Source organism: Eurosta solidaginis, chromosome 1, assembly GCF_040869045.1.
Source record: "Eurosta solidaginis isolate ZX-2024a chromosome 1, ASM4086904v1, whole genome shotgun sequence".
NCBI classification, from domain to species: domain Eukaryota; kingdom Metazoa; phylum Arthropoda; class Insecta; order Diptera; family Tephritidae; genus Eurosta; species Eurosta solidaginis.
The window spans coordinates 305,590,805-305,832,535 of NC_090319.1; the positions used below are offsets into that span (position 1 = coordinate 305,590,805).

General features: G+C 37.2%; 6 protein-coding genes and 1 long non-coding RNA gene across 11 annotated transcripts; 2 read left to right on the forward strand and 5 right to left on the reverse strand.

Moving 5' to 3' along the window:
- Positions 1–10,418: 10,418 nt before the first annotated feature.
- Positions 10,419–101,797, reverse strand: Klp98A (kinesin-like protein 98A). Of its 2 annotated transcripts, XM_067761366.1 has the most exons (14): positions 100,968–101,797; positions 80,590–80,813; positions 39,058–39,371; positions 34,940–35,109; positions 34,453–34,879; positions 31,374–31,610; positions 30,800–31,312; positions 30,570–30,743; positions 27,181–27,303; positions 25,073–25,186; positions 24,814–24,992; positions 23,871–24,739; positions 22,094–22,269; positions 10,419–16,279 (listed from the first exon to the last, which is right to left on the reverse strand). In XM_067761366.1, exons 1-14 carry the CDS (start codon positions 101,012–101,014, stop codon positions 16,037–16,039), a joined length of 3,810 nt encoding a protein of 1,269 aa, XP_067617467.1. In that variant the 5' UTR covers positions 101,015–101,797; the 3' UTR covers positions 10,419–16,036. The 2 variants fall into 2 exon arrangements, with proteins under 2 accessions (XP_067617467.1, XP_067617469.1); XM_067761368.1 differs by lacking the exon at positions 27,181–27,303.
- LOC137243833 (uncharacterized) lies at positions 91,711–93,961 on the forward strand. Its single transcript, XR_010950645.1, has 5 exons — positions 91,711–92,098; positions 92,166–92,443; positions 92,511–92,761; positions 92,847–93,327; positions 93,510–93,961. It is a non-coding gene; the product is annotated as an uncharacterized lncRNA (long non-coding RNA).
- LOC137250561 (E3 SUMO-protein ligase ZBED1-like) lies at positions 94,490–96,038 on the reverse strand. Its single transcript, XM_067783639.1, has 2 exons — positions 95,730–96,038; positions 94,490–95,665 (listed from the first exon to the last, which is right to left on the reverse strand). The coding sequence occupies exons 1-2, from the start codon at positions 95,901–95,903 to the stop codon at positions 94,490–94,492; spliced, it is 1,350 nt and encodes a 449-aa protein (XP_067639740.1). The 5' UTR covers positions 95,904–96,038.
- Positions 101,798–111,441: 9,644 nt separating the features above from the next.
- On the forward strand, positions 111,442–127,933 carry LOC137237582 (mitogen-activated protein kinase p38a). Of its 2 annotated transcripts, none has more exons than XM_067761373.1 (2): positions 111,442–111,591; positions 111,771–127,933. In XM_067761373.1, exon 2 carries the CDS (start codon positions 111,800–111,802, stop codon positions 112,889–112,891), a length of 1,092 nt encoding a protein of 363 aa, XP_067617474.1. In that variant the 5' UTR covers positions 111,442–111,591; positions 111,771–111,799; the 3' UTR covers positions 112,892–127,933. The 2 variants fall into 2 exon arrangements, with proteins under 2 accessions (XP_067617474.1, XP_067617475.1); XM_067761374.1 differs by having other exon boundaries at positions 111,455–111,591; positions 111,774–127,933.
- Positions 127,934–128,498: 565 nt separating this feature from the next.
- Npc2f (Niemann-Pick type C-2f) lies at positions 128,499–163,699 on the reverse strand. Of its 2 annotated transcripts, none has more exons than XM_067761376.1 (5): positions 163,601–163,699; positions 163,334–163,525; positions 149,023–149,130; positions 133,371–133,540; positions 128,499–133,157 (listed from the first exon to the last, which is right to left on the reverse strand). In XM_067761376.1, exons 2-5 carry the CDS (start codon positions 163,485–163,487, stop codon positions 133,056–133,058), a joined length of 534 nt encoding a protein of 177 aa, XP_067617477.1. In that variant the 5' UTR covers positions 163,488–163,525; positions 163,601–163,699; the 3' UTR covers positions 128,499–133,055. The 2 variants fall into 2 exon arrangements, with proteins under 2 accessions (XP_067617477.1, XP_067617476.1); XM_067761375.1 differs by having other exon boundaries at positions 163,334–163,536; positions 163,601–163,687.
- A 6,287-nt stretch (positions 163,700–169,986) lies between these two features.
- Positions 169,987–205,116, reverse strand: Sec10 (Exocyst complex component Sec10). Of its 2 annotated transcripts, none has more exons than XM_067761372.1 (7): positions 204,978–205,116; positions 204,216–204,911; positions 202,110–202,327; positions 196,299–196,892; positions 191,550–191,739; positions 178,831–179,148; positions 169,987–170,196 (listed from the first exon to the last, which is right to left on the reverse strand). In XM_067761372.1, the coding sequence occupies exons 1-7, from the start codon at positions 205,008–205,010 to the stop codon at positions 170,098–170,100; spliced, it is 2,148 nt and encodes a 715-aa protein (XP_067617473.1). In that variant the 5' UTR covers positions 205,011–205,116; the 3' UTR covers positions 169,987–170,097. The 2 variants fall into 2 exon arrangements, with proteins under 2 accessions (XP_067617473.1, XP_067617472.1); XM_067761371.1 differs by lacking the exon at positions 169,987–170,196 and adding an exon at positions 170,730–170,956.
- A 19,482-nt stretch (positions 205,117–224,598) lies between these two features.
- Positions 224,599–235,868, reverse strand: Tsc1 (tuberous sclerosis 1 protein hamartin). Its single transcript, XM_067761377.1, has 10 exons — positions 235,689–235,868; positions 235,450–235,634; positions 235,111–235,367; positions 234,618–235,058; positions 232,777–233,569; positions 231,848–232,707; positions 231,179–231,776; positions 230,888–231,045; positions 228,005–228,134; positions 224,599–225,077 (listed from the first exon to the last, which is right to left on the reverse strand). The coding sequence occupies exons 2-10, from the start codon at positions 235,541–235,543 to the stop codon at positions 224,671–224,673; spliced, it is 3,738 nt and encodes a 1,245-aa protein (XP_067617478.1). The 5' UTR covers positions 235,544–235,634; positions 235,689–235,868; the 3' UTR covers positions 224,599–224,670.
- Positions 235,869–241,731: the final 5,863 nt, after the last annotated feature.

Below are 241,731 nucleotides of genomic sequence, written 5' to 3' on the forward strand. Positions count from 1 at the left end.
CTCGGACCGACCTACTCCCTCACTCCCCTCCGCTTGGCATGTCGGGGCCAGCGCCGGTACGCTTGCGTTTTTGCACGAACTAGCTCGCCGGACTGTGGGGTGGTTCTTGCGCCGCTCCCTATCATGCACCGCACCATACAAAAAAATCGTACCGATCTACACTTTTCACACCCCAGGGATGTCACATCATCCTGGTCCCCCTTGTCTCTCATCTGTGCCCGATCCCCCCAATCGGACCACCCTTGAGACCCCCGCTCGGCCATAGATGTTACTTGGCCTACCGCTCTCTACCCACCCTTCTTTGGCCGGCTGCGGCGATGCTGCTGTTGTTCTGCCGACCCCAAAATTCATCCCTCCTTACCTTTTCAATCCTCACCCGCCCATGTCCCCCCTGTGTCCGTCCGTCCCCATCGCATCTGAAATAAGAAGTCAACTATTTTCAATATCAAATTTAACAATGCATTATGGTTTTATTTCCTCATTCTTACGATAAGTGTTAATGTAGATGATTTACACGAAATTAGTTGTTTAGGTGCGCCTTCCCTTAGCTCCGATGCAGCAGAGCGCCGATATTAAAAAGATTAAGATAAAGAAATGTCGCGTTCGTGCGACTTTAAACGTACTGGGCATCTGGGTCAGACATAAACATTTCAATTCAAAAAATTCACTTAACGACGCTGTCTGCCCTTGACCCACTTACATCTAACAGTGAACTCCGTGTTCAAACAACCTATCTATTCTTACGTTCGCTTAATCTAGGCAATGAGTGTATGTATGTCCATTTATATACACGTGTGACTAGTCTATCACTAAGGACTTCGTGCGTGCATGGGTGTGTACGCTTCCACAGCCCTTCTCAATAAGTTTCACCAAGTGTATTTACACTCCCTCCGCTTGTCACATGGGCTTATTTCCCCCTCGTACACGCACATGCATCCACTCAGCTCCACACAAGTGTGGCTTTATTTAAAAAAACGATAATATGTATTATGGTCAAGGATAGCATTAACGCAAACCTGACATGACCTCTAGGTTGAAGCCCCGTCTAATCCCTACTCCTTGTTGGGTGGCAGCGGCCCAAGACAGGCTTAAATTACAGTTTTTTTTATTCCCCCCCTTCCCTGGCCTACAAGACGTCTTGAGTTACAGGTGAATAGGACTTGGCCTCATTACGCCAATGGTGAGATGTTAGTTTTTTCTTTGCCTATTACCCCTCTTGGGAGTCAGGTGACGACACCACTGACCTGAGGCTCACGCCTCACAGTAATCTTAAATTTAATATGGACTCAAAGTTCTTCGGGTTCAACCGGATTAATGTATGCGTAGGCATGCATGTCCTCTCACAACAAGTTTAAACTTTCTGTGTAATCAAGGTTTTGCATGTAATTGAACTTATGTGTATGTATGCACGGGTGCCCTCTCAACTTCCCCGCCCCTGCTTACCGCTACCCTGCCTATTCGGGTGCACAACCCGCATACATATATACCCCGCTTCAAACTTGCTCCTATTACAACATATACTACATTCACTACCCCTCTACGCTTAACCTACGAAACCTGACTCCTTGAGTATTCCGAATCCGCCGCGCTGGCTCCAATAGGTGCGGGTGGTACATCCACTGTGGCCCTGGTGTGTTTGGCCGTTCTTGGTCGTGGCGGTGATGGTGTTTTATACATACAGGTTGTAGTGGAAGTCATGGCGGTAACGGGGCATGTATTGCGTGTCTTCGCCTTGGTGGTTACAGTCTCCGCAACGCGGTGTACAATGGCGATGGCACCGTCGTCATGTAGTGGGCTGTGGAGCCACGCCACGGGTATCGTTATCTTTGCGTGGAGGCCTCCTTTGTGCAGGCGGCACTGCTGCCTGCGCTCTTGTAAGGTGTAGGTGCGTCCGCTCGCTCGCTTACCCCCCGTTGTCAACCGCTAAAATCGCCGGTGTGGCGTCTGCTATCCGCCGAGGACGCCGCCCGACACTTCCTAGTAATGATACTTTTGTTACCTTGATTTTTCCTCGCTTACAGGGTACCTACTTACCACGCTATAAAATGGTTTCCGTTCTTTTGCGACCCGAAATAATCGCACGGATTCCTGGCTCTCCGCTTCCTGTTCCCGGGAGCCGCTGGTGTACCTGAGGTTTGTCGCGTCCTTTATGGCATGCCGCTGGATTCCCGAATGCAATTTTAGTTTGCCGCTGGGTTTAAAATTACCGCGCTGCCAGAATTCCACGACGAAAAAGGCGGAAACAGCAATGATCAAGAGTTGGCTGTGGTTGCCGCCTGATAGCTGTCATTCTTGACACGGCCCGCGAGTGGAGAGATTGCCAGATCGTTCCTTGTATCAACCCCACCGGGTGACCGCAACAGGGCGAGTGCTGCAGCCGAGGTCCGCTCGGCGATGCCCTCGAAAGGTCGGTCAATCAGTCGGTCCCTTCCTTATCGCCGTATGTCCTTTGCATGGTAGATTCCCACGGGTCGTCCCGATGGGTCTCCTAGTTCATAGAGGGCATTCCCTTTCGACGCTAGCACCATAGAGCGGAGGTATTTCGGCGCGAGCTTCGCGTTGTACCCTTCTGTGGCGTTGCTTAGTTTGAAGTTCCGCCGGTAAACTATCTCTCCTTCTCGGTACCTAACCGGTCGAGCCCTCGTGTTGTATGTTTGCTGTCCCTTCCTATGTGCCTCTTCCAGACTGCGGATTAATCCTTCTCGCATCAGGCTCATCCGATCTCCCCTGTGCAGGACCCTCATGTCACTTTCTCGCAACGCTTCCAGTCGCCGTAGGGTTTCATAGGCCTTTCCATGTTGAATCATCGTCTGTCCGAACACCGCTTTGTAAGGGTCAGTGCCTATGGCCTCGTGCACCGCGCTTCGCAACGCAAACGCTGCATGCGATACGTGCTTATCCCAGGTGAGTTGATCCGCCCCATTGATATACGTCCTAAGCATGGCCAACAACGAGCGATTCACCCTCTCCGACGTGTTCGCCTGTGGCGCGTAGAGGGCGGTTTTGACGTGCTTCACCCCGTATGTGGCGAGAAGTCCCACAAAGATGTCCGCCACGAATTGTCTCCCATTGTCCGAATGCAGAGTTTCTGGAACGCCAAAGGTATGGAATATGTCCTTTTCGAGATAACTTACGACGTCCGACGCCGTCGCCTGTCGCATTGGTTTAAAAAAAAATGAATTTGGTCAAGTGGTCCAGCACCACGAATATGACGGTGTTTCCAGCCCGCGTGCGTGGGTATGGCCCACAGAAGTCTACATATATCCTCTGGAATGGTCTCTCAGTCACGAAACGGTCGGTTATTGGCGGACGAGACGACTGATTCGGGGCTTTGGAGCACTTGCATAACTCGCACCTCGCAACAAAGTCTCGAACCGCTCTCACCATTCTAGGCCAGAAGAACTTGCTCTTCAGGCGATACAGGGTCTTCGCCATGCCACCGTGTCCAGCCGATCGATCAGAGTGTGCCTCTTCTAAGAGGTGTTGTCTCAATCCCTCGGGCACCCACACTCTCCACACCGATTCCTCTGACTCCTCCATGCATCTCGGCTGCACTCTTTTGTAGACAACACCATCCTTCACGCGCAGATCCGGCAACCGTTCGGAGTTCTGTTCTATGTGGCACTTCAGTGATGTATAGGCTTCATTGGCGAACTCGGGCGACGCGAAATCTATGTCGGCTTCCCCTTCCAGCTTGGCGACCTCCTCCATATGCATCCTGCTCAGCGTGTCTGGCACGATATTTTGCGATCCCTTCCTGTGTTCGATTTTAAACTCGAAACCTTGCAATTTCAGGCTCCACCTCGCTAAACGTTCGGATAGGTCCTTTTGCCCCATTAACCACTTCAAGCTCCTGTGGTCCGTGATTATGGTAAACGGCAAACCCTCTATGTAAGCTCGAAATTTCTTCACGCTTACAACTGCTGCTAGACACGCAAGCTCGGTAATTGTATAGTTGCGTTGGGCCGAATTCAGCTTTTGTGACATGAAGGCGATAGGTCTTTCGTTGCCTTCTTCATTCTTCTGAAACAGCACGCTGCCAATTCCTTGGGTCGACGCGTCACACTGAACATAAAAGTGTTTGGTGAAGTCCGGATTGACCAGTACGTCTGTTGATGTTAGCGCCGCCTTTAATCTGTTGAACGCCTCCACCGCTTGCTCCGTCATCGCGAACACCTTTGCCTTGCGCAAGCACTCCGTCATCGGGGCGGCGATGGTGGCGAAATTTGGTATGAATCGCCTATACCACCCACACATGCCCAGAAATCGACGTAATTGTTTTACCGTCGCGGGTATTGGAAATCCGACAATCGATCGCACCTTATCCGGATCCGTCTTCAGCTCTCCTTGCCCCACTATGAAACCGAGGTATTTAACCTCCTTCTGGCAGATTTTCGATTTTTGCAAATTTATTGTTAGACCTGCATTGGCGAGACATTCGGCCACCTTCGTGAGGTGTATCAGGTGCGTCTGGAAGTCCGAGGAGCACACAAAGAGAGCATCTATGTACACAAACACGTTCTCTCTCAGACGCGCCGGAATCACTTTATCCATTAACCTACATAGTCGCTGGCTCGCATTACACAACCCGAATGGCATCACCTTGAACTGATAGAGCGGCCTCTCAGGGACCGTGAATGCCGTTTTTTCCCTTGATGATTCCTCCAGTGGGATTTGCCAGAACGCATCCTTAAGATCGATGCCCGAGATGTAGTGCGTTTCCTGTAAACGTGCCAAAATCCCTTCCACGTGCTGCGTTGGATAAGCGTCCTTCTTGGTGCGCTCATTGAGCTTCCTCATGTCCACACACAATCGCTTCTTTCCCGGCTTCTCCACGAGTACTATAGGTGAACTCCACGCACTGTTGCTTTCCTCGATGACATCCAACTTTAGCATGCGATCGATTTCCTCATACGCGTACTTCTGTTTGACGTGAGACATCGGGTAGTGGCGCTGCTTTATGGGTATAGTATTATCGGATACCTCGATTACGTGTCCCATTAGGTGAGTTCTACCGAGGCCAAGTTCTTCGAACGACGGAAAGAGTCTCTTCACTCGCTCCAGTTCACTATCTTGGGCCGCTGACAGCTCAATCTGCCCCTGGGTCTCCAATTCCGAGACAACCATGGGCGCCACCCCAAAGTGTCCCAGAAGTCGATCCCCAGGTACAGCTCCTGGTTTTTGACTGGGCTGATTGCACTTATAGCAAACCATGCTATGAAGTCTACCGTCGCAACCGTGGCCGTTGACTCTTCCCGGTGGCTGGATATCCTTTTCCGCCGCATTGGCGTCAGTCGAGGTCTCCCTGCGCGTCGGCCTGTCCCTTGCGGATCGGTGAAATGCCTCGAGTGTCTCCGACCCCTCTTCGCTGCGTGCGTCCTCCAGCTCGTCCAGGGCCTTCCTGCGGTACGGCTTCGCCTCGTAGTCAGCTAAGTGCTTTTCCGCGCGTCGACATTCCCTCCTAAGGTCCTCCAACGACTCAATACGGCAGCCGAAGACTCAATTTTTGATCCTGGGCTTGAGGTTTCTCCGCATTAGATTAACCAAACTCAGCTCCGGTAACCTTGTCCTCATCGTCAGCTCCATGCCCCGCACCACAGCATAACACTCCTCAAACTTTTCGTTGTATTCCTGCCTGCGCTCGTTCATCGCCTGACGAATTTCTTCATCGCAATCCGCTTTGCGAAAATGTTCCACTATCGCCGCTCGGAATGCCTGGACGTTCACAGCGCTGTCATCCGGATGTTCTTCAGTGTACAGCCAGTACCACTCCTGCGCGTGGCCATCGAGCAACAGATGAAAATTCGCGTATAAGTCCCGCAACGAAATGTTGTGCTTTTTACGAAGCGTGTCGACTCGGAATAGGAATCGTTCAATTGGTATTACCTTCGGTCCGCCATCGAACTTCAGGTGCCAATCGCATATGGTTTTCGTCGCGCTTCTTTCGCAGCGCGTGCCCGCCTCCACTCGACGTTCAGGGGTTGGATGCGCTGATCTTCGATTCGCGCTGTTCCGGTGCGCGCCTCCGCTTTGCTCTTGCTCATCGGCGCTGGCGCTGGCGCTTGCCGCTCCAGCTTCCGTGTGCAATAGCCAATCGTCGCGCTCTGCACCTCCCCGATCGCGTGCGCCTGTGTCCTCTAGCGTCGACAGTCTGCCCGCCAAACCGTTCATGTCCCTTCTGAGTGTCTGCATGGCCTCCTTGACCGCTTCCGTGGTCGACCGACTCATCTCTAATTGATACTGCACAAACATCATCTCGAACTTCTGCATTAGTGCACTGCTCATCGCATCGGCGGTTGCATTTTTGGGGCTGGGATCCACTTTCGGCGCGTGCGTTACATGGTGCGACTGGTCCTGCTGGTCTCGCGTTCCGGCTTCGTTGTGGTTTTCTTGATTGGAGCCCGCTCCCGTGCCGTGTTCCTCCACTTGCTCCGGTGATCCGTTCTCATTGTCGGTGTTCTCGTCGACCTCGCCACCCGTGGCGTTTCGAAGCCCTGTCCTCTTCTTGGTCATATCCTTATCCTGCTATGTGCGGCGCGCTGTATTTCCAGAATCGACTTCCGCCCTACGCAAGAAGACTACGGCGCTCCCTCGAGGTTGGTAACGCGTCGATGCCACAAACCCGCCGACTATGGGACTGACCTTCTTACCGCTGGCGCGATGTTACCGCTACCCTTTACCCCGGCCCACGAATCGCCGAAAGGCACACACAAGTACCAACGCTTGAAATTTTATTGAACAAAAAAAAATCTAAGGTGTATACATAAGCGAGATTTTATACTTCGCAAAAGGAAACTCTCAATATAGGCTGTCCATCCGGGAAGATAGCCTTCACTTAAGTAATACTGCAGTGTCAACCGTGCTCCGTTAGCTTGGTCAACTCCCCCTAATAAAACTTTACCAACCTAAATAAAATGAAAATCAGGTATATATACGTGGTTGTATAAACGTGTTTAGGAATAGAATGCAAAATGTAATGATATGCAGCAAGTTAAAATAAAGCGAAAATAGTGACTCATTCCTTTTCAGATACGATGAGCCGATCCTACCTAACGTCGTCCGTCTAATTCTGTCCCCCCTCTAGCTGTAAATCCGTGTTCCATTCCAGCCCTAGATACTATTAGCTGGCGCTGCACTAACCAACTAAGCTACCTAGCTAGCCTGCCCCCCGATTGGAACCTTCCCGCGAACACTATCGTCCGCTCTAGCACTGGCAAAACGAGCTATTCGCGATCGCGATTCTCAGCGAACCAAGCCAGTCCTCTGCCACTGTTGTCCGGATCGAACCTCACCAAAACAAGCTGACAGACGAGCGACTCCATTCACTATACCCTCCCAACCTCGATACTATTGATCAGCTCTACTGGAGCCTAGTCAAGCTACCGACGTTTTGAAAACAAAAAAAATTAAAATTTGAATTTGGAAGTCCCCCCTAAAGAAGATGCGAATACCCCTGAAGTGTGTCCGACTATTTTATTTAAGGTCCACCAAGCTGTGGGCCTCACCGTTGGGCGCCATTTCTGTTCCGTGCTGGTTTTCACCCGGCGGTGGAGTGAATCTAAACTCTCGGATCGACCTACTCCCTCACTCCCCTCCGCTTGGCATGTCGGGGCCAGCGCCGGTACGCTTGCGGTTTTGCAGGAACTAGCTCGCCGGACTGTGGGGTGGTTCTTGCGCCGCCCCCTATCATGCACCGCACCATACAAAAAAATCGTATCGATCTACACTTTTCACACCCCAGGGATGTCACATCATCCTGGTCCCCCTTGTCCATCTGTGCCCGATCCCCCCAATCGGACCACCCTTGAGACCCCCGCTCGGCCATAGATGTTACTTGGCCTACCGCTCTCTACCCACCCTTCCTTGGCCGACTGCGGCGATGCTGCTGTTGTTCTGCCGACCCCAAAATTCGTCCCTCCTTACCTTTTCAATCCTCACCCGCCCATGTCCCATGCCAACTATTTTCAATATCAAATTTAACAATGCATTATGGTTTTATTTCCATTATGGTTATATTTCCTTACGATAAGTATTAATGTAGATGATTTACACGAAATTAGTTGTTTAGGTGCGCCTGCCCTTAGCTCCGATGCAGCAGAGCGCCGATATTGAAAAGATTAAGATAAAGAAATGTCGCGTTCGTGCGACTTTAAACGTATTGGGCATCTGGGTCAGACATAAACATTTCAATTCAAAAAATTCACTTAACGACGCTGTCTGCCCTTGTCCCACTTACATCTAACAGTGAACTCCGTGTTCAAACAACCTATCTATTCTTACGTTCGCTTAATCTAGGCAATGAGTGTATGTATGTCCATTTATATACACGTGTGACTAGTGTATCACTAAGGAATTCGTGTGTGCATGGGTGTGTACGCTTCCACAGCCCTTCTCAATAAGTTTCACCAAGTGTATTTACGCTCCCTCCGCTTGTCACATGGGCTTATTCCCCCCTCGTACACGTACATGCATCCACTCAGCTCCACACAAGTGTGGCTTTATAAAAAAAAACGATAATATGTATTATGGTCAAGGATAGCATTAACGCAAAGCTGACATGACCTCTAGGTTGAGGCCCCGTCTAATCCCTACTCCTTGTTGGGTGGCAGCGGCCCAAGACAGGCTTAAATTACAGTTTTTTTTATTCCCCCCTTCCCTGGCCTACAAGACGTCTTGAGTTACAAGTGAATGGGACTTGGCCTCATTACGCCAATGGTGAGATGTTAGTTTTTTCTTTGCCTATTACACCTCTTGGGAGTCAGGTGACGACACCACTGACCTGAGGCTCACGCCTCACAGTAATCTTAAATTTAATATGGACTCAAAGTTCTTCGGGTTCAACCGGATTAATGTATGCGTAGGCATGTATGTCCTCTCACAACAAGTTTAAACTTTCTGTGTAATCAATGTTTTGCGTGTAATTGAACTTACTCTTACTTACTACCTCTCAAATTCCCCTCCCCTGCTTACCGCTACCCTGCCTATTCGGGTGCACAACCCGCATACATATATACTTCGCTTCAAACTTGCTCCCCTTACAACATATACTACATTCACTACCCCTCTACGCTTAACCTACGAAACCTGACTCCTTGAGTATTCCGAATCCGCCGCGCTGGCTCCGATAGGTGCAGGTGGTACATCCACTGTGGCCCTGGTGTGTTTGGGCGTTCTTGGTCGTGGCGGTGATGGGGTTTTATACATACAGGTGGTAGTGGAAGTCGTGGCGGTAACGGGGCATGTATTGCGTGTCTTCGCCTTGGTGGTTACAGTCGCCGCAACGCGGTGTACAATGGCGATGGCACCGTCGTCATGTAGTGGGCTGTGGAGCCACGCCACGGGTATCGTTATCTTTGCGTGGAGGCCTCCTTTGTGCAGGCGGCACTGCTGCCTGCGCTCTTGTAAGGTGTAGGTGCGTCCGCTCGCTCGCTTACCCCCCGATGTCAACCGCTAAAATCGCCGGTGTGGCGTCTGCTATCCGCCGAGGACGCCGCCCGACACTTCCTAGTAATGATACTTTTGTTACCTTGATTTTTCCTCGCTTACAGGGTACCTACTTACCACGCTATAAAATGGTTTCCGTTCGTTTGCGACCCGAAATAATCGCAAGGATTCCTGGCTCTCCGCTTCCTGTTCCCGGGAGCCGCAGGTGTACCTGAGGTTTGCCGCGTCCTTTATGGGATGCCGCTGGATTCCCGAATGCAATTTTAGTTTGCCGCTGGGTTTACAATGACCGCGCTGCCAGAATTCCACGACGAAAAAGGCGGAAACAGCAATGAATAAGAGTTGGCTGTGGTTGCCGCCTGACAGCTGTCATTCTTGACACGGCCCGCGAGTGGAGAGGTTGCCAGATCGTTCCTTGTATCAACCCCACCGGGTGACCGCAACACATTCTTCGAATGTCTTCAGTAGCGCTGCACAGGCGAAAACACTTAGTTGGATATGACGTAAATACTAATTGTTTCTTTTAACATTTATTTTTTTGGAACTAATTAAATATACGCATATAGACGTAATATTTTAGCACGGCATTACTTATGGAAGCCAACACCAAAGATACTCCAATGATGAGTCTCTGTAATTAAATCCAGTAAAGGTCCTTCGATATTAACCTACTAGTTTATGTGAAAAAGAGTATTAAAAGGGGATTATTTTACTCCTGAAAATGTAAAAAACAAAACTTTTTCGGGGACAACATTGGCGAAAAAATTTCAGATAGCCGAATGACAGAACAAGGAAGAATTTAGAGCGAGACAATTGACGGCTTACTTCACCTGGTGATTCCACCATGATGCATGCCGAACTTCTCAGAATAAGGGAAAACGTCAACGGGATGAGAACACCTCAATATTCATTTCATCATGAGGTTTACAAGAAAGAAAATTGATTTTTAAATCAAAAGAAAAAAATGTCAGCGATTGTAGGTTTCATACTTTTTTGTATTTATTTTATTTTATTTTTTTTTTTGTTTTTAAAACAATATTAAAACATTTTCGTTTATGAACTCCTTTTGTTTGCGCGCCTACTTTCGGTTCCACAATGTTTAACGTAATATATTTAAGATTAACATTTGAGTTTTTACCCACGCTTAAAATTACATTTTATTATCTATAACATTGTGAATTCCTACAGATGAAAAATCTTTTTATTCCTCCATTGCCCTGCCTACCTGTCAAAATAGGCTGATAGAGTGAGAGGCTGTCATGTCAACTTTTCTCTTAAATGTGTCTATAGAAAATTTGACTTCAAATGAATAAGCATTTTAAAAATCTAGTTAATAGAGCAAATATGAGCAGCCGGTTAAGCAAACATTTTAAAATATGTAAATAATGCAATATACCAGTATGCACTTTAGAAAAATGTTTCAAAAACACAATTTAGCAACTGATTTAAGTTATCTCACAGTATGAATTCACAATGATCTATAACATACTATTGGCTAAAATTTTTAAATTTTCTTTTGTTTAGTTAGTTTTTGATTTTAGTATTACTAACAAATACTTTATTCACTCTACTGCTAAATATCTTCTGCCTACCTTTTAATATTTCTGTATATAAATATTTCTTTTATATATGAATTTGTAGTATATACATTAGAAGCTATGAAGTTTTTTTTGGCCAAACCCTACATTCATATGGCAAAATATCTATTTTGCAAAAATCGGGACCTCGAAATCGGACTTAGAGATATCGTGTCTTCAACAATTTTTCTTAGAATAATCTGTAGATTACGTTTCTGACAGAAAAAATTTTGACACGCTCTAATGTATATATACACATTAACTATCTTAAATTGTGAATTTCTTTATTCTAGAACAAATATAAAGTCAGTGTACACAGTTAATAAAAAATAGTGGAATTAAATGCTTTACTCTCTTTGATTTTACAAAACTCTTAGGGTAATCACAGTTTTATTTAGCTATTTGTAGTTTTTTTTTTTGAGTGCATCCAGCAAGAGTGTAAAAAATCCACTATATATATCGGATGTTAACTTTGCTATATAACTGTGGTTATCCTACATAATATATTGACTTTAATATGTATGCATTTACAGTAAAATGAATTGTATAACAGTTAATTAGTTTGTATTTATTTATATGTATTTGTACAATCAAATGTTTAATAAGAAATGAACTGTAATTTACAAATTTCAATTTAGTTATAATATCGAGAGGATTAATCACAGTTTAGTTTTGGGTTGAAGTCTTAAAAACTACGTCTATATCTTATAATGTTCATATGTATTAATCAACAAATATGTATGTAAGTTTAATTCAATCATGATAAGATCAATGCAGCGCTTAGAACTAAGACAACTTTTTACTTGCGATATAAATTAGCCTAAGTTAGTGTAAGCAAAGAAAAAAAGACAACAATAATGAAAGCAGAATTTAGATGGTATTTTATATTTCTGAGTGCAGCATACAAAATAAATACTACTTTACTTTATTGGTTGTTAAGGACTGCAGCCTTATAAATTGCGATAGCGTTTAAAAAAAAAATCAAATTGGTTGTAATATACTCAGCAAGGCTTGTTTCAATGCTTAAGGACCGGTTTTTCGGTACAAGTTCAACTCGGTTTGTCAGTTAAACTACGCTTAAACTTATTCTGCAGTTTTTCAGTCTACTTTAACTAACTAATAAGCTAAGCTTAAGCGGCCGATCTGCCAGGGTTAAACTCTAGTTAACATATCAGTTATTTGCGTTCGTTCGAAATGGCGTCGAATATACCCAACAAGCAAGTCATATTGATGACTAGGCATACATACTTCTAAAATCTTAAAAGTTGTTTCGAACCAGTGGCTCAACTCGAGAATCATAGCGTACTCAGCAAAAGAGGAAATTTTTTATAAAGCAAAAAATATTGCTGATTTTTGATAGCCTTGTAAGTACTTATTATTGTAAAAAATTTAATGAGCTGATAGGCCTTAGTTAAATAAAACACAATATTTAAAGTTGTGTTTTAGTTTTACTTCGTCGATATTTCGATTTCAGTCTGAAATCATATTCAGGAACGTATAACTATGTTTGTCGATCAAATCATCATTAAATTTTTTACAATAATAAAGCAAAAAATGTTATTACTTAAGTTGAAAAAATTTAATTCCCAACTTGTGGTTCTCTAACTGAGCTCAAATGTAGGATTCCATACTACAGTATGGAGAATGAAGCTGGATATCACTTCCGGAACTAGATATATATTTCGCTGGAGAATTTTTTTTTCATGTTTGTTGGGTAAACAAAATCCAGCTGTTGCCGTATCTTGCTTAAACTCTAGTCAAATTTAAACTCCATTTAATCTACTGAGTAGTTTTTAGTCACAGTTTAAGGCCGCCTTTGGGATAGGCTTTTTTGTGCGGCAACATTGGTTTTTTATCTAGATAATTTGTAGATACGGCATTAGCTCGATTTTGTTTACCCAACAAACATGGAAACAAATTTTCTCCAACGAAATTTTCTCCTCGAGTTATTTATTGTGAAGTACTTTAATAAGGGCCATTTTGGATTATTAAATATTGGAGTTATTTATTCAACAGTTTAGTGATTCGAACTTAGCAGAAGGTTGCAAATAAGAGGATTTGCAGTAAATTCGTTACAATATCTAATTCCGCAGGTGATATCCAACATCATTATTTAAATATTCTTAAACCAGATAGATTTGTAGTTGATATCCAACTTCATTCTCCAACCTTTCAGATATTTTGTAAAATGTAGAGTTCTCGAATCCCCAACGTCGAAACCTTCCTTAAGTGGAGTTGAAAACAAAATCTCCAAGAAGGTACCACCAAAACCAACAGCTGTTTATTGTGAGAAATAAACACCTGATTGATAGCAGTAATGAAGCGGAATTAGTTAAAAATAAAATATACATATTTTTTGTTTTTTCGTGAAAATGCTGTAGTATGGAACCTTACCTTTGAGTCCAGTTAGAGAACCACAAATTGGGAAATACATTTTTTTAACTTAACAAATAGAATTTTTTGCTTTATAAAAAATGTCCTCTTTTGCTGAGTACGCTATGATTCTCGAGTTGAGCCACTGGTTCGAAACAACTCTTAAGATTTTATAAGTATATATGCCTAGTCATCAACATGAGCTCTAATGGTACCAAAGCCCAAATGCTCGTTGGGTATATTCGACACCATTTCGAATGAACGCAAATAACTGATATGTTAACTACAGTGTAACCCTGCAAGCTCGGCCATTTAAGCTTGGGTTAAACTTCAGTTAAAGTAGACTGAAAAACTGCAGAATAAGTTTAAGCGTAGTTTAACTGACAAACTGAGTTGAACTTGTACTGAAAAACCGGGCCTTGGCATAAGAAAATTTTTATAGATTGTGATTATGAGGTATTCCAATATCATAGAGAAAAATGTAAAAAACTGATTTGAAGGAAAAAAATACATTTTTGAAAAATTGTCTCTAAAAAATAAAATTTCGAAATGTAGAATTTCGAACTTCGAAAGCCGATATCTATTTTTTGAGGCTAACTTCGAAAAATCGAAGATAGTACTTTGTTTACTTAAGCATCAATTACTACTTTGTTAGCTGACCTAATCATGTGAAAACGACTTCAGCGCTAAAAGGACATTAAATGGAAATGTGAAGCTTCTCGAAGCCAAAATAATGTCATATCAATTTTAAAAATCGGACGTCAAATAACCAAGTTACAACGAAAAAACCTTTTCGGCTGTATTTCAAAGGATAAAAAAAATAAAAATAAAAAAAAAATTTCCTAATCCCTCTTAACATAATCTTTAAATTTAGCGGCGGACATTAGCAAATTTTTTTTTCGACCCAGTCTATTACTCACTGAGTATGTTAACTTATTCATTCCGTATGTTCGGAACATTCGTATCCATTTAAGAATTTGTGGAATCGTGTTATATTTGGAATAGTAGCCGTGTTTTTTTGACGAGCGTATACGTTTACGTTTGCGCGTAAAAAAAATGCTTATCCTCGCTTAGATAATGCTTAGGAGACCCATCTAGCGGTAGTGGTTAAATAACTGGCTACAGAACATGTTGTACCGAAAAGCAAAGACACAAACCTCTGCTGGCCAAAGTGTATAACATATAATTGAATCGGTTGCGATAAATAGTGTACACAAACCATTTGTAGAGGTGAAACATAGAATTACTGTAGAGGTGAAACATAGACGCATATTTCAGTTGCATCTTAATATAATGCGTATTGAAATTTAGGAGTACTAATTTTATGTGCAGCAATTTCAGAAGAGTAGATAAAGTTTAACGCTTAACAGTCCATATAAAGTTTGAGCGTAAACGTAGATAGATGTAAAAAAACACAGGTATTATGTATATACTTATTTGGAATATTCGGACCTCGTGAGGTAGTATCAAATGAACGTATTCCGAATATTCCAACTGTTTATCCGGAACGCTTCTATGAATACTTAAACGTAGGAGCTTTCCGAAATTTCAGAATAAAATGGTAAATGCTGGCTGTGTAGCAGGACAACACAAAAGTGTAACTCTTCTGTCAAAGTCAAGGCCGGAATATAGATATCGAATACAATAAGCCATTTTCTATTATTTAGTCGTATTTTTGTCAATTCATTGCGGCTGCTGAGTAGAGTAACACCCCATGTCCGCTGCCAGTTCGAAATCGTCCTATCTTAAAATATTTTTCAAAAATTTCTCATTTTAGGATTTGTCACAAAAACGCGCTATATTAGAATTAGGTTGAAGAACGCCTTATCTCAGAATGGTTTTCATAAACTCCCTCTTTTATGTCAAAATTCATTGAACTTATGCTCAGATAGGGAAATTTTTAAACAAATTTTGAGATAGTGTATTTTTGAAAAAAATTCTGACGTACTGCATTCTTCAAACAAATTCTGAAAGAATGACCAAAACAACATAACTCTTTATAAATTCACAAAATATTTAGTAGAAAATGAATTATTTCCCCCATTGTTGTTGTTTACAAACTGTTGGCATTTACAAACTTATTATCACTACTAATATGCTACTAAACGTACTTTTGTACTACCATTTTCGCTGAAGGGGATTGAACTATTCCCCGTTTACCTTACTTCGTAAAAGTAACCCGTCCAGATTTTTAAATTAGGGAGTGTCAAATCTCTGCCAATATTGTAATTGAATCATGTACTGTTTCTACATTTTCTATAATCAAACTCATGTATGTATATTTGAAAGGAAAATTTAGAAATGTGATAAAAATGTATCCAATTTAAAATCGGCCTACCGCAACATTGGTTTCATTTATTATGGAATGACCCATATACCAATATACTAAATATCACAATTTTTCTCAAATTATGTATTTCAGCATCATTTATATGTTGAAAACCTTCACCAATATTTTTGAGTTAAGAATTCTAGGAACGCTTTAAATGATGTCATATGTAAATATGTACATATGTATATCAGAAATGTAGTTGTCTTATAATATTATCAACTAACATAATAATAAATATAACATAATAAATAATAAAAATAAAATAAAAGGCATATAATTGGCAGGATATAATTTAGCAGTAGAGTAACTATTATCCCGTCCCGTGCTTGCCGTTCTCGAACAAACCTTTTTTGAAAAAAGGTGACAGTTGAGAGAGTGTGACACGGTTAAGTCCCGGCCCGCCGGGTCCCTCATAAACTGGACATTGTGGTATTTTTGTACATATTGTCAATAAACGACGTAAATACAATTCAAGTAAGCGTCGACGATGTTTAGCAACTGATTCGCTATTGGAAGAAAATAACTCACGCCTTGGGAAGGCAAGAGCGCTGATCTGTAAATTATTAAAGAAACGGTGAAATATGATTATTAGTTATTATTATTATTTTTTTTTTATTATAAAATGTGATGGCGCTGAACTTTGTATCTTATAAAAATGGAAATTTTTAAAAAACTTTGTTTCTAAATAACACTATTCGTAAAGTCAGACTTTTCTGGGTATTGATTGAATTTCTAAGCTCGGCATTGGATCCTGCCTAACATATTTTACTTATTTCTTATATTTATTTTAAATTGTATGATGTCCTTTCTTTTTAAGCTTATATAACAGGTATTATAAGGCGCCTAAAGGTAGATCTTCGAAAAAATTAGAAGCCATAAATTACACTGCTGCGCAAAAAAAAACGTTGGAAACGTAGATATTGTGACGAATATTATCATCAATAAGCGATACTACCATCACTAAGCCGATATTAAACAGTACTCGTATGTACGTAAATAAATAAATCATCATCTACGCACATACATACAAGGCAAAGGAGAGATACTCATAAACACATGTAATCATCAGCGAAGTAGTATTTACATATACACACGCATATGTCTATTCGAGAAGCTATAAACTAAACCAAGTAGTAGATTCTAGAAGGAGAAACGTCTAGACATTTGGAGAAATATGCAAACAATGCAACAGAGAGTATAAAAGCAGCGAAAGCTGAGTAGTCAGTATTCAGTTTGATTTAAACACGATATCAGTTGCGAAGTGAAGTATAATTGTAATACTCCCTAAGTAATCTAAGAAAGACCATTTTGCACCACTAAATATTGGAGTTAATTATTCGATAATTTAGCGATTCAAACGTTAGCAGAAGGTGTAAAATAAGCGGATTTTCCCAAAATTCGTTACAATATCAAAAGGGGTAAAGAGAAAAATGTAGTTCGTATATGCGGCATATTTGATGAGCTGAATCCAAACCACTATCCGAATTATCCTAATAGGTCGCAGTTCGACCTTAACCTCAAAACGAAAAAAAAATTGCGATTGACCGGTTTTTGACAGCGGATTCTTATTAAGCGTATAAGAAGCATGAAAATATATGTGTCGCATTACCAGGGCCGCCCAAATTTAAATAACCAAAATCAAAAACACAAAAGGTCTTGTGCACAGAATAACACATGGAATCAAAATGATTCATCTCCATTGCATCAAGAAAATAAAAATGACAAAAAAACGGGAAAAACTGAAGCAGCGATAGCCTAATGGCAAGACTGCGACGTTAGAAATTTGACGACCCGAGTTAGTATCTCACTTAGACCCGGTTTTTCAGTAGTTGGGTAAGCTAAGCGTAAACTAAGTTTGCTTAAAATCTAGTCAAATTTAAGCTCCAGTTAAACTACTGAGCAATTTTTCAGTCACAGTTTAAGGCCGCCTTTGGGGTAGGCTTTTTTGTGCGGCAACATTGGCTTTTTATTATCTAGATAATTTGTAGATACGGCAACAGCTGGATTTTGTTTACCCAACAAACATGAAAAAAAAATTCTCCAGCGAAATATATATCTAGATCCGGAAGTGATATCCAACATTAATTATTCTTATACCAGATAGTTCTTGAGTTGATATCCAACTTCATTCTCCAATCACTACCAACCTTAGAGAAATTTTTTAAAATTAAAAGTTTTCGAGTTGATCTCCAACGTCATTAATATGTTCAAATTATTATCCTAATTTCGAGAGATTTTGAGAAATGTACAGTTCTCAAATGTATATTCACACATTTCTCCAGTTGATATCCTACATTGCATATCGAGCTGAGGTGGAGATGAAAAAATCTCCAACGTGGTACCACCAAAACCAGCAGCTGTTTATTGTGAAAATAAACACCTGGTTGATAGCAGTAATGAAGCATAATTAATCAAAAATAAATTATATATATATGTATTTAATTAGCGAGCTTTGCTCATATTGCTTTATACAATGGTTTTTGTAATTGATATTAGAGGTCTTAGAGACCAATTGTACAGCGAACAACGAGACATTCATGTGGCTTAGCAGCTAAAGGCTTGCACTGATATGAATGTTGGAGATTCGAGTTCAACGCTCAGCTCCCGAAAAGCTAGCTGATGAAGAAGTGAAATTCAGAAACATGTCCTAGTAACCATCGCCGTTTGTAAACTTACAATTTTTCTCTAATATCAATTACAAAAACCATTGTATAAAGCAATATGATCAAAGCTCGCTAATTAAATACATATGATCATATTGATATAATAGTAACAGCGGAAGTATTAAAAACAAATACTGTAAAAATCCGAACAAATGTTACTAAGCTTTCAAAAGTGCGCCTAAAAGTCATATCCACACCATTAGGAATAAACTACATACAGAGTGTATGTGCCTACATGGTGATCAAAAGGAATATAAACAAAAAGGCAACTCTTAGAGACCAATTGTACAGCGAACAACGGGACATTCATGTGGCTTAGCAACTAAAGGCTTGCACTGATATGAATGTTGGAGATTCGAGTTCAACGCTCAGCTCCCGAAAAGCTAGCTGATGAAGAAGTGAAATTCAGAAACATGTCCTAGTAACCATCGCCGTTTGTAAACTTACAATTTTTCTCTAATATCAATTAAATTATATATATTTTATTTTATTTTCGTGAAAATACTGTAGTATGGAATCTTACATTTGAGTCCAGTTAGAGAACCAAAAGTTGGGAATTCAATTTTTTCAACTTAAGTAATAGCATTTTTTGCTTTATAAAAAATTCCCTCTTTTGCTAAGTACGCTATGATTCTCGAGTTGAGCCACTGTTTCGAAACAACCCTTGAGATTTTAGAAGTATGCCTAGTTATCAACATGAGCTCTAATGGTATTCAAGCCCAAATGTTTGTTGGGTATATTCGACACCATTTCGAACGAACGAAAACAAATGATAGGTTAACTAGAGTCTAACCCTGCCAGATCGGCCGCTTAAGCTCATTTTAAACTTCAGTTAAAGTATACTGAAAAACTGCAGAGTAAGTTTAAGCGTAGTTCAACTGACAAACTGAGTTGAACTTGTACTGAAAAACCGGGCATTAGTATGTTTAATTCCTTTCAGTTTTTCCATCATAATAAAAATACAATAATTTAATGGAAGAAAATAGCCCAAGCTGCACTCGCGTTAGCTTTTATATTACAGCATCTAAATGCGTGTTAGAGTGTAAGCAGTCCCTGGAAAGAATCGGGACAGGGAGAAGCATACATCTATATTGGGTCCCATGGGGATAGATGGGAATGAAAAAGCGGATGAACTAGCTAAAAAGGGCGCATCCCTTGACTCCATAGACGTCCCAATTAGACTGGGCGAAATTAAGCGAAGGCGAGAGGTGCACATGATCGGCCAAGCAGGAAAGGCGTGGGTTCAAGCGCGGGGATGTAAAATGTCGAAGATTATGTGCAGGTCTTACAACCTTAGACTAACAAAATTGCTTCTATCATTAAAAAGAGAGGACTGTATACTCATGACGGGTATTCTGACTGGACACTGCCTTCTGGCGTCCCATGCTTTTAAATTAGGCTTGGTCAGTGATAGCAGATGTAGGAAGTGCGGGCTGGAGGAGGAAACGATCGAGGTCGTTCTGTGCTCTTGCCCAGCGCTTGCCAGGCTAAGACTCCAGCTATTAGGAGTGATACAGCTGTCAGATCTAGAAGCAGCAAGTGGCTTAAGTCCTAGGAAGCTTCTAGTATTTGCCAAGAGGTCGGACTTATTTTATAACATAAGACCTGGTTTTTGATAGGGTTTGGTCGTTAAAACAAACTTCTGGTAACACTACGGACTTATTCAGTCTACGTGAGGTCCTCATGGACCGGCCAGTTCAACCTAACCTAACCCAACAATAATTTAATAATAAAAGAAATTATTGTGAATACCTCTAAAACTCATTAAATTTACGAATGTTATAAATGAATAGAAGATTAAATCAAAGATCATAAACATTTCTAATATAAAAAGGGACTGAGTACCCGAAATAAGAAACTAATAAAAAAAAATTTTAAGGTAAAAGCTTTTATTGAAAACAATACTTGTATGAAGTAATAATAATAAAAGCTAGAAAATAAAGGTGACCTACCTACTAGGTACTAGTCATCACACTCCTCATCAATCTAGCGCGTTCGTCAGACAAATAAATTTTATTTTCAAGTTTTTATTTTTTAATTCAACGTTCGATTCGAGCTCAAGGCCAGAACAATAATTTTTTTCTAATGATTATTATTGTTATTTTTTAATTTTTGTAAATTTGAAAATTTGTATTTTGTTTTTGGAATAGTAAGTAGAAAATTCTTTCAGACAACCTGCCATAGCTGCGCAGATAGATCCATTTCGAAGGGTGCTAAGCCTTCATCATCAGTACGCTTTAGGCACGCTGCGCTAACCATTTAGCTATCCGCCGGTGGTTTGTTTGACTGACAAATTGCTACTTCTATTCCTTCTTACCAACTATATTTATTCAGTGTTGCGCCATCTGTTGCATTTATTGTGGTATTCACTGAAATGAGTAATGAATTGGTGCCACATCAACACCAACAGAGGAGCACAAGAAGAAGAAGACGGCGGGATAACACAAATCTGCCGGAGTTGCCTGCTTCCATTCAGCAAAGCATTTTTCTGGCGGCAAAGTCGACTTGAATTCGTCTTTCGTCATATGCCAAAATCTACTTAAGCCTTCTTAAAAAATCCTTGCGCAATTTCTGCTGCATCAAATATACCAAGAGCTCTTCCGTTGCTAATGATATACTTTTCGACTTAAAATAAAGAATATTGTGGTAGAATGTACGTATTTTAGCACAAATTTGTAAAAATAAGTATTCTTTCTTAAAAGAATCAATTTACTTCAACTATTTTGATGCATTCCCTTTAATTTAACAAGTGAAAAAACTCATAAGAAATGGCAGAGAAATCTCCCTCTCACTCAAATTCATAATACCTACTTTTCTCCTATAACCGGTTGGTTTCCGCTTTTTCGAACATTGTTCAGAATAAGAGGAAAGTGAGAAGTGAAAAAATTCACAAGGAATTTTTACTTAGAATTGGGCTGAATATCTATGTTTTGGAAACTGATTTCGAAAAAGTGGAAACCACTTTTTCGTTCGTGTATCAATGTTAGATTAGATTGCGTTAGGTTAGGAGGGCGGGCGTGGGAAAGTGACTAGGAGACACCTTTGGTCATTGTGAGTACCCATAGTGAGTGCCGGGTGGCAGCACATTCGTACAACTAAATTTCTTCCAAACCTCTTGCTTCTCTGAAGAACTTAATTAGAAGTGGAAGATTCAGTCTGATAGACTGTCAAAAGCCGTGCGCCTAGAAATCTGAGTCGTCTTGTTTGCCGCCCTTGACATCAGCAGAGAAAGTGATGAATCTACTTCTCTTCCTCCTCATCCTGAACAACACATTTTGTGTAATTCAATACCCAGAAAAAAATTGATTTCGTCGTATAATATTTATCGTCATTAATATTCATTCAGAATGTCATCTTAAGATTGTGATACAAATGAATAAAACCCTGCAAAAATCGCGATTAATCCATGCATGCATGTATGGAGTACTCGCTATGGACCAAGCGAGTGCACCAAAATTAACCACAATTCATACAAAAAATATGGTCCAATTAACATTGCGATGTCCTAGGACTGGACCATATACTCCAGATCAGCATTACATCAGAGTAATCCATGGAGTGCTCCAGTATGACACAAGTGGACCACATGATCCAACGATTTTTGCAGGGAATATATAGTATTCGTTATTTTCTTAAAATTTTCTGTTCCAAACTCAGGCTCTTACTTTGGACACAATTGTTTTAAACTCCACCTCGATACTTACTTTGGCTCCATAACAATGTTTCATGCTCAAATGCAACTCCCTAAACCGGCTATAGCGTCGTAAGATGTTTAGTTTACCATCAGATAATGTGATGCGCACTTCATATTCGTAATGAGTTTGTTTGCCAGCACCGCGTATAACAAAGCTTGGTATTGTAATGAAATGTTCGGCATCGGCTATAAGAAAATTTTATATTGCTAAATTAGTTGAATAGGGCCCACTTGCAGAACGGCAAGTTAACTCTATAACTCAAAGTTAACATAACATGAGGTGTTAAATTCATAGGCGCATAGTCATAGTCAAAATGAAATAGGTTTTAAATTTAGTTGCAGCTGTTTTGACAGATAGCTCAAGAAGCAGCAATTAAATTTAAAACCTATTTCATTTTGACTATGACTATGCGCCATACATTTTTGAAAAAGTTATTAAATTAACTCTGGGCTAAAAAATTACTTGCCATGCTGTTGCAGAATTGAATTTTTGTGAATGAGGCTGAGTGTTAATTGTATGAGTTTAACCCTTCATGAGAAGCTTATTTTGAGGTAAAATGATAACTTGCCGCTCAGCAAGTAACCCAAAACGATTAAAGATATGTCGATGCCTTTTTGATGTGTCTATTGGGCAATTCACAAGAGAGTCGTGCTCATGTTCAATTTTAAGACTTGAGTTGTTTAAATGGTTTTCAATATAAAATTTGATTAAGGCCCAGAACATATGTACAGAATTGCTGTGCATGACCTATTCAAACAAAATTTCACAAAAATTCACAAAACAAAACACTAATTAAACAAATATTTTTCCGTCATTTCAGTTCTTTTACTTATTTAAACTCAAAACCTTATATTCAAACACATTTTTTGGATTATAAAATTGATTACGGATTAAAATAACTAAATATTGAATTAATGCTTTTAAAAGAAATTTTATATCCTTTATAAAGTTTGACACAAGTCGCTGCATAGAGCTGCCAGGTAAATTGGGAAGTTCCTTAAAACTCCAAAGCAAAATGTCCAAATCTAGACCATTTTTTTTAATTTTCACGGTCCCTGGACCACCTAGATAAAATTGATTTCCTTTATGTTGCATTGTCATGGGATTCTGAATTATGTTCTAAGTTTAGCTCTACGGGAAGTTACTCAAATAGTAGTCGCAAAATTCCACATTTTGTAAGGAGACTTTCTAAATAAATGTCCCATTATTTTAAATATTATAACCTAAACCCAAATCTTCGTTCCAAATTTCAGATCTCTGAGTTATCGGGAAGTTCCTTAAAACTGGGAAGCAAAGTTTCCAAGTTCGGATGTTTTTTAAAACTTTCACGATACCCGTACCACCTAGCAACGTTTTTTTCTCTCACGTTTAATTATCACCGGGTTCCGATGTGTACTTCAAGTTTCAAAACTCCACCTCTCGAGGATGTATGGAAATTCGCGGCCAAACATCATATATGAGCCTATTTAGGTGGGAGAGATAGAGTGGAGGAGAGAGTAAGAGTGTGGAAATGTAAATGAGGGAGGGAGTGAGAATGAGAGTGGGAGTGGGAATGAGAGTGGGATTGGAAGTGGGAATGTGCTTGGGAGCGAGAGGGAGAATTAGAATTAGAATGAGAAGGGAGTGGAGATAAAGGTAGTAAAATTATATTCAATTCGATGATATAGAGAGTGATAGAGGGAAGGGAAGTCCACTTTTCAAATACAGGGCAGGACAACATCTTCGGGGTACGCTAGGTGTTTATAAAATTATTTAAACAACAGAATAAATCGATGAATTCACTTACGAAATTCTCGCATCGAAGGGCAGGAACGTGTCATGCTAGGCACATACGCCGACTCACCCATACCTTCGTTAGGGCTTACATCGTCAAAGTTAATATCGTTACCACCACGATAGTATGTACCACATTCAATATTTCGCTCAGCAACACAAACACCTGAAGATTCGATTAATTCCTTTTCCATAGCGACAAATCTACGTTGCAATTCTTGTAACTCAACAATTTGTTCATCTAATTGAGCTTTGTCTACATTCAATTCGAGATTTTTCATAATTAAAGCTTTTTGATGGGCAATTTTACGTCTAAGCGTATGCATGGAACAATACGGGCGCGGTATATCTGAATTGCGACCAATTTCACACGAAGAACATGATGCACTATCTTCATCGGAAACAAGTGTCATAACACCATTTGAGCGTGATGCAATATTAGGTATACCTATTAATGCATTTGGATTCGTTTCCCCAGCAAATAGCATATTATTGTCTTTATTTGTTGTACTCTGTGTAAATCCATTGTAATTATTTAGTTGTGTCATACGTACTGGATCCAAATATACACCACTATCACTCATTGTAGTTTTAGACGATGTTGCTGTTGCGTAGTTATTGGCTATTAAATTGTTATTAGCAGATAATTCGCTATTGTCATATGGACTACTCATATTTGATACGCTCGCAGAAGATAGGCCTCTTTCTGTTGCACTGGTGTTATCATCTGGTGAGAGTGTGCTTAGCGGCGTAATTTGATCGTCAACAATAGTAGGTGAGGTGAGTGATATATTTGAAAGCGCTGTATGGTACGTATCACTTGGAGGTTCATGGGAGTCATCTGTGTTCGTTGACCTTGTTTTAGATAAATTTAAATTTAATCTGTTTCAACAAGAAAAAAACACAAAAATAGTGAGATATATTTTGTATGCAAAATTTATTTAAATTTTAATTACTCTGCTTTTTTCTGTCTTAGCGTCTTTGAGCTACTGGCTTCACTTTCTTCACGTAATTTTTCCAAATGATGTTGTATTTGCAAGATTTTTTCATCCACTTGTGCAATTTTCTTTGTACTTTCATTCAAAATGCACTCTTTCTCTGTTATATTTTCGTCCAATTTTCTAATTTCATCATTCTAAAAGTCAAAAATTAGTATGAATATTAATGAGGTGGTACTACAAAAGCAACTAGTATATGAATTTTGTTGACACTTACATTTCGCTTTACTGTATCTTTAATAAATTGTGATGCAAACAAATCTAAGGAGTCAGCTACTTGTAGCAACAGCTGATCAGATAAAGGTGTGAACTCTTCTATTTTAATGCCAAGCTAAAAAAAAAGAAATAATCGTATTTTTGCTATATTAAATTAAATACAGTAGCTCATAGACAAAATGGAAGAGTACAATTTTTAAAATACTCACAATATTTTTCGGGGACTTTCATATATTAAAAAAAAAAAAAAACAGTCTCAAAAGTATACCGAAACTTTCGCGAAATGCTCCCAAATTTGTCTTGAAATAATAAAAAATAATAATCCGAAAATATTCTGAAGATGGTTCTGAAATGAACCTGAAACAATCCGAAATAGTGAAAAACTGCCCCAAAATGATCCCTAAAATAATCCCTCAATGGACCAGAAAACAAATAATGAAATGGCGTTGAAATTACCCTCAATCAGTGCTGAATTGAGCCGCAAACTTTCCCGGAATGACTCTAGAAACAATTTCCGAAATTTCTCAAAATAATCTGAATCAATCTAGAAATGCTTTGTAGATAAGATCAAAATATCAGCATATTGCTGTTTTTATGTACGGGTCCCTTTTTCGCTCTTATTTGGAAACCAAATCTATAAATAAAGCTTTGGTTGTAAGGATGAAGATTTGGGCTATTAGCGAGCTTTGGGCAATTTTGGTAGTAGAGCTTTTGTTTAGCTATATTTTATTAAAATAATTTGTTAAAAATAAACGATTGTGAGCACACAAAGAAATCTATTTGTACTATGGCACTATTGTGAATATTTGCACTGCATTACCGTCAGTTGCTATCATACGCTAGATGAGAGCAAGCTGTTTTAATTGATTGATAGAACAACTGATTTTTTTGATATTTGATAAAACTTTTATATAGGTTTCGCAAGATGCGCACGGGCCCGACTCGTTTCACATAATACCGAAAACAATTCCGAAATGATACCGCACACAATACCACAAAATCCTGAACTTGTCCAGAAATACCCCTGAAATTATCGCCAACACAATCTAGAAATGATCTGGATATAGTCTTAACACTGCTCTGAAAGCCATCTCAAAATAGTCCAGCAATTTTATCTTATGGTACCTAAAATAATAATGAAACGAAGCCGAAATAGTCGCAATATGACCTTTAAAACCAGCCCCGAAATGGTTTCGAAATTAAACCACAATCAATCCCGAAAATATCCAGAGATAGTCTTGAAATTATCCTGAGAAAATCTTGAAATTATTTCGAAATTGTTCCGAAATAGTGCCGAAATGATCTCAAACACAATTCAGACGCGATCCGGATATGGTCTTGAAACTATACCGAAAACCGTTTTAAAATATTCCACAAACGATTACGATTTAATCTACAAAACAATCCTAGAATGGTGCCGAAAAATCCGCGTTATTATCTTTGAAACAATCTCGAAACTACCAGGAAATTGTTCCAATTATTCTAAGTAAGCCACAAAAGGGCCCCAAAATAGCTACCAAATTATCCGGAGAAAATCTTGACTTGATCCAAAAAACGTTCTAGAAAGTATCACGAAATAGTCCTAAAATGGTCCACAAATAGGGCCGAGATTATATGAATGCAGAGGAGGTCCTGACATTGTCCAAAAATAACCACTAAATTGTCCGGAAAAATTCTGAAATTATATATATACTGTTCTGAAAAAGAATCTTAAAAGACTCAAATATATATCACTATATTAAAACACGGCGGCCGCCGTGGTGTGATGGTAGCCTGCTACGCCTATCACGCTGTGGGTCCTGGGTTCAACTCCCGGGAAAAGTAACATTAAAACTTAGAAAATAGTTTTTAGTTTAGTTTCCCAGTGAAAATTAATCTGCCTTGCAGATGCCATTCGTAGTCGGCATAAAACATGTAGGTCCCGTACTGCCAATTTGTAGGGAAATCTAAAAGTAGGACGCCGCAAATCGGAAGAGAAGCTCGACCTAAATCTCCTCGGAGGTAAATCGCGCCAAGTATTTTTATTTTTTATATTAAAAACATATATGTATTACAAGTCAAAAAACAATAGCTCCACGAATATAACTAAAAAGGCATTTAAGAACAAACCTCATCAAATTTTCCACAATCTTGCAACTCTTGTAACTCTTTAGCAACATATTCGGAAAAATCTCTCTTTTTCGAATCAAGCTGAGTTTGGAATGCTGCAATCTGTCTACAAACGATATCAATCTATATTGGAAATAAACATAAAAAATTTTTAATTAAATTATAATAAAATATACGAAATAAGCATTAAATCAAATTAATTAGTAAGTTATCAAAATAATACACTATAATATACTAAAACAAGTAAGGAAGGCTAAGTTCGGGTTTAACCGAACATTACGTACTCAGCTGAGAACTTTGGAGACAAAATAAGGGAAAATCACCATGTAGGAAAATGAACCTGGGGTAACCCTGGAATGTGTTTTTACGACATGGGTATCAAATGGAAGATATTAAAGAGTATTTTAAACGGGAGTGGGCCATAGTTCTATAGGTGGACGCCTTTTCGAGATATCGCCATAAAGGTGGCTCTATAATCTGTTTGTACGATATGGGTATCAAATTAAAGGTATTAATGAGGGGTTTTAAAGGGAGTAGCCTTTAGTTGTATATGTGAAGGCGTTTTCGAGATATCTACCAAAATGTGAGGCTGACCCAGAACATCATCTGTCGGGTACCGCTAATTTACTTATATATGTAATACCACGAACAGTATTCCTGCCATGATTCCAAAGGCTTTTGATTTCTCCCTGCAGAACTTTTTAATTTTCTTGTACTTAATATGGTAGGTGCCACACCCATTTTACAAAGTTTTTTGTAAAGTTATATTTTGCGTGAAAAAACCAATCCAATCACCATGTTTCATCCCTTTTTTCGTATTTGGTATAGAATTATGGCATTTTTTAATTTTTCGAATTTTTCGATATCGAAAAAGTGGGCGTGGTCATAGTCAGATTTCGGCCATTTTTTATACCAAAATAAAGTGAGTTCATATAAGTATGTGAACTAAGTTTAGTAAAGATATACCGATTTTTGCTCAAGTTATCGTGTTAACGGCCGAGCGGAAGGACAGGCGGTCGACTGTGCATAAAAACTGGACGTGTCTTCAACCGATTTCGCCAATTTTAACAGAAACCAGTTATCGTCATAGAAGCTATGCCCTTACAAAATTTCACAAGGATTGGTAAATTTTTGTTCGACTTATGGCTTTAAAAGTATTCTAGACAAGTTAAATGAAAAAGGGCAGAGACACGCCCATTTTGAGATTTTATTTTATTTTTGTATTTTGTTGCACCATACATTACTGGCGTTGAATGTTGACATAATTTACTTATATACTGTAAAGATATTAAATTTTTTGTTAAAATTTTACTTAAAAATTTTTTTTTCAAAAGCACGCCCACTTTTTAAAATTGTCACCCGATTTTGCTAATTTTTATTTATCACAAATATAGTAATAGGAGTACCGCTCTTGCCAATTTTCATCATGATATCTGCAACGACTGCCAAATTACAACTTGCAAAATTTTTAAATTATCTTCTTTTAAAAGTGGGCGGTGCCACGCACATTGTCCAAAATTTTACTAATTTTCTATTCTGTGTCCAAGTTTCATCGCTTTATGCGTCTTTGGTAATGAATTATCGCACTTTTTCGGTTTTTCGAAATTTTTGATATCGAAAAAGTGGGTGTGGTTATAGTCCAATTTCGTTCATTTTAAATACCGATCTGAAATGAGTGCCCAGGAACTGACATATCAAAATTTCATTAATATACCTCAAAATTTACTTAAGTTATCGTGTTTACGGACAGACGGACATGGCTAAATGAATTTCTTTCTTCGCCCAGATCATTTTGATATATAGAAGTCTATATCTAGCTCGATTAGTTTATGCCGTTACGGGATACCGTTATGCGAACAAAATATACTCTGTGAGCTCTGCTCAGCTGAGTATAAAAAACATCACAAACATATGCAAATTGAAAACATAACAGGTTGCGTGAAAATTTAAAACTTAAACTTCAATATAGTTTAGTAAAAAAATAAAAGAGATAAGTATAATTCCTAAAACATCAATATTATTAACTTTTATTACATAAATTCAGTGAGCAATAGTTTCGAATATTACCAATTTTGAGTGAAATTTATTGAAAACAGAAATTTTAATTTTACTTATGCAAACCGTTAAGTGGTTTACTACAAAAAAATTAAAGCATCCAAAATATGCGGATGACAATATAATTAGCAATTAATATGTACAATGGGTCGATTTCTATGGACGAAAGCTAACCGATATCGCGCCATCGATTTTTCGATAGGATTTGGGCGCAGGAAGAAAAGTTCCACTATGCATACCCAAAAAAATAATTTCCGAGCCTGCGAAATTTCATTTTTTTTACTCTTTTTCGACTTTGATTTTTAAGGTTTTTTTCATGACCTACTAAAAAAAATTTAAAATTTTTCAAAAAACTGTTACCGCCAACGTCTTTAGCAGACATTTTTGGGTCGGACAGGGTATACATTAGGCCGGGTCGATTTGTGGGGAGGCAAAAAAATCGCCCATTGCTCTGTAAAAATCATATTCTAGGGATCAAAATAAGAAACTTTGCCGAAGGAACCATACCTCTAAAACGAATTCTGATGTCCCCCCCCTTTGGGTCGTAGGGGCAAATTTTGCAAAATCCCACTTTGAAATGCCTATGTTTTTTCTTTTTGTAGTTTATTTTTCTCTTTAGAAATTTATTTAGTCAGAACATATGTAAATGAAAAAATGAATTTAACTTAGTAATAGAAAAGAAATTAAAAAAAAATTATTAGAAATTAGCGTTTTTACAACCCCCTTTTAAAACCAAGGCATCACTGTGATGCATTTGCATGCCGTAAACATAGTTGTGTGGGTTTTTTATTCAACCGTTTTAAAAAATGAAGGTATCACTGCGACACAATTGCAGATCGTAAAATTGCTTGTGTTGTTTTTTTAAGCCACCACAAGACACAGCAGGTAGAATTGAAATTGCCCCTACCCAAAAGTTCGACCCAAAGGGGGGGACATCAGAATTCGTTTTAGAGGTATGGTTCCTTCGGCAAAGCTTCTTATTTTGATCCCTAGAATACGATTTTCACAGAGCAATGAGCGATTTTTAAATCGACCCGCCCTAGTATACATGAAATTTTTTTTAGTAGGTCATGAAAAAAACCTTAAAAATTAAACTCGAAAAAAAGTAAAAAAAAAACTGAAATTTCGCAGGCTCGAAAATTCGCGCGATATCGGTTAATAAATTGACCCAGTCGAATGTACAACTTTATAAATTTACTAATAACACACTTAACTTTAGTAAAATAAAAGTATTACACAAATACTGGAAAAATCAATTCATAATATTTGGTCTAGTAGGTATCCCTCTTTTTTCTTACAAAATACGCATTCAAAAATATTTTTAAATTACACACCTGCACTTTTTCATTGTTTTTTTCCCACAGCAACATATCTCTTCTGGCAAGCAATTCCTTCTCTTGACAACGTAAAATTTCTAATCTATCCATTTCCTGAATTTCTAAGCGCTGAAGCTCGTCGGTTAATTTGCGAACTTTTGCTTTGTACTGATCGTGCATTTGTACGCGTTCCTAAAAGCAAGAACAAAATAAAAATTAATTGATAAAATACTATTACTACTACTCACAATATTTAATTGTTTCAAAGCGTTCTCTATAGTTTCTAATATTTTACGATTTTCATCTTGCAATTCTGGATCATCGCGTGACATCGGTTTTGTTGGATAGTATTGACGGTCGCTGCGTTTAAATGGCGATGCATTCAAGCTGCCACTCATTGAATCATCATCAGAAAAAAAACTTGACGTCAACAAATTTTCACGTGAAGATGTAATCAATGACAAACGTGACATATCAAGTTGTGAACGCGATATATCCTTACGTAGTTTTGCCGCTTCTGCAGGATTATTAAAACGAAAAATATTGGTGCGTCCAAGCAAGATAATATCGCCCTGTGATATATGTGTTGGTTCATCGATGAGATGTGCATTTAGCCAACATTGTGCGCCGGGATAGGGATGTAAAGTAACAATACTATCTTTTAAAATTATTCTACAATGTTGCGGGCGTATACCATCACCAATGAGTTCGATATCTTGTGGCATATGTGAATCTGCATTTCCTATATGTGTTTCACCTTCCTGCAATGTAATGAATGAATTAATGCATATTGATTATGCTATATTTTTATGTTTTATTTACCTTTAAACTGTATAAAGTCACACCCGTAGTAATATCATTATGTATGCCAATGAGATGTGGCATTTCCGAATCTAAAACAACTCCAAGTCCAGACTTTCGTAGTCCCAAACTTTTTTGTTCTTGCAATATAGATTGAGCTTCCTTCCATTTTTCAGTCCATTCTTCAGTTAGAACTTTTTCTTGTGCTTCTTTTTTTTGTAGATCTTCTAAGACCTTCAACGAAGGCTGCAAAGTGTTCTAATAACAAAAGTATGAAAAGCAGAATATGTGCGAATAATTAAGATTTGTTAATGTGATTTTATTGTTAATACCCTGCCGGACGCGATATCAACTTGAATGGTTTTAGATCGAGATGAAGAAAAAATTACATCATCAGGTTGCCAGCGCATTTATAGCTTCTCCAAACCCAATTGTCAACCTCACCTTCGAGCGGCGAATCCCGTTTCACTAACAAATGAGGCTCTGGCGACCCCAAGCTCCTCATGAAACTGGGGGGTGGCGAGAGAGGGATGGCCTGAAGGTTTAATGTGGCCATACAAATCGTTCCCGAGATGGTCGGGCTAGCACCTTAATGGAGCTGTGTTACCGGAGCGTACCGGATCTGTATCCGGCAAAGGACCATCACATCGATAACATTCCCTAAGCCTTCGAGGAGTAACCTTATCGCTACAGCAACAACAACAAGAAACAACAACAAGAAACAACAACAAGAACAACAACAACAACATCAGGATGAGTATTTTTGCGATTGGCAATCTAGCTGTTTTTATTGTTGTAGCAGGGCTTCGCGCCATCCAATAGATGCGACCAATCACAAATTGTCATCAATGCCCTCTAACGGGAGTCCAAGGAAACTTGCTGCTTCAACAGGGCTGGACCATAATGAGAGCCTGTTAGAGGCGTTGGTTCCACAATACAGTTAAAGTTATGGGTGGTGTCATGTGGGAATACATTACAAGCAGGACATATGTTTTGTATGTCGGGGTTGATTCTGGATAGGTAAGAGTTTAACTTGTTACAGTACCCAGATCGAAATTGAGCTAGAGTGACGCGCGTTTCCCTAGGAGGGTGCGTTTCTCCTCCTAGTTTTGGGTATTGTACTTTGAGTACAGGATTCACCGCGCAATTCCTGGCATAGAGCTCCGACGTCTGTTTATGGGTTTCACTGAGGACCTGCTTGTGCTTTTTAGCTTCATACGGCTGTGTTCTCAGGTGCCGTATTTCCTCATAATGCTTACGGAGATGACTCCTTAAGCCCCTGGCCGGTGTAGTCTCATCAATCAGATGTATGTTGGGGTGTCCAGGTTTCTGTGTATTCATGTTAGCATTTCATTTCTCTCCCTAATGGGGAGCATTCTCGCCTCATTATGTAGATGGTGTTCTGGGAACATAAGAAGACAGCCCGTGGCTGTTCTGAGGGCGGTATTTTGGCAGACCTGTAGCTTCTTCCAGTGAGTAGTCTACATAGCATGCAATCGGCGAGCCAATTGCTTTGTAAGTGGTAATGAGCGTTTCTTTATCTTAACCCCAAGTACTGCCAGCGAAAGACTTGAGGATTTTATTGCGGCTCTGGATTTTCGGTACAATTGCGGCTGCATGCTCACCAAAATGTAGATCCTGATCGAACGTCACATCCAAGTTTTTGGGGTGTAAGGCAGTCGGTGGCGTGGATGTTCAAAATGGTCTGACAATCGAGCTAAGGCGAACATAATCATTTTACTCGAACGTAATCATTTTGTGAAACAATTAAAGCAGCTAGCTTTCTGACAAAGTTATTCGTAGTAAATATCCTGAATTTAATTTGTTTTTAATTTTTCCTAATAAAGTCTTCACATGTGTTACCAATTTATACATTCTAGCGACCCACGGTGGGGGCCCCCAGCGGGTTAGGGGGTCAGAATATACCTGCGGTAGGTATGCCTGTCGTAAGAGGCGACTAAAATACCAGATTCAAGGGGCTGTGTAGCGGAACTCTTCAGGTTGCCAGCGCAATATATAGCTTCTCCAAACCCAATTGTCAACCTCACCTATCCGCGGCGAATCCTGTTTCACTAGCAGATGAGGCTCTGGCGACCCCAAGCTCCTCATGGAACTTGGGGGTAGGAAGGGAGGGAATGGCCTGAAGGCTAAATAGGGCCACATAAATCGTTCCCGAGATGGTCGGGCTAGCACCTTAATGGTGCTGTGGTACCGGAGCGTACCGGATCTGTATCCGGCAAAGGACCACCACATCGATAACTCTCCCCAATGCCTTCGGGGAGCAACCTTATCGCTACAACAACAACAACAACAACAACCTACGGTGGGGTATTTGATCAATTTAGCTGGCCAAAAGTCGATTTTCTCAAAATATTCCAATTTTTTTTTTAAATACTCTTCCTGGCGTTCCTAGATGTCCACTGAATAGTATACATACCCCAAAACCCATCTGCAATGTCAACGGAGCTAACCGCGCACATCTAAAGTTGTATAAAAATTGTGTGCAGTTCGATGTATTTTTGGATTAAAAAGCAATGTACAGTCTAACCTAAATACTTGTTCACTTCTTTAGCCTTAATCAAATCTAGTTAAGCTTTGTATTAGTAATACTATATCGATGTACTAAATTTGATTCAAATCTGTCAAGCCGTTTTCGAGATGGTAGAAATATAAAAAAGGTGAGGTGGCAACCCTAAATGCCAACCCCATACCCATACTGACATACATATCTCATGTAATGACAAGAAAAGACCCCTGGTCCCTCCGAAACTGGAGGCTCGATCCAAGTAATTCTGCGCGCGGAACACAAATTTCCTTTCATAACAATGAAGTGAGACAACCACTTTTTTAACAGAAATAACTGCTGTTTTAGTTTTGGCCAGCTAGATTGATCAAATACCCCACAGTGCGACCCCTAAATATCAATATTTTCAAAAACTTTACAAAACAAGGGCAAAACGACCCTTTTGTTGAGGTGGTGCTATATGAATATGGTTAGTCCAATCTTTTCAATTCTTACATGTCAACAAAAAATCTTGGGCAATTTCACTGCAGGGTATTTTTTAAAACCTACCAAATATAGGTAGTATGTAACACTTACAATATCACCGTTTAGCATAGATTTCAGCTTATTGATCTCTTCACGTAATTCGCGTATTAGCTTAACATTTGTATCTTCGTTAATTGTCGGTTTATTGATTATATTCTTAGCACGATTTGCATAACGTAAAGTACTTAAGGTTTCACTATAATTACAATCGGCCGGTGAGAGTGCAGCAATCATTATTGTCTTACTATTACCACCCAAACTATCCTTTAACAACCATGTAAGTATGGAATCACGATAGGGAATGTAAAGAATACGTTTTGTTGTACCAACAGGGCTAACAGTGGGAGTATATGTACTTGTTGTGCTTGTTTGCTCCGCCAATGCGGAGATAACACTGCCGAGAGTCACTAGCGATTTATTAATATGCGCACCCTCCTTCAGGCGTTGACCAGTAGCGCCAGTAGCATTAGCTCGTTCACTGTTAAAAAAAAAATAATTTAATAAAAGATGAAGCTTGAATATTTATTAGGGTATTTACCTGCCAGCCAAATCCACCAAATGTATTTTTGAAACTGTTTCACTGGGCATATCATTCATAAAAACAGCTTGTACAAAGGTTATTGTGAATATAGCGTGACTACGACTGCTGGTATCATTCATATTTGTACTGGCAGTTGTACGTTGGATATTTCCACGCGCTATGCATTCCTATTGGGGATAGTAAAAAAAATTTAATTTTGAGGTATTCATTTACGCGTTTACTTGAACATAAATATATAGCTTTTATGAATGCATGTGCATACATAAAGATATTTCGAACACAAAATTTTTTCGAGGTTCATAGTCATTTTACATCATCAAACATGACTTCGAAAAAATTTCGAAATTGAAATTACTTTCGAAAAAAGTCCAAAATATAGGTTTTCAACAGTAACAAATAATTTTACAATTACGGTTTACATTCTCATTATGCACAGTACGCTATTTTCCGTCATAAGTATTTTGAACTTAATAAAAAGTGTTATAAAGATTACATATGTAAAATTAAAAGAAACATTATTTGCCACCCGAAGTATTTTTATGATTTCGTAAATTCTAAACGCAGAACTAACGGATTTCCTTCTGCCATGAAATTTAGAAATAGCATTTCCAGCGACGATCAAGAGATTGCAAACTTCTTCGCTCAATTCTTTCACTCTAATTACTCAGCTGTGGTTGATTCATCACCTACAAATTATCCGTATGAGCTCCATTCTAGTAACTCAATATATGCCCCACATTTGCTGCCTGAAGATGTTCTACTACATCTAAAGACCCTAAAAGAATCCTTCAAATACGGTCCCGATTTGATCCCAACATGTTTTCTTAAAAAATGTGCGGAATACATTTACCAGCCCCTTACTGATCTGTTTAACCTCTCTTTAAAAAATGGCATTTTCCCGACGGCTTGGAAGGAATCTTTCCTTATCCCACTCCATAAAAAAGGAAGCAAGTCGTCTATTGAAAACTATCGTGGAATAGCAAAGCTCTCCGCTATCCCTAAGCTTTTCGAAGCAATCGTTACTAATCACCTTACATTTTCGATTTCTACATTGATAGATAGTTCTCAGCATGGCTTTTGTAGAGCCAAATCAACCACAACCAATTTGCTTGAATTTACAACTCACATCTTTAATGGGTTTAGAAACAATCATCATACCGACGTTATATACACTGATTTCAGCAAAGCATTCGACAAAGTACGCCACTCATTACTTGTTTATAAACTCGAATTGCTTGGTTTTCAACCCGGCCTAACTCGCTGGATCTCCTCCTATCTTTGCGGTAGAACTCAAAGAGTCATTTTTAAAAACATTTTTTCGAATGTCATCGACGTTCCCTCCGGTGTGCCTCAGGGCAGCCAACTCGGTCCTATTCCGTTTTTGATCTTTATAAACGAGTTTCCACAACTATAAAATATTCTAAAATTTTAATGTATGCCGACGACGTAAAACTTTTTAAGTCATAGGCGTCGGTTGAAGAACGTTCTGTAGTCCAGGCGGATTTAAATCGCTTAGTTACTTGGTGTAATGCGAATTTTATGCCTCTCAACATAGAAAAATGTAAATCCATGTGTTTTTCACGTGGGAACATACAGCCAGCTTACTACACAATTAATAGCCAAACTCTGGAAAGCGTTGATGTTTTTGTCGACTTGGGAGTTACAATGAATTGCAAACTTAGTTTCAACCCTCATATTAATGCCACAGTCAATAAAGCGACGGGAGTTTTAGCATTTGTGAAAAGATGGGCAAAAGAGTTTAGTGATCCTTACGTTACAAAAACCCTTTTTACATCATTGGTGAGGCCGATATTAGAATATGGATCGATAATTTGGAATCCGCGTTATCAAGTTCATGTGGATAGACTAGAATCAATTCAAAAACAGTTTTTACTTTTCGCCTTGAGAAATCTTCAATGGGACTCTCCGTATAATCTCCCTCCTTACACTAATCGATTAAAACTAATAAATCTTCCTAGCCTTGCAAGTCGTAGAGAAATGCTAGGTGTACTATTTATGGCTATACTTTTAAATGGATCGATTTCAAGCCCACTTCTTTTGAACGAAGTAAACTTGAATGTTACATGCCGAGTTTCAAGGCATTATAAACCTATAATTCTTAAACAATGCAGAAGCAATTTCCAACTACACGAACCTTTTCTATGTTTGTGTGAAGATTATAACTCTCACTCGAGAATAATTGATGTTTCGGACTTGCTCTTTGCCATAAAAAAGATGGTTCTATCTTCTCTTAATAATTAAAAAAATTATATTTATATCTATATTTCTCAGCTGATGAGTTTCTCTGTAGCTGAGTGATTTTAGATCTCGGCGCTTAAGAAGCCACTGCCTCTCAAAGAAAAAAAAAAAAAAAAAAAGTATGTATGAATTAAAACAGGATTAGCTTGGTTTCATGGGGCCACTTGAGGGCAGTGCGCTGCCACAACGTCCGAGAAAAAAAAAAAAAAAACTAAAACTTTTGACTACTTTCAAAAATATTTTGACAACGTCCGAGAAAAAAAAACTAAAACCTTTGACTACTTTCAAAAATATTTTGAATTTCGAAAGTTTTTAAAATCAATATTTTTTATCGTAAATGTCATATTCGGTTTTCCTTTGCAATTGTATGTGATGATTTACGAGGAATAGTGAAAAATATAATCTCAAAGCTTTTTCGAAATTCAAATTATAACTGAAGATATTACAAGCACACTATATTTCGGCTACCAAACTTTGCCTTCGGACCTAGAATTTTGTGGACCACAAACTTCAGAGAATACATATAAATATTATTAAGATTTATTCTGAGCTTATATTCGGCGAGATTCTTAAATGGCTTTTATACTAAAAATTGGTAAGACCTACATGTTTAATGCCGACTTTGAACGGCATCTGTTAGGAAGCCTTTCAGGGCAGGAATGCACTCAGAGTTAAGAACAAAAATTTTTAAAGTCACTTTTCCCGGGACTTGAGCCTAGGTCAGTATGTCAGGCATGCAATACAACTTCGAAAATATTTCGAAACTAATTTTCTATGGCAAGCGACCGTTTTAAACAATACAACCTCGAAAATATTTCTAAATCTTAATTATTTTCAGTATGCTGGGCAGCCGTCTCAAGCAATACAACTTCGAAACATTTCAAAACTCGAAATTGTTTTCAAAAATAGTCCAAAACGATATTCGGCGTCATTCTCCGTTGGATTTTTTAGCACTGGGGCGTTTCTCCAGTAGGAGAAGGGGATAGAGCTTTTATCGATATACTCGAATGAAAGTATCGATACTAGTACTCATACTCAGTAAAAGGTATCGCGTACACTCGAACCAAGTGAGTACTTCGGAAACCGAACATTTTATACCCAGCTGTGTGCTCCCACGTACCTACTAAACATAACTTTAAAGAGAAACGTTACGAACATTAAATGATGTAAAACCTGGAATAAACTGAGTTTACATTTTCAAATATTGAGTTCCGTAAGAGGCTATACAACACTTGCTGTCATAAAAACTATGTTCTTACTTAATTTCATTAAGATTGGTCGATTTTTGATCGCTCATGGCATTTGAAAAAAAAACAAGGTTTTAATTGGAAGAGAAACTTTGGACTACAAAGGAAAGTAAAAAATTTCTAGCGCGTTTTCTTATGGTCGGGATACCGCGCTTGAGCCTGTGACCACCGGCACTTCGTAAAGTATCGGGGGAAAGTATCCAGGTAAAGTATCGACACTTTACTCAGTACTTCGTAAATAAATGGGGAGTGTTATCGATGTTCATAGTCCTTTGCCGGATATAGATCTTGGGGTCGCCAGAGCTGCGGCTGCTAAGGAAACAGGATTCGCCACGGGTAGGTGAAGTTGATAATTGGGTTGGAAAGCTATAAATTGCGCTGGCAACCCCTTGAAAGCATTGTGCTACACAACCCCTTGAATCAGTTTGGTATTTAAATCGCCTCTTACGACAGGCATACCTGCCGCGGGTATATTCTAAGCCCCATAACCCGCTGGTGGGGATAAGTATCTACTACTCAGTACTGGTATCGCTCCATCACAACGTGAGACTGTTGGCACAGCCATATAGGCTGCCAGGAAAATCAAATAGATTTCATTTATTTTCTTACCTGAATTTCTTCGAAATTCGCAACTGCATGCTGTGAAAGATTCTCAACATATGGTCCTAGTGTGCGATGCTCTCTAACGCGCAAGCCATGTCCTGCACTACGTGGTCCAAGCAAATCCTTTACCCGCTCATTATAAATCTCCAAATAACTTGCGTGCGTTTTATAGCCTGTACCTGACTCCTGGCCGACACGCATACGTGCAAACAATTCTTGGCAAATGCGTGGTATCAATCCAGGATTATCGGGCATACCCATCATGGTGAAGGTTTTGCCCGAACCAGTTTGACCGTAGGCAAATACGCAAGCATTGTAGCCTGTAAATTGAAAATGAAAAAAAGGTAACATAATTATATTTTCGTTTTGAAGAATAAAGATATATGTATGTACATTATGGTGGCCTTAATACATAAATCAAATGAGCAATTCTTCTGGTGTCCCTTCATACGATAATAGCAAGATCAAAAGTATCACATGTACAATTAGGACTCGGTTGGAGGCGAGTAAGGGGTGTTACACAGTAATTGAAGTTCATATTGCAACGAATTTCGAGAAATTCCGCTTATTTGAAACCTTCGGCTAACGTTCCAATCGCTAAACTGTTGAATAAATAACTCCAATATTCTGTATTGAATATATATTCTGTATTATTAGACTGCTTTGGGAGTACAATTATACTTCACTTCGCAACTGATAGCGCGTTTAAATCAAACCGATTCTGACTACTCAGCTTGCGCTGTTTTTATACTCTCCGTTGCTTCATTCGCATATTTCTACTAAAGTCTAGACGTTTCGCCTTCTAGAACTGCTGTATCTCCTGCTTGGTAATTTCTATATACATGCATATTTGTAGTTTATCTTTATCTTATAGCCATATGCGGGTGTATGCGTTAGTACTACTTCGGTTGATGATGACATGTGTTTGTGAGTATCTCTTCGTTGCCTTGTATGCATGTGTGTAAATGATCATTGATATGTTTATGTACACACGAGTGGCTGCTTCATGTTTTTTTATTGTTGCGTGATTATTTATTTAGTATCAGCTTAGTGATGCTAAGATTCGTCACAATATTTGACCACATTGAGTCTTCATAGGATAATCTGAACTTTATTCCATCTACGACGCCACTTCAGCATTTCTAATTCGGACCAAAATAAAATTCAGAAACACAGAGTGAGCGTGAATTGATCCTCCGTGACGGGGTTTCTGGTCAATTTATACTTTTAGCAATCATCATCGTTGCCCCGCTTGACTCTATAGTTTGAATTTAGCATTCAGCTCAACATAGGCATCAAAAACGGCTCAAGTATTTCACTCTAACACAAAGGTAAGATTTTGGCCCTTTTGAAAATAAAATTTGGAGCTGGTGTTTGGTCAGAGTGATGTAAACTCAAATTTGAATGATTCGAGCTGTGAACCGTAGGTCACTTATCAAGTCTTCACTGCTTCTTGCATCATCCCGCTGCTTATTTTAATAAATAAATAAATTATTTTCAATAATTTACAAAAAATAGAAAAACACAGAAAAAAAATTCAAAATTTAATTTTCGCTGCTTTTGCAGCAAATGACAATATGACCTTTTCAAAAATAGGAACACACTTGGTTGAGTTTGAGTAGTTGCGCATGCATTTTCTTTGATTGGATGAAACGGCTGCTATATATTTAACTATTTTTTGTAAAAGCGTAGTATTGTTTTCGGGCTGCTGACAGATGCTCGCTTAGTGAAGCACGTGGCCCTGTGTGAAAAGGACGCAGTTATTTTATAACAAAAGTATTGGTGTTTGATGGGGGTTGTCAGGATGATCGTTAAACAAACGTCTGGTAACACTATGGACTCATTCAGTCAACGTGAGGTTCTCATGGACCGACCAGTTCAACCTAACCTAAGTTTCTGTGTGAAATTGGTATCAATGCAAGGCGCGATATACCTCCGAAAAGATTTAGGCCGAGCTTTTATTCCAATTTTTCCTACAAATGGGACGGGACCTAGTTTCTAAATGTTTGATGTTGCTTTGCCCGGCAGTTGAACCCAGGATTTTCAGTGTGGTAGGTTCAGCACGCTTCCACCACACCACGGGGTCCGTAAAAGTAAGGCCCGTACTTTCAGTGTAAGTTTAAGCTAACTACAGGGGCGGGGTTACCCTTTGGGCGCTTAAAAGAAATATTCATATTCAACAACCATCAGTTAATAATTGAGCCAAGTACTGCAAAAAAGAACTGGTTGCAGCACTAGCGTCGTTTGGAAGCGGAGTCGACCGACTCGGTATAGACTTAACTGAGCATCATCATAAGAAATGGCATATTATAAATATACAAATAGTAGCTTGCAGTTAAACATTCTGTAACATTTTTTACATGTATTACATGGAAGCATAATCACAACACCGGAACATTAGCTCATGCGCATGCGTACCGCTTAGAGGAGTATTAGCAAGACAATTTTCATTTGAGTTTACTCGAAAGTAAGCTTTATTATGTTCAAACAACGCACTAAATTCAGCACGCATCTCATATTCGCATATCCAAATACTTTAATACCTTTCAACAGTTACTCTCATAGCAAACGAGACAAATTATTTATAAAAATATTTTTTAAATCTCTGTTTTTCTGTAAGATTTCGTCATCATTAACACTGTTCCATACTTGACTGGGTATTAAACCAAACCATTTTTTTGTTCTTTGACTTTTTGTGAAGGTCCTCTTTACGAAGTGAACCTAAGACACGCAGATATTTGCCCATCCTAATATTTTTTTATACCCAGCTGTACTTGTACACAGGGTATTATAACTTTGATTGGATAACGGTTGGTTGTACAGGTATAAAGGAATCGATATAGATATAGACTTCCTTAATTCATCAGTATCGAAAAAAAAATTTAATTGAGCCTGTCCGTCCGTCTGTCCGTTAACACAATAACTTGAGGAAACATTGAGATATCTTCGCCAAATTTGGTACACCAGCTTATCTGGACCCAGAATAGATTGGTATTGAAAATGAGCGAAATCGGATGATAACCACGCCCACTTTTTATATATATATTATTTCAGAAAACACAAAAAACCGGATTACAGTGAAACCTCTCTTGGGCGGACACTCACCGTCGGCTGATTTTTGTCCGGCCAAGAGAGGTGTCCGGTTATGGGAGTGGGTAGCTATTTTGTGAAGTTTTGAATTTTTAACTAATTAAATGCTTATTTTTTGCTCATTTAAATAAAATATATTCATTAGATTGCTCACAAAAGATTTGTGTTTATTAATTCCAAAATGCATACACATGCATACATGTGGGATTAGGGTTAAAGACCAGAAGTGGTCAAACGTACTAAACCATCATAGAACCAACCCAATACAACCTTAAATGCTACAACTAATTAAATACAACCCTGCATAGTAAAACATTTTTAACGAAACGCCGACTTTGAAATACACGAAGAATGGCAGTTGAACATTTGACGTTGTGCTGAGAAGTTTGCGCCGTGATCCTTAAATTCATTTTCTGTATATAACAATTAACTTTTAATAACTTTTAAATAAACTCATTTTTATATTTGTCAATAACTACAAATATTGGGGGCTCAACCCGAGATCAGTGTATGTGTCGCTAAATACTTATTCCGAATCAGTGTCGTTAAACACTCATCGGCAAATAGTATCGCGAAGCGCTAATTCAAGTGTATAGTGTCTTTAAGCACTCAACGGAATTACATACACACATGCTCGTACTGTGCAGGTGGACGTCGCTGAACGTTTAGGATCGTCAAACCAAAATTTAAGTGGTGCAAAAAGGTCAGCCGGCGTCGTAAAAAATCGTAAAAGGTGTGGTGGCAGCAAAATTTTACAAATCTCTGTCATCAAAGAAGTAGCAGTTGAATCCAACACAAAAGAAAAGTTCGCTGTAACGAAAACGCAAGCAGAATTCCTAGAAAGGAATCACGAAAATATACGTTGAATTTGATTGCAAAGCAAAATTCGCTGCGACTGCAACGCATGCAGAGCAACTAAGTGGCGTCCGTACTCAAACATAACGTGTAAAATCCGAAGATTGTTCAGCGAGTAAAAAGAAGAAAACAAAGCGAAGGAGGCGAACAATAAGAAGTTGAGGTGTAAGTAGTCGGCAACGATAAGAAGCTGAAGGTTAAGTTCGGAACGAAAAATCCAATTGGAAGAGAAGTAAAGAAATACGTGGCAGAATTCGAGTTGAAACAGTCTATTTTGAATTGGGCTGATAAGAAGAAAAATTGAAATAAAACAAAGAGCAAAAGAAAGATAACCTACGAGCGAGTGTAAACGAAGTGAAAGCAGATCAGTCTCGAAGTGAATGAATTAACGAATTGAAGACAGAAGGAAGCAGATAAGTTTCGAATATCTATGTACATTTAGTTGCATACAAAAATACGTATTAATTGACTTTTGATATTAACTAAACATATGTTTGCCATATATTTTCACACTCATATTATAGTTTAAATTATCTCTTTGATTTTATATACGTGTGTGTTTGTCGTTTATTTCGTACATATAAATATTTACATGAATTGAACTCATTGATTGTTACCGACCTATGTACATAAATACTTTTGTGTGTTTACTTTGAAATATCGAATACAAAATAATTTCGATCAATTTTGAATAACTTTGTAAAGGGGTGACTGTGCAACATGGACAGGCAAACTATTTTAACGTTTTCAGTAAAACAATTGCAAAATGCTCTCCGTGATTTGAATTTGTCCACCTCTGGACTTAAAGCAGAGTTACAGAAGCGGTTATTGGAGCATTTGGGGTTCGAGACGGTTCAAAGTGAAGATGATAATAATTCCACAGCCGGTTCATCCTATGAAGATGCGCCTAACAATATAGGTCGAAACTCCGCCACCGGTGTTGATTCGGTTGGTAAATCGGTGTTTACTTTTAAAGATATCGGGGAAAGTTTGTCGCGGTTTAGTGGTGATGACTCCATAGATGTTAGGGAGTGGGTTGCCGAATTTGATGAAAATGCTGCAGCAGTTAGTTGGAACGATATTCAAAAATTTATTTACAGTAAACAATTGCTGAAAGGTGCAGCAAAGTTGTTTGTTAGGAGCCAGCGTGGCATTATAAGCTGGGAGTTTTTAAAAGAGGCACTTATTGCCGAATTTGGGTTGCAATTATCGACGTCAGATGTGCATAATAAGTTACGAAATCGCAAGAAAAAATCAAACGAAACTTTTCGTGAGTACTTGTATGCACTCATGGAAATTGGTAAAGCTATTAAAATCGACGAACCTAGTATAATTTCATATTTCGTTGAGGGTATACCTGACTCAAGGGGAAATAAAACGGTTTTGTATCAAGCCAAGTCAATTAAAGAGCTCAAGGAGCAAATCAAGATCTACGAGAAAGTTCATGGTAAGCCAGGTACGCAAAGTTTAAAGAGCGTAAGTCAGCAGAATATAGGGGGTGCAACAAATACCCAAACTTCGAAAGCATGTTTTAAATGCGGAAGCACATCTCATATGATTCGGGATTGCAACAGCAAACAAATTAAGTGTTTTAAGTGTCAGGGTGTAGGACACAAATCCTTTGAGTGCACGCGTAAAGATGTTGCTATAGTTAAAAAAGAAAATGATAAAGCCAATGTAATAGACGAACAGAAAAAAGTATTTAATTTGGCTTTTAAAAGTTTATTTGTTGGGGGGATGAAAGTTAATGCACTGGTCGACACTGGATGCAGCTTGTGCTTGATTAGGCGCGATATTTTTGACAAAATAAATTTTAGAGGAGAAGTTAGCAATGAGCAACGTACATTATATGGCATATGCAAAAAAGAATTTTCAACATACGGTAGTTTTCAAACAGACATTGAGGTTGATGGTTTAAAGTTTTCGCAAATATTTCACATTACCAGTAATGATGCAATAGAATTTCCAGTGTTTATTGGTACGTCCATTTTAGAGAAAGTTAATATTAATGTGAAACCGGAAGGTGTAGAGTTTGTGAAGAGAGAAAACGCTAAGGCAGAGTCTGACAATGAACATGAAGATAGATTAGAACTATTTAAGCAGTTTAATAGTTTATGCATGAATATAGAAGACATTAATATTAACAGTGTCGTTCGAAAAATAATAAATGATTATAAAGCACAGAAGATCGAAGAATGTCCGGTGGAGATGAAAATAGTCTTACAAGATGAAGTTCCCGTTTTCCAACGTCCGCGAAGGTTGTCTAAGGAAGACAAAGAGTTTGTTGATAAACAGGTAGAAGAATGGTTGGAAGCCGGCATTATTCAAGCCAGTTGTTCCAACTATGCCTCTCCGATAGTAATTGCTAGAAAAAAAGATGGGTCTAAACGATTGTGTTGCGACTATCGATTGCTAAACAAGAAAATTATTCGAGATAATTTTCCTATGGCACGTATTGACGATGTTCTAGATAAACTTCAGGGAGCAAAGGTTTTTACCACGTTAGATTTGGCAGACGGTTTTTTCCATGTGCCTGTAGAAGTTGAGTCTAGGAAGTATACCTCATTCGTAACGCCAGATGGGCAATACGAGTTTAAGTACGTCCCTTTTGGTATATGCAACTCACCAGCCGTGTTTTGTCGCTTTGTTCATTTCATATTCAGAGACCTTATTAAAGATGGAACAATCGCCATATACATGGACGATATAATTATACCAGCATTAAACGAGGATGAAAACATAAGCAAACTGAAACGAGTTTTAGAGGTAGGATCGAGGTATGGGCTACGGATTAAGTGGAAAAAGTGTCAGTTCTTAGAAAGGAAGATTCATTTTCTAGGCTACGAAATAGAAAATGGAACAATTAGGCCATCAACTGAAAAAATAGACGCAATTCAGAATTATCCATTACCAAGAGATAAGAAGGGGCTAGAACGATTTTTGGCTTTAACGTCGTATTTTAGGCGATTTATAAATAATTATGCGTTGATAGCGAAACCCTTGTCGGATCTCTTGAAAAAGAATAGTGAATTCAAAATAGGTAAAGGACAGCTAAATGCTTTTGAGCAGCTGAAAACAGCGCTTGTAACTGCACCAGTTTTACGATTATACAATGTCAATGCTGAAACAGAAATCCATACAGATGCATCCAAATTTGGATACGGTGCTATCTTTATGCAAAAGTGGGGTGAGGATCAAAAATTCCATCCGGTTCAATTTCTCAGTAGGAAAACAACCAAGGCAGAAGAAAAATACAGTTCGTATGAGCTTGAAGTGCTTGCTATTATAGCAGCGTTAAAAAAATGGCGAATATATTTGAAGGGTATAAAGTTTAGTATAATTACAGATTGCAACGCGTTTGCATTAACTATGAAAAAAGACGATGTGCCACCTAGAGTAGCTAGATGGGCCCTTTTGTTGCAAGAATTTGACTATCAAATTCATCACAGGTCAGGAACTCAAATGCGTCATGTAGATGCACTAAGCAGAATGTACTGCCTGCAGATGGATGATTCGATACGACATAAGTTAATGACGGCACAATTAGAAGACGGATGGACGAAAGCAATTAGAACGATTGTAGAAAAGGAACCATATGAAGACTTTTACATAGTTCATGGTGTCCTATGTAAGGATCCTTCTAAGGAACTTGTGGTTGTTCCGATGCAAATAGAAGAAGATATAATTAGGCATGTACATCAGCAGGGTCATTTTGCAGCACGTAAAACTCAAGAATGTGTAGAGAAAGCGTATTTCATACCGCAAATAAGTCAGAAGGTTGCAAAAGTAGTGAATAGCTGCCTTCCGTGCATAATTGCAAATGCTAAAGCAGGGAAAAAAGAGGGTTTCCTTAATCCAATCCCAAAAGACGATCAACCACTCACTACGTACCATATCGATCACTTAGGGCCATTAACAGCCACGTCAAAACAGTACAATCATATTTTAGCAGTAGTGGATGCATTTTCCAAATTTGTTTGGCTGTATCCGACAAAGGATACAAGCGCTGCTGCTGTAATCGATGGGTTAGAGAAACAAGCCGCCATTTTTGGACATCCGAAGCGTGTAGTAACAGACAGAGGTAGTGCTTTTACCTCACAAGCATTCAGCGATTATTGTAGTAATCACGGTATACAACATCTTTTAATAGCAACAGGAGTTCCCAGAGGTAATGGTCAAGTGGAGCGCATCCATAGGGTAGTAGTGCCTATGCTGACAAAGCTAACTCTACACAATTCTGATAAATGGTACCAACATGTAGCAGAAGTTCAACAATTTTTAAATAATTCATCCAGTAGAAGCACAAAGGCATCTCCGTTCAAAATTTTAACAGGATTAAATATGCGACTAGACTCAATGATAGATTTGACTGAAGTTATCGAGGATGAAGCATTGCAAGAGCTAAACAAAGAGCGTGAGATAGTTAGGCTAACGGCTAGGGATAGTATCAGACAAATTCAGGAAGAAAATCGGAAAAGTTTCAACGCGAAAAGAAAAGCTGAGCAGCTTTATAAAGAAAACGACATGGTAGCCATAAAGCGAACTCAATATGGTCCCGTGCTTAAATTAAAGGGAAAATATCTTGGCCCGTATAAGGTTATCCGCATACTAAATCATGGCAGATATGAAGTCGAAAAGATAGGTGAGCATGAAGGACCAAACCGGACAATAACGGTAGCGGAGTATATGAAAAAATGGAACCCGTCGTTCGGGGACGAACGGTCGTCAGGACGGCCGATTGTGGGATTAGGGTTAAAGACCAGAAGTGGTCAAACGTACTAAACCATCATAGAACCAACCCAATACAACCTTAAATGCTACAACTAATTAAATACAACCCTGCATAGTAAAACATTTTTAACGAAACGCCGACTTTGAAATACACGAAGAATGGCAGTTGAACATTTGACGTTGTGCTGAGAAGTTTGCGCCGTGATCCTTAAATTCATTTTCTGTATATAACAATTAACTTTTAATAACTTTTAAATAAACTCATTTTTATATTTGTCAATAACTACATACATATCTCATATTCAGTAATAACAAAAATAAAAATAAATATTTCACTTAGAGCAAGGCACTCTTTCGAAAGTTTGCCTCCTCGACATGCCTCATTTTTTAGAGCCAACGTTTTGTTTGGCAAAGCTCTAAAGAAAAGGCCTGTCTCATCAGCGTTATAAATATCCCTGGGCCATATACAATTATCATTGATGGTAGTTTTCCAAAAATTGCTTGACATCTTGCATATCAACAGCAGTACTTTCACCACAAATGTACTGAAAAGTTATGTCATGTCTGGTTCGCCATTTTTGTAACCAGCCGTTAGAGGTTACAAAATTATTGACACCCTGTTTTAAAGAGACATCTCTAGCCTTTTCCTGAATTATTCGCCCGGATATTGGAACATTTTAGCTTCGGGCCCTACAAAACCACTCGTTACACATCTCATCAATTTTTTTTCTATCGACTTTCATAAAGAACCTTCTACTTTGAATATTGCTTCCATCCATCCATTTCGCTCGGATATCTTCTTTATTTTTAACGATGTGCGCAGCCTGGGTTTTCCAATTTTGAACCTTAAAACAGATAATATAAGGACTCTGTACATAATTAAGTCGATTTTCTTTTTCATTGAAAACTGTTTTTACACTCCGAACATAAATTTGAGCGAGGTTTTTTTTAGTAAAAATTACCTTTTGGCTAATGCTCTTGCGGAAAAATTGTTTTGCTCACTAGCGTTTATGATTGCAATTTTTTCTTTCAAACTCACATTCGACCGCGACATTGTTTTACGCCTTTTCACTTTCACTGAACACACTTAACTGAGCAAACCAAACTAAGCATGCGCCTTAAAAAATTTTTTCAACAAACACGGGAATCCCCTATTTTTAATTACTCACATCGTATGTGTGTACACAAGCACTACGACGTTTTTTAAAAGTCAGTATAATTGTAACGAACTTTTTGCATTGGTATTTATGTAAAGTTTTGTACGCTCAAGGGGAGTTCGCGTCCGCCAGAGGTTTTTCTCTGATATGTTATGAAACGAAATCTCTTTGTCCGTTCACAAGACGTTGGCGTCCGCTTAATAGAGGTTTTTGGTCTAACTTTATAACAAATGACTGTCCGCGTCCGGCCAAGAGAGTGTCCGGATAAGAGAGGGGCATTTGTTCTGAAAAATGCACTTTAAACTTGGTGCATGAAAAAATGGCCGCCCAAGGGAGGTGTCCGGTTATTAGGAAAAAATTTGAAAACAAAATCTTAAAGGGTCGTGGACGAATAAAATAAGCTATATCTTTTGCAAAAAATAGCTTTATATCAATGGCATTTCATTTCCCACGGGCACCGTGGTGTGATGGTAGCGTGCTCCGCCTACCACACCGTGTGCCCTGGGTTCACACCCCGGGCAAAGCAACATCAAAATTTTAGAAATAGGGTTTTTCAATTAGAAGACAATTTTTCTAAGCGGGGCGCCCCTCGGCAGTGTTTGGCAAGCGCTCCGGGTGTATTTCTGCCATGAAAAGCTCTCAGTGAAAACACATCTGCCTTGCAGATGCCGTTCGGAGTCGGCATAAAACATGTAGGTCCCGTCCGGCCAATTTGTAGGGAAAATCAAGAGGAGCACGAAGCAAATTGGAAGAGAAGCTCGGCCTTAGACCTCTTCGGAGGTTATCGCGCCTTACATTTATTTATTTTTTTTTCGTTTCCCAAGTGGATTTATAACAATAAGTAGGAAAAACTTCAAATTAAAAAAAAATGGGCGTGGCATCACCCCCTTTATGACTAACCAATTTTCTGTTTCGGGAGCCATAACTCGAAGAAAAATTAACGAATCGTAATAAAATTGGGTACACATATTTTCCTCATAGCAGGAAATATTTCTAGTAAAAATGGGTACGATTTGTTAAGGACCACGCCCACTTTTATATAAATGACTTTAAAAAGGGTCGTAGGCAAAAATAATAAGTTAAATCTTAGCGAAAAATAGTTTTATACCAATCGTATTTTGTGCCATTATAACAAGAATTGGGAAAAATTAAAATCTTGAAAAATGAGCGTGGCACTGCCCCTTTCTTACAATGCATTTCCCAACGTTTCTGGAGCCATAACTCGACGAAAAATTTGGTGCACATGTATGCCTTTTAACAGAAAATATTTTCAGTAAAAATGGACTAAATCGGTTAAATCGCCTTCTTTTATATATGTAAAGGATTTTGTAAAAGTGCGTAAATGCAGGTAATAAGCTATTTCTAGTAATAGTTGGAAAATTTCGTTAATAAGGGCAGGGTTTTGTAATAACGTTTTTTAGTAGGCACTTGTGTGTTTATGTTTATTGTTCTGTTATATCTTTATTTTAAAATAAACAGGGACATCCCCATATCTGAAGGAAAACTGCATTATTACCCGCTCAAGGTCATTGGTGTTAGCCTCTGTATCCTTTTGCTTATTTTAAACGAAAATTAGTTCAGAATATACCACATGTATATGTAATTTCCCAGCCTTGTAACACTATTAAACACACAAAACAAACAACAACAGCAATTCAAGTGTACAGCTGGGTATGTAAAGTTCGGTTTCACCCGAACTTAGACTTCCTTACTTGTTTTCAGCTTTTTTTTTTTTTTTAAGAAATTTTTTAGCTCTTTTTAACTTTTTCCAAAATTTTAAAAAACTTCGATAAACAGTTTGACGAAGATTCAATTTTAAGTACATCGAATGAATTTGGGCTAGATTTAAAAAAATTGAGGGGCTAAAGAGCAGATAATGTTGGCATTATGGTAGGCAGAAGTCGAGGCGTAGTAACTTTATTAAGACAACATCAACCTAATATCATTTTCGTTCCGTGTGTTTGCCACTCGATTCTATGAATGTTTCATCTGCTTCGAAACCGCTTCGGATCGAAATTGAATTTTTGATTTCAGAAACATTTAACTGGGTTTCTAAGTCCACATGTAGACATAAGAGCTATGCAATGATACATATATGCTGCGTAAAACGACGGACTCGAAAACGCATCCACACGAATGGGATAACTCCTTGTTTTTCTGTACTTATGTCAACAGGCATAATATTTATTTGAAAGATACCGTTGTGTGTAAGGCTTATAGCTCATATAAAGTAAAACTTACGTAAGGAATTATTATAAGCCATAAGGCAGAATATAACAACTTTATTATAAGGCTTATGGTCCAGCAAAAATAAGGCTTACTTACATAAGGCCTTATTAAAAGAAAATACTTATACTATACTAAATACTAATACTAATACAGACCTTTTATATAAGTCTTATATATAGCCCATCCAAAATCAGGCTTATATAAGCTGTGTGAAATACTTTCACATAATAACACTTGTTCTGCTCTTTCATGAAATACTTTTAATATCTAATATTCTTTTGTTAAATTATAAAGGAGATTTTCAGAGTTTGAAATAAAAATAGAGTTGATTGTAAGCAAGCAAACCAGACTGTAGCTACCCCGGAACCAAATATCTGTACAAATAGCGCCCAACGTGGAAATAGGGACTGGCTGGATTTATAATTTACATAGGGATGAAATTGTGGGTATTCTACAAAATTTTGCAATTCAAGATTGTGGTAGCGTTGCCGAAATGCGCAAACGATTATCGGCATTTGTCACCGACTATGAACATACTGATGAAACTCGACGGCAATTGAAAGAATTTGGGAGACAATATTCAGAAGGAACTTCTCACGAACAACAAATTGCAGAGGATCTAATTTCAATTCAAGCCAGAGACATCGAAGTGGAGCAACAACATTTAGAGGAATTATCGAACGAGGAACATCGACAACGTGAAAATGCTTTTGCGATCCCTGTCGAAGCGGAGAAAATCAACTTAATAGCTAACAGACATATTCCATGTTTATCAGTTATTGACCAAGTAAGAAAATGGTCAATCAAGTTTGATGGTACGAAGGATCCTATCTCTTTTATTGAACGAGTTGAGGAATTGATTGAAGTTTATGCACTGTCACAGGATATGGTGGTGAAGACGATGCCGGAACTACTTAAAGATAAGGATTTGCTCTGGTATCGTAATTGCAAGCGAAACTGGATATTTTGGGAAAATTTTAAGGACGATTTCTTGAAATTCTTTCTTCCACCACGTTATTTTGAGACCTTAGATGAACAAATTAGAACTCGTCGTCAAAACCCAAATGAACTTTTCAAGGATTATGTATTAAGTTTAAGTGACTTGATTGGACATGCGAGCATTCCTGAGGACAGAAAATTGGAACGAATCTATCGCAATTGTAAGCCTGATTATCAACTCTATATCAAGAGAAGCGACTTTGTTTCTCTAACGCAAATTACATCTTTGGCTGAATACTTTGAGGAAATAATGATTAATCAAAATCGGCGAGTTATAAAAACTAATCAATCCGAATTCGTAAGGAACCTGTTAATACTTTACAACATCAACCAACTTTTTTGCGGAACGTATGTCACCGCTGTGGTGGTCAAGGCCATTATGCAAAAGATTGTAAGCAGCCACAAATATATTTCTGTTGGGATTGTGGTCGCCGTAACATAAAAACCATGGATTGTTGCAGAAAAGATTCGGGAAACCATGTCACCTCATAATCCCGACTTTCAAAATCGCGACAACTCATAATCCCGACAATTTTCAGAAATCCCGACAAGACACAATCCAGACATAACAAAATCCCCACATAACGAAATCCCGACAACACAATATTCAGATATAACAAAATCCCGACAGCAGTAAAGTGTTCTTCGCAGATATACTGTGGATCTCGTAGCCGGTGTTGGATCGGCTAAGGGTTATTTTTTTAAAGTGCGGCCGAAGGCCGCCTACGCAGAAGGGTGTACTACGCAGAAGGACATCACCGTGGCGGTAGCCACGGTTATACCACACACCCGGACTTGGCATGGCGTAGCCCAGGGTTATTTATTATAAGCGCGGCCGAAGGCCGCCTATGCAGAAAGGTGTTCTACGCAGAATTACTGTGCATGGCGCAGCCGGATTGGATCGGCTAAGGATTATTTTTATGAGTCGCGGCCGAAGGTAGCCTAAGCAAAAGTGGTGCCTAAAATAATAGAATAATACCGAAGATGTGTATTTTTTATGGCATCGTTTTATCACTGAGTGAAAACAGAATCCAGCTTATTCAAAAATACTGACAATTTACATGTTGTCGGGATTTTTGTCGGGATTTTTTTGTCGGGATTTGATCGTATCGGGATTATGAGTTATCGGGATTTGGTAGTGTCGGGATTATAAGATGTCGGGATTTGGTCGTGTCGGGATTATGTGTTTAGGGATTTAGTGTTTCGTGATTTTGTAAGTCGGGACTCCCAGTAATAGGCACTCTCCAATATAGTAACAAAAAAATAACAGCCTTTATTCCAGTTGAACAAATTAAAATTGAAGCCACTGTTGATACAGGATCTTCATGCAGTTTTATGAGTCAACGGTTTATTACTCGCTTTAATTTAAATCACAAACTTAAACCATTCAGTATAGAAATTCGGATGGCTAATGGTATTACTGTACAAATAAAATTTGTTTTAGATGCGGAATTGCAATATAATAAAATGTTACGAAATTTTCAATTCATGGTTATGGATTCGGTTATAGATGACATCATCCTTGGTATGGATTTTTGGGAAAAAATGGACACTTACATATGCATTGGTAATGCCAAACTACAACTATCTTCATTTGATACGATAAGTAAGCAAATGAAATATCAACAGTGTACATTGACAGATGATATTTCAGAAGAGGCATTGATTAAAGATGTTTTGCAAGACGAGTTAATAAAATTTGAAAAAGTACAGGGACCATCGAATGTTACAACCCACAAAATTGTTATGAAAGATGATCGGCCAATAAAGCAGCGATATTTTCCAAGAAATCCTGCAATGCAAAGTATAATTAACGGAAAAGTGGACGAGTTTCTTGAAAAGTGTTGTATAGAACCTTCGCAGAGCCCATTTACTTAGTGCACCCATTGTGTTGGTAAAAAAAACGGACAATGGCGAATGTATATCGATTATACACAGCTTAATGCAAAGTCTATTCCAGATGCATACCCTTTACCACGAATTCATCACATCCTTGATCGACTGCGTAATGCAAAATACTTTAGTAGCATTGATGTTAAGGATGGATACTGGAAAATACCGATGTATGAAAATAGTAAACACTTTACTGCATTTACTGTACCTGGTCGTGGACTTTTTCAGTGGCATGTAATGCCATTTGGTTTACATTCAGCTCCAGCCACCTTTCAGCGAGCGTTGGAGAAAGTAATCGGTGCTGATCTTGAGCCTTTTGTTTTCGCTTACTTGAACGATATCATTGTCACTGGTAAAACGTTCGCAGAGCATAAAGCTATGTTGGCGGAAGTATTTCGCAGGCTACGAGCAGCTAATCTGAGAATTAATGTCGACAAATGTTCATTTTTCACTAGGAAAGCTAAATATCTTGGTCATATGATTAGTGAAGATGGAGTTCATACGGATCCTGAAAAGATCGATGCTATAACAAACTTGCATGTACCGGAAAATATTCGTGAATTCATGGTATCGAAGATTTGTACCAGATTATGCTAAAATTGCTCGTCCCCTTAATCATTTATTGCGGAAAGAGTCAAAGTGAGAATGGAAGGAGGAACATCAAAAGGCCTTTGATGACCTTAAAAACAAATTCCCAGAAGCACCAGTTTTGGCATGTCCTGACTTTACTCAGAAATTCACTATGCAAACTGACGCCAGCGACTATGGTTTAGGATCTGTTTAACACAAAATATTGATGGAAAAGAACAAGTTATTGCATACGCCAGTCGACATTTGAGCACCGTTGAATTAAAGTTTTCTGCAACGGAGAAGGAATAAGGAAAATAACTATTCGGCTCAAGAATCGATATTATTGGCCAGGTATGCATCGTGATATATATAAGCGTTATGTACAGCAATGTGAATCATGTCAAAAATATAAAGTGTCACAACAACGTCCTGCGGGAATTATGCATTCAGAGATACCTAAAGAACCATGGGAAGTATTATGTGCTGACTTTATCGGTACCTTACCCCGATCTAAACATGGCAATTCGACACTTTTGGTATTTTTTGACAAATTTTCGAAATGGGTAGAATTGGTTCCTTTACGTTCTCCAACCACAAGCAACTTGTGTAAGGCATTTCGAGAACGTATACTTTCACGATTTGGAGTTCCAAAAACGTTTTTATCCGACAATGGTACTCAATTCACTAGTTCATCGGTATACAGCTCCATATATGCCCCAAGAAAATCCAACAGAGAGGGCTAATAGAACAATCAAAACATTGATTGCGCAATTTACTAACGGTGTACATAAGACTTGGGATGAACTTCTTCCCGAATTTATGTTGGCCATCAATACTGCGGTTTCAAACTCCACACTATATAGTCCTGCGTTTATTGTTCAATGTAGAGAGCCACGACTGCCAGCCGCTATTTATGATCAAAATGTACAGCCGTTTCCGTCTTATATGGAAACAATTAATGAAAAAGTAACTCGACTTAAAGAGATATTCCAAATTGTTTGTAGAAATTTGGAACAAGCAGCAGAAACGCAAGCCAAATCATATAACTTTCGACGCCGTGAATGGAAACCAAAAATTGGAGACCAAGTATTACTTCGGCAACATCATATTTCCAATGCAGTAGAGAATTTTGCCACCAAGCTTGCACCTAAGTATGATGGCCCGTTTACAGTAACTGAGTTTGTTTCACCCGTAATTGTGAAATTGAAGAAGGAAACTGAGTCGAAATTCCGGACTGGTCATTTATCGCAGTTAAAGGCTTTTGTTTCCGGAAGAAGGGAGGAAATGTGAAATACTTTCACATAATTACACTTGTTCTGCTATTTCATGAAATACTTTTAATATCTAATATTCTTTTGTTAAATCGTAAATGAGATTTTCAGGGTTTGAAATAAAAATAGAGTTGATTGTAAGCAAGCAAACCAGACTGTAACTACCCCGGATTCAATTATCTTTGCAGCTGTTATAATAACGAGGTTGAATAAGGATTGGTGTACCATAGTACAACCTTATTATAAGTTTTATTGCACATATAAAATTGCTTGGACTTATTATAAGACACCATCTCACTTCAAACTCCTTAATTCATATTGTGACGAATATTAGCATCACTAAGTGATACTAGCATCCCTAAGCTGATACCAAGCAACCACTGGTATGTACGTAAACAAATCAATCATCATTTAAAGACATACATACAAGGCAATGGAGAGATACTCCCAAACATATGTAAGCATCAGCCGAAGTAGTACTCACATACACACGCGCATCTGGCTGGTAACCATGCATGAAGTTCACGAAATTACTAGACCTTAGACGAAATGGGTGAACGAGGAAACCGAGAGTATAAAAGCAGCGCAAGCTGAGGCATGACGAAGCAGTTTTATTTAAACTCGCATTAGTTGTGAAGTAAGAGTTATTGTGAAATACTCTCAAAGTAGGCTAATAAAGACCGTTTTGCATTATTGAATATTGGAGTTATATATTCAACAGTTTAGCGACTCGAACGTTAGCGGAAAGTTTGGAATAAGCGGAATTTCCCTAAATTCGTTACAATATTCATAATAACCTATTTCAGAACTTTATTTAACCGGGGAGTCACTCGTCGGCAGTGGTTCGGCCAGCGCAGAAAGTGTCATGAAAATATTTCCTCCAAAAAGAGGTTCTCAGACAATGTGGAATGTAGAGTTTACATCTTTCATGGGTTCTTGAAAAGGACAAAAAGTATATTTCCTTATTGAAAATAGTTTTGTCGGCGTTCTTCTTTTGCAAATAAAAACCATTTACCTCAAACATATTACGAAAACTTATAGACTATAGTGGAGTTTTATTTATCATGTATCCCTTTTAAATTAAAACACAGATAGCATCTGCTAACTATTTTATTTTTTATGCAATTGGAGTACAAATTTATTTAAATTTGTTCTTCTGTTATGTCTTTTATACAAAAAATGTATAAAACGCATAGACTTTTGCCCTGAAACTTTTAGCTTGTTTTCTTAGCCTTAAAATTTTTTATTTATGCCGCTATTACCGTTTACAACTCAGTTGAAATTTTGCAATTTGGTATTACAGATTACAACTGAAGCTGTCAAAAAAAATGTCGGTTGAAGTTGTATAGTCTTACAACTTTTTGTGGCATTACCGTATACAACATTGTGTTGGTGTAGTTATGTAGTTGTCAAAGATATCAAAATCTGACAACTGATTACTAGCAGTTGTCTCATACAATTTTGCAGTTGGCTGGAAAAAAGGTACAAGACGGTTCACCACCTAATTTTTAACAAAAATTGTCAAAGTTGGTATCAGAAAACACGTTTCGACCCCCGTTTTTAGAATCTGAAAGCCAAAATTAAAAATTTAATTTCTGTAATATTATTTCGTTCAAATTTTCATGTGGTTGTTGTATTTTGCCAGATTTTTGGTACACGCCAATGCAGAAAGGTGTTGAACCCAACCAGTGTTATTTCTACAAATCGCGGCAGGAGGGTGCCAACGCAGAAAGGTGTTCTGTGGAAAAAACTATGGATCGGGCATCATATTTCGGACCTTATCGGAGCCATTTTATGGGTTTTTGTAAATATCTTTCGATAGAAATAAAATGTTTAATTCCCGCAGTCGGTTTCTTAAAACGGATGCCGAAACGTGTCTTTTGATACCACCTTTGATACTTTTTGAAAAAAATTAGATGAGGCACCTTCTTGTAAAACGTTTCAGGAAAAAATTAAAAAAAATGGAAAGCAAGTAATTAAACCTTTTTTAAATTCATTTAAACAATCTTTATAATCAGCAATTTTGTACACATTAATAGAAACAAGTAAGGAAGGTTAAGTTCGGGTGTAACCGAACATTACATACTCAGTTGAGAGCTATGGTGACAACATAAGGGAAAATAACCATGTCGGAAAATGAACCGAGGGAAACCCTGGAATGTGTTTGTATGACATGTGTATCAAATGAAAGGCATTAAAGAGTATTTTATGAGGGAGTGGGCCATAGTTCTATAGGTGGACGCCATTTAGGGATATAGCCATAAAGGTGGATCAGGGTTGACTCTAGAATGCGTTTGTACGATATGGGTATCAAGTGAAAGGTATTAATGAGTATTTTAAAAGGGCGTGGACCTAAGTTCTATAGATGGACGCCTTTTCGAGATATCGCCGTAAAGATGGACCAGGGGTGACTCTAGAATGCGTTTGTACGATATGGGTATCAAATGAAAGGTGTTAATGAGCATTTTAAAAGGGAGTAATCCTTAGTTCCAAAGGTGTTAATGAGTATTTTAAAAGGGAGTGGGCCTTAGTTCTATAGGTGGACGCCGTTTCGAGATATCGCCATAAAGGTGGGCCAGGGGTGACTCTAGAATTCGTTTGTGCAATATGGGTATCAAACGAAAGGAGTTAATGAGTAGTTTAAGAGGGAGTGGGCCTTAGTTCTATAGGTGGACGCATTTTCGAGGTATCGCAATAAAGGTGGACCAGGGGTGACTCTAGACTTTGTTAGTACGATATGGGTATCAAATCAAAGGTGTTAATGAGTATTTTTAAAAGGGAGTGGGCCTTCGTTTTATAGGTGTTCGCCTTTTCGAGATATCGCCATAAAGGTGGACCAGGGGTGACTTTAGAATTTGTTTGTATGATATGGGTATCAAATGAAAGGTGTTAATGATTATTTTAAAAGGGCGCGGGGCTTAGTTCTATAGGTGGACCCCTTTTCGAGATATCGCCATAAAGGTGGACCAGGGGTGACTCTAGAATTCGTTTGTGCAATATGGGTATCAAACGAAAGGAGTTAATGAGTATTTTAAGAGGGAGTGGGCCTTAGTTCTATAGGTGGACGCCTTTTCGAGATATCGCCATAAAGATGGACCAGGTGTGACTCTAGAATGCGTTTGTACGATATGGGTATCAAATGAAAGGTGTTAATGAGTATTTTAAAAGGGAGTAATCCTTAGTTCCATAGGTGGACGCCGTTTCGAGATATCGCCATAAAGGTGGGCCAGGGGTGACTCTAGAATTCGTTTGTGCAATATGGGTATCAAACGAAAGGAGTTAATGAATATTTTAAGAGGGAGTGGGCCTTTCTGGACCAGGGGTGACTCTAGACTTTGTTTGTACGATATGGGTATCAAATGAAAGGTGTTAATGAGTATTTTTAAAAGGGAGTGAGCCTTCGTTCTATAGGTGTTCGCCTTTTCGAAGTATCGCCATAAAGGTGGACCAGGGGTGACTCTAGAATGAGTTTGTACGATATGGGTATCAAATTAAAGGTATTAATGAGAGTTTTAAAAGGGAGTGTTGGTAGTTGTATATGTGAAGGCGTTTTCCAGATATCGACCAAAATGTGGACCAGGGTGACCCAGAACATCATCTGTTGGATACCGCTACTTTATTTATATATGTAATACCTGCCAAGATTTTAAGGGTTTTTTATTTCGTCCTGCAGAACTTTTTCATTTTCTTCTACTTAATATGGTAGGTGTCACAACCATTTTATAAAGTTTTTTCTAAAGTTATATTTCGCGTCAATAAAACAATCCAATTACCTTACCATATTTCATCCCTTTTTTCGTATTTGGTATAGAATTATGGCATTTTTTTCATTTTTCGTAATTTTCGATATCGAAAAAGTGGGCGTGGTCATAGTCGGATTTCGTTCATTTTTCATACCAAGATAAAGTGAGTTCAGATAAGTACGTGAACTGAGTTTAGTAAAGATATATCGATTTTTGCTCAAGTTATCGTGTTAGCGGCCATGCGGAAGGACAGACGGACGACTGTGTATAAAAACTGGGCGTGACATCAACCGATTTCGCCCATTTTCACAGAAAACAGTTAACGCCATAATATCTATGCCCCTACCAAATTTCAAAAGGATTGGTTAATTTTTGTTCGACTTATGGCGTTAAAAGTATCCTAGACAAATTAAATGAAAAAGGGCGGAGCCACGCCCATTTTTAAATTTTCTTTTATTTTTGTATTTTGTTGCACCATATCATTACTGGAGTTGAATCTTGACATAATTTACTTATATACTGTAAAGATATTAAATCTTTTGTTAAAATTTTACTTTAAAAAAATTTTTTTTTAAAAGTGGGCGTGGTCCTTCTCCGATTTTGCTAATTTTTATTAAGCGTACATATAGTAATAAGAGTAACGTTCCTGCCAAATTTCATCATGATATCTTCAACGACTGCCAAATTACAGCTTGCAAAAGTTTTAAATTACCTTCTTTTAAAAGTGGGCGGTGCCACGCCCATTGTCCAAAATTTTACTAATTTTCTATTTTGCGTCATAAGTTCAACTCATCTACCAAGTTTCGTCGCTTTATCGGTCTTTTGTAATGAATTATCGCACTTTTTCGGTTTTTCGAAATTTTCGATATCGAAAAAGTGGGCGTGGTTATAGTCCGATATCGTTCATTTTAAATAGCGATCTGAGATGAGTGCTCAGGAACCTACATACCAAATTTCATCAAGATACCTCAAAATTTACTCAAGTTATCGTGTTAACGGACGGACGGACGGACATGGCTCAATCAAATTTTTTTTCGATCCTGATTATTTTGATATATGGAAGTCTATATCTATCTCGATTCCTTTATATATGTACAACCAACCGTTATCCAATCAAACTTAATATACTCTGTGAGCTCTGCTCAACTGAGTATAAAAACAAGTTTTCAACCAAAGATTACATTGAACATCTTTTTGACCTTCTGGAGCGACATCCGGAAGTTGGACGAGGCAAGGCACAGTTCGGATGCAGCCAAAATAGGTGAAATTATGCGAATGTGAGTCCCATCGATACTACCCACTACTCCTGGGAATCCGGTTTTAGAGTAAAATGCTGTTTTTGTGGCGCTTTGCTCTGGAGTTGTTGTTGTTGTTTTTGTAGCGATAAGGTTCCTCCCCGAAGGCTTTGGGGAGTGTTATCGATGTGATGGTCCTTTGCCGGATACAGATCCGGTTCGCTCCGGTAACACAGCACCATTAAGGTGCTAGCCCGATAATCTCGGGAAGGATTTATATGGCCACATTACACCTTAAGGCCATCCCTCCCTCCCCACCCACAAGTTCCATGAGGAGCTTGGGGTCGCCAGAGCCTCGTCTGTTAGTGAAACAGGATTCGCCGCGGATAGGTGAGGTTGACAATTGAGTTTGGAGAAGCTGCATATTGCGCTGGCAACCTGAAGGGTTGCACTACACAGCCCCTTGAATCTGGAATTTTAGTCGCCTCTTACGACAGGTATACCTACCGCGGGTATATTCTGACCCCCTAACTCGCTGGGGGGAGTCATATGCTCTGGAATCATATGGGTTTTAATCCACTTCGCACAAATATGCTCCTCAATATCTAAAACCTCTTTATTATCTGTAGATGTTGTCCAGTCCAACACTAAAATCATTTCCACAGAATTTTTGAGCAAGGAGTGTAGTTTTAAAATAGGAGTAGATCCGTCCCTCGAGCAATATTCTTCCTTACTTAACCGAAAATAACTTACAAATCTGCAAAATAACTTCATTAGAAGCTCATCATTTGTGACTTAAACGTTTTCTTACTTGGTACTTGGGAGTTCCAAGGGATTGGAGTAATCATGCGAATTATTTCCGTTTTCGGGACATGTCAATTTTGTCACCAAAATTTTCGTCATTATGAAATAAATTTAATATTATATAATTGATATCCATTTTGCTATTAATAAAAAAATCACTTTTGCAAATGCTTGAATTTCTCCCACAAATTGATCAGCTGTTCAGTTATCTGTCAAATCATCACTTTTTTAGGTTGGCAACATCAATTCAACTTCAACTGAAATAAGTTGTAATTCGCAATACCAAAAAGGAGTTGAGTTGTTTTAATTACAACCTAACTAAGTTAAGTTGTAAACGGTAATAGGGGCATTAGCCTCTTTTAGCTTTTTATTTTTGTCAATATAGCCTTTTTTCTAAAAAAAAGTTCTGGCAACACTGCTCATGAGTAAGCGTGGTTATAAAAAGTATAGCTGAAGCTGTTGTAGCTTATTGAGATCAAATACTTTTCTACGACACTGTGTATATTTTAACCTTTTTTTTACCGAAAATCAAATGTGTGTGTGTAATTTTATGATAGCGGAGAAGTGCACGCTTTCTTCTTCTCCACACGCAAATTCAGGTTATTCAAGTTTAAGCATTTCAGTTTTATTCTTTGCCCAATGTGCGCTAGTATCTGTTAGGTGAAACGAGTTCAACGTTAATCACAAAATTAACAACGATCTAGCCAAAAAACCGAATGAACAGTGTTGCGAAACGTGTAATTTTCATATGGCATTTGTTAGACCATCATAAAAGGTGATATTTTTGAGGATTTCAATAGAGGCGAATTCTTAATTGACGCTTAACCGTTTAAACGCTTATGACCATTCCACAAGTCGCGCCAGTCGCTTCTTCTTTGGGCTATGTGACGCCAATTGGTCACACCAAGTAGGTTTAAATCGTTTTCAACCTGGTCCTTCCAATGGAGTAAGGGCTGCTACCATTCCAATAAGAATACTTTTTTGGCCGGAGTATCATCTGTCATTCGCATAACATCACCTTGTCAGCATAGAAGCAGTGTTTTAATTCGCTGGACTTTGTTGGTGGCTGTATAAAGTTCGTACAGCTTATCATTAAATCTTCGTCGATACTCGCCGTCGCCGAGGCTCAAAATCTTTTGAAAACACTTCCGCCCCATATAGCAGGAAGTGTATGATAAGTGTTTTGTAGATCATGATTTTTGTTTGCCAAGAGATGACTTTACTTTTCAATGGCCTACCTAGTCAAAAGTAGCATTTTTTGGCAACAGTGATTCTTCTCTGGATTTCAAAACTGATGTTGTTGTTTGTGTTAATGCTGGATCCTTAATAAATGAAGCCCTTTACTATTTCGAAATTATGCCTGCCAATAGTGACGTGGTTGCTAAGGCGCAAGCACTGACTCTTTGCTTGATGACAGCAGGTACTTCGTTTTGTCCTCATTCACCATCAAACCCATCTTTTCCTCTTCATTTTCCAGTTTGGAATATGCAATCATGTCAATGTCTTCAGCATACGCTAGCAATTGCACGTTCTTATAGAATATTGTTATAGAGCGGTAAAGTTCTGCAGCTTGCATTAATTTCTCCAGCATTAAATTAAAGAAATCGCACTATAGGGCGTCACCCTGTCTGAAAACACATTTAGTTTCGACCGGCTCGGAGAAGTCTTTTCCAATTTTGACGGAGCTGGTGTTCCTCAGCGTCATTTTCCACAGCCGCATAAGTTTTGTCCAAAAAACCAAATATAGATATAGCGGCATATAGGCGGTTCCTTTACGTGCTGTCGACAAAGAGGTGATGTGTGTCCCCCAGCGGGTTAGGGGTTCAGAATATACACGCAGTAGGTATGCCTGTCGCAAGAGGCGACTAAAATATCAGATTCAAGGGGTTGTGTAGCGCAACCCTTTCAGGTTTCCAGCGCAATATATAGCTTCTAAAAACCCAATTGTCAACCTCACCTATCCGTGGAGAATCCTATTTCATTAACAACCGAGGCTCTGGCGACCCCGAACTGCTCATGGATCTAGGGCGGGATGGCCATATGTGGTCATAACAAATTGTTCCCGAGATGGTCGGGCTTGGTACCGGAACGTAACGGATCTGCATCCGGCAAAGGACCATCAATATCGGTAACACTCCCCAAGGCCTTCGGGGAGTGTCCTTATCGCTACAACAACAACAGGTGATGTGTCAATTCTCTTTTCAAAGATTGGGCGCATAGTGGTAATCTGTTCGATGGCAGATTTACATGGTATGGAGTCGCACTGATAATGTCCAATCTGCCGATTCACAGAGGGCTTCAATCTTTCGCGATACGAAGAAGGCTGATTCCGCGATAGATGGCATAGTTTGCGTGATCCGCCTACTTGTGGACTTGGTAAAAAAACACTTAAGACTCCAAACGTCGGGCATGCACTCGCTGCACCACATTTTGCAATAAAGCTGATGCACGTGCCTCGCCAGTTCCTCGCCGCCGTATTTGAGTAGTTTTCATGCAATCCATAAGTACCCGCGACCTTCTTTTTGATGGCCTCGGGCTTAAAACCATCTGTCTGTGTCCGAATTTTTTGGTAAACTTTTCGTGGTTATTCCTGGTAACTAGCAGCTATCACTTTTAATGTAACCCTGCAGGCAGCGTCCTTTCTTTCGGTTGCAACGCGGCATTCTTCATCGTACTAGTGGTTTTTCGGTTGCGATTTGTTGCGAATGCAACTTTTCGACGTCTAACTCCTCTTGTGTTTTTTGTTCCTTGCTTTTAGCCACACAGGGGCGGCCGCGAATATTGGATGCTAAGAGATAGTGATAGTTAGTCATCGGTGCATGGGCAGATGAATAAAATATTTAAAAAACAAGTAAGGAAGGTTAAGTTCGGGTGTAACCGAACATTACATACTCAGTTGAGAGCTATGGTGACAACATAAGGGAAACTAACCATGTAGGAAAATGAACCGAGGGAAACCGTGGAATGTGTTTGTATGACATGTGTATCAAATGAAAGACATTAAAGAGTATTTTATGAGGGAGTGGGCCATAGTTCTATAGGTGGACGCCATTTAGGGATATCGCCATAAAGGTGGACCAGGGGTGACCCTAGAATTTGTTTGTACAATATGGGTATCAAAAAAAACGGTGCTAATGAGTATTTTAAAAGGGAGTGATCCTTAGTTCCATAGGTGGACGCCGTTTCGAGATATCGCCATAAAGATGGACCAGGGATGACCCTAGAATTTGTTTGTACAATATGGGTATAAAAAAAACGGTGCTAATGAGTATTTTAAAAGGGAGTGATCCTTAGTTCCATAGGTGGACGCCGTTTCGAGATATCGCCATAAAGATGGACCAGGGATGACCCTAGAATTTGTTTGTACAATATGGGTATAAAAAAAACGGTGCTAATGAGTATTTTAAAAGGGAGTGATCCTTAGTTCCATAGGTGGACGTCGTTTCGAGATATCGCCATAAAGATGGACCAGGGATGACCCTAGAATTTGTTTGTACAATATGGGTATAAAAAAAACGGTGCTAATGAGTATTTTAAAAGGGAGTGGGCCTTAGTTCCATAGGTGGACGCCGTTTCGAAATATCGCCATAAAGGTGGACCAGGGGTGACTCTAGGATGTGTTTGTACGATATGGGTATCAAATTAAAGGTATTAATGAGGGTTTTAAAAGGGAGTGGTGGTAGTTGTATAGGTGGTCGCCTTTTCGAGATATCGCCATAAAGGTGGACCAGGGGTGACTCTAGCATACGTTTGTACAATATGGGTATCAAACGAAAGGTGTTAATGAGTATTTTAAAAGGGAGTGGGCCTTAGTTCTATAGGTGGACGCCTTTTCGAGATATCGCCATAAAGGTGGATTAGGGGTGACTCTAGAATATGTTTGTACGATATGGGTATCAAATGAAAGGTGTTAATAAGTATTTTAAAAGGGAGTGGGCCTTAGTTCTATAGGTGGGCGCCTTTTCGAGATATCGCCATAAAGGTGGATCAGGGGTGACTCTAGAATATGTTTGTACGATATGGGTATCAAATGAAAGGTGTTAATAAGTATTTTAAAAGGGCGTGGGCTTAGTTCTATAGGTGGACGTCGTTTCGAAATATCGCCATAAAGGTGGACCAGGGGTGACTCTAGGATGTGTTTGTACGATATGGGTATCAAATTAAAGGTATTAATGAGGGTTTTAAAAGGGAGTGGTGGTAGTTGTATGTTTGTATGTATGTTTGTACGATATGGGTATCAAATGAAAGGTGTTAATAAGTATTTTAAAAGGGCGTGGGCTTAGTTCTATAGGTGGACGTCGTTTCGAAATATCGCCATAAAGGTGGACCAGGGGTGACTCTAGGATGTGTTTGTACGATATGGGTATCAAATTAAAGGTATTAATGAGGGTTTTAAAAGGGAGTGGTGGTAGTTGTATAGGTGTTCGCCTTTTCGAGATATCGCCATTAAGGTGGACCAGGGGTGACTCTAGAATACGTTTGTACAGTATGGGTATCAAACGAAAGGTGTTAATGAGTATTTTAAAAGGGAGTGGGCCTTAGTTCTATAGGTGGACGCCTTTTCGAGATATCGCCATAAAGGTTGACCAGGGGTGACATTAGAATATGTTTGTACGATATGGGTATCAAATGAAAGGTGTTAATGAGTATTTTAAAAGGGCGTGGGGATTAGTTCTATAGGTGGACGCCTTTTCGAGATATCGCCATAAAGGTGGACCAGGGGTGACTCTAGAATGTGTTTGTACGATATTGGTATCAAATTAAAGGTATTAATGAGAGTTTTAAAAGGGAGTGGTGGTAGTTGTATATGTGAAGGCGTTTTCCAGATATCGAGCAAAATGTGAACCAGGGTGACCCAGAACATCATCTGTTGGATACCGCTAATTTATTTATAGATGTAATACCTGCAAAGATTTCAAGGGTTTTTTATTTCGCCCTGCAGAACATTTTCATTTTCTTCTACTTAATATGGTAGGTGTCACAACAATTTTACAAAGTTTTTTCCAAAGTTATATTTCGCGTCAATAAACCAATACAATTACCATGTTTCATCCCTTTTTTCGTATTTGGTATAGAATTATGGCATTTTTTTCATTTTTCGATATCGGAAAAGTGGGCGTGGTCATAGTCGGATCTCGTTCATTTTTTACACCAAGATAAAGTGCGTTCAGATAAGTACGTGAACTGAGTTTAGTAAAGATATATCGATTTTTGCTCAAGTTATCGTGTTAACGGCCATGCGGAAGGACAGACGGACGACTGTGTATAAAAACTGGGCGTGACATCAACCGATTTCGCCCATTTTCACAGAAAACAGTTAACGCCATAATATCTATGCCCCTACCAAATTTCAAAAGGATTGGTTAATTTTTGTTCGACTTATGGCGTTAAAAGTATCCTAGACAAATTAAATGAAAAAGGGCGGAGCCACGCCCATTTTTAAATTTTCTTTTATTTTTGTATTTTGTTGCACCATATCATTACGGGAGGTGAATGTTGACATAATTTACTTATATACTGTAAAGATATAAAATTTTTTGTAAAAATTTCACTTAAAAAAAAATAAAAATTTTTAAAGTGGGCGTGGTCGTACAACCAACCGTTATGCAATCAAACTTAATATACTCTGTGAGCTCTGCTCAACTGAGTATAAAAATGTATTTTATGGGGATAGCGGCGAGACGCTCGTCCACATCTGGGAACGAAACAGGATTCGCCACTGGAAGGTGAGGTTGATAATTGGGTTGGAGAAGCTATAAATAGCGTTGACAAGCCATTCAATCAAAGGGTATTTTAGTTGCCACTTAAGAAAGACATACCTGTTGTTGTTGTTTTTGTAGCGATAGGCCCGAAGGCCTTGGGGAGTGTTATCTGTGTTGATGGTCCTTTGCCGGATGCAGATCCTGTACGTTCCGGTAACAAGCACCATAAAGGTACTAGCCCGACCATCTAGGGAATGATTTGGTATGACAACATGCAACCTTCTAGGCCATACCGCCCTCCCATCCCCTAGATCCATCACGAGTTCAGGGTCGCCAGACCCTCGGCTGTTAATGAAACAGGATTCGCCACGGGTAGGTGAGACTTACAATTGGGTTTTAGAAGCGATGTATATACTGCGCGGGCAACCCCTTGAGAGGGTTGCGCTACACAACCCCTTGAATCAATTTGGTATTTTAGACGCCTCTTACGACAGGCATACCTGCCGCGGGTACATTCTAAGCCCCCTAACCCGCTGGTGGTGTCCATCACATCTCTTGGATGGAGGTGATGTCAGCATTCGCCTTCACAAGGACATCAACCAGCCGGGCATGTGCATCAATCCCATTAAACGTTTGCACTGGTCGTCATCAGTTATGGGTAGTCTTTTTATCAGAGGCTTGTAAAGCCTTTTCATTGGAGTGTGGTTTTACATGGCGGGTCCCGAGCCATGCGCACAGGCCGCAAAGCGGGGATGAAAGTATTACTTGCATGTTTCGAAGTTCGGTAGATATTTGAACCGCGAAAAAAGTATATTTGAATTATTTTTCGTTACACAGTTTAATTAGAAACGTCCATATGGGGATTTTTCCTCATACATACATATAAATATTGTCACGGATATTAGCATCACTAAGTTATACCATCACTAAGGCGATGCTAAGCGATATTTACGTCAATAATCAAATCATGTATACACATATATAAGGCAGCCGAGAGATGTCACACACAGATGCATTTACTTATACGCCTATGTGTGCGCGAGAGACTGTAAACTACAAACATTCACATCAATAATTCAATCTTTATGTATCTACATAAACGAATAAATAATTGCGTCTACACATATGTACCATGTACGAATACGAGCAGCGGATAGTCAATGCGCAAACACATGCATATATCTGAGAAGTTTGAGAGCTACTGGACTAGTAGATTCTGGAAGCGCCTAAAAGATGTATAAAATTGTGCAATTTTAGTTATAGCTGAGAAGTTTGAGAGCTCATGGACAATGCTAGTAGACTCTAGAAAAAGGCGAACGAGGAAACCAAAGAGTATAAAAGGCGACAGATGTAGAGGCGCTGTAATTCAGTTTGAGTTCAGCTATCAATCAGTTTGATTAAGCACGCGATCTGGCGGCCAATAGTAGAGTTTCATTTGAGTTATCAGTCAGTTTGGTTATTAAGCCAGCGAGTAGCAAAGTATAAGGTCATTTTTCCATTATTCAATATTGGAGTTATTTATTCAACAGTTTAGTGATTCGAACTTAGCAGAGGATTGCAAATAAGAGGATTTGCAGAAAATTCGTTACAATTGGTGTCAGAAGAGGAATTGTTGAATAAATTCCGAAGATTGGGAATAAAACTTGGATATGGCAAAGTTCAGTGAATTGAAGATCCAGCAACTGAAAAAGGAGTTGGAGAACCGTGGATGAAATACAACCGGCAATAAGATCGAACTTCAAGCACGGCTACGAGAGGTAATGGAGTCGCAAGGAATTGATGTGGACGAGTTTGTCTTTTATCCTGATGGGGACGAAACAACAACAAAAATTGAAGAGAAAAACGAAACATCGCAGACGGTTACCAGCACAGACTTGAACATGATATTGGCTGCAATATCTGCACAAACATCGACAGTAGCATCAATGTCGTCGCAATTTGTATCCCAACTGGAAGCGCAAGAGGCACGTATAACAGAAATGTCATCGCAAATATCCACAAACATGTCATCTCAGCTGGAATCGCAGGAGACACTCATAACATCCAAGATTGAAGCACAAGAAACGCGTATGGCAGAAATGTCGACACAGATTACATCAAAGATGGAGACACAACTGAAAAAACAAGAGGCACGCATAACAGTACAACTCGAAGCGCAAGAGGCGCGTATATCATCAAAACTCGAAGCACGTATGGACGAGAAAATAACGCAGTTTGAGGAAAAAAATCGAAGCCGAGGTGGATGCTTTGAGAGGTCGTATACAAGAGTTGCAATTAAACCGCTCAGCTGTTTCAGCAAGCAATACAAAGGTAAAAACACCATCCTTTGACGGTTCTGTTCCTTTCCAGGTCTTTAAGCTACAGTTTGAGAAGACCGCAGCAGTGAACAACTGGAATGCGGAAGATAAAGTTGCTGCACTGTTCATGGCATTGAAGGGGCCAGCAGCGGAAATTCTACAGACGATTCCCGAAGGAGAGCGGAACAATTATGAAGCATTGATGGCTGCGGTAGAACGACTTTATGGAAGTGAGCATAGAAAACAGATATTCCAAATTGAGTTGCAAAACCGCTACCAAAAAGCAAATGAGACATTGCAGGAGTTTGCTTCAGATATTGAAAGATTGGCTCATCTTGCAAATGCGGACGCACCCGTGGAATACACTGAAAGGGTAAAAATCCAGAGTTTCATAAATGGCATACGGGACGTGGAAACGAAGCGAGCTACATACGCAAACCCAAAGCTGACATTTGCTGAAACGGTATCACATGCATTGACTCAGGAAACGGCCTCACTATTGAGTAAACCAGCATACAAAGCTCATCGTGTGGAAGTGGAAAGACCAGATTGTGTAGACACTATTTTGGAAGCACTGAAGGGATCACAACAGAAAAATGCCGGAGTTATTAAATGTTTCAAGTGCGGCAACCCAGGTCATATTGCACGACATTGCAGCAGCGGTCCCAATAGCTCCAACAATGTGGGTGGTCGTAAACGCAGAGCAGAAGGTGATGAGCAAATCTCCAAGACCACTCAATCGTTAAACTAAATCGAGTCAGCCGCAAGGGGCGACAGCTGGCTCCCGCAATTGAATGCCCCATAATCTCTATCTCGCAGATTGGAAGAAGATCGAGCAATCTTACTGTTGGAGGACATGTGAACGGAAAGGAACGGTTACTGACTGTAGATACGGGTGCATCTCATTCCATCATTCGAGCGGATTTAGTCAACAAAAAGATAAGACCATTGCTTGGAGCAAGATTACGTACAGCCACGGGAGAGGACACCCAGGTAATTGGAGAAGTAGAATGTGAAGTCGCAATTGGGAACGTCACGGTAGTACACAATTTTATAGTGGCAGAAATTGTTGATGAAATCATAATTGGAGTGGACTTCTTAATCGACCAGGGCATCAAGATCGACATGCAAAGCAAGACGATGCGATATAAAAACATGGATGTACCACTTAATTTCGGCTACGAGAGAGGCTACAGCAGTAAACGAGTGCTGATGGAAGAGAGTCAGCAAATACCACCAATATCCGAAGCAGTCATCTGGGCAAAGGTTGATGGAGATTGTGGGACAAACAAATTGTGGGTTGTCGAAGCAGCAAACAAATCAGCACTAAACATACTTGTAGGAAAAACCCTGGCTATGACAAAACAAGATGGACGTATTCCGGTAAGAGTACTCAATGAGTTCAAGTCACCACTCAAACTGACTAAAGGAGCTATTTTGGGAAGATGCCAAGAGGCTGAAGTAGTTATTAACTGTGAACAGCTCCAGGAACACGTTTCAGCTAGTAATACTGATCTTTCAAATGACATCACGGCGTGGATGCAGGGGTTAGAGGAAGCATATCAGAGTAAAGCAAAACAACTGCTCCTAAAGTACGCGAACATATTTGACCAGGATGATTCTAAACCAGGCCGCACCAACGTTGTGAAACATCAAATTGACACTGGAGATCCGAGGCCGATCCGTCAAGCTCCACGTAGTGTTCCACTGGCGAAGCGGGAAGTTGTGAGTCAAATCATTCAAGAAATGAGCGACAGCGGCGTCATCGAACCATCAGCTAGTCCATGGAGCTCACCGGTAGTACTTGTAAAAAAGAAGGATGGAAAAATGAGGTTTTGCGTGGACTACCGGAAGTTGAATGACGTAACGAAAAAGGATAGCTACCCATTGCCAAGAATTGACGACACTCTGGACTCGCTATCTGGTACGAAATGGTTTTCCACGCTGGACTTGAAAAGCGGCTACTGGCAAGTGGAGGTGAAGGAGGAAGATAAAGAGAAAACAGCCTTCAGTGTCGGTGATGGTCTTTGGCAATTTACAGTGATGCCTTTTGGACTTTGTAATGCACCAGCTACTTTTGAGAGACTCATGGACCAGGTACTGAAAGGACTACATTGGAAAACATGCTTGGTGTACCTGGACGACATCATCGTATTGGGCAAGAACTTTGATGAACATCTTAAGAACTTGGAAGAAGTTTTCCAGAGAATAGCTGGCGCTGGTCTGAAGTTAAGTCCCAAAAAGTGTGCGCTGTTTAAAAAGGAAGTCAATTATTTTGGTCACAAGGTAACGACAGAGGGCATCTGCACTGCGAACGAAAAAATAGAGGCTGTAAAGGATTGGCCAAGACCACAGAACCTACATGAATTGAGAAGTTTTCTTGGGCTGTGCACATATTACCGCCGATTTGTACCAAATTTTTCCAGCGTAGCCCATAGCCTCCATGAGCTTACAAGAAAAAACAAAGCGTTTGAATGGAAGAAGGAGCAAGAAGTGGCTTTCCAAACATTGAAGGAGCGTTTGTGCACTGCCCCAATGTTAGCATATCCGATTCCAGGAGCAACATTTATTCTAGATACAGATGCGAGTGGATATGCTATAGGAGGCGTTTTATCACAACTGGTCGATGAACAGGAGAAGGTAGTTGCATATTACAGCCGTTCGATTGGAAAACCAGAGAGGAACTACTGTGTTACGCGGAGAGAGCTGTTGGCATTGGTAGAGTGCATTAAACATTTTCACAAATACCTCTACGGCCAGCGATTCCGTGTCAGGACAGATCACGCAGCGTTGAAATGGCTTCTGCAGTTCCGTAATCCGGAAGGACAATTGGCACGGTGGATCGAGCGACTACAAAGCTACGACTTTTCCATTGAGCATCGAAAAGGTAGTACCCATGGAAATGCTGATGCAATGTCACGAAGACCATGTAGTCTGGAATGCAAGCACTGCTCAAAGGCCGAGGCTAAAGAAGACATTATAGATGTCCTAATGACTATAACGTGTACGGATGAATGGGACAAGGAACAACTAAGAAAGTGTCAGCTAGGAGATACAGATTTGTCACATGTTATGCAAGGGCTCGAACGAAACGAAAGACCAAGCAGAGAGGAGATGTCAGCAGAGAGTCCCATTGCGAAGTCATATTGGGCACAGTGGAACAGTTTAGAATTGATATCCGGTTGCTTGCATCGAGTACGGGAGAGTGAGGATGGTCAATTCAAGAAGAAACTGATAGTTGTTCCCAGAAAGAGGATTCCTGACGTGCTCAGCGAACTGCACAATGGTCCAAGTGGAGGTCATCTTGGAATCACGAAGACACTCGAGAAAATTAAGCAGAGATTCTATTGGGTTGGTTGCGGTCAGTCGGTCACCGAGTGGATTGCCAATTGTGAGGTATGCAACAGAGCGAAAGGGCCCAAAACCTGAAGTCATGGCCAGATGAAGCAGTATATTTCAGGTGCACCATTTGAAAGGATCGCCATGTCGCAGGTCCATTTCCTACTAGCAACCGCGGAAACAAATACGTACTGGTGGTTATGGATTATTTCAGTAAATGGCCAGAGGTATACCCAATCCCAAACCAAGAAGCAGAAACAGTAGCAGAAGTGGTTAAAAACGAATGGGTTGCAAGGTATGGTGTAACAATGGAGTTACATTCTGACCAAGGCAGGAATTTTGAATCAGCTGTGTTTCAAGAAATGTGCAAGAAGTTGGGCATTCGAAAAACACGGACAACTGCATTGCATCCTCAGTCCGATGGTATGGTGGAACGTTTCAATAGAACATTGGAGGAGCATTTAAGGAAAGTAGTAGACAAGTACCATAAGGACTGGGATACACACATATCATTATTCTTGATGGCCTACCGATCGGCAGTACATGACACAACGGGCCAAACTCCCGCAAAGGTAATTTTTGGCAATGACCTTCGACTGCCAGCTGATTTGAAGTATGGGATAGATGCCGATGCGGAGAGGAATGTCAAGAAATCCACTGGTGTCTTGGAAGAAGAGCTGAGAGAGATACACGATCTGGTAAGGCAACGAGCAAAGATTATGAGTGACAAGATGAAAGCGAGGTACGATAAAGCAATTAATTCGGAAGGGTTTCAGGAAGGAGATTTGGTGCTGCTATAAACCCACAACGAAAAAAAGGTTTGTCCCCGAAATTGCAGTGTAACTGGGAAGGCCCATACAAAGTTGTAAAACGATCAACGATGTAGTGTACCGCATACAAACCACTACCAAACTACGAACCACAATGAAAGTGGTTCATTTGGAGAGATTAGCAGCGTTTAGATCGAGAGATTTGTCTGATCGGGACGATCAGACTTAGGTGGAGGGCAGTGTCACGGATATTAGCATCACTAAGCTATACCATCACTAGGGCGATGCTAAGCGATATTTACGTCAATAATCAAATCATGTATACACATATATAAGGCAGCCGAGAGATGTCACACACAGATGCATTTACTTATACGCCTATGGGTGCGCGAGAGACTGTAAACTACAAACATTCACATCAATAATTCAATCTTTATGTATCTACATAAACGAATAAATAATTGCGTCTACACATATGTACCATGTACGAATACGAGCAGCGGAGAGTCAATGCGCAAACACATGCATATATCTGAGAATTTTAGAGCTACTGGACTAGTAGATTCTGGAAGCGCCTAAAAGATGTATAAAATTGTGCAATTTTAGTTATAGCTGAGAAGTTTGAGAGCTCATGAACAATGCTAGTAGATTCTAGAAAAAGGCGAACGAGGAAACCAAAGAGTATAAAAGGCGACAGATGTAGAGGCGCTGTAATTCAGTTTGAGTTGAGCTCAATCAGTTTGATTAAGCACGCGATCTGGCGGCCAATAGTAGAGTTTCATTTGAGTTATCAGTCAGTTTGGTTATTAAGCCAGCGAGTAGCAAAGTATAAGTGTTATTGTGAAATACTTTAATAAAGGCCATTTTTCCATTATTCAATATTGGAGTTATTTATTCAACAGTTTAGTGATTCGAACTTAGCAGAGGATTGCAAATAAGGGGATTTGCAGAAAATTCGTTACAATATGTATGCGTTTGTATGTACATATGTATGTATGTAGACATATAAGTTGATCAACAAATTTGAGAATAGTCTAAATTTGAAAAACAGAGGAGCTATACAGTTGGTTACATCATAAAACAAAATTGCAAACAATGCATGAAATCATTGGTAAGCGGCTGTCAAGCAACATTAAGCTTGCGAAAATGAAAATTGTGGCGAATTTTAGCATCACTATGTTATTAGTAAATAAAGGCACAACGATAATAAAGCAAGCTGCTACTCTTGTGTACATCATTTACACATATACATACAAGGCAACGAAGAGATAATTCACACACAGATGTAGTCATCAGCCGAAGTTGTTACTCACACAAACACACGCATATATGTAGCTCATTTACCAAGCAGGAGATACAGCAGTTCTAGAAGGCGAAACGTCTAGACTTTAGTAGAAATATGCGAATGAAGCAACGGAGAGTATAACAGCAGCGGAAGCTCAGTAGTCAATAATCAGTTTTGATTTAAAGCACGCTATTGGTTGTGAAGTATAAGTGTTATTACTCTCAAAGTAGTCTAATAAAGACCGTTTGCAATACGGAATATTGGAGTGATTTATTCAACGGTTTAGCGATTCGAACGTTAGCAGAAGGTTTGGAATAAGCGGAATACCCCAAAATTCGTTACAATATAAAACGAAAGAAATCCATGAAAGATGAAACAAAAAAAAATATTGTTGTTGTAGCGATAAGGACACTCCCAGAAGGTTTTGGGGAGTGGTATCTATGTTGATGGTTCTTTGCCGATGCAGATCTGGGACGTACCGGTCGTTGTTGTTGTAGCAGTAGGTAAGAGGTTAACCTGTTACAGTATCCAGATCGAAGTTGAGGTAGAGTGACGCGCGTTTCCCTAAGGAGAGTACATTCGTCTTTTGCAAGTTCTGGGTATTTTTCTTTAAGAACTGGATTCGCCGGGCAAGCCGATAACAAGCACCAGTTAGGTTCTGGTCGTTCTCTAACATAAATTTTTGTTGAGTAGGCATCATTCTCAAAACACGACTCTACATCCAAAAAAACTAATATTTTCTTTGCTCTGCAATAACCTCGATCAAGATTTTTTTTTTACAAAAATAATTTGCATTCGAATAGCAATACCTTTATCTGACTTTTTAACTAAATTAAGTTGAGCTTAGAATAAAAAATTGGTCTCAAAATACAACGGGATCTTTTATCATCTATTGGGGTACTTCATATTGTGGCGAATGTTGACATCACTAGGCTGTTAGTAAATAATCAACAACAACAAATACAGTAAGGAGCCAAACTTATGTACATGCGCACATGACCAGCAGCTCGAAGAGAAAAGAGATATCTCACACACACTCCCATGTAGTCATCGCCGAAGTAGTTACTCACACATTCACACGCATATGACTATGAGAAACGCATAAACTACAACTGCTAACCAAGCAGGAGATTCTAGAAGGTGAAACGTCTAGACCTTTGGAGAAATATCCTGACGAGGCAACAGAGAGTATAAAACCAGCGCAAGCTGAGGAATGACGAATCAGTTTGATTTAAACACGCTATCAGTTTGCGAAGTGAAGTATAATCGTAAAGTATAATTGTACTACTCCCAAAGTAGTCTAATAAAGTCCATTTTGCAATACAGAATATTGGAGTGAGTGGAATTTCCCACAATTCGTTGCAATATTATTAATAATTGTATCGTATTATGTTTCTTGAGTTTTTCAATTTCAAGTAATTACCTATCTGTGTACTTTAGATATATGTTGTATGTATAAAAATAATCAAACAAATAAATAAATTCGTGTACTTGTGTGATGGTAGAGTGCTCTGCCTACCACACCGAAGATCGTGGGTTCAACTCCCGGGCAAAGCAACATTAAAAATTTAGAAACATATTTTTTAAGCTGGGTCGCCCCCCGGCAGTGATTTGTCAAACACTCCGAGTGTTATTCTGGCATGAAAACCTTCTTAGTCAAAATTCATCTGCTTTGCAGACGGAGCTTGCCTAAAACATCTACATTTGTAGGTCCCGTCTTGCCAATTTATAAGAAAATTTAAAAGATGCACGACCTAAATTGGAAGAAAAGCTCGGCGTTAATCTCTTCGGAATTATTTCGCACCTCGTATTTATTTTATTTTTTAACGCAGCAGCCAGCACGTGCTCACATGCAGTGCTTTTTTTCAATTCTCTAAAAGAGAGAGAAGGGCACTGTTGTGAAACGGCTTTAAATTACGTAATATCGAGTTGGAAAGAAGAACTAAATCAAAAGAAAAGTATACTTGCGGTTTTATCGACTTAAAGAGAGTATTTGAAACTATAGACAGAAATATAATAATTAAATTTTATGTTGTTATGCTGGCTTGAGGTCAGCTTTTTCACAATAAAACGAAAAGTTGTTTTTTTTTATACCAATATATTTCGGTTACTCTACGGTAACCTTCTTCAGGGTTGAAACTAATAACAAACATAAAAACCAATTAACAATTAAATTCAAACATATAACATACAAAACAGATCCTACAAAGTAGGTACATACATTTTATTTCACGGCTTCCCTGTGTGGCGTGGAGTTTGATACTGATTACTTGTTAACAGGTGTTTGTAAATATGCGCGCAAAAAAAAAACTTTTCGTTTTATTGTGAAAAACCTGACCTCGAGCCAGCATAACAACATAAAATTAGAAATTTAAAGGTCGCTAAATCTCAAGTATAATAATTAAAAAATTAGAAAAAAATGGAATTAGGGGCAAATAGCTGCAGTGGTTTCAGAGCTTTTTAGATAGCCGAAGACAAAAAACAGCCATTGAGTCGGTAGTCTCGGAAGAGGTATTGACAGGAATTGGATTGCCACAAGGATCAGTTTTGGCACCAGTCCTATTTGACATATATATAAATGATATATCTTCGGCGCTAAAACATAGTAAAATAAGGCTGTTTGCGGATGACGCATTGCTCGAAGTAGTGAAATGGATATCATGTTAGCTAGGAACAAAATGCAGGAAGACTTGAACTCCCTATACAGGTGGCTTTGTAACAATAAGCTTAAACTTAATGTTAATAAAACCCATTTTATGGTCATATCCAGAGCAATGAACAAGGAATCTTGTCATATCGATCTAAAAATAATGAACCCAAACATTAACGAAATTAAAACTTTCAAGTATTTAGGGTTTCAGATTGATAACAAATTAAAATTTAATAATCATATGGATTATATAGTTGCCAAAATAGGCAAGAAAATTGGTTTTTGGAAGAGATCATGCAAATTTATCAGTAGAAAATACAAAGTGAAAGTGTATAAATCCATCATAGAGCCGCATTTCATATATTGTCCCACAAATTTCCAATGAAACTCAGGTACATAAGCTACAAGTTATGCAAAATAAAAGCTATGCGATTTATATTAAACATGAGGTATGATACTCCCATGATGGAAGCACTAAACTGGTTGGGGATAAAACAGCTTATATTCTACCACAGTATGAAATTTTTTAATATCAAGCACGGTAAATTACCAACATACCTCAGCGAAAAGCTTATATATGTAAATGATGCACATTCATACGTAATCACAGAAAACAATAATTTTAGATTACCTATTTTCAAAACAGAAGTGGGCAAGCAAAATATATTTTATAAGGGCCTTAAATATTTCAATGAACTTCCTAATCACATAAAAAGTAGTGATAACTTCAATACTTTTAAAAAAGTAAAACCCTTCCAATAATATAAAGTTTTTCTCCTTTCTCCGCGAAAAGGGAATGGTAATATCGGAAGCAGCAAAATACAATGCATCCGGCCCTAAGGAAAAGAAAATCGGTCGCCACCTGTAACTCCATACAGTTCCAACAACTAATTTCGCTGGAATTCGGTATTTTCACCCGATATTTACTGTTGCTGATCGGAATCACTCGCATTCCGACAGCATTAATATAACAATAAAACAAGTAAGGACGGGACTGTTTTCGGCTGTGCCTAAGACTTCATACCTTTCATGAATGGGGCTGAACAATAATCTTATCCCGTTCGTAATCTCCAAATAATCGGATGTATAAGATAAGAAATATATAGTGAACAGATGTACATACCTAAACGATTTTTAAAATAAATATAAAATAAAAAATAGGTAGGTACTTTGTGTGAGGATGCATAGTTTCAGATTTTTTGTGGTGTGCGTGTAAAAACTATTACTACGAATCACGTATTTCATCAATATATGACGTAAACGTAACTATTTGATGAATTTTGAAGCTTCTAGCCGTAAAAAAGGGGCAAAAATGACAGTTTATATATGGTATATAATATATATACCACCGCTCTCTATGATTTTTTCAGACAACAATATATGCTATATACGTAAGCATTTGCTGAGATTTGAAGCTTCTAGCTGTTAAAATGGGGCAAAAATTGCGCAAAGTTTCTTATCTGAACAATCGGTTATATGAGATATATACTATGTATACCACCGATCTCAATGATTTTTTCAGACATCAATATATGCTATACACGTAAGCATTTGGTGAAATTTGAAGCTTCTAGCTGTTAAAATGGGGCTGAAATTGCAAAAAAAAAATATATATACTATATATACATCATATATATATTATATATATCACCGATCTCTATGATTTTTTTACACAACAATATATACTATATACGTAAGCATTCGTTGAAATTTGAAGCCTCTAGCTCTTAAAATAGGGCAGTAATTACGAAAAGTTTCTTATTTGAACAATCGGTTGTTCAGACAACAATATGTGCAATATACGAAAGTATATGGTGAAGTTTGAAGCTTCAATCTGTTAAATTGAGGAAGATATGACAAAAATCCTCTTTTTCTGAAAAATCGGTTGTATGAAGGATATATGCCGATCCGGCCGGTTCCGACAAATGTCTAATCGGACACCCAAATACACCCGCTCACCAAATTTTATCAAGATATCTCAAAAATTGAGGGACTAGTTCGCATACAAACAGACAGACCGACAAACGGACAGACGGACATGGCTAAATAAACTCAGCTCTTCATCCTGATTATTTCGGTATACTTAATGGTGGGTCTATCTATTTTCCTTTAAGGACTTACAATTTTGGGTTTCGTGACGAAATTAATATACCATTTCATTTTCATGAAAGGTATAATTATATGATGTGTAACGAAAATAATGAAAATAAGGCCAAACAAAATTTGGAGCAGGGGGGGTTGGAAACACGTTCTTTTCAACCTCCCATTATATGTTGAGATGTGCTGATCGGAATCTTCATGCATTCCGACAGCGTCTTTACTAAACAAAGTTGAGAGGTGATTGGATACACGTTATTTTCAATTTCCAACATCCAAAGACATGTTTAGCTGTGTTGATCGGAGACTAATATATTCTGACAGCTTAAAAACCAAATATAATTCAAAAATATAAGTTCCAAATTTTGTTGCTTAAGCTGGGAGCACTGGAGGATTGGAAACGCGTCCTTTCCAACCTCCCTTAAATGAGTGGCTCCCAGACTCGTCCGTTTGTCACGCTAGTAAATGTGCTGATCGGAATCACATAGCATTCCAACAGCATATTCAATAGAAATAAGAGATTATAATAATCAATTGTACTTAGTAGTTTAAGTTTCAGGCCTAAACAGCCGTAATAATAAATAAATTAAATTAAATTAAAAAATTCAAAACTAAATAAAAAATAAATACTAATATATTCATGAAACCTTAATTCTTCAACGTATTACCGGTCAAGCTCATTTAAATATAAATGTTTAGTCGTAATATTTTGATAGGAATTTTAAAACTTATCACGCTTTATAGTTCTAGCTAAAAAATGCAAATTTTTTTTTGTAAGTCACCTTTATGTCTCATACATACTATGTGTTTGTATAACTTACCTTCATAAGCACAGTCGATGACATCTGTACCCAAATCATTGTATACCTCCTCTTGGGTTGCAAAGTGACTGTCTTGCTCATCAAATGACCAGTAAGAGTAGTCGAATGTGAAGTCATAATGATTATCGCGCCCAACATCACGTATGGATTGTAATTTTGGTTTTAGGAGGCGTGTCTTCTTACCATCCATTTGAACAATAAGTTGTGCATCCATATCGATTTCACTATGAGGAAGAAGAAAAATTCATTATACATGTTATATACATACATATGTGCATATATATGAGTTACATCATTTACAGCGCTTTTTTGTTTAATATCATAAATCAAATTGCTTCACGCGAACAAAGTTATTTATATGTACACATGTATGCACAAATTTCGAAATATCTGGGAGGGCATCTCTAATTATGTCGTCATAATCACAGTTCAATTTGAAGTATTGGCATCTTAAATTTTCGCCGTTCTCATTAGATGTGGCGGTTTGGGTTATCACCCAGCCCCTCTAGTTAATGCTCTACTGAATGCAATCGTAACTCAACATGAAATGCTAAGGTTCCCGCGTACAGGATTTAGATATAGGACTATTACTTCACAGCTTTGTGGAGAGTTTTGAAAATAAATAAAAATGTGCTTAAGGCATCTCAAATGTAAAGAATGGCAAGCAAAGCGTTTTTGGCATTTATTATTTACAGGAGTCACTTTTCGAAACTTGTACAAGGCTTCATTTTGTTGTATAGCACACTACTTACTACACCTTGCTGGTATTTAGTTTAAAGCCGGAAAATTTAGCCCACACAATGCTGTTGTAGCAGTAATCCAAAAGTTCTAAACCGATTTTCTAGTAGAAAAAGAAGTGCTCTAGAGTTCCCTAGGGGGTGTGAAAAGAGTTCTGCAACCCTATTGGGTTGTTAAATATAGTTTTAGGGTCCAGCATCCGCCTTTCCGCTGAAAAAAGTTCTGAACAGATGTTCTTGTAGAAAAAGAAGTGTTCTAGGGTTGAGATGATGGAATCGCGAAAATTTGGCTTTTCTTAGAAGTAATGTAACAAACATTATGTAATTTTCAAGTAATTTTCGTCGCATAGAGCTTCAGTAAATTTGTTATAACTCGACAACGATCGTCTGTATCAAAAAAATTATAAAATACTTTTTTATTCAAAAAGGTTTAAGGTTTTATAAAAAAATTTTATTTTTTGCAAAATAGCGAAATTTAGCAATTGTTTGCAAAAAATGCAAAAATACATTAAAAAATGCAAATACGCATATTTTAAAAATTCTGAAACTATATATGTTATAGGTAGGATATCGAAGATTCAACTGTAAGAATTTCAAGTCACTTCTAATGTGTCCTGAGATATGAATTTTATTATATGGGAAGGTCTGATGAAAAATAAAAATTTCAATAGGTAATTATGTACAAATGCATTTATTAAAGTCTGAATAAAATCCCAAACTTTTGTCAAAAAAAGTATTAAACTATTTTTTCGATACAATTAATATTTATCGAGTTATAATATAATTAATATTCACAGTGTTATTATCTATTTAAATTTTTATTTTTCATCAGACCTTCCCATACAAAAAAATTCATATCTCAGGGCACATTAAAATGTGACTCTTGAAATTTTGACAGTTGAATCTTCGATGTCCTACCTATAACATATATAGTTTCAGAATTTTTAAAATATGCGTATTTGCATTTTTTAATGTATTTTTGCATTTTTTGCAAACAATTGCTAAATTTTTGCAATAAATAAAATTTTTTTATGAAACCTAAAACATGTTTGAATAAAAAAGTATTTTATAATTTTTTTGATACAGACGATCGGGTTATAACAAATTTACTAAAGCTCTATGCGGCGAAAATTACTTGAAAATTGCATAATGTTTGTTGCATAACTTCTAAGGAAAGCAAAATTTTCGCGATTCCTTATGTTTGACAATAAATTGGCGACATGTCTACAACATACCCAAATTATATCAAAATCTAAAAAAAAAATTGGATTTTTTTATCGAAATAGCATGGAATAGCTCATATATGTACAGTACATTAGGGTGATTCTTGTGTAGAAAATAAACTACCTTTTCTATACCATTTCCAGTTGTAAAGATTTTTCAATGATCTTATTTAACTAACCTAGTTGGCTAAATAAATTGAAATTGAATTAAATGCGAAAGCGTCATATGGAAATGAGAATAGTCAGTTGTAAATGCGAAAGCGTCTCTTCAATATGGGAATGGTCACTTGTAAATAAGAGAGCGTCAAATCAAAATTCGAAAGCGTCATTTGAATTTGAGAATAGTCACTTGGAGATGAGAAAGCGTCAGGAGAAGATAAGAAAGTGTGATATGGAAATGAGAAAGCTTGATGCTTTCGCATTTTTATTTGACGCTGTCTCATTTACAAGTGACTGTTCTCATATCGAAGATTTATAAAAAAGGTATATTTTGCAAAAAAAAACTAAATTTTGTAAATTTTTGCAAAAAATGCAAAAATGCATTTATTAAAGTCTGAATAAAGACCCAAACTTTCGTCAAAAAAAGTATTAAACTATTTTTTCGATACAATTAATATTTATCGAGTTATAATATAATTAATATTCACAGTGTTATTATCTATTGAAATTTTTATTTTTCATCAGACCTTCCCATACAAAAAATTCATATCTCAGGACACATTAAAATGTGACTCTTGAAATTTTGACAGTTGAATCTTCGATGTCCTACCTATAACATATATTTTTTTCAGAATTTTTAAAATATGCGTATTTGCGTTGTTTTAATGCATTTTTGCATTTTTTGCAAACAATTGCTAAATTTTTGCAATAAATACAATTTTTTATGAAACCTAAAACATGTTTGAATAAAAAAGTATTTTATAATTTTTTTGATACAGACGATCGGGTTATAACAAATTTATATAGTTGTAGCAGTAATCCAATCCTGGATATACCGAAGTGCTAAAGAAGTGCTCTAGAGTTCTCTAGGGGATGCGAAAATAGTTCTGCAACCCTAATAGGTTTAAAAAAAAATAAAAATGTGATTTTCTAGTAGAAAAAGAAGTGCTCTAGAGTTCCCTAGGGGGTGTGAAAAGAGTTCTGCAACCCTATTGGGTTGTTAAATATAGTTTTAGGGTCCAGCATCCGCCTTTCCGCTGAAAAAAGTTCTGAACAGATGTTCTTGTAGAAAAAGAAGTGTTCTAGGGTTGAGATGATGGAATCGCGAAAATTTGGCTTTTCTTAGAAGTAATGTAACAAACATTATGTAATTTTTAAGTAATTTTCGTCGCATAGAGCTTCAGTGAATTTGTTATAACTCGACAACGATCGTCTGTATCAAAAAAATTATAAAATACTTTTTTATTCAAAAAGGTTTAAGGTTTTATAAAAAAATTTTATTTTTTGCAAAATAGCGAAATTTAGCAATTGTTTGCAAGAAATGCAAAAATACATTAAAAAATGCAAATACGCATATTTTAAAAATTCTGAAACTATATATGTTATAGGTAGGATATCGAAAATTCAACTGTAAGAATTTCAAGTCACTTCTAATGTGTCCTGAGATATGAATTTTATTATATGAGGAAGTTCTGATGAAAAATAAAAATTTCAATAGGTAATTATGTACAAATGCATTTATTAAAGTCTGAATAAAATCCCAAACTTTTGTCAAAAAAAGTATTAAACTATTTTTTCGATACAATTAATATTTATCGAGTTATAATATAATTAATATTCACAGTGTTATTATCTATTTAAATTTTTATTTTTCATCAGACCTTCCCATACAAAAAAATTCATATCTCAGGGCACATTAAAATGTGACTCTTGAAATTTTGACAGTTGAATCTTCGATGTCCTACCTATAACATATATAGTTTCAGAATTTTTAAAATATGCGTATTTGCATTTTTTAATGTATTTTTGCATTTTTTGCAAACAATTGCTAAATTTTTGCAATGAATAAAATTTTTTTATGAAACCTAAAACATGTTTGAATAAAAAAGTATTTTATAATTTTTTTGATACAGACGATCGGGTTATAACAAATTTACTAAAGCTCTATGCGGCGAAAATTACTTGAAAATTGCATAATGTTTGTTGCATAACTTCTAAGGAAAGCAAAATTTTCGCGATTCCTTATGTTTGACAATAAATTGGCGACATGTCTACAACATACCCAAATTATATCAAAATCTAAAAAAAAATTGGATTTTTTTATCGAAATAGCATGGAATAGCTCATATATGTACAGTACATTAGGGTGATTCTTGTATAGAAAATAAACTACCTTTTCTATACCATTTCCAGTTGTAAAGATTTTTCAATGATCTTATTTAACTAACCTAGTTGGCTAAATAAATTGAAATTGAATTAAATGCGAAAGCGTCATATGGAAATGAGAATAGTCAGTTGTAAATGCGAAAGCGTCTCTTCAATATGGGAATGGTCACTTGTAAATAAGAGAGCGTCAAATCAAAATTCGAAAGCGTCATTTGAATTTGAGAATAGTCACTTGGAGAAGAGAAAGCGTCAGATGAAGATGAGAAAGTGTGATATGGAAATGAGAAAGCTTGATGCTTTCGCATTTTTATTTGACGCTGTCTCATTTACAAGTGACTGTTCTCATATCGAAGATTTATAAAAAAGGTATATTTTGCAAAAAAAAACTAAATTTTGTAAATTTTTGCAAAAAATGCAAAAATGCATTTATTAAAGTCTGAATAAAGACCCAAACTTTCGTCAAAAAAAGTATTAAACTATTTTTTCGATACAATTAATATTTATCGAGTTATAATATAATTAATATTCACAGTGTTATTATCTATTGAAATTTTTATTATTCATCAGACCTTCCCATACAAAAAAATTCATATCTCAGGACACATTAAAATGTGACTCTTGAAATTTTGACAGTTGAATCTTCGATGTCCTACCTATAACATATATTTTTTTCAGAATTTTTAAAATATGCGTATTTGCGTTGTTTTAATGCATTTTTGCATTTTTTGCAAACAATTGCTAAATTTTTGCAATAAATACAATTTTTTATGAAACCTAAAACATGTTTGAATAAAAAAGTATTTTATAATTTTTTTGATACAGACGATCGGGTTATAACAAATTTACTAAAGCTCTATGCGGCAAAAATTACTTGAAAATTGCATAATGTTTGTTGCATAACTTCTAAGGAAAGCAAAATTTTCGCGATTCCTTATGTTTGACAATAAATTGGGGACATGTCTACAACATACCTAAATTATATCAAAATCTAGAGAATAGTCAGTTGTAAATGCGAAAGCGTCTCTTCAATATGGGAATGGTCACTTGTAAATGAGACAGCGTCAAACCAAAATTCGAAAGCGTCATTTGAATTTGAGAATATTCACTTGGAGATGAGAAAGCGTTAGATGAAGATGAGAAAGTGTGATATGGAAATGAGAAAGCTTGATGCTTTCGCATTTTTATTTGACGCTGTCTCATTTACAAGTGACTGTTCTCATATCGAACTGACGCTTTCGCATTTTCAATTGACTATTCTCCTTTCCATATGACGTTTTCGCATTTACATCTGACACTTTCTCATTTACAACTAGAAAAAGTCGTAAATTTTTTTTTATATAAGAATCACCCTAATGTACATATATACATATGGACGCGTTAATACAGAAATCCTGTGCGCGTGCCGTCTAAAGATTCGAGGAATTGGAATTTTGTATTAATCTATGTTGAATAGGAGAGCAAGGCGTATATCTTAAGCTGCAGTTACCCACGAACGTACGCACAAAAAACGTGTCAGCTGACACGACCTATCTTATGAATGTGCAATGTAAACGAAAACTCAACAACGCACAGTGTAACTTTTTTCACTTTTAGGATGCCAAAAGTCCAAAAAACAATGTTCTCCAATTTCAAAAATGTTTTGACATGCAACAGATTAATAACCAACTGTTAAGAAAACGTATACACAGCAAAGTAAAAAACCCACGATCACCATGATAAGCATTATGAAATTTGGATAATTGAAACAAGTGTAAAGTCATTTCACAGTCCAAAACTTTTGACCTATTTGGTGGCCACGTGGTGGATTTTTCGATAACTGTTTTGACTTCAAACTATTTTATATTTGGGTAGTTTATAAGAGCAGCCGTTCAGCCACGTAGGCATTTTAAAAAAACAAAATTTTTTTTGTTTTAGACAGCCACTAAAAGTTTGGTAAGCTTAGAAAATGTTTCGTTTTCAATAGAATAAAACTTGCCTGATTCCGCCCAATGCCATTGAACGAATACATACACATTAAAGGGAATTTCATATAGTTTCAGATAAAAAAAAACATTACGAAATTTTGCGTTTTTCTTTGTAATCGCCAACTTAAAGTCGCTATGCCCTCGCTCACGTATGAAGCGCAGTGACCTAACAATGGAATGTCCTCAATTGTAGTCTACAATACTAGATCCCAAAAAAAGACAGTTATACCTGAAATAAAAAAAAACCAGAAAAAGGAAACTTGTGCACTGAATAGCCTTCATTTTTTGTCATATGAGTTTTCCCATTGTTAACGAGTTGTGCACTTATCCCATCAAATTATGTTATGTATGCACGCCTATCTGAGGGTCGTATATTATGGGTGATACTTCTAAGCAATTCAGTGTTTCGGGAATATACAAATGTATGTATACATCACATAAACCTACCTAAATCTCGCTCGGAGTTTGAGATCTTAGGTAGATCTTTAAAACAAAGAAATGGGTAAGTATATTTTTGTTAAGCATTAGCTGGTATTATTTTCCCGTAAAAACCCAGTTTCTTATTCTATGACAAGCGATATAATAAAACGCTTGGGCTAAGACTAAGTATATAAATACAGAACAAAGCTAAAAATTAATCATACCAAAGATGGAATGCATTGAAGTAAAACCAACTGCACTGCACCAAATTTTCCTATATCATCAACTCGTTATGGCTAGTTTTGAAGTTTGGCTAAAAAGCAAAGATGGAGAAACGGACAAAGCCATACTAAACCATATTTTGATTATAATTGAAAGAGATGTGGATGATTCAAAATTAAAAAAATACATCATCAAGCTAACTTATAATATTCGTAAGAGATGGGCATGTTGTTTTCGATCCACAAGTAGATTTATTGAGAAAAACTCTGAATGGTTATCAGAAAATCTGGATTTTACAAATTATATGCTTGATGTTGAGCCATGCACTTTTCGTGATATTCCTAAGCCGGGGGTTAGGTTGGCCGGGGAAGCCAACAAAAAACTTCTCTGAGTCATCTATGTGCACAAAAAAACGAAAAGCTAAGGAAATAATGAACAATGTCGACAATGATCAACTGTTAATGGCAGCGGAATTGAAATTACGATCATCAGGGAAAAGATATTCTGCAAAAATAATTGAGGAGTTGTCCACGGCATCACCATCAAGAGGCACTGCAATCCAAGTCCCCACTATCGGAAGAAAATAAGAAAAGTTTGTCACCAGATGAAGCAATTGTGATGATAATTGACTCAAATCTTTCAACATATGAATACTCCCTGATTCGGCAGCACACTTCAGAAGTTAACAGAAAAATATATCCTTCATATAACTGTTTAAAAGAATCAAAGAATTTATGCTATCCTGAAAAAAAATAGCCGTAACGGAAACCTATGCTGAAATTGAATGGCAGTCCCTAATTGATCACAGCTTACGAAGATTTTGTCTTGCACAGGAAGAGGTATTGCTGAGGTTAAAGAACTAAATGCAATTATAAAATGGGGATGTGATGGAGCTGAGCATAGCTGTTACAAACAACAATTTTCGGAACAATCGGACACTAGTATGTTTTTCATTTCACTAGTACTCCTTCAAATGTATAGAATGGTTGACAAGCGAAAAGTTATAGTTTGGAGTGATCCTGCTCCATCTTCCACGATATACTGCCGCCCGATAAAATTTATTTTTACAAAAGAAACACGATATGTAATTTCAAAGGAGGTGCAATCTGTCAAAGACCAAATTTCCAGTCTTCTTCCTACAACAATTCAAACAGATAACCCAAACTTACTGGTGAAATCAACGTCTGTGTAGTACATGATTGATGGCAAAGTTTGCAACGCTCTGTCGTCATATACATCATCACAAAAGTGCAACATATTTGGGACTTCTCCAAAAGATATGAACAATATGCGAGCCCTGTCAGAGCGAAATGTTGACAAAAGCATGCTTGCTTTCGGAATTTCCCCTTTACATTCTTGGATACGATGCATGCATAACCCCAGCGGGTTAGGGGATCAGAATATACCCGCGGTAGGTATGCCTGTCGTAAGAGGCGACTAAAATACCAGATTCAAGGGGATGTGTAGGCCACCTTTCAGGTTGCCAGCTCAATATATAGCTTCTCCAAACCCAATTGTCAACCTCACCTATCCGCGGCGAATCCTGTTTCACTAACAGACGAGGCTCTGGGGACCCCAAGCTCCTCATGGATCTTGGGGGTACGGAGGGAAGGAATGGCCTGAAGGTTTAATGTGGCCACATAAATCGTTCCCGAGATGGTCGGGCTAGCACCTTAATGGTGGTATGGTACCGGAGCGTACCGAATTTGTATCCGGCAAAGGACCATCACATCGATAAAACTCCCCAAAGCCTTCGGGGAGCAACCTTATCGCTACAACAACAACAACAACATGCATGGAATGTATGCTACACATCGCTTATCGAATGGAAATGAAGACCTGGTGTGTGCGGGGCTAGGAAAATAAGGAAAAGATGAAAAAGAAGAAAGGACATATCCAAAACAGATTAGGAAAGAAGTTGGTCTTTTGATTGATATGCCACAAAAAAGTCAAGAATTTGTAGTAACTTGGATTTGCTGCATAGATTGCTGATATCGTCAGGCCCCATTCATAAACAGTTTGCGGAAAACCCCCGGGTCAAAGCGGCGAGCATTAACGAGTGAAGTTATTGGCTTATTATCTGAACCAGAGCATGTCGACGATATTGACTCCGACTAACTTTATATCAGCTAAAATATTACTTTTTATTTATAAGTATGTATTTCGATTCGGTTTTTACAAATATATGTACCTATGTTGTGTTTGACTTTGAAAATAAAATTTTTGAAATATTAGTCAAAAGCCCCTAAGCTAAAGCTAAGAAATCTAAACAATTTTTATTTATATTCGCACTGGAAAATGCTTTTAAAGTAGCAAATATGATTATATGAAATTTCAGCTTATATGAGGGCAAGGAGAAAAAGTGGGTGGATCACGCCCATTTTTATTCTCAATTCAAATTTAGGAATCTGCAACCACACTGCAAAATTTCAAATGAATTGCTCCATTGGTTTGGCTGTTATTAATTTTGGCATCCTAAAAGTGAAAAAGTTACACTATGCGACGTTCAACGCACGTACGTACGAAGCCCGGAACGTAGAAATCAAAACAATTTTGATTTTTTCCGTAAGAACGTGTCAGCTGATCGCTCTCTCACTAGACAGAGTTGCCTAGTAAACTTTTGTGCGCTAATTTTTGACCGTTTGCAGTTCTATGCAAAAACACCTAATTAAAGTTTGAAATATTGTGAAAATTCGAAATAACTATGTAAAAGTGCAGATTATAAATATGTAATCTATTTATACTTATTTAATATTAATTCCAGCCTTTTACAACATCAGAAATTAAAATAGAAAAAGTTGATGGTTCCATTATTCTGTGTAAAAGGGGTACTGGACCCTAAAAATATATTTAAAAAATGCCACTAGGGTTGCAGAATTATTTTCGCACCCCCTAGGGAACTCTAGAGCACTTCTTTTTCTACTAGAAAATCGGTTCAGTACTTTTTTTCTGCGTAAAAAGGGTGCTGGACCCAAACAAAAATTTTCTTTAAAACCTATAAGGTTTGCAGAACTCTTCGAAACCCCTAGGGAACTCTAGAGCACTTCTTTTTCTACTAGAAAATCGGTTCAGAACATTTTTCTGCGTAAAAAGGATGCTGGACCCCAAAAAAAATTTTTTTTTTAAACCTATTAGGGTTGCAGAACTCTTTTCGCGCCCCCTAGGGAGCTCAAGAACTCTTCAAAATAAACCCAGAACTCCGAAAAAAAATTGGTGTGTTCCACTTTGGGATGCCAACTTCATGGGGGCCTTCATACATCATAATATGTGACCCGGCCTATGAAAAGGTGGCTTATGACTCAAAAAATAAATTTCGAGAAACAGCTTTTAAAGATATACAATACATTTCTTCAGTTTCTTAGTATTCTTTTTTTTTAGTCATAAGCCACCTTTTCATAGGCCGGGTCACATATATTGCTGACTCTTATCTCCGCAGTATTCTTGAAGTTAAAGATTTGGGTGTATACTTTGACACGAAGTTCTATTTTACTACTCACATTAGGCTCACAATTTCTAATGGACTTGCACAGCTTGCACTGAAAGAAAAAGACTGGTAAAAACAACCGAAATACGGGTCAATTCAACCGAAATGTCTGTTAATTTTAATCCATCGCAACAAGATGTTGAATGAACTGCGCACAAATCGTTGATTCGTAATTGACCGTTTTAGTAGTCAAATGAACAAAAAAAGTTGTTGCGACAGCTTTGTACGAAAGTACCTATGTTGCCATATAAATAAATAAATGTAAGGCGCGATAACCTCCAAAGAGATCTAAGGCCGAGCTTCTCTTCCAATTTGCGTCGTGCTCCTCCTGATTTTCCCTATATATTGGCCGTGTAGATCCCTGTTTTATGCCGACTCCGAACGGCATCTGCGAGGCAGATGAGTTTTCACTGAGAGCTTTTCATGGCAGAAATGCACTCGGAGCGCTTGCCAAACACTGCCAGGGACGACATCGCTTAGAAAAATTTTCTTCTAATTGAAAAACCCTATTTATAAAATTTTGATGTTGCTTTGCCCGTGGTGCGAACCCAGGGCATACGGTGTGACAGGCGGAGCACGCTACCATCCCACCACGGTGGCACTTACTAACCGAATGCCAATTGGGCTTACATCAAATATGCTGGCATACATTAAACATTATACACTTTATTATTTTGTTTTATTAAACGCACTTTCACCAAATTTTATATTTTATAATTTATTTAATTTATAGTTTTGAATAATGTTGGCAGATCCCGTGATTTTTGAGGAAAAATGTTATCTGTGCTTGTGACCTCTCAGTCACAGCGTATTTTATCCGTGACTGTGACTGTGACATAGGAAGAGGAAGAGCTACCCTTCAAGACGGTGGTTGGTGATAGTTCACGCACACATTCAAAGCCTTTTTTTGCTCTCCACTAACACATGTAACATTTGATACTGTTATCAAAATGACAGTGTCATATTTAATAAACTAAAAAATGCAAAAGGATTGGTTGGAACTGTATCATTGTGGTCTGCAATCAAGAGCAAACAAAAGGCGGCACGTCCGACGAGAGCCAGAATAACAAATTGACACTTGCATTGAATTGAGCAGTGCTACGAGCAGCTGTTGACACCTGCAACCATTGCTAAGTACTTTATGCAAATTTAGAATGTTATGCTGGATTTGTTATATAGTTTCTCTGATGATGAATTGCAGCGTGAAGCCAAACCGGAGGGGTGGAACGATTATATTAATGGTATTGTAAAGTCGGCACGTGTGTTAGCAAGTCGTTTGCCTGAACAAGAGGATTTCATACGTGATCTGGAAATGTTTCGTCTCAAAATGATATTGCGCTTATTACACGTATCTAGCTTCAATGGTAAAATGAATGCGCTAAATGAAATCAATATAGTGCTAAGCTCATATTCAACATCGTACACAACAACAACAACATTGTATGCCCGATGATGAAATGGATTGGTTGACAGCAGAGCGTAAGTACACGTAAACAATTTAATATAAAAATATTGGCTTTTTCATTGCGATTTTATTTGGTACTAGAATTATATCAAACTTTCTGATGTTTTGTGCTGGAAAGACGCCTTGCTCAGCTACAATATGTTGAAAAGCTGGAGAAGATAATACGATTTCTTATAAAAGAACACGCCTTAACACCTGAAGATTTGGATACAGTATGGCGTGCACAGAGTGGCAAACATGAGGCAATTGTTAAGAATGTACATGACCTTTTGGCGAAATTAGCTTGGGATTTTACGTCCGAACAATTAGATCATATGTTTGAATCATTCCAGGTAGATACAAACTTTCAACATATATGAATACAAAATTAATATTAATTGATAATAATAATCATAAAATTTTCACTATGTTTTCTAGCCTATAGTAGTATGACGGGCGCTAATAAGCGTCAGCGTGAACGGCTTCTCAAACTAATAAGGCGCCTTGCCGAGGACGATAAGAATGGTTTAAAGGCTAAAAAAGTGTTAAAGCTTTTTTGAACGTTTGCGCATAGCCAGGAAATACCGCCAGAAGTATTAGGTCAAGCATTACCAGCGTTTAATACGCGAAATTTGTTGCTTGTATGTTTAATCGCCCAGTCATGCTGCGCGCACTCAACAAACACTTAATCACCAACAAGTAATTGAACGTTTGCCAAATGATTATACTTTCATCATACTTGGTACGAACAGCTTAACTGCATATATGGATAAAATTCGCAACATGATTGCTGAAATGCCGAATGTTGAGCGGAACACTTTATGTATTGATGGACGTTATCCGCATAATATGCAATGAGCGTTTCGATTTTCTCAAGTTGTTGTTAAAGGATGGGCACCTGTGGTTGTGCGCCGAACAAGTAAGAGATTATTGCAATAGTTTTTCATCTATTAATAAAGGGGTTGTCAGTTATTAATTTTAAGATTTGGGTTGGTGTTGTTGTAGCAGGTTGTTGTTATTGTAGAGTACTCGTTATTTATAATTTGTAAAAACTATTGTATATATAATGAAAGGAATTAAACGTTTAATTTTCGCTTTTAGGTACATGATAAGGAGGCCAAGGAGGTGGATAATTAGGGGGGTTCACCGTCTTTTAAAACCCAATAAATCGCAACATCTGGACAAATATACATCAGCTGCTGGAAATCACGTCCATTCCGGCAGCACTAATAATCAATTCCTGTGACTCGGCATCACAGTCAATCCCGACAACTGATTTAATAATATATACATATTTTATAATATAATTTTGTGCAATTTGTATGCTTCTGTAATTTATCTATAACCCGTAACTATATTTAATCTGATTAATTGTTAAATTTGTAGACTACTAAATAAATAAATAAGTGGTAATTTTAAAACCCAATTTTTTGTTATCAAATTCTTTTTATTTTATCATAGTCAGCCTTTAGTTCAATTAACATTTAAATACAGGTACCAAAAATATTTTATGAAATAAAACTACAAAAATTGTATATATTCGTACATACAGAAAAAAAATTAAATATAAATACATATTCAATCAATCTTAGTAAAATATTTTTTTTGGATGCGTTTAATTTAAAAATGTTATACAAAACTTTGATTACTGTTTAAGAAGATAAGCATCTCAGTTTTTTTTTTCACTCAGTCGTGAGCGACGGTCACTAACTATTTGGCCTGCTTTCGAAAAAACTCTTTCACATGGAACAGAAGATGCTAGTGCACATAAATATTTCCTTGCCAAATCTGCTAGCTTAGGGTATTTATATTTATTTTCGCGCCACCACTGAAATGAATTGTTTGTTCTGGAAACTATTCCATCCTCTAAATACCGCTGCATTTCAATGATGCTTTTTGCTTCAGCACTACCTTTCGGTCTATTTTGGTTGGCACATTGATCGAAAGAGCTCCAAATGGAAAGAAAATATTCTGCAGGCTACACTCTCAGACGAGAAAGCCGATTCTGCCCTATACAGTTCCATAAGATTACTTTTCACAATTTTTTTACAATTTTCTGCAGCTAATTCATCCGTCAATGCTTATAATTTAAACCTAGGATCCAAAAATGTAGCTACAGAAAATGTGTTGCTTTTTTGGATATTGCCCAATCGTTCCCGAATACCATTTACAAAAATGTCTATAACCTTGCGCACAGGATCGGGCCAAACTTTTGTTAACAAATGCCTGTAAACGTCCTGAAGACCATTTGTAATTGGTATTACCAGGGATCCCGTACAATACGTTTCGCCACTTATGGTTACTGTAGCGTCTTTGAATGGTTGACATATTATACATAAATCTTTGACTATTTGCCATTCTTCACTGGACAAGGTTAAAAGGCTCCTGTTTAAAATAACTAGTGTACATTTTACTGCTTCCTCAAGCGCAGCAAATCGTTCCATCATTGCAAGAGTAGAGTTCCACCTAGTCTCAACTTGTTGAATCAGCTTCAACGGGTCCCTGCCACTGTTTCGTTGATAGCTCAGAAAAGCTTCGTTGGCTGAAGAACTTTTCTTAAAATAGGTAACTATACCTTTGATCTTATCGATTATTTCAGCAACTTCCGTTACACGCAAGCCATCTTTAACAATCAAATTCATTGTATGAGCCATACATCCAAAATGTTTCCAATTCAACTTTGTTGTAAGGGCACATTTTATGTTACTGGCGTTATCGGAAACAGAAAGCAAAATTTTTCTTTCTACATTCCAGTCACAGACAATCTTGTATATCGCGTTAGCTAAGTTTTCGGCCGTATGGTTAATATTGAGCTCTGAAGCCGACAATAGTATGGATTTCAGCTCAAACTCCGGTGATACAAAATGCGCTGTCACAGCAATGAAGCTACAAACATTTCTTGAAGTCCAACAATCCGTTGTAATACAAAATTGGTTGCCGCCTTGTATCATTCCTTGCATTTTATGTCTGCACTCTTCGTACAAAGCAGGAATCATGGTTTTGGAAACTACCCGTCTGCTTGGGAGTACGTACATAGGATTCAAAGATTTCACAAATTCCCTGAACCCTCTATCGTCTACAACGCTGAATGGTTGTAAGTCTATAGTAAATAACTGCAGAAGCTTGATATTCAAACCCTCTTTTGAAATTGGGCGATAGTTTTTTATAATTTTGCATTGTGTCATCCGTTTTGGTGCTGCACTGGAAGTTGATGGCTGCTCTTCGGTGATATCAATTTCGATAGGTTGAGGTTTATCCTGCAAATGGAAATGCATACATACACAGGGACACTAACAAAGCTTGGAAGTCGTTAAAATTTACCACAAGCTCTTCCAGTTGTACGGTCGGATGCCTCCGAATCATATGTCTCTTCAAATTACTTGTCGATGTTTTATAAGATATTTTGGTTTTGCAAATATTGCATGTGGCAAAAGAATGATCCACCTTTTCAAAAAACTGCCATAGGAAACTGGTTTTGGATTTTTTTAACGACATGTTTTATAAATAATAAATTTTTATAAAACTTTAAGCTTAAAGTGATACACTCCAAATCGCCCCAGTCCAGTCAATACGAGAATATTCAAAATGAAACGATTTTCAGAACGTAAGTAACAGACGTATTCACATCAATAGAAACCGTATTCAAAACGGAATGCAAAAAAAATATCCATTCTAAATACATATACATGCATGATTTTACATGGCGACTGCGCCATCTGCTGCTAATTAGTTGTAGCACAATTCACAGATTCGTTGACTCATGTGATTGAGATTATTGCCCCTATTACCGTTTACAACTCAACTTAGTTGGGTTGTAATTAAAACAACTCAACTTTAAGACAACTCAACTCCTGTTTGGTATTACGAATTACAACTTATTTCAGTTGAAATTGAATTGAGTTGCCAACTTCAGAAAGTGATGATTTGACAGATAAATAAACAGCTGATCAATTTGTGGCAGAAATTTAAGCATTTTCAAATGTGATTTTTTTATTAATATTATATGAAATCTATTTTATAATGACAAAAATGTTGGTGACTGACATGTCGCGAATACGGAAAACATTCGCGTGATCATTCCAATCCCTTGGAACTACCAAGCACCAAGTAAGAAAATGTTTAAGTGACAAATAATGAGTTTCATATGAAGTTATTTTGCAGATTTGAAAGGAAGCATTTTACTCAGTACTAAACAAAATTAAGGACCATTTCCGCATACGCGTTCGTATTTTAAAATTATGATTTTGGTGTTGGACTGGTTTTAGATATTATTGAGGAGCGTATTTGTGCGAAGTAGATTAAAACCCAAATAGAAAAAATTGTATTTTACTCAAATAGGATTCCCAGGAGTAGTGATAAGTATCAATGGGACTCGCATAATTTCACCTACTTTGACTGCATCCGAACTGCGGCCAGCCTCGTCCAACTATGGAATGTCGCTACATAAAGTCAAAAAGTTATTCAATGTAATTCGTTTAAACGTTGTTTTTTCTAGATATGTGTACAAAATTGGTGATTATTGTTTGATTAAAAAAGGTTTAACTACCGGCTTTAAATTGTTTGCTTTTTTTTTTGTAACGTTTTATAAGCCCGTGCACCATCTAACTCTTATCAAAGGTGGTATCAAAAGACGGGTTTCCATCTCCGTTTTTAGGATTCGAAAGCGGAAATTAAAAATGTTATTTCTTTCGAAAGATATTTACAAAGACCCACAAAATGGCCCAAGAGGGTCCGAAATATGAGGCCCGTTCCACAGTTTTTTTGCACAGAACATCTTTCTGCGTTGGCGGCCTTTGGCCGCGATTCGTAAAAATAACTCTGGTTGGGTCCAGCACCTATCTGCATTACTGTGTACAAAAAATCTGGCAAAATACAACAACCACATGAAATTAGATTTTATTAGAAATAAAATTTTTAATTTTTGTGGTAATTTTTTACGACAGCATGACACTAATACGTGTCCAAAAATATCGAGAGAGGTATTAAACGATGCGTCTTGACAACAGTATTAATAATCCAAAGGCAGAAAATAAAAATTTTAACTCGTTCAAAAGATATTAAACAAAAACCGAAAAAAGACAACAACATTACAACAACCACATGAAAATCGCCAACTTCAACTGCAAATATCTCCGGACAGAGATAAAATGTATCTTTGCCACCGGATTATTGTTCTCGAGATTAATTCGCGTGTTTTGACACCTCTCTCAATATTTTTGGACGCGTATTACCAGTGTCATGCTGTCGCAAAGAATTACAATTTTTGTTTTCGGATTCTTAAATCGGAGGTCGAAACGTGTCTTTTGATACCAACTTTGAACATTTTTGTAAAAAATTAGGTGGTGAACCGTCTTCTAAAACGTAAAATTTTTTCAAAACAACTGCAAAATTGCATGAGACAACTGCTAGTAAGCAGTTGTAAAATTTTGACGTCTTTGACAACTACACCAACACAAGGTTGTAAACGGCAATGCCACAAAAAGTTGTAAGACTAGACAACTCAACCGACATTTTTTTTGACAGGTTGAGTTGTAATCTGTAATACCAAATTGCGAAATTTCAACCCAACCAGAGTTGAGTTGTAAACGGTAATAGGGGCATATCATTAAACGTGATTGTGAACGAAGTGCAGATGCTATCACAGTCAGTCAGTCACAGCTATTCCTCAGAAGCAGTCACAGCGTTCAGCTGTGATCATTCAGTACCTGTGACAAAATCACAGGTACACGCATATTTGCCAACTCTAGAACGAAGTGCAGATGCTATCACAGTCAGTCAGTCACGGCTATTCCTCAGAAGCAGTCACAGCGTTCAGCTGTGATCATTCAGTACCTGTGACAAAATCACAGGTACCCGGATATTTGCCAACTCTAGTTTTGAACTTCGCTTTGCAAATAGAAATGAAACAAGTAGTTACAAAACTGATTCTCAATTCTTTCAGTTGCAGCTCAGCTCATTATCAATTTCTTCTATCGCAAGTAGTTGCTGTTGTTGTTGTTGTTGTAGCGATAAGGTTGCTCCCCGAAGGCTTTGGGCAGTGTCATCGATGTGATGGTCCTTTGCCGGATACAAATCCGGTACCATGGCACCATTAAGGTGCTAGCCCGACCATCTCGGGAACGATTTATGTGGCCACATTAAACCTTCAGGCCATTCCCTCCCTCCCTACCCCCAAATTCAATGAGGAGCTTGGGGTCGCCAGAGCCTCGTCTGTTAGTGAAACAGGATTCGCCGCGGATAGGTGAGGTTGACAATTGGGTTTGGAGAAGCTATATATTGCGCTGGCAACCTGAAGGGTTGCGCTACACAGCCCCTTGAATATGGTACTTTAGTCGCCTCTTACGACAGGCATACCTACCGCGGGTATATTCTGATCCCCTAACCCGCTGGGGGTCGCATGAAGTTGCCACACTTGATTGTTTCGAACAAAACTTGTGATATAAATGTTTGACATAACACTTTAAATAGAGAACTTGTAAGTTATAGAAAAGTAAAGAATCAAATCGCAGGAAGGTAATTCACCACTGGAGTAAGTCTACATGTAATTCGGCATGTTTAATTTTCGTAACACTTTAAGTTGAAAGGATTCCAAAACAACTCAAACTTGTATGCTGTCGGAAACATCAACATTAAAAAACGATGTTTTTTATTATCTTATTAAATTCGTTCGCTTGAGTAAAAATTCGTAAAAGCTTGAAAAAATGGTACTAACTTTGGAAAAATCCTGTTCGTTCAAACAAAACTTTTGCAACAAGAGGGCGCAATTTTGCATTTCGCTTGGAGGAGAAGTTGCAAAATTGTACCCGATAAATAGGTGTGCCGGTATCTCATAATTTTTTGCACAGTAAATTCAAAAAAAAGGGTTTTCGTTTTGTATTGATAACTGAAAAACTAGTTTTTTGTTGTTTTCCCATTTTGTGTGTTTTTTCGCTTTGGTGGTTTTCTTATTTTGGTATTTTTTTTTAAATAAGTGGCTCCATCGTCATAAGTACAAAGTAGAGAGCGCAGTGAGCGTAAAATTCTCTTTGAAATTTGCTCATGTATTGACTGTTGATCGCTATTGAAATGACCAGTGAGATCAGTTGTGTTAACCAGAAAAATCAGTTAGATTGAGCAGGAATCTGTCAATTTTACAGAATTTTGTTAACTTAAGAGCGACAATTGCTCTTCTGTTGAAATGACTAAACTAATTTGTCCGTTTGACAAAGAACTCGGTCGAAGTAACCGTAATTCGATCAATTTCACCGAATCTCCGTTAAGTCAACAACAACAGAACCGATTTGTTGATTTTACTAGCACCATTTCTTTCAGTGTATACATAAATACTCCCTACAGAAACCTACGTCGCTTTGAAATCTTTTTCGTTGGGTTGAGCTTGTTTACAATTCTAAAGTGTCCATCAGTAGAACCCTATCGGAGATAAACTGTTTCTCAAATTTTTGGATATTGATTTCTCTAACTCAAAACATGAATTTCATATGCATCCAAGAGGTGCGACTACTCACAAATCGTCATCAATGTCATCTAACGGGAGTTCAAATAAACTTGCAGTTTAAACAAGGGTGGACCAGAGAGAGAGAGAGGGGTGTTAGATGGTTCCACATTGCAATTGAATGGTTGGTGTCATGTGGGAACACATTGCAAACAGGACATACATTATGTGTGTCGGGGTTGATTATGGATATGTAAGGGTTTAACTCTGGTTTCTCTTCAGTTGTCGAATAATACATTATCCAGATCGAAGTTGAGCTAGAATGATGCGCGTATCCATGGGGAAATTACTTTCATCTTCTGCGAGTCCAGGATATTTAACTTTAAGGACGGGGTTCGCCAGGCAATTGCTGGCATAGATGTCTGAACCACATTTAATTTATGGCCTATGTGGTTTAATGTGGTCATATTAATCGTACCCGAGATGGTCGGGCTAGTACCTTAATGGCCCTACCGGAACGAGCCGGATCTATATCCGGCGAAAGATCACAAGCGATAACACTCCCCAAAACCTTCGGGGAGCGTATTTAACGTTAATACAACAACAAACGTAGAGGTATCGGTTTCGTATTATAATTGAAAGGATGGTTGGTTATGTAAGATATATATAGACATCGCGTACACCGGCACTGATTTTGAATTAACATGTAACAGTGCCAAGATCGAGATGGGTGAGTATTGACCGTGACATCATGGAAATTGTGTATTGGACCATAAAACCGGATTAGCGGGCGTGATTCGGCAATATAACTTAGCGGCTGGAAGAAGATGAGGGGCCTCCTCGTTTTTTTACGGATGAGTTCTAAGAAACCGCAATGGACTAGAGTTAGTGTAATGGCCGCACTAGGATCAAAAGACTCAAAAACTTGTTTAATAAACGTGCGTTTGTTGAGACTCGTTCTAATGGTGGGGAAATTAGTTTTGGTATGTAGAAATTAAGCAATGTGGCTTCTGCGGCTTTCGTTAAAACCTCCCACGGCAATCATTTTTTGCATCCCGATAAACTCCTTTGTAAAGATATCATAATCTAAATATTTGCATGCATTTAAAAAATAAATATCTACTTACCGCGCATTGAACGGTCTAACCCGAACAGCAACCTTTAATGATGACATCGTCAAAGTGTTTTGTTGACCAAATTCTTCTTTCCAAATAAACAAGTTCCCACTGATTTGTGTATTTGATAAAAGGAAGACATACGTGCATATGCACTGGTAGAGATAAGCTCTTAGTATTGTTTTATTTAACTCTCACATTCTAACATTTATGTAATTTGGGTTTATCATTTTTTCAATCTGACCTCAGCACTCTGCCTATAACAAACTTTTTTTTTAGTTAATTAACAAACTTTATTAGTTTGGTGGTTATTTTTATTATTTCTTTATAATTGCACTTTTGAAAATATTTTACTTTTCCTTTGTCATATTTTTATTATTTTCATATCTTCATTCTTCGTTTGTGCCCTTTTTGTATTGGCATTTCATTGCATTGAAGAACTCAATTTAGAAAACACGCAATAAGTTTTGAAAATTAATTAAAAAGTTAGCAAATCACATTATACACAGTTAAGCAATAGAAAAAATAAGCTTGTTAAAAAAAAATAATTTTATTTTTTAATTCATGCCACGTTACTGCGCTATTTATTTGCGTCCATCGCCACCCAGAAAATTCACTAAAACGAGTAGCGACGACATCCACGATGATTACTATGCCTCCAAATTTTAATTCCCATCTCCTATTCGTTTTTATGTTGAAGAGTGATTCATGGCGTCTGCTTCCCCACCCCATAATTGACAGAAGAAACGAAATTTTGGGTGATTTTTCCAAGCTCCACAATTTTATTTTGTTTGTTGTTTTGTGTTTTGCTTCGTCGTTCTATTTTCGAATTGCACCTTTTGAAAGAGATGCCAGCAGTATAAATATTGTAAATTTTTTAAAGCTATCGATAAAATAATTTAAGGCCAATTTACAAATATCTTTCATATGGCAGACGATTATTGCGTAAAGGTATATCTCCATCTAGAGCTTTAAGGGCGAATTAATGGTGACTTATAACCATAAAGCCATAACCAGATAAAACAGCTGATCACACCTACCTTATGGAAATCAATGTAATCGAGTTAGCGTTATGGTATGGAACCATTAATCGATTACATTGATTTCCATAAGGTAGGTTCGATCAGCTGTTTTATCTGGTAATGGCTTTATGGTTATAATTCACCATTAATTCGCCCTTTAAAGCGGAGTCATTAATGCCGTTTGTCGTATTGCTGTAGTCGTATCCCTAACGCAATCAGCTATTTATCGTTACGACGGTAAACCAAAACCCAATTGGTTGGCTACGATACGGTTACGACCTTAGTGGCACCAATAATCGATTGCATTGATTCCCATAAGGTTCGTCGAATCAGCTGTTATAAGATTACCGATACGGTTACCGATAAAGCACCAATGTCTGCAGCTTTAGGCTTTGTGCGAGTTTGCCTAAATTACGACCTAAATTAAGAAAAAACCTAAATCAGTAGAAAATGCCGGTAAGGCAGTGAAAAGAAAAAAATTAGATTTTTTTCAGGGTTGAATTTTATATAAGGTGCCTCGATTTTCAAACTTTTGTTGATTTGTAGGGGAAGAGGGGTCATAAAAATCAACAAAATGGATCCGCAGCTCTAGTTAACTCTTAGTTTATGAAATATAAGCGTTTAAATTTCCAAATTTAAAAACATTGCCACTTAAGTCCTGCGGATCGCACATGTCGATAGCGGTATCAAAAGACGGATATTTTGGTCAAGATTCAGAATCCGAAAGCAGAAACTATATTTTTTATCTCGTTTAAAAGTTATTCGCGGAAAACCAATCGGTACTATAGTCGCTTTTTTCGTTTCAATTAATGGCGTTATTATGTATAACGCAAAGCGACGCGAGGAGTCACTTTCACCCAAGTGAAACCAAATTCGTATCATATAAGACCATTCATTCACTTCAGTCACTCTCGGTGACTGCAGGTGATTGTCTTACGTTTTTTCGTATTATATGGCGACGCAAAGTGTCACGAACACTCATTTTTGCTGTCAAAATATTCACTTGCTTCTGGATCGCGTTTGCTTAACATTTCGTGAAAAAAAAAGATTGAAATTTTCCATAGACAGCCGATAAAGGTTATATTTAGAGCTTCATTCAATGTGGATGCATATTTCGTTAAATTTTACAGAAATACAAAAAAAGCGAAACCTATAAAAATTGTAGCCAAGGACCCAAACTGTTATTCCTTTTGTAATAAAAGTACTTCAGACAAAATTATTGGTGGTTCAATGTGGTAATATTAAATCGCTCCCGAGATGGCCGAACTTGTACTTTAATGGTGCTTGTTACCGGAACATACCGGATATATATCCGGTAAAGGACCATCAACATCAATAACACTTCCCGAAACCTTCGGGAGTTTCTTTATCGCTACAACAACAACAGCAATTTGTTATGGTTTTTCGATAACAAGTTTCTAGTTTTAGTAGGAAAAATTGTCGTGTCCCTACAGGTTTCAAATCCAGATATTTACGAGAATGGATTGGAAAAAAATTCATTTCATTTGGACCAACCCTATCTTAAGGGCGAATTAATGGTGACTTATAACCATAAAGCCATAACCAGATAAATCAGCTGATCGAACCTACCTTATGGAAAGGAATGTAATCGATTAATGGTGCCATACCATAACGCTAACGCCATAGCCAATCAATTGGTTTTTGGTTTCTCGCCATATCCATAACCTAAAAATATTTCAGTTGGTGAATTTAATAACTTTTTTTAGATTTTCTTCATTGTTTTGGATACGTTATGACTAAGATACTTATTTTTTGTGGAATATGTTTGTAATTTTTTGCGTTTTCATCATTTTTATGAAATTTTCACGATTTTTAGGTTAAGGCACCATTAATCGATCACATTGAGATGGTTATGGATATGAGTATGGTTACGACTATGGCGTTTGGGTTAAGGAAGTTTAATTTGGCTTTTAGTTATGGCGTCGCACTTTTATTCTTTTCTTAAAAAATAGAAGTTCGGATTTAACTTTTATTTTCGGCCTTATAAAATAAATGTCCGGATTTTATTTTTTTTTTGTGTGGATTACTTTTTTTTTTAATTTTCTTATAAATGATTCTACTGATTCCCGAACAACGTATTAAATTAAGCCTCAAAGGTGTATCTCAAATTATCTGTCTCATCGCCAAACATCGGTACAATTCAGGAACGGAACATCTTAACCCAGAAGAATTAAACAAGGGGTACCACAGGGTGGTGTCCTACCCTTGCTTCTGTTTAAATTCTACATATCGAAGCTCCTTTCGCCACCAGATAGAGCTACCATTCTATCCTACGCCAATGACTGCACGATAATGGCTACAGGTCCCGGGCCACCCATCGATGAGCTAGGTAATAAAATAAAGAACCATCTGCTTATTTACAACATGGAAGCGCCAAATGTCGACCATATTGAACATCCACGTCGATGGCATCACGCTACCGGCTGTCTTAATCTGCAGACATTGGTGCGTTATCGGTAACCGTATTGGTAACCTTATAACAGCTGATTCGACCAACGTTATGGGAATCAATGTAATCGATTATTGGTGCCGTATCGTAACGCTAAGGTCGTAACCGTATCGTAGCCAACCAATTGGTTTTTGGTTTTTCGCCATATCCATAACCTAAAAATATTTGAGTTGGTGAATTTAATAACTTTTTGTAGATTTTATTCATTGTTTTGGATACGTTATGACTAGGAGACTTATTTTTTGTGGAATATGTTTGTATTTTTTTGCGTTTTCTTCATTTTTTTGAAATTTTCACGATTTTTAGGTTAAGGCAGCATTAATTGATAACAATGTATCGTATAGGGTTAAGCTGGAGACATTGGTGCTTTATCGGTAAGCGTATCGGTAACCATATAACAGCTGATTCGGTTAACCTTATGGGAATCAATGCAATCGATTATTGGTGCCGCTAAGGTCGTAACCGTATCGTAGCCAACCAATTGGTTTTTGGTTTGCCGTCGTAACGATAAACAGCTGGTTACGTTAGGGATACGACTACAGCGATACGACAAACGGCACCAATGACTCCCGCTTTACGTTAGGGATACGACTACAGCGATACGACAAACGGCACCAATTACTCCGCTTTTACACCTAAAAATCTTAAGTGAGACGTTCGATCAGGATCTACATTTTGGTGAGCATGCAACCGCAATTATCCCTACAGTCCAGAGCCGTAATAAAATCCTCAATTCTCTTGCCGGCAGCACTTGTGGTAAAGACAAACACTCATTGCCACTTACAAAGCAATTGACCGGTCGAGTGCATGCTACGCGTCCCCGATACGGGCTGTATTCTTATGTCCCCAGAACACCATCTACATAATGAGGCGAGAGTACTCCCCCTTAGGAAGAGAAATGAAATGCTAACCAAACAGTTCCTGTTTAATACCCAGAAATCTGGGCATCCCAACAGACATCTGATTGGTGAGGCTACACTTCCCAGAGGCTTAAAGGGTCATCTCCGTAAGCATTATGAGGAAATACAGCTCCTGAGAACACACTCGAATGAAGCAAAAATGCACAAACAGGTCCTCAGTGATATCCACAAACAGGCGTCGGACCTCTATGCCAGGAATTGCCCGGCAAATCCAGTACTCAAAGAAAAATTCCCAGAACTGGCAGAGGAGGAACTCACTCTTCCTAGGGAAATGCGCGTCTCTCTAGCTAAACTTCGATCTGGGTACTGTAACAGGTTAAACTCTACGTAACCAGAATCAACCCCGACATACAACTTGAAAGAACATTGAGGGAATTTTATATTAATATAATAATGGTAATACCCTAGAACAGAGGTCTACTGCTAATACGCGTCCAAAAATATCGTGAGAGGTGTCAAACGAAAATAAAAATATTAACTCGTTCAAAAGTTATTAACGAAAAAACGAAACATGGCCCCGGGTCCCGCCGAAACCGGGGGTGGCATCCATAGTATTTTTGCGCAGAACACCTTTCTGTGTTGGTGGTCTTTGGACGCGCTTATAAAAAATTACTGAGGCCGGTCCACCAATGGGGTGGGATCAAAATTAAATGCGCGCAAAATCCCTTTGACCACAAAATTTTTTCAGTACACAACATTACAACAACCACATGAAAATTGCCAACTTCACTGCAAATATCTACGGACAGAGATAAACATTTTATTTTCCGTCTTTGAATTATTGTTGTCGAGGTCAATACGCGTCTTTTGACACCTCTCTCTATATTTTTGGACGCGTATTAGCAGTCGACCCCTGTTCTGGACGTTTACCAGAAATTTTGTTTGTCGTAAAAAATTTCAGCTTTTATATTATGAGAAAGAACAGGTTAACGTTACAAACAGTTTAGCGTTAACAACTGCAACGAGGCTGTGTCTGGGGAAGCTTGAGCGCAACCCATACGGCCATAGTGGTATGAGCTTCAAGGCGCATGGTACCAAAATTGCAGCTGTAGTGCAAGGCCGCAATAAAATCAACAAATCGCTTGCCGGCAGTTCTTGGGAAGAAGATAAAGAAACATACAAAATTCCACCGCTTATTTGCTACTCGTAGCCAGTTTAAGTACACACACTCGAAAGGCCTCGAATTTCCACGGAATTTTCCATATTTAAAACTATATATAAACTTTAGTTATGAAAAACAGCTCAATATAAAAGAGCATATTGAAAAATAAACAAGCAATTGTTTTTAATAACATTTAATTAAACAATCTATATTGCAATTTATACTGTTTTCACACAGACGGCTTATTGAATAATAAAGGCAGTTTTATACATTAAGACGCTTATTGAGCTCAATCTTCCCTACAAAATTCGAATCTATAATTATTTCATTAGTAGCTAATCGAATGCCTAATGAAGTCAAAAGCACAATGCAACTCTGTTGGGAGCGTCCGGTTTCTTAGTTTTTAGTGTGTTCAGTGCTTAAAAATGTCATTTGTCAAAGTAAATGTCATTGTCTGTATGGCGGAACGATACAAGGTGGCCGCATCGAAGAGCTGATTATAACCTTTTTTTAATTGATTTGATACATCAACTTCCGGCGCAGTACGATTTTGACATTTGTCCATCGAATTTACAAAAACAAAGTACATGCAATTCTTATTTATGTATGTAGGTATGTCACCATGCTGCCACCTTGTATCGTTTCGCCATGATTTTCTGTCATATAGCATTGTCATTTTATTCGATTGACATTTCATCCTTCATACTAATCGAGCAGTTACTTCTGTGTGAAAGCAAAAAATTTACGATTTCATTAGAAGGTGAAATGAGATCATTAAGTTTCTGTGTGAAAACAGTATTACACTGTTTTCTTTTTTTCACAATTGTCAGGTGTTTCGCTGCAATATTGCCAGCTCCTTGGAACGACATTATTCCGAAAAAATTGCACAGAAAAGTTTTCCTAAATAACAAAAGTAATAAGTGGCTATACTGGCTACGTATTGGGTTTGACAGTCGCAGTGAATACTTAGTGACTACGTAAGACGGCAAACGCGAATACGTAAGAAGTTATAAAATACGAATTCTGGGTGACTGTGAATGTGTGTGAATGCGACGCAAACATTCACGGTGACATACATAATAAAATGCTGAAAGTAGCCATATTGAACAGTCTGTCAGGCACCCTACAAGAAACGCTGATAGTTTTACTAATACACTCACACTTGTAATTGACAATGCTGATCCTGCGATGACGTAAACATTGATACTCAAATTTATGTATGTTCCTTTGATCGCTCACGCATGTCTGCATGTTCCCAACGACAGCCTATAATCATGAAAAAGGACTCAAACTGGGAAAGCTTCGGACACCTGGTACAGAACAAAAGAACATACAGCAGATACCATTATGCATGTGAGACAGATACATAGTTCTCATTCTTATGTATGCGAGAACAGTTTATCCGATTTAATCATATTGTCACTACTGACTGTCATTTGACAATCAAATGATTATCACGGTTGTTTTGTTATTTTTTAAATTCCGCCATTTTCAACCGACGAAAACCATATAAAAAATAAGTTTAAAAAATGAAAAAGAGAGCATTTCAAAGCTCCATGCTAAAAGAAAAAAATCGAAAATAATATTAAAAAATACCAAAAGCTGTCTGGGGCGCACTCAAAAAATTGATACGCGAAAAATAATAGTGGTTAGTGGTGATTCATTTAGATGTGTTTCCGCATGAGGAAAGCGCTATTCTGTTGTTTTGTTGTTTTCTGAATTTAAATTGAACATTCTGAAGTCGAATTCTTATAAAACTATTTATTTTAAACAAATAAGAAACACGTATGCTTTTATCACGTACAAAATTAAAAACGTAATGAAATAAAGTAAATAAAAAGCAAAAAGCATTGTTTCATTTTTGGCGGAATATAACAATTGTCATTTATGATAGTATAACAGTCAAACCTGATATCTACAGTAAACTATCATTTATGACACTTTTTGATAGTTAGAGTGTCAGCACTGATCCAGGAAAAGGATTAAGAGTGAGCAGTACGGCTATATACTTAATCAGTAGGCGATGTTGGTGTATAAGAAGGAGACAAAAACTCACACGTACACAGTTGTTTACATCACATTTGCGCAAGTCCCCTTAAGTTTGTGATAGAAAGTTTGTATGAGGCGCTGATCGTCAGGTCGACATTGCTGACAATCAGATGATAGTCATATGATAGTCAGTATTCTTGTAGGGCAGTTGACAGATAAGAGATCACACTTTGTCATCATTCACAATGATATGAAGGTGGTGAATAGTGTTGCCAACTCCTCAACAATATCTTGGTAAAACATTATAAGCTGGTGGCACGTCGCCATTAATGGAAACAAACATAACTACCATTGTATCTTGTTTTTGTAATTCTCTGAATAATTCGTAGTCTAATATTATTTGGGGTGTTGACATTGCTCGGGTTTATAATCAGATTCAGTTGTATGCGTAAAATTGCTTGCAAATAATTGATTCATTCCCTGTTTTGACCAATGAAATGTCACTAAAAATTACCTTTTCTTCTATTCTCTTCTCTTCGCTTCGCTTCTCTTCTTTTCTCTTCTCTTGTCTTGTCTTGTCTTGACTTGTCTTGTCTTGACTTGTCTTGTCTTCTCTTCACTCGATTTTTTATTAAAAATTTTCCCCTGCGGTGCCTTTGTTCAACACATACAAAAACATTTTATTTTTAAATTCCTATTATACAATTTTTTAAATATTTTTTTTATTATAAAAAAACGTGAAAATTTTTAATAAAAAATCGCTCGAAACCGCGTTGCCAACCTAAAAAGAAGTAATTAACAAATTATCTGGCTCACAAATTGAACCAGACTTCTATCTGGATTTATCTGGATCAAATCGTTGTTGTTGCATTTACATGCAAAATTATTTATCTGGCTCAGGATTTTGCCACCGGATGATAGCTATTGATTCCTATAAGGTTGGTCGAATCAGCTGTTATAAGGTTACCGATAAAGCACCAATGTCTGCAGCCATTGTGAATGATAACCAAGTGTGATATCTTCTGCATAGACGTCAAAATTCCAAAGTGATTGGATCACCTGATTTGTATTTGACTATCGCTGTCTCATTCTGTATCTCTTTCTATCACCCGCTGAAGATAAGCGCCGCCATATTGAACACCCTGTCAGGCATTTGACAGATAAGATATCACACATAGTTATAATTCACAATCTCTGCAGCTATAAAAAGATATTGTTGGGGAGCTGGCAACAATATTCACCACCTTCATATCGCTTCCCCGGATCAATAATAGCTGTTTTTTTTCTCTTCTATATACGTTTACGCTAAACTTTATATGGACTGCTAAGCGACAAACTTTAAATACACCTCTGAAATTGCTAAGTATAAAATTAGTACTACTAAATTTCAATACGCATTATACTCAGATGTAACTGAAATATGTGTCTATGTTTCACCCTCTGCACTAATTCTGTGTATTCTATGCGTGTCCACTATTTATCACAACTGATTCAGCTATATGTTATACACAGAAATACAATAGAGAGCTGTGTCTCCGCTTTTCAAAATATTCCCCTTTTTTCAACCTAAATTGTTATGTCAAATATGAAAAAATAAAAATCAATTTTTTGCTTATTTAAAATAAAAACACGAATAAAATGAACCTTTGGAAAAACAAAATGCCGATTAGTGGATGTATCTCAGGCTAGTGAAATCTTGATTGTGTATTAGATGATTTGACGAATATACGTTTCGCCCCAAGCAAAAATAATTTGGGGAACACTGCGAATACAAATGACCTGACTCAAAGATTCAAAATATGCTAATGGTTATATGCCCAGTATAAATAGTCCCTATAAGTTGTACGTCCACTGTTTTGTGTCGGTGGAAGCCCTCACAAATAAGCTCTTCTTTGAACAGTCACAAGATTACCTTTAGGCAGCTGCTATTTCTGCCATATTCCTTTGATTACAAGTAGGCTTTGCTGCGGAAACATGCATAAATGTAGCAAAATGTGAAAATATTTAATTTAATTATTTTTTTGGTTTTTTGTTTAGAAAAAGCGATACCACTATTCCGCCAAAATTAGTGAGTTTGACATGTTTTTGTTTATGTTTTATATTAACAATTTTCAAAATAAAAACAATGCAAATAACACCCGAAAATTGTTTCGGTATCTAATGGTTCACTTTTTTCACAAGAAAGTTGATTTTAATTGTGTTTTTATGCACCAAATTTTTAAACTAAAAACAAAATTTTCATGTGTCAGAAAAAAATAAAGAAAAAATGGCCGAATGTCAAAAAAACCTATCGAAATACAAACTGGATCGTTTGTTTTTAATAAACTAGATGGTATTTTCCTTGTATTTCGTTAGTTTTTTGAAATATAGTTTACACACTTACACCAGTACTGAAGCTGTATTAGAAGGGAGTGCGACAAAAAATTGAGGATAAAATACACGAAAATAAAGTAATGTCATATAGGTATTGGGAGGGAGTGAGACAAAAAATTAAAGATAAACTACAAGAAAAAATACACGAAAATAAAGTACTGTCATGTAGGTATAAGCATTGTTTACTATATAGTTTGGCAGCTTAAATTGAGGTTTTGTTGCGAATAGAGTGGAAGGCAGTGAAATAGGCAGTCGAATGACATATAATGAAGGAATGGTGTTCGGAGTTTTTTCAAAGTTAAAAAAAAATGATAAAAGCTTTAATATAAATAAAAATATTGTTTTAATAACAGCAAAAATGCCTTATATATTCTATATACATAAATTCGTAAGGATTATCTCACTTTAAAATTTGAGCTAAATAATCTAAAGTTTTTTTTGAAACTGAGTCGAGAACTGTGCGTGTGAATGTGCGAATTTACACCGATCAGCTGTTAGTTGCGCTACTTGGTACGATTTACAATGGGTATAAGCGTTTGTTTTACGCTCAAACGTAAACGTATACGCGTTTAAAAAAAACACGGCTAATCGCAAAGATCTTCGGCCGGCGCCGGCGGGTAAAAGAACATACCTACTGTACTTTATATCACTAAAATAAACATACTTGCCTTAAATCATCTTTGATTTTATAAATTTAGCGATTTAATATTTAGCCACCTAATTTTTCACGAAAAGTTGCTAAAAGTAAAAATAATAAAGGGTGAGCACTGGAAATGATTGCATTCTTATTTAATATCATTTATTAAATAGACATAAACTTGTGTATTTCAGCAGAAAAAATTCAATCCCATATGCATATCTAGAAATATACCTTCATACATAGTTTTAGAATATAGGGCTAATAATATATTGAATGTTTTTCATTAATCCGCAATACAGCAGTATCAGTGAAATCGCATAAAACAAAAATGGCTAAATATTATAAAATTGACATCAATCGAACAGAATGGGAAATACCAGAAATTTATCAACAACTACAACCAGTTGGCTCGGGAGCTTATGGTCAAGTATGCAAAGCACTTGTCGAAGGTACAAATATGCATGTAGCCATTAAAAAACTAGCACGCCCATTTCAATCGGCTGTACATGCCAAACGTACATATCGTGAGTTGCGTCTATTAAAGCATATGGATCATGATAATGTGATCGGTTTGTTGGACGTATTTCATCCACATCCAACAAACGTTACATTGGAAAATTTCCAACAAGTTTATTTGGTAACACATTTAATGGATGCCGATTTAAATAATATCATAAGAACACAACGTTTATCCGATGATCATGTGCAATTTCTTGTTTATCAAATATTGCGTGGACTCAAATATATTCACAGTGCTGGCATAATTCATCGTGATCTTAAACCGTCCAATATTGCTGTGAATGAGGATTGTGAATTACGTATTTTAGATTTTGGCTTAGCACGTCCCACCGAGAGCGAAATGACCGGTTATGTGGCAACGAGATGGTATCGTGCACCGGAAATCATGTTAAATTGGATGCATTATAATCAAACTGTAGATATTTGGTCTGTTGGTTGTATAATGGCTGAATTGCTCACAGGACGTACTTTATTCCCTGGCACCGATCATATACATCAATTGAATTTGATTATGGAAATTTTGGGTACACCACCAGATGATTTTATGAAGAAAATATCATCGGAAAGTGCTCGTAATTATATTAAATCATTACCACCGATGAAACGACGCAACTTCAAAGACGTATTCAAAGGTGCCAACCCAATGGCTATCGATTTGCTCGAGAAGATGTTAGAACTAGATTCAGAGAAACGTATTACCGCAGAACAGGCGTTAGCTCATCCATATATGGAAAAATATTCTGAACCAAGTGATGAGCAGACATCACCACTATATGATCAGAGTTTTGAAGATATGGATTTGCCAGTTGAAAAATGGAAGGAATTAGTTTTCAATGAAGTTATAAACTTTAAGCCACCCCCTTCTTTTACACAAGTTTTGCAACAAATCAAATCAACTTAAATAAGTATGGTATGTATGTACTACATAAGCCTTAAGTAAACACGAATCGTCATAATGGTAGCACATATTGACTGCTATCTCGGCTGCCGTTTTAAAAGCGCCTTGTCTTAGGAAACTTTCGAAAAACGCCCTACTTCAGAATTTGCCTGAATGACGCCTATACCTGAGCATACAAATTACATGGTATAAGAAACAAGGTACTTCCATTGTCGGTTTTCGGTTGCCATATTTACTACCTGATAATTAAACAGATTATGGCACTTCGTGCTAACACTTTTCAATGAAATCTCTCATTTTTTTATTGATTTCAAAAATTTTTGCAACTTTTGTGCCCGCTCAAAAATTTGAGAATCTTGCCGCGTAAAATGGACAATATAATGGAAGTTATAAGTTTTTTATTTCTTCAAGTCCTATATGTATATTGCGTACCGATGGAACTAGTCAACGGGACCTCCGAAGCAACTCTCTCAAAAGGTTGCCAGCGCAATATAAAGCTTCTCCAACCCAATAGTCAACCTCACCTACCCGTGACGAATCCTGTTTCATTAACAGCCGCGGCTCTGGTGACCCCGAACTCCTGATGGATCTAGGGGGTGGTAGGCGGATTGCCTTAGAAGGTTTCATGTGGTCATACCAAATCGCTCCCGAGATGGTCGGGAAAGTGGTCGACTACTGAAACCCTGCTAACCAAGATTAATTACATTGACCGAAATCTCTGTTGTTGTTGTTGTAGCAATGCTCGCACCACCTAATAGCCGCGACCGATCACAAATTGGATATATTATTGAAATCAGCCCATTATTTTAAAAATAAAAAATATGTTCCTAGAACTGTACTCATAAATATCAAAATATCGTACTAACGTTTTTCAAAGTTTTTTAAATATATTTGACTTAACGAAACCAGAAATGAGTTTTAATTCCCTCAATTACCATCTTTATCTTTTATTTCATAAGAATTTCCAAAACAAATTATGTACTAAGTCGCTGTTTATATACGAATATTTTTGTTGCTCGAAGTCGTTACTTGAGGAACAGAGGGTAACGAGTTATGTAGGTATCGAGACCCGTGAATCGCGATCCCAAATCCAGGGATTCTCGATTCATTTTTTCATCCAGAAATCCCGGGATTATATTTATTAAAATCTCGGGCTCCCGGGATTTTTTTGGGATTGCAAATTCAAACTACTTTTACTGATGAATGATGTTTTTTTATTTTTGAAAGATCGTAAATCAAAGGAAATCCCTTTTTTCGGGTAAAGCACATCCTTCTTTAGACGTTACAAAACTCAATAATCTGATTTCAAAGGAAATAGACATTTTTCCATCCGGTGGATTTAGTGGCGTACATTTAGATTTGATGTATAACATGCTATCAACAATTTCCTATTTCTAGTGTGAAGTCTGAAGATGGTTCTCAACTTCCGGTTATATGTGTAATATGTTCAATTCTAGCCTTTCAGAAAATACTTCATATCGACTACTGAGTGGAATATCATCATATCTCGACTGCCGTTTCGAAAACGCCCTATCTCTGAAAACGTTCGAATAACGCGCTATTTCAAAATTTGTTTCAAAAACGCCCTATCTCAGAATTTGGTTGATGAGCGCCTTATCTCAGAATTTTTTCATAAAGCTAATTTCAAATTGTATTGAATTTCAGCTAAGATAGGACGTTCTTGAAACAAATTATGAAATAGGACGTTATTCAAACAGTTTCTGTGATAGGGCGTTTTCGAAGCGGTGGTCGAGAAGGCGTGATATTCCTCCTAGCAGTCGATATACTTTAATATGATGATATTAATTAAAGAAAAACTTTGAATTGGATACACCTTCACAATTAACTTTCGTGTTAAATTGTACAACACAAATTATATTTTTCTTCTAAACGAAACAAATTTTTTATTTGTTTATAAAATTTGCCTTCAATTATTTTTAAAACGTTGGACTATACAATTGCTTATTGTAGATCCAATATGGGCTTTTAAATTTTTATATATAAAAATGTTTTATTTTTGAAATAGTTAAGATGTTGTTTTTAACATTCAAAGAGTTTTTAAAAGAATGAAAATTTTTGAAATAAGAAAATTCAAAATTGAAAAGCAAACAACATGAATACATTTTTAAAAGTAACAAATTACAAAGTTAAATTTATAAACAAACCCTATACTTATTAACTACTTGTACGCATTTACTTACATCCAGCCCAATTCTAAATTTCCCGCGGAAAAATTCCTCCAATTCTTTTCTGCTAGGAAGAACAATAATTGGGGAATAGGAATTTCGAATTTTCGAAGTCAGCTGTTTACCAATTGAAATTTTGTTGGATTTCCCGCCGGAGTTCTTAAAAAATCCTTGCGCAATTTCTGGATGGCTGCTACAAATATACCAAGAGGTCTTCCGTTGCATATGATATACTTTTCGACTGAAAATAAAGAATATTGTGGTAGAATGTACATATTTTAGCACAAATTTGTACAATTAAGTGTTCTTTTTTAAAAAGAACCAATTTCCTTTAACTATTTTAATGCATTCCATTTAATTTAACAAGTGAAAAAACTCCTAAGGAATGGCAGAGAAATCTCCCTCTCACTCACATTCATAATACCTACTTTTCTCCCATAACCGGTTTCCGCTTTTTCGAACATTGTTCAGAATAGGAGGAATCGCAGAAGGGAAAAAGCTCACAAGGAACTTTTATTTAGCATACGAGGAATGGGAGAAGGGAAAAAACTCGCACGGAATTTTTGCTTAGAATTGGGCTGATACTTTTTTTAATCAAAATTCAAAAATAACAGTGTCTGGATAATCCTGAAAATACCCGGGCCCCGGGATTGCAAATATCTTCGTTTTTTGTATTATGATAATTTTCTTTTTTTATTGAAGATCTTTTGATTGATTTCGAACACAATTTTTTATAATTTTAATTGATATTTCTAATGTTTCACAATAATTTTGGAAATTTTCAATAAATAAAACAAATTTTTACAAAGAATTAATAAAATGTAAAATAGTTGCTTAGAAAGAGTCGCCCCGTGTGAATATGATACGCAACTCCAAAAGAGAAGTTGCCGTTAATCAGCAGCAAAACTTTTTGTGTGTAAACGGCGACTAAAAGTGGCACAAATATTTTGTAAAAATATCCATTTCAACTTAAAAATTATCCTCTCGTACATATATTGGATTAGGCAACGTTATGCCCAATAGTGACGTCATGAGAAACTTCAATAATCTGTTTTTTAATCAAAAATGACAACCCTATAATCAGACTGGAATCACCATGATGAAATAATAAAGGTAATGTCAACAACATAAGCTCACTTCGGCAGCTCTATTTGCCAGTTTTTACTTGTACTACAAAAGTACTAAATTTTTATTGCTAAATTTTTCCTACAAATTTCCTCAAAATATTAAGTTTTGTGCAAAATTTTGTCTATAATATTTTGGGGAATACAAATTTTATGTCTAAAAAATTCTGGTAGCGGCTTCATCATTAGAACAATTTAGCGGCTTACATAGTTATTATATTTCTAAACGTATAGTAAAATCTACTCCGATCGTAGTAGAATTCAAAGGCAGTTATGTATGATAGACAACCCTCTAAATTATGCATGCCGAACTTGTCAGAATAAAGGAAAACGTCAAGGTGAGAACACCTGAATATTAATTTCATCATGGGATTCGCCTTATACCATGCAAACTATTTTGATATATGGCGTTTTCGATCTGACAGCCGAGATAGGTTAGTATTCCACTCAGGCGTCGGTTTATTATAAAGTAGTATTTTTGTTTTAATTAATGGAAAGGTTGGTTGGTAAAAAGTATACTATCATGCTTTTCCGGTCTAATCTTATCTTAACTTTTCCCCCCTTTTAAATCCGAACGTCCCGTTTCGTTAAATACTTAAATAACTCTTGAGAATCATGTGTCTTATAGTTAAATCTGTTAAAATTCAATATTTTAATTAAATTTTTTTAAATTTTAATTAAATTTTTAATATTAGTCTTACATAATTTCCTTCAAAATGTAGTTAAAAAAAGTTAATCAAATTAAAAAAAAAAAAATTTAAATTAAATAAATAAAAATATTATCGAATGTTATCCTTGTGATTTTTTTTTTCGTTAATTAAGACTGTGGTTCCAAGATCTTTTTGTACAACAGTTTGAACATAAACCTTATTCAGTTTGAAAAGGAGTTAATTACAGGAGGATAGGCTTTGCTTGTATCACTGAATGAATAGTGTTGTTATAGTGAAATGTTGCTAAAAGTATTGAATCAGTAATATCAGTATAATTTTTTTCCATTTTTATACATCTGGCTATTTCGATAATGGTTGAATGTATTCGTTCTATTTGTCAATTACTCTTACTATGAAGAGGTGGTACGAAAAACTGATATATATCAAAATAATCTTTTAACATATTCGCTATGGTATTTGATTGAAAAGATTTTTCGTTATCGGATATAATGAGTTTAGTTTTCTTAAAATGATTTAATAATATAAATAAAGCATTTTTATGTCTACTGTCGATCTGGATGAAATTGGTATTATTTGAACGGATTTCGAAAATTTATCAATACAAGTTAAAAATTATTAAATTAACTGTTTGTAGTTCTCCTGTAGAGAACGATGTGCTCTATTATGTTCTATTGTTACATTTTCCATTTGATCATCTTTATTTGTTAAATCTATTACTGAATTCTCAGTGTGAATGAATTTTGTGCCTGGAAAATTCGTCAAAAGAATATATTGAATTTGAGCCAGAGTTTCTAAGTTGCAGAACACCCCATTAACTTTATCTGTACTCGTATTAACACAGTGCCTAAGTGCCTGCAAGAGATATTCAGCATTATTCATATAAAGGTATGTCTTGTATAATTTCTGAAAATACCAGACGATAATAGAAAAAGCTGATTTTTAAATTGATTCACCGGATTTTTTATTGACTTTATTGTATCTGAATATGAAATTTCGCTATATATCGTTTCATCACTTTTAAAATTTTCAAAACTATGAAAATATTGCCGCGAGAGAGCATCAGCAACCTTATTTTCCCTATCAGGTTTATAAAAAAAAATTGGAGCATATGAATTGATGAAAGCCATCCATCTTTTAATTTTTGAATTTAGATTTTTATCAGAAATAGCAAACGTGAGCGGTTGATGGTCAGTATATATATGTAAATTTTGTATACCATATAAATAATGCCGGAGTTTTTGAATTGCCCAAACAATTGTAAGGAGCTCACGCTCATTTACTGCATAATTTTCTTCAGTTTTTGAGAGAGTCCTATATATCATTGTAATGGGCCTACCACTCTGTGATAAAACAGCTCCTAAAGCAACTGCGCAGGCATCAGTTGTTATTTCAAATGGTTTTGAATAATCAGGATGCTGGAGAAGTACATCTTCTGAGGCCAAAATTGATTTTAGTTTTTCAAACGATTTTCTAGCTTCATCATCTAAAGAGATTTGTAGTTTTTTAGATTGTTTGGTATGACCATTATCACCTCTTAAATATCTAGTAAGTGGTTTAGATATATGAGCATAATCTTTTATAAAACGTTTATAATATCCTGAAAGACCTAAAAACGAGCATAAAGACTTAAGTGACTTAGGTTCTTCGTAAGTAACATAGTGTCAACTTTGTCATTGCATGTACGTATGCCATTTCCCGAAATTACAAATCCTAAAAACTCTACCTCATTCTTGAAGAACTTTAACTTAACTTGTAACACAGGCATACCTGCCTTTTCTATTGTCTTAAGAATAAAATCAACATGTTGAAAGTGCGTGTGTTCATCTGGTGAAAATATGATGATATCGTAACGAATTTAGTGCAATTCCTCTTATTTGCAACCTTCTACTAACGTTCGAATCACTAAACTGTTGAATAAATAACTCCACTATTCAATAATGCAAAATGGCCTTTATTCAAGTTCTTCAAAATAACACTACATACTACTTCTCCACTGATAGCTTGCTTAAATCAAACTGATTGTCGTGCCTCAACTGTTACTGCTTTTATACTGTTTCGTTTCCTCCTTGACATATTTCCAGGCGCTTCTATTTCTAGAATTTACTAGTTAGTTATCAGCTATAAAATTACCAGCTATAACTACGTTTATAGCTTCTCATATGCGCGTGTATATGTGAGTGATACTTGCACAAATTATTGCCTACTTTTGGAAGTATCTCAGATATATGCATGTGTTTATGCGTTGCTCTCCGCTGCTTGCATGGACATATGTATAGACATAATGATTGATTTATTGATGTGCATACAAGTCACTGCTTAGTGTTGGCTTAGAGATGAAAGTATCCCTTAGTGTTGCTAATATTCGTCACAATATCATCAACATAGACATGACATATTTTCCCAATACTTTCACCCAAAACATCATCAATGGCTCTCTGAAATTTGCTTGGAGCATTTGTCAATCCAAAAGGTAATCGACAAAATTCATACTTGCCATTGTTAACACTGAACGCTTTTCCGCAAGACAAATTTGATGAAAGCCAGATTTAAGATCCAATGTAGTGAAAAAATTTGATTGTCCCAAGTTAGCCAAAATAACTGAAATATCCGGAATGGGATACCTATCTGAAGTAGTGGACTCGTTCACTTTTCGAAAATCAATAACCATTCTTAATTTTTGATTCCCTTCGTTATCTAACCCTTTTTAGTAACCACATGTACCGGTGAGTTGTATGCAGAATAAGACTTCCGAATTATGCTATCAGAAGGCAGAGACTCTATGTCTTTGTTTATGAACCCTGCCGCAGATATTGGATAGGGATAACTTCTCGAAAAAATTAGCCTTTCTGTCGTTGTCTCTATTGTAGCCTCGACACGGGTATTGTAAGATAAGGCTCTATTAGGTTGAGCAAACGCACTATAATTCTTTTGAGCCAATTCACGAATTTTTATAGGTAAGGCAGAAAAACTGTGCAACATATTTACTTGTTGAGATTCAAAATGTTTAATATTTTCCTTTCCTGACTTGTGATGGAGAACACCTTCCTTTATATTTATTTTAGCTTCAATTTCACACAAAAAATCATATCCGATGATTCCATCAAAGCTATTAAGATTTGATAAAATGTAAAATGTTGTCATTCCTAATAAGTTTACACGACATTTTTCCGAAATATTATTTAATCCATTTATGGATTTTATTTGGAAAGATATATCTCACTATTCCTTTTAAAAAGTCAAACGGTTTTATATAATTTTTCGATGGTCCAGTATCAATGACAATTTTAAGAACTTGTCCATTCGAAAGATTTCTAGTAATAAATGGTAAGTTCGACTTTATCCTAAAAAATTGACTTCTTCGAAAGATTCATGCTCACAATTTTGAGATTCGTTTTCTGAATAACACGATTTATTTTCTATTGCATTAACCTTTTGAATCTTATGAAATGGGGATTGATTAGAAGTAGTGACTTCATGTATTCTTTTAAATTGTTATGTTTATCATATCTGGAAGTAAGATTCTTTTGAGAATTTGATTGTATTGGTTGGTTTGGTTGGCTATGTGACCTATTCATAAAATTATCCTTACAATCTGTTTGTCTAATCTACTTCCATAGGAACTTGTTCTGTATTCTTTTGATTAAAAGTACGATAGCTAGGTTGGTGATAATTGTTACGACGTATACAATAAGAAGACGAACAATTGTGTAATGTGCTCGCAGCAGCATATGTGTTTGCAAAGTCGTATCTTTTCCTATTATGTTGCAGCTCTTGAGCTTACAGAAAACAACGTTTCACAAAGTGGACGTCTTAGACCACATATAAAAACCCTTAAGTGGATTTTCCCTAGCTCTTTGATTAAAGGCACTTGTTAAAAGCCCATTGCCACTATAAGTCATTATATTTTTGTTTAAAATTAAAGTTAACTGTTTACCAACTGCATCATAATACTCATCAATGGTTAGTCTACCTTGCCTAAGTGTATTTAATTCACTTTCTAATATGTGTAATGGTCGTTTATCAGCATACAGTTGATCTAATCTAGAAATTATTGCCTAGCGGGGTATTAAAGGCACTTAAATTTTCATTGGCAGCAGAGGTAATCTTATTACGAAGAATGCCCATTGCAATATAATAAGCCTCTGAGCCTTCATTATAATAATTAATTGCAAATTTTGACGCTTCCCTCCATGACCCAGCGGGTCAGGGGGTTAGAATATACCCGCGGTAGGTATGCCTGTCGTAAGAGGCGACTAAAATACCGGATTGGCCTGAAGGTTTAATGTGGCCATATAAATCGTTCCCAAGATGGTCGGGCCAGCACCTTAATGATGCTGTGTTACCGGAGCGTACCGGATCTGTAAACGGCAAAGGACCATCACATCGATCACTCCCTAAACCTTCGGGGAGCAACCGTATCGCTAAAACAACAACAACAACAACGCTTCCCTCCATGCAGCGTATTCAGTAATATTGCCCTTAAATTCAGGTAAAGATTTGATAAGACTCAGATCACTATGAGTGCTCTGAATTCCAAGAACTAAATATCAAGTGCGTTACTGTAGTCTTTCGTTGTTTATGTTCAAAATTTGTATAAAATTAAAAAAAAAATCCAAAAAGTGTCACCGCCTTTCACATTTTTATTTAAATTTCTTTGTTCTCAAAACTTCTTTTTTTGTTGAATCTAACTTCAAACAGTTTGCATTACATCACAATATAATTTCTTATATTTTCCATCTAAATATAAAATTTTTGTTCATTTATTTTTATTTTTTATTTCCTTGTTTCACATTTTTTTTTATTTCAAGATTCAATTTAAATTCAAGTCATAAATTTTTTTATATTAAAAGCCTAAGCTAATTAAGCTCGGCGGGCACCGTGGTGTGATGGTAGCTCTCCGCCTGCCACACCGTAGCCCTGGGTTCGCACCGCGGGCAAAAGCAACATCAAAATTTTAGAAATAAGGTTTTTCAATTAGAAGAAAATTTTTCTAAGCTGGGTCGCCCCTCGGCAGTTTGGCAAGCGCTCCGAGTGTATTTCTGCCATGAAAAGCTCTCAGTGAAAACTCATCTGCCTTGCAGATGCCGTTCGGAGTCGGCATAAAACATGTAGGTCCCGTCCGGCCAATTTGTAGGGAAAATCAAGAGGAGCACGACGCAAATTTGAAGAGCAGCTCGGCCTTAGATCTCTTCGGAGGTTATCGCGCCTTACATTTATTTTTTTTTTTAATTAAGCTATTCACACAACCAAGGATCTTTAATCCTTTTATGGGGAATCGTGTTCTTTTTTTATATTGATTTTTTCACACAAGAGTTTTTTCCTTTTGTTCTTTATTAATATTTTCTTTTACACAAATTTTTTATATTTTCTTTGTCCTTTTACTAGGATCGTTTCATTCCAATTACGTGTATACAAAATTGTGCACGTTTTTATCCTTTTATAAGGATTTTTTATCCCTTTATGAGGATTCTTTGCACACAAAACTATTAAACTTTAATCCTCTTATAAGGATATCATATCGTATTTTAACATGATTCAATCAGAAGAGGTTTGCTCGACAGACGAATTTTTTGACAATTGCAGCCATTTTGCTCCCAAATCGAATTGACATCCGTTAACAGTGTTGTTTCTTTGCAATTTTTCGAAAAATATTAGTAGTAGAAATAGGAAGCAATCAGTTTACAAATCCCCGATAAGTACTGAAGTGCATAATTCCTTAGAACATTTATTTTAATTTTATGATGAATTTATTAACTATGCCATGATCTATTAGTGTGGCTGAACATAGGTAATTTTTTGAAAAGTACGGACATCAAGGAATCGTGCACTTTCGTAAACCTATGCACAGACGAAAAACGAAGCCTAAACCACTTCAAAATTCATCGTTCAACGTCAAAAACTCGACTAGTAAATCGATTTACGTAAAAATGTAATTAGGAAATATCGGAGATACCATAACGAAATGTACTTATTGATCATGTTAAATTATTCATTCCGTACGTTCGGAAAATTCGTCACCATTTAAGAATTTGGGGAATCGGTTTATATTTGGAATATTATGTAGTATATACTTATTTGATATATTTGGACTTCGTGAGGTAGTATGAAACGAACGTGTTCCGAATATTCTAAATTAACGAAAGACTTCCATGAATACTCAACTTAAAGGAGCTTTCCGAAATTTCAGAGTAAAAAGGTGAATACTCCCTGTGTAGCAGGACCGCATAAAAGCTGAACTCTTCTGTCAAAGTCAAGACCGGAATATAAAGTTCTAAGACAATAAGCCATTTTCTTTTACATTTTTTTTGGCAGACCATGTCGGCTGCCTTTTAAATATAGTCCTATCTCAAAACATTTTTCAAAAACTTCCCATTTCATGATTTGTCACAAAAACGCCCTATTTTAGAATTAGATTGAAGAACGCCTCAGAATGATTTTCATTAACTCCCCCTTATGTTAAAATGCATTGAACTTATGCTCATATAGGGAGTTTTTGAAACAAATTGTGATAGTGTATTTTTGAATAAAATTCTAAACCAACATAGCTCTTTATAAATTCATGAAATATTTAGTAGAAAATTAATTATTTCCTCCAAAACCTGTTGCCATTTACAAATTTTTTATCACTACTAATATACTACTAAAGGTACTTTTGTACTACAATTTTCGCTAAAGGGGATTGAATTATTACCCGTTTTCCTTACTTCGTAAAAGCAACCCGTCCAGATTTTTCAATTTGGGAGTGTAAAAGTTCTGCCGTCATTGAAGAACAAACCTCTAGTAATTGAATCATGGTATTTTAAAATTTTTTCCGTTGGGTGTCAATAAGAAAAATGTAATTTTCTTTTTAATTTATTTAAACAAATCACATTTCAATGTTACAAATATTTGAAAAACTGCCTTCGTCATAAATTCATTTCTCCTTTTATACAATTTTTTGAAAATATTTTCTTCACAAAAAATGTTAACTACGGTTATTCCCAAAAACTATTCAAGTATTTTTTTAAATTATTTCATAAAGTATTATTTCCAGTAATCAAACAGCATTAGATAAATTAATCTTATCTTAACTTACTTGATAAAATCACCTACCAGTATAAAGGCTTAGTTTCCTTGAAAGCGGTGCCGCTATATAGCGGTCGTTACATATCGGTAGAGTACGTTGTCAAAAATGTTGCAGTGTAAAAGTTATAATGTGGAAACTAGGAAGACGGTGAAGTTCACCGTAATGTTATATAGCGGCAGGACATAAAACATTACGTGACGGTAGAAACTCGTTCATCAACGTTTTTTCCCACAGCTATTGTCAAAGCCATGATGGCTCAACTATATGGTTGGCTCATCTCCATAGCAACACCATACCTCTGATCAGATTGTCAAAATATATATACCCACAATTCCTTTTAATTTCCTTTAAAAAACTGCAGACGTTTTCTCAAAGTCGTTATGTTTAGTGAAATGAAAGGCATTATTTAGGGGCTAAAACTCGTTTAGCAGACAATACAATATCAAAAAGACTTCATAGCCCAAAAGGACATTTCATGATATATAGAGCTTCTGAAGACCAAAATATTTACTTATCGAAACCAATATACAACAAAAAGCAATAAAATTACATTTCAAGCATTTTCGAAACTCATTAAGACAGTTCAGGATTTTGTGCCAATGGGCTAGCATTTACAAAATGTGTCTATCATTATGGCGCGGGGTGTATCTATTTATGCTCAAATGGTTTTTAATGAAGGCTTTCTACTTTATATTATATACAGATTTATGTACATATGTACATACATATATAATTTGTAATAATGCAAGTGGAAAATATGTAGATACTTATAATCAAAGCACAATTACTTAGTTAATTTAACTATATATTCTGCTAAGATATTCAGACAATATTTATGTATTTGGGGTCTGCATGTAAGTCTGCTTATCAAGTTATCTGTGTTTTGATTATATTTTTACTTAGGCCTCGTTTTTCAGTAGTTGGTTACGCTAAGCTTAAACTAAGTTTGCTTAAACTCTAGTCAAATTTAAACTCCAGTTAAACTACTGAGCAGTTTTTCAGTCTCAGTTTAAGGCCGCCCTTGGGGTATGCTTTTTGTGCGGCAACATTGGTTTTTTCATTATCTAGATAATTTGTAGATACGGCAACAGTTGGATTTTGTTTACCCAACAAACATGGACAAAAATTCTCCAGCGAAATATATATCTAGTTCCGGAAGTGATATCCAACATCATTATTTAATTATTCTTAAACCAGATAGTTCTCGAGTTGATATACAACTTCATTCTCCAATCACTTCCAAACTTTGAGAAATTTTGTAAAATTTGTGACGGACTTTTCCTTTGACTTGGCCGGGGTTAGCCTCAGTCCGTCCAGGGTTCCTGAAAGTAGAAATTCCTACCGGTCCTTCTAAAAGAATAACCCTGTTTATTCTTATAAAACGTTATAAAAGTATTTATTTAATAAAAATTCTATTCTACTCCTAGCTGATTCCCTTGCTTTGTAAGAGGTGAATAAAGCCCTCGGCCAACCTCTGCGGTCGAATGGAGTAATAAAGCCTCGGTAGTGATAAAACCTACCGACTCGTATGCCTGTCTCCTAATCTCTGAATCTTAATGCGAACTCGTCGCCCTTATATACTAATTTTTGCACGCAGGCAAACGGTTATTTTATAATAACAACTTTCAACTAATAGTATTAACAATATAAAACAACTGTTATTCCGGTAAATATTTCGTTCCCATGAATTTCCATGCACCATAATGCTCCTTATTGAATACAATGCCTTTGTACTTGCTCATACCATGCTTTCCAGGCTTTGGTTTATATATTGTGTGTTTGTATATTTGTTTGTGGTCACCTGATTCTAATGTTGTGTTTTGCTTTGCCCAATGCTTCTGCCTTCTGTTGTATGGCGTGCGTTGGTGTGTTGTATGCTAGTGCGTAAATATGTATAGCGAAATTTCAATTAGTAGCGGCGCTTATTTTGACGACTTGCTACTGATCTCCGTTCACTTAAGTTATTATGTATCTTGTATTTGTAACTGAGTACATTGGATTTTGAGTGTGCAAAGGGTTGATCGACCGCTGCATTTTTATGTTTTGTGCGTATCTACCTTCCAAATATTTAATGCATGTTAGGGTGATCCTATATTCAAAGTTTATGTTTGCGAAAATGTAAGTATTTTGCTTGCGTGCAAAAGTGCGCAAGTCTAATTTGTTCTTCATTTTAATAATTATCAATTCAATGTACAACAGAATATATGTATTTATGGTATAATTCATAAAGGTATACATATGTATATTTCTGGTGCTTCATGTAAAATGTATAAGTGATAAATTCAAATATTATTATAAATTTCAAGTTATTTCAAAATGTAAGTTCTTTAGAAAAATGTATGGATATGTGTATGTTGTGAGGATACAAAGTCCTCGGCTTTGGGGTCCTCACAAATTAAAAGTTTTGAAATTGATCTTCAACTTCAATTATTATCCTAATTTCGAGAGATTTTGAGAAATGTACAGTTCTCAAATTAATACTCAACACATTTCTCCAGTTGATATCCCGAATTGCATATCGAGTTGAGATGGAGTTGCAAAATATCTCCAAGGTGGTACCACCAAAACCAACAGCTATTTATTGTGAGAAATAAACACGAGGTTGATAGCAGTAATAAAGCGTAATTTATCAAAAATAAATTATATAGGCGGCCACCGTGGTGTGATGGTGCCGTGCTCTGCCTACCACATCGAAGATCCTGGGTTCGCACAGGTTTTTCAATTAGTAGAAAATTTTTCTAAGCGAGATCGCCCCTCGGCAGTGTTTGGCAAGCACTCCGAGTGTATTTCTGCCATGAAAAGCTATCAGTGAAAACTCACCTGCCTTGCAGATGCCGTTCGGAGTCGGAATAAAACAAGTAGGTCCCGTCCCGCCAATTTGAAGGAAAAATTAAAAGGAGCACGACGCATATTGGAAGAAAAGCTCGGCCTAAAATCTCTTCGGAGGTTATCGCTCCTCACATTTATTTTTTAAATTATATAATTTCATTTTTTTTTCGTGAAAATACTGTAGTATGGAATCTTACATTTGAGTCCAGTTAGAGAACCAAAAGTTAATTAAATTTTTTCAACTTAAGTAATAGCATTTTTTGCTTTATAAAAAATTCCCTATTTTGCTCAGTACGCTATGATTCTCGAGTTGAACCACTGGTTAGAAACAACTCTTGAGATTTTAGAAGTATGCCTATTTATCAACATGAGCTCTAATGGTACTCAAGCCCAAATGGTTGTTGGGTATATTCGATGCCTTTTCGAACGAACGCAAATAAATGATAGGTTAACTAGAGTCTTACCCTGCTATATCGGCTGCTTAAGCTCAGCTTAAACTTCAGTTAAAGTACACTGAAAAACTGCAGAATAAGTTTAAGCGTAGTTTAACTGACAAACTGAATTGAACTTGTACTGAAAAACCGGGCCTTAGTTTCGAAACAACTTGCACTACAGTGAACTAGTATTTTAAGCAGACAACTTAATAACTAGGCTGATGTGAATACGCCATCCGCATATTTAGCTTTTATAAAAGTTATTGTTTATATAAATACATACACACACATATAGTACACTATACTCTATACAAATATGTAATTTGTTCTTAGTATTGAATAAGGCCGATTTTCGGAAGCTAAGTTTTATTTGAATTCGAAATTGAGTTAAAGGTGTTATATGCTCCAAATTGGACTTATGTCTGCCCAATTTCGAACATTGAATGCCCATATATTGATATAGCACTTCAACTTCAAACAACGCAGTTTCAAGTTCTTAACAAAACTTCGGTTTAGTTCAATACCAAGACGCAAGCTATATAGATTATATACAGGTATAGACTTCAAGCTACTTAGGTAGTGTCTTAAAACAACCAAAAACCCAATTGTTGCAAAGCAATAGAAATATATTAAACATACACAAAAATATGTAGGCGAATACATATACACATGCAACTTACAAAAATAAAAAATATGGAAATAATCATATATAATATATTATATTTACCCCTCAAACATTTCCAGAGCGCTCAAAATTATGAATTCGATAGAAATATGACATCACAAATCACCTACCCTCTGTGTGTGATTTGTGATATGACGTATTGACATAAACTGTGTTAGTTGTTAGAGAAATAAGTAGTGTTCCGTTGAGCTTTTCAGCTCTGGATCACGATCATATCTCATTGGAACGATCTGGATCAGTTCTATGAGAGTTGACAGCACTAAGCTCATGTGTACACATAATATGATACCTGTTATCCAAAAATTTGTGTACCTTTCATGAACATGAAATGGTATATTAACTTTGGTCCGATGTTTGTAACGTTGAGAAATATGGAAGATAGGATCACCATTAAGTATACCGAATTGATCAGGGCTTCGAACTGAGTTGATATAGCCATGTCCGTCTGTCCGTCCGTCTGTCTGTTTGAACGCAAACTAGTCCCTCAAATTTTGAGATATCTCAATGAAATTTGGCACAAGGATGTATTTTTGTATTATATTACACATTTGTTGGATCCGGTAGGATCGGACGACTATAACATATATCTCCCATACAACCGATCGTTCAGATAAGACGATTTTGCTCATTCCTGCCGCAATTTAGAAAGTATAAACGTGAAAGTCGGTGATATATATTTTAATATATCATAGAAGATTTTCTGAAAAAATCACTTTCATCGGATCTATATATAGTATATATCCCATTCAACCGGTCGTTCAGATAGAAAGATTTTTGGCAATTTCTCCCTTAATTTCCAATATAAAAACGTTAAACTTGCTGATATTTATTCTAATATATCATAGAAGATTTCATGAAAAAGTCATTTCGATCGGAGCTATATGTAATATATATCCCATACAACCGATCATTCAGATAGAAAGATTTTTAGCCATTTCTCCCTTAATCTCCAATATAAAAACGTTAAACTTGGTGCTATTTATTCTAATATATCATAGACGATTTCCTGAAAAAATAACTTTGATCGGTGCTATATGTATATAGTATATACCTATCCCAGCAACCGATCGTTCAGATAGAAAGATTTTTGGCCATTTCTCCCTTAGTTTCCAATATAAAAACGTGAAACTTGGTGATATATATTCTAATATATCATAGAAGATTTCCTGTAACAATCATTTCGATCGGAGCTGTATATAATATATATATATCACATACAACCGATCGTTCAGATAAGGGGGTTTTTGCCAGTTTTTTATATTTATCTTAAAATCGTTTAGGTATGTACATCTGTTCACTATATATTTCTTTCTTATACAGCTCATTATTTGGAGATTACGAATGGGATAAGATTATTGCTCAGCCCCATTAATGAAAGGTATGAAGTCTGCGGCACAGCCGAAGACAGTCCCGTCCTTAGTTGCTTTTCCTTGTTGTAGCGATAAGGACACTCCCCGAAGGCCTTGTAGAGTTGTATCGATGTTGATGGTCCTTTGCTGTATGCAGATGCGGTACATTCCGATAACAAGCACCATTAAGGCACCAGCCAGTCCATCTCGAGACCGATTTAGCATGACCAGATGAAAACTTCAAGGTCATACCGGCCTCCCACCCCCTATATACATGAGGAACTTGGGGTTGCCAGAGCCTCGGATGAAAGTAACAGGAGTAACAGGATTCGCCGCGGGTAGGTGAGGTTGACAATTGGGTTGGAGAAGCTATATTTCGCGCTGGCAACACCTTGAAAGGATTGCGCTACACAACCCTTTAACCAATTTGGTATTTTAGTCGCCTCTTACGACAGACATACCTTCCGCGGCTATATATATTAAGCCCCCTAACCCGCTGGGGTTTTCATCGTAATAACAATCGGCCGAAGGCTGATGCTAAAAACTTTACTTCCAACAGGAGCTATGTGCATTGTGAATTTATTTTGACGGAGCTAAATTTTTAATATTTGCTGTGGATTATTGATACCGAATCAACCGCGTCAGTTTTCACTTTAGAAACATTTAACAAAGTGTTTATGCAAATCTGATTAAACACCTTAGGTTGAACTGACCGGTCCACACATAGACTGAATGATTCCGGTAAGATTGTGTAGCTCATTGCTGTAAACTGAAATTTTCTAGGAAACATTTGGTGCTTAGGAATATATATACTGTTATCATTTTACGGCCTTTATAACATGTCAGATTTAAAGTAAATATGTATGGGGTGTCGAGAGGATAAGTTTTTAAATATCGGACACCCTAGAGATGAACTATCAAATCTACTACTACTACTAAATCTACTACAAAAAACAAAATGAACAGAGCCGCCACACGGATCAAACATTGATCGAGATAAATATTAGCCATCTTCACGTGGCAAAGAGCCTGAGCCAGATAAATAATTTTGCATGTAAATGCAACAACAACGATTTGAGCCAGATAAATCCAGATAGAAGTCTGGTTCAATTTGTGAGCCAGATAATTTGTTAATTACTTGTCTTTAGTTTGGCAACGCTGCCTTTAATAAACCCACTTTTTCAAAAATAGATGTCGCCGTATGAGTTAAACGAAAAACAGCGGCGACATCTGCCTATCACATTTCACTTGTGCGAAAATATCACGACATCTGCTTCTCAATTCTTTCAATGATCCAGAGCATTCCAGTGAGAATTGAGCGTGAGCCGGAGCTGTAAAACTCACTGGATTACGGCAATTAAGATCGCAACGTTGTTGTGGCATGTTAAATTTTTATCGAGATCTGGGTAAGGCTTCATTGGAACTCAGCTATTGTAAGATCTATCTGATAACAACTATCCTCGCATTCCAATGAAGCCTGATCCAGATACGTATAGAGATTTAACATGCAAATGCAACAACAAATGTAACGTTGCCAGTGTATTTAACAAACTCTTGAAACCGATGTACATACCTTGATGTGAAAAAATGATGTTCTAAACAGACGAGACAACTTATAAGTTTATGAAGGTCTACCGAAGTCATGAAAAGCACTGGCGCCATTAACAACTTATTTACACCATCCATAGAACTAGCTATACACCAGTAATTATGTATTCTTCATCCATATTGCTTAAAGTTATTGTGCCCCTAAATTGCAATTATTTACTGTTTAATAATTGAAGTCATTAAATTGATTCGATTGTTGTAAAAATAAATGTATACTATCTATGTTTTTGTTTTATTATTCTGCTTAGCTACTTCTCAGCCTCAGCGCCTTTGTTCATTAACAAGGCAAGGGACGAATTTACTGACCGGTCCAAAGTAATACTTGTTGGCAAGAGTCATTTACCGATACATTTCTATTAAATTTCTAGTCTGGAATTATGTTCGCGAATTTCTATACAAATTGGGGAATTTCGTAATCTATTTTTGAGTAACTTCCCGTGGAGCTAGAGTCTTGAAACATATATCAGAACTCGATGACTATTTAAAATGAGGGAAAAAAGTTTAGCGGTTGTCCATTGATCGTGAAAATTCGAAAAATCGTCCGAACTTGGAAATTGTGTTTCCGACTTTTAAAAAACTTCCCGATAAAAAAAAAATTTCCGATCTTGGAAATATGTCTTTCGAGCTTTAAAGAGCTTCCCTATAGCCCAGAGGCCTGAAAATTTGAACAAAGCTTCCGGCTTTATTGGATTGTAATACCTACTTAGGATAAACGAGTTTTCTAGATGGGACAGGGATCGATATATTTAGAGATATTTAAAAGTTCATTTACAACTTGTGGAATCTTGCGGCCGCTTTTTAGTAACTTCCCATAGAGCTAGATTTTTGAAACTAAAATTATACTTTAGAACCCCATGACGATGGCACGCGAGGGAAAAAACTTTCGCTTGCAGGATCGTGCAATTAAAAAAAAAAACCAAACTTGGAAATTTTGCTTTCGACTTCTGAAACGTTATATCGAAGAATCTAGGAGCTAGGTTCTTGAAACTTGAAACATATTTCAGAGCCTGAAGACAATACAGCATGTGGGAAAAATATTAATTTCGAGGAAACCGGATAACTTTCATGAGACAAGACGGAAATGCGTTGACTCTTTGTTTAATCACAGCAGGTAATTCGTTATATGCTCTTTCCAGTTTTCGTGTCAATATCGTCAGCGGTTATGTTCTGCAATTCTGACGGAGCTAGTGGTGTAGCTCAATATAATTTTGCACAGCCGTACAAGTTTTGCATGGAAGGCAATTTCAGACAACTCGTTCTGCTGTCAAAGCCGGCTTTAAAATCGACACAGAGGTGTGTTAATTATTTTTTCGCGGTTCGCGTAAAATGGAAAACAAAATATAGAAAAAAAATATTTGACGCAATTTACCTCTGAGGAGATTCAGGCCGAACTTCTCTTCCAGTTTGCGTCGTGCTCCTTTTTAATTTTCCCTACAAATTGGTGGGACCTGTAGGGAACATGTAGGTCCCATGTTTTATGCCGCCTCCGTACGGCACCTGCAAGGATGAATTTTCACTGAGAAGCTTTTCATGGCAGAAATACACTCGGAGTGTTTGCCAAATCACTTCAGAGGGGCGGCCCCGATTACAAAAATTTTTCTAATTGGAAAAACTATTTTCTAAATTTTTGATGCTACTTGAACCCAGGACACTCGATGTGGTAGGCGGAGCACGCTACCACCACACTACGGCGACCGAAAAAGGGAAAAGTCGGACTTCGCTGCCTTTACAGGGTCACAAACAAATTTTGAGAACAGCATAACGTAAGTATTAAACTAGATGGGCAACATTTTCTACTTGATACACTCTAATCTACTTGAATTCACAAATATTCAAGAACAAACAATAAAGATTTTTAAGTACTTTTCGACTATAACTTATACACATATATATGTATGTATGTATGTATATTAGGGTGAGTCAAATTTATTGTTGAAAAGGGACATCCAGTTTCTGAATGTATGGGTCATTCAGAGTAATATTGCCCATGGAACCATAGGTCTGAAATGAATTTCGAGCCTCCCTAATCAAGTGAGAAAATTTTGTATAAAATTTTGTAACAAATGGACAATATTACTCAGTATGACCCATAGATTCCGAAACTGGATATGCACCTGAATTTTTTTCCCCCCATACAATTTGACCTGACCTAATGTATATGCAATTACGTATTTACAAAGCAACCAACATTTAATAGTTTCAGGAATAAATAAAATTAGTTTGATAAACTGCTCGCAGTTATTAAAATTGGAATTCTAAAACAAATAACTTCGGTATTCGTCTGATCCACAGCCACCCACATCATTGTGCCACTTATCTGAAAAATATTGAAAATAAAATACATATAAGAGCAACTCATGAGAACATGCAAAGCTTGTAAATCGTGCAAACCTCGCAAACTCATATGGAAACTTGTTTTATTTACGAAGTTTCCATGGTTGCAATGTATTTGCGAGTATGAGTGAGCAGCCTTATTGCTTTGCTGAGTTCTATCATCATCACAGACATGGTAACAAATGAGTTTGCTTACATTTGGAAGTGTTTTGCTGACAAAAACTTTAGCAGTATAACTTGTGCCATCTCGATCCTCATTCAAACAGTCATCGTTATCGGCGCATGGATCTGGTGTAATAATAGCATTCGTTTTAATAGCATTGAGAATCCAACGTACGTGATGTCTTAGAAGAGATGTTTGGTGACCTAAGCAAAATGTGTAGAAATATAAGCGATGATGTAAATTAACGCCCGAGGAAACAACGTCAGCTGGTGGGCTTTATTTCGTAATATTGACGGGCGTTATTTCGTTTTAAAAGGGAAATAAATCTTGCTTTATTAGGAAACTACGCCCGCAGTGTAGTTACCCTTTCAGAAATTCAAAATTTATATGAAAATTTTACACATTATGCATTTAGGAAAAAATTTATGATATCGTCGCCCGCTTGCCAGAAGCATGAATGTGCCAAAATGAAAATGTTGGGAAATCGAGTTTCAAAGTTTATTGCTCCCTCAAAATTAGAAGAATTAGTTTCTAATGTAAAAAAGTATCTATGCTCTTTCAACTGAGATAATTGATCTGCTCGCATCTCTTCTATTTTCCGAGATTTAGCACATTCATATTTCTGGCACAACAAAAATTTTATAAACTGGTCTAATTTTTTGTTAACACAGCTATACAAAAAAATTAAAAGTAGTCGGATCAGGTAATTCGATTCATGTTTTCTATACATTTAGATGCGCTGAATCCAAATACGCTATAAGAATTGGCCCAAGTGGTCATGGTATGGCCTTAACCTCAAAACACGTAAAAAAATCACTGCAGATTGATTTTTAAATAATGTTAGGGCCAAGCCAAGACCTGCTAGTCCAATTCTGTTGGCGGATTGGGATTCGGAGAATCACAGTACTTGGGAGGGTGCCGAGGAAACGGTTAATCACTTCCTCTGCGAGTACCCAGCCCTCGCGAATTTTCGGTCCCGAACAATTATGTGTTGCCGGACTTTAGGGCGGTGCCAAACTGCCGCATCAAGAGCATCAGTAGGTATATTGTTTTAACCAAGTGGTTTGAGTAAAGCAATATACAGGGTCCATCAGCCTAAAACTATAATTGGTTCCAGGAGAAAGTGCATCAAAATGGCGCATAGAGCGCTACTTGGGCACGGCTTCATAGCCGGGCAGCACAGCAACCAACCAAGCAACTTGGGAAAACAACGCGGCTGTGACTTACCGAAAGTATGTATGTAAATGAAAAAAAAACAAGTAATGACGGGACTGTCTTCGGCTGTGCCGAAGACTTCATACCTTTCATGAATGGGGCTGAACAATAATCTTATCCCGTTCGTAATCTCCAAATAATCGGATATATAAGATAAGAAATATATAGTGAACAGATGTACATACCTAAACGATTTTTAAGATAAATATAAAATAAAAAATGACAAAAAACCCCCTTATCTAAACGATCGGTTGTATGGGATATATATTATATATAGCTCCGATCGAAATGATTTTTATAAGAAATCTTCCATGATATTGTCACGAATATTAACAACACTTAGGGATACTATCATCTCTAAGCCGATGTTAAGCAGTGACTTGTATGCACATCAATAATTCAAACATTGTGTCTACACATATGTACGTACACGCAGCGGAGAAGAGATGCACAAACACATGCTGATATCTTATCTGAGATGCTCCCAAAAGTATGCAATTATAATTGTGCTCACATATGCACGCGCATATGAGAAGCTATAAACGTAGTAATTTTATAGCTGATAACAACTAGTAAATTCTAGAAATGGAAGCGCCTAGAAGTATGCGAACGAGAAATCACAGAGTATAAAAGGCAGCAACAGTTGAGGCACGATAATCAGTTTGATTTAAGCAATCTATTAGTTGCGAAGTATAAGTGTTACTGTGAAGTAAAAGGCCATTTTGCATTATTAAATAGTGGAGTGATTTATTCAGCAGCTTAGTGATTCGAACATTAGTAGAAGGTTGCAAATAAGAGGAATTGCAGTAAATTCGTTACAATTGGTGTCAGAAGAGGAATTGTTGAATAAATTCCGAAGATTTTGAATACTACTTGGACATGGCAAAGTTCTGTGAATTAAAGATCCAGCAACTGAAAAAGAAGTTGGAGAACCGTGGATTGAATAAAACCGGCAATAAGATCGAACTTCACGGCTACGAGAGGTATTGGAGTCGCAGGGAATTGATGTGGACGAGTATGTCTTTTATCCTGATGTGGAAGAATCAACAACAAAAATTTAAGAGAAAAACGAAACATCACAGACAGTTACGATCACAGACTTGAACACGATTTTGGATGCAATATCTGCTCAAACATCGACAATGGCATCTCAACTAGAATCCCAGGAGGATCGTATAACATCCAAGATGGAATCCCAAGAGACACGAATAACATCTAAGATTGAAGCACAGGAGACACGCATAACATCAAAGATTGAAGCACTAGAAACGCGTATTTCAGAAATATCGACACAGATTACATCTAAGATGGAAACACAGTTAGAAGAACAGAAGACATATGTGGCTGAGCAGTTGAAAGCACAAGAAACTCGCATATCCTCGCAACTGTCAGAACAGGAAGCAAGGGTATCATCAAAACTGGAAGCTCAGGATGCAAAAATCGCTCAATTTCAGGCAGAAGTCGATGATTTGAAGGGTCGTATGGAGCAGTTACAACTAAATCGCCCAGCTCTTTCCGCGAGTAATCCAAAGGTAAAAACACCATCCTTTGACGGTTCTGTTCCTTTCCAGGTCTTTAAGCTACAGTTTGAGAAGACAGCAGCAGTGAACAACTGGAATGCGGAAGATAAAAAAACAGATATACCAAATTGAGTTGCAAAACCGTTACCAAAAAGCAAATGAGACATTGCAGGAGTTTGCTTCGGATGTAGAAAGATTGGCTCATCTTGCATATGCGGACGCACCCGTGGAATACACTGAAAGGTAAAGATTCAGAGCTTTATAAATAGCATACGGGACGTCGAAACAAAGCGAGCTACATACGCGAACCCAAGGCCAACATTCGCAGAAACGGTATCAAATGCTCTGATTCAGGAAACAGCGTCGCTTCTGTGTAAGCCAGTTTTCAAAGCACGCCGTGTGGAAGTAGAAAGGCCAGAGTGGGTACACGCAATTTTAGAAGCTTTAAAAGGAACGCAACAGAAGAATAATGGTGCAATCAAATGTTTCAAGTGCGGTAACTCAGGTCACATTGCTCGTCATTGCAGCACCGGTCCTGGTAGTTCCAACTTGGGCGGCCGTAAACGCAAAGCTGGAGGAGATAAGCAATAGCGAGTCAGATGTAAAGATCGAAAACTTGCCCCAGCTATTGAATGTCCTGTGATATCTGTGTCGCAAATTGGAAGGAAATCAAGCAGTCTTACCGTCAGAGGGAATGTCGATGGCAAAGAACGTGCACTGACTGTAGATACGGGCGCATCTCATTCCTTAATCCGATCTGATTTGGTCAATAGGAGAGTAAAGATGTTACCTGGAGCAAGGTTGCGTACGGTCACTGGCGAGTATAACCAAGTCCAAGAAGAAGTGGTATGTGAGGTATTAATTGGAAAGGTCATGGTTCTACACAAATTCATTGTGGCGGAGATTGTTGATGAAGTCATATTGGGAGTGGACTTCTTAGTTGACCATGACATCAGGATCGATATGCGGAGAAAGATTATGCGCTATAAGAACCAGGATATACCACTTAACTTTAGTTTGGAGAAAGGGTTCAGCAGTAATCGAGTACTGGTGGAGAAGACTCGACAAAGACCACGAAAGTCAAAGGTAAAGGTTGATGGATCGAATGGGCTAAATAAAGCGAAATCAAAAGTACCTGCGAGAGAAACACTGGCATTGGCAAACCCTAATGGACGTACTAAAACGACTGAAAGAATTTTCCGGAAAGGATGCAAGGGTGGTTTCAAGCCAGCGCGCACTACTGTTGTGAAACGTCAAGACGATACTGATGATGCAAGGTCAATCCGTCAAGATCAAGATCTGCGAAGTAGTTCTTCATTGGCCAAAGAACAGAGTGTGAGGGAACGGCCCAGGGTAATGAGTAGTTAGATGAAACATAGGTACGACAAGAACAATAATTCGGAAGGTTTCCGGGAGGGAGATTTGGTACTGTTATACAACCGTCACCGGCGGGAAGGTGTTCCATCCAAATGTTGGTGCAGCTGGGAAGGCCCGTACAAAGTAGAGCTGCAAAAGTATCGATATAAATATCGATACATCGAGTACTAGGTTCATGGTGCGATTTTCGATGTTTTTTTCTAAATATCGAGTACTGTATTCCTATTTCTTATACCTTTTTCTAGAAGCAGAATTACCAGCGTCTAAAACTTTGGTAAGACAAATAAAACATGAATAAATAAAATTAGATACATTATGTCAGATTTGTGTTTATTTTAGATGAATACCTAACAAGTTGGTGGCTCTGAATATTGAAAAATTCTTACAAGTTCAATGTGAAAAGTACGTTATTTTTTTCATATTATATACACATATACATACATGTATCCATTTTGACAAAACCAGTAATACTTTTGCAATATGCCACTATTGCAAAAAATGTTATAAAACTAGTGGTAATACGTCCAATTTGTTTCACCATCTAGAACGATCGCATACAACTGCAAATTTAGATTCACATAGCTCGCCAAATAAGATTGATTTTTATATGAAAAAAACATATGAAGATCCATCATCACGTAAAAAGGCTTTTGACAGCACCCTACTAGGGTTTAGTCACCGTAGACGTTCGACCTTTTCCCATAGTGGATGACAAAGGGTGTTGTAACTTTGTATATACCCTCGTTTCCCTGTATAAGCTACCATCGCGGACAACTTTGCAGAATGTGTTTTATGATAGTTTCGAAGTTATGAAAACAATATTAAATATATATATATACATGAACATATTGTATTTACATAAATGTCTGATATATACCTGATATTGCTTTTAAATTGAGTAAGCGCTTTTCACTATAAAAAAATTCGATATATATCGCGATATATCGATACCCTCCCTCTTAAATATTGAAAATATCGAGTAAGCCGAATATCGATACTTTTGCAGCTCCAGCACAAAGTTGTGAAGAAGATCAGTAATACCATCTACCGCATACAAACCATTGGGAAATAGAAGGGTGGTTCATTTGGAGATACTAGCAGCGTTTAGATCGAGAGATTTGTCTGATCGGGACGATCAGACTTAGGTGGAGGGCAGTGTCACGAATATAAGCAACACTAAGGGATACTATCCTCTCTAAGCTAGCATCGGCTAGCAGTGACTTGTATGCACATCAATAATTCAATCATTGTGTCTACACATATGTACGTACACGCAGCGGAGAAGAGATGCACAAACACACACAGGTATCTTATCTGAGATGTTTCCAAAAGTATGCAATTATAATTGTGCTCACATATACACACGCATATGAGAAGCTATAAACGTAGTAATTTTATAGCTGATAACTAGTAAATTCTAGAAACGGAAGCGCCTAAAAGTATGCGAACGAGAAATCACAGAGTATAAAAGGCAGCAACAGTAGAGGCACGACAATCAGTTTGATTTAAGCAATCTATTCGTTGCGAAGTATAAGTGTTACTGTGAAGTAAAAGGCCATTTTGCATTATTAAATAGTGGAGTGATTTATCACTAAGCTGCTGATTAGTGATTCGAACATTAGTAGAAGGATGCAAATAATTATATAATAATTTATTTATTTACGGTCTTTAAGACCTAGTTCAAGGTAAAAAAAAAAAAAATATATATATATATATAAATAAATTGTATACATTACATGCTTAATGACTTACAGTATAAAAATAATTTTGCTTTAAACTTATTAATATTTTCACAGTCTTTTATCGCATTTGGTAATTCATTGTACATTTTATAACCTATATATTCTAAAGTCTTCTTCGCGAACTCCGTTCTTACTCTAGGCAGTCTTATATTTCCGCTGCTTCTAGTTCCATAGTTATGTATTTCATGATTAAAATGTATTCTCCCGTTGAGATAATTCGGTGTTATTCCTAATTTCATATGATGTATAAATTTCAATGTGAAATAATATATCGACTGTTTTACACTGAGCCAGTTTAACATATTTAGCATTGTAGTTTTTGGTGTTCTAAGCGAACATTTTAAAATTAATCGCATTGCCTTGTTTTGTTGTATCTGCAGTTTTTTTATTTGTGTGTCATTTGCTAATAGCAGGATTGTTGGACAATAGATAAAGTGCGGTTCAATAATTGATCGATACACTAATAATTTGTGTCGTTGACTAATATATTTACAAGTTCTGTACATAAAACCAATTTTTTTTGCAATTTTGTTTTCTAAATAACTTATGTGTTCTCCAAATCTAAGGTTTTTGTCGATCCAGACTCCTAGGTATTTGATCTTGTCTACTTGCTGAATTTCAACATTTCTTATCTTCAGAGTAATATTGCTAAGGTTATTGGCACCCATAATGCTTTGATTTTTGCAAAATATCATACTTTTGGTTTTATCCACGTTCACTTTCAGCTTTCTATGGCATAGCCATTTGTAGAGGGAGTCTAAGTCTTCTTGCATTTTCGATACCGCAAAGCCCACACTTCTTTCACTAATGGTTATCAATGCATCATCCGCAAATAGTCGAATATTGCAATATTTCAAGCATTCTTTAATATCGTTAATATATATTGTAAACAATAGCGGTGCCAATACTGAACCTTGCGGTAGCCCAATATGTACATCAGCAACCGGTGAAACTGCACTTCCAATTATCGTCTTCTGTTTTCTATTACTCAAATAGCTTCTGAACCATTCCAAGGATTTTCCTCTTATCCCATTATTAAACATAACATTCAGCAGTTCCTCTCTATCCACAGTTTCAAAAGCACGTTTTAAGTCTAAAAAGACTGAGATCACAACTTTCTTATCAGTTATATCCTCTTTCCATTCCGCAATAACCATATTCAGTGCGGTTTCGCAAGAATGGCTTTTCCTAAACCCAGATTGTTCAGGTATGATAATTTGGTATTTATCTAGAAATGCCACTAATTGATTTTTAACCACCGTTTCCATAATTTTTTCATCTGCAGGTAGCGTATTAATTGGGGGCAGTTCCTCTGGCCTTACTGTATTTTTGACTTTTTCCGCAGGTACTATAGTTGATACTTTCCAGCAATTTGGAACAATGCTACTGTTTATTGATTCATTTATTATATCTTTGTAGAAGTGAGCAATGTAAATCATGGCATCTTTAAATACCCCCTCCGACAAAAGCTTTTTTCCACCATATTTGTTTCTAAAAGATTTAGTAATGTTCATTATATCATCTAACTCTACGTCGGTGAATTGAAAAGTTTCAATTGCATTATTTACACTTGTTTCTGCCGCAATTGGAATTATTTCAATGCTATCATTAATTTCAGCTATGCTCTGTACAAAAAATGTATTTAGGGCATTGGCTATATCGTATTCCTTCTCGAGGCATTCACCGTTAATTACTATTTTGCTAACGACCATTCTGTCATCGGTGAGCTCAGCAAGATGTTTTAAAGACTTCCACATCCGCTTCATGTCTCCTGCACTATCGAGCACTTTATCTTCCATATATTTCTTCTTTTTATACATAACAGTTTTTATACTCAGTTGAGCAGAGCTCACAGAGTATATTAAGTTTGATTGGATAACGGTTGGTTGTACATATATAAAGGAATCGAGATAGATATAGACTTCCATATATCAAAATAATCAGGATCGAAAAAAAATTTGATTGAGCCATGTCCGTCCGTCCGTCCGTCCGTCCGTCCGTCCGTCCGTCCGTCCGTCCGTCCGTCCGTTAACACGATAACTTGAGTAAATTTTGAGGTATCTTGATGAAATTTGGTATGTAGGTTCCTGAGCACTCATCTCAGATCGCTATTTAAAATGAACGATATCGGACTATAACCACGCCCACTTTTTCGATATCGAAAATTTCGAAAAACCGAAAAAATGCGATAATTCATTGCCAAAGGCGGTTAAAGCGATGAAACTTGGTAGATGGGTTGAAGTTATGACGCAGAATAGAAAACTAGTAAGATTTTGGACAATGGGCGTGGCACCGCCCACTTTTACAAGAAGGTAATTTAAAAGTTTTGCAAGCTGTAATTTGGCAGTCGTTGAAGATATCATGATGAAATTTGGCAGGAACGTTACTACTATTACTGTATATGTGCTAAATAAAAATTTGCAAAATTGGATAAAGAACACGCCCACTTTTTAAAAAAAATTTTTTTTAAATTCAAATTTTAACATAAAAGTTAATATCTTTACTGTATATAAGTAAATTAAGTCAAAATTCAACTCCAGTAATGATATGATGCAACAAAATCCAAAAATAAAAGAAAATTTCAAAATGGGCGTGGCTCCGCCCATTTTCATTTAGTTTGTCTAGAATACTTTTAATGCCATAAGTCGAACAAAAATTTACCAATCCTTCTCAAATTTGGTAGGAGCATAGATTCTGTGACGGTAACTGTTCTCTGTGAAAATGGGCGAAATCGGTCGAAGCCACGCCCAGTTTTTATACACAGTCCACCGTCTGTCCTTCCGCTCGGCCGTTAACACAATAACTTGAGCAAAAACCGATATATCTTTACTAAACTTAGCCCACGTACTTATCTGAACTCACTTTATCTTGGTATAAAAAATGGCCGAAATCCGACCATAACCACGCCCACTTTATCGATATCGAAAATTACGAAAAATGAAAAAAATGCCATAATTCTATACCAACTACGAAAAAAGGGATGAAACATGGTAACTGGATTGGTTTATTGACGCAAAATATAACTTTGGAAAAAACTTTGTAAAATGGGTGTGACACCTACCATATTAAGTAGAAGAAAATGAAAAAGTTTTACAAGGCGAAATCAACAGCCCTTGGAATCTTGGCAGGAATACTGTTAGTGGTATTGCATATATAAATAAATTAGCAGTACCCTACAGATGATTTTCTGGATCACCTGGTCCACATTTTGGTCGATATCGCGAGAACGCCTTCACATATACATCTAAGGGCCACTCGCTTTTAAAACCCTCATTAATACTTTTAATTTGATATCCATATCGTACAAACACATTCTAGAATCACCCTGGCCCACCCTAATGGCGATATCTCGAAAAGGCGTCCACCTATAGACCTAATGCCCACTCCCTCTTAAAATGCTCAGTAATACCTTTCGTTTGATACCCATATCGTACAAACATTCTAGAGTCACCCCTGGCCCACCCTAATGGCGATATCTCGAAAAGGCGACCACCTATATACCTAATGTCCACTCCCTCTTAAAATGCTCAGTAACACCTTTCGTTTGATACCCATATCGTACAAACATTCTAGAGTCACCCCTGGCCCACCCTAATGGCGATATCTCGAAAAGGCGTCCACCTATAGACCTAATGCCCACTCCCTCTTAAAATGCTCAGTAACACCTTTCGTTTGATACCCATATCGTACAAACATTCTACAGTCACCCCTGGCCCACCCTAATGGCGATATCTCGAAAAGGCTTCCACATATAGACCTAATGCCCACTCCCTCTTAAAATGCTCAGTAACACCTTTCGTTTGATACCCATATCGTACAAACATTGTAGAGTCACCCTTGGTCCACCTTTATGGCGATATCTCGAAAAGGCGTCCACCTATAGAACTAAGGAGTACTCCCTTTTAAAATACTCATTAACACCTTTCATTTGATACCCATATCGTACAAACACATTCTAGAGTCACCCTGGCCCACCCTAATGGCGATATCTCGAAAAGGCGTCCACCTATAGACCTAATGCCCACTCCCTCTTAAAATGCTCAGTAACACCTTTCGTTTGATACCCATATCGTACAAACATTCTAGAGTCACCCCTGGCCCACCCTAATGGCGATATCTCGAAAAGGCGTCCACCTATAGACCTAATGCCCACTCCCTCTTAAAATGCTCAGTAACACCTTTCGTTTGATATCCATATCGTACAAACATTCTAGAGTCACCCTTGGTCCACGTTTATGGCGATATCTCGAAAAGGCGTCCACCTATAGAACTAAGGATTACTCCCTTTTAAAATACTCATTACCACCTTTCATTTGATACCCATATCGTACAAAAACATTCTAGAGTCACCCCTTTCCCACCCTAATGGCGATATCTCGAAAAGGCGTCCACCTATAGACCTAATGCCCACTCCCTCTTAAAATGCTCAGTAACACCTTTCGTTTGATACCCATATCGTACAAACATTCTAGAGTCACCCCTGGCTCACCCTAATGGCGATATCTCGAAAAGGCGTCCACCTATAGACCTAATGCCCACTCCATCTTAAAATGATCAGTAACACCTTTCGTTTGATACCCATATCGTACAAACACATTCTAGAGTCACCCCTGGCCCACCCTAATGACGATACCTCGAAAAGGCGTCCACCTATAGACCTCATGCCCACTTCCTCTTAAAATGCTCAGTAGCACCTTTCGTTTGATACCCATATCGTACAAACATTCTAGAGTCACCATTGGTCCACCTTTATGGCGATATCTCAAAAAGGCGTCCACCTATAGAACTAAGGATTACTCCCTTTTAAAATACTCATTACCATCTTTCATTTGATACCCATATCATACAAACACATTCTAGAGTCACCCCTGGCCCACCCTAATGGCGACATTTCGAAAAGGCGTGCACCTATAGACCTAATGCCCACTCCCTCTTAAAATGCTCAGTAACACCTTTCATTTGATTCCCATATCGTACAACTAGAGACACCCCTGGTCCACCTTTATGGCGATATCTCGAAACGGCGTCCACCTATGGAACTAAGGATCACTGCTTTTCAAAATATTCATTAACAGCTTTCATTTGATACCCATATCGTACAAACATATTCTAGAGTCACCCCTGGTCCACCTTTATGGCGATTTCTCGAAAAGGCGTTCACCTATAGAACTAAAGCCCATTCCCTTTTAAAGTACTCATTATCACCTTTCATTTGATACCCATATCGTACAAACACATTCTAGAGTCAGCCCTGGTCCACCTTTATGGCGATATCCCTAAATGGCGTCCATCCATAGAACTATGGCCTACTCTCTCTTAAAATACTCTTTAATACCTTCCATTTTATACACATGTCATACAACCGCATTCCAGGGTTACCCTAGGTTCATTTTCCTACATGGTGATTTTCCTTATCTTGTCTCCATAGCTCTCAACTGAGTATGTAATGTTCGGTTACACCCGAACTTAGCCTTCCTTACTTGTTTTATATATTTTTTTTATGCCATTATAATCCACCCAGTTGCCAGTATTTCTAGCAGTATTATAGAATTCAAATTTTCTTTTGTGCAGTTCCTTTAGCTCACGGTCATACCACTTATTCCTCAGTTGTATTTGGATCCTCTTCTCATACGTCAATGCTTGCATAGCTTCAGTTAAAATATAGTTCAGGATCTCAGTTCTACGTTCTATGCCTACATGAGACACAGAGCTAAAGTCGCACGTTCGCAGCAGATTTAAAAGATTTTCTGCGCTATAGTACTCCCAGTTGGTGACAGTAGCAACTTTTCTCATTTTGCAATATTTAGCTGTTGGTACTTTGAAATGAATTGTTTCATGATCGGAAATTTTATATCCACTTACATGTTCAGTTTTAACTTGCTCATTATTGCTGAAGAGTAAGTCTATTTTCGTAGAGGAGTGCTCAGTTATTCTTGTGTTGAAATTTATTCTTTGTACCATAGCCATTTGTGCAAATAAACTTATAAGCTGGTTTGAGTATGTTGATGATATATTCATATTAATGTTAAAATCTCCAACTATTATAATGTTGTCAGATTCCCTGAGGTGTTCATTGATGACATTGTTTAAGTATGTCATGTCACTGCTATTTGGTGAGTGATAGAGTACACCAATTTGCCATTTTAACGCATATTTTTTAAGTTTTATGACAATGCACCACACATTCCTGTCAATAGCTTTATTACACACTATGCTATATTGTAAATTTTCATGTACATACATTAGAACACCACCTGTATGTCTACTGTGGGAATCGCAGCGGATGAATTTATATGTGGAAACGCATAGCTCAGAATCCATGATTTTATCTGTTGTACATGTTTCCGCGCATAAAACAATGCTGGGTTTTTTTATTTCTATAAGATGTTCCAGCTCTAGCTTATTTGCTGTAATACTATTAATATTAAGATATATACAGTCCAAGTTGAGCTCTTTGTTACGCAGGTTTGTTTTAGTTTTTGACTTGTGCTTTGTGGTTACAGATTCCCTCGTTGGTTGCTAATAGCCAATCTTCCTCTTCCTTGCTATGAGCTTTTGTTGATACACAGGACACATTCTGTCCATGGAATCGTGATTTTCGTCCAGTCCCAAATTTAATTCTTTATTTGCCCTGATGCAGTTGATGCATTTATTTATTGCTTCTTTATTGCATACCACATATTTATGCTCACCCAAGCATTTTGTGTATACTTCTTTTTCTTTGCAGTCACTGGCTTTGTGATTGAAGCCTTTGCATTTGAAACAACATAGTACTTGCACTGCATCATATACTCTGCACCGCTCCCAGCCTACATTGAGCCTTTCTCCGGCTAGTATATTCATAAAAGCTTCAACCTCCACTTCAATTACGGCATTATAGTAAATTTTCTCATTTTTTTTAACTTCATACTGCTTGACAATTTTTATATCTGTTTCGGATAGACAATTATTCTGACGTTTAATTCTCTGGGTAAGCTCATCATTATCATACTTGAAATTTATACCAGTTACAATAACGGTTGGTTTCACTTTCATAGGAATCTTCACATTGTAGTTATTTCCGAGGCTGTTCTCAATAGCATTTTTTATTTTCTCACGATCATGGTCATTTGCACTCTCTACAATCACTACACCGCTTTGTCTTGCTACTATATTTGTAATTTGTAGCTCCTTTGGATCGACATTCAAGTTTAGATCATTTTTGGTTTTTTCAGCACCTTGCTTTGTATTTGGCTTAACTATTAAGGGAACAACTTTTCTAATCTCTGGCAACGCTTTTGTTACAGCTGCATACGATGCCTTGGCTTCAACATTGCCGTTTCTCTTTATTTCTGTGCATATTTTTTTATTTTCATTACTAATTGTTTCAATCATTTTCTTATTGTCATTTTTATTGCTTTTTAACTCTTCGCATACTTGCTCACTGCTTCGCTTGAACCCTTCTGCTATTTCACGGATTTTGTTTACTTCTTTCACACTTCTTTCGCAAGACTCTTGAGCTTTTTGCATTGCTTTGATTCTTTCACTAAATGCAACTTCCACTGCTTTAAGTACTTGTTTAATCTCTCGCTCATTTTTCTTTAGTGAATTATCAAACTCACTTCTATAAAAAAAAAAAATAAATGTAAGGTGCGATAACCTCCGAAGAGATCTAAGGCCGAGCTTCTCTTCCAATTTGCGTCGTGCTCCTCTTGATTTTTCCCTACAAATTGGCCGGACGGGACCTACATGTTTTATGCCGACTCCGAACGGCATCTGCAAGGCAGATGAGTTTTCACTGAGAGCTTTTCATGGCAGAAATACAATCGGAGCGCTTGCCAGACACTGCCGAGGGGCGACCCCGCTTAGAAAAATTTTCTTCTAATTGAAAAATCGTATTTCTAAAATTTTGATGTTGCTTTGCCCGGGAGTTGAACCCAGGGCATACGGAGTGATAGGCGGAGCACGCTACCATCACACCACGGTGGTCGCCATTCTGTCCATTCTGCTTTACCACCATTTGCATATCTTTAAGGATGTCATCAACGTTATGTACATACTGCACACAGTCAGTACACATAAACCTAAGCATCTGACATTCTTCAAGTTTGGTGACGCTGTATTGATTCAAGCCTGAGCATTTTGTTGTTAGGTGGTAATATTTACCACACACCCCTTCACACCGAATTTTTGACGCTTCTCCTCGTATATTACTTTTGCATTTGTCACATTTTTTCTCCATTCTTCTTTACACATATACAAAATTTATTATAAAAGTAGTTTACAATGTTTTTGCATCAAATAACTGCAGAACATTTATGTCCGCTAATTGTAGTTGAGTTTTAGAGTTTTTATGTATATTTTTCACAAATATTTAGTGCGTATAACTAATTTAAAAAGATTTTAGAATATATGACGTTTAACGCATTAGAACGCATTATAGCTTCTGTCTAAGAGGAATTGCACTAAATTCGTTACAATATATTAGAATATATATCATCAATTTTCACGTTTTTATATTAGATTCATGTTCATGAAATGTATAAAAAAAAAAAAACAAATGTTGGGTTCGGGTAAAGCATTGCCTTCTGGATTTTTATAATAAGAACGATATTCTTGGTATAACCAATTTTTCATACATTTTGTCTTTTAGTTTTGATTCGGCAATAGGCAACGGCTTCGAATAAACCAGTTTACGTTCAATTAAACAACGACCATTTCTCGGATATTCAACTATTAAAAATTCTCCGTCGGTATAATTGCTTTTGAGGAATACATTATACAGCTCATCTTTTGTGTATCTCAACTAGCATATATATCGCATGGATAGTTTTATAGCTCCCTGTGTAAAATAATTATAAATAAAAAAATCGTCATACAATTGTATGTGAACCTTGAAAAGTATTGGGGAGTTACGAGCTCCTCTAATAATTTGTACCCAACCTTCAGACACGTATACCAGAACATTCGAACATACGAATGTATGCTGTTTTTACTTTTTTTCAAAAATTGGTGGGCCATATCAACGAATGTGTTATACAAACAAGAAAATCATTACCTTGTTGCCAGCCAGAAACATAATTTTTCTGGCTCGACTTTGTGTGATTGAATTATTCATTCGTGAAAATGGCACTGCAAATTATTGGGGTTTCCATGTGCGTAGGAATCTCTAGATTTAAGTAGAACCTGGAGAATCTAAAAGGTAATATAACGAGGCCTATAACACAAAATCGGAAAAATTGCACATTCATGCTTCTGGTTAGTGGGCGACGATATAATGAAAAGTACAAAAAAAAAAACACAAACAAAAAATCAATAAAAATAAAACGAAACAAAATAAAATAAAATTAATGAATGTGAAATAAAATGCAATATGTATAAAAATAAATATGGGAAATTTGATAACAGTTTTTTGAAAAAAAAAAAAAAAAATTAATTTTTTGGGTTTTGGGGAGTGTTTTGGTCGAAAAATTTCCCCTTTCGCCATTTTTTTCGCAGGCTCGAAAATTATTTCTTTGGGTATGCGTAGTGGAAATTTTTTTTTCTGAGCCCAAATTCTATCGAAAAATCGATGGCGCGATATCGGTTAACTTTCGTCCATACAAATCGACCTACCTAATATACATACATCTACATTTGCGGGTAAAAAAACGCTTGTCATCACTTAGATAATGTTTAGGAGATCCATCTAGGGGCAGTGGTTAAATAACTAGCTACAAAACGGGTTGTACCGAATAGCGGAGACACGCACCTCGGTTGGTCATATAAAGTTATGCACTTGGCAGTCCATATAAACTTTAAGTGCATATGTATATAGATGTAAAAAACAACACAGCTACTGATAACACTCACCGTTATCATCAAAAATCACAGTTACCGTTACTGTTGAGCCACGCGCCATTTTACAAGGAATCGCATCACAGTTCGAAACATCAATATACAATACTTCATATCGAGATCCTAAAATAAAAAGTTCATATTGTACATATTACATCATAAATTTGATAGCTGTAAAATTTAAAGTTGAAATCTTTGGGATTTTATATTTAAATCACAACTGTTAAATTTGAATTAACATTAGTAGACAATGATTTAAGATGCTTTTTTTAATTGCCAGTGATTATTTTAATTGTTTTCCGAAACAAGCAATTGCTAAATGATGACCATTAAATGAGTAATTAGCTTATTACGATATCAAGTGGTTCGAAAAACTTTGATTGTATATATCTTAATATATAAAAAACACGTGTCACAAACTTTTGGACTTATGGACTCCTAAACTACTGAACCGATTTTGAATTTGTTTTGCACCCCGTGTGTAGTTTGATCTAAATTGAGAGATAGGATAGGTTGTATCTCAGTTCATAGTCGCAATATTATTCTATTGCAAATTTTTTATTTTTTTATACGTAATAATAAAATGTTACGTATACGCAGTGGCACTCATATTTTCAGCGGATATACTTCCGTGTAATTGCTTGGTGTTTAATTAAACAACCTGCTTATCATTAAAAAAATATTATAGCGAATGATAGCAAGTATAGCACATCACCAGGCCAGAGGGTGGGGGGTTTCTGAGGGGACCCGCGATTTAGAGGTACTATGACATTTTTTTAATTCAGGAGAGTCTTTAGTTGTGTAGAGGGTAATTTTCATACCCCTGGGTGACTAGGGTCTCGAGATATGGGCCAAAACGTGGGCCAGTGAATGCCTAGACATTGTTTATACAATATGGGTGTCAAATGAAAGCTGTTGATGAGTGCTTTAGTACAGAGTAATATATTATCCAGAGACGGACTGGGACTGGGATTAGGACTAGGACTGGGACTGAGACTCGGAGTGGGACTGGGACTGGAATAAAATACAGACCACCCTCTGGGACAGGCAGTAAGGAATGCAGAAGTATCAGAAGAAATTGAGAGAAGAGAAAAGAGAGATAGAATGAGACGAAGATGGAGATAGATGAAGCGAAAAAGACGGAGGGAGGAGTGAATAAAAGGATTAGGAAAAAGTGAAGAGGGGGGGAGGGCAGAGTCAGACGGAAAAAGCTTATTAAAATGTATGCAGATAGGCCAAATTTAAGGCAGGACAACGTCTGCCGGGTCTTCTAGTAGTAAATAAAATAAAATTAATCGGTACATACATACATACATATGTGTGTTATCGATTTATTATCGAAGTGTTTAAATCTGCTATCACTAACTAACTGTTCACTTTGTATTTGACCTATAGAGTTTGTAATATTGGTGAAGGTCAGTAAACGTAAAGTTATAATGTGTAAAAATTATTAAAAAGTAATTGTTCGAAGGGTCGTGGGACGCCCCGCCTTTCCATTTTCGAAAAAAATTTCGCCAGTAGATTATTGTCTATATGTGTCCCAAATTGCATCAAAATCCGTGTAGCCGTTCTAGCGTGATTCAATCACAAAAACGGGAAAATACAATAATTAAATTATAACTGTTCCTACGGGCGGGGACCTCCCCCCTTTTCAAAAAAATAAAGCTAGTAGATCCTTCTAGACTATTGGAAGGGTCCCCAAATGACCCTACGGGATCCCGGAAACCATCTATAAATGATCCCGTAAAAGTCACGAAATGACCTTGATAAAGCCCCGAAAAAGTCCCGAAATTACCCCGACGGGATCCTGGACGAATCAGACGAAGTGTCCCGAACTGACCCCAAGATAGTCCCGAAAAGGTTCCAAAGTAGCCCTGACGGTATCCCAGACGGATCCCAAAAACTATCCAGAAATGATCCAGGAATAGTGCCGAAAAGATCCCAAAATGACCTTGGTGGGATGACGGACGGATCCCGAAAACTATCCAGAAATGACCCCAAAGGGTCCCAAAGTGATCCCGAAAAAGTCCCGAAATTGCACCTATGGGATTCCGGACAAATCCCGAAAATCATCCAGAAATGATCCAGGAGGGGTCCCGAACTGACCCCAAAATAGTCCCGAAAAGGTTCCAAAATAGTACTGACGGTATCCCAGACAGATCCCAAAACTACGCAGAAATGATCCCGGAAGGGTTCCAAAGTGATCCCGAAATTGCCCTCACAGGATCACAGACGAATTCCGAAAACCACCCAGATTATCCCGAAATAGTCCCGTAAAAGTACCGAAATGACCCTGATGGGATCCCGAAAACCATCCAGAAATGATCCCGTAAGGATCCCCAAATGATCCCGGAATAGTCCCGTAAATGCCTCAAAATATCTCCGAAGGGATCCCAGAGGGATACTGAAAGCTATCCAGAAAAGAGCCTAGAAGGGTCCCAAATTTTCCCGAAATAGTCCCGAAAAAGACCCAAAATTACCCCGACGGGATACCGAAAACCAACCAGAAATCATCCCGGAAGGATCCTCAAATGATCCCGGAATAGTCCCGACATTACCTCGACGGGATCTCAGACGGATCCCGAAAACCATCCAGAAATGATGTCGGAAGTGTCCCCAAATGATCCGGAAATAGTCCCGAATAAATCCCCAAAATGACCCCGACGGGATCCCGGAAAATTCCCGAAAACCAACCAGAAATGATCCCTGAGAGGTCCCCCAGAAATTATGCCGGAAGGGTCCCTAAATGATCCCGAAAAAGTTTCGAAATTACCCTGACAGGATCCCGGACAAATCCGGAAAACCATATAGAAATGACGCCGAAATGGTCCCGATAAGATCCCGAATTAGTCCCGAAATGATCCTGACAAGCTCCCAGATTGATCCGGAAAACCATCCAGAACTGACGCCGGAAGGCTCGCCAAATGAACCCGAAATAATCCAGAAAAAGCCACGCAATGACTCCGACGGGTACACGGACGGATGGACCCCGAAAACTATCCAGAAATTTCCCGAAATTATCATCCAGAACAGATACCGGAAGAGTCCCCAAATGATCCCGAAATAGTCCTGAAATGACCCCAACGAGATCCCGAAAACCATCTAGAACTGATGCCGGAACTCTCCCCAAACGAACCCGAAATAATCCAGAAAAAGTCTCGAAATAACTCCGACGGTATTTCCGTAAACCGTCCAGAAAGGATCCCTGAAGGGTCTCCGAGTGTTCCCAAAAAGTCTCGTAATGACCCCGACGGGTACACGGACGGATGGATCCCGAAAACTATCCAGAAATGATGCCGGAGGGTCCCTAAATGATCCCAAAAAAGTCTCGAATTTATCCTGACAGGATCCCGGACAAATCCCGAAAACCATACAGAAATGACGCCGAAATGGGCCCGAAATGATCCTGACAAGATCTCAGATTTATCCGGAAAACCATCCAGAACTGATGCCGGAAGGCTCCCCAAATCAACCCGAAATATTCCAGGAAAAGTCGCGAAATGACTCCGACGGGTACACGGACGGATGCACCCCGAAAACTATCCAGAAATTTCCCGGAAACCATCAAGAATTTATATCTCAAAGGTACGCAAATGGTCCCGAAAATACCCCGACGGAAAGGGTCCCCAAATGATCGCGAAATAGTCCCGAAATGATCCCCGAATAGTCCCGAAAATGTCCCTAAATAACCCCGACGAAAACTATACAGAAATGATCCCGGAAGGGCCCCAAAATGATCCCGAAATAGTCCCGAAATGACCCCAGCGGGATCTCGGACGGATCCCGAAAACCATTAAGAAATGATTCCGGAAGGATCTCGATATGACTCTAACGGGATTACAAATAAGGTGAAACTAACTATAAAACCATGTTAATAAGGCAGCAGGCGCGTTGGAGCGAATGAAAAGTTACAAAGAAAAATACAGGTAAAGCTAATAAAAGCGTGCTAATAAAAACAATTGAAAGAGGGCGGATGGCGGGAGGAGACGGAGAGCACCACCGATCGTTTTTCCAAAATTGTTTAGATCTCGATCTGTATGAGCCAGATACCAAAAATTATTGATTTAGGAGAACATTTATATTGAGTTATAACAATTTTAAATTTTACACCAGAGGCGGAGAAGGGGCAAAGGGGGCCCGAGGGCGTCACTGCTCATTTTGTAAGCCCTCGATTTATTTGACCTATTGGGTTGTAATATTGGTGAAGGTCAGTAAAGGTAAAGTTATAATGTATAAAAATTATTAAAAAGTAATTTTTCGAAGGGGTTGTGGGACGCCCGCCCCCCTTTCCAGGTTCGAAAAAAATTTCGCAAGTAGACTATTGTCTGTATCCCAAGTTTCATCAAAATCCGTGTAGCCGTTCTGGCGTGATTCAGTCACAAAAACGAAAAAATATAATAATTAAATTATAACTGTTCCTAGGGGGCGGGGACCTCCCCCTTTTCAATAAGATATAGCTAGTAGATCCTTCTAGACTATTGGCTATATGTGTGCCAAATTTCATGCAAATCCGTCCAGCCGTTCTTGCGTGAATGAGTCACAAAGGCAAACGTCTGGATATCCAAACATACAAACATCCAAACCTACCCATTTATAACATTGTGACGAATATTAGCAACACTAAGGCATACTATCATCTCTAAGCCGATACTAAGCAGTCATTTGTATATACATAAACAAATCAATCGTTATATCTACACATATGTACATACAAGAAGCGGAGAGATGCACAAACACATGCATATATCTGAGATACGCACAAAAATTGCATACATCGGTTGAAGTATCATTCACATATACACGCGCATATGAGAAGCTATAAACGTGCATCTGTAGTTTATAGCTGATGAGTTTATAGCTGGTAAACAAGTAGTAAATTCTAGAAGGAGAAACGCCTAGAAGTATGCGAACGAGGAAACCGAAGAGTACAAAAGCAGAACCAGCTGAGGCATGAACAATCAGTTTGATTTAAGCACGCTATCAGTTGCAAAGTATAAGTGTTATTGTGAAGTATTTTCAAAGTAGTCTAATAAAGAACATTTTGCATTATTGAATATTGGAGTTATTTATTCAACAGTTTAGCGATACGAACGTTAGTAAAAGGTTGCAAATATGCGGAATTGCACTAAATTCGTTACAAGCAATTGAAAAAGGAGCTGGAGAGCCGTGGATTGAATACAACTGGTAATAAACTCGAACTTTAGGCAAGAATACGAGAGGCAATGGAAGCGGAAGGAATTAATGTGGACGATGATGTCTTTCATCCTGATGGGGACGAGACAACAACAAAAATTGAAGAGAAAAACGAAACATCGCAGACAGTTACGAGTACAGACTTGAACATGATTTTGGCTGCAATATCTGCTCAAACATCGACAATGGCATCTCAAATGGAATCACAGGAGACACGTATAACATCCAAGATGGAAACACAACGAGAATCCCAGGAGAACCGTATAACATCCAAGATGGTAGCACAAGAAACGCGTATTTCAGAAATGTCGACACAGATTACATCACAGATGGAAACACAACTGAAAGAACAAGAGGCACGCATAACAGTACAACTCGAAGCGCAGGAGGCGCGTATATCATCAAAACTCGAAGCGCGTATAGACGAGAAATTAACGCAGTTTGAGGAAAAAATCGAAGCCGAGGTGGATGCTTTGAGAAGTCGTATACAGGAGTTGCAATTAAATCGCCCAGCTGTTTCAGTAAGCAATACGAAGGTAAAAACTCCATCTTTTGACGGCTCTGTTCCGTTCCTGGTATTTAAGCTTCAATTTGAGAAGACGTCGGCAGTTAGCAACTGGAATTCTGAAGATAAGGTTGCTGCGCTGTTCGTCGCATTGAAAGGGCCTGCAGCGGAAATCTTACAGATCATTCCAAAGGGAGAACAGAACAATTACGAAACATTAATGGGCGCTCTAGAAAGCCGATACGGAAGCGAACAGAGGAAGAAATACACCAAATAAAATTGCAAACCGTTACCAAAAAGCTAATGAGACTTTGCAGGAGTTTGCTTCGGATGTTGAAAGGTTGGCTCATTTCGCAAATGCAGACGCACCCGTGGAATACACCGAGAGGGTTAAAATTCAGACCTTTATAAATGGAATACGGGATGTCGAAACGAAACGAGCTACATATGCGAACCCAAGGCCAACATTTGCTGAAACGGTATCCCATGCACTGACTCAGGAAACTGCCTCACTTCTGTGTAAGCCAGCGTTCAAAGCACGCCGTGTGGAGGTAGAAAGGCCAGACTGGGTGAACACAATATTGGAGGCGCTGTAAGGATCGCAAAAGCGGAGTGAAAGAGTTATCAAATGCTTCAATTGCGGGAAGCCCGGTCACATTGCACGCCATTGCGATCTTGATCCTAGTGGTTTCAACAGCATGGGTGGTCTTAATAACAAAGCTGGAGGGGATAAGCAAGAGCGAGTAAGATGTAGACATCGTGAGCTAGCTCCAGCTACCGTCATAGGGAATATGGATGGCAAAGAACATGTACTGACTGTAGATACGGGCGCATCTCATTCCTTGATCCGATCTGATTTGGTCAACAGGAGAGTAAAGCCATTACCTGGAGCAAGGTTGCGTACGGTCACTGGCGAGTATAACCAAGGGGAAGTGTGAAGTCTTAATTGGGAAGGTTCTACACAAATTCGTTGTGGCGGAGATTGTTGATGAAGTCATATTGGGTGTGGACTTTTTAGTTGACCATGACATCAGGATCGATATGCAGCGAAGAGTTATGCGTTATAAGAACCAGGATGTACCACTCAACTTCAGTTTTGAGAAAGGGTTCAACAGTAAGCGAGTGCTGGTGGAGGCGATTGGGCAAATACCACCAAAGTCAAAGGCAGTAGATCGGGCAAAAGTTGATGGATCGAATGGACCAAATAAAGAGGAATCAAAGGTACCACTGGCATTGACAAAACCAAAAACGAAGCAAAGAATTTCCCAGAAAGAATGCGAGGGTAGTTTCAAGCCAGGGCGCAATACTGTGGTGAAACGTGGGAACGATACTGATTATGCAAAGCCAATCCGTCAAGCGCAAGCTTTACGAAGTAGTTCATTGGCCAAACAACAGAGTGTGAGGGAACGAATCAGGATAATGAGTACTAGGATGAAAAACAGGTACGACAAGAACAATAATTCGGAAGGTTTCCGGGAGGGAGATTTGGTACTGCTATACAACCCTCACCGGCGGAAAGGTGTTCCATCCAAATTTTGGTGCAGTTGGGAAGGCCCGTACAAAGTTGTGAATAAGATCAGTGATACCATCTACCGTATACAAACCATTGGGAAACCACGAAATAGAAGGGTGGTTCATTTGGAGATGCTAGCAGCATTTAGATCAGGAACTTTGTCTGATCGGGGCGATCAGACTTAGGTGGAGGGCAGTGTGACGAATATTAGCAACACTAAGGCATACTATCATCTCTAAGCCGATACTAAGCAGTAACTTGTATCTACATAAACAAATCAATCATTATGTCTACACATATGTACATACAAGAAGCGGAGAGATATGCACAAACACATGCATATATCTGAGATACTCACAAAAGTATGCAATCATCGGTTGAAGTATCACTCACATATACATGCGCATACGGGAAGCTATAATCGTGCATATGTAGTTTATACCTGGTGAGTTTATAGCTGGTAAACAAGTAGTAAATTCTAGAAGAAGAAACGCCTAGAAGCGAACGAGGAAAGCGAAGAATATTAAAGGAGCACCAGCTGAGGCATGAGTAATCAGTTTGATTTAAGTACGCTGTCAGTTGCGAAGTGCAAGTGTTATTGTGAAGTATTTTCAAAGTAGTCTAATAAAGACCATTTTGCATTATTGAATATTGGAGTTATTTATTCAACAGTATAGCGATACGAACGTTAGTAGAAGATTGCGGAATTGCACTAAATTCGTTACAATATTATTAGGATATATGTTAAATTAGAAACTAACTGGCGTTTTTATATTACGCACGTAAGCAAAAATACGAAATCTCAATTTTTACTTACAAAAGACTAGTCGCACCATGAATATACATATTTCCACTCTCCACAGTGTTTTCCAATGTTTTGAAAAGAATTACTTTATTATTACGCGTACTTTCTTTGAGCATCAGCGGACATTAAGGCGACTAACATATATTTTTTCGTCATTGTAGCTCTCAGCGATCGTGAAAAAAAATGGTTTTATATTTTTGTCCTTTAACATTTTTAATGAAAAATATATTCCTAAAATTAAAAAAAAAGTAGGGACGGGACTGCCGAAGACTTCATACCGTTCGTAATCTCCAAATAATCGGATGTATAAGACAAGAAATATATAGTGAACAGATGTACATACCTAAACGATTTTAAGATAAATATAAAATAAAAAATGGCAAAAATCCCTCTTATCTGAACGATCGGTTGTATGGGATATATATTATATATAGCTCCGATCGAAATGATTTTTTTATGAAATCTTCTATGATATATTAGAATAAATATCACCAAGTTTAACGTTTTTATATTGGAAACTAGAAGACCCGGCAGACGTTGTTCTGCCCTGAATTTGGCCTATCTGCATACATTTTAATAAGCCTTTTCCGTCTGACTCTGCCCTCCCTCCCTCTTCACTTTTTCCTAACCCTTTATTCACTCCTCCCTCCGTCTTTCTCGCTTCATCTATCTCCATCTTCGTCCCATTCTATCTCTTTCGCAATCTCCTTTCTTTTCTCTTCTCTCAATTTCTTCTCATTCTTCTGCATCCCTTATTGCCTGTCCCAGAGGGTGGTATGTATTTTATTCCAGTCCCAGTCCCACTCCGAGTCTCAGTCCCAGTCCTAGTCCTAATCCCAGTCCCAGTCCGTCTCTGGATAATATATTACTCTGTACTAAAGCACTCATCAACAGCTTTCATTTGATATCCATATTGTATAAACACTGTCTAGGCATTCACTGGCCCACGTTTTGGCCTATATCTCGAACCCTAGTCACCCAGTGGTATGAAAATTACCCTCTACTAAGCACTGTTGATGAGTGTTCAATTGTTATCCATATTCTATAAACACATTCTAGGGGTACTCGGGTCCACGTTTCGGCCAATATCTCGAGACCCTGTACTTCATCGCAACCAAACCTATGTAGTAACCACCGCACGAGGTTTACGCAGCTTGTGTGAAAGTTTGAACAAAATCGACCGACGCATCTCTTCAAACACCGGCGACCAACTAACACACATATTAGCCTTTCTTTTTATATATCGTTAGCTTAATGTGAAAATGTGCTAAGTCAACTTTTATGAATTTTACAGGAGACGAAAAAAAATTAATAATTTTTGAAATAACCTTCTTTTTTCAAAACCGTGAATGAGGATACCTTAATCGCAATGCTTTTGAGTTTAGAAGCTTTGGAAAAGATAAATAAAAATCATGTATGCCAACCCAGCAGCTATTTTATGACTTAGCGCAATTTTCGCACTCATACCAAATTTTTTCCCCTGACTTAGCACTTTTTACTCAATATGTTTTCCCATCACTCCTCACCTTTAATGATTGCAATAAAACACTAAAACTATATATTTCACAAAAAATACTTTTTATTTGTCAAACTATTTCTAAGGGTTCTGATCTGGACTCTTTTGCCGGATGGTGCGCAGACAATAATTTATTTTTAAATTCAAACAAATGCTGTGTTGTGTCTTATTCCAAAAACGCAACTGCCACATACTTTATCTACAAACTAAATAAAAAAATGTAAGGCGCGATAACCTCCGAACAGATCTAAGGCCGGGCTTCTCTTTCAATTTGCGTCGTGCTCCTCTTGATTTTCCCGACTCCGAACGGCATCTGCAAGGCAGATGAGTTTTCACTGAGAGCTTTTCATGGCAGAAATACACTCGGAGCGCTTGCCAGACACTGCCGAGGGGCGACCCTGCTTAGAAAAAATTTCTTCTAATTGAAAAACCTTATTTCTAAAATTTTGATGTTGCTTGTACGGTGTAGTAGGCGGAGCCCCGCTACCATCACACCACGGTGGCCGCCACAAACTAAATACTAAATCTCTTAATCATTGTCAAGAGAGTAAAGACTTGGGTGTAATTTTTTACTCCAAACTCTCTTTTTCTAGTCACATTGATATCGTTGTTTCAAAATTTGTTGCAATGTTTGGGTTCAGTAGACGTAATACCAGTGACTTTAAGGACCCTATGACGTTGAAGGCACTTTATATATACTTTGTCAGAAGTCATCTTGAATATTGCTCAATAATATGGAACCCTTTCTATGAATATAACTATAAAATTGAGAGAGTTCAAACATTTTTTACAAAAATTGCTTTACGTATGCTTCACTGGCCAGACGGCCTCCCATCATATACCAGCAGGTACAAATTAATCTTCAGGCTTTGCATGACAGAACAACTTCTATCTCACTCGTGTCTGCCTATAATGTAATAAACGTTAGCTCGAATTGCTCTGATTTATCTAATTTGTTCATTCCATTTATTCCAATGCGTGATCTTCGGCATAATAGATTATTTATCTAAATAATTAATAAAACGAATTATGCTATAAATGAACCTATAACTAGGACTATACCTCTAGCAAATCGATTCAGTAGTGTTCTTAATTTTAATAACAGCTTATATAAGTTTAAGCTTGAATTGTTTTCTATTTTTAACTAGTCTGTAACATAGCATTTAGTTATCGACATGTCAGCGCAACGCATTTATCAAACACCAAAGGTATGTCTCAATTGGGTGAATCCAATTTCAATGGGTTGTGTAGGCAACCCTCTCAAGGGGCTCCCAGCGCAATATATAGCTTCTCCAACCCAATTGCCAACCTCACCTACCCGTGGCGAATTCTGTTTCATTGGCAGCCGAGGCTCTGGTGACCCCAAGTTCCTCATGGAACTAGGGGGTGGGGAGGACGGGATGGCATAGAAGGTTTAATGTGGTCATATAAATCGTTCCCGAGATGGTCGGACTAGTACCTTAATAGTGCTTTGTTACCGGAACGTACCGGATCTGTATGTGGCAAAGGACCATCAACATCGGCCCAAAGCCTTCGGGGAGTGGCTTTATCGTTGATACAACAACAACAAATCATTTACTTTTAGACTGAATTTTTTTTTTTTTTTTATTTATTTATTTACGGTCTTTAAGACCTAGTTCAAGGTAAAAAAAAAAAAAAAAAAAAAAAAAAAAAAAAAAAATGAATGAATTAAATAAGTAAATAAAATGCGCGCACAAAGAAATGACTCATTGCAAACAGTACGTAAAAATTAAAAATTAAAATATTTTTTCTTGTGATCGATGTATTTTGAATTCAGTTTTAAAACTGCATTAAAATATAATTTTTGAAAAAAAGTGACTTAGCACATTTTCACATTAAGCTAACGATATATAGATTTTTATTTTTCACACTTCACTATAATATTAAAACGAAATGCAGATTTACGTTGCTTTTGAAATTCGGCTTAAAAATTACACATGGAACAACTAAAGACTCTCCTGAATTAAAAAAAATGCCATAGTACCTCTAAATAGCGGGCCCCTTCAGAAACCCCGGGCCCGGGGCTAATCTCCTTATTATTACGTATAAACAAATAAAATAATTAGCAATAAAATAGTATTGCGAGTATAAACTGAGATATAACCTATCCTATATTTCAAGTTATATCGAACTACACACGGAGTGCAAAAAAATTCGAAATCGGTTCAGTAGTTTAGGTGTCCATCGGGAACAAACATAGTGACACGTGATTTTTATATATTAAGATTAAGGGAGCAATTGCCAATAATCTTTCTATCTGAAGGATCGGTTGTATGGGATATATACTACATATGGCTCCGATCAAAGTGATTTTTTCAGAAAATCTTCTATGATATATTAAAATATATATCACCGAGTTTAACGTTTATACTTTCTAAATTAAGGGAGAAATGGCCAAAAATCTTTCTATCTGAACGATCGGTTGTATGGGATATAACTACATATATATACCTCCGATCAAAGTGATTTTTTCAGAATATCTTCTATGATATATTAGAATATATATCACCGGGTTTCACGTTTATACTTTCTAAATTGCGGCAGGAATGACCAAAATCGTCTTATCTGAACAATCGGTTGTATGGGAGATATATGTTATAGTGGCCCGATCCTACCGCATCCGACAAATGTCTAATATAATACAAAAATACATCCTTGTGCCAAATTTCATTGAGATATCTCAAAATTTGAGGGACTAGTTTGCGTTTAAACAGACAGACGGACGGACGGACAGACGGACATGGCTATATCAACTCAGTTCGTCGCCCTGATCAATTCGGTATACTTAATGGTGAGTCTATCTTCTATATTTCTCAACGTTACAAACATCGGACCAAAGTTAATATACCATTTCATGTTCATGAAAGGTACAAAAATTGCGTAACATGCCTCGGTAAATTACTTGAAGCCTCGAGTTGATTTGACCCCTCTAGCAATTTTAATTTCCGAAAGATAATTTTTTGAAAAAAGGTTACTTATACGCATATTTTGCGTAATATCTCCAGGTCAAAGGGCAAGCCGGTCTTGAAAAGTGTATGGATAGAGTTTGTTCGTCGAGTAGTTTTTGAAACATAACCTCCGATATGGGTTACTATCTGGGGGCACACTTCCGTTATACCCTCTCTATTCAACTTTAGCAGCCTTTGGTAATGAAATATCGCACTTATCCCATTTTTAGATTTCGTGCATTTTCAATACCAAAGTTAAAGATATCTCCATTTTCCTCAAGACATCGTGTTAACAGACGGATGGACAGAGCCATCTGGTATAGCTCAATTAATTTCTCCGTTAAATTTCCTATAAGAATCAGTGTGAAAAACGGTATTTTCGCACAATAGATTCGTTTGATGATTTCAGGTCAATATGAATATGTAACACTCCTATATTGCTGCTACAGGCTAGGTACACTCACTAACATCAGAGTGCCGATATACTGCTGTTTAAATGTTTTTTATACTCAGCGTGCTATGCACACAGAGTACATTAAGATTGATTGGATAACGTTCGGTCTTACAGGCATAAAGGAATCGAGATAGATATAGACTTCCATATATAAAAATCATCAGCATCGAAAAAAAAAAATTATTGAGCCATGTCCGTCCGTCCGTCATGTCCGTCTTTCCGTTAACACGATAACTTAAGTAAATATTGAGATACACGAGCTTATCTGGACCCAGTAGATTGGTATTGAAAATGAGCGAAAGCGGATGATAACCACGCCCACTTTTTATATATATAACATTTTGGAAAACACAAAAAACCTGATTATTTAGTAAATAACATGCCAATCTAATATATACGCACGCAAGTCATTTTCTGTCAAAAATGTCTCATGCACATACAACTTGTATGAGAGCAACCCAAATTGAATTTGCTGCGTGAAAACCTAACTCGATTTCCAATTTTTGTTCTGCGTGACATTTAGATTTGACGTTTGCACACATGCTTTACATTGTCGCAACGCATGCCTATTTGGGTTCGGGCAAAAAACGTCGGTTGTTTGCGTGCGCTAAAAAACGCAGTGCGGTTTTATTAGGTTGGCATGTAATACACCTAGAAAGTTAAAATTTGACGTGTGGACTGATATTTAGACTCTTGATAAAAATTTGGAAAACAAAGTTTTAAAATGGGCGTGGCACCGCCCACTTGTGATAAAATCAATTTTACAAATATTATTAATCATAAATCAAAAATCGTTAAACCTATCGTAACAAAATTCGGCAGAGAGATGGCCATTACTATAATGAATGCTTTGAAGAAAAATTAACAAAATCGGTTAAGGATCACGCCCACTTTTATATAAAGGATTTTTAAAAGGGTCGTGGACGAAAATAAAAACCTCTAAGTTAGCAAAAAATAGTTTTGAATCAATGATGTTTCACTTATCAAGTTTTATTGTAAGAGGAAATGGGGAGAATTTTTTTTAAACGGGCGGTGTCAAGTGTTATGTAGAAAAGTAATTTATCTGAAATGAAATGTATAATTGAAGCTCACGCTGAGTATATAATGTTACACCCGAACTTATACACCTTTACTTGTTGTTTTTGTATTCAATAATCGAATGTACCTAAATTTAAATTTTTTCTTGTCACACTAATGGCTACTACAATCACAAAAATTTTGTGGGATGTCTTGTTTTGATTTCGAATTAGAAACTCATTGCGAGCATTATCTATTAGCAATATAGGAGTATTACGTTTATGTGTTTGTATTCGGTTGGGCTCTGCAAAGTAATTTAAATGTTTCTTAACTTTTTTTTCCACCAATACTTACCACAATCTTCAAATGGCAAGCTTTCGGAGCTCAATAGTGTTCGTCGTAAAATGTTTGGTCCAGATTGCAAATCGTTCGAAAAGCCTTCTGACATTGATATCAAAGATACTATATAGATATATAGTAATTTTGTATTATACAGCTTTCTGTGCATTTTCGTTGTTGTAGTCGTAAATGTTTGCTAATCAATTTCTAAGTCCATTCTCAAATATGGAAATGTATGATATTTATTGTATATAGGTTGTTTGAGTTATTAAATTTTCTCACCTGGTAAAATAATATTTGTGTATTACGCGCAATATGACTGGCGAAAAGCAAAAAACTGTCTGATTAGGCAAAACGGTAGCAGCTGACACACAGTGGCAATTTACATCGACTGTGTACTTATAATATTGATTGATGGCTTCATTTCTTTTTCTTGTCTTTAAATATGTTTTATGCAGCTTACTGTTTTTTTTATATATATATTTCATTATCATTAAGCGATTTTAGCCGTTTCGTAACAAGTCACGCCAGCTGTCCGTATTTCGCGATAACTGACGCCAATTGGGAGCACCAAGGGAGGCCAAGTCTTCATCCACCTGCCTCTCTCAATTCAGTGGAGGTCTCCCCTTCCTCTGCTTCCAAACTGCGATGTCTTCATTTATTCGCATAACATGACCTAGCAAGCAAAGTCTTTGGGCTTTTATTCGCTGCACTTTCATCATATCTGCTTAAAGCTCATCATTATAACTCCTTCGATACTCGCCGTCGACATCACGGACTTGACCATAAATCTTCCGGAGAACTTTTCTCTCGAGCACTCTTATAGCCATCTGATCTTTTCTCGACACCAGCCATGATTCAGAGCCATTTATCAGGACAGATAATGATACGACTTTACTTTTCAACTGCCTACTCAGCCCAAAGTAACACTTGTTGGCGAGAGTTGCTCATGCGCCGATTATTTCTTTGAAAGACCCCACTTTTTTGTATATTTAGCAATGCAAATTATTCAAGTCAGTAAAACATACCGTTTTTTTTGTCTATGTAGTCTTTAAATTTTTTTGTAGGCACATTAGGGTGGTCTTTAAAAAAATCAAATGAACGATTTTTTCAGTCTGAACCCTTCAAGCCTTAATACCACGGCTAGAGTTTTACCATATACATTTTGGTCACAATTGGGTTCCGGTAAGGTGTGTCTCCTGTGCGTGCCCTGGCGGTCACCTGAGTGACGCTAACAGTCCAGCCTTATGTAAATGCAGTGCGGCAGTTTTCTGCCAAAATAGTCTCATGCACGTACAACTTGTATGAGTGTAGCCCGAATTGAATTTACTGCGTAAAACCTAACTCGATGTCAAATTTTTGTTATGCTTGACGTTTATACTTACTTAATTGGCGCTTAACCGTTTAAACGTTAATGGGCGTCCAAAAAGCGCGCCAGTCGCTTCTTCGTTGGGCTAACTGACGCCAGTTGGCCACACCAAGGGAATTTAAATCGTTTTCCATGTGGTCCTTCCAGCGGAGTGGGAGCCGCCGCCTTCTTCCTCCGCTTCCATAGGCATGATCTGATAAGACAACTTGTTTAGCCTCTTCCTCCGCTTCCATAGACGTGATCTGATAAGAAAAGTTGTTAGCCAGCTTAGCAGCTGTGTTTTAATTCGCTGTACTATGTTGGTGTCTGCATAAAGTTCCTACAGCTCATCATTAAATCTTCTTCGGTACTCGCCGACGCGTAGAGTCCCATAAATCTTTCGAAGAACTTTTCTCCCGAATACCCTCAGAGCCCACTCATGTACGTTGGCATAGGTCATGAATTTGTACTTAAAAACTAATAATAATATGTACTAATACTTAACAAGCGCGGTCGGTTAAAACACTTCCAAAAATGTCTGAAGAGGCAAAGAGGATAAATATAATAAGAGACGTCACTCGTTACTTTGCATAATGTTTTTGGTTAGGGTAATCGCAGGTTTTTTTTTGGGCGAGATGTGCATAAATGTCTTTATACCTTTTCGTGGGGTATTTGTGTTTATTTTTCCGACTGTATTTAATTAATTAATTAATTCTCTTTCCAAAAATCACATTTTCATAAGGTGCTTCACGGCATGGATAAATGCGAGACAATTGAAAATGTCCCTCACAGAAAACATTGGGCATCAATTTTTTTGATTTCCAGCGAGTTACTCGCCACTCGTAGCAGACTGGTGGCTCTTATTATATTTATCCTCTTTGGAAGAGGTATCAAAAGACGCGTTTGGGACCTAATAACCATCGTCCGAAGGCTGATATTGTTTGTTTCTGTAATTACGTATTCGCGATTTACACACAAAAAGGTTTGTTGCTGATTATCGACAACTTATCTTTTGAAACTCGTTACTCTTCTGCTTTCCTCGTCACCCCCTCTTCTACTAGCAACGAGTTTCAGCAAAAAAATATTCATGTGTAAACAGCGACTTAATCGGTAAAAAATAATTACACTTTTTGCAGAAGTGTTTTCCGGAGAAACACTATTGATCGAGCGCCGAATTGGACCAGCTCGGGATTCTTTTCTGTTTTTTTTTTGTGAATATCTTTTCACAAAAGCCAAATTTCTAATTTCCTCTACGGACTTTTGATTCCGAAGTCAAACGTGTCAGTTTTAACTTCAAAAGCTTTTGACAGAATGTCTTAATAATTTGTTTTCTAAGACCGTATTACGTTTACCATCGGTGACTGAAAGTAATTTTCACTCAAACGATAACTGTCCATCTGACAAACTATTTAAAACAAGTAAGGAAGTCTAAGTTCGGGTGAAACCGAACATTACATACCCAGCTGTACACTTGAATTGCTGTTGTTGTTTGTTTTGTGTGCTTAATAGTGTTACAAGGCTGCGCAATAATACACATACATACATATGGTTCTATTCTGAACTAATTTTCGTTTAAAAGAAGCAAAAAGGATACAGAGGCTAACACCGATGACCTTGAGCGGGTAATAATGCAGTTTTCCTTAAGATATGACGATTTCCATGTTTATTTTAAAATAAAGATATAACAGAACAATAAACATAAACACACAAGTGCCATTGTATTAAAAAGCGTTATTACAAAAAAAGGGAAGGGTTATTAACGAAATTCTCCAACTTTTATTATAAATAGCTTATTACCTGCATCTACACACTTTTACAAAATCTTTTAGATGGCGGGATTAACCGATTTAGTCCATTTTTACTGAAAATATTTCCTGTCAAACACCAAATTTTTCGTCGAGTTATGGCTCCAGAAACGTTGGGAAATGCACTGTAAGAAAGGGACAGTGCCACACCCATTTTTCAAGATTTGAATTTTTTCCCATTTCTTGTTATAATGGCACAAAATACGATTGGTACTAGTACTGCTATAAGGAAAATATGTGTACCCAATTTTGTTACGATCCGTTAATTTTTCTTTGAGTTATGGCTCCCGAAGACCCGTAAAACTTACGGCTTACGCAGATGACGTTGCAATTGTCATAAGTGGAAAGTGCCTTCCAACGATTAGTTCTTTGATGGATCGGGCGCTTCGCGATATTCATACCTGGGCATCTAATGTCGGGTTGAAAGTCAATGCGGAGAAGACGGATATGGTCTTGTTTACAAAGAGGTACAAGGTCCCAAATTGGACCAGGCCTAAGTTAGGAGGGGTGACCTTACAGGAGAAACCTTGCACAAAATATTTAGGAATCATCCATCATCCTAGACAGTAAGTTGTCATGGAAGCTCAACGTGGAGGAGAGTGACCCTCAGAAGGCCTCAACGGCACTCTATGCATGTAAAAGAATGCTGGGGTGTACGTGGGGCCTATCGCCCTCTCTTTCTCATTGGGTTTTTACAGCGATTGTAAGCCCTATTCTATACTATGGAGTTCTTGTTTGGTGGAAAGCCACACAAAAAACAACATACCTCAAAAAATTAGAGGGGGTATGCAGACTATCGATGCTTAGCATTACGGGAGCCCTGAAAACAACCCCGACGGCTGCACTGTATGCCATTTTGCACATCCCACCTGTAGACCTGGTAGCAAAGAACAAAGCGTTAACGACCGCAACCAGGCTCGGTGCTTCGGGGCAGCTTGAGCGCCGACCATATGGCCATAGTAGTATAGCGTCATCAATCACAAGACGAATAGACTACATGATTCCCTATCTGCGCTTCGAGGGAGATCTTAAGGCCACAATAGAGGTGGACGGTTGGCGCAAGGGTGCGCAAATGGCGGACGAGGCGATACATGTGTACACCGATGGTTCCAAAGTAGTGGAAGGAGTAGGGTCTGCGGTATACTGCGCTGATCCGGAAATAAGCAGATCCTACAGGCTGCCGGATTACTGTAGCGTTTTCCAAGCGGAAATATTAGCCGTAACCAAAGCAGTAGAAACCCTGGAAGATAATAGCTTAAGCTGCAAACGTGTTAACTTTTATATTGACAGTCAAGCAGCAATTAAGGCAATAATCTCGCATAGCACAGCATCTAAATGCGTGTTAGAGTGTAAGCAGTCTCTGGAGAGAATCGGGACAGGGAGAAGCATACATCTATATTGGGTCCCAGGGCATATGGGAATAGATGGGAATGAAAAAGCGGACGAACTAGCTAAAAAGGGCGCATCCCTTGAAGCTTGCTCCGTAGATGTCCCAATTAGATTGGGCGAGATTAAGCGAAGTCGAGAGGTGCACATGATCGACCAAACGGGAAAGGCGTGGGTTCAAGCGCGGGGCTGTAAAGTGTCGAAGATTATGTGTAGGTCTTACAACCTTAGACTAACACAGTTGCTCTTATCATTAAAAAGAGAGGACTGCAGACTCATGACGGGTATTCTGACTGGACACTGCCTTCTGGCGTCACATGCCTTTAAACTAGGCTTGGTCAGTGATAGCAGATGTAGGAAGTGCGGGTTGAAGGAGGAAACGATCGAGCACGTTCTGTGCTCGTGCCCTGCACTTGCCAGGCTAAGACTCCAGCTATTAGGAGTGATACAGCTGTCAGATCTGGAAGCAGCAAGTGGCTTAAGTCCTAGGAAGCTTCTAGTATTTGCCAAGATGACGGAGTTATTTTATAACATAGGTCCTGGTTTTTGATAGGGTTTTTCAGTTTGGTCGTTAAAACAAACTTCTGGTAACACTACGGACTCAATCGGTCTATGTGAGGTCCTCATGGACCGGCCAGTTCAACCAACCTACCTATGGCTCCCGAAACATAGAAAATTGCTTAGTCATAAAAGGGGCGGTGCCACGCCCATTTTTTTATTTGAAGTTTTTCCTATTTATTGTTATAAATCCACTTGGTAAATGAAATACCATTGATATAAAGCTCTTTTTTGCAAAGATATAGCTTTTTTTATTCGTCCACGACCCTTTTAAAAATCTTTTATATAAAAGTGGGCGTAGTCCTTAACCGATTTCGTTAATTTTTCTTCAAAGCATTCCTTATAGTAAAGGCAACCTCTTTGCCGAATTCTGTTACGGTAGGTTTAACGATTTTTGATTTATGATTAATAATATTTGTAAAATTGATTTTATCACAAGTGGGCGGTGCCACGCCCATTTAAAAAATTTTTTCAAATTTTTATCAAGAGTGTCAATATCAGTCCACACATCAAATTTCAACGCTCTATGTGTATTATTTACTAAATAATCAGTTTTTTTGTGTTTTCCAAAATGTTATATATACATATAAAAAGTGGACGTGGTTATCACCCGATTTCGCTCATTTTCAATACCACTCTATTCTGGGTCTACATAAGCTCGTGTACCAAATTTGGTGAAGATATCTCAATATTTACTTAAGTTATCGTGTTAACGGACAGACGGACGGGCGGACATGTCTCAATCAAATTTTTTTTTCGATACTGATTATTTTGATATATAGGAAGCCTATATTTATCTCGATTCCTTTATATCTGTACAACCAACCGTTATTCAATCGAAGTTATAATACCCTGTGTACAAGTACAGCTGGGTATAAAAATTATAATGTGTTTCCAAGGAATACTATTTATCGCTGGTTTACATTTCATTAATCCGATACACCATTCGAGAGCTATTGTGATTTAAAAAGTGAGTTTCGATCACGGATCGTAAAACGTAATATGGGGTGTCGAATGGAAAAAAGTTGGTGAATATCAAACGCTCTAATTCATATGCCAGCAGTGCCAAAGAGGATATATATAATAAGAGCCGTCACTCGTTATTTTGTGGCGAGTAACTCGCTGGAAATGAAAAAATTCATGCCGAATGTTTTCTATGAGGGACATTTTTGAATTGCCCCCATTTATCCATGCGGTGTTGACACTTTATGCAATCGTGACTTTTGGAAAGTGAATTAAGTAATTAATTAAAAACAGTCGGAAAAATAAACACAAATACCCCATGAAAATGTATAGAACGCATTTATAAACATCTCGCCCAAAAAAAGTAGTAACTACCTCACAGTTTACATCGAGTAAATGCCTAAAAAATAAGAGTGACAGCTCTTATTATATCTATCCTCTTTGGCTGTGCTACCAAGAAAAAAGGGTTAGCTTTCAAATCACAATCCTCGTGTTGCATTTGCATGTTAAATTTTTTCGGGATCTGGATAAGTGTTTATCGGAACACGCTTATTGAAATCAAAGATCAAATAATATATAAGGGAAAAACGAGTTTCAGTTGAAGATAATTTTTGCTTCCTTTGTTTTTTATTATTTATTAGGTATGTACATATATCTTTTATAACTGCTTATTAATAATAATACATAAAAACTTATATACACATATCAAAGTTCGGCATTCACTCCATAATGCCCTTAAGATAATTTGTATTTTTAATAAACCTAAAATCAGCTCGTAATTGTATGAATTGCCGCACAACCGATTTATCCAGATAATTCTAAAAATGAGAGAAGAAAGTACTGGTTAAAAGCAAGGCAAATCAAACAAGGTAGAAGTGACAACTAAAATATTTTGTTTTTGTAAGAGTTATTCAGCCCTATTCTGCATTTCGACTTGGATTGGAATTTTTTCGATTTGGCAATTTTGGTATTCTGTGTTCCAATCTCTTTCGATCCAACTTCGAATCGTTCGATTTTTTGTATTCTGCATTTCGATCGTAGTTCCGTTTTTCTAAGTTGCAAATTAGTTGGCGGAAAAATATTTTCTTTTTCTTTTTTTTATTAATTTATAACAGAATTTTAACAAAAATGTAAGTAAAACTTGTTAAGAAACGTAGAAGGTTTGATGATTATTGTTTTTTATATGTTTCCAGGTCAAAAACAACATGTCGATGTCGAAGTCCTTGGACGTATTTGCCCCGCAAACGTATCTAACACATACTTGAAAGCATCCTTGTTAAGTCGAAAGTTTTTTTTGAACCTAAATAAGAAAATAAGTCTTTAACTTTACCAATTTTAAGTTCAATTTCTTACAATTCGTCACTCATCTCAAATGGATTACACAAATCTCGCAATATTTGCCTTTCCATTCTCGCCTGGCAATTTTCGTATGCGTTGCTTTCCAACTCCATAAATAATACCGCGGCTATTGATTCCATTATAATAGACAGTTATAATTTGTGTCTGTTCGTTGGGTCCAGTTATATGCCAAAGCAAGCTGCCGGCGTAGAGGAAGGTGGAGCGAAAACGTAAACAATCCTTGCGGAAAGAATAAATAAACCTTTATAAAGTACTTTAGGCCAGTGCAATGAAATTAGCATCCTTAAAATTTAAAAAATGTCAACTATATTCGTGCAGGAATCCGTTTTAACAAAACTCGGTGACCACGGCAGCGAATTGGCCAAAAGAACGACAAAGACACATTTACAATTATGAAAGCACTTCACTCAAAAAAATATAACACTGCGGCAATATATTCTACTGCTTTTTTTTGTACAAAATGGCGTGGATAATAAAATATAAACGTTTTTCAGTGTTTTATACAAATTTTCTTTAATTTATTTTGTTCCAATGTTCACACATTCCGTACCAACGGTTGCTTTCGAAAAATCATTTGCTCTTCCTCTTCTCTTTACGATTCCGTCGTAATGCAGAATACCAAACTTCGATTAAAGCGGAGCGGGGAACGGGGACGTAATCGAAATGCAGAATAGGGGTGATTATTTCAAACAAGTAAGTACGGCTAAGTTCGGGTGTAACCGAACATTACATACTCAGCTGAGAGCTTTGGAGACAAAATAAGGGAAAATCACCGTGTGGGAAAATGAACCTAGGGTAACCCTGGGATATGTTTGTATGACATGTGTATCAAATGGGAGGTATTAAAGAGTATTTTAGAAGGGAGTGGGACACATTTCTATAGGTGGACGCCTTTTCGAGATATCGCCATAAAGGTGGACCAGGCGTGACTTTAGAATGTGTTTGTACGCTATGGGTATCAAATTAAAGGTATTAATGGGGTTTTAAAAGGGAGTGGCCCTTAGTTGTATATGCGAAGGCGTTTTCGAGGTATCGACCAAAATGTGGACCAGGGTGACCCAGAACATCATATATCGGGTACCGCTAATTTATTTATATATGTAATACCACGAACAGTATTCCTGCCATGATTCCAAGGGCTTTTGATTTCTCCCTGCAGAACTTTTTCATTTTCTTCTACTTAATATGGTTGATGTCACACCCATTTTACAAAGTTTTTTCCAAAGTTATATTTTGTGTCATGATGTGATTTCAGATAAGTACGTGGACTAAGTTTAGTAAAGATATATCGATTTTTGCTCAAGGTATCGTGTTAACGCCCGAGCGGAAGGACAGACGGTCGACTGTATATAAGAACTGGGCGTGGATTCAACCGATTTGGCTATAGAAGCTATGCCCTTACCAAGTTTCACCAGGATTGGTAAATTTTTGTTCTACTTATGGCATTAAAAGTATTCTAGACAAATTAAATGGAAAATGGCGGAGCCACGCCCATTTTTAAATTTTCTTTTATTTTTGTATTTTGTTGCACCGTATCATTACTGGAGACGAATGTTGACATAACTTACTTATATACTGTAAAGATATTAAATTTCTTGTTAAATTTTGACTTTTAAAACTTTTTTTAATAGTGGGCGTGTTCGTCATTCGATTTGGCTAATTTTTATTTAGAACACATATAGTAATAGCAGTAACGTTCCTGCCAAATTTCATCATGATATCTTCAATGACTGCCAGATTACAGCATGCAAAACTTTTAAATTACCTTCTTTTAAAAATGGGCGGTGCCACGCCCATTGTCCAAAACTTTACTAATTTTCTATTCTGCGTCATAAGGTCAACCCTACCAAGTTTCATCGTTCTATTCGTCTTTGGTAATGAATTATCGCACTTTTTCGGTTTTTCGAAAATTTCGATATCGAAAAAGTGGGCGTGGTTATAGTCCGATTTCGTTTATTTTAAATAGCGATCTGAGATGAGTACTCAGGAACTTACATACAAAATTTCATTAAGATACCTCAAAACTTACTCAAGTTATCGTGTTTACGGACGGGCGGACGGACGGACATGGCTAAATGAATTTAATTTTTCGCCCAGATCATTTTGATATATAGAAGTCTATATCTATCTCAATTAGTTTATGCCGTTACGGATTACCGTTATGCGAACAAAATTAATCCGTGAGCTCTGCTAAGCTGAGTATAAAAATTCTAAACAAGCGCATTAATCCTTTGTGATCCAAGCAGACTTTCGGGTACCATATATATATTTAATTCAAAACCAGATTATGTATGCTAAATCCTCCAAAATGGATAGAAATAGATACAGATTTTTAGAAGACAATAAATTGGAGCATTTTGTTTATTTCAGTATCTTTTTTTGGAAAGAACAAGGACTTTGCCTCCTTGGCAACCATTGGCCGCCTTGTTGAACGGCCATAGCCGTTTAAACGGTTAAGCGCCAATTAAGTAAGTAAGTAATTTTCCCTTAGAAATCCCATGGAAAACCCCTCTTGGTAACAAGCGCTAATTTTAACTGTGTATTTAATTGAAAAGTGAAGTCTTTATTAGCCGAACAGATGTCACACTGTACAGAAATTAACATGATGAGTAATAGGAGAAGTTTAAGAAAGATAAAGGGGCGAAAAAAGGCGACCATGTACTGATGTCAAGTCGATGTACTTGTGCAGGACTTCGTCTAGGTTAGGTTGAACTGGCTGGTCCATGAGGACCTCACATAGACTGAATAGGTCCGTAGTGCCACCGGAAGTTTATTTAAAGACGAAACACAAAATCCTATCAAAAACCAGGACCTCTCTTATAAAATAACTGTCGTCTTGGCAAATACTAGAAGATTTCTAGGACCAATGCCACTTGCTGCTTCTCGATCTGACAGCTGTATCACTCCTAATAGCTGAAGCCTTAGCCTGGTAAGCGCAGGACACGAGAACAAAACGTGATCGATAGTTTCCTCCTCCAACCCCTACTTCCTACATCTGTTATCACTAACCAAGCCTAATTTAAAAGCATGTGACGCCAGAAGACAGTGCGTCTTTTTAATGGTAGAAACAACTTTGTTAGCCTAAGGTTGTAAGACCTACACATAATCTTCGATACTCTACACCCCCGCGCTTGGGCTCCGCCTCTCCCGCTTGGTCGATCATGTGCACCTCTCGCCTTCTTTTAATCTCGCCCAATCTAATTGGGACGCCTACGGAGAAAGCTTCAAGGAATGCGCCTCTTTTAGCTAGTTCATTCGGTTTTTTCATTCCCATCCATTTCCAAATACCCAATATTGTCCCGAATCTTTCCAGGGATTGCTTCACTCTAATACACTTCGAGATGCTCCTATGCGAAATTACTTCTTTAATTGCTGCTTGGCTGTCAATAAAAAAGTTAACGCGGCCACAGTGCTTCTACTGCTTTGGTTACGGCTAATACTTCCGCGAAAAACGCTACAGTGTTATGTAAGATCTGTTATTTCAGGATCAGCTCAGTATACCGCAAACCCTGCTCCATACACTACTTAGAACCATCTGTGTACACATGTATTGCCTCATCCGCCATTTGAGCACACTTGCGACCTCTATTGTGGCTTTAAGAGCCCCCTCGAATCGCAGGTATGTTAGTCTGTTCGTCTATTCGATTTCGTCTATTTCTATCGAAAACAAAAAAATGAACAAGATCGGCCAATTGGTTTCGGAGTGGATACAATATAGTACAAAATTGCCTAATCACTTTACTTACTCAATCTGCGTCTGCGCATCTCTATGCAAGGGCTCTTTATTTACGTATAGATGCGAAGTTCCTTAACGCCAGACCACAGCACTTTTCGTATCGGCGTCACCTTTCGTCGGAACTAGAAATCTTAAAGCACCGAATGGCTGCTATATCCTGTCAAACTCCGCAAACAGCACAACGCGCCAATTTCTCGATCTCTCAATTTTTTTTTTCAGAATACGCGTAGTTTTTGTTAACACAAATACTCAAATTTTCACTTATCCACCAGAGGAGTTCAAAAGGATAGTGGATTAAGAAATGTGAAGGGGACGGCTTGTTATAGCGAATGCGCATCACAGCGTATGGGGAGGGGCGATATCAAGAATAGAGGCGTATCCCTTTTTTGTTATAAACTGCAGAGTAGTCTACAGGTGGCTAACGACCGATAGTAGAATGGCTTAACGTTCGCAATCCTGGAGAACGGCTCGAGTAGTCGTCACACCGAAAGCGGGAAGAGCCATTCATCTGCACCGAAAGGCCTTTTGGTTTGACATCTTTTCTTCTCAAAACCCTAGAGTGATTAAAGCATTATCCTCTTCAGCACAACATCGATGCATTGCATAGGGTGGTCATGAATATAGAGTAAGCTCTGGAATATCAGGAATATGCCCTAGGTGTGTTTATGGGGACATTGCCGAGGCTTTCGACAATATCCCGAAACGAGCATCCATGAACAGTCTCAACTTGATTGAAGTACGTCCGGCCGTAAAATGTTGGATCGGCTCCATGTTAAGCTGTACCAAGGCGGATCCATACCAGGTGGTGGCAAAGCGAATTCAACCAAATCGCCGTGCAGAAGAATGTAAAGTCAAAAGAAAATTGTGATTGATTTAGTATGAGTTAAGCGGGGATTGCCCGTATTGCTTTAAATCATAGATGTTAAGTAATGATTAGATAATGCTAATGATTGCTAATTAACCTTCATTTGCGAAATTCTCTAATTCATTAAACAATTAGAAAGGTTCACCTAATTCCCATTAGATAATTGAAATTTTTATTCTAATGGTAAATCTAATTGCAATTAGTTGCCATTAGCAAAAAAAAATTGGTTTACCTTTACAATTAGAAATCTAATTGACTTCTGCTAATGCAATTAGATATTCAATTAGCTTGAATTAGAATCAATTATTTTGATAAAAATAAATTTTTTTCAAAGAATTATTGAAGTGAACGAATAATGATGTAAATAAATATAAATAATTGATTCTAATTCGAGCTAATTGAATATCTAATTGCATTAGCAGAAGTCAATTAGATTTCTAATTGTAAAGGTAAACCAATTTTTTTTGCTAATGGCAACTAATTGCAATTAGATTTACCATTAGAATAAAAATTTCAATTATCTAATGGGAATTAGGTGAACCTTTCTAATTGTTTAATGAATTAGAGAATATAAACCAATTGCATCAATTGCTAATTCTAATTGAAATTTAACATGTATGCTTTAAATGCATGAAAACATTTATTTGAAGCACTTGTTAATTTATAATTTATAACTTTTTAAATAAAAACGAGCTCTAGGCCAAATAATTGTATATTCTTAATAAAACACAATACGTGAATTTTCGATATACAATTATATTATTTAATTTGTCGATATTTCGACTTCAGACTTATTAAGAATATACAATTATTTGGCCTAGAGCTCGTTTTTATTTAAAAAGTTATAATTCAAACCCGTAAACAACAAAAATAATTTATAATTTATTTAATAATTTGGGAAAAAATTTAAACAACGTGACATCAGGACCGACAAGGCGACAGCTGTTTCGATTATACCTTGTAAATCTCTTCAAAGCCGTTTCTCCCGGGAGTGGGATTTGAACCCGGACTCCTACGATGGTTGAAGTGTTACAAACACATTTACAAGGTATAATCGAAACAACTGTCGCCTTGTCCGTCCTCATGTCACGTTGTTTAAATTTTTCCCAAATTATTAAATTAATTGATTTCGATTAACTGCAATCTTAAAGTACAAGGCACTGTATGGAAAATAATCAAGAAGAAGCAATCAGCTGTTGGGATAACAACACCTGGTACTGAATTCGCCTTGGAATGTACCTAAATAAAATTTTTTGTTGTCACACTTATGCTGCTACAATAACAAAAATGTTGAACATTGTGGATAACACAAGTGTGATATCTTATCCGTCAACTTCCGGACAGGATGTTCAATATGGCTACTTTTAAGCGTTTTGGCCATATATGTAATACTTCTATATCGCTACTACTGAACTGTGCAGCCTGTCAAACATTACAGTACAGATATACAACGAGGGAAGGAGACAAAATCTCAAGGCTGTTGTTTAATTTTTGTAAAAAAGGGGCTTAAATATATGTATATTTCAACAAGCCGTCTTGCTTCTATCAATATTGTACATTAGGCTATTTCGTTCTCCAAATGAAAAAGTAAGCTTTTGTTTTCCATTAGTATTATAAAATTTGTACTGTTTTATAAGCCTTGTATTGTATTTGTTGGCCTTTTCATTGTTTAATCGACTAAACTGAGATTTTATAACAATTAGTATGCAGAAGTTGGGTAAAGGGGATAGTGACCCGTTGAACCCCTTTAATACTTTTTTTACACACGCTACTACAATTCACTAACACTAACAAAGCCCGCGCATGCGCAGAACATACATTTGCACAGTTTCAGCAAATAATGATGGACAGAAAACTTGCACATTAGGGAGATAGGAAGGTATTGATATAGAAGTGTTATATATATGGTTTTGGCAGCGTTTTGACAGGGTGTTCAATATGGCGGCGCATAGCGCCGGCCATCTTCCACGGGTTATAGAAAGAGATACAGAATGAGACAGCGATAGTCAATAAAAAATCAGGTGGTCCAATCTTTTTGTAATTTTGACGTCTATACAAAAGTTATCACACTTGTCTTGTCCACAATGATGTTGAAGACTGTCTTGTTTTGATATCGAATTCACAACTAATTGCGAGCATTTTCTATTAGCAATATAGGAGTACATATTACATATATGGTGAGTATAAAAAATCGTTTAAAAACCCGATTCAGTTGCATTCTGGTTTGAAAATTTGCCTTTTAATCCGAGAAAACTGTCAACGGTTGTTTTAGATGCATTTAAAAACTAATATTTAGATTTTAGAATAAAGTTAGTTTTCAAATGTTTCTCAAATTGAACACTTGAATAACAATGTTTATTGTTTAATGCTTTATTTGCAAACATATTTGGGCACAATAAATGTCATAAACACCGTTGAAGGATTAAGGCCCGGTTTTTCAGTACAAGTTCAACTCAGTTTGTCAGTTAAACTACGCTTAAACTTATTCTGCAGCTTTTCAGTCTATTTTAATTAAAGTTTAAGCTGAGCTTAACCGGCCGATCTGACAGGGTTAAACTCTAGTTAACCTATCTGTTATTTGCGTTCGTTCGAAATGGAGTCGAATATACCCAACACGCATGTGGGCTTAAGTACCACTACATCTCATGATGATAACAAGGCAAAAGTTGTTTCGAAACAGGACTCAACTTGAGAATAATAACGTTCTGAGCAAAAAAGGAAATTTTTTATAAAGCAAAAAATGCTATTACTTAAGTTAAAAAAAATATAGCTCCCAACTTGTATTTATGTGTGGTTCTCTCACTGGACTCAAATGTAAGATTACAATGCTACAGTATTTTCAAGAAAATAAAATATATATAACTTATTTTTAATTAATAGCGCTTCTTTGCTGCTATCAGCCAGGTGTTTATTTCTCACAATAAACATCTGTTGGCTTTGGTGGTACCACCTCGGGGAAGACTTTTTTTCAACCTACCTCAACTCGATTTCCAAAGTAGGATATAAACTGGAGAAATGTATTGGATATGCATTTGAAAGCTGTGCATTTCACAAAATCTCTCAAAGGTCGGAAAATAATTTGAGAATGACGGTGGAGGTCAACTCGAGAACTATACATTTTACAAAATTTCTCGAAGATTGGATAGTGATTAGGAAATGAAGTTGGATAACAACTTGATAATTATCTGGTTTAAGAATAAATACAGCATGATGTTGGATATCAGCTCTGGAACTAGATATATATTTCCCTAAGGCTGGAGAAATTTTTTTCCATGTTTTTTGGGTAAACAAAATCCAACTGTTGCCGTATCTACAAATTATCTAATAACAAAAAACAGTGTTGCCGTACAAAAAGCCTACCCCAAACGTGGCCTTATACTGTGACTGAAAAACTGCTCAGTAGTTTAACTGGAGTTTAAATTTGACCAGAGTTTAAGCAAACTAAGTTTAAGCCTAGCTTAAACAACTACTGAAAGAAGAATAATTACTCACCAAAGTTTCGCCAGTGCAAACTTCTTGTAAATTTTCTGGCTTCACCAACAACAAGTTGCACAATGCATGTAGTATATCAAATAGTTGTGTTACCAGTGGATTCTCCAATTCGCGAATACATTTACGATACTCATTCACATCACAAATGGCACACATAGCACCGGCGGTATTATATTGCATTGTTTGCAAATGATCGAATATAACCCGATGAAAGCGTACACCAAACTCGTGTAGTATATTTTGTAAATTATCACCATCTACACAACGTTTTACCTGCTTTAAGGATGGCTGCAAGTTTTGTACAACTTGTAAACATGCCTAAAAATAAAAATTAAAAACAAGGGAAATTAATTACATATGTATGTGATATTATTATTATTATACAAAAAGAGGTGATAAATCACTATACTACAATAAAAGGAGCACAAGTAGCAAAACACCTTCGGCTCTGCCTAGTATAATTTATTAGAAAAAAAACAAGTAAGGAAGGCTAAGTTCGGGTGTAACCGAACCTTACATACTCAGCTGAGAGCTTTGGAGACAAAATAAGGGAAAATCACCGTGTAGGAAAATGAACCTAGGGTAACCCTGAGATGTGTTTGTATGACATGTGTATCAAATGGAAGGTATTAAAGAGTATTTTAGAAGGGAGTGGGACACATTTCTATAGGTGGACGCCTTTTCGAGATATCGCCATAAAGGTGGACCAGGGGTGACTCTAGAATGTGTTTGTACGATATGGGTATCAAATTAAAGGTATTAATGAGGGTTTTAAAAGGGAGTGGCCCTTAGTTGTATATGTGAAGGCGTTTTCGAGATATTGACCAAAATGTGGACCAGGGTGACCCAGAACATCATCTGTCGGGTACCGTTAATTTTTGTATATATGTAATACCACGAACAGTATTCCTGCCAAGATTCCAAAGGCTTTTGATTTCGCCCTGTAGAACTTTTTCATTTTGTTCTACTTAATAAGGTAGGTGTCACACCCATTTTACAAAGATTTGTCCAAAGTTATATTTTGCGTCAAAAAACCAATCCAACCACCATGTTTCATCCCTTTTTCGTATTTGGTATAGAATTATGGCATTATTTTTTCATTTTTCGTAATTTTCGATATCGAAAAATTGGGCGTGGTCGTAGTCGGATTTCAGCCATTTTTAATACCAAGATAATTCAGATAAGTACGTGAACTAAGTTTAGTAAGGATATATCGATTTTTGCTCAAATTATCGTGTTAACGGCCGAGCGGAAGGACAGACGGCCGACTGTGTATAAAAACTGAGAGTGGCTTCAACCGATTTCCCCCATTTTCACAGAAAACAGTTATCGTCATAAAATCTATGCCCCTACCAAATTTCACAATGATTGGTAAATTTGTGTTCGACTTATGGCATTAAAGGTATTCTAGACAAATTAAATGAAAAAGGGCGGATCCACGCCCATTTTGAATTTTTCTTTTATTTTTGTATTTTGTTGCACCATATCATTACTGGCGTTGAATGTTGCCATAATTTACTTATATACTGTAAAATAATATAAAAAAATTTTTAAATTTGACTTAAAAAAAATTTTTTTTTAAGTGGGCGTTTTCGTCAATCGTTTTTGCTCACTTTTATTTAACACACATATAGTAATAGGAGTAATGTTCCTGCAAATTTCATCGTGATATCTTCAAGGACTGCCAAATTTCAGCTGGCAAAACTTTTAAATTACCTTCCTTTAGAAGTGGGCGGTGCCACGCCCATTGTCCAAAATTTTACTAATTTTCTATTCTGCATCATAAGGTAAACGCACCTACCAAATTTCATCGCTTTATCCATATTTGGTAATGAAATTTTCGATATCGAAAAAGTGGGCGTGGTTATAGTCCGATTTCGTTCATTTTAAATAGGGATCTGGAATGAGTGCCCAGGAACATACATACCAAATTTCATCAAGATACCTCAAAATTTACTGAAGTTATCGTGTTAACGGACATATGGACGGACGGACATGGCTAAATGAATTTCTTTTTTCGCCCAGATCATTTTGATATATAGAAGTCTATATTCTAATCGAAAAAAACTGTTTTCTAAATTTTTGATGTTGCTTCGACTTGTGCCTGGACCCGTGATTTGCGGTGTGGTAGGCGGAGCACGCTACCACGGCGGTCGCGATTTAATACTTAATTTAATATACATGGTAGAAATGGTATTGTGGCGAATACTAGCAACACTAAGAGATACCATCATCTCTAAGCCGATACTAAGCAGTCATTTGTATGTACATAAACAAATAAATCATTATGTCTACACATATGCACATACAAGCAGCGGAGAAGCATCGGAGAGATACGCACAAACACATGCATATATCTGAGATACTCACAAAAGTATGCAATCATTGGTGGCAGTATTACTCACATAAACACGCGCATATTGCTATGCGAGAAGCTATAAACGTGCATCTGTAGTTTATAGCTGGTGATTTTATAGCTGATAACTAAGCAGTAAACTCTAGAAGAAGAAATGCCTAGAAGTATGCGAACGAGGAAACCGAAGAGTATAAAAGCAGCACAAGTTGAGGCATGAGCAATCAGTTTGATTTAAGCACGCTATCAGTTGCGAAGTAGAGTGTTATTGTGAAGTATTATAATAAAGACATTTTGCATTATTGAATATTGGAGTTATTTATTCAACAATTTAGCGATACGAACGTTAGTAGAAGGTGTAAAATAAGCGGAGTTTCACTAAATTCGTTACAGTATCTTATTAATGAGTTTTATATTATAAGTGGTTAATTTTTGGACGCTCACTAGGAAATGACCGGAGCTTGAAGTATCCTCTGCGTAGCCACTGAACATCCATTTAGTGGTAAGCTAATATGAGACGACGACAGCCTGGCTAGGCCATAATCATTTTAAAGGCTAGCTGGGGAATTTCATCGGCAAGGTCTGAGTACCACAGACTGCAGCTGCAAGCCGGCGGTTATCTGCTCAAGCGGCTCCTATATAAATACTTTTATTCCCCTTGAGCGGGTTGTACGCTGGGCCTGGGACCTGCCACATAAAACCACACTCCAATCAAAAAAAAATTAAGGCCTCGGATAATAAGATAATCCTTTGCTAATAACTACCCCGGCCAACATTTGAAGTACTATGATTTGGGGGTGCACGCACCTGGGTGTACGTTCCCTTAATGGGATTGCTGCAGATACCCGGATAGTTGACATCCTTCTCGATTAACGGAACGTCTCGCCGCTATCGAATATAAGCAAAGTCTTCTAATATTCCATTCATCTTAGCCCATGCACCGACAGCGGAAAAAGACGATGAGGTGCAAGACGCTTTCTCTGAACGCTTAGAAAGCACAGATGCCTCTACTTTAACGCCAGCGTGAGCAAATAAGGGCTTTTTGGCCCCATGATCGGAACGATCCACCTACACAATAAAACCTGTCCTAATAAACGTTTAGTTATTAGTTTCCCTTCAATAATTATTTTTCAACGTTTATTTTTTATGTTGCTTGATAATTATTATGATCGATAAGTATGTTTTGTCGTTGGCATAAAAAGTTGTAATTTTAATAGAATTTAGAGCAGATATTACTTTTTTCTTTGCTTCATAGCTTCTAGTCTACAATGCTGGTAGATACCATGATGAAATGAATATTCAGGTGATCTCATCCCGTTGACGTTTTCCCTTATTCTGACAAGTTCGGGATGCATAATTTAGAGGGTTGTGTATCATACATAACTGCCTTTGAGTTTTACTACGATCGTAGTAGATTTTACTATACGTTTAGAAATATTATAACTATATAAGCCGTTACTAGAATTGTTTAGCCAAAACGGTTAATAGTATGTACAAACACACACCAAATTGGCAATTTACACCATTTGGGCAATTTATTTGTCATATAATAAATTGCCAATTTAAAAAAAATTGTGTAAAAAATTGTTTCAAACTGCAAATGCAACCATGTAAATTGAGTTTATTGAGTAGATTTAAATGTCAGTTACGCATGGCTCAACTATATGGTTGGCTCATCTCATCATGATTTTATTTTTTTCATTTCACTGGAGTAAGAATTGTCAAAAGAAAATGGCAAACTCAAAATGAAACCAAAACATTGAACGCATTTTTTTACAACACACAAAAATTGCAAAGCTTTATGTTTTTATTCCATTCCATTCGCCTAATACCAACACGCACATTTTGACAGTCTGAACAAAGGTATGTTGTTGCTGTAGAGATCAGCCAGCCAGCTATCAAATTACTATTGTGTAAGCTAAATTGAGTTTTATGAACACCACTCAATTTAAATGGAAATTGCCTCAATTTTTTTTCTGTTGGAACATAGTATAACGTAACTTTGTATTCCCTAACAGAATATAGACAACATTTTGCAGAAAACTAATTTATTTGAAGAATTTGTTCGAAAAATAAAGCAATCCAAATTTAGTACTTTTGAAATACACGTAAATACTGGCATTTGGAGCTGCCGAAAAGGTGAGGTTATGTTGTTGACATCACCTTTATTATTACATCATGGTAGATACGAATGTGTCCGTCCCCAAAAAAGCACGTCAGCAATCTCTTCCTAGAAATAGCTTCTTGCGATCAATTATAGAAGATAATTTAAAGCACAATTAGCCAGTAAGACGACGCCCTATTTCATAGTTTGTTTCAAGAACGTCCTATCTTAGCTCAACTGCAATTCAATTTCACAGTAGCTTTATGAAAAAATTCCGAGATTGGGCGTTCTTCAACCAATTTCTGAAATAGGACGTTTTTGAAACCAATTTTGAAGCAGTGCGTTATTTAAACGTTTTCTGCGATAAGGCGTTTTGAAACGGCAATCGAGATAGGGTGATATTCCACTCATGAATCGAAATGTAGTATTTTTTGAAAGGCTAGAATTTAACTTGGTACACATATAGCTGGAAGTTTAGAAGCATCTTCAGACTCCACACTAAAAGGGGAAACTGTTGATAGCATTATATACATTAAATCTAAATGTACAGCACGAGATCCACCGAATGGAATAATGTCTATTTCCTTTGAAATTAGGTTATTGACTTTTGTAACGTCTAAATAAGGCTGTACTTTACCTGAAAAAGAGGATTTCCTTTGATTTAAAATTAGATCTCGCAAAAATAAAATAACATCAGTAAAAGTTTTTTGAATTTGCAATATGGGACCCCAAGAAAATCCGGGATCCTCGGGATTTTAATAAATATAATCCCGGGATATTGGGATCGAGATTCCAAGCCTGGCCCTTGAGGCTTAAACTTCCTTAACCCTAACGCCATAGTCGTAACCATACCCATATCCATAACCATCTCCAATGTGATCGATTAATGGTGCTTTAACCTAAAAATCGTGAAAATTTCATAAAAATGAAGAAAAACAAAAGAAATTACAAACATATTCCACAAAAAATAAGTCTCTTAGTCATAACGATACGTTAACAATGAATAAAATCTACAAAAAATTATTAAATTCACCAACTGAAATATTTTTAGGTTATGGACACGGCGAGAAACCAAAAACAAATTGGTTGGCTATGGTATGGTTATGGCGTTAGCGTTATGGTATGGCGCTATTAATCGATTACATTGAGATCCATAAAGCCGGAGTCATTGGTGCCGTATGTCGTATCGCTGTATCCGTATCCCTAACGTAATCAGCTGTTTATCGTTACGACGGTAAACCAAAACCCAATTGGTTGGCTACGATACGGTTACGACCTTAAGCGCCAAATACACGACACGAACATTTCCGCGAACATTCCCGTTATGTCATGTTTCTGTTTTAATTTTTGGCGAACATCTGCGCGAACTCTTCGTACGTGTATGGCGAAATAGCTCATAATCGTAGTAATTTCTGAACGGAACAGACGTGCGCGGAAAAGTAAAATGGACAATAAAAAATTTCTGAGTGAATTTGTTGAAATGTGTAAATCTTTGCCAGCATTGTGGCAAGTAAAAAGCAAAGATTATTGTAATAGAATTAAAAAGAATAATGATTATGGCAAAATTTTTTGTAAAAGTTGGTCAAATGTTGCCTTGCTCATACGAAGATTAAACCATTCTTTGCACCAAATTCTTTTTTTGCGATCTTCTCTCTTTTTTTTACGCTTAATCGCCACAGCGAGCAATATTGCTGCAGCACAATTGTTGTCCGTATTCATCGCTGTCTGAAAGAGAACTAATGTTGTAAAGCTGCGAACAAGATTGCGGAATGTTCGCGGAAATGTTCGTGTCGTGTATTTGGCGCTTTAGCGGCACCAATAATCGATTGTATTGATTCTCATAAGGTTGGTCGAATCAGCTGTTATAAGGTTACCGATACGGTTACCGATAAAACACCAATGTCTCCAGCTTAAGGTAGATTCGATCAGCTGTTTTATCTGGTTATGGTTATATGGTTATAAGTCACCATTAATTGGCCCATTAGTTGTATAGCAAAGTTAAAGAGGTTAAAACATTCTTTTAGAAAATTTATGTTTATACATTTTTCTTTTTAAAGAAATATATAGGGCCATTTTCATCATCCATTCAAGTTAAATTGTACCTGGAGGATAGCAATATATCAGATAACTTCAACTGACATTTTCGTTGCCCAACACAGCGTGACCAACACCCGGTTAAATCGATATATATATTTTTTTTTTTGTAGAAAAATTCGCAAAAATCTCTTGTGAATATACGCAGACTAGCCAAACAGCTGACTTTTGTTGAAAATTTTTCCTTCCACTTACTGAGATGCAAAGCTCCATGGAGAAAACGAAATATTCGATAACTTAGAGATAAATGACTAACTAATGATGGTGAAATCGGCCTTCATTCATAAAAAATAATTGGAAATTCGGAAGGAAATTTTAAAAGCTTTATAAATTGGTTGAATTCGCTTTGCCATCACGTCGTATAGATTCGCCTTATTCTATTCCCTTTTAAGTCTCATGCAAGGCGGACCTACACCAGGTGGTAGCAAAGCGAATTCAACCAATTCGCCGTGCAGAAGAATATCAAGACAAAGGAAAATTTTCAATGATTTCGATTAACTGACATATTGTTGTACAAGGCGTTGTATGGAAAAATAACAAGACCAAGGCGAATCCATACCACGTGGTGGCAAAGCGAATTCAACCAATTCGCCGTGCAGAAGAATGTCAAGTCAAAAGAAAATCTTCATTGATTTCGATTAACTGACATATTGTTGTACAAGGCTTTGTATGGAAATTTATCAAGAAGAAGCAATTACTTACATAGCCACAGTTTTGACTTTGGTTATCCCTGGTCTAATGTGATTCATTCAAATAACTTTCTAAAAACGACTAATGTAACGGGTGACTCATTGAAATCAAATTTTCTAATGTAAGTGAAATCCATTACAAAATTGAGCTAACCAACTAATTTAACAGTATCCGAATTTTTTGTTTCATTTTACACCCCATAAACTATAGGAGCGTTCCATAGAGTTATCGAGCTCTGGCTCATGATCAAATCTCATTAGTTACGTTCCATTGAGACTTGAGCGAGATACGGATAGAAATTTAACATGCAAATGCAACAACAACGTTGTGATCCTGATATTTATCTGGTTCAATTTCTGATCCGTATAGCAGTTCTGTTCGTTTCGTTTTCTGTAGTAGATTTTTTGACAGCTAACCACTTTTGAGTTGGTAGCACTCATGGCTCAACTATATGGTTGGTTCATCTCGACAGCAACAACATACATTTGTTCACATTGCCAAAATCAGAGTGTTGCTGTTAGACGAATGCAATGGAATGAAAACATAAAACTTAGCAGCATTTGTATGTAGTAAGAAAATGTTGTAAATTCGTTGGTTTCATTTTAAGTTTGCCATCTCCTTCTGACAATCCCTACTACAGTGAAATGAAAAAAATAAAATCAGCTGGTGAGATGAGCCAACCATATAGTTGAACCATTGTAGCACTGAACTAAATATGTGTACATTTGTGTATACATAAAAGAATTCGCCATATTTAAAAGCAAAAACACTGAAAGAGTAAACAACTTGAAGATGATGTAAGGAAAATAAATAGTTTGCTTACGTGCGAAACTATTTAAATGTTAATAATTCTATCAGTATCTTAAAATTTTGTGTACGTTTCTTCTTATATTCAACAAAACAGATGTTTTATATTAGTGCTGCCAGTTCTCATAAACTTGATCCAGATCGTTCCAATGAGATTTGAGCCAGAGCCAGAGCTCGATAAACCAATGGAACGGCCCTATTGGAACGATCTGGATCAACTTTATGAGAGCTGACAGCACTAACACAAACATCTGTTTTGTTGAAAATAAGAAGAAGAAACATACACAAAAATTGAAGATACTGATAGAATTATTAACATTTAAATAGTTTCGCACGTAAACAAACTATCTTTTTCCATACATTTTCTTCAAGTTCTTTACTCTTTCCGTGTTTTTTGCGTTTAAATATGGCGAAATCTTTCATGTATACACATATGTACATAAATAAATAAATAAAAATATTTATTTCAGTACTACCACGGCTCAACTATATGGTTGGCTCATCTCATCAGCTGATCTTATTTTTTTTGTTTCACTGGAGTAGGGATTGTCAGAAGGAGATGGCGAACTCAAAATGAAACCAACACATTGACAACATTTTCTTACTACACACAAAAGCTGCTAAGTTTTATGTTTTCATTCCATTCCATTCGTATAACACCAACACGCTGATTTTGACAATCTGAACAATGGTATGTTGTTGCTGTAGAGATGAGCCAACCATATAGTTGAGCCATGAGTGCTACCAACTCAAAAGTGGTTAGCTGTTAGCTGTCAAAAAATCGACTACAGAAAACGAAACGAACAGAACTGCTATAGGGATCAGAAATTGAACCAGATAAATATCATGATCACAACGCTGTTGTTGCATTTGCATGTTAAATTTCTATCCGTATCTAGTTCACGCGTCATTGGGACGTAACTTATGTGTGGCAAGAATCAAGGTGCATTAAACCCGTCCGTTGCTAACGCTTCTATTTAAATCTGGCTGTTTTTTTATGTAAAATTTTAGAATGGCAGGGCTGAGAGCGTTCCGAACAGGAATATCCAGTGCACGGACTTTACCACTTTATTGGTAGATATACCAACTTTTTAGCCCATTTTAATTTTCTACCACTTCTACCACCAAAGCGCAAAAATCTACCAACATTTGCCTTTGTAAGGAAGTTAAGAAACGATTCAATTTCGAAGACGAAAAATGACACCTTTTGGAATATTTTGATGCAAAAAATATTCAATCTAGTCAAATGACAACGATTGTTCCCTTACTTAAAGCTCTTCCATTTCACAAGACTTCCATGGAAATTCTTAACAACGAATGGCGATCATTAATGTTATATGATAAGGAAAAATAGAAAAGATATTTTCCGACGATATTCTTAAAGGATGGACAAAATTGGGAACTGAAAAGAGTCTTCTAGAAGAAAATTTGAGTGAATAAATATGCTCCTTAGCAATAATTACCTCACAGTAGTGCAGCGCAGAAAGGTCGTTATCTATAATGAACGACATAAAAAGCGCCAAGCGTAATGGACTAAAAATTTCAAGCATTTCCAATCAAATATTAATAAAAGAGTATTGTATCGGACAGACTTTCAGCTACCAATTGAATTAATAAGATTTTATAAAAAATGTGAATTTGTAGAAGGTGATTTTGTTCCTTGTATTTAATAACACCCCTATGGCACTAGATTTTTCTTTTGTTTTTTCTGAATTTTTTTTTGTGGAGAATTCGGTTTTTATTTTGAAAAATTTGTGCACAAATTCACAAAAAATAAATTTGTTTATGAAAGAAATGTAGTAGTCATCTACTCGCAAATATTTTCCTGCGCTCTTTTCATCAGTTTTTTATGAATAAATATGAACGAAAGTAAAAAAAGTTTTAAGTAAACGATAACATGCCAAAGTCGGTTATTTTGGGGCATTGGAAAATTGTTGTTGTAATTAGACGGATCAGTAAAGTTTCCTCAGTATTTCAAGCTCAAAATACAGGAAAAAAGCAAGTATCATATAGGCATAAGCTATGTACATGCATATATACAAATTTAAATGATTTTTTTTATTTTGTTTACATGTTTTTTTTTTTAAGTGTTATTTCCGTGAAATGTGCTTTATTTGTTTTCTTTGAAAAAAAAAAATCTACCAACTTCTACCACTATTTTAATTTTTCGTCTACCAACATTCTCTTTTTAAAGGTCCGTGCACTGGCAATAGCCATTTGTGTTAATTTATATAAATAATGAGGTTAGGTTTCCATGTTGGTTATCACATATTCGGCAATTATTCAAGAAATGTATGCAAAGGCTAATTATTTTTTTATTTATTTCCTAAGATAATCTTTTAATTGTAAGTGCCACCATGCGCACACAAAATTTTGGGGTACGCTAAATTTCAAGTCTGAGAAACCCATCTCCATAAACAATATCTCCGGAGTCGAATTACTATTTCACTGTTGTGATTTAAAGATTGTCAGCGGCTTTAGCTTGAATAACATTGATCTTCCATTTAAACTAATAACAATGGTATACTCGATTACCATTTTAAAACCGAGTTAGTGAATAGCTCAACCGTTAGCAAAAAATAGTTAGTTCAAATTTCTAAAAATCTTTAGTTAAAATTTAATTAATTCCACCCAAAAACTCAAAATAAAAACAAGACAAAATCTAGACAAAATTTCTATAATAACCCTCTACAACAAAATTAATTTTTTTGAGGGTATTGGACAAAACTACTTTTTTCAAGTGATCAATCCATAAGCAAAAAAGTTATAATATAGCACATGTCGAAAGGTGAAAATTACAAAAACTTTTTAAAATAATGGTCATATTTGTTCGGTATTTTAGTAGGGCTTATGTTATCACCCTTTTAGGTATATACTAAATTCGGACTATATACTGAATTAAGTCATGCTCATTTTTTAATATGCCTTTTTAAAATACTTACCGTTGACGAAATTGTGTCCATATCGGCAATTGAATTAATAAGATTTTATAAAAAATGTGAATTTGTAGAAGGTGATTTTGTTCCTTGTATTTAATAACACCCCTATGGCACTAGATTTTTCTTTTGTTTTTTCTGAATTTTTTTTTGTGGAGAATTCGGTTTTTATTTTGAAAAATTTGTGCACAAATTCACAAAAAATAAATTTGTTTATGAAAGAAATGTAGTAGTCATCTACTCGCAAATATTTTCCTGCGCTCTTTTCATCAGTTTTTTATGAATAAATATGAACGAAAGTAAAAAAAGTTTTAAGTAAACGATAACATGCCAAAGTCGGTTATTTTGGGGCATTGGAAAATTGTTGTTGTAATTAGACGGATCAGTAAAGTTTCCTCAGTATTTCAAGCTCAAAATACAGGAAAAAAGCAAGTATCATATAGGCATAAGCTATGTACATGCATATATACAAATTTAAATGATTTTTTTTATTTTGTTTACATGTTTTTTTTTTTAAGTGTTATTTCCGTGAAATGTGCTTTATTTGTTTTCTTTGAAAAAAAAAAATCTACCAACTTCTACCACTATTTTAATTTTTCGTCTACCAACATTCTCTTTTTAAAGGTCCGTGCACTGGCAATAGCCATTTGTGTTTATTTATATAAATAATGAGGTTAGGTTTCCATGTTGGTTATCACATATTCGGCAATTATTCAAGAAATGTATGCAAAGGCTAATTATTTTTTTATTTATTTCCTAAGATAATCTTTTAATTGTAAGTGCCACCATGCGCACACAAAATTTTGGGGTACGCTAAATTTCAAGTCTGAGAAACCCATCTCCATAAACAATATCTCCGGAGTCGAATTACTATTTCACTGTTGTGATTTAAAGATTGTCAGCGGCTTTAGCTTGAATAACATTGATCTTCCATTTAAACTAATAACAATGGTATACTCGATTACCATTTTAAAACCGAGTTAGTGAATAGCTCAACCGTTAGCAAAAAATAGTTAGTTCAAATTTCTAAAAATCTTTAGTTAAAATTTAATTAATTCCACCTATTCGGCAATTATTCAAGAAATGTATGCAAAGGCTAATTATTTTTTTATTTATTTCCTAAGATAATCTTTTAATTGTAAGTGCCACCATGCGCACACAAAATTTTGGGGTACGCTAAATTTCAAGTCTGAGAAACCCATCTCCATAAACAATATCTCCGGAGTCGAATTACTATTTCACTGTTGTGATTTAAAGATTGTCAGCGGCTTTAGCTTGAATAACATTGATCTTCCATTTAAACTAATAACAATGGTATACTCGATTACCATTTTAAAACCGAGTTAGTGAATAGCTCAACCGTTAGCAAAAAATAGTTAGTTCAAATTTCTAAAAATCTTTAGTTAAAATTTAATCAATTCCACCCAAAAACTCAAAATAAAAACAAGACAAAATCTAGACAAAATTTCTATACTAACCCTCTACAACAAAATTAATTTTTTTGAGGGTATTGGACAAAACTACTTTTTTCAAGTGATCAATCCATAAGCAAAAAAGTTATAATATAGCACATGTCGAAAGGTGAAAATTACAAAAACTTTTTAAAATAATGGTCATATTTGTTCGGTATTTTAGTAGGGCTTATGTTATCACCCTTTTAGGTATATACTAAATTCGGACTATATACTGAATTAAGTCATGCTCATTTTTTAATATGCCTTTTTAAAATACTTACCGTTGACGAAATTGTGTCCATATCGGTTTCTGGCTTATAATCTGTTTTCTTTTGTTCACTTTGCAAGTATAATTTAACCCAGCTAATTATTGCGTTGATTGAACGCTCAAGTCCCTGATCTAGTGATTTTTCAATTTGCTCCATTAACAAACGTCTTTTAAACATATAATCCGAGTATTTGGGACTATTTCTACAAAAACAGGCATAAGCATAACTTTTGTCTATAAACTTTTACATATGATGAATTTCATATCAAAACCTATAAAAAGTCACATTTTGAACCCGACCCCGTCAGATTTTGATGAAATTTTGCATACAGGTACACTTTACCTATACAAACACAACCTCGTTTTTAGAAATTGCATTTCTGAAAAATTATGGGCGTGGCAAGGTGTCAAAATTGAGAAAAATGCTTGAAAAATGACGGTAATAGGTACTTTTGAGCTGTGATAACTACGGAATGGCTCAACCGATTTCCAAAATCGTGGTACCATTAGAAAGGTATTCAAAATTTCGAACGTATACTGTAAGAATTTTTATTTCGCTAAAAAAACATTTTTTTTAAGTTTTTTAAAAACTAAACTTTAAAAAAATTACAAAGGTCAAGCATAACAAAAACAAAAAATGCTTTCTAACGTAATACAAATTTTCTCAGTGTACGATTTCGTTAGCCGATTCGAATACTTTTCCAATGGTATCAAGATCTTTGAAATCGGTTGAGCCGTTCCGTAGTTATCACAGTTCAAAAGTACCATAATATCAAAAATAAAGAGATGCATTTACTTAAAATTAAAAAAAAAAATTAAAAAAATACGCCATTTTATTTTTTGGATATGTTATATATATTAAATAGACCTTTCTAAAAAAATTATTTTATTTTAAAACGCGTGGCCTTTGAAGTTTTTTTCAAGTTTAAAATTTTATTTTAGAAAAAAAAACTTTTTCCAGTGTATTAAAATTTTTTTACAGTGTATGTTTTCGAAAGCCGATCTGAATACCTTTCCAATGGTAACAAGATCTTTGAAATCGGTTGAGCCATTCCGTAGTTATCACAGCTCAAAAGTACCTATTACCGTCATTTTCACGCATTTTTCACAACTTTGACACCTTGAAACGCCCACAATTTTTCAAAAATGCAATTTCTGAAATAAAAATGCGGTTGTGTTTGTATAGGTAAAGTGTACCTGTATGCAAAATTTGATCAAAATCTGAGGGGGTTGGGTTCAATGCATATCGGTTTTGATATGAAATTCATCATATATTTATATTAAGCTGGGTTGATTTGCATGGACGAAAGTTAACCCATATCGCGTCATCGATTTTTCGATAGGTTTTGGGCTCAGGAAAAAAAGTTCCACTAAGCATACCCAAAAAAATAATTTTCGAGCCTGCAAAATTTGAGTTTTTTGACTTTTTTTTTCTTTGATTTTTAAGGTTTTATACATGATCTACTTAAAAAATTTTCATTTGATTTTAAAATTTTCATGTATACTCTGTCAAACTCAAAATTGTCCGCTAAAACTTTGGCGATAACAGTTTTTTGAAAAAAAAAAAAATATTTTTGGGTTTTGAATGTTTTGGTGAAAAAATTTATTTTTTAAGGGTTTCTTCAGAAACGTGCAAAAGTGTTGCCGATGAAAACGAATTTGTCTCATAGTTCCTATCACACTTAAAATTACGCGATAAAAACGTTGGCATTAACAGTTTAAATAAAAAATTTTTTTTTGGTTTTTGGGACTTGTTCTGGTCGAAATCGATTTTTTTCATTTTCAAGGCTCCAAATCATTTTTTATGTATATGTTTCCGTTAGACCCACCAGTAAGTCCGTCCGTCCGTCCGTCTGTCCGTTTGTTTGAACGCAAAGTAGCCCCTCAATTGTTTAGATATCTTGATGAAATTCGGTAAGCAGGCATATTTTGATGGGAGATTTGACATTTGTCGGAATCGACCGGATCGGACCACTATAGCATATACCTCCCATACAACCGATTGTTCAGTAAGAGGGGTTTCGCCATTTCTTCCCCATTTCTGCCTCATTTTAACAGCTAGCAACATCAAATTTTACCACAAGCTTACGTATTGGGCATAGATGGTTGTCTGAAAAAATCGTCTAAATCGGACTAAAAATCGATTTCGGCAAAAATGATGAAAATCCTCTTACATGAACAGTCGGTTGTATGGGATATCTATATCTATCTATAAATCTTATAAAATAAAGTCGCTAAATGCCATATATGCACATAACTTCACACAGAATGCTCCGATTTTAAAACGGTTTTTTGCATTTGAAAGCTTAGCTATGTGAGATGGTACAGTTAATATAATTTGAAGATATATATTATAGGGGCGTGGCAAATTGCCAAAATGTAGTAAAAAATCATAAAATTTTTGTTTACACAGCTATAACTCATAAACGGATGGATGGATTTAAAAAATTCTACTTTTCAGTAAAACTTTGAAATATTTATTAGATCTGCATCAAAAAAATACTTGATTCCTTTCTTATATCAGCCAAATTGTTTAAACAAAAGTATCATTTTTACCAAAAAATGAGTTTGTGTGGTTGTTCGCTGTGAACTGTGCGCGCTAATTGCTTTTGAGTGAGGCATGGTGCGACACATACATACGCACATATATATATAGCATTCGCTGCGTTATTTAACTTCGGGCGTAGGTTTATAGGTATGTATGGATGTACATCACAATATAGTATAAAACAAAGTCGCCTTTTCTGTCCCTATGCCCCTTTGAATGCTTAAACCTTTAAAAATACGCCACGGATTTTGATGCGCTTTTTTTAATAGATAAAGAGTGATTGAAGAGGAAGTAACGGATGAACATATTTGGCTGAAAATTGGTGGAGGGCTAGCTTAGAACCAGGAGACAGACATAGGCTAATTTTATCCCGTTCTGGATAGGGTCTTGAGATCAAAAGGTGGACCTGGGTAACCCTGGGATATGTTGGTACGGGGTATTTTTCGTACCCGCGTGTAACTAGGGTCTCGAGATATAAGCGAAAACGTGGACGCGGGTACCCCTAGAATGTGTTTATAGAATATGGATAACGAATGAAAGCTGTTGATGAGTGCTTTAGTACAGGGTAGTTTTCATACCTAATGGTGACTAGGGTCTCGAGGTTGAGGCCAAAACGTGGACCCGGGTACCCCTAGAAAGTGTTTATACAATATGGATAACAAATGAAAGCTGTTGATGAGTGCTTTAGTACAGGGTAGTTTTCATACCTATTTGTGAAGGGTCTCGAGATATAGGCCAAAACGTGCATCAGGGTAACACTAGGATCTGTTTTTACATTATGTATATCAAATTGAAGCTGTTGATGTGTGCGTTAGTAGAGAGTAAGTTTTATGCTGCTGGGTGACTAGGGTCTCGAGATATAGGCCAAAACGTGGACCCGGATACACCTAGAATGTGTTTTTACATTATGGGTATCAAATTGAAGCTCTTGCTGTATGCTTTAGTACAGAGTCAGTTTTATACCGCTGGGTGACTAGGGTCTCAAGATATGGGCAAAACCTGGACCCGGATACCCCAAGAATGTGTGTGTAATATGGATATCAAAGGAAAGTTGTTGCCGAGAGCTTTAAAGTAATTTTCATTGTGATATTCGATTTAGTTGCATTAACCTGGCAAAACTGATAAATGTGCATGCGAAGCCGAAATAAAGACATGAATTAATAATACCCACATATTCCTATTCGATTTGCCTGGTAATAAGGGATGAAAAAGAATGGGAAAAACTTTAGAGAAGAGAAAAGGCGGAAGGAAAAGGATACTGATAAAGAGATAGAGTGAGACGAAAATAGAGATAGATGAAGCGAAAAGACGGAGGGAGGAGTGAATAAAAGGACTAAGAAAAACTGAGGAGGGGGAGGGGGGGCAGAGTTAGACGGAAAAAGTTTATTAAAATGTATGGAGATAGACCAAATTTAGGGCAGAACAACGTCTGACGGGTCTGCTAGTATATTATAAATATGTCCGGTCTTTCCAGACAACCATCTATGCCCAATACGTAAACTTGTAGTAAAATTTGATGTTGCTAGCTGTTAAAATGAGGCAGAAATGTGGCAGAAATGGGGAAAACCCTCTTATTGAACAATCGGTTGTATGGGAGGTATATGCGACGGACATGGCTAAATCAACTTAGCTCATCCCCTGATCATTTTGGTATACTTATTGGTGGGTCTAACGGAAACATATACATAAAAAATGATTTGGAGCCTTGAAAATGAAAAAAATCGTTTTCGATTTTTTTTTTAAACTGTTAATGCCAACGTTTTTATCGCATAATTTTAAGTGGGATAGGAATGAGACAAATTCGTTTTCATCGGCAACACCTTTGCACGTTTCTGAAGAAACCCTTAAAAAAATGGCGAAAAAATAATTTTTTCACCAAAACACTCCCCAAACCCAAAAAAATATATATATATTTTTTTTCTCAAAAAACTGTTATCGCCAAAGTTTTTAGCGGACAATTTTGAGTCGGACAGGGTATACATGAAAATTTTAAAATCAAATGAAAATTTTTTAAGTAGGTCATGAAAAAAACCTTAAAAATCAAAAAAAAAAAGTCAAAAAACTCAAATTTTGCAGGCTCGAAAAATATTTTTTTGGGTATGCTTAGTGGAACTTTTTTTCCTGAGCCCAAAACCTATCCAAAATCGATGGCGCGATATAGGTTAATAAATCGACCCAGCTTAATGTATATATATTTAAATTGAATAAACTTACATTACACACGGGATTACAGCGCTGTTTGAGAGTTTATCCAATAAATGCACAATAATGTTTGTTTTTTGTACAACATCAAAGAAATACAACTGCGGATATGTTTTCCCTTCGGCTATGGGTATTGCTTGCAAACCTAATTCAAGTGCATATACAACATGTTCATGCATTAGAAAGCGTAATAATATATCATTCAATTGTATGACGTTAGTTGGGAGTTCGATGGCACTGGAAAGTAACCGACAGCGTTTAAGTGCCGCTTTTGCTTCTTGTAACATATTTATAGCTAATTCTTCGCATAAAAATGTTTCACCGCCATAATCTTCGATTTGGGCGATATTAATGTTGGCACGGGTACCAATCAATGCCTGCATATCACGTCGCAGTTCTTGAAAGCGTTCCGTTGGCTTCTTTTGATGTTTTTTACTGGCGTAATAGCGTTCCAGTTCTGTTGAACATTTTGCTGTTAAACATCTTGATTCAACTTCTACATAGTTTGCTAAATGTTTTGTAAAAATTTGTTGTGTCAACTTTTGCAGCAGATCATCATCGATGGTGGACATATATATTTGGAGTTCTGATGACAACTTTATGGTTCTTGGAATGAAAAACAAATTTTTATATAAGTTAATAAAATATATACATGTGTAAGTAAATATTGAGGATGCAGATAATAAAATGCACTCAATTTGATATTGAACCAAACCCACTAACTTTAAGATATTTTAACGAATCTTGGGAAATCCTTGTGATTCTACACCTTCTCCAAACGTTCGAATCACTAAATTGTCGAGTAAATAACTCCAATATTCAGTAATACAAAATGGTCTTTATTAGACTACTTTGAGAATACTTCACAATAACACATACTTCGCAACTAATTGCGTGTTTAAATCAAACTGAAACTGACTACTCAGCTTGCGCTGATTTTATACTTTCCGTTGCCTCATTCGTACATTTCTACTAAAGTCTAGGCGTTTCGCCTTCTAGAACTGGGATATAAATAAAAATAAATGTAAGGCGCGATAACCTCCGAAGAGATCTAAGGCGAGCTTCTATTCCAATTTGCATCGTGTTCCTCTTGATTTTCCCTACAAATTGGCCGGACGGGACCTACATGTTTTATGCCGACTCCAAACGACATCCGCAAGGCAGATGAGTTTTCACTGAGAGCTTTTCATGGCAGAAATACACTCGGAGCGCTTGCCAGACACTGCCGAGGGGCGACCCCACTTAGAAAAATTGTCTTCTAATTGAAAAACCTTATTTCTAAAATTTTGATGTTGCTTTGCCCGGGGTGTGAACCCAGGGCACACGGTGTGGTAAGTGGAGCACGCTACCATCACACCACAGTGGCCGCCTAGAACTGGGATACACGCTTGATAATTGAGCTACATATATGCGTGTGTATGTGTCCGTAACAACTTCGGCTGATGACTACGTGTGTGAGTTATCTCTTCGCTGCCTTTTATATATGTGTGTAAATAAATGATGATTGATGTGTTCATGTATATACGAGTGGATGCTTCATGTTTTTATATCGTTGCGTGATTATTTATTTAGTATCAGCGTAGTTATGCTAATATTCGTCACAATATTATTTGTCATTCGAAGTTCGAATAGTGTGGGGTGAAAGGTTGCAATTTATTGCAAAGCCAACTCCCCAAAAGCTTTGGAAATGTTGCGGATATGGGAATGTGTTGAATATGTGCAGCTCTTTGACGGATATGATTGCGGCACGCTCCGGTACTAATCCGACAATGTCCCGCTAACTACTCTTTTGTCGCAAATATTTTCGTTACGTAAATGATTGATAAGGGTTTGAAAATATATTGGACTTTTTGACTATTTCGGAATCAACTCCATAGACAAATACAATGCCATGCTAGAGTCCTCTCACCCTATCAATTCTCTTACAGCTCATTCCGATATAGTACAGTGTGAGATCGTGGATGTTAGTAACAACAAGAAGACGTTATTCGATAACACTATATCACAGAATCCGTTTTTATCTGGATCTGGAACCAGAGCAATTCATTTGTAGAAATTGATTCATTTGATTGAATTTCCCCCTTTTTCGAAGTTAACCTAGATAGATTGGATCGAAATTGTAGTCATCCTAATATATTTTTTCATTTATTATGCTTAAAGAAAAAAACTAAAATAAATGAGTGTTCAGCCTTTTTTTCTTATTTGAGATGTTTAAAATGTTGCTTCTTTTTACGCTCATTTAACAGGTATTTGGAGTCAAAAATTAGATCTTAGAAAAAAAATAAAAGCGACAAATTACACAGCTACACAAAAAGAAAATGTTGGATCTGGCAGTGCGATAAATTTATTCCCATGCATTTGGTGGTTCGACCCTAACCTCAAATAACTGAAAAAATAACTGGCGATTGAGCCTTTTTGAGGTTAAGGCCGAACTGGGACTCGTTAGACCATGACAGGGGATTGAGATTCAGCGCATAAAAATGCTTAGGAATACATGTGCATTACCAGATCCTCCAAATTGACTGTGAAATTTATCGCGTTTATATCTTCGAAGATCATGCCAGTGACCCCTCATATCACCCCTTACCGTAACTTGAAAAAAAAAAAAAATAAATACAAATGAAATGAGAAAAAGTAGCAGATGCCTTCATATCTGCTTTTTCCTTGAATTTTTCTAATACTTTAACTAAAAAAATTGATTAGGATGGGTTAAATTTCGAACTTCGAAAATCAATATATGTGACCTGTAATCATGAAAGGACCCTTTGTGCGCAAACAAGTTTTCGAGAAAAACACATTTAAAGTTTTTGGTTAGTTTGACTCTGTGTAGCGGCTGGCCGAAAAGCTACAAGCTTGAAACTTGGAATATAGGTCAGAACCCAATGACAATGCAATAATAAGAAAAAAACTCCGATAGGTGGCGCATGGATCTAAATATTTCAAAAGATCGCATTTGTGGCCCGATTTGGTTTTAAATGCGATTTGTGAAAAAAATAAGAAAGATAGAAAACTGCATTTCGTTCCATTGGAAAGTGCGTTAAATTTCCTATAAGAATCACTCGAAGCCCCTTGAAAGGGTTGCGCTACACAATCATCAGTTGATATTTTAGTCGCATCTTACGACAGGCATACCCACCGCGGGTATAATCTAACTAGGGCTGTGAACTGCATCCGGATTTTTCAACTATCCGGATAAACTGGATATTCGAATAACCGGATAGCTAGGCAAAAAATCCGGTGTTCGGATATCCGGATAGGTACACGGAAAATCCGGATATCCGTATGTCCGGATACTGGAATATAATAGTTTAATATCTGCATATCAGAATTGAACGAAGCAAACATCGAAGAATTATTCACAAAATATGTATGTTTGTAGATTATTAAATTAAAGTCAAAAATTAAAAAGCTACAATTTTACAAACATCAACAATTTTACAAAGCGTCAATTTAAACTAATAATGAGTGCTAAAACGGTCATCAAAATTTGGGATCAGTTCCAAAATAGTGCCATTTGTTGATATTGTGAAAAAGCGCTACGAAACAAAGGATCGACATCAAGTCTACGGAGCTACTATCGATTTTTCAATCTTCCAGAGAATGGTATGAACGCAGCTTTTCTCTCTGAATCTTCGCCAGAATATAAGCCGAGTAGCAGTTCATCACAAAGTAATTGTGATCACAATTCGGAATGTTCAGAACCCCCAATGAAGGAAGTTCCAACATCACGCGTAGCTCAAGCTGTTCGCAACAATTATATGTCCAAAGAACGTCAAGAGATAATAACACAAGCCTTGGCTAATATGATTGCTGTTGACTTATTGCCCTTTTCATTGGTGGAATGGGATGGATTCAAGAAGTTTGTTAATGTCCTGTTGTTGTTGTTGTAGCGATAAGGTTGCTCCCCGAAGGCTTTGGGGAGTGCTATCGATGTAATGGATACAGATCCGGTACGCTCCGGTACCACAGCACCATTAAGATGCTAGCCCGACCATCTCGGGAACGATTTATGTGGCCACATTAAACCTTCAGGCCAACCCCTCCCTCCCCACCCCCAAGTTCCATGAGGAGCTTGGGGTCGCCAGAGCCTCGTCTGTTAGTGAAACAGGATTCGCCGCGGATAGGTGAGGTTGTGACAATTGGGTTTGGAGAAGCTGGCAACCTGAAGGGTTGCGCTACACAGCCCCTTGAATCTGGTATTTTAGTCGCCTCTTAAGACAGGCATACCTACCGCGGGATATTCTGACCCCCTAACCCGCTGGGGTTTGTTAATGTCCTCGAACCAGAGTATGTAATTCCTTGTCGCAAAACAATTTCCGGTAGAATTCAATCCATGCATAACGGTGAAATAGAGAAGTTAAGAAAAATGTCAGTTCAGCATCTGATATAGCTTTGAACACTGATTGCTGGACATCAAGAGCCACCCGATCCTATATGGGACTTACAGCGCATTATTTAGATTCTAATTGGACTCCTCGCTCTTTCAATTTGCTCACCGAAGAATTTAGAAGACTCGCTTCGAGATGACATGGAAGAATGGGATATCAAAGAAAAAGTCACAACTATTGTACACGACAACGCGAAAAATATAACAAATGCTGTTCGTTTGAGCCCTGGCATAACCAGTCATCCATGCAGTGCACATATACTTCAATTGAGTATTAATTTAGGAATGAAACTCCCGGAATGTTGTGGAGTCCTCCAAAAGGTATCAAAACTGGTGATGAGTTTCAATCATTCGAATAAACGTACATATGCTCTCGAGAAACATTTAATACAAACTGAAAAGACAGTTAAAAAACTAATCCAAAGTTGTTCAACTAGATGGAATTCAGTTCTTTTTATTTTGGAAAGAGTTAAAGAGCTTAGATCTTGTTGCAGTAATTGCTGATCGTTCAATTTTCAACAACAAGGCCGCTCAAAATATCGCAATTTCGGACAGTGATGTTGTTGATGTTCTAATAGATTTACTCACCTTTTTCGAAATTGCGACAAATGTGCTTAGCAGTGGCAGCGAGATTACATTTTCTAAAGTGAAACCCATCATTCATAAAATTATTAATAAGCATCTGAAATTTAAAAACATTGATACGAGGATGGCAAAACATTCAAAGAAAAAGTAGCTGCAGACTATAGAAGACGTTTTTCTTTTGAAGACATTGAAGATCCATCTCTGGAAAATATCATTATTGCACATATGGCGAGTTGGCTTTGATCCGAGGATCAAACAGTTGAAGCACGTTAAGACCGATGCTTTTCGTAACGAAATAAAAAATCATGTGGGAAAAAATGGCATGACCTCATGGCCATGGATATATTCCTAAAGGGACGAAGACGAGTTTCAGGGCTACTTATTCGAAGAACAAATAAACCATAACCTCAGTGGCAGCAATTGGTGGCAAGACCACCAGAACCAGAAGAAAATAATTTAACATCATATTACATATTTCTCAATACGATCATTTTTTGTATTCACTGGTAATTGATTTAAATGCCCCACGAATATATTGTTATAAAAAAAAAAAACATATATTCGACATCAATTTGTTGCTTTCACTGGATTTCCAAAAATATGGTTACTAATCGGATCTTCCTAAACCTGGATATCCAGATAGTTTCACAAACGAATATTAACCGGATATCCATGCCGTCCGGATTTTATCCGTGTCAACGGATATCCGTATGGATATTCGAATATGCGGATAGTCCCAGCCCTAATTCTTACCCCCTAACTCGCTGGCGGTAGTTTGAGAAATGCTGTCCTTTGGTAGTTCAAAACGGTTAAGTGCTAAAATATTATTAAAAGTATGCATAAAAGCTTACCGAGAATATAGTTCATAGAGCGTGCGTAAATACTTTTCCTCATCTTTTTTATCATCCAATTTAGTTAACGCATATTGATGCAGTTTCAATTGATAAATATTGAGTATAAATTTGGACATAACTTGAACTGGATTGGCGAATACTTTTTTAATAATTTCATAATGATGTTTGCACATTGGCGCTATACCAATAAAAATATCCTTCCCGCCATAGGGTGTCTAGTGTAGAGAAACAATAAAAGGAAAATTTTGAAAATATGCATGCAAAAAATATATTTAAAACTTTTAAATATGTAAATATCACCAAACCTAGATCTAAAATACATTGTTAATAAAACGCAAGAGCAAAACCAACTGATTCTTTTACATGCGCTAAAAGAATTTTTAGCTTGAAATGATTTAACTGGTCCGTAAATATTGATTTTAGAAAAAAGATTAATAAATAAATACAAGGAGCGATATACCTCCGAAGAGATTAAAGCAGAGCTTCTTCAATTTTCGCTGTGCTGTTGTTGTTGTTGTTGTAGCAGTACTTCGCCGATCACAAATTGCCATCAATATCCTCTAACGGAAGTCCAAGGAAACTTGCTGTTTTAACAGGGGTGGACCATAATGAAACGGGTGTTAGAGGGGCTGGTTCCACATTACAATTAAAGAGATGGCTGGTGTTATGTGGGGACACATTGCAAACGAGGCATACATTTTGTATGTCGGGGTTGATTCTGGATAGGTAAAAGTTTAGCCTGTTACAGTATCCAGAACGAAGTTGAGCCAGAGTGACTCGCGTTTCCCTGGGGAGTATGCGTTCCTCTTCCGCAAGTATTGGGTACTGTTCTTTGAGTACTGGATTCACCGGGCAATTCCTGGCATAAAGGTCCGACGCCTGTTGTTGTTGTTGTTGTTGTTGTAGCGATTAGGTTACTCCCCGAAGGATTTGGGGAGTGTTATCGATGTGATGGTCCTTTGTCGGATACATATCCGATACGCTCCGGTAACACAGCACCATTAAGGTGCTGGCCCGACCATCTCGGGAACGATTTATATGGCCACATTGAACCTTCAGGCCATCCCTCCCTCCCCACCCGCAAGTTCCATGAGGAGCTTGGGGTCGCCAGAGCCTCGTCTGTTAGTGAAACGGGATTCGCCGCTCGAAGGTGAGGTTGACAATTGGGTTGGAGAAGCTATATATTGCGCTACACAACCCCTTGAATCCCAGGTCCGACGCCTGTTGGTGGAGTTCACTGAGGACCTGCTTGTGTTTTTTTGCTTTATATGGCTGAGTTCTCAGGTGCCGTATTTCCGCCTAATGCTTACGGAGATGACTCCTAAAGCTCCTGGGCGGTGTTGGCTCATCAATCGGATGTCTGTTGGGATACCCAGGTTTCTGGGTATTCAACAGGAACTCTTTGGTTAGCATTTCATTTCTCTCCCAAATGGGGAATATTCTCACCTCATTATGTAGATGGTGTTCTGGGGACATAAGAAGACAACTTTTTGGGATGTAAGACAGTCGGTAACGTAGTGCCATTGACGTGGTTGTTCAAAATGGTGGACACTTGGGACGTTCTTGTTGTAAATAAGGTCGCCGATGATTTAGTCGGCGATGTCAGGTTTCGCGAGGTAAAAAAACTGGAGAGATCAGGGAGGTAGCCGTTTATTTTATTGCCAAGCTCAAATATTGATTTGAGAAAAAAGATTAATAAATTGATACAAGGAGCGATATACCTCCGAAGAGATTAGGAGCGAGCTTCTCCTCAAATTTGCGTCGTGCTCCTTTTCATTTTTCTTACAAATTGGCGAGACGGGACCTACATGTTTTACGCCGACTATGAACGGCATCTGCAAGACAAATGAGTTTTCACTGAGAAGGTTTTCAAGGCAGAAATGCACTCGGAGTGTTCGCCAAATCACTGCCGAGTGCCGAACACGCCTTGTTTCTAAATTTTTGATGTTGTTTTGCTCAGGACTCGAACACAGCATCTTCGGTGTGGTAGGCGGAGCAGACTACCACCACACCACGGAGGCCGTCATAATTTTAGAAACTTAGTGTAATTAACTGAATTTTCGATTTAGAACTGGGTATGCGATATTTGTCTTAATAACCAACCATTTGACTTTGTTCTATATAAGCATCGACACATTGGCCATAGCCTTTGAATTGAGATAATATCTGTGCTAGTTTTTTCATTTTCTCAATATCTTCACACTTTTGCGCTGTAGCAAATTCTTCAATTAAATGGCGCTCAATATCATCGTACGTTTTTTCAATTTTTCGTTTTGATTCAGCAAATTTTTCCATTGGTAAATCTTGTGATATTGTATAAAGTTTTTGTATAACATCAGCTGCCTCATAAAGATGCTTTGGATCCGTGAAAGTATCGTTGAGTATTGGACCAGATACCAAGAATTCGGACATATGATTTAATAGTTTTTGCGCTTCCACTGTACGACTACGTGGCGTATTCACATTTTCTAATTGTTCTCCTAAATGGATAATTTTTCCCGCAACAGAATTAATTTTTTCATCTAATTGACCAAACCAATCGATGGCCACTTGATGCCGTTCCTGCAATTTGCATATTTGTTTTGAATGTTGTGCTTGTTCTTGGCGCAGAGATTCTTCGAGTCGTTCACATTTTGCTTGTTGTTTTTCTTGTACTATCTTCATATCCTTTATGGTTTGTATAAAAGTATCGTGCAGTGCTACAGGATTAAAATCATCAGCATTTGCACCAGTAATTCCAACTTCGTTGTTGATTCGCCAAGTTAATCGCTCAATAAACTCGGACACCTCAAATGGTTCCTGGTGACACACGGGAAAGATGTTTGGTCAAATCGGCATTCTATACATTCAAACAATTTCGTTTACCTGTTCAAACTCATCCATATATTGAGACAACATAATTGTTGCTGCTATTACTTAGGAAAGGATTTACATATGCTAAACAATCAATTGCTCTTGTTTTAGTTTTACGCCTTTTGTTAAAAAGTTAACTCAGCCAAATCAACTTTGGTTTGATTCACAATGATCAATAATTTACAATCAGCTGATTAGGGTTGCCCCTAGTCTCAAAGCTGATTAATTACACTATACGACAAAATTAAAATTTTTCACGTATTGGACCCATATATGTAATACTCCTATATTGCTACAAACATCAGAGTGCCGATATATTGCTGTTTAAGCGTTTTTGTTTTTGTATTCAATAACCGAATGTACCTAAATTTAAATTTTTTCTTGTCACACTTATGCTGCTACAATCACAAAAATTTAACAGGCTGTCTTGTTTTGATTTCGAACAGACCTGTTGAATAATGATTACTAATGATAATGATTAGCCGTTAAATTGATTATTTTCTTTAAACGCCATTTAATGACTACTTGCCAATATTTTCTATTTTTAATGATTACTTTTCAATTGGTTGAAAAAAATAATCAAAAAAATCATGATTTTTTACAATTATTAAAAAAAAAAAATTAAATTTTTATTTTTATTTTTCCGCTTTGTTAAAAGAAAAGTTCTCGTTTTTTGCATGCACGGGATAATTTCTACATAAAAGTACATTTAAGGACGCAATAGTAAATCGCAAGCGCTTATCGAGGCGAATATATACATGCAACATTGAGGGCGAATGGTATCTGAGCGTTGATTTAAACATATTCTCAGGTAAGTATGTATATACACATGTGCATAATTTGGTACACTCATAATATAAAATAACGAGCCTGAGTCCCTTATCAAATATCAACAGAAATCAGCTGTTGCGCTGCCATCTAGCGTACAATAGCAACTGCCGGTAATGCAGTACAAATATTCACAATAGTGCCATACTACAAATAGATTTTTTGTGTTCTCAGAATCGTTTATTTTTAACAAATTATTTTAATAAAATATAACTAAACAAAAGCACTACGACCAAAATTGCCCAAAGCTCGCTAATAGCCCGAATCTCCACCTTTACAACCAAAACTTTATTTATAGATTTGGAGCCCAAATAAGAGCGAAAAAGGGACCGGACATAAAAACAGCAATTAGAAATAATATATATGATAACGATCCTCTATGGTTTCATCCTTAAGTCAAGCCAATTTTGTTTTGTATCCAAAATTAATATATCCGCTATTTTGGATTAAGTTATGGCACTGATTGTTTTTTAATCAAAGTTTATCATATTGTTCGCTTTATTTTCGTAAAATTGGTTTCATATCATCGCCACTAGTGAGTGTTCTTCGTCCCATTTAGATAGCTTTATCATAAACAAGAATTTTTTATACTCAGCGTGCTTTGCACACAGAGTATATTAACTTTGATTGGATAACGGTTGGTTGTACAGGTATAAAGGAATCGAGATAGATATAGACTTCCATATATCATATCCGTCCGTTAACACGATAACTTAAGTAAATATTGAGATATCTTCACCAAATTTGGTACACGAGCTTATCTCGACCCAAAATAGATTGGTATTGAAAATGAGCGAAATCGGATGATAACCACGTCCACTTTTTATATATATAACATTTTTGAAAACACACAAAACCTGATAATTTAGTAAATAAATACACCTAGAATGTTGAAATTTGACATGTGGACTGATATTGATACTCTTGATAAAAATTTGGAAACATTTTTTAAAATAGGCGTGGCACCGCCCACTTGTGATAAAATTAATTTTACAAATATTATTAATCATAAATAAAAAATCGTTAACATATCGTAACAAAATTCGGCAGAGAAGTTGCCTTTACTATAAGAAATGCTTTGAAGAAAACTTTACGAAATCGGTTAAGGACCACGCCCAATTTTATATTGTAACGAATTTACTGTAATTCCGCTTATTCCAATTCTTCTGCTAACGTTCGAATCACAGCTTGCTTAAATCAAACTGATTGTCGTGCCTCAACTGTGTGCTTTTATACTGTTTGGTTTTCATATTTCTAGGCGGTTCTATTTCTAGAATTTACTAGATAGTTACCAGTTATAAAATTACCAGCTATAACTATGTTTATAACTTCTCATATGCGCGTGTATATGTGAGTGATACTCGCACAATTATAGCTTCTGTTGTTGTTGTTGTTGTAGCAATGCTCGCCCCACCTAATAGCCTCGACCGATCACAAATTGTCATCAATATCCTCTAACGGGAGTCCAAGGAAACTTGCCGTTTCAACAGGGGTGGACCATAAGGAAAGGGGTGTTAGAGGCGTTGGTTCCACATTACAATTAAAGAGATGGTTGGTGTCATGTGGGGACACATTGCAAGCAGGGCATACATTTTGTATGTCGGGGTTGATTCTGGATAGGTAAGAGTTTAACCTGTTACAGTATCCAGAACGAAGTTGAGCAAGAGTGACACGCGTTTCCCTGGGGAGTATGCGTTCCTCTTCTACGAGTTCTGGATATTTTTCTTCAAGTACTGGATTCACCGGGCAATTCCCGACATAAAGGTCCGACGCCTGTCTATGGAGTTCACCAAGGACCTGCTTGTGTTTTTCCGCTTCATACGGCTGGGTTCTCAGGTGCCGTATTTCCTCAAAATGCTTACGGAGATGACTCCTTAGGCCTCTAGGCGGTGCTGGCTCGTCAATCAGATGTCTGTTGGGATGCCCAGGTTTCTGGGTATTCAACAGAAACTGTTTGGTCAGCATCTCATTTCTCTCCCTGATGGGGAGTATTCTCGCCTCATTATGCAGATGGTGTTCTGGGGACATAAGAAGACAGCCCGTGGCGATTCTGAGAGCAGTATTTTGCAGGCCTGTAGTTTCTTCCAGTGGGTGGTTTTTAGGCTTGGCGACCATATGGGTGACGCGTAGCACGTAATCGGCTGGCTAATTGCTTTGTATGTGGTCAAGAGCGTTTCTTTATCTTTTCCCCAGGTACTGCCAGCAAGGGATTTGAGGATTTTATTACGGCTCTGAATTCTTGGAACAATTGCGGTTGCGTGCGCACCAAAATGTAGATCCTGATCAAACGTCACACCCAAGATTTTGGGGTGTAGGACAGTCGGTAGCGTAGTGCCATCGACGTGGATGTTCAATATGGTCGACATTTGGGGCGTCCATGTTGTAAATAAGGTCGCGGAAGATTTAGTCGGTGACAATGACAGGTTTCGCGAGGCGAAAAAACTGGAGAGATCAGGGAGATAGCCGTTTATTTTATTGCATAGCTCATCGATCTTTGGGCCTGGGCCTGTGGCCATTATTGTGCAGTCATCGGCGTAGGAAACGATTGTGACTCCTTCCGGTGGTGAAGGTAGCTTAGATATGTAGAAATTAAACAAAAGGGGGGATAGGACACCACCCTGTGGCACCCCTTGTTTAATTCTCCTTTGTTTTGATGTTTCGTTTCTGATTTGCACCGATGCCTGCCGACCACCCAGATAATTTGCGGTCCACCTTTTAAGACATGGGGGAAGGGTAGACCCTTCCAGGTCTTCCAGTAACGAGCCATGGTTGATCGTATCAAAAGCTTTTGATAGGTCTAACGCTACGAGTACTGTTCTATGGTGGGGATATTGATTCAAACCGCAATTTACCTGGGTGCTAATGACATTTAGCGCGGAGGTAGTGCTATGGAGTTTTCTGAAGCCATGCTGATGAGGGGCTAGCTGCAAATGTGCTTGGAAATGAGGGAGCAAAATGGCTTCAAGCGTCTTTGCCACTGGCGATAGGAGAGATATCGGACGATATGACTCACCTACGTTAGCTGGTTTCCCAGGCTTTAGTAGCGGGACCACCTTGGCCATTTTCCATTTCTCGGGTATGACAAAGGTGGAAAGAGACAGGTTGAAGACATGCGCTAAGTATTTGAAACCCTCTTTCCCTAGGTTTTTAAGCATCGGCATGGCTATGCCGTCTGGGCCCACTGCTTTGGATGGTTTAGCGCGACCAATGGCGTCCTCAACCTCTCTAGCGGTGATGGTAATTGGTGACGCGCTGAGTTTGTGTTTATGTGCACGTCTATTGGCTCTCCGTCTATCTTTGTCGACCGTAGGATGCATTATATATTGTCGGCAGAAAGCGCTCGCGCATTTTTTCGCATCCGACAGCACCTTATCGCCAAAGGCGATGGAAACTTTGTCTTTGTGCTTAGTCGGATTCGATAGGGACTTTACGGTGGACCAAAGTTTACCTACACCGGTAGAGAGGTTACAACCTCTTAGGTGCTCTTCCCATTTCGCCCGCTTGTGTTCGTCCACAAGCAATCTGATGCGTTGGTTTATATCCCTTATTTGGGGGTCGCCTGGATCAAGCTGTCTTATAAGGTCGCGTTCCCTCGCTAAGCTCGCGGCCTCCGCCGGGAAGTGGGGCCGGATTTCGGGAATTCTCCCGGCGGGAATGAAATGTGCCGAGGCGGATTCAATGACCTTACGGAAGGCACGCTCCCCTTGGCGGGCATCAGTCGGGATAGGGAGGGCAGCAAAGCTGCTGTCTGTTGCAGATTTATATTCTTCCCACTTTCCTTTTTTGAAGTTTATGAAAGTGCGTTTTTCGGTGACGATGAAGTCGGCGGTACGCTCGAACGAAATAAGTATGGGCAGGTGGTCGGATGCCAATGTTACCATCGGCTGCCAGTTGACGCAGTTTACGAGTTCTGCGCTCACGATTGAGATATCTGGCGAGTTATGACAGCTTCCTACCATACGTGTGGGGGCGTCTCCGTTAATTGTGCAGAACGTCGTTTCGTCTATTTGATCCGCCAACATCTCACCCCTACTGTCCGCCCGCAAGTTTGAATGCCATAGGTCGTGATGGGCATTGAAATCGCCTAAGATAATGCGATTGTTGCCAGTGAGTAAGGCCTCGATATTAGGGCGGTATCCACTGGGGCAACAGGTGACAGGAGGGATGTAGATGTTGATGATTTCTAGATTTGCATCGCCTGACCGGACAGATAGGCCTTGACGTTCTAAGACATTGTCACTGCGGTCGATGCCAGGATCAAATATATGATATTGCACAGAGTGGTGTATAATAAACGCGAGGCCGCCTCCATTTCCGCTCTCGCGGTCTTTCCTGTAGACATTATAACCAGAGCAGGTCTGCAATGCAGATCTTGCTGTGAGTTTAGTCTCTTGAATCGCAGCAATGCGGATATTGTGCCGCTTCATGAAATCGACTATCTCCGTAATCTTCCCAGTTAGTCCATTACAGTTGAACTGCAGAATTCTGAAGTGCATGAGGGGTGACGCCGCCACTCTAGGGGTAAGTGAGGGGTGACTACGCCTAGGTTGTGGAAGGCCAGGACGCAATTGCTGTTGTGGCCTTGGGACTGGGCGCCCTTGGGCAAGCATTGGGGTACCCGGATGATTTGGGTTTGCGACCTGGCAACATGGCGCGATGAAACCCGTCGAGGGGTTGCCGTCGCGGAGACCAGAACATCTAGGAAAGTGGCACCACCCAAGGCAGGAGCTGCATTGAGCGGATGTCGCAAACCTATATATTCTGTGCTGGCAGACGGTGCAAACGGAGGCAGGGACTAAGAGTCTGTTTCCCTGACCTGCACGATTGCTGCCAGAAAAGAGGGGAGGAGAAGAAGACGGGGGCAGGGGCTGATGCTCAGCATTGCTACCAGCTCTACTACGAAGGTAGTAGTTATGAGTGGTATCAGCTGTTTGAGTTGTTGGCGCCGTGGGGCGCGAGCAGCAGCGGGTACTTGTTGTGGCTTGCTGAGCAGCGAAGCTGCTGGAAGGTAGTGGGGATACGCTTAGGCGTAGACTACGGGACGCCCTTGGGCGTGAGCAGCAAGGAGCCACAAAATATTTATAAAAGTTACGTGGACGTCGGGTTTTGGGATCAAGCCCAGAACAACCTGTCCGATGCAACCATCCCTTGCACGAGACACACTGAACAGAGTACGACCGTCCTAAAAAGATTCTTTTCTGGCAAATGCAGCAAAACCATTTCTCAGGACCGGGGTGAGGAGACGGACCCGGATTGGGTTCGATACCTTCCCGGAGTAAGAGAATATGTAGCAGTCCTGCTGCAAGGAGCTGCTGGGAGGATGACAATTTGTGGGAGGGACGAAACAAATTAAATGGGGTCACACTGAAATGACAGTCCTTGGTCGGGAAAAATCCCGAGTCGCTCCGGTACATAGAACCGACTGCCTTGGGAAGCGAATTATAGCTTCTCATATGCGCGTGTATATGTGAGTGATACTTGCACAAATTATTGCCTACTTTTGGGAATATCTCAGTGTAGGGTTATTTATATACTTGTAATAAATATACTTTGTTATATTCAAAATTATTATAGGCTTGTATGGTCAGATATTTGAACAGTGCAAGATTAAACTTCACTTATAAACCCGACGTTTCGCCAAGCTCCTTGGCATCCTCAGGGGTTGGACATCTTTATTTAAAAATAATAACAATAAAAAAGACAAATTTGTAAAAACAAGTTGGAACATAAACATTGTAAAATCATGACACAAACATTAAATGCGGAAAAAAGAAGCTCAGATGAAATAATAATTAAAATAAAATATCACAAAACTCATAGGAGTATATAATACCATGCATGTTTGGTATATTTGTCAAAACTAAGTTCAAATCATAAGCATAATAGATATGCTGCCGCAATTTGATCAGTATCTTCTCGTCTATTTACTGTTTTCTCTCTATTTTTTAGTATGTGAAGACTCTCTAGTGTGTACCGCTTTTTCTCTTTCCTCTCTGTCTATTATTTTTGTATTTTGTAAATCAAATTATATTTTAAAATTTTTTTTATTAGATTCTTTATTGATTGTTATCAAAAAATTAAGATATTTTTAGTCATCAAAAATATCTTTTTAAAAAAATAAAGTTTAAATATATTAATCAAATTTGAATAGAAAATTATTATTTTCTATACTCAGATATATGCATGAGGTTGTGCGTTGCTCTCCGCTGCTTGTATGAACATTTGTATAGACATAATGATTAATTTGGTTATGTGCATACAAGTCACTGCTCAGTATCGGCTTAGAGATGATAGTATCCCTTAGTGTTGCTAATATTCGTCACAATATAAAAGATTTTTAAAAGGGTCGTGGACGAATAAAATAAGCTATATCTCTGCAAAAAAGAGCTTTATATCAATGGTATTTCAGTTCCCAAGTGGATTTATAACAGTAAATGGGAAAACATTTTTTTAAATCGGCGTGGCACCGCCTCTTTTATGACTAAGCAATTTTCTATGTTTCGGGAACCATAACTCGAAGAAAAATTAACGGATCGTAATAAAATTGGGTACACAAGTTTTCCCTATAGCAGGAAATATTTCTAGAAAAATGGACGAGATCGGTTAAAGACCACGCCCACTTGCATATAAAATATTTTTAAAAGGGTCGTAGACGAAAATAATAAGTTATATCTTAGTGAAAAAGAGCTTTGTATCAATAGAATTTTACTTTCTAAATTTAATTATAACATTAAATTGGAAAACACCAAAATTTATGAAAATGCGAGTGTCGATCGCAGTCGATTATCTTTATAATGGATAAAAAGTATCTTATATGAATCGAAATATTAAAAAAATATCAAAATCTGTTTCGTACAAGATAACTGTTTTAATAGTTCAAAGATTTGGCGATTAACTTGCATAATAACAAAGTGAAATGAAAAAGATGGAATCGACAAATAGTCGATTCTACTCCAATCGACACTCGCAATAGGGGGGAATATAATTTTTTTTTTTCAAAAAACTGTTGTAAAAACGTTGGTGTAGAAATTATCCCGTGCATGCAACAAACGAGAATTTTTCTTTCAACAAAGCGGAAAGATAATCAAAACAAGTAAGGAGGGGACTGTCTTCGGCTGTGCCGAAGACTTCATACATTCATGAATGGGGCTGAACAATAATCTTATCCCGTTCGTAATCTCCAAATAATCGGATGTATAAGATAAGAAATATATAGTGAAAAGATCTACATACCTAAACGATTTTTAAGATAAATATAAAAAAAATGGCAAAAAACCCCCTTATCTGAACGATCGGTATGGGATATATATTATATTTAGCTCCGATCGAAATGATTTTTACAGGAAATCTTCTATGATATATTAGAATATATCACCAAGTTTCACTTTTTTATATTCGAAATTAAGGGAGAAATTGCCAAAAATCTTTCTATCCGAACGATCGGTTGTATGGGATATATACTATATATAGCTCCGATCAAAGTGATTTTTTCAGGATATCTTCTAAGATATATTAGAATATATATCACCGAGTTTCACGCTTATACTTTATAAATTGCGGGAGGAATGACCAAAATGGTCTTATCTGAACGATCGGTTGTATGGGAGATATATGTTATAGTGGTCTGATCCTACCGGATCAAATGTCTAATATAATACAAAAATACATCCTTGTGCCAAATTTCATTGAGATATCTAAAATTTTGAGGTACTAGTTTTCGTTCAAACAGACAGACGGACGGACATGGCTATATCAACTCAGTTCGTCGCCTTATTCAATTCGGTATACTTAATGGTGAGTCTATCTTCTATATTTCTCAACGTTAAAAACATCGGACCAAAGTTAATATACCATTTCATGTTCATGAAAGGTATAAAAATAAAAATAAAATAAAAAAATCAAAAATAATCGAAAACATCAAAAATAATCAAAAGTAATCATTTTGATAAATTTTGATTATTTTTGATTTTTTTTTTTTGATTTTTCTCAATAACCGAAAAAAATCATGATTTTTTTTAATTTTTTCTAATGGTAATCAATTAGTAATTGCTTCTTTTGGTAAACAATTGAAATAATCATCGGCCATTAAAATAGGCATCTAATTAATTGATTACTAATGCTAATTCAAATTTAACAGGTCTGATTTCGATTCAAAACATATTGCGAGTATTTTCTATTAGCAATATAGGAGTATTACATATATGATTGGACCACATTATTCTTTTGTAGTTTGATCCATAAGCAAAAAAAAAGAAATTTTCTTGCTTTTCGAAGTTAGTCTCGAATACATATATATTGGTTTTCCATGTTCGAACCCAACAAACATTCGGAGTTATACGGGAATCAAAACAAAGTCCTCAATTGGAGCGTTTACCCTCATTATGAGCTCATTTAGGAGTCAGATATGAATGCAATCCCCTCTTGTGTTTGTGTTCGTCGGCCGATATGAGCCTAATTTCGTATATGATATGTGCCTGAATATGATTCATATAAGACACATATTTGCTTCATAAACAGCTCATTTTCAACTTTTTTTTGGTTTCCGAAAATATTCATTTTTGAAACTGTTCGGAGCCAATTATGAATCATATATATACTCAACAAAATAAATACATACATGGTTTATGCTGAAAAAAACTCAAATGCAGTGGCTCACAGCTTAATTGATAATTTTCATTTAAAATATCGCAAAGTCCCTAAAAGAAACCACATTCAAAAAATGTCAAAGGTTATTCAAAGGTAAGGAGAATTTATCAAAATTTCAAAAATTACCATCCAAATTTTCAGATTTTTTTTTCAGAATTTCTAGAAAATTTTTGAGTATGCAGTTTTGTAGCCCAATAAATTTTAGTATAATAGTGTGCAAGTTAGAAATATTTATTATAATATTAATTTATTGGGCTACAAAACTGCATACACAAAAATTTTCTAGAAATTCTGAAAAAGAATTTGAAAATTTGTATGGTCATTTTTGAAATTTGGTTAATTCCCCTTACCTTTGAATAACCTTTGGCATTTTTTTGAATGTGGTTTCTTTTAGGGAATTTGCGATATTTTAAATAAAAATTATCAATTTAGCTGTGAGCCACTGCATTTGAGTTTTTTTCAGCATAAACCAAGTGTGTATTTATTTTGTTGAGTAACTGTATATTGCTTTTTGTATTCAAATTTCATTTTTTTATCTTCTGGAAGGTCCATTGAAATTAGGGAAGCATACACGAAACGTTGTTGAGAGGGCAATTATGCGGCGAAAATTAATCAAAAATATCTGTAACACTTACGCTTCTGATTAGTAACGATTTCACATGCCCAGCAACAATAAAATTAATACAGAATATGTCCATGTTAAACAGAGAGCAGAAAATGCTTTAAGATCATTTACATATTAAATTTTTATTCAAATGAAACATTTTCTATACTAATGTATGGATGTTTGTTTCAAATTTGGTTTGTTAAATATACATTCTAAGCATTCGGCTCATAATTTTCATAATATTGGAGTCATAAAGCGACTCCTCCATAATCATGTCCCTGATTCTCATATTTATCACATACTTTGGATTCATTTTGGACTCCTTGGCTTTGAGCGCTCCGAGAATGGTTGAGGGGAATGAATATATTGTAACGAATTTTGGGGAATTCCGCTTATTTGAAACCTTCTGCCAACGTTCGAATCGCTAAACTGTTGAATAAATCACTCCAATATTCTGTTTTGCAAAATGGTCTTTATTAGATTACTTTGAGAGTAGTACAATTATACTTCACTTCGCAACTGATAGCGTGTTTAAATAAAACGGATTACTCAGCTTGCGCTGTTTTTATACTCTCTGTTGCCTCGCCCGCATATTTCTCCAAAGTTCTAGACGTTTCACCTTATAGAATTCTTGTATCTCATGCTTGGGAATGAGTTATATGCGGCTGATGAGTACATGTGTTTGTGAGTATCTCTTGTTGTTGTTGTTGTTGTTGTAGCGATAATGTTGCTCCCCGAAGGCTTTGGAGAGTGTTATCGATGCGATTCGTTGCCTTGTATGTATGTGTGTAAATGATGATTGATTTGTTCATGTACACATGAGTGGCAGCTTGCTTTATTGTTGTTGTGCCTTTATTTACTATCCTAGTGATGTCAACATTCGCCACAATATTTTATTTGTTTAATTTAAAAAATAACAATCTAGGCGTTGTTATCGTTCTTTTCTTATATAATAGGTTTTATGAGAAATCAAAAGAAGAGATCATGATTTCGATTAATGGAATATTCGAATTATTAGAATGCTTTTATATTCCATTTTCAGGATTCGATTATTTAACATCGGATAATCGTACATTGTACATTTCTCAAATAATTGCTCGTTTTCGATTATTCGGAAAATCACTGCTGAACGATTATTCGAATGTTGAAATAAGCATTCGTAAACTTTAAGCTTAAAAGCTCAATATTTTCCATTTTAAACCAATGTGTGTATTCGCTAGTCCAGAGCAGCAACGAAAAATATGCTCTACTACTGCTTCGGCTGTGAACATGAATATAGTATAGATTAGAACCTTGCATAAAAAGTGATAGTAATGATCTGGTGTTGCTACGAGCTACGTCGTGTTTTACACAGGGTAGGTAGGACGCTGCCTTCCATGGTCATTTCGGGATCATTTTGGTCACTTTCGGATGGTTTTATGGCCTATTTCGTTACAATTTCGTGATGATTTTAGGACCTGTTCGGGGCCATATCGGGATGGTTGTAGGGACTGTTTCGGGATCAGATCGAGTTCACATAAGGGTGGTTTTCGGAACTATTTCGGGATAATTTTGTAGCTATTTGGACTCATCACATTTTTCTTCGTTGAAAGCGATCACCACAATTAGGTTCCCAAAAATTGTAAAAACGGTAGATATTTGAAAGTTTTGTGACATCCTTACCAAATATTTATTTACCCGAAAGTTTTGTATGCTTTCTTATTTTTTTCTCACCGGGATCGGAAGTTCGAAAAGTTTAACTTAGGGATACCATTTTTGAGATATATCATTCCAAGATCTAGATCAAGAAATCTACTAATCGGTTGAACTAACAAAGATTCAACATAGAAAAAATGTACCACATATTGCATACATGGCGCATACGTAATATTTTTGTAAGAACAACTATTTAAATAGCGAAATTAGATTAATAAGCGTACAAGTCTAAAATCGATTAATCGAATTTTAAGAGCCCTAGTCAAAAAGACAGTATCCGAAAAAATAGATGCATTAAGTTACACACCCAAAAAAAACAGGTTGGCGAATCTGGTACCGTGACATATGTATTCCCATGCATATTTATAAGCTGAATCCGAATCCTCACTCGGAATCGGCCTTACTGATCGTGGTTTGCCTCTAACCAAATTGTGCAATTTATCGCTTTTATATTTTCAAAGATGTGTGCTTTGAACAATGTTTTATAAGGTTAAACAGAAAAAAATAATATGGTTCAAATAAGAAAGACAGACGACGTCCTCTTTTTTATCTATTTCATTTTTAATATAAGAAAAAATAATATATTAGGAAGGATCTTCGATCATCGAAAGCCAGCATATATAGTATGTAAGTTAAAATTTCATTTATAGAAATTTATTTTTTAAAAAGATCAACGGACTTGTTTCGTCCGCTTTACTTTCTTTATTGAGTTCACTTTGCAATTAAGACTAGAACTGATTACAATTATTTTCTTAATTTAAAATTACACCTACTATTGGCCTCACGTCACGTTGCACGTACATGTGCCCTTATTGATCAATGCGGAAATTGATCTTTCCGCTGACAGTTGTTTATCCATTTGGTTGACCAATTTAATTTACCAAAATGCTGATAAATCGTCAGCAGTTGTTGATTTACTCGTGAAGAGATTGTTGTTTACCAATTTGGTTGACCCATTTAATTTACCAATTTAATAAACTGCTGATGAAGTGTCAGCAGTTATTGATTTGTTTGTCCAGAGGTGTTGACCGTTGATAGTGACCAACCTTTGTTGTAGTTGTTATAATTTGTTGCGTTAACTCTTCCCCCTTTAAATATGATCGTCCTCGATCATTAGTAGAATGGTAGATTATTGAAGTTTACGTATGTTGGACTTTGACTTGTAGCGCTTGTCAGAGTAGGTTCGTGGCTCGTGCAAGTTTGCGCTGGCATTGTTATTTCTTTTTCATCATATTGGTTTTTTATGGATCGTTTCCTTAGGAGGAAAAGAATTATTGTAATTGTTAAAATTGCTGCCATTGTTTCCGTCGGCTTCTAGCTTGCCGTTAAATTGGTTTAGCAGTATTACACCTGGTTTAACTTCTTCTAACGTGGGGACGTGGTGGTCGTTCGTTGAGGAACATGTTGAATTGAAACTATTAATTATTCTAGCTACACATGTATCATAACTTAAGTCTACTAGATTAGTTTCTTTGCAAATTATTAATTCATTGTAACTTTTGCATTCTTTTTTCATTCCAAAAATTTAATTTTTTCTTTTCAAAATTTCCTTATAGTTAGTTTTAATTACAATATTGTTTAGCCGTTTTACAGGTCTTATAATAATCCTTTTAAATGTTTTCTTCAATGTTAGAGGTATATTTACCATATATAAAATTTTCATCTTGTTACTTAATACATTTACTTTTTCTTTTGCCCGTTGGATGGCATATCTAATATTTATAAGTTCTTCTTTAATTAATCTAATTCTATTTTGCAAATTTATTATTATTTCCGTTATAGTATCTTCATCTTTCCTAATGGTATTTAACATCTTCTTTACTATGTGGGTTATGTTATTTATTCGCTTCTCAAATAATTCGTTAACTATTACTTGTTTATTATTATTTTCGTTTAAGTTATTTAAGTTATTATTTACTATATCAAGATCTTCATGATCAGGGGATCCGGCTATGTATTTCCATGCTGTTCCCAAAATGTCAATGGATTTTCTTTTCCTAACAGGTTGAGTAGGTTTTAATGCATTTAGCATTTCGAAGATTTGGAGGGTTTCATGTTTCAGGATGGGATATAGGAAGTGTTCGCTAGGAATTTGGTTGGTCATCTCATCGTATGTATCTGTTAAAAATTGTTCGTATTTCTCTAAGTCAATAAGATGAATGAATCTGAATGTACCGTCTTGTATTTACGCTTGTCCATTGTCTATCGTTACTAGTTGCGATTTACTGTAGTCTAAGATTTGTACGTCCGAAGAGGAAATTGTAATTATAATGCTAAAGATGAAAAATGTGTAGTGGTCCATTATTACCTGAAAGGAAGAAGGGAAAAATCTTAACTTTTTATTAGGGCCTTGTGAATTGTTCGTCCTGATACGGTTTTAACTGTTGTCCTATGGTTTTCGGAAACCGTCTCCTTTTTATACTTTGGAGTTAGCTTCGAGCCTAGTCTTTTATTTATTTTAACATAAATGACTTAAATGATGGTATTTTGACACCGTTATTAGCTTGTGGCCTATTCATATAATTTACAAGTGTAGGGACTTGTCGACGTCCATTGGTTCTGGACATGGAAGTTCAGGCTTGGAAGGGGTTTGTTGACCAAATGGTCTATTTTGTTGGCTATTGTGGTAATTGTTAAAGGTAGGTTGAGGACGATAGTGATTTGCAAAGTTCTGGGGTTGCATCTGAGGTCTTGGCATGTATGCCAACTGGGGATAAAATTCATTAACAGGTTTTTTGGGTGGGAGAGGTGGTCGGAAGTCCAGAGACTTCCTATATGCGCTATTGCTATTCATTGCGTAATGAGAACGAAAGTTTTGGTTCTCTAATTTTAGGCATAGGCTTGAGGAAGATCTACTTGCTCTCTCATACCAAGCAGTCTTGGTAGATCACCTTTCAGTCCTCCTATGAAAGTGTGGAGGGCTTTGTCCCGGTATGTGCGGGTAAGTAGATGCATAGATTCTGCACCGACTTGCATGCATCCAAGCTTATTTAGAATAAGTTCGAGATGGGAATAAACGCGTAGGTAAAATTCTTAAATAGTGAGGTTTCCCTGCACTAAAGAGGTCATTTGGTACTGTTGTTGTTGTTGTAGCAATGCTCGCCCCACCTAACAGCCGCGACCGATAACAAATTTTCATCAATATCCTCTAACGGGAGTCCAAGCAAATTGCCGTTTCAACAGGGGTGGACCATAAGGAAATGGGTGTTAGAGGCGTTGGTTCCACATTACAATTGAAGAGATGGTTGGTGTCATGTGGGGACACATTACAAGCGGGGCATACATTTTGTATGTCGGGGTTGATTCTGGATAGGTAAGAGTTTAACCTGTTACAGTATCCAGAACGAAGTTGAGCAAGAGTGACACGCGTTTCCCTGGGGAGTATGCGTTCCTCTTCTGCAAGTTTTGGATAATTTTCTTTAAGTACTGGATTCACCGGGCAATTCCCGGCATAAAGGTCCGACGCCTGTTTATGGAGTTCACCAAGGACCTGCATGTGTTATTTCGCTTCATACGGCTGGGTTCTCAGGTGCCGTATTTCCTCAAAATTCTTACGGAGATGACTCCTTAAGCCCCTAGGCGGTGCTGGTTCATCAATCAGATGTCTGTTGGGATGCCCAGGTTTCTGGGTATTCAACAGGAACTGTTTGGTCAGCATCTCATTTCTCTCCCTGATGGGGAGTATTCTCGCCTCATTATGCAGATGGTGTTCTGGGGACATAAGAAGACAGCCCGTGGCGATTCTGAGAGCAGTATTTTGGCAGGCCTGTAGTTTCTTCCAGTGGGTGATTTTTAGGCTTGGCGACCATATGGGTGACGCGTAGCACGTAATCGGCTGGCTAATTGCTTTGTATGTAGTCATGAGCGTTTCTTTATCTTTTCCCTAAGTACTGCCAGCGAGGGATTTGAGGATTTTGTTACGGCTCTGAATTCTCGGAACAATTGCGGCTGCGTGCTCACCAAAATGTAGATCCTGATCAAACGTCACACCCAAGATTTTGGGGTGTAGGACAGTCGGTAGCGTAGTGCGTGGATGTTCAAAATGGTCGACATTTGGGACGTCCATGTTGTAAATAAGGTCGCGGAAGATTTAGTCGGTGATAATGCCAGGTTTCGCGAGGCGAAAAAACTGGAGAGATCAGGGAGGTAGCCGTTTATTTTATTGCATAGCGCATCGATCTTTGGGCCTGGGCCTGTTGCCATTATTGTGCAGTCATCGGCGAAGGAAACGATTGTGACTCCTTCCGGTGGTAAAGATAGCTTAGATATGTAGAAATTAAACAAAAGTGGGGATAGGACACCACCCTGTGGCACCCCTTGTTTAATTCTCATTGGTTTTGATGTTTCGTTTCTAAATTGCACCGATGCCTGCCGACCACCCAGATAATTTGCGGTCCACCTTTTAAGACATGGGGCAAGGGTAGACCCTTCCAGGTCTTGCAGTAAGGAGCCATGGTTGACCGTATCAAAAGCTTTTGATAGGTCTAGCGCTACGAGTACTGTTCTATGGTGAGGGTATTGATTTAAACCGCAATTTATCTGGGTGCTAATGGCATTTAGCGCGGTGGTAGTGCTATGGAGTTTTCTGAAGACATGCTGATGAGGGGCTAGCTGCAAATTTGCTTGGAAATAAGGGAGCAAAATGGCTTCAAGCGTCTTTGCCACTGGCGATAGGAGAGATATCGGACGATACGACTCACCTACCGCCAGAAGGATAGAGTAAGGATAATATTAAGCAATAAATTCAGAAATACTAAAAATTTAAGTGAAACAGAAAAAAAACAAAGTTGTGAATTGAAGATTTAAGGAAAATATTAAAAATTGAATCATATCAAAGATCGAAAAAATATTAAAATTTTAAAAAGAAAAGGGTTATGAAGTGAAACCTTAAAAAGAAAATAAAGTAATAGAAGATTAAAGCAGAAATAGTGAAGAATCATAACCACAACATTTCTTTTAGGAAACTAAACAGTGCTTGCACTAGTTTACATTCTGATATACCAATTTATAATAATATCTGGCTTCTACATCCATAAAATAATATAATTCAAAGTTGGAATTCACTACGTTCGTGTGGACCCTCCAGCTTATAACCGAATATTCTCTGGGATTCACCACCAAAGGGACCCTCCAGAGAATAATAATACAAAAAAAAAAAAAAAAACACCATATATTAATAGTATTAAAAATAGCAAACTGAAATAATGTACAATTTTTTTTTATAATGTCAAACCCTAACCTATGTCTCGCTTATCGGTGTAGTGGAGGGTAAGGCATCTCGAGATGGCCTTTTAATCCAAAGGTGTATTATAAAACTCGAGGGCAATGTCGGCGTTGCCCACAACTTTATTCCTTATAACGTTAAGGATGCCGTAATATTTCGGCGTGCCATGGACGGGTTCGTAGATCTGAAGGATGCGTTCTACGCTTTTTTCTAAGAGTTAAACTCTCCTGGATTACCGGAAAATTCGCGGAGGCATCTGACAACGTCCGGTATTTTGTCAAGCTTAGTTATATTGTTTAGGTGATTTGCATCAATAGTTACATCTGAGATTTGCGAGAAATTTGCATTGGGATTTAATGCTGCCTGGACTAAATTTAGTCCTTCCTGTTTAAGCATATTGGGGACAAGTCCTGTTACTATGGTTGTTAATTAATCCATATTAAATGGACCTGAAGAAGGGGCAGTTGGTTGAGAAGGTGGGTTAGGCGCATGTGCATTTAACACAGGGGGTCGGACTAAACTGTTAGGGTTTGACATTATAAAAAAAAATTGTACATTATTTCAGTTTGCTATTATTAATACTATTAATATATGTTTTTTTTTTTTTTTTTTATTATTCTCTGGAGGGTCCCTTTGGTGGTGAATCGCAGATAATATTCGGTTATAAGCTGGAGGGTCCCCACGAACGTAGTAAATTGCAACTTTGAATTATATTATTTTATGGATGTACAAGCCAGATATTATATAAATTGGTATATTATAATGTAAACTAGTGTAAGCACTGTTTAGTTTCCTAAAAGAAATTTTGTGGTTATGATTCTTCACTATTTCTGCTTTAATCTTTTATTACTTTATTTTCTTCTTAAGGTTTCACTTCATAACCCTTTTCTTTTTAAAATTTTAATATTTTTTTGATCTTTCATATGATTAAATTTTTAATATTTTCCTTAAATCTTCAATTCACAACTTTGTTTTTTTTTTCTGTTTCACTTAAATTTTTAGTATTTCTGAATTTATTGCTTAATATTATCCTTACTCTATCCTTCTGGCGGTGGGGTGTGGCTCCGTTTTGTTTCGACTACTAAGGTACCTTTTGCGCACTTTTGAAGGAGTGCGTTCCTTTCCTACCGGAATCCAACGCGATTAAATCAGTTAACTTCTGTTCGACGTCTATTGTTGGATTATTCCACTTCGCTGCGCGCGATTCAAGGACTTCTGTATCTTGTGTTATTATTCCACTTCGCTGCGCGTGATTCGAGGACTCCTGCGTCTTGAGTTATTATTCCACTTCGCTCCGCGTGATTCAAGGACTCCTGCGTCTTGTGTTATTATTCCACTTCGCTGCGCGCGATTCAAGGACTCCCGCGTGCAACCGTAGATTCACAACACTTTTTTCAACTTTTCTTCAAAAACTTTTTTTTGCGAACGTAACCGGTCCCTGCTCGAGCGCCAGTTAAAATTTTATTTATAGAAATTTTTTTTAAAAAGATCAGCGGACTTATTTCATCCGCTTTACTTTCTTTATTGAGCTCACTTTGCAATTAAGACTAGAACTGATTACAATTATTTTCTTAACTTAAAATTACACCTACTATTGGCCTCATGTCATGTTGCACTTACATATGCCCTTATAGATCAATGCGGAAATTGATCTTTCCGCTGACTGTTGTTTACCCATTTGGTTGACCCATTTAATTTACCAATTTAATAAACTGCTGATGAAGCCTCAGCAGTTATTGATTTGTTTGCCCAGAGGTGTTGACCGTTGATAGTGACCAACCTTTGTTGTAGTTGGTATAATCTGTTGCGTTAACTTGTATTGCACGCTAACTTTGAAAAATCGGTCAACGCTTTTTGGTATGTTAGTAATATGTAGAAATCTCTACAAAACTGTTAGTTTGGTACAACTTCTAGGCGAGTGTTGTATACTGTTATTACTGGTGTGCGGTTCCAAACGTTTTAAAGGCCAATTAATGGTGACTTATCCATAGCCAGATAACACAGCTGATTGAACCAACCTTATGGAAATCAATGTTATCGATTAAAGGGCCAATTAGTGGTGACTTATCCATAACCAGATAAAACAGCTGATCGAACCAACCTTATGGAAATCAATGTAATCGATTAATGGTGCCATACCATAACGCTAATGTCATAACCATACCATAGCCAACCAATTGGTTTTTGGTTTCTCGCCATATCCATAACCTAAAAATATTTAATTTGATGAATTTAATAAATTCTTGTAGATTTTATTGTTTTGGATACGTTATGACTAAGAGACTTATTTTTTGTGGAATATGTTTGTAATTTTTTGCGTTTTCTTCTTTTTGTGAAATTTTCACGATTTTTAGGTTAAGGCACCATTAATCGATCACATTGGAGATGGTTATGGATATACATAGGTATGGTTACGACTATGGCGTTAGGGTTAAGGAAGTTGAATTGGCCCTTTACGGCCCGTTTCTGCCGGATACGAGTCGAAATGCATCATATACGTTTCCGGTTCGAACCGTAATGAGCCCCGGGTCACTTGACCTATCCCCTTACCACGGCGGCAGCAATTTTTTTTTTTGCAAGTAAATAAAATATAAAAATTTTGTTCTAAATTGATTCACATTAAAATAATTCAATCACATTTTATATATATTCTTATTATTAGTATTTTTTTTCATTTAGATCTTACTATGCTCTTTATTTTTATATTATTGTTGCAAATGTACATGTGGATGAATATGACTGCTTTTTCCACTCATTTTTGAATCATAATTTTGTGCTAGGGCTGTTGACGCCGCTGCTGCTGCTGCAGTACTTGTACTGGCTACAATATTGATGGCACTAGCTCCTCCAGTTGTTGCAGATGCTGGAACCGCCGAGATAGCTAAATCAGGTGCTGGTAATCGTTTCCCTTCAATAATACTAGTACTACCAGCCTTTACAGAGACAGTGCCAATACCATTCCCACCAACACCACCGGTTAACTCAATAGCAGGTGTCTCCACTAATTGTTGTAAGTTTCGTAATTCCGTTGAACGCAAACTTGCTGATAAGCTTTCGCTTGAGGCAAGAGATGTCGAAAGTGGCGAATTGCGGTCCATAGATGAAGTTACATCTAAGAAATTAAATATTCAAATATTAAATATAGGTGACTCATTTTGTTTTGTTGATTTTCCAAAAAGGTGGATAATTGAGGTATATTAGAACAAGACAAACCGGTTTCGGTGATGTGCCATCATCAGTGTATATTTTTGTTTGAAAGAAAACGAAAATTGACACTGATGATTGCACAACGTCGAAACCGGTTGGTCTCGAAACCAAATTTGGCAAGGGATGAATCAAAATCAAATTAAATATATGTAGATGCATAAATATTTAATAAAATTTTTGTATTGAGAACAAAGACTGAACAATCTATGAAAAATGACATGCGGGACATTTCTCTGGAGTAAAATTTATAACTTTGTGATATTTTTATACTCAGCTGAGCAGAGCTCAGAGTATATTAATTTTGTTTGCATAACGGTAATCCGTAACGGCATAAACTAATCGAGATAGATATAGACTTCTGTATATCAAAATAATCTGGGCGAAAAAAGAAATTCATTTAGCCATGTCCGTCCGTCCGACCGTAAACACGATAACTTAAGTAAATTTTGAGGTATCTTAATGAAATTTGAAATGTAAGTTCCTTGGCACTCATCTCAGATCGCTATTTAAAATGAACAAAATCGGACCATAAACACGCCCACTTTTTCCATATCGAAAATTTCGAAAAACCGAAAAAATGCGATAATTCATTACGAAAGACGGATAGAGCGGTGAAACTTGGTAGGTGGGTTGACCTTATGACGCATAATAGGAAATTAGTGAAATTTTGGACAATGGGCGTGGCACCGCCCACTTTTAAAAGAAGGAAATTTAAAAGTTTTGCAAGCTGTAATTTGGCAGGAACGTTACTCCTATTACTATCAGCCCAATTCTAAATATTCCCTCGGAATTTTGGTCTCGCGGATTTTTTTATTCCCGCGGAAAAATTCCTCCAATTCTTTTCTCCTAGGGAGAACAATAATTGGGGAATAGGAATTTCGAATTTTCGAAGTCAGCTGTTTTTCAATGGCAATTTCGTTGCGTATTTCTTATTTTGTTTAAAAAATTGAAAAGTTTAATTATTATTGCAAATTTTTTTGAAATTAAGAAATCAATGCACAGTATTGCATTTCATGTAGTATTCACTGAAATGAATAATGAATAGGTGTCACAGCAACATCAACAGAGGAGCATAAGAAGAAGAAGACGGCGGGATAACACAAATCCGCCGGAGTTGGCTGCTTCCATTCAGCAAAGCAATTTTCTGCCGACCAAGTCGAGTTGAATTCGTCTTTCGTCATATGCCAAAATCTATTTAAGCCCTGTTAAAAACTCCTTGCGCAATTTCTGGATGGTTGCATCAAATATACCAAGAGCTGCTTATGATATACTTTTCGACTTAAAATAAAGAATATTGTCGTAGAATGGACATATTTTGGCACAAATTTGTACAAATAAGAATTATTTTTTAAAAGAACCAATTTCCTTTAACTATTTCGATGCATTCCCTTTAACTTAACAAGTGCAAAAACTCCTATGAAATGGCAGAGAAATCCCCCTCTCACTCACATTCATAATACATACCTACTTTTCTCCCATACCGGTTTCCGCTTTTTCGAACATTGTTCAGAATAGGAGGAAGGGGAGAAGGGAAAAAACTCGCACGGAATTTTTGGGTAGAATACGAGGAATGGGAGAAGGGAAAAAACTCGCACGGAATTTTTGTTTAGAATTGGGTTGTATACGTGTGCTAAATAAAAATTAGCAAAATCGAATAACGAACACACCCACTTAAAAAAAAAATTTTAAGTCAAATTTTAACAAAAAATTTAATATCTTTACAGTATATAAGTAAATTATGTCAACATTCACCTCCATTAATGATATGGTGCAACAAAATACAAAAATAAAAGAAAATTTCAAAATGGGCGTGGCTCTGCCCTTTTTCATTTAATTTGTCCAGAATACTTTTAATGCCATAAGTCGAACAAAAATTTACCAATCCTTGTGAAACTTGGTAAGGGCATAGGTTCTATGACTATGACTGTTTTCCGTGAAAATGGTCGAAATCGGTTGAAGCCACGCCCAGTTTTTATACACAGTCGACCGTTTGCCCTTCCGCTCGGCCGTAAAACGATAACTTGAGCAAAAATCGATATATCTTTACTAAACTTAGTTCACGTACTTATCTGAACTCACTTTGTATTGGTATTAAAAATGGGCGAAATCCGACTATGACCACGCCCACTTTTTCGATATCGAAAATTTCGAAAAATGAAAAAAATGCCATAATTCTATACCAAATACGAAAAAAGGGATGAAGCATGGTGATTGGATTAGTTTTTTGACGCAAAATATAACTTTGGAAAAAACTTTGTAAAATGAGTGTGACACCTATCATATTAAGTAGAAGAAAATGAAAAAGTTGTGCAGGGCGGAATCAAAAGCCCTTGGAATCATGGCAGGAATACTGTTCGTGGTATAACATATATAAATAAATTAGCGGTACCCGACAGATGATGTTCTGGGTTACCCTGGTCCACATTTTGGTGGATATATCGAAAACGCCTTCAAATATACAACTAAGGATCACTCCCTTTTAAAACCCTCATTAATTTAATTTGATACCCATATCGTACAAACACATTCTAGAGTAACCCCTGGTCCACCTTTATGGCGATATCTCGAAAAGGCGCCCACCTATAGAACTATGGCCAACTCCCTTCTAAAATACTCTTTAATACCTTCCATTTGATACCCATGTCATACAAACACCTTCCAGGGTTACCCTAGGTTCATTTTCCTAAATCGTTATTTTCCCTTATTTTGTCTACAAAGCTCTCAGCTGAGTATGTAATGTTGGGTTACACCCGAACTTAGCGTTCCTTACTTGTTTAAGTTTCACTTTTGCCGCTGGAACTCACTTAAGTCGTACTACATATTACAACTTACCTGTCCTATCGGTGTCGGGGGAACAGGCAGCTAGAAATGCTCCACCTTGCGGCTTAAATACTGACATCATAATCTTTTCTTCCATTTGCATAATAATGGTTTTCTGTATGTCATATTTCTTGTTAAGTGCCTATTGAAATAGATTAAATTATTGAAAAAAAATATATATATATTGAAAGATTAGAAAAGATAAAATTAATTGGATTTTAGGATACCAAGTCTGGAATTCGGCGAACATATATTTAAAAAAAAATTTATATTTCAGTATTTTTATAAATCCATTTAAAAATTAAACCGTTTATTTTTGTGAGGGTATTTAAAATATTCTTCTCTGCTCGAGATTATTGCCTTAATTGTTGTTAATATAAAAGTTAACACGGCTGCAGCTTAAGCTATTATCTTCCTGTGTTTCTACTGCTTTGGTTACGGCTAATATATCCGCTTGGAAAACGCTACAGTATACTGGCAGCCTGTAGGATCTATTTATTTCCGGGTCAGCACAGTATACCGCAGACCCTACTCCTTGCACTACTTTGGAACCATCTGTGTACACATGTATCGCCTCGTTGTTGTTGTTGTTGTATTAACGATAAAGACACACCCCGAAGGCTTTGGGGAGTGTTATGTTGTTGTTGTTTTTGTAGCGATAAGGTTGCTCCCCGAAGGCTTTGGGGAGTGTTATCGATGTGATGGTCCCGGATACAGATCCGGTACGCTCCGGTACCACAGCATCATTGAGGTGCTAGCCCGACCATCTCGGGAACGCCCGAAAGAGGAGTGTTATCGCTGTTGATGGTCCTTTGCCGGATATATCGATCCGGTACGTTCCGGTAACAAAGCACCATTATGGTACTTCTAGCCCGAGCATTTCGGGAACGATATATATGACCATATTAAACCTTCTAGGTCATCCCGCCCTCCCCACCTCCTAGCTTGGTGTCGCCAGAGCCTCGGCTGTTAACGAAACAGGATTCGCCACGGGAAGGTGAGGTTGACAATTGGGTTGGAGAAGCTATATATTGCGCTGGCAACCCTTTGAGAGGGTTGCGCTACACAACCCCTTGAATAAATTTGGTATTTTAGTCGCCTCTTACGACAGGCATACCTAGCGCGGGTATATTCTGATCCCCCTAACCCGCTGGGGGGTGTATCGCCTCGTCCGCCATTTGAGCACCCTTGCGCCAACCATCCACCTCTATTGTGGCCTTAAGATCTCCCGCGAAGCGCAGATAGGGAATGAGGCAGTCTGTTCGCCTTGTGATTGATGACGCTATACTACTATGGTCGGCACTCAAGCTGCCCCGAGACACCGAGCCTGGTTGCAGTTGTTAACGCTATGTTCTTTGCTACCAGGTCTACAGCTGGAATGTGCATAATGGCATACAGTGCAGCCGTCGGGGTTGTTTTCAGGACTCCCGTAATGCTAAACATTGATAGCCGGCATACCCCCTCTAATTTTTTGAGGTAGGTTGTTTTGTGGCTTTCCACCAAACAAGAACTCCATAGTATAGAATAGGGCTTACAATCGCTGTACAAACCCAACGAGAAAGAGAGGGCGATAAGCCCCACGTACACCCCAGAATTCTTTTACATGCATAAAGTGCCGTTGATGCCGTCTTGTTGTTGTTGTTGTTGTAGCAGTGCTTCGCCCCACCTAACAAACGCGACCGATCACAAACTGTCATCATCAATATCCTCTAACGGGAGTCCAAGGAAACTTGCTGTTTCAACAGGGGTGGACCATAGGGAAAGGGGTGTTAGAGACGTTGGTTCCACATTACAATTAAAGAGATGGTTGGTGTCATGTGGGGACACATTGCAAGCGGGGCATACATTTTGTATGTCGGGGTTGATTCTGGATAGGTATGAGTTTAACCTGTTACAGTATCCAGAACGAAGTTGAGCCAGAGTGACACGCGTTTCCCTGGGGAGTATGCGTTCCTCTTCCGCAAGTTTTGGAAACTTTACTTTGAGTACTGGATTCACCGGGCAATTCCCGGCATAAAGGTCCGACGCCTGTTTGTGGAGTTCACCAAGGACCTGCTTGTGTTTTTTCGCTTCTTACGGCTGGGTTCTCAGGTGCCGTATTTCCTCAAAATGCTTACGGAGGTGACTCCTTAAGCCCCTAGGCGGTGCTGGCTCGTCTGTTGGGATGCCCAGGTTTCTGGGTATTCAACAGGAACTGTTTGGTCAGCATCTCGTTTCTTTCCCTGATGGGGAGTATTCTCGCCTCATTATGCAGATGGTGTTCTGGGGACATAAGAAGACAGCCCGTGCCAATTCTGAGAGCAGTATTTTGGCAGGCCTGTAGCTTCTTCCAGTGGGTAATTTTTAGGCTTGGCGACCATATGGGTGACGCGTAGCACGTAATCGGCTGGCTAATTGCTTTGTATGTAGTCATGAGAGTTTCTTTATCTTTTCCCCAGGTACTGCCAGCAAGGGATGCCGTCTTCACCCTCTCCTCTACGTTGAGCTTCCATAACAGCTTACTGTCTAGGATGATTCCTATATATTTTGTGCAAGGTTTCTCCTGTAGTTTGTCAAATTTAATTACCATCGTAGTTTAAATAATCTTTCATTTTCCTCGTATCTATTTTTTTATGTAAAACACAAGTTCTTTAGTTAGTTCCTCCTCTTTTTCGTTCCTTTTTCTTAATTGTAGATACATACATAGTTAACGAATAAACGAAACGAAAAATGCTTCATGTAAATCCGACCTAAGGAAGAAATACTATCCCTGGCTCAAACTGTTGCGCCCTTGCAGAATCTACGGCATAGATTTTACGAAAATCCTCACTACAATATATTTAGAAATAACCATTTTTGTTTAAATTAATTTAAATGTTTCAATAATAAACAAATAAAATAATATTTTATAAAAACCTTGAACATTTCCTCATATTCATCCTTTACAGTTTTAAGCAAACGTTTTTGATCGGTAATCACTTTTTCGCTACTCTGAAGTTGTGATTGCAATTCGTTTATTTTATGCTTTGCACTTTCGTATTGTGAAGTTTTCTCTTCTAACAGACGACGCAATTCTAATAAAAATAATTAAAATAATTTAAATTCTTTGTTGTATATACTTTTAAATATGTTAGATTAAATATTTATATATCTTTTAATTCTTTGTTGTATATACTTTTAAATATGTTAGATTAAATATTTATATACCTTTTAATTCTTTGTTGTAATTACTCTGAAACAAATGAAATTCCTCATCGCGTGCTTTGAAATTATCAAGATCGGATAAGCGGTCACGGCACCTAATTTGCACCTCACCCATAATAATAAATTCAGCTTCCAAACGCGCCAGTTCTTGTTTACATTGCAATCCTATATCCGCCTGCTGTTGCGCAAGTTGCAGCTCTGATGTTAGATTAAATATATGACCCCGCAAATCCTCCAATTCATATGTATCGCCTTTTCGATTAGCGAGTTCTTCCGTTAAACGTGTTTGCAGATTATCATTGGCCTGACGTAGGCACCTATTTTGTTCAATTTCACTTTGGTATTTCAGCTTTATTTGTGTCAATTCATCTATGTATAGCTGTTCGCGCTCGTTATGCTGTTTAGTATTCCTTTCGATTTGATGTACAAGTTCTTTGTTTTTGACAGTTATACTCTTAACTTGTTCCCGCAAGCGATCTCGCTCCATTTCAACACTGCGCTTATCACGACTACGTCCCATTAGACGTCGATTTCTTTCGGCATGCATATCACGACGATGCCGCTCATATTGCAACTGCAGATAAAGCAGCTGCAGTTGTTCCTAAAGAGTATATTTTAGAAAGGAGTTAATTAGAAGAGTTTACAAATATCTTTACTTTTGTAGTTACAAACCTGATCGAAACGCCCTACATCAGTTGCATCTTTTGGTTGTATCGTTCGCGAAACATATAAGTCGAGTATCTCTTGTGGATGTAGTAGATTTTGTTCATGTACATGGCGTAAATTAACGTTTTCGAATAACATTTGAAACAAAGAATTTTCATAATTTTGTGGTACAAACTCTATAGTTTGCGTTGAAACATGTGTGCGAGTATTGACCATAAGCGTGCTGTCAATTGCCTGTTTCTTCGCACTTGCAATAGCAAGCATTTTACCACTTTTTTGCAAGCGATTCTGCGAAATCGATAATTCATTAGCTTTTGCCGCTTTCAAAATATTATTAGTAGTGGTATCAACTGTTTCTTCATCGCTGTCCTCTTGTTTTCTCTGTAAAACATTTTTCACAAACAACAAATTAATTGAAGAACATGACTTTGTTCGCCGTACATTGCCATATCCAAACTCGACAGCCTCCAATTCCTCATTTTGTTTTGCATTCCATCTTACTCTTGAATCATTATAGCAATCGCTTACCATGCGACTGCGACGTTTAAGGCCTCTTACAATCATAACTTGCATAGAACGACTGGTAGGTATTTGTAAACCACCTTCCGTACACATTGACCGATCTGTTTCGTTGCAGTCACTGCAAATTTTCGTAATATTCTCTAGTGTCGAATATATTGATGTTGTTGATAGCGGAATTGAAAACCCCGACTGTGCAGATATGTTTGGTATCGGAGTTGCTGAGGGTGTGGGAGTTTGAATTGGGGTAGGTGCAGGTGTTGGTGTTGGAACTACTGATGATGCTAGCTGGTGCTGATTATGACTTGCTATATCATTGCCATCTATATCAGGTGTCCCACTTTTCGCTAAAATATGTCCAAAACATTACTTTACATGAACATATTTTTATGATAATATATTACATTCGCACTTACAATTGATCTCATTAGGGGAACGAAAGCCGCTGGTTTGTTGTTTAGCCAACATTGTTTCTATCGTTTGAAAAGGACTATGCGAACGGCTACGATCATGCACAATTTGTTGTATTCTACGATCGTATGTTGTGGATACGTGCGTCACTACATGCGTATTTATGTCACGTTCAATAAGCGTATTGGCTCCTTGTACGGCAGGAATGCTAGTGCCCTCGGCCGCCGCTGCTGCTGCATCAGAAAAATTAAATAGGTTTTGACTTTCTTTACGCAAAGGCGAAGACGGTTGACTAGCAAAAATGGCACGCACTGCATGAGGATTTGCCAAATGCTGTTTCAAATCTTTTAAGTCTTTCATGGGTGTGGTTTCTGGAGTTGCTTCAACAGCGGCTTCAGGTGGTGATGACCCGGTAAGGCCCACAATTTGGTTTGAAACATTTGAAACAAAAGCACTTGAAGACGCCAATGGTAGCATATACGAAGGCGTCGGTGTAAGGGGCATTGGACCAGATGCTGTTATTTCGTTATAAGGGCTCCAAATAGGCGCACTTGTGTTTTTCGTATTTGCTGCATCACAGTCTTGTAACCAAATTGGACTATTATTACTTCCAATAAGGAATCGTTGTTGTTTTTGATTTTTTTGATATTCAGAAGAATATAATATTTTGTCCGAACTATAGGAAGTTTTAATGTCGGTGTTTTTTTTTATTCCTAACATAACGTGTTGTGTCTCATCAGTTGGTGCACCATCTATTATTCCTCTTGACATTGGAAGTATTTGTTCAGAATTTAGTTCCTAGAAGATGTAGAAAAAAAAATTTCATATCATAGTTATATTGCCCAATTTTAGTGGCAATGAAATATTTTCCATTTCGGTTTTACATAACAAAGTATCTAAAAAGGTCAAACATTACTTGTCGCTTATATTAAACGTTACAGTTCATAACTACCTAGTAAAATTATACTAGTATCACCCGGGGTCGAAAATTCGATCAATCCAAATTCTTGGATAAGGGATATCAAAACTAAAGCTTTTATGGAGATTTCTATGCATGGGACATACAAATTTGTCCGTGAGATGTGCCTTAGTCCATTAGGCATAATTTCTACTCCTCTGTACAACTCCGTGTTTATGTAGAGTAGCTCCTGGTTTGAACTAACCTGGAGTTTTTGGTATTTTAGCTCTTCTTAAATAATGTTCAATCTACACACTGATGAAGTGAGTATACAGAAATCGGAGCGTAACTTATTAAAATGGAATTGGCTAAACCGAAATAAAGCATAGGAGGTAAACTCGTCATATAGGGGTTTTACTTTCTGTGTGGTTAGTACTTAAGGTTGTTTGGGTGATGCTCTATCGTAATGCATCAATCATTTTTGGTAGTTAGCAGGTTTTCACTGCAGGCTAACGATATGGTTATAGAATTCTATGTGTGCACACTTCCTTTTGCGAAACTACCCATATAATCAATATCCAGGGAATACCCGTGATGCAGATTCTGTCGTTATGGATATATACATATAGAATTGAAATTGAATGGTTGTGCCACACCCTTCTTTCCGATTTTAACGTTAAAACTTAGAAATTAGCAATACTGACAGCTTTGCCAAGTTCAGCCATATGAATTAATCGGTACAGGAGATATTCGATATGAAAAGAAACATTTGTATGGAAGGTACCACACCCTTTTTTCCAATTCTTTTTACTTTATTTATTCCACTGACAAAATATCGATTTTGGGCATCTGCCTGCCAAGTATCATTGGTCTGATTTTAGTACCCTCAGAGATATTTGATATTTGTATATACATAGATATATGTTCTAAGTATTAATTTTTTTTTACCTGATGTAGCATGGGTAATGACAATCGAGCACATTCCTCCACAACATCGTGTGGCTCTTTTTCTTTCCAACGTGCGTGATTAACTTCACTGTCCATTGTTGCCGTTACCAGCATTGGATGCATACGTACTGTTTCTAATAATGGTTTGATTGTATGATGAAAAATTGCGCCCTTTTCTTTTTTAACAAAATCACTTAAAAAGGCCATAAAATTACAAGGGTACATTCCGTACAAACGATGAAATAACATTTGAAGACCCAGTTGCAGGTGAACAAGCCGTTCATCTGATAGTCTCTTCGGATTTTGACAATTCCACGATGCTAAATGACCGAAAACTTCAAACAAGTCACCCAACATATTTGGAACTAAATTAGGTATTATTGGTAGCAAAATTATAATACAAAGTAGTGCGCTCATAAGTGGTACGATATCTTTCTCCGTCTGAAATTATGTCTGTTTAATTATAACCAACATTAATTGTTTTTGTACATACCAGCAATAGCTTAAATATATCTTTCATAAGGCGATGTTTTTCAACTTTAAATAACCAAGTTGGATTGTTACGCACAACAAAAAAAAGTAAATTGAGCGCTTGTAAGCGATGTGTTTGCAACTTAAGCCATTCAGACATGCGATCAAAAATGAAGGTATCATGCGGAGGCTGCACTTTAACCAAAACCTCCATAATTCTTTGGGAACCAGTTTTATAGTAGTATTCCATCATATAATGTACCGGCCACGTTTCCTTGTCTAACAAATATTGCGTTAAATAGCAGAGTATAAAATGTTATTAATACATCCGATGAACTTACTTACAACAACAACAACTTACTTTGGGTAAATAACTCCACCAATTTTCTTTTGGATTCCTCACATTCATGAGTCTGATTGGATTCCAAATCAGAGAAGACCTTTTCCACATCCATGGCAATAGTCGATGACACTGCTAATGGCTATGCAATTTTCCCCTGGCTCCAACTAGGACTACTCATTTATTTCCTTTTGCTTTACTGTCTCCTATACATGTATTATTGTAAACATTTGGTAATGCACATGCCGTTATTTCCTTACCTATGAAATTGATTTTTCGTCATATTCTCCGGGATGTTGGTTTCAATGCTCAGGATTTAGTTTGCGCAGAGAAATTCATCCAATAACTTCATTTTAATTTTCCATCCACCGAGTAGTAATTTTAACAGGAAGAACAATTATGCTCCTATTATTTTTTGCAAATGTCACGTAAAGTGCAAGTTGATTGCCAAATTTGACAGTTGGAATACCACAAAATTAGTGATGCCATGCAAGATTCAAACTGTAAGGCCGGAGGAAGTTCAATTCAGGGACTACGATTAGTATCCGGCCGAATACCGTTTTTTGGTAGAATCCGCGCCCGAACCTTGGTTTTGGAGTTCTGCCGAATCAAAACCGATAAAATTTGCCATTAGTGTACCAGGAATTGCCAATAAATATAAACAAGAGTTGGTAGAATGATCCTCCTAGATGTCAAAACTATTTTTTTATCTATCAGAGGCATATTTGAATAGAGGGGATCCTTTCCCCACCACGCCAGGGGTGGCGTCTCGAAGCCCGATTTATTTACTTTAACTCCCAACTCCAGACCAAGGTGTAAAAGAAACCGTACGCTCACTTCTTCACAAAATTTCATCAAAATAATTTTATATTTTACGTGGAATCATTAATGGCGCACTAATGAAACATGCATCCTCCGTACCGTCATCCGGCAATTTAGGTAATTCTTTATTTGCAGCCTATATAGATGACGCTATTGTGTACAAAACGATCGTAATTCGTCTGTTAGAGCCTCATTACCTTTGGAGCTATCTGTCTGAAACGATCGTCGCAATTTAAATTTTTTTTAAATACTCTCCCGCGGTACAATGACATTTTTCATATAGATGCGTTTAACACAAACTTATGCATTCCAATAACATCGCCACAATAACCAAGATGGTGCGTTTGTAAATATGAAGGAACTTCAGACTTGGCAATTGTAGTTTATTATGCCTTGCCAATTCACATACAAAATTTCGCGAAGCACTGTTAAAAACATTCTCTCTATACAACAAAAATACTTGCTAACATATTTTTTGTCGTAATCGATTGTTATATTGCAGTTTTTAATTGCGAAAAATGTTAGAAAAGTTACCAACCATTGGGAAAAATAATTTCACTTAAAAAGTGTGCCAACACCCTTAGCCAAAGCAAATGTCAAATTCTTCTTCTTATGATTTGCTTGGAACAAAATTGAGGAGTTGGCTACTTTTCAATATCAGATGGCGCCAGTGTCGCTCTTTCTACCGTTCTCCATAAAAATATGTACAATCTACTCATAATGCATAAAGGCTTGGTTTCCCCAAAAAGCGGTGCCGCTCTTATTCGGTCGTTACCCTTCAAAAAACGCGAGTACTCCATAAATAATGTAAGGAATACTCCTTTGGGAGTATAGGAGTATTCCAAAACTAATCTGTATTCATACAAAAAATGTGCTCCAATTAACATTGCGATGTCCTAGGAGAGGAGTAGGTGATCCCACTCTCGCTTTGTTTGTGAGTGTTCCATAGAGTACATACGTGAGAGTACTTTCCATAGTACTTTCACTGTAGTACTCCATGGAGCACCCACAGAGGATCATATGCCACAGTACTAGAGAGGAATTGTGTCGGAAAGAATTATCGGAGTGAATTTAATTTAAAATGAAAGTAAATGAAGAGGGGCAATACAACTTTTATATTTTTTACTACGAATATTCTTATGTTATTTAGCATTTGCGTGAATAAAGAAACTAATATTTCTCTATAATATAGTATGTATACATAAAACCAGTGCGCGGTTGCATTTTATCAGAGTTGCCATAGTAAAATTTTATTATCAGTTAATTGTATGCAATATTTTACGTTTGGCAACTCTGTTCGATTGTCATCGTGTCGTGATCACGGTCGTTAAAAAACGAGCAATGATCGGCTGATGGTGGTCCGCAAACGCATTGCAAAGGAGTATTATTAGAGTACTCCAACATGAAGAAAATGGAACACGTAATACAACAATTTTTGCAGGGTAATTGTCACCCGCTTTAACTACCGTCATCAGCGGCACCGCTTTGTTGTAAAGCTGGTCCACCGTCGCAGCCAATGTATGCCAATCTGATTTCACCATTTTCCACATTTTTTGGGTTTTCTTTAGTTTTGTTTTGTTTATTTGTATACGTTTTCTCAAAAATTTTACACTAAAAACTGTTTTCGAAACTAAAAACGAGGATTTCCGGGCATAAAACGAATATTAAAAATCGCAACAACCCTAATGATGGCAAAACGGCGCTAACACAGCATTGCAGAGAAACTGGACACTCTCCCAATTTAGAAAATGTAGAAATTCTACAGCAAGAGAGGAATTACAACAAACGCTACATATTAGAGATGCTGCACATAATAAATACACCCAGCGACAAACGGATGAACTTCAAAACTGATCCAATTGGTATTGCCTCTGCCTTTAGGCAGCTGATCAACAACAACAACAATAATAGATAAGAGCATCTCCCACTGTTTACCAAAGAGTTCACCTGCAGGCTGCAGCTGATATCACTTGAGCGGCGCTCACTACTCATTTAGATAACTTTCTGCTTATGTTCATTTTTTGTTTATGATAACGGCTGTGTGTTATTTACATTTTATTGTTATTTGCTTTGCACTGTTCGTAAACTTATATTTTTGTTACACCAGTCGACATATTGCATTCAAAAATGTAAGTTCTGTACTTGTGCAAATGTGTATTTTTATGATTTTAATATGTATGTTTGTTCTTTTCGTACCTAGTCCTGATGATGACTTCAGACTGAAGTCGAAATATCGACAAATTAAATAATATAATTGTATATCAAAAATTCACGTATTGTGTTTTATTAAGAATATACAAATATTTGGCCTAGAGCTCGTTTATATTTAAAAAGTTATAATTCAAAGGCCGTAAACAACAAAAATAGTTTTTGTTTTTATTATACTCAGTTGAGCAGAGCTCACAGAGTATATTAAGTTTGATTGGATAACGGTTGGTTGTACATATATAAAGGAATCGAGATAGATATAGACTTCTATATATCAAAATAATCAGGATCGAAAAAAAATTTGATTGAGCCATGTCCGTCCGTCCGTCCGTCCGTTAACACGATAACTTGAGTAAATTTTGAGGTATCTTGATGAAATTTGGTATGGAGGTTCCTGAGTACACATCTCAGATCGCTATTTAAAATGAACGATATCGGACTATAATCACGCCCACTTTTTCGATATCGAAAATTTCGAAAAACCGAAAAAGTGCGATAATTCATTACAAAAGACAGCTAAAGCGACGAAACTTGGTAGATGAGTTGAACTTATGACGCAGAATAGAAAATTAGTAAAATTTTGGACAATGGGCGTGGCACCGCCCACTTTTAAAAGAAGGTAATTTAAAAGTTTTGCAAGCTGTAATTTGGCAGGCGTTGAATATATCTTGATGAAATTTGGCAGGAACGTTACCTCTATTACTATATGTACGCCTAATAAAAATTAGCAAAATCGGAGAAGGACCACGCCCACTTTTAAAAAAAAAAATTTTTAAAGTAAAATTTTAACAAAAAATTTAATATCTTTACAGTATATAAGTAAATTATGTCAACATTCAACTCCAGTAATGATATGGTGCAACAAAATACAAAAATAAAAGAAAATTTCAAAATGGGCGTGGCTCCGCCCTTTTTCATTTAATTTGTCTAGGATACTTTTAACGCCATAAGTCGAACAAAAATTAACCAATCCTTTTGAAATTTGGTAGGGGCACAGATTTTATGACATTAACTGTTTTCTGTGAAAATGGGCGAAATCGGTTGATGCCACGCCCAGTTTCTATACACAGGCGTCCGTCTGTCCTTCCGCATGGCCGTTAACACGATAACTTGGGCAAAAATCGAAATATCTGTAATGAACTTAGTTCACGTGCTTACTTGAACTCATTTTATCTTGGTATGAAAAATGAACGAAATCCGACTATGACCACGCCCACTTTTTCGATATCGAAAATTACGAAAAATGAAAAAATGCCATAATTCTATACCAAATACGAAAAAAAGCATGAAACATGGTAAGGTAATTGGATTGTTTTATTGACGCGAAATATAACTTTAGAAAAAACTTTATAAAATGGTTGTGACACCTACCATATTAAGTAGAAGAAAATGAAAAAGTTCTACAGGGCGAAATAAAAAACCCTTAAAATCTTGGCAGGTATTACATATATAAATAAATTAGCTGTATCCAACAGATGATGTTCTGGGTCACCCTGGTCCACATTTTGGTCGATATCTGGAAAACGCCTTCACACCACTCCCTTTTAAAACTCTCATTAATACCTTTAATTTGATACCCATATCGTACAAACTCATTCTAGAGTCACCCCTGGTCCACCTTTATGGCGATATCTCGAAAAGGCGTCCACCTATAGAACTAAGCCCCACGCCCTTTTAAAATACTCATTAACACCTTTCATTTGATACCCATATCGTAAAAACATATTCTAAAGTCACCCTTGGTCCACCTTTATGGCGATATCTAGAAAAGGCGAACACCTATAGAACGAAGGCCCACTCCCTTTTAAAATATTCATTAACACCTTTCTTTTGATACCCATATTGTACAAACAAATTCTAGGGTCACCCCTGCTCCACCTTTATGGCGATATCTCGAAACGGCGTCCACATATGGAACTAAGGATTACTCCCTTTTAAAATACTCATAAACACCTTTCTTTTGATACCCATATTGTACAAACAAATTCTAGGGTTACCCCTGGTCCACCTTTATGGCGATATATCGAAACCTCGTCCACCTATGGAACTAAGTATTACTCCCTTTTAAAATACGCATTAGCACCTTTCATTTGATACTCATATCGTGCAAACGCGTTCTATAGTCACCCCTGGTCCACCTTTATGGCGATATCTCGAAAAGGCGACCACCTATACAACAACCACCACTCCCTTTTAAACCCCTTATTAATACCTTTAATTTGATACCCATATCGTACAAACATATTCTAGAGTCACCCCTGGTCCACCTTTAGGGCGATATTTCGAAACGGCGTCCACCTATAGAACTAAGGCCCACTCCCTTTTAAAATACTCATTAACACCTTTCGTTTGATGCCCATATTGTACAAACAAATTCTAGGGTCACCCCTGGTCCACCTTATGGCGATATCTCGAAACGGCGTCCACCTATGGAACTAAGGATTACTCCCTTTTAAAATACTCATTAACACCTTTTTTTTGATACCCATATTGTACAAACAAATTTTAGGGTCACCCCTGGTCCACCTTTGTGGCGATATCTCGAAATGGCGTCCACCTATGGAACTAAGGATTACTCCCTTTTAAAATACTCATTAACACCGTTCATATGAAACCCATATCGTACAAACGCATTCTAGAGTCAACCCTGATCCACCTTTATGGCTATATCCCTAAATGGCATCCACCTATAGAACTATGGCCCACTCCCTCATAAAATACTCTTTAACGCCTTTCATTTGATACACATTCCAGGGTTTCCTTCGCTTCATTTTCCTACATGGTTATTTTCCCTTATGTTGTCACCATAGCTCTCAACTGAGTATGTAATGTTCGGTTACACCCGAACTTAACCTTCCTTACTTGTTAATTAATTGAAAGAAATAAAAAATTTGACAAATTGTTCACCGCTTTGAGTGCGGCGGTGAGAAAAAACGGTGACGAACAAGTTTGTACCGTCATGACGGCCGTAATATTTTTTGCCCTGCCGCTATATTACGTTACGGTGAACTTCACCGTGTTCTTAGTTTACACATAATTACTTTTACACTGCAACATTTTTGACAACATACTCTACCGCTATGTAACGGCCGCTAAATAGCGGCACCGCTTTCGAGGAAAACAAGCCTTAAGCTTATGTTAAACTCATATATATGAAAACTGCTTATGTGACAGAGCTATAATTCACCATTAATTGGCCCTTTATGTGTCGGGGCTTTAACGGTACTTCAGAAAGTTATCAGTCATCGACTGATCAACCTATCGATTTGCTGA

Coding starts and splice junctions, on each gene's coding strand:
- LOC137250561 (XM_067783639.1), bottom strand. CDS start 95,903: ATGTCGTTAAAAAAATCCAAAACCAGTTTCCTATGGCAGTTTTTTGAA. Junction 95,666..95,729: donor TACAACTGGAAGAGCTTGTG/GTAAATTTTAAC, acceptor TTCCATTTGCAG/GATAAACCTCAACCTATCGA.
- Klp98A (XM_067761366.1), bottom strand. CDS start 101,014: ATGTCATCATTAAAGGTTGCTGTTCGGGTTAGACCGTTCAATGCGCG. Junction 22,270..23,870: donor CCCTTCGATGCGAGAATTTC/GTAAGTGAATTC, acceptor ATTTTCTTATAG/CCGATGCCGAACATTTCATT. Junction 16,280..22,093: donor AACATTGTTATGGAGCCAAA/GTAAGTATCGAG, acceptor AATAATTTACAG/ATCAGCGCTCTTGCCTTCCC.
- LOC137237582 (XM_067761373.1), top strand. CDS start 111,800: ATGGCTAAATATTATAAAATTGACATCAATCGAACAGAATGGGAAATA.
- Npc2f (XM_067761376.1), bottom strand. CDS start 163,487: ATGCACAGAAAGCTGTATAATACAAAATTACTATATATCTATATAGTA. Junction 149,131..163,333: donor CTTGCCATTTGAAGATTGTG/GTAAGTATTGGT, acceptor TTTTTATTTTAG/GATCTCGATATGAAGTATTG. Junction 133,158..133,370: donor TCAGCAAAACACTTCCAAAT/GTAAGCAAACTC, acceptor AATATTTTTCAG/ATAAGTGGCACAATGATGTG.
- Sec10 (XM_067761371.1), bottom strand. CDS start 205,010: ATGTTGTCTCAATATATGGATGAGTTTGAACAG. Junction 196,893..202,109: donor CTCTATGAACTATATTCTCG/GTAAGCTTTTAT, acceptor TTTCATTCCAAG/AACCATAAAGTTGTCATCAG. Junction 179,149..191,549: donor TGGACACAATTTCGTCAACG/GTAAGTATTTTA, acceptor TTTTATTTTTAG/GCATGTTTACAAGTTGTACA.
- Tsc1 (XM_067761377.1), bottom strand. CDS start 235,543: ATGGATGTGGAAAAGGTCTTCTCTGATTTGGAATCCAATCAGACTCAT. Junction 233,570..234,617: donor CATTACCCATGCTACATCAG/GTAAAAAAAAAT, acceptor TACATCTTCTAG/GAACTAAATTCTGAACAAAT. Junction 228,135..230,887: donor AATATGAGGAAATGTTCAAG/GTTTTTATAAAA, acceptor CTATTTCAATAG/GCACTTAACAAGAAATATGA.